Source organism: Thamnophis sirtalis, unplaced genomic scaffold (assembly GCF_051295495.1).
Source record: "Thamnophis sirtalis isolate CommonGarterSnake01/CBP01778 unplaced genomic scaffold, rThaSir2_p1.2 scaffold_2, whole genome shotgun sequence".
NCBI classification, from domain to species: Eukaryota; Metazoa; Chordata; class Lepidosauria; order Squamata; family Natricidae; genus Thamnophis; species Thamnophis sirtalis.
In genome coordinates this window covers 69,739,021-69,982,011 of record NW_028261382.1, presented here as the reverse complement: position 1 = coordinate 69,982,011, position 242,991 = coordinate 69,739,021, and the positions used below count along the sequence as shown (strand labels likewise).

The window sequence follows — 242,991 nt, the reverse complement described above, 5'->3', positions numbered from 1 at the left end:
TCAACTAGGCCCACCAAAATCCACAGTTTTTGGTATTGGCAAGTCAGGTCTCCTTGTGGCCAAGAATTGAGAGCAAAATATAGACTAACAGAATTGGAAGGGGCATTGGAGTTCTTCTAGTCCAACCTCTTGCTCAAGCACGACACCTTAAACCATTCCAGACAAACGGCTGTCCACCCTCTTCTTGAAAGGCTCAAATGATGGAGCTTCCACAATTTGTGGTGGCAAGCTATTTCACTGATTGTTCTCTCTGTCAATAATTTCTGCTGCACAGATACAGAATAGTGGCACCTGGCTCAACAGTAATAATTGAGAGAGGGAGATCTAGGTGTCCTACTGGACCACTGCTTAAGTATAAGCCAGCAATGAGCTGCAGATGCCCAAAAAGCCAATGCAGTCCTAGGCTGCATCAACAGAGCAATAGCATCAACATCACGAGAAGTGATGATATCACTTTATATTTCATTGGTGAGAGCACACTTGGAATACTATGTCCAGTTCTGGTCACCCCAATGCAAAAAAGATGTTGAGCTGCTAGAAAGAATGCAGAGAAGAGCAACAAAGATGGCAAGGGTCTGTGGGCTAAATGGTATGTCTAACCTATCAAAGAGGAGGGTTGGGCAGGGGAACCTGGTAACTCTTCTTCCAGTACTTGCAGGGCTGTCACAGAGAAGAGGGGACTGACTTGTTATCTAAAGCATAAGAGAGCAGAACAAGAAGTCATGGGTGGAAGCTTGTTAAAGAGAGATCCAGCCTAGAATTAAAGAGAGATTTTCTGGCAATCAGTGGAACAGTCTGCCTCCCAGAGTTATGGGTGCTCCATCAGTGAAAGTTTTAAAAAAGTAAACTGGGCAACCATTTGACCAGAATAGGATAAGGTCTTCTGCCTTGAGCAGGGGGTTGGACTAGAAGACCACCAAGGTCTCTTCCAAGCCTGTGATTCTATGTTCTGTGAAGGTAGCAGTTTGGAATCTAAAGATGGATGAAATCCTATGCAATAAGTAGGAATGTTTGGTTTCTCACATTCCCCAGCTGGAAATTTCCATTTCAGTTTGTTTTGAGAACAAAAAGGCATCGTTCGCTTGTTTAAAGGCTCTATATCTTCCATAGTATTGGCAGATGCTTCAAAGCCTGAGATCTACAAATGGGGAAGTAATCTTCTGGGGAAACAGAGGAAATTTCTTTGGAACTGTTTTTGAGATTATTCCTGCAAATGCCATGTTTTCATCAAGCTTCTTGGCTTAAGGAAGGAAGCAAAGCCCATCCATTTTCCATCCATGTGTGACCCAGAAGGGGAGGGAAGTCTAAGTTGCTTCCCTCCACTCTACCCAGCAGCATCCAGGCAATATGGTCATCTTTTAGTTCTGATTCCAGGTTTTATCTTATTTTCCTCCATTTTTAGTCAAAATAGGGACATTTGCTTTACTCCACTACAACTTGTGAAGGTAAAGAGTATCCCTTCATACGCTGCTACCATTGGTTTTCATCGGGTGAACTCTTAAAATCCAGTGGTGGGGAATCTTTGGCACTTCTTGAGCTGCTGACTTTAGGGTGGGAGCCAAGTCCGCAGAGGGAGATAAAGGCTGACTCTGCTCTCCTCTTGGTCTCCCATCTGTGTGACCCTGGCCTACAAGACCCTTCACCCTCTTCCTTTCTTCCCTGCACAGAAGAGCCCGGAGCTCTTGCTTCTTCCCCCTGGAGGTGCTCGGCTTTGTCGGGCTCTAGTTCTGTACTTTCTTCATACAAGTTTGCTTCACCCATTGAGTTCAGGTCAGATTTCCATTCTTGAGGACATTCATTTGCAGGCACAGAATACTCTGCTCCCTCTGCAACATCCCTAGCCATTCACAGGAACCACAAGACACAGAGGTTTCACTTCCTTGTACCTGTGGCTTTAAAAAATGATGCCCTGGAATTTCAAAATCATAATACTGATTCTGAGGAGCTCAAGAAGCGGAATGGGACAACTTGCTGCAGCCAACTTGCCACGGCCAATTTGCCATGGGCCAACTCACTGGGGGACAATTCAACAATTCAATTTAATTATTTAAAATAATTAAAACATTATTTTAATTTTGTCATTCACATTTCATTCTGTCCCTTCTTTGGCACCCTTTCTTTACTGATTCTATTCCTCTATTTCTTTGATATTAGTGTGACTCTTGTCCCACGGCGAGTTGTGATAGACCTCTCAAGACAATCTTCGGGCACACGGTGTCCTTCTAGGGAGTAAAGCCCAGATAGGTAGGTTTGACTTTTTCATTTTCCTGAAAATCCTGACAACTTCCTGACCATGATGGAAGGAGTATAAAAGATGACTTGTTTTATTGCCACCATTGTGATTTTAGGTCTTTATCAAAGAATTTCCTACAGAATGTCTTACCTTCACGATTCCACCTTTGCCGAACTGAGCAAGGAGGCCATCCCATCCTGACCCACCCACTGAGTACAATGGATGGAAATGGATTATGTGGTCAATGAGCTTTGGTTCCACAATTAGGGAAAATGGAAAAGCCAGAGAATGCAAAAGAAGATTTGTGCTTCACAAGCTCATCTTTTTGGAGGGAGCTAGAAACAATACTGTTATATAAGGTCCTCACTATTTCTTTTAAAAATTCTTATTAGATTTTGTCAGTGGTGAAATTCAATTTTTACTACTGGATCTGTGGGCATGGCTTGGTTCTCATAGAAGGGGAAGGATCCATTCCCTCCCCACTCTGGGGCTAGCCAGAGGTGGTATTTGCCAGTTCTCCGAACTACTCAAAATTTCTGCTACTGGTTCTCCAGAACCTGCTGAATTTCACCCCTGGATTTTGGTTCCTAATTGTAGGCTGCCCAAAGTGACTTGGGAATCAGGAGGTCTATAAATGAGATAAAACAAATGTCCCACTATTATTTATACAGTTTCAAGGCAAGCAACCCCTGATATCCCCATCTTTCTTAGACCTGGCGATTCTTCAGCCCAACCCAGTCCATCAGAGAGGAGCCATCCCATTGCAGGTTGCTGACAGGATTCAGGTCCCCTGTATTTTGCATGGGGGCTGCCACAAGGTCCCCTTCCATTCCCTGCCTCTCCTGGGAGATGAGGGGGGAGCTCTGAAAGCTTTTGGTCAGGTCAAAGGCATAGCATGGCTTCATTGGCATTGCAGATGTTTCAACAGTTTTCCCTTACCTCCAAGGCTAGAAATGCCTCTTTACAAGTTTAACCAGATCTGACCTTTTGCTGTCTTTAATTATAGAGATTGCTGTTTTCTATTTATTTAATCAAAGCTGGGCACTCTGAGATGGCAGCTGATGTGGTACTTAACACAGATGCTGCTGCCATAAAATCTTGCTTTGCATTTTGTCACCTCTCATGGAAGCCCGTTCAAGTGAATAATGCAAAGAATTCCTTAAAGTGAGTAACTCCCTTCAACTAATGACGCTCCTGAAGCACATGTAAAACTGAACGGGTTAAACGAGAGGAGAGGCGTGCTGACAAGTCATTTCCAAGGTGGAAGATAAGAGGTCCACTCTTCCTTCATCCAGGCATGCCCAGGGAAGAGGGATTGTGGCTGGCAGAGGAGGAAATCTTGTGGCTGGCAAAGGAGGGATTTTTCAAAATTGCCTGCTCTGCAAAAACTGGTAGCATCCCTTGCTGTGGCATAGAGGTTACCCCAGAAGCCACCTGCAGCTGTAAAGAGCAGGAAGCGGTCACATAATTCACTGATGTGAGTCAAGTGGTCACACCAAATGAATGTATGAATGTATGAATGAGCAAACCCTACTAGTTGCATATAACAAAATGTGTTAGAAATATGGGATGCCATCATTACAATTATCCTCAGCAGTTTTCTGCTTGTTTATCTAATGTTAATCCTTGATTTAAATATTGAAGGCCGATATTCAAACAAAAGCTAAACTGATTACCAAGCCTAATTGATGGCTGAAGACCACAGGGGGGAGAGCTGAAGTGGTGAAACCACACGTGAAATAGCACCTACAGTTCTGGTCATCACAACATCAACAAGACGTTGAGTCTCTAGAAAGAGTTCCAATAAGAGCAGCAAGGATGATGGCAGGTCTGCAGGCTAAAGTACGTGGTGAATGGTATGCCTGGCCTATTAGAGTTAGCCCTCTTCTTTCTCTTTGATGGGCCAGACATACCTATTAACCTACTAGTAATATAAGAACTGTCTTCTACTACTTGAGGGTCAGTCAGAAAGAAGAGGGGATTGAACCCAGGGACGTTTGCCTCCATCTATCAGACAGTTGGGAGTCAGTGTGGTTAACTGATCGTTGCTTAAGGCCCCAGGCTAGAACCCAGGAGGCGGTGAATTCTAGTCCCACCTTCAGCAGAAAGCCATCTGAGTGACTTCGGGCCAGTCACTTTATTTCAGCTCTAGGAAGGAAGCAATAGCCACTTCTGAGAAACCTTGCTAAGAAAACTGCAGGGACGTATCCAGACAGTTTCCAAGAATTGGACCCAATTGAACAGAAGGAGAAAAGAGAGAAAAAGAAAGAGACCTTTGCTGCTGGAAATGTCTTTTGGGATAAAGAAAAATCATTAGAACAAGGTGTTACTTCTAAATGGAGAAGTTACCGAACCCTTTCCCATTGTTCTCGGGTAACGTTAATTTCCTCCCAGGGGGAGTTGGTGCTCCTGGCGTTGAAACCTTAAAAGGAAGAAGTCACAATGGGTGTGAACCACAATCCTGTTTATGGAGGCACCTTGGCTTTGATGCAGAGAGGGAGACCTTGAGACAGGGGTGGGTGGGTGGTGAGGCTGCCCATTTGCCCCACAGACAAGCAAGAAAGTCCACACAGTTCCCTTGTGAACTGACAAAAGGCCATGGTGCCTGACGCTAATTTAGGCATCTTTAGAAAAACTAGAAATATGTCAATCACCTTGAAGTGCTTAAGACCAGGAAGTGGTACATGAATTGGTTTAATCCACAAGGTTCCTGGGCCCCCTGAGTGCAGCCTCCCACCTTGGGCTGCTCTTTTCCGGGGGTGGGGGGCAGATTTCAAAACCAGACCCTGTCTGAGCCTGTAGAACTGGTGTTCAGAATGAAGTCTTTTATTTTTTAAAGTTCTTAACAGAGTGATAGAATAACAGTTGCAGGAAACCTTGGAGGTCCTCTAGTCCAACCTTTTGGGCACCAGGGACCGGTTCCATGGAGAGAGGCTTGACATGCTGCCTGAAACCCGTAGATGGGGCTTTGCGATGCCCAGTTTTTGGCATACCACAGACTGGTCCACAGACTGGGGGTTGGGCCCCCCATTCTAGTCCAATCCTCTGCTCAAGCAGGAGACTCTATCCCATTTCAGACAAGGGGCTGTCCAGTCTCTTCTTAAAAGCCTCCAGTGATGGAACAGCCCCAACTTCTGAAGGCAACTTCTGTTCCATTGCTTAATTGTTCTCAGTTACAAAATATATTCTTAGTTCTAGGTTGCTTCTCTCCTCCATTAGTTTTCATCCATTGCCTCTTGTCCTGCCTTCTGGAGCTTTGGAAAACAGGTTGATCCCCTCTTCTTTGTGGCTGCCTCTCATTTATTGAAACAGTGCTCTTATGTTACCAGTAGTCCTTCTTTTCACTAGATTAGATTTACCGAATTCCTGAGACCATTCATCATAGGTTTTAGCCTCCAACCCCCTAACCATCTTTGTGGCTCTTGTCTATATTCTTTCTATAGCCTCCACATCTCTTTTATATCATGGCGACCAAAAACTGTAGTATTCCAAGTGTGATCTTAGCAAGGCCTTATAAAGTGGTACTATTACTGACTCTCTTCCTCTGTTAATGCAGCCTAGGATTGCACTGGCTTTTTTAATGACTGCAGCATATTGTTGGCTCAAATTTAAATGACTGTTCACTAGCACTCCGAGATTCCCCCTCACAGTTACTGCTCTTGAGCCAGGTTTCATCTATTCTATACATGAACATTTGGAGTTTCTTGCCTAAGTGTAAAACCTTACTTTTCTCTACACTGAATTTCATTTTATTAGGTAGGGCCCAGTATTCAAGTCTATCGAGATCCATCTGGACCTTGAGCCTATCTTCTGGGGTGTTGGCTATTCCTGCCAGCTTAGTGTCATCGTACTTGGTACAAACTCAGTCCAGATTGAGCTAAGGACATCTTTGAATGAATGGTGAGCAAATGGGACAGAAATAACTGAAGTCTTCTCCAAAACCCAAGTGACACTCTACAGCCCATTCAACCAGCACATTGACTAAATCATCACTTTGTTTAACCACAGCAGCTCTGGAGGTTAATCTTGAAATTTTACCCAAGGTCTCTAGGCTCCTTCATAAAATACAGTTCCTCTCTATTTTTAGAAAGCTTCTTACGCCGGAGGGAAGAGAATTCCAACAGCAGATTAATTCAAACAACCTCTGATGAAAAAAAAAGGTAAGAAGCAAAACAGGATTTGAATTTGGAACATAAAAGGCTCCGGAGGAACTCGAGGGCAAAACAAGAAAGTCATATTTTCCTTCCAGATTAAGATGATATTGTTCAAGGAAGGGAAGAAAATATCCAAAACAATAAAAGAGAGAGAGAAAGCACCTGGTTTTCATGGACTTTTTCCAGAGGTGTCTGCAAGGTGATAAAAGTCAAGATGTTGGTGCCATCAAAGCTCTGCCCATTTTTAAGAGTATTTGCCAACATAACAACATCATGTGGGTGCCCAGGTTTCGCTATGAGAGCCAAGGCTGCTCTGCAATGCAACAACACCAACTCCAGGGCCTGAAGATGCAGCCAAGCTTGGGAGACATTCAGAATAGCTTTTGGGGTGGGTGCCCAGGACCGGCAGGCCAGGAGTGGTTCCAGAATAGACAGCGCTAAACCGGGGAAGACACCCCCAACATGTGATACTGGGGGCCTGTTCTGTCCCTGAGAGCTCACTCCCAGCCCCTGGCTGGACAGGTCTTTGGAGGCCCTGTGCTCCGACTGCTGAATGCCTGTCATTCTGACATTCAGAATGCCAGGAGGGTCAAGCATAAGAGATGCCCAGGGCGCTGCAGGAGGAAACCGAGGGATGACTCCAACCAAGGACAACTTAGAGCTGCCATTAAGGCCTCCCTCCCTCTGGTCAGAGTGGCCAAAGATCATTATTTCTTATTGTGTTTGCAGAGTGTCGCCTGGCAGCCCTGTTCAAGACCGCTTGGCTGCTCCTGGGACAGGGGTTCTCAGAGGATCATCTTCAGGGCCACACAGAGGAATTTGTTCAACACCTGGGGGGTTATTGTAAATGGTGCCAGGCTGAACTTTGCCCTGGAGTGTCTGGATTTCCTGCTGGCCCTCAGAATATAACCGGTCCCCTTTATTGCTACTGGTCTTACAGCTGCTGCTTGTTTTGCAAGGATTGCTTGCGTGGTTGGGTTCAAGAAACCGGAAGAGAACATTGGAAAGCCAATAGCTCTGTCAGGCTCTGGCTGATGCCCACAGATTACTTGGAAGGCACCCAATTCAATCCTGGCTCCACCCAAAAGATAGAGTGTTTTTACATTAAGACTTGGCAGACCAAGTGTGCCATGGTCCTATTTTTCCTTAAAAACAATCTGTCTGCAAATTTCCTGTAAGTCCAATGCAAAATACTTCCCCTTTTCTTTTCTGTACCTTGCCTCCTCCTCCTCCTTCTCCTCCTCCTCCTCCTCTCCCCCCCCCCTTGGAGCCACTACTTTCTGAAAGTCAAAATATTCAGCATTTCTTCCTTTGTTTTATGTTCCATTGGCCTGGCCTCCTAAGAGTCCTTCCACAGGAACACTCCCTCTTTGATTTATCCCTTCAATTACTTGGACTTTGGCACTTGAAAGCTGGTCTGTTTTAGAGAGGGAACCTCAGGTGGCCTGGATTCAGGGGGAGCTTCTGGCATTCCCTCATGGAGAGGGCAGCCTGGCAGAGAAGAGGCACCTGCTGGGTGTTCATCCTTTAATAAAGAGGCCATTCGTGGCCAAATTGAACAGCCCTCTCTCAACAGAATAGGACATTGTCTATCTCCAGTCTACAAACGGTCCTTCAACTGTGTTCCAAGAAGGCTCCACATCCATTTGCACCACTCAGGTGACCCTGAGGACACAGATAAGCCTCCAAGTGGCCTCAATGATCCTCAAAGAGGATGCAAATGACCAGCTGTCTGCAAGGAGTATAAATTATTTCATTCCACTACCATCCAGTCAGAGCTTCTTCCCTGGAATCTACTGCAGGTTGTCCCTCCAGTTCCAGCTGCTGGCTTCTGTTGTGTCATTGAATCCTTTCCTTAGGAAGCGCCCAAAAACACAGGGCCTGTGGCAATGTCTCGCTCTGCCTCCATTCCCTTCAGTGGATTTGGACTCCAGAACAAATGGACCAGAGCTCAGGTAAAGAACATTAGAAGGAAGGAAGTGATGGTGTTGGAAGGAAGCTGTTGGACCTGAAGAGCGATCAATTTTCCAATTGTCAGGCAGAGAGTGAAGATCACAGCAGGCCAGGCAAACTGGGGCTGACACAGGAAGATGGTTGGTTCAGCTCCATTTGCACCTTTCGGGCTTCCAGGTTGAGCCTTCAGCCCTGAGACAACAGATGTCCTTGGTTGGAGCTTTTCTCAAGCAGATCAGAGCAAGAGCCTGGCTGCCCTGCTGGTTCCAACACCTGGGGCCACTGAGGCAAGCACAGAACCACTCTCATCGCCATGACCAAAAAGGCACTACTGGGTGGCTACTTCCCTGGGTAAGCAGCTTCCAGAAACCTTTGTGAGACATCTGGAAATCTGATATGCTGATTAGTGTCCTGCTGCAGAAGGACAACGTCAAGGGAAGGGTTGTGTCCAGTGGTGGGTTCCTACTGGTTCAGACCAATTTGGCCAAACCAGTAGTGGTTTATTGCACTGCGCATGAACGGCACCCACATGTGAACTGGCAGTAGTGACTCCCAGAACCCACCCCTGATTGTGCCCTGGTGTTTTGTCTACAGTTGAACCTACTGGTCCAACCCAAACTGCAAAGACTAGGATAGATCCATAGATATGCAGCCACATTTTCTTGGGTGCTTATGCCTCATTTCCTTCCCCCCCGCCTTTTAAAACCCACCACATATAGGCACCCCCTGTTGCCCTTCACCTGCCATGGTCTCCCTGGAATATGAGGCCACACACTGCTGGAGACAGAATGCTAGTGAAAGCCTTGATCTGATCAGGAGGGCTGTTGCAAATGGTAACCATAAAGAAGTATGGGGCAGAATAATAAACAGGACAAAAACGGGCTTCCAATGCCATGCAGGTAAGATGGAAAAAAAGTCTGTGTCTTGGTAGTCATAAAGGCAAATTGCTAAATCAACACATTTTAGGTCTTTTCAGTGGGATGCTAAAGCATTGTGTTATCTTTTATTATTCTCATCTAGCAACAATTTCAAAGATGGTTGGTTTAATTTATTTCCAAAGCACCAAGATGACATCCAAACCATGCAGAAGTCTCCCACTCAATTAATTAGCTGGTTGGGATTTGTCTGTCATGAAGGACGTGCTGACAAAGCTGAGTTGTGGAGATGGCAAGAAGACCCACAGATGTGTCCCCCTCCCTCCCCTCAACAAACATCCATGCAGTTGGGATTAACCATGGTTAACCTCTGGTTTGTTGGATCTGATTCTATTAGTGAAGCCTTTATCGTCATTGTACATCATGTATATAACGAAATTGGTTAGGGTACACAGGATTTTTCCTTCCTTCCTTCTCCCCATCCGCTCTCCGCTGCTGCCTTGGCAGCCCTTGTTTGCTCTTACAGTACAGCAGCCCTTGTTTGCTCTTACAGTTATCCCTTCACTTCTCTTCCTCTCCGGCCTTTGAGTAATAAAGAAAACCATTTCTGAAGTCCCTGAACTCTTTTCTTCATCTCTAGTGCCCATCTGTCCTTTTATGGGACCTTCTATCCTATTAGATCTTCAAACAAAATGTGGCTGCTTCTGCCACAACTTCGATTTCGGGCAAGTCAATCCCAGTCAAAAGTGAATTTGGCACACCTGTTCCTGCCCCATGACACCCAATGACCTTGCTTGGATTCAGTGTCTGTTGGGTTATCATTTGTCTGGTATGAACCTGCTTCTCCACATCAATGCAGAATCCCCCCCCCCTGAACAAGTGGGAGCAAGCGTCTGTCTGTAGGTGACACCAAATTGGGCTCCCTCTTTCTTCCCCCAATCTTCATCCAGCTGACTCCTGCGAGGCAAGTATTACTCAACAATGGTGGAGGGAGACAATGGGAAAGCCAGCAAGACTCCATACATGTTTTAGATGAGAGGACAGAAGGGGTATCTATGAAATTTGCAGACAAAATCAAGTTAGGGTGGGGGATAGGTAGCACTTTAGATGATAGACTTAAGGTCCAGAAAGATCTTGACTGATTGGAATACTGGGGCCTGTTCCAGAAAATGCAGTTCAGTGGTGAGAAAAATCAGGTCCTGCACTTAGGCAAGAAAAAACAAATGCAGAAGTATAGAAGAGGTAGTAACTTATGCTGCAGCTGCCAAAAAAGCCAGTGTAGTCCTGTTGCTGCATCAACTGATGGGCAGTATCAAGATCATGCAAAGTCTGGGAGGAGGAGCCAATGTTGCAACGTTACATCATGCGGACTCGACAGTCTGACACTTTTGCCCCTGGACAGTCTGGCAGGACCTAAACTGTTCCGAAGACATGGTGACTGGAAAGACAAAACCTTGCTGGTCGCAGGGACACCACAAAGTCCCTGATCGACCCAAGGGAAGCGCTTCCAACCAGCGGCAAACAGGCAGCCCCCAGGCTGACATAGTCGGAGACGGTTCTGGAAAGAAAGAAAGAAGTGAAGGTGTTCCATCTGGTGAGGTTTTTTTTTTCCTTTTAGAAGATTGCCCTAAGAAATCTTTTTTTAAAGCTAAATTAGGCCTTTAAGTAAGAATAAAGTGGTCAATTTAATCCCTACTCTACTTAGAAAGTTTTTTGCTCTTGCTTGTAACGATGTTTTGTGGATTGAAGTGATTGCAAAGTTTCCTGTTTCTCCGCTTGAGGTGAATGGACTGATCTTTTTTCCTCTATTCTTTTTACTACTTTAATTTTTTTTAGCTTAAACTAAAACTTTTTTATCTTAACAAATTTCTTCTTCTATTTGTTATAAAATTATATTAAAGATACTTAAGGGAAAAGTGCTAAAAATAGTTGAATCTGCCACTTGGAAGCCTAAGACTGAAGTTTTTTTTGAAACAATGTATCCTTTGTTCATTCCTATTTGGCCTCACTGACTTTGCAATGGAAGGGTTTGGAACTTGTTTTTAAAACCTGATAAAGGCTCAAGGACACAAATAGTGTATTGCTGGTGCTCTTGGAAAATATTTTAGCAAGAGAAGGAAAAGGAAAGAAAAAGATAAGAACCCTTCTACTTTGAAAACCAGAAAAGAACCTGTGCTTAAGATTTAAAATAAAAATAGATATATTCCTCAAAAAATTTTTGACAGGCTAGAGTGGCAGTAATTATCAAATTCCTCTTTTTCTTTACATTTCTTTTTACTTTGAAAAATGAATCAATATTCAGATGAAGAAAACTTAATAATCCAAAACATTCTGGCTGGATTTCAAAATATTTTAGAAGGATTTGAGAGATTTGATAAGAAATGGGACAGACTATGGGGTATCACAGAAAAAGATGATGAGGTTGGAGCCCCAGAAATTAAAGAAGAGAATGAAAATACAGAAAACAAAGTTAAGATGTTAGATGAACTTACTAATGGAGTAAACGTGAGTGAAAGCAGAAAGAAGAAAAGCTGGAAAAGTGACTTTGATAAATTGGTGCTTCCTTCCAAATTCCAAGATGTAGGAGAAAAAGGAAGAGTGAAAAGGATGGAGTTAATAAGACAAATCTATCCAGAAATAAGTTTGACAACCAAAGTTAAGCTTACGTTAATAACAATTCAAGGGCAACGAAACTACACGAGAGATCCTTTAAGCCAGTGATCCCCAATCCCCGGTCCGTGGAGTACCTGGCACCGGGCCGCGCAGCGGCCGGGGGCCATGATCGCTGCAGCGGCCGGGGGCCATGATTGCTGCAGCGGCCGGGGGCCATAGTTTCTTTCTGTATGCAAATTAGGGCTAACTGGCACAAGGGGTGTTACTGGACCGCTGGTGGCACTCTGACGTCACCAGCGGCCCACCGCCCCCCTGTGTCCAGCGCCGCCCTTCTCATTCCTTTTCAGCGCTTCAGCGCTGGCCGATTCCTGAAAAAAACCTAAGAGCGCCTGCGCAGCTACGTAGGGCTAGCGTAGACAGCGCTAGTAGCGTAGCCTTGCACTTTATATTTATGTAATTGTATTTTATTTTGTAAGGCATGTTTAAATACAATAAAATAAAAGTTGTTTAATCAAAACAATCTGATATATAAACAATGTGTCATCGCGAACAACGCCCCTCCACCCCTGCGCGCGCTCAGCGGGCCACGGTAAAATTATCAAAGGCTGACTGGTCCGCGGCGATAAAAAGGTTGGGGACCACTGCTTTAAGCTATAAAGTGTGGAGAGAAGCCTTAAATGCTGGAAAGGTCCTGAAAAGAGAATTGACACAACAGCTGGCGAGAAAGAAAAGACCATTTTGCTACTGGAAAGACACTGGTTAATGTTAGTGAATGATAACAAGTTAGCTAATTATTGATGGTTAATAAGTAGAGATTTTAGTACTTTGTAGACTGTTCTAGATTATTATTGAATGTTTATTCGTTAACATATAATTTACTATGATACTAACAGTGAAATGATAACCTTAATTAGGATAGTTAACCGGGCCATAAATTATAATTTGGGATCTGGTGAAAAGATGTACAAATCTTATAAATTTTTGTTTAGATCTTGTTATGAAGGTATAAATAATTTGTGTCAGAGGAGAGGAGACGTGATATAAATAAGGAAATGCTAATGCATACTTTTGGTGATTATTAAGTAGAAATGTTAACATCTCTTAGATTGTTTTAGACTTTTAATGTTTATCTTGTTAATATGTAATTAACTAATCTGGGACTAAAGGAAAAGACCTATAAATTTTATTAATAAATCTTTGTTTAAAGATGGTTATACAGGTATAATCCTGTCTGGGCCTGTGGAGAGGGGAGGTGAGATAAATAGTAAATAAATTTTAGTTAAGTACAATAATAACAAAGAAATGTTAATGGATAATATTTAATGATACATACAATTGTGTTATACCAGTAAAAGTTAATCTGTGAGATTGGGGGGGAAAAGGAGAGGGAATGTTGGATATCCTCCTAAGTGTCTCTCTTTTAGAATATGATATAAAGATGTAAAGCAGATTTATTGAGATTGTGAAAGTATGTCAGTAGGTGGTTGTGTCTTCAAATATAAATGATCTTAGGAGAGAAAAAAAAGAAACACGTCTAAGTAACTGTAATTAAATGAAAATTGTGGTACAATGATAGTAAAATACATAAACTCTAAAATGTACAACTCAACCTGAATGAAATATATGTAATGATTATGGAAGAATGCACGAAACGTACCTGTAACCAATGGACACGCTTTCTACAAGATGTAATGAAAGATGATTCTTTTTTTTGTGTGTTTTTTGTTTAACAAAAACAATACAAATTTTCTTTTTTAAAAAAAAGATCACGCGAAGTCTTACATACTGCCTTGCTAAGACCATGCTTGGAATTGAGGGGAGGCACTTGGGCATGGATTTAAAAATCATTTAAAATAATGTTCATTTTTAAAACAATGCTTGAATTCTGACCGTGTTGTAAATTCTAGTTTCTAGTTATTTTTATTTATTTATTTTAATATTTCTTTTAATTTTTAATTTAAAACAAATACAACATCCTTCTTTACATGCTATAGAAAGTGTATCAGTTGGTTACAAAAAGATTTTCGTGCATCTCTTCCACAGTCAACAAACATAATTCATATTAACTTAAGAATTTTAACTCAAATATTCATACGTCACCATCATATCTCTATTTTCATTTGACTATAATTGTTTAAGCGTCCTTCATCATAAAATATACCCAAATTTAATACATAATCACATACTGGCCTTTCAATTACTATTTCTAAAATCCTCCACTAACACTAAATCCTTATGTCCTATTCTAGCTAAACATCCATAATATTTAATAACAAAGTTTTCTAATCCTCCTTTCCAAATCACTATTTAAAGTTTACATCCAGTTTCCTTATGTTCTACACATATCTACATATACATTGTTATTCTTATCCCTCTTTTATTTGACTATATCCTATATCATAACATTTTCCCTCTAATAATCAAAACTTTAACTATCTAACTTAGTTCTATTATTATTATTATTATTATTATTATTATTATTATTATTATTATTATTATTATTGTTATTGTTATTGTTATTATTATACAATTGTATCACAGCGGCCAGTTGTTTCGCCGGATTTGGTATTGGTTACTAGTCGGGCCCCACCCAGGGGCCTAGGACGTCGTAACGTATTTTCGTTACGTTTCGTTTTGCATGTAAGCTGGTCAGATATTTGAGCCAGAAACCATGTAATTGGTCCTTTCCAGGTGATGTCCAATTCTTTACCTTTTTAACTCGATTTTTTATCATCTCAGTTGTTATTTCTAATACTTGCATTTGTTTGTTGCCAATGCTTTTCTCAAAGTCATGTATCCACTTTGCTTCCTTGTTGTAGTCCTTTGCATTTTCCCACAATTCTTTCCAGAATTCAACTGTGGCCTGCTTTTCTGGTTTTTCACTTTTGGTGTCACCATTCACATTAAGACTTTGATAAAAACGCCGTTGGTCTGATCGAAATTGCTGATTTTGTTTATATTGGATGATTCGTGCCTCATATCTTTCAATTTTTCTAGCTGTTGCTGTTATCTGCTGTTTTACAATCTCTACAGCTTCATTGATGTTTCTTGTATCCAATCTATATCTTCTGATTAGCCGATCTATGATTTTGTTGTTTTTAAGCCGTTGCTCATGCATGTTCTTTAAGTTACTAGCATCTGCCCTTAATTTTTTGATTTTTTTGTTCTAGACGGATTTTCCACTTTGGCTTTGATGCTTTTTCTGTTGTGTGACTAGGTACTTTAATTTTAATGCCTAGTTCATTAGTGACTGTTACAGCTGCGCTGTACATTAACTGGTTTGTTTCCAAGATGGATCCCGGTTCAATTGTTGAAAACACTGCATTAACCATTTTCATGATAGGGGCCAAAATTTTCTTAGGCACAGTTTTTAGTGATGGTAAACGTTGCCTTTCCTCATTAAGCAGAAAATGCTCCATGATCTTATCCTTCAATTCTTTTTGTTTTTGAGTTAGTTCATCAGTTGGTTCAGTGATAACTGGTTCTAGTGGTGGTGATGTTATTTCCTCCCTGAGAGCTTCTTCTGGGAGTTCTACTATAGTGTCTTTAGTTGTGTCTTGAATATCAGTTATTTCCGCTTGTGATATTGTTTTTTGGGTTTTGCAATTTGCCTGAATTTCCTCATGTTCAACTTCACTAAACACTTTATTCCGTATAATAAATCGCCTTTGATCTGCTAGTCGTTGTTCACTAACATTTGAATCTGGATATTGTTGTTTCCATAATTCATACATTCGCTTTAAATATCCTCTTTTTTCTGGCTCTGAGTTGTAGTAACAGGCCATTATGGCACGGTTTTCATCTGCACTATATTTTTGTCGTTTTGTTGGCTGGTCCACTTGTAGCCCACTTGTCGACGGATGTCCAGGGACTCCAACATCCGCCGCGGCCCTTGTTAACCCGCGCGACGACCGATGCGGTATGGAATTCTTATTCGTTTTTTTCACCATATTGTATGGGTTGGCGGGGGTTTTTTTACGGGACCAGATGCCAACCTGATCCCAACCTTCCTCCTTTCTCATCCGGGCTTGGGACCGGCAACGGCGGAGTTCTTGGGACCGGCAACGGCGGAGTTCTTGGGACCGGCAACGGCGGAGTTGTTGTTGTTGTTGTTGTTGTTGTTGTTGTTGTTGTTGTTATTATTATTATTATTATTATTATTATTATTATTATTATACAATTGTATCACAGCGGCCAGTTGTTTCGCCGGATTTGGTATTGGTTACTAGTCGGGCCCCACCCAGGGGCCTAGGACGTCGTAACGTATTTTCGTAATATGCGTGCAGATCCAAGCAGTGCAGCTTTTTGCATTTGACTGATGGTGATTTTGTCAATTTTTAACTGTTTTAAATGTAATTCCAGTGCTTTTGGAATAGCACCCAGTGTGCCAATTACCACTGGAATTACCACTGCTGGTTTGTGCCATAGTCGTTGAATTTCGATTTTTAAGTCCTGGTATCTTGCGATTTTTTCATGTTCCTTCTCGGCGACCCTGCTATCACCTGGTATTGCGATGTCTATGATTGTGACCTTATTTTTCTCAACCAGTGTGATGTCTGGTGTATTATGCGCCAGTATTTTGTCGGTTTGTATACGGAAATCCCACAAGATCTTGACCATCTGATTTTCGGTGACTTTTTCAGGCTGATGTTCCCACCAGTTTTTTGCTGTTTTGATATTATAATTTTTGCACAAATTCCAATGGATCATTTGTGCTACTGAATTGTGCCGCAATTTATAATCAGTCTGCGCGATTTTTTTACAGCAGCTGAGTATGTGATCAACAGTTTCATCAGCTTCTTTGCAAAGTCTGCATTTGGCATCATCAGAGGATTTTTCTATTTTGGCCTTAATGGCATTTGTGCGGATAGCTTGTTCTTGCGCAGCCAGGATTAGTGACTCTGTTTCTTTCTTTAATGTACCTGTTGTTAACCATAACCAAGTTTGTTCACTGTCCACTTTATCTTTTATTTTTTCCAGAAATTGACCATGCAGTGCTTTGTTCTGCCAACTCTCCATTCTTGATTTTATCACATCTTTTCTGTATTCTTGTTTTGTCTGTTGGGCCTTCAGTAGATTTTTGTTCTTTACTTTGATTAATAGATGTTCTTGATTTTCTTTTAAATAATCAGCCAGTGCATGTTTTTTTTTCTTCAACTGTTTGCTTCACTTGTAATAATCCTCTGCCACCTGATTTTCGGGGCAGATATAGTCTATCAGTATCACCACGTGGATGTAAACTGTTGTGCATTGTCATTAGTTTCCTGGTTTTTCGGTCCAAAAGGTCCAAATCAGCTTGTGTCCAGTTAACTATACCAGCTGTGTATCTTATAACTGGTATTGCCCAGGTATTTATGGCCTTGATTGTATTTCCACCATTCAATTTAGATTTTAAAATTTTCCTAACTCTGTTGGTGTACTCTCGCCTGACAATAGTTTTTACTTCTCCATGCTTGATGTTATCCAACTGCAGAATGCCTAAGTATTTGTAGGCTTCATTTTCTTTGCATTTAATTAATTGGCCATTGGGCATTTCAATTCCCTCACATGCAGTGATTTTGCCCCTTTTTATGGATACAGTGGCGCATTTTTCCATGCCAAACTGCATTGAAATATCGGTGCTGAATACTCGGACTGTGTTTGTCAATGATTGGACTTCTATTTCTGACTTTCCATAGAGTTTCAAATCATCCATATATAGTAAATGTGAAATTTTTTCAGCTTCTTTGGCTGTTTGGTAGCCTAATTTCATTTTTTTTAAGATTACTGATAGTGGGATCATTGCGATGATGAAGAGAAGAGGTGAAAGTGAATCACCCTGGAAAATTCCTCGCTTGATATTAACCATTCTGTAGATCTCATTCCCTACTGCCAACTCAGTTCTCCATTGTTTCATCGCCTTTTCAGTAAAGGATGTAATATTTTTGCTAATGCCAGTTGTTTCTAAGCATTTTATGACCCAACTATGTGGCAGTGAGTCAAATGTCTTTTTGTAATCAATCCAGGCCATATTCAAGTTTGTTTTTCTGTTCTTACAATTTTCTAATATCATTTTATCAATTAGAAGCTGATCTTTTGTGCCCCTGCTCCTTCTTTTGTTGCCTTTTTGCTCTACTGGCAAGATGTTGTTTGTTTCCAAATAATCCATCATGTTATCTGCAATAATGCCTGTGAGTAATTTGAAGGTTGTTGGCAAGCATGTTATTGGTCTGTAGTTTTCAGGTGTTGTTCCTTTAGTTGCATCTTTCTGAATCAAGTATGTTTTTCCAGTTGTCAACCATTCATCAATTTGGCCCTTTTGTAAAATTTCATTCAGTTGCCTGGCCAATATTGCATGTAAACTGGTCAGATATTTGAGCCAGAAACCATGTAATTGGTCCTTTCCAGGTGATGTCCAATTCTTTACCTTTTTAACTCGATTTTTGACCATCTCAGTTGTTATTTCTAATACTTGCATTTGTTTGTTGCCAATGCTTTTCTCAAAGTCATGTATCCACTTTGCTTCCTTGTTGTAGTCCTTTGCATTTTCCCACAATTTTTTCCAGAATTCAACTGTGGCCTGTTTTTCTGGTTTTTCACTTTTGGTGTCACCATTTACATTAAGACTTTGATAAAAACGCCGTTGGTCTGATCGAAATTGCTGATTTTGTTTATATTGGATGATTCGTGCCTCATATCTTTCAATTTTTCTAGCTGTTGCTGTTATCTGCTGTTTTACAATCTCTACAGCTTCATTGATGTTTCTTGTATCCAATCTATATCTCCTGATTAGCCGATCTATGATTTTGTTGTTTTTAAGCCGTTGCTCATGCATGTTCTTTAAGTTACTAGCATCTGCCCTTAATTTCTTGATTTTTTGTTCTAAACGGATTTTCCACTTTGGCTTTGATGCTTTTTCTGTTGTGTGACTAGGTACTTTAATTTTAATGCCTAGTTCATTAGTGACTATTACAGCTGCGCTGTACATTAACTGGTTTGTTTCCAAGATGGATCCCGGTTCAATTGTTGAAAACACTGCATTAACCATTTTCATGATAGGGGCCAAAATTTTCTTAGGCACAGTTTTTAGTGATGGTAAACGTTGCCTTTCCTCATTAAGCAGAAAATGCTCCATGATCTTATCCTTCAATTCTTTTTGTTTTTGAGTTAGTTCATCAGTTGGTTCAGTGATAACTGGTTCTAGTGGTAGTGATGTTATTTCCTCCCCGAGAGCTTCTTCTGGGAGTTCTACTATAATGTCTTTAGTTGTGTCTTGAATATCAGTTATTTCCGCTTGTGATATTGTTTTTGGGGTTTTGCAATTTGCCTGAATTTCCTCATGTTCAACTTCACTAAACACTTTATTCCGTATAATAAATCGCCTTTGATCTGCTAGTCGTTGTTCATTAACATTTGAATGTGGATATTGTTGTTTCCATAATTCATACATTCTCTTTAAATAGCCTCTTTTTTCTGGCTCTGAGTTGTAGTAACAGGCCATTATGGCACGGTTTTCATCTGCACTATATTTTTGTCATTTTGTTGGCTGGTCCACTTGTAGCCCACTTGTCGACGGATGTCCAGGGACCCCAACATCCACCGCGGCCCTTGTTAACCCGCGCGACGACCGATGCGGTATGGAATTCTTATTTGTTTTTTTCACCATATTGTATGGGTTGGCGGGTTTTTTTTTACAGGACCAGATGCCAACCTGACCCCAACCTTCCTCCTTTCTCATCCGGGCTTGGGACCGGCAACGGCGGAGTTGTTATTATTATTATTATTATTATTATTATTATTATTATTATTATTATTATTATGTATAATCCAAAGGGATTGCTAATCTTCCTTACATGGGTACCATTCAATATTCATATTCAATTATACTCATCATAACACTACACATTGTATACATTAGTAACATTATCAGTTATTTATTTAAGCTATATCTATTGTCAATATATTTCACTAAGTTTAACTAGTTTTAAATTATATTCTTCCATCTATCAACCTATATCTTTCCAATAGCAAAACAGTCTCATATCTTCTACCATTTGTGGTGCCAATCCTCTAATCATCTTCAGTGACGTGCAGTGAAGTTTATGGCTGGTGAGGCACTGATGTCACACACACACACACACACACACACACACACACACACACACAAACACACACAGAGAGGCAGATGTCACACAAGGGCCCTTCAAAGACTAAACTTTTTTTTTACTGGTGGGGAATTAAAACTCCCCTTTTCCTCAGTGGGAAATCAAATCAAATATCCTTTCCTTTTTGAAGCCTGGCTCTTTCTCTGCACTTATATTGGGAGGGGGGAATAGGGGAAATGCGAGGCCAGTCTGCCCCCTTCGCCTTCCCTGCCCAGGATTGCAAGGCTGGAGGCCTCGATAGCAGCCACCCCCACCCCCAGCTGGCCAACCCTCACCCGTACTGTCAGTGGTGGGACCCACGCAGTTCCTCTCCTCCTCGGCGCTGTCTGGTGGGCGTGCGAGTGCTGGGTGCGAGCGCTGAATGTCTGGCTGGCCCGGAAGGTATGCCGGCACTTTAGAGTGTCGGCAGTGCTCAGCCGCCATTCAGCTAAAGTGCCGGTTTGCCTTCCGCACCGGCTGGCCCTCTGGAACAAGCTCCCTGTTGAGATCCGGATCCTTACTACCCTTCCGGCCTTCCGCAAAGCCACCAAGTCCTGGCTGTTCCAGCAGGCTGGGGGGAGCTGAGAAGCATCTACCTCCATAGAAATTGTGAATGTTGGTTTTGTTTTTAATATGTTGTCTTTGTCTTGTTCCCCCCTTTCCCTTGAATTTTGTGAGCCGCCCGGAGTCCTCCGAGAGTGGGCGGCATACAAGACAAATTAATAATAATAATAATAATAATAATAATAATAATAATAATAATAATAATAATCTTTACTTCGATTAATAGATGTTCTTGACTTTCTTTTAAATAATCAACCAGTGCATGTTTTTCTTCTTCAACTGTTTGCTTCAAGTGGCAGAGGATTATTACAAGTGAAGCAAACAGTTGAAGAAGAAAAACATGCACTGGTTGATTATTTAAAAGAAAGTCAAGAACATCTATTAATCGAAGTAAAGAACAAAAATCTACTGAAGGCCCAACAGACAAAACAAGAATACAGAAAAGATGTGATAAAATCAAGAATGGAGAGTTGGCAGAACAAAGCACTGCATGGTCAATTTCTGGAAAAAATAAAAGATAAAGTGGACAGTGAACAAACTTGGTTATGGTTAAAAACAGGTACATTAAAGAAAGAAACAGAGTCATTAATCCTGGCTGCGCAAGAACAAGCTATCCGCACAAATGCCATTAAGGCCAAAATCGAAAAATCCTCTGATGATGCCAAATGCAGACTTTGCAAAGAAGCTGATGAAACTGTTGCTCACATACTCAGCTGCTGTAAAAAAATCGCGCAGACTGATTATAAATTGCGGCACAATTCAGTAGCACAAATGATCCATTGGAATTTGTGCAAAAATTATAATATTAAAACAGCAACAAACTGGTGGGAACATCAGCCTGAAAAAGTCACCGAAAATCAGATGGTCAAGATCTTGTGGGATTTCCGTATACAAACCGACAAAATACTGGTGCATAATACACCAGACATCACACTGGTTGAGAAAAATAAGGTCACAATCATAGACATCGCAATACCAGGTGATAGCAGGGTCGCCGAGAAGGAACATGAAAAAATCGCAAGATACCAGGACTTAAAAATCGAAATTCAACGAATATGGCACAAACCAGCAGTGGTAATTCCAGTGGTAATTGGCACACTGGGTGCTATTCCAAAAGCACTGGAATTACATTTAAAACAGTTAAAAATTGACAAAATCACCATCAGTCAAATGCAAAAAGCCGCACTGCTTGGATCTGCACGCATATTACGAAAATACGTTACGACGTCCTAGGCCCCTGGGTGGGGCCCGACTAGTAACCAATGCCAAATCCGGCGAAACAACTGGCCGCTGTGATACAATTGTACAACAACAACAACAACAACAACAACAACAACAATAATAATAATAATCCTCTGATGATGCCAAATGCAGACTTTGCAAAGAAGCTAACGAAACTGTTGATCACATACTCAGCTGCTGTAAAAAAATCGCGCAGACTGATTATAAATTGCGGCACAATTCAGTAGCACAAATGATCCATTGGAGTTTGTGCAAAAATTATAATATTAAAACAGCAAAAAACTGGTGGGAACATCAGCCTGAAAAAGTCACAGAAAATCAGATGGTCAAGATCTTGTGGGATTTCCGTATACAAACCGACAAAATACTGGTGCATAATACACCAGACATCACACTGGTTGAGAAAAATAAGGTCACAATCATAGACATCGCAATACCAGGTGATAGCAGGGTCGCCGAGAAGGAACATGAAAAAATCGCAAGATACCAGGACTTAAAAATCGAAATTCAACGACTATGGCACAAACCAGCAGTGGTAATTCCAGTGGTAATTGGCACACTGGGTGCTATTCCAAAAGCACTGGAATTATATTTAAAACAGTTAAAAATTGACAAAATCACCATCAATCAAATGCAAAAAGCCGCACTGCTTGGATCTGCACGCATATTACGAAAATACGTTACGACGTCCTAGGCCCCTGGGTGGGGCCCGACTAGTAACCAATGCCAAATCCGGCGAAACAACTGGCCGCTGTGATACAATTGTGTAATAATAATAATGACTTAAAAATTGAAATTCAACGACTATGGCACAAACCAGCAGTGGTAATTCCAGTGGTAATTGGCACACTGGGTGCTATTCCAAAAGCACTGGAATTACATTTAAAACAGTTAAAAATTGACAAAATCACCATCAGTCAAATGCAAAAAGCCGCACTGCTTGGATCTGCACGCATATTACGAAAATACGTTACGACGTCCTAGGCCCCTGGGTGGGGCCCGACTAGTAACCAATGCCAAATCCGGCGAAACAACTGGCCGCTGTGATACAATTGTACAACAACAACAACAACAACAACAATAATAATAATAATAAATCTGAAAATCTGGAGACCACCAAGTTAAGAAAGGCCAGTCTGTACAAGCACACAGTTCTGTTGCCTACCAAGTGAATACCTTCAGCAACAATAGAAATAAGACCAAAAACAGGAGGAAAAGGAAATAGAAGTACAAGAGGAAATTCTTTTAAGCATCATGGACCACTAGTAATTTGGAGCATCTGTTTCCAAGCCAAGATCAGACCAGTCTTTATTACATCAAAGAAAAAAAGACACAAAATCATAGCGCAATTAAATATAATGAGGCTCCTTTAGTGCAATGCAGCTGAACTGTAATCAGCCTTCCTTGATTGCAGATGAGCAAAGTTCTTCAGCCAAGATTGCCCTGAATAGATTCCTTGATTTGTTGATGGAGGGAGTCCCTGGGGAGGGAGTCCCTGCCTGCTTGACCTGTAACTTTGAAGAATACCTGTCCTCCAAAGCTCCCAGAGGCCGGACAAGGCACAATGGATGGAACTAATCAAGGAGAGAAGCAACCTAGAACTATGGAGAAATTTCCTAATGGTGAAAACAATTATTCAATGGAACAACTTGCCTCCATCACTGGAAATTTTCAGGAAGACACTGGACAGCCACTTGTCTGAAATGGTATAGGTCTCCTGCTTGAGCAGGGGGTTGGACTAGAAAAACTTCAAGGTCCTCCCCCTTCCAGCACTGACATTCTGTATCCTATGCCTGAACAGTCCCAGTGGGGATGAAAGTCATTAGGCCTGTAGGTTACATGGCATCTAAAAGGAAAAAAGAAAAGTCTCCAGGCAAACGCATACAGATAGCTCTGCTCTCCTACCAATGAAGCCAGGACATTCTGCCCAGAATATGTCAGATCCCAGGGGACGAATAAAATATACTGCAGATCCCCAAGATATTTTAGAGGGGAAATACTGTGTCATTTGAACAAGCCCCTAGAACCTGTAAAAGCTGGAATTACATACTGTACCACTCCTTAATTTGTACAGAAAAATGAAAGCTTTTAGCCCAACACCAAGTACAAACCTAGAATATAATTTGGAAGCCCAGTTATCTGGCCTTCCATTTTTCAACAGCTTCAAAACATGAATGGGAGGTTCTGGAAGAGACAGTAAACCTCTTCTTTCTAGCTTCAATCCAGCCAATTCTCTGGCATTCTGCCCAAGTTTTAAAATAACCAATCTTTTTCAAGTGTCAACAAAGGAAAGGGCTGCAGTAATCTGACTCAGTATATAACCAACAGCTATGTCTCATCAGAGGGAATGTGACTGATTGTCTGAACCTGTTCCGGAAAACAGGCTCCACTTGCAACAATAGCCATCCTGAAATGTATTTGTCCATTGACACATTAGACTGAGCTCCAAGGTCTCTCTAATGCAAGCTGTGGTATCTCAAGTCACTTGAATCAAAGTATAGAATCACAGGCTTGGGGAGGACCATGGAGGTCCTCTAGTCCAACCCCTGCCCAAGCCAGTTCTTATACGTTTTTATAGGTTGTACAATCTTTTCTTGAAACTCTCCAGTGATAGAGAACACACAACGTTGGAATTCAAGCTGTTCCATTGGTTGATCATTCTCATGGTCAGGAAATCCCTTCCTATTTCCAGGTTGGATCTCTCTTTTATGAGCTTCCACTCATTGCTTCCTGTCCTGCCTTCCAGTGCTTTGGAGACTAAGTCAATGCCACCTTCCCAATTTCTTCTTTAAAAGCTCCAGGGATGGAGAACCCACAACTTCTGAAGGCAAGCCATTCCACTGATTGGCTGTCCTAACAGTCAGGAAATTTCTCCTTATTTCTAGGCTGGTTCTCTTCTTTGATCAGTTCCATCTGTCCTGGCCTCCAGAACCCACTCCTTTGTGCAAATTTAATGAATGAATTAGAGCAGTAGTTCTCAGCCTTTTCTTTAAAGACCTTTTGTGGCCACGGAGCATGGCAAGGGAACCCCAAAACTTAACTCAAGATTTAAAGGATAACATTTCTTCAAGTCTTTGCTGACACCCCTCCACCCTGTGATGACATTATGCCCCCCCAAGGGTCTGCAGACCACAGGTTGAGATGTACTGAATTACAGCATCAATATGTCAATACATGGCTGAATGAAAGTTCTTTTTATTATTATTTTATTATTTTTTATTACATAAACCACACATACACACAATAATAAAATAAAAAAAACACAGACAGACAAAAAACATTATCACATAGAGCATGTCGTTTGGTTACAGGTGTTTTAACATTTATCATTCTTATACATTTATTATTTCATTTAATAGGTTATAATATACTGTTTGGGTTGCTTTATTTACCATCCCTTCCTCCTGTTGTAACATCATCTTATTTTCCCTTTCTTTTCTCCCTTCTCTACTTTCTTCCTTCCTCCTCTCCTTTCCCTTCCTTCTTCCTGTACCTTTCTCCTACTCCCGCTCTTCCCCTTTCTACCCTCTCTCCTCCTCCTTTCCATCCTCCTCTCCTTACCTCTTTCTTTTCATCCTCTCTCCCTTCTCTACTTTCTTCCTTCCTCCTCTCCTTCCCCTTCCTTCTTCCCTTACCTCTCCTTTGCTCCTGCTCTTCCTCTTTCCCTTCCTACCCTTTCTCCTTCCTTTTCTCTCCCTTTCATCCTTTTTCCCTTTCCCTTTCTCCCTCCCGCCCTTCTCTACTTTCCTCCTTCTTCCTCTCCTTCCCCTTCCTTCTTCCCATACCTTTCTCCTACTCTTCCTCTTCCCCTTTCTTCCCTCTCTCCTCCTCTTTCTCTCCTTTCCATCCTCCTCTCCTTACCTCTTGAAAGAGTTCTTGAGGACAACTGAAGTGGTGCGATGGGGTGGCCACCTGTGGTTTTGGAGGCACAAGTTCATTAAAATTTGAAATAATAGCCAGTAATTGTGCAAATGTCATCACAGCAGGCTTTTGATGGCGGTACCAGCCCTATAAAGCCTGCATGGGTGGGTGGAACAAGATCTTGAAGAAAGAGGCCTGCAATAAGTAAGTCTGGATCTGGAAAGAGGAGAGCAGGTCTTGACAGTGAAGACAATGAGGCCTAGAAAGATGACCCTGAGGAACCAGAGGAAGAACTGCTACCAAAACAGTGTCAGATAAAAGAAACCAGAGTCCAGGGCAGAAACATCTCACACAAGACTCGTCCGAGTTCTCAGGTAAGAGGACATTCAGAATTGCAAAATTCTCTTGCTCTAGTTTTGTAATAAAAGTAATATTGGCCTGCGTGATTGGGCTTTCCTAGTCTTGTCCACCTTGGAGGACTGACAAGAAGCCCTGTGTTTGCTTATCATGGCCAGAGAATCCTGATCAGCACTTTCCTTCTTGGTCATCTGCTGGGACTCGGAAGAAGGAATCTGGGCCACCTGTTGTGTCAGTCTTCCAACCTGGTGGCAGACTCTCCCCTTGGATCTCTGGGAACACAACACTCCCTATGCCCTCTTATTTCTATGGCAAGCCTGGAGCTGTTTCTGGAGAAAAAAATCTATACGGAGCTTTCCACCAACAAATCAACACTCGATTGTCACTGAGAATAATGGCTCAGCAGTACAGAACAATAACTCACAGGCTCCCTTAACCTCCCAACTCCCACACCTGGGAGGATAGCCGGTCTTAAAGGTCTTCTCAACTATCAGCAGGGTTGGGGCTAACCTAACCTTATGGGGCATCTGAAGGCAAGCAAGTCCAATTGTTCTTGTCAGGAAATTTTTCCTTAGTTCTAGGTTGGCTCAATCCTTGATCGGTTGCCATCCACTACTTCTTGTCTTGCTTTCTGGTGCGTTGGAACGTAGGTTATGGCAGCCCCTCAAATATTGGAACACTACTATCAAGTACCCCAGTCCTTCTTTTCACAAGAGTAGATAGACCCAATTCCTGTCATTGTTCTTCATCTGTATTAGTCTCCAGTCCTCCAATCATCTTCGTTGCTCTTGCATTCTTTCATTCTATATTATGGTGACCAAAACTGGATGCAGTATTTCACGTGTGGTCTTGCAAAGGCCTAATAAACTGGTACTAACACTTCTTGATCTTGATTCTATTTCTCTTTTAATGCAGCCTAGCCAATTGCATTGGCTTTTTTGGTGGCTCCAAAATACCTCTTGCAATTATTGATATTGAGCCAAGTTTCATCTCATCTGTACCTGTACATTTGGTTTTTCTTAACTAACTATAAAACCTTACTTTTTTCTCCATTGAACTTCATTTTATTAGAAAGGGTCTAGTGTTGAAGTCTGTCGAGATCCATCTGGAGCTTGAGCCTAACTTCTGAGGTGTCAGGTATTCCTGTCAGCTTGAGGTTGAATGCCAGCTCTGGCTGAATAAATTGAATTATTGCAGCCTCAGAGGAAGCACTGAGACCTTTTGGGCTTTTGGGCATGCAACTCTTCAAAAGAAGGACTTGGCCACATTAATTCATCACCTACTTAATATCTGAATTGCACATGGAAGTAGCCCAGTCATAATAAAGTTTGAATTAAAGAAATGAGCATGTTTAAGGATATAAGCATATACTGCCATGCAGTGGGCTCCACTGGGACCTTATGGGGGCTTGCAAGGGACTCTCTGAATTAGTTATCCACATTTGCATAAATGATACAAGCATGCCTGAGAACAAACTGTACCTTAGATGCACTTGTGGGTCCCTGTATTTCAGAATAACAGAATAAGAATTGGAAGGGGGAGGAGCCAATACAACAATACAACGTGCGGTCTCGACAGTCGAGACTGCCGGTGACACTTTTGCCACTGGATGGTCCAGTTGGACCTAAACCGTCCCGTAGAGACAGTGAACAAGAAGACAAACCCTTGCTGGTCTCAGAGACATCGCAAAGTCCCTGGTTGACCCAAGGGAAGCACTTCAAGCCGGCGGCAAAGTCGGAGACAGCTCTGGAAGGAAGGAAGTGAAAGTGAGTCCATCTGGTAAGGTTTTTTTTCTATTCTGAGAAAGATTGCCCAAGGAAACTTTAAAAAAAAGATAAATTAGTCCTTTAAGTAAAAGAATAAAGTGGCAAATTTAATTTTTATTGGACTGCCTTGGAAAGTTTCTGTTTTTTTCTTTGTAACGATATTTTGTGGATTGAAGTGACCATAATGTTTCCTGTTTCTCCTCTTAAAGTGAATGGATTGATTTTTTTTCCCCTCTATTCTTTTTCACCTTATTTTTTGGCTTGTACTAAAACCTTTTTATTTTAACAATTCTTCCTACCATTTGTTATTAAATTCCATTAAAGACATTAAAGACCTTTGTTTTCCATAAGCTTGAGACAAATATGAAAAAGTGGAATCTGCCACTGGGAAGTCAAGAGTCTGAGGTTTTTTTAAACAATCTTTTGTTTGTTCTTTTTTGATCTCACTGACTTTGTAACTAAAGGGTTTGCAACTTGGTTACAAAATCTGATAAAGAGCCAAGGGCACAAATTGTTTTCGCAGGTGCTTTTGGAAAATATTTTGGCAAGGGAAGGAAAAGGAAAGAAAAAGATAGAATCCTTCTTCTTTGAAGAGTACAAAAGAACTTGTGCTAAAGTCAACTTTATATATATATGTGTGTGTGTGTGTGTATATGTGTGTGTGTGTATATATATATATATATATATATATATATATATATATATATATATATATATATATATATATACACACACACACACACACACACACACACATACATACATACACATATATATATATACATATATACATATACACAAGAGGCTTGGAAGACTAGAGTGGCAGTGGCTATCAGGTTCCTTTTTTCTTTTTCTCTCCTTTTTTTTTGGAAAAATGGATCAATATGCTGATGAGAAAACCTTAAAATTTCAAAATATCCTGGCTGGAATTCAAAATATATTGGAAGGATTTGGGAGATTTGAGAAGAAGTTGGATAGACTATTGTTTCTCACAACAAAAGACGATGGGGTTGGAGCCCCAAAAATTAAGAGAATGAAAATATAGAAGATAAAGACAAGACAATAGATGAACTTATTAATGGAGCAAACATGGGTGAAAGTGGAAAGAAGGGAAGATGGAAAAGTGAATTTGACAATTTGGAGCTTTATCTCAGATTTCAAGATACAGGAGAAAAAAGGGTGATAATGATGGCATTAAGAAGAGAAACCTTTTCAGAAATAAGTCTGACAACCAAAGAAAAGCTAATTTCAATAACAATTCAAGGGTAACAAGATTATCTGAGAGATCTTTCAAGCAATAAAGTGCGGAGAGAAGTTTATAAAAACTTTATAAAGGAATTAAAAAGAGAATTGACACAACTGGCAAGAGAGATAAGACTGTTTTGTCACTGGAAAGATACAGGTTGATAATGAAAGTTGATGATAAAAAGTTAATTAATTTTTGGTGATTAATAAGTAGGAATTTTAGCAATAGCAATAGCAATAGCAGTTAGACTTATATACCACTTCATAGGGCTTTCAGCCCTCTCTAAGCGGTTTACAGAGTCAGCATATCGCCCCCACAGTCTGGGTCCTCATTTCACCCACCTCGGAAGGATGGAAGGCTGAGTCAACCTTGAGCCGGTGAGATTTGAACCGCTGAACTGCAGATAACAGTCAGCTGAAGTGGCTTGCAGTACTGCACCCTAACCACTGAGCCACCCACTTCGGAAGGATGGAAGGCTGAGTCAACCCTGAGCCGGTGAGATTTGAACAGCCGAACTGCAGAACTGCAGTCAGCTGAAGTACCCTGCAGTGCTACATTTAACCACTGCGCCACCTTGGCTACAAATTTTATTATTTTGTAGATTGTTTTAACAGAACTTTTTTATTTATTTTTTTTCTTTAAAAAAAACACAAATATGTCATCATTTGTCAATCATTAAAACATTGAAGTACAATTTTTTGTGTGTGTGTACCCCTCCCTCCCTCCACCCCCACCCCCCCTCCTCCTTCCCCCCCCCCGACTTCCCAGAACCCGTACACGGTATAGAATTTTAACTAACACAGTCTAAAATCTATTGAGAAAAAAGAAATAAAGAAATTAATGACATTCTAGATTGACCTTAGCTTCTTCTTACTGAACTAACTTTAAACAATTTAAATCATTCCTGATCTTAAGCATAGGCTAACTGGAATTTCTTAGTCCCGTATTTATTTTGTATATAGTCAATCCATTTTTTCCAGTCTCATTTATATCTCTCATTTGAATGATCTTTGAGATATGCCGATATTTTAGCCATTTCAGCTAAGTTTGTTACTTTCAATGTCCATTCTTGAATTGTAGGCAAGTCTTCCTTCTTCCAATATTGCGCCACCAACAGTCTTGCTGCAGTTATCAGGTGAAGAGTCAAGTTGGTCTCTACCACTGTAAAGTCAGTACATATACCTAGTAAAAATAGCTGAGGACTAAACTTTATCCTTCTTTTAAAAACATTTTGCATGACCCACCATATTTTTATCCAAAATGCTTTAACCTTTTGGCAGGTCCACCATATATGATAATATGTAGCATCGAGAGAACCACATCTCCAACATTTAGGCTGTACATTCGGATACATAGAAGCCAACTTTTTAGGATCTAAATGCCATCTATAGAACATCTTGTAAAAATTTTCTCTCAGATTTTGAGCTTGTGTAAATTTCACATTTCTTACCCAGATTCTTTCCCATGTATCCAACATTATTGGTTCCTCAATATTTTGAGCCCATTTTATCATACAATCTTTAACTAATTCTGTTTCCGAATCCATCTGTATTAATACATTATATATCCTCTTTATATGCATTAAGCTTTGATCTCTTATTTGTTTAAACAAGTTATCCTCAACTTGAATAAAACCAATTTTTTGATCTATTTTCCACCTAGCCTGTAATTGCCCATACTGGAACCATGTTTGAACTACCTTCTCCTCTTTTAATACCTCTAAAGATTTTAATTGTAATACCCCCCTTTCCGAGGTAAGAAGCTGTCTGTAGGTAATTCTGTCCTGTTTTTGTGCTGTATTCATATTTTCAATTGCGTGTCTAGGAATTGCCCACATGGGTATCTTGTCATTTAATTTATATTGATATTTCTTCCAGACCCGCAATAAAGCATTTCTTAAAATATGACTTTTAAAGTTCTTATCCAATTTTTTGTTGAATAACAGGTAAGCATGCCAACCAAATACCAGATCGTGTCCCTCAATGTTCAATATTCTATCATTGGTTAAGTGAATCCAGTCACTAATTACAGATAATACCACTGCATCATAATATATTTTTAAATTAGGTAGTTTCAATCCTCCTCTCTCACGTACATCTTGCATTATTTTCATCTTTACCCTCGGCTTCTTTCCTGCCCACACAAATTTGTTGATACCCTTCTGCCATTCTAAAAGGTTCGCATCTTTTTTAAGTATAGGTAACATTTGGAAGAGAAATAAAAATTTTGGTAAAATGTTCATTTTCACTGCCGCTATCCTACCCAGCAAAGATAAGTGCAGTTTCTCCCATTTTTTCATCTCTGTCTGTATGCTATGCCAAAGTGGTTCATAATTATGCTTATATAATTTCCCATTTGAAGTTAAAATGTTAACTCCAAGATATTTAACTTTTTTAACTACCTCACATCCTAGCATCACTCCTAATTCTTCCTTTTGTTTAATATTCATATTTATAGCTAATATTTTGGTTTTTCCTAAGTTTATTTTAAAGCCCGACACTTGACCATATTGATTAATCATATTCATTAAAACCATACTAGATTCCTGCGGTTGTTCCAATATTATGACCAAATCATCCGCAAAAGCGCGGACTCTATATTCTTGCTGCCTAATCTTGATCCCTTTTAAACCATCCAAGCCCCGTATTTTATTCAACAATACTTCCAAAGTTATAATAAACAATAATGGGGACAAAGGACAGCCCTGTCTTGTACCTTTTCCAATTTGAAAAGAGTCTGTTAGACTTCCATTGACTATAATTTGTGCTGTTTGCTGTTGGTATATTGCTTTGATTGACTGTAGAAAATTATCTCCAATCTGCATTTTTTGCAGTATCTTCAACAGAAATTGCCAGTTAACTCGATCAAAGGCCTTCTCAGCATCCAAAAATATAAACGCAGCAGGGATCTGGTTGTTCTTTCCCAAATATTCTAATGCATTAATAATTAATCTAACATTACTTTTCATCTGTCTCCCTTGTATAAAACCTGTTTGGTCCGTATGTATCAATTGTTGAGTGACCAACATTAACCTATTTGCTAATATTTTAGTAAAAATTTTATAATCTACATTCAGTAATGAAATAGGTCTATAATTTTTGGGTTGAGTAGTATCTTGTTCTTCTTTGGGTATCAAAGATATAAACGCTGTCTTCCAAGATGGAGGGACTTTACCTTCCGTTTGAATCATATTAAATAATTCTCTAAGAGGTTCTACCATTTCTAACTGTAAGTTTTTATAGTAAACCGCTGTCAAGCCATCTGTACCTGGTGCTTTCCCTAACTTTAATTGCTTAATTACCTGCAGGATTTCCCCCGAGGTTATTGGTTGATTCAATTTTTGCCTGTGTTCTTCTCTAACTGAAGGTATTTTCTCTTTGTCTAAATATTTGTCTATGTCTAAACCATTAATTTTATCCCCTTTATACAGTTCTGTAAAAAATTCCCAGAAAGCCTTTTGAATCTCTTCCTGTTGAAACACCTCCTTCCCTCTGTAAAACAGTTTAGATATATTTCGAGTTTTCCTTTTTTTCCTAATCTGATAAGCTAACCATCTGCCAGGTTTGTTTGCATTACAAAAAGTATTGTGTTTTGCATATAATAGATTAGTAGCCACCTGGTCAGAGATCAACATGTCAAATTGAGATTTTAATATGTTAATAGCTTCCTTAACCTTTGTATCGTCTGGGTTCCTTGTTAACTCCAGCTCTTTTCTCTTAATTTCCTCTTCCAGTTCTGTTCGTTTTAACCCTTGCTTATTTCTATGTGTTTTATTTATATTCATCAAAACTCCTCTCATATACGCTTTGCTTGCGTCCCATACAAATTCCATAGATGTACCCTTATTCATATTCAAAACAAAATATTCAGATAGTAATTTTTTACAATCATTAATATACTTTTCATATCTAAATAAGTTTTCATTCAATCTCCAAGACCTTCTTGCCTGCACTACCCTTCCCAACTCCATCCAAACTGGATTATGGTCAGAAAGGACCCTAACTGCAATCTTTGTTTTCTTGACCCTAGAAAGCAAATCGTTAGTGGTTAGGATAAAATCAATCCTTGAAAGGGATTGATGCCTGTCCGAGAAGAAAGTAAAGTCATATTCCTCTGCATTTCTTTCTCGCCAAATATCTCTCAATTCAAAATCATCCATAATGTCAAAGAAAGATTTGGGTAACTTTGCTCGCATCTTGGTATTTAGGCGGGAAATCTTCTTATCTCTCTTAGTGTCTATCACTCCATTCCAGTCACCCAATAGTATACAGGAACTATAGTCCCACTGTACTAATTTAGCATGAAGATTTCTATAGAATCTATCTTGCTGTTGATTGGGAGCATAAATTCCCAAAAGTAATGTCTTTTTCCCTTCTAAGATTAAGTCTAAAGCAATATATCTTCCGAAGGGATCTGCTTCTATTAATTCAGCTTTCATATCTTTTCTTAAGTATACAACTATACCATTCTTCTTTTCCATAGCAGAAGCTGCAAAATGTTGACCAAGTTTTGAGTTGATCAAATATTTTTGATCAGTTGACTTGATATGAGTTTCTTGCAAACAAATTACATCGTTCTTAAACTGTTTGAGATAATGAAATATTTTCTTCCTCTTCTGTGGAGAGTTCAGTCCATTGACATTCCATGTTAAGATCTTAGTTGTCATTTTTGGTTGGTTGAAGCATTTTTAGAGCTTCCTGCACGGCCTGTTTAACCTTAGGTCTAGCTCCTCCCATTGCTTCCAGATTTGTTGTTGTAGATCCTTGATCGATGGCCGATGATTGTTGATGCTGTTGCTTTTTAACTTGTTTCTCCATACGTCTAGTAGTCATGCGGCTAGGTCTTGGTTCCATAGCACCTTGCACTTCTAGAGAAGAAAGATGCTCCATCTTGTCTGATGGTTGTGTAGTTTGCTGTCTATCCTGTCTTTCTTGTGGTCTTTCTCTGGGTCCAGATGGTGCAGAGTGTCCGGCCTTCAATATATTATAATAAAAATCTCGGGCTTTCCATACAGAGTTGAGGCGGTACCTTTGCTTATCAAATGTAAATATGATGCCAAATGGTGCATCCCATCTATACTGTATCTGACGATTTCTGAGTTCTTCGACCAAAAAAGCGTAGTCTCTCCTGGCTCTTAGCATTGGAGGTGGTATCTCTTTCAAAACAACCAGGTCTTGACCGCCAATTTGAAGCTTAGTGTTGTAAGATGCTTGCAGTACCATATTTCTAAACTCTCTTGTAGTAAAATATATAACGATGTCTCGAGGAAGCTGCTTCTGCTTTGCCAGCCAGGAGTTGACGCGGTAAGCTTTGTCAATTTGCCAGTCTTGATTGGTCCCTGGTCTTCCCATCAGGCGGTCAAAAGCTTCCGATAGGATCTGTTTCAGGTTCTCCTGTTTCTCCTCACGCAGCCCCCTTACTCTTAATGCGAACTCCATTTGTCGGTACTGTATCATAATAATTTCTTTTTCAGCATTTTCCACTTTTTGTTCCACCACCTCTGTTTTCAATGTCAAGTTAGCATTGACATCATTAAGAGCCTCTAGAGTATCTTCCACTCCAGAAATATGTTCTGTTAATACAGTTACAAGACTCAGCATGTCGTCTCTAATTTTATCAACCTTAGCCTCAAATTTCTCATACAGCTCCTGTTTGAGTCCTTTTATTTCACTTTTAATTTCACTTTTAATTTCTTCTTTCATTTCTTTTATTTCCTCTTTTCTCTCCTCTCTATTATCTCTAAATTTATCTTCCATTTTAATTGTCTGTGCATTAAGAGCCTCGCTTAGATTACTCAGAAAAAATTCTTTCGTTAACACATCCCCAGCAGGGGGCGTAGGAAGCGGAGGCTGCAGCTTTGTGCCAGGCACTGAGGATGTGCCCCTGGAAGTAGAGGGTGACGACTTCAAGTTAATATTTGGTTTTGAGGCCATTTCAAAATTTATCTACCTGCAGTTAATAAAACTCTATTGCCTAAATATGGAGCTTTAAAAAAGGAGGCTTTTATTTTGAAGTTTAAGGCTTGGCAAAACTTTCAGTGAGTAAACATTGTAACAAGACCATTCAGCAGATTCATCACCATTTAACTTCCAAATAAGCAAGGTTAATAAGGGAGTAAAATTCTTCTATTGTGAAACCAAAACAAATGATAAGCAATCTCTCTTGTTTTGAATTCTTTTGAGGATTTGCATTGTCTAGCAAAAAGTGTTCGTTATTACCGGAGAAACCAGGCTGCTCGGCGCCATTTTAGAAGCCTCTGAGTAAATAATTTTTCGGAGGAGAAAAAGAAAAGAAGCTAAAATGTTGATAAGCAATTAATGTCCACAGTGAACGGATCCAGCTCGTGATAAGAATAAATCAAACAAAACTTTGATCAGAGTGGGAGAGACCTACTTTGTCCTGCACAAGGCAGTTTGAAGTTCCCAGCACGGACAGCCGTTCTGCCTTGGGCTAGCCCCCCTTTCCTTGCAAGCACAAAAGCTGCAAAAATCGAAGAGCATTTGCCAGCAAAACAGTTTCTTCTTTCCTTCTTGCCTGAAGGATAAGAAAACCTGATAAGACGTCAGATGGAAGATCCTCTAAACAGGTACGTAGCCAGGAATTCGGAGGCAGCTGATTTTTTGCTGCTTCCACCAGTAGGCTCCTCCCAGGAACAATCTATTTTGTAGATTGTTTTAGATTATTAAATGTTTATTCGTTAACATATAATTAACTACAATAACAATAATGAAATGATAACCTTAACTAGTAAAAGTAACTAGGATATAAATTGTAAATTGGGACTTGGGGAAAAGACTTATAAATTTTATTAATAAATTTTTGTTTAGATCTTGTTATAAAGGTGTAATTTCTTTTGGGTCTGATGAGAGGAGATGTGATATAAATAGTAAATAATTTTTAGCTAACTACAACAACAACAAGGAAATGTTAATGGATAACGTTTAATGATATATACATGTATTGGTAAAAGCAAATTGGATACAAGCTTTAAACAGTGAGTTGGGGGGGAAGGGGGGGAAATGCTTAAATATCTTTTCAGAATATGTTATAAAGGTGTAATGTTATTGGAGGTTTATTGAAATTGTGAATGAATGCCAGTAGGTGGTTGTCTTTAAATACAAATGCTTTCAAATAAAAGCACGTTTAAATAATTGTAGTTAAATGAGAATTCTGGTTCATTGATACATAAAATACATAAAGATTTTTGATTTAAAATGTACAATTCAATATGAATAAAGTATAAGTAATGATTGTGGAAGAAACGCATGAAATGTATTTGTAACCAATTGACACGCTTTCTACAAGATGTAATGAAGGATGATTCTTTTTTGTGTTTTTGTTCAATTAAAACAATAAAAAAACTTTTCAAAAAAAAAAAGAATAAGAATTGGAAGGGACCTTGGACAGCTGCCAGTGGGCCTCACACACAGCCTAAAGGCTACCATGCAAGGACAAATCATGCATTGGGAAGATTGCTTGGAGTTGGGAGATACTTCTAATGTAATCTACTGGATCCCCTGTGTGGATTGCCCTTGTGACTGTAGGACAAACAGGGAGGAAGCTAATAACCAGACTGCAAGAACACAAGCGAGTGGTCAGACGAGGAGACCTGAACTCATTGGTAGCCTCACATTGTGATGAACACACATTCAATTTCACAGCTACTAAGATTGTTGGCCAAGCAAGTACAAAGACAGCCAGGGAAATGACGTGGCACGACAAAACCGCGCTACGCAAAATAGCGGAGATTAAATCGCGTCACTAAAGTCGCGACGTCATCATCGCGCGTCATCACCGCGGGGACAACAGCGCGGCGACAGAAGGGCATTCTACATACTTCGTTCTTTGCCTCCAAAGGTAGCCCTCCTCCTCCAGCTGACAGCGGCAGCGGGCACGGGGCAAAGCGTGCTGCCCAGCAGCAGCAGCCTGCGGGAAGGGTCCAGCACAGCCACGGGGGGCAGCAGGAAGCCCGCGGGGGGCCCGAGTAGGGCCGCCGACGCTGGCGGCGGAGGAGGACGCAGCAGCGGCGGCGGCTGAGGCTCTCCCGGCCCGGCGAAGCGGGCTTGCCCGGCGGAGGCAGGCCGCCCTCTTCTTCCTCAACAACATCTCCTTGGATGGGCGGCCGCCGCCACCGGGCAAGCCCGCTTCGCCGGCCCCGGGAGAGCCTCAGCCGCCGCTGCCGCCCGCCCTGCCTCTTCCTCCGGGAGAGGCGCCGGCGGCGGAGGCCGCCCGTCCAAGGAGATGTTGTTGAGGAAGAAGAGGGCAGCCTGCCTCCGCCGGGCAAGCCCGCTTCGCCGGCCCGGGAGAGCCTCAGCCGCCGCCGCTGCCGCGTCCTCCTCCGCTTCCTGCTGCCCCCCGCGGCTGAGCTGGACCCTTCCCACGGGCTGCTGCTGCTGGGCAGCCCACTTTGCCCCGTGCCCGCTGCCGCTGTCAGCTGGAGGAGGAGGGCTACCTTTGGAGGCAAAGAATGAAGCATGTAGAACGCCCTTCTGTCACCGCGCTGTTGTCGCGGCGGTAGGGTCGTTTTTTTCTTAGCGCTTCGGACGCCGCGGATTTGCCTCCGCACTTATGTCGGCGCGGATAAGGGCATCGCGGTTTTGTGGTGGAACCGGGAAATGATTGACGCCTGGGAAACCAGGCCCCTTGTCAGTCAACAGGAGTGCTGATTTATCACCAGCTTATCAGGTACTTAGAAGGGGAGCACTTGGCAGCACAGAAAACAACAGCCGAGGACTTAATAGCCGGCCATCAACACTCCAATCAACCAAGAAGCCACACCCAACCAGGCACCACATAAAGAGGACACATAGACTAGCCCACCACACACATTGGGGTAGAGAGAGGTTCCCCAAGATGGGCTCCAGCACCAGTCTAAACCACCCATCTGGTCCCAGTGACTGACCCAGATTGGATTCTGCAACAGTCTGCAATCCCAGACAAAAAGTCCAATTCTGTTCTGCCCTGGCCAAACTCTGCTGCTTGTCCTGTGTCCATATTTAAATACCATCTTTTAGGAAAGGTTTAAAAAAGGGGGAACAAGAGGCGAGAGGTTCGATCCAGAATTCTATGGAGATTTGAAACCAAGCCCCATAAACCAATGACACCATTGGAAAGAGGGGGGGGGGAGCTCCCGGATGGTCCCTGACTGCAGAACACAAAAGGAAGTCCAACATGGTAAGAAGGTGGCGCCCAAATGAATATGGTGGAAAGAGCTCTTGAAGTGGAACCATTCTACCAAGATTGGGGCCACCACACTCCAGACGGAGCTCCCGACCAAGGTGGAGCAGTGACGTGCAGTCAGGGGAGGCAGAGCCTCACCACTGTCATCATGAAAAGAAAAAAAATGTAAAAGGAAAAAGGCTGAGGTAGTTGCTGTCAGAGTCATAGTGGATGACTCTGCTTAGTGCTTTAACTGTTTAAAAAAGCTGCTAAAAAGTGCCCTCTACAGGAGGAGGCAGGAGAACCACGTGCCTCATTTAGTCTGACATTATGATCATTCGAGCAGAGTTAAGCAAGGGTTAAAAGACAAAAAATTCCTTATGTAGATGAGGCACTTGGTTCTCTTGCCTCCTCCTGTAGAGGGCGTTTTTTAAGAGGCTTTTTAAAACAGTTAAGCAGAGTCATCCATTGGGAACTCTGGCAGCAGCTAACCCAGCCTGACCTCAGCAGCTCTTGCCTTTTTCCTTTTATATTTTTACATTTTCATGATGACAGGCAAGAGCAGAGTTGAAATCCTCTTGTGAAACAGCTGGAAAAGGTATGTGGGTCGGAGGGAGGGGCAAGAATTCAAAATTAATGTAATTTGTAAGTAATTGTAAGTAATTTTTGTGTGCGTGTGTGTGCGCGCGTGCGTGTTTGTTTCTTCACTCAGAGGGAAGGGGGTAGGAGAGGCAGGGAGGGCAGCCCTCCAGCTTTCTTTCTCTGTGTCGGGGCATCCTGCCAGCAGAGTCAGGTCTTTTACCCGCCTCTACTGGCGGGCTGGCACTTTCTTTCTTTTAAGAAAGCGGCTTTTGGCCACCCACCTCTATGCAACCGAAGCTTCGGCGGTCCATTCTGGCTTCCACTGCCCAGATCTTGCCTGGATCCGGCACTTCAGCCCCGAAGCTCGGCCCTGTCTGTGGGCAGATGGTCCCTCTTTCAAGAACCGAGGGGGCAGTCTCCCCCAGGAAAAAAATTAAAACCTTCAGCTCCTTGTGCCCCTCCGCCCGCCAAGGGAAAGTTTGGAGCCCTCCTCAAGGGCCCCTGCGAGGAACCACCTGAAAGCCCCGCAGTGGGTGTGGAGGGAGGGACTTTCCCCTCCTCCTCCTCTTCCGCAGCATCCTTGAGAAAGCCACTGGCGTTCCACGGGCGACGAGCCACGCTCTTTGCCGCCACAAACTCAAGCCGAGCCACATATTCCTTAGTCTCTTCTCAAGCTCTTCCCCCCTCCCGCCCCGCCTTCCTCCCTTCTTTCCTTCCCTTCCTTCCTTCCTTCCTCGAAGAAGACAAAGTAAAAAAGAAGAAAAAGCAGCAGCGCTGCCAGAGTCCCGAGGCTTTCCCCTCCTTCCGCTGTCAGTGGCCAAAAGGCATCCCGAGGCTCGGGCCGAATCACCCCAGGATGAAGGGTGGTGGCTCAGCGCGGTCCTCACATGGCCAGAAGAGGAAGGAGCGCGGCGACCCCCGGCCAAAGCCCGAGCAGCCCGTTTGTGTTGCGGCGTGGGCTGGGCAACCAGGGGCGATTTGCAGCGGCTCAGCGAACCGATTCCAAGCGCCCCGAGCAGCCCGTCGCAGCCGGGCCGAGGCGCTGGAATTTCACTCCTGTGCGGGACCCGAGCGGGGTCTCGTGCAGAGCTTGACCCTCCGCATCCCGAGCGAAGAGCAGGGCCAGGAGTGCTTGCACGGAGGGACGGAGGCTGCCCCAGAGACCGGGAAGCAGGCTCAGCGACCCGCCCGCCGAAAGCGCCCCTGGGGGCTTTCTGCAGGTGGAAAGGGGGGACGGCTCTGCTCCGCGGCCTGGAGCCAGCCGCCCCTCTCCTTGCCTTGGCTTTCCGAGCGGAAGTGGAGGAAATCCCCGGAGAAAGAGAAAACGCCGCGCCCAGCGGGCACAGCTGACGCCGCCGCCGCCGCCTCCCCGCGCAGGTGCCCGCCTGGCCTTCCTGGCGGCGGCGTCTCGGCGACCCTGCGGAGCGATGGGCGTCTCGGAGCCGGCCTGGCGGAACTCGCTGCCCTACTACTACTGCATCAAGTTCGCGCTCTCGGCGTCCTCCACCCTCTTCTCGGTAGGCCACCCCTCCAGACACGGGAAGCGGAGCGGCGGCCGCCCCGGCTGAGCCTCGATCCCCGCCCCCGCAGCCGTCTCGTCCTCCCGCTCCCCTGGCCAGCCGCCCCCGCCTTGCCGGCCGCCTCCTGCCCCTTTCCTGGCCTTCGCGCCGCGCCTGTGCCGGTGGAGCGAGGCCGTTGGAGAGCGCCTGTCGGCGGGGCCCCTCGGGCGGACTGTCGAAGCTTGCCGCCGCCGGAGACGCCCCGCCGCCCGGAGAGTCGGGCCTTCGTTTCTTTCTGCAATTTGGGCGCTCCTCGGTTGCCGGACGAGCCCTGAGCGTCAGTTTCCTTGGCCGCTGCACAGAGAGTGCTCCGCCTGGATTCTCCCCGGATTTCCCCCCCCCCTTTCTGAAAAATCTGAGCCGGTTGTTCCCCTCTGAAGGGCTGAGCAGGAGCGCCAGTCAAGCCTTTTGTATGTCTCGGCCAAGAAAATGACTCTGGGGAACTGGTTCCTTTGTCAGCTGGAGACTCCCGGTTGTGCCCATCTACCTGGGCGCCCTCTACACAACCCCCACAACCCTCAACCAGTCCCGTCTCCTCCAGGTGTGACTCTTGTCCAGAGGCTTCCAAGTTTTCTCTGGAAGGGAGAAGCTTTTTTCTGAACATCCTAGAGCTCTAAGCAAGCTGGGGAGAGAGGAAATTGGCTGTGGTTGAGTAAACAGTTACTTTTTGTGCCCTTGGTTTCTCATGAAACCATATCGTTTTCTCAGGAAACACAACTGGAAAAATCTTGCCAAGCTCCAACCTATCTGATGGGCTTCCAGTGAAACAAGTTTGGGAATGGCTTCTGTATATGTTAGTGTGTGTGTGTGCATTCTACATTAACCCCACTCAAAGCCAGCTTTAAGAGCCTTCTGGAACCCCAGGAGTGGGGGGGGGGGCTTTGTCCTCCTCTGGTTCCATGGGGCCTCAGCCCCTGGTTTCCCAAAGGCTAAGCACTGCCCCCCCCATTCCTGTTAGCATGCGGCAAACCTCTTCCCCATCCCGCATGTGGAAGTAATCCTGTCCGATATATAAAAAGTGAGGCTCTTGGCAGATTGCACACTGTGAATGTGGAGAGATGCAGAGCCCGGCCAGCATGCTGATATATTGGCTTCTACCTCAAACGTACCGATAATGACTTATTTTTTAGCCAATGACAAAGCCTTGAAGGTGGCTTCCTTCTGGTGGTTTAAAGTTTGCCCTAGACAACGGAAGAAGGGTAGAAATCAGGCCTCTTTCATCTCTTCTTTGGTTCTGGGCTAGTAATAGCAATAGCAGTAGACTTATATACCGCTTCATAGGCCTTTCAGGCCTCTCTAAGCGGTTTACAGAGTGTCAGCATATTGCCCCCAACAATCTGGGTCCTCATTTTACCCACCTCGGAAGGATGGAAGGCTGAGTCAACCCTGAGCCAGTGAGATTTGAACCGCTGACCTGCTGATCTAGCAGTAGCCTGCAGTGCTGCATTTAACCACTGCGCCACCTTGGCTCTGGTAAAAGGGGGGGGGCACCCCTTTCCATGACAATTGTACTAAACAACCATGTTTATGGTAATTTAAATTTTTGGTGAATGTTTTTTGTTTATTTGCCAGATCTTTCTGATTGGCAGAAGATCACAGTGGCTCAGTGATATGGAGGCCCTCAATTATCCAGATTGTGTTTGTCCCAAAGGTGCTTTTTCCAAAGGGCAGTGGAACTTTCTTGGTTTTTTTTCCTTTGAACATTTTTCTCTGCTGAAAATGTTTCTTGGATGAGAAATGAAACATCTTTAAAGAAAATCAGAATTTATCTTGACATAATCAATCCCAGTTTGGGGTGTTCAGTCAATCCCAGTTTGTGAGTGTTCCCAGGGAGCCAGGCAGAGGCTAAATTTTAGATTTGGGGAAACAGTATTTTCTTCCTCTGGCAACACAGTTAGCCCTCATTTAGCAATTAGGATTAGGTGATGAAAAAGTAAGTTTGTGACCAATCCTTGCAGTTAACCACTATGGCAGATCTGTAAAGCAAAGTAAAGAGTTACTTGCCATTACTTGCCTGAATTACCAAATTCCTAATCCCAGTTGTGATTGCTAAAAGTGGACTATCTGTAGCCCCTTTTTTCCTGAATTCTTTTGGAAATCTGAAGGAAAATCTTGTTGCAAATAATAAAAAGTATGCTCTGCACATCTGCTGATAGGTACATTGCTGGAGTGTACTTAAGCGATGGTCAACCAGGACACTTAGATTCTTGAACAGCCTCAGTTCTGTCTGCTTGGAGGGGACTCCCTGGGGCTCTTGTTAACTGTTTGAGTCTCAGGGCTTTGGCCTGGATCTTTGTGGAAATGTTGAACCAGTTTTGGATGCTACATCATTTTGTAGGTCCAGCTTGCACCTTCTATTTTGCTGTCCCAATGCACTTGACTTATCATCTCTGTTCTGCTTTGTTGGAGAATTTTATATTGAATTGAGGCTTTTGTTTCTCCTCTGTTGGTTTAATTTAACACAAGTTCACTATGTAGAAGTCTTGATGTTTTTATATGGTTTATTCACCATCATCATAATTATGAAAGCAATGACTTGTTTAATGCCAAGGAAACTTGTAAGCAATTGCAATTTGTTCAAACTGGAGTTCAGGCTTAGTGCAAGCATGGTTTTAATAAACCATGACTAAAAATATCATGGCTTAGTGTCATTTACCATATGAACCATTTACCATATGTACCATTTATGGTACATACCCATCTACCATAGTTATTTTTATGACAATAAGAATAAAGATTCAGAAGAATTTGCATTCAGAAGTTGTGGGTTCAAGTTCACTGGAAGCTTTCAAAAAGTCTCCTACTTGGGGGGGGGGTTGGACTAGATGACCTACAAGATCCCTTCCAACTCTTAATCTGTTGAAGTTCTGAGAGGAGCAAAGAGCACATGGAAATATTTGATAAAAAGACCATAGGCTGCTCTCTCCCTTTGCACATTTGCTGGGTTCTAGGAAGAAAATAAATAGAAAATGTGCACTGGCACACGTTGGATTCTTTGCCAGTTAATTTCTCTCTATTAATGGAATCCATAACATTCAATAAATGATATTGGGGTGCTGTTAGAAATAATGGAGAAATTGTGGGGTCTTTTGTGTCCTCTGAACTTGTTTTCTTTCCCTTGCAGATTTTTCATTAGCCAACTAGGTAGCCCTATTAGTGCCTAGGGACAGTTCAATCCCTGGGCTACAAATATTCTCTTCTAGAGGACAGATTTCTAGTTGTCTTCTGGTGTTGCCACCTCTTCCTTTCCAGTGTTGTTTCTGGTCTTCTGTCTTCCCAGAGCAAGTGCCCTTCTTCCCCCACTTTTCAGCAAAGGGTCAACTAAGAACTCAGTAGCTGAAGGCACAAATGATAGAAAAAATAAAAGCCACTGCTTGGTTTCTTTCAGCTTTTCTTCTGGTCCATACCAATTGTACCCTTGTTAGATATTGTAGACATCTACAGTAGGGGGCATGATGGCTCAGTGGTTAAAGACGCTGAGATTGTCAGCTGGAGAACTGACAGACCAGGTTGGAGACCCAAGCTCTGCACACTGGAGTGAGCACCCTTACCCAGGTCCTGGCCACCTAGCAGTTCAAAAGCTTGCAAATGCAAGTAGATTAATAGGTATCACTTCGGTGGGCAAATAGTAGTGTTTTGGATGTCTTGGCATATAGTCATGGTGGCCACGTGCCCACGGAAATTATCTTTGGAGAGCCTCACTCTCTTGACCAAGAAACAGAGATGAGTCCTATGCCCGAGAGCCAGACATGACTGACAGGGAAACTTTACCTTTATTTTGCCTCTGCCATCTAAGCAATATTGGGGCTTATCCTTACATTCAGATAGATTGAAGATAGATGCTGATTATGAGTTCAGTGGAGAAAGCAGTTATGTTTGGAAGAGTTAGCAGTCAAAGGAAACCCCCCTTCGAAAGAACACCATCAAAGCATAGAAAAACCAGTAAGGGGGGGGGGGGTAGAGATTAGAGAACAACGGGAACCAAGAACAACTAGAGCCATAAATCCTAATTATAAAACATAAAGATGGAAGGAACAAAATTGCTTTCAATTAATGTAAATGCACTTAATTCGGTAATCAAAAGAAGGAAAATATTCCATAAATCAGAAAAGCTAAAAATAGATATAATTTGCTTACAAGACTTACACATTCAACAAACATACAATTATCTATTAGTACAACCAAAACCTGGCAAAACTTTCACCTCTTTGGTGGACTGTAAGAAAAGAGGTGTGACTTTTTATATTAAAGATAAAATCCCAGCAAAACAAATTTTACAGATGAGGGTGGAAGAATTTTTTTTTTATCACATTTTATTTATTTCATTTTCATTTTCATTTTATACAATCACTTATATACTGTGCGTAACAAAAAAACAAAAAAAAGGAAAAAATCCACCATAAAAAAAACCCCAACATAACACTTCAATCCCCCATACACCCTTTCTTCTCCCCCTCCAACTTTCATTTCTCCCCTCCAGCATTCCCCTCTTCTACTTCCCTTCCCCCTCAGACATCTCCCCCTCCCTCCATCTCACCCTCCTTACATTCCCCTCTCGCTCCCTCTTTACTTCTCCCTCTTCTTTCCCTCTTCTCCTCACTTTGGTGTATCCCTACAATTAATCTATTCAGTTTATTTTTTGGAAAATGAAAGAGAAAAAGAAACAAAAAAGAAAAACGAGCAGCAGTATACAAGTGAATTCTTATTGTTCTAGGAATTGAAACTGTATTTCCACCCTCCCCCCTATAATCCCCCCTCCCTAACCCCCTTACGGCTTCCCAGGTCCCATACCCGGCATAGTTCTTTAACAAGCACTGGAGTATAATAAAACCAACTAACTTTAAAGTTAAAAGATAAAAAATAAAAGAAAAACAAAAAAAAGGGAATAGTAAAAAATAGAAAAGAAAAAGACACACACAAAAAAAGAAAAACAAGAAAGATCAATAAACCCACTACATTAACACAGCTTCCCATCATCTGTAAATCTTAAACAATGTGGCTCATTCCAAATTTCGGTTATTTTACTACTTGCAGGGTTTCAAACTATATTAGAGCCAGGTAAGTTAATCAATTGGGGTTCCCCAACTAAAAGTCTCATTGCTTTATCTATCTATTCAGACCTTTAATTTATCTCTTTTTTATCCAAATATCCAAACCTTTCTATAAAACCATTAAACTCAAGTACTTCTTTTATTTTTCATTTCCAACACCTCCCATTCTGTCCTTACCCACATCCACGTGTAAATTTTTTTACCTTCCACCCTGCCTTTACCCATGTCCACATATATATTTTATCCGCGTCCATTGCTCCTCACATATTTACTCCACCTTCCTGGAGACTCTCAGACTAATCTTTCTTAACCTTATATTGAAATAGCAATTCATACAAACATCAGCTTGCATTCTAGCCCCAAGTAGTCTAGTTAAGCTTTCGCTACCCTTCCATCTCCCACGCACCTCCCAACTCCGTTCGTCCCAGACCACAACTCAAGAAGATCGCGATCTCCGCTCTCCTCGCCTAGAAAAATAATTCATGCGCAATTTGAGTTAGAGTTCAAACAAATCTTATATACAATATGTGTCCACAATCAGCAGCGCTTCTTTCAGCCTCCATGTCTCATCATCGATATACAACTTTTCCATTTTATACCAGGCAGAAATCATGAAGTTTTAAAAAGATCGCTAAGTCTTTATTCTTTACTCTTCTGCCCTTCTGGAAGAGGAAAGCAACACCCTCCGCCTTGTAGCCACGTATCCCGCTGCTTGTCTTCTCCTTCTCCTTATCTCTCTCCAGGTCCGGATGAATCAGGAAGTCCCGCCTTCAGAGTCTTGTAATAAAATTCTCGGGCTTCACAGACAGAATTAATGCGATGTTTTTGATTCTCAAATGTAACTGTAACGCCAGCTGGGACTTCCCATTTGTATGGAATCTGAGAATTTCTGAGTTCTTCAGTTAAGAAAATGTAGTCTCTCCTTGCTCTTAATATTTGAGATGGTATTTCTTTAAAAACAATCAAGTCCTGTCCATCAATTCTCAGCCTCTTGTTGTAAAGCCTCTGTATTATCACATTTCTGGATTCCCTTGTGGTAAAGTATATAATTATGTCCCTCGGAAGCTGTCGCTGTTTTGCTACCCACGAATTCTGGCGGTAAATTTTTTGAATCTGCCAATCAAAGTTAAGTCCCGGACTTCCCACCGAGCGGCTAAGAGCCTCAAAGAAGATCTGTTTCAAATTCTCCTGTTCGTTTTCGCGCAGTCCTCTAACTCTTATTGCAAACGCAGTCTTATTATAATTTATCATGACAAGTTGTTTTTGAGCATTTTCAATTTCCTGTTGTAACGTTTGAATTTTGGATGTCAAATTAGAGTTGGTTTCTGCCAAAAGTTCCAATTTATCCTCCGTTTCAGCAATATAATCTGTCATGACTGTCATTACTCCGATCATATCCTCCTTTGCTTGAGCAATTTTAGCATCAAATTGATCATATAAATCCGATATCAGTTGATTAATTTCCTGTCTGAAATTATTAAGCGTTTTGAGAAGAAATTCTTGTGTTAACAAATCTCCAGTGGAGGGCGTAGGAGGCAAGGGTAGCGACTTCATAGCAATTTTTTGAGATATGTTATTAAGGAAGCGCTTCTGCTTAGATTTGGGAGCCATTCCAAAAAAAATAAAAATAAAAAACAAGCAATCAAGCAAGCCAACAATCAAAGTCTCTGCTCCCCTCAGTTAATCTTTTAACAGTTAATACGGAGAAGCCTTCAGGAGAGTAGAGCTGACTAAGTACGTCACATCAAACACAAAAGCTATAAAATCGCCATCTTGTGACGCAGCTAGAAAAGGGAGCCTTTTACAAAGTTGAAGCTGGTATTTTGGATAATAATAGAAGAAATTCCTCAGGAATGGTCCCCGCCCGGATTAATTTTTAAATAGCTTAGCTTTGTCCTGGGGGGGGGGGGCAATCTGCCTAGGGCTGCAAAAAAGCAGCTGCGAAGAACTGGCTGGAGTAAAAGCTCAGCTAATGTTGAACCTCTTCTCCATTCACAGCGGGGAAAAAAAAGCTGTGAATTACAAAGAGATCCTAACGACTGACCTTCTCCCTGCCCCTTTCTGCCAGAAAGGGGAGATATCTATAGATCTTATAAGATATACAGACCAGAACCCTGAGAGGAGCTCCGTTGAGCTCCCGACGGCGGCAGGCTCCTCCCCCCGGAACATATATATATGTTTTCTGAGGTTTTCGCGGGTGTTAGTATGTAGGTCTCTAGTTGTTCGGGTTTTCTCCCGCGTAGAATTGGAGATGTCTTGGCGACGTTTCGACGAAGTCACATTCGTCATCTTCAGTCAGCAGCAGCCTGAAGATGACGAATGTGACTTCGTCGAAACGTTGCCAAGACATCTCCAATTCTACGCGGGAGAAAACCCGAACAACTAGAGACCTATATATATATATATATATATATATAAAAATTGAAATACTTAACCACTATATGGATTAATAATTAATAATGGAAAATTATTGTTGGATCTCTGGATGATTGGTGACATTATGGTCAATTGAAAATATAAATGTATATTATAAATTAATGGGAAATCTTTGTTCTAATCTTCGCTTTTTTTCCTTAGAGATAGGTGATACTATAATATATGATAGATAATTATGAATTTTAAGAAACAAGGATTGTTACAAATGAAAGAATATTAATGGTAATTTGAACACATAATGCTCAATGACAGCGAAATATCCAGTTATGTTTAATGTAAACCAGTGATATCAATCCTAAGTTTAAGAATTGATGCACAAAAACTTGTAACCAAATGACATGCTTGATGAAATGGAAGAAAGTTGTTCTTTGTTCTTCTCTTGCTTTGTTTTGTATGTGTTGTTTTGTTTAAAAAGAATAAAAATATATTTTTTTTAAAAAGCATAGAAAAACCTGAAGAGGTAGTGCAAGATCAGAAGACGCGGAGAGACCTGGCCCCATACAGTTGACAAGAGTCGGACTTCACTGAATGGAAAACATCATCATCTTCAATCATCATTATCATCACCATCAAAACTTTGGTGTCCTTCTCTTTGCATCCCAAGCTTTTATGAAACATTGCTGTTAGAGGCTTGAAAAATATCTTTCTGAGTTACATCAACACTGATTTAAATTTCTGAGGAAGAAAATTTTAACAGAAAGAATAATAACTTTGCTCCAGACTGACATTATATGTTTGGCTCTTAGCAAAGCGGCTGTATATTGCTTGCAGTACATAAGGTTTTTTTCCCAATAGTCCAATCTGCTTTTAACATTTCTAAAATAATTAACATGATTTAGACAAGGTACATTTAAAAGTGGGGAAGTTTGCCCATTGTTCAACTACAAGGAAATGATACTTGTGGTATTTATGATGGTAAGATCCACCCGGAAACTGCATAACCATGTAGACTGTGGGTTCTTCATCTCTGGAGGCTTTTAAGCAGAGGCTGGATGGGTCCTTCTCAAGGATAGGTTTCCCTGGACATTATAGAAGGTTGGACTAGATGATGTTTGGGGTCCCTTTCAACCCTTTGCTTCTAAAAACGTTTTGAAAAACAATATTGTTGCTTGTTTAAAGTGTCCCTAGAGGGAAGGCTTCTTCTCCTGGGGGAACCTTGGGAACAGGGGCAGAAGCTCACCTGCAGGTCTCAGTTAGTGTGGAAACCAAGTGTTAGATCAGGTACTGGAAAGGCACACAAGGCTAAAGGCAACAACAGCTCATTATTAAAGTACAAGTAAGAACAATCCAGCAAAGGTTGAGTCTGACAGCAGACCTTTTATACAGAGCTGTCAGACCCTTTGACCAATGAGATTAAATCTCTGTTCCCGCTGGGACAGAGGACCTTGGTGGAAACCACTATAGCTGAAGCAAGTATCTAACACCCCTCCCCTCTTAGATGGAATAATCCTATTGGTTACATAGTCATGCAGGTAGGCGGGTTTTTGGGTAGCTCTGCCTGACCTGCACAGTTCAATTGGAGGGTGTTCTTTGGACAGGTCGGATGGACCTGTTTGCTTCGCAGCTCCACTTGGAAGCTCCTGGAACCTTTCACAGGCTGCAGCTGGAGCTTCTAGAGCTGGTTCACTCGGAGCTTGCTGCGGGCCTGCAACACAACCAGATAAGTTTCCCGGTACCCTTGGGCTTGAGCTGCCTGTGGAAGGAGTGAGTGTTTGCTTCATTTGAGTAGGGCTTTGGCTACCTCGTGCAGGAGTTACCTCTGGTTGTCTAAGAGTGGAGTTGGAGAGGCGGCCATGGAGTTGGTCAATGTGCCTTCTCCAATTCCAACCGTCCTTGAGCTCTACAAGATAAGACTGAGGCCCGGTGATGCCTATCACCATGGCAGGAATCCACAGAGTTCCCCCGGCGTAGTTGTGGGCTAAATCCCCTATGCTAAAATTCCGAATCAGCAAGAGGATCAGTAGGATCAGCAAGAAGTTCAGGCAGCAGGCAGCGGCTCAAAGCGTTGGCATGCCCCAAAGTGGAGGCTGGTCAGTGGATGAGACGGTAGGAGTAGGCAGCTAGGAAGGTGGTCCATCTTGTCATCTGCGGTGATAATGACACTGGAATGGGTTGGTCCCCATCCAGTAAGCCTAGTAGCGATTTGTGGTCCGTAATTAGTTTGAAATCATGGCCATATAAGTACTCATGGAACCTCTTTCCTCTGGCCACTGCGGCCAAAGCCTCACAGTCCAGCTGGCTGTAGTTCCGCTCGGCAGCAGACACGGTCCTAGAGTAAAAGGCTGTGGGAGCATGGGTTCTGTTGGGCATGCAGTGGCTGAGGATGGCACCGATGCCAAACGGGGAAGTGTCACAAGTCAACTCCAGTGGCAGGGTCTTGCTATACTGAACCAGGAACGTGTCTGCCGACAGAAGTCTTTTTACCGCGGCAAATGTGGCAACCTCGGCTCTGCCCCAGGACCACTTCGCGTTCTTTGCCAGGAGACAGTGTAAGGGCTCAGCAACAGTGGATTTCTGTTTAAGAAAGACGCTGTAGAAATTAAGGAACCTGAGAAACGCCTGCAGCTTGGTTTGATTGCAAGGTATAGGGCGTCCTGGATTGCTTGAATTTTTTTGGTGGTTGGGTGAATCCCAGAGCCGTCGGTTAGGTACCCTAAGAATTCAACCCTTGGCACGTTAATTTGGCATTTTTCTTTTTTGAGATGGAGGCCTTTGTTTCTAATTCTGGTCAAAACAGTTTGTAAATGTTTGAAAAGTTGCACCTCATTTGCAGCCGATACCAAGATGTCATTGAAATAGGGGACGACTCCTGGAATCCCCTGCAAAAGCCATTCCATGATGCTTTGGAACAGTCTTGGGGTGATACTAAGTCCAAATCACAATGGTTTGGGCCTCTGCCGTAGTGCCATCTACAGGCAATTGTTGGTATGCTGCGCCATGTCCATTTTAGCGAATAATTTCCCGGGGCCTAAAAATGTAATAAATGCTGTACAATGGGTATAGGATAAGCGCTTTGTTGCAACCCTTTATTGATTGTGCATTTGTAGTCTGCACAGATGCGGACAGACCTGTCAGAATTGACAGGTGTCACTATAGGGGTCTCCCAGCATGTGTGATGAACCGGCTCTAGGATTCCCTGGCCTACGAGCTTGTCAATTTCCTGATCAATTTTGGGGCGGAGAGCGAAAGGTACTCTCCTGGGTTTTAGCCTTACGGGGGCTATATTGGGTCCAAATTAAAAGAGATTGGAGTACCCACATACTTACCCAGACCAGTGCTGAACTACGTCCTAGAACTCCTTAAAAATTACTTCGGTGCTCTTGTCTTTCAAGGTGTTGATACCGGTCACTTCTAGGCCCAGGGCTTCGAACCAGTCCAGCCTCAGGAGGCTCTCCAGGTTGCCGCTGACCACCGTCACTGGGAGCTGGCCGCTGTAGTTTTTGAATTGCACCCAGAAGGTACCTTGGCCCATGATGGGGACCCGGTTCCCCTTGTAATCGCGAAGGCGGATGTCAGGGGTGCACAGATGTTGCCTCTTCAGGCTAGGGATAGCCTGCTTGAGTGTAGACCACAGCATGATGGTCAGTGATGACCCGGTGTCGGTCTCCATCTTGTATGGAGAGCCCTCAAGGACTGTGACCTTCAGCTTTTTTTGCCACCTAGTGCGGACCTGGTCGATTTAGGCGTGGTAGGTGACTCTAGTGTTGCCCTCTGAGTGCTGTGGTGGCCTCTGCCAGGCCCCTTGGTTGGGCCTCTGCTGGCGGTTAGATCCGCTTCTTGGCTGTCAGGTAGTAGTGGGGAGTTCGCTCCGGCACACCATGGTGATGTGCCCCTTTCACTTGCAGCGCTAGCAGGTAGCATTGTGGAAACGGCAAGCTGATCTAGCATGGTATTCTCTGCAGCCAGCGCAAGGTGGGAGACGTGGTTTGAATTTTCATGCCAACTTTGTGTGGCTACTGCGCATGCGGCAGCTGTCATCTTCGCCTTTTGAGCTCTCAGCCTCTGCAGCCTCACAATGTACGGGTGTGCTCTTTCACACGTCTTGTGGAACGCTTTGGCGCTGCAGCATTTCAGTGGATTTGATGGTCAATTCTGATGCCCTGGCAATTTGTAGAGTGAGGTTAGATTTGGCGAGTAACCTCCTCTGTAAGTTAATGTCCCGCACACCACAAATAATGTGGTCAAGAATAGGTTTGTCTAATTCTTGGAATTCGCAGTACGCTGTGGTCTTTTGTAGTGCCACAACGTACTCATTAGCCTTCCTTCTGGTTCTGAATGTTAAATTCATGCCGGCGAACATGCTTAGATGGCTTGGGAGTGTAGTGGGTTCTCAGCATCTGCTGGAGCACAGACCAAGCGACCAATTGTAGCAGCATTGGCTCAGAGAAGTCTTTCGCCGTTTCCCGGCCACAGTAACTAAGGAACATGTTGTTCTTGCGGCCTTCAGAAAGGCCCATGAGGTTGTTGGCTTCGAAGAAGCAGTCGTACCTCAGCATATATGAGTCCAGTGCTCGGTGATTGAGTCATACGGAGTCGGTGGGGCGTGCATGGCCATTTTGTGTTCTGAGGGCGTTTTGAGTTTGCCAGTCAAAAATGACTGCTCAAAGCCGCACTGAGCTCCTGACTCAATGTACTTGCTGGATTGTTACACTCTTTTTGGTTCGCCTAGTTGCCTTCCAATCCCACCCTCATCGCCAGTGTTAGATTGGGTAATGGAAAGGCACACAAGGCTAAAGGCAACAACAGCTCTTTATTAAAGTACAACAAGTAAGAACAATCCAGCAAAGGTTGAGTCTGACAGCAGCCCTTTTATAGGGAGCTGTCAGACCCTTCGACCAATGAGCTTAAACCTCTGTTCCCACTGGAACAGAGGACCTTGGTGGAAACCACTATAGCTGAAGCAAGTATCTAACACCAAGAGCTGCTGTCAAGACTGTTTTTCAGGAGGTGTCTATAGGGAGAAGCCACTCTTGAAACTGCCTGGCCCCGGCCTGCTTTGAGCTACTACCAGCCACCACTAAGTTTAAACATGGGCTCCGTTCCCTCTGTGGAATTAAGATTCTATCAGGGCTGGATCTGAACTATCCAAGCTGTGCAGTCAGGAGTCTGCAATGGCCGGCTGTTGAAACTAGATCCCGTCTGATCCAGTTTTATTCCAGTTGGCAGGCCAATCCAATTCAGGCTAATTTGGTTGCTAAAAATGTATGTATGCTAATAAAACAACTCTCCAGTTCAGTTCAGATGACTAGTTTGATTCAATGGTTCAGATCAATTTGCTGCTTTGATTCAAAAACCCCATCTGATTTGAGAATTGGACCCAGTCTCCAAATGGAATATTTACACAACCCAAATGTGCGAGCCTTTGGGAGCCCTCCCTGTTGTCAGGGATTTTGGGGAGGGGGGTTGGAAAGCAATGTTTTCCTATCCCAGCCCTGATGTTGCAAATGAGTCTTTCCCAGAAATGAGTCCCTTTCTCCAGAAGCTTTGGAAGAATCAGTTTCCCTGCTATCTGCTGTCCTTACTTTGATGTTATTTACTTATTTATTATTAGCTTTTGCTCATCCTCTGAGTGGTGTGATTATTATTTCATCTGAATGTCTTAGAGCATATGTGGTTGAAAGCTGCCACACGGGGGGGGGGGGGGAGGGGGGGGGGAGGAAGACTATTACTACTAATATACCGGTAGCAGCAGCACCTGGGCCTGTGGGGGGGCTGAGGGAATGTCACCCCCAGCTGTTTTTTGTTTGTTTTTTCTGAGCAAAGCTTGTGAGAGACAGATGGCATTTACAGGATTTCTGGTGCTGTTTTTTAATAAGGCATTTGCTGCTGCTTGGTTTGAAATAACTGACCTTTAAAGCGGAATTAAACTGCTGTCCTCTCCTGTGATTTGTTGTGTGAAGAATGGATAGCTATGGCGGCCTTGCTGCTCTGGATTAGAAGGCGGTGGGTGGGTGACACTTGCTTACCAAGGCATTTCCTGCCACTCCCTGGTAGGCATGGCTGCCTCAAAGATTCTCACTCCTCAGGTCAGGGTTGTCTCGTTGTTATCTCTTGAAAAGATACCTTTGGTGGATTATTTTCATAAATTTATAGATGAATGAAACATGTTTCTAACTTCTCCATAAATTTGCAGAAATGAATATATAGTTAAAGCAAACACATTTTGATGCTGGAGTGGTTGCCAGAACTAAATTACTTTTTTGCCTTTATGAGTGGTCTTGCTCAAAGGTAGCCATTTGAGGGTAGGGTATTTCAGAAAATTGCACCATAACAAAAGCATAGAAAAAGATACATTAGGCCTTTGGTCATTATTTTCTGGTAAGAATATAAGTTTGAGAAACAATACCTGTGTTAGAGCTTGCAAGCTTGCATTCAATCCTGACAAGACCGAGTGGCTTGTGTTTTTCCCTCCCAATAATTGGCCATGTATTCCATCTCTCAGGCTGGGGGTTGAAATTATACGCCCCTCAGACAGGGTTCGCAATTTGGGAGTCCTCCTGGACCCACAGCTGACTTTAGAACATCATTTGTCGGCTGTGACCAGGGGGGCATTTGCCCAGGTTCGCCTTGTGCGCCAATTGCGTCCCTACCTGAACCGGGAGGCTCTCGCAACAGTCACTCATGCCCTTGTGACCTCAAGGCTGGACTACTGCAGTGTGCTCTACATGGGGCAGCCCTTGAAGAGCATTCGGAGACTTCAGCTTGTCCAGAATGCAGCCGCGTGAGCGATTGTGGGTGCTCCTCGGTACACCCACGTTACACCTATCCTCCGCGAGCTGCACTGGCTGCCTATTGGTCTCCGGATATGCTTCAAGGTGCTAGTCGTCACTTATAAAGCCCTTCATGGTATTGGACCTGGATACTTGAGAGACCGCCTGCTGCCAATTACCTCCCAAAGACCTATTAGATCCCACAGACTAGGCCTCCTCCGAATTCCATCTGCCGGCCAATGCCGTTTGTCGACCACCCGGAGAAGGGCCTTCTCTGTGGCTGCTCTGGCCCTCTGGAACGATCTCCCCATGGAGATCCGGACCCTCACCACCCTTCAGGCTTTCCGCAAAGCCGTCAAAACCTGGCTGTTCCGACAGGCCTGGGGCTGATGAGTTCCCACCCCCTCTCAAATTTGTGTGGCTGTTGGTTGCTTTTAAATTGTTTTTGTATTTTGTTTGTTTGCTTTTTGTTTTTTGTCTATATTATCTCTTTCCCCTTTGGTTTGTTAGCCGCCCTGAGTCCCTTCGGGAATAGGGCGGTATACAAGTGCAATAAACCTTATAACCTTATAATGAAAAGCTGCTAGATTAGTAAAATATTGGAAACATATGGAGTAGACAACTAAGAAAAAATCCTTTGATATAGGGCCATCTATTGTCCTATTTGAAAAAATAAATGTGTAAATTGAAACCAAGTGAAAAAATAAGGAAGAAAAATGCTTTTACTCTATGGAATGACTTTATAAGATATTTTAATAAAATAAGGAAAAGAGCAATCAGCTATTTATAGCTCATCATGATAAATTATGGAATATAAAATACATGCAGATGTATAGCCCTTTGGTCTGATATTCATGCATTGATTTTAACTTGTGAAATATTATTGTTTTCATATTGGAAGATTTTTTTTCCTAGTGTCAAGAAATGTGAACAGGTCACCTCTGCAGACCCTTCCTTGCCATCTCACCAACAGCTGTGTTTACTACCTGGATGGGGGCCGAGTGGAAGGTCCAGAGAGTCTTCCCTTGGCTTGGAGGGTCTAAGTTGCTTTTCCTTCCATTCCTCTGCAGATGGTCGGCCTTGTCATCTTCTGCGTGGGCATTTATGCTGAAGTGGAAAGGCAGAAGCACCGGACCCTGGAAGGGCTCTTCCTCGCCCCAGCTGTCATCCTCATCCTCCTGGGCCTCACGATCTTTGCCGTTTCTTTTATTGGCATGGTGGGATCTCTTCGAGACAACCGGACGCTGCTGAAAACCGTAAGACATTTTTCCACAATCCGGGGCCCCTTTCTTACTCTCGGCTCCTCCTTTACCTTAACGTGTCTGCCATAGTGGATGGTCTCTGGTGATAGTGCTGTAATAGCCATGGCTTTGTCCCTCTTTCCTAGAAATCTTGCAATTGGAAAAGGATGACAGCTTCTTTTCAGCAATAGCAGTTAGCAGTTAGATTTATATACTGCTTCATAGAGCTTTCAGCCCCCTCTAAGCAGTTTACAGAGTCAGCATATTGCCCCCAACAATCTGGGTCCTCATTTTACCCACCTCGGAAGGATGGAAGGCTGAGTCAACCTTGAGCCGGTGAGATTTGAACAGCCGAACTGCAGAAGTGCAGTCAGCTGAAGTAGTCTGCACTGCTGCATTTAACCACTGCGCCACCTCGGCTCAGAGCCCCTGAACTCTGGTTGCCAGCTGTTGCATGCCCCCATAAGCATCCTTCCTGGGCACTGCCATCTTGAAACATTTGCAGTCAAAAATATAAACTGCAGAACAAGCGTACAATTTTGAAAAATAAATCCCATTGTTTGGAAAATGTCACAGAGTGGATATGGGGATTATAAAAGAGTCAAAGAGGAAGGAGAAAAAAATAAGGCATCGATTACTTGATAGAAAGAAGGGCAAGAGGTCATAATTTTATATCTTTTAAAATCTTACTTTGTGTATTTTTCTTAATTATATTTTTATTTTAAAGTTCTAATAAAATTATTGTAAGGAGAGAGCGAGAACTCTTGTTAGGAAACAAGAGTATCTCGGGAAAAGCTATTCTGAAAGAAATAAGCTGGTTAAATGCTCACTAAGCTCGACAAATGTGAGGCTCTGCTTGTTGCAGGACATAGAACAATGGGATTAGAAGGTGGGACCTTGGAGGTCTTCTAAATCAACCCACTTCTCGAGTAGAAGATTCTATGCCATTCCAGACAAATAGCTGTCCAGTCTCTTCTCAAAAACTCCACTGATGGAGCACCCACAACTTCTGGAGGCAACTTCTGTTCCACTGATTAATTGTTCTCCCTGTCAAGAAATTTCTCCCCAGTTCTAGGTGGGATCTCTCTTTATGAACTTCCACCTCTTTTGCTCTCTGGTACTTGGCGAACGGGTTGACCCCTTCTTCTCTTACCTCTGCTGGAAGACAGCTATTGTATCTCCTCTAGATCTTCTCTTTGGTAGACTGGATATATCATACAAAGAGGACACATATGAGGACACGAAGGAGGACAAATGGAGATTCTCAGTCATCCAGGTCATGGCTATCCCAAAGGTGCTTTTTCAGGAGGCAACTGGACTTTCTGTTTTTTCTTCAAAGATGTTTCACTTCTCATCCAAGAAGCTTCTTCAGCTCTGACTGAACATCCCACCATCCCGTCAGAGCTGAAGAAGCTTCTGGGATGAGAAGCGAAACATCTTCAAAGAAAAACCAGAAAGTCCAGTTATCTCTTGATAAAGCACCTTTGGGACGAAGGAGGACACAATCCTCCCTTTGCTGGCCATCTAGTGGATCTGTTCAGGGAGGCTCACCGTTCCTAATGCAGGGAACTTGCTTTGGCTCTGGGATGCTTGATGCCCCAACAGAATCCTCCTTCTGGGCCAGCTACCAGGTAGGGGGATTCATGAAGAATAAACAAGCAAGAATATGCCACTTGGGCAGGAGGGTAAAGCATGTTTCTATGGAACATTTTGATTTTACTTTAGCTATGAGAGTGATGCGTGATATGTGTGTATGTGCAGCAAAGCATGGGAAAAGGAAGTTCCTGCTCACTGCATGGCTGTACAGCTGCTGCTGCTGCTGCTAGAAACAATAATGCCAGCCTGCCTGCAGGGAGTCTTATGCATCACATCTATCCTCCAAGAACTATTCTTTGCCCATCATTTACAGCAGACTCACAGAACTGCCTGTAGGGCAGGCTGCAAAATTCTTCCTCATAACTTTTACCAAATGTGTCAGATTGCAGCAGCTGCTCCACCCCAAGTATTTGGGCTAGCCAGCCAACTCCTCCTCTCTGAAGCCACATTGCTCCTTGCTTTCCTGAGAAAGAAACTGAAATACCCCCCCCCCCCACCATTTTGCAGCCAACCAATTGTGCTTGCAAGGAATGAAAGCCTCCCCAGCCTCCTATTGTCCTCTCTTGCCTCTCTGCCTGAATTAACAAGCAGACAAAAGACGCAGCAGATGGAAGGCAGCCATTGCTACCCCCCCAACCCCCCATGCTTTGTGCTGCCTTCAGGCATTCTGAACACCTGCCCACCTCCTGAGGCTTCTCTGCTTTGGGGAGCAGCAAGGAACAAAGGCAACCCTGAAGAGCTCCCCACTCCCATGAAGCAAAGAAGACCAGGCCTCCCAGAAGGCAGGGCAGGAAGAGGCAGGGCCACGCTGGCCATTTCTGTTCTGAAGGAGCCCTTGCAAGGCTTTGGCTCCTTTTCCAGGGGGCTCCAGTAAAAGTCTCCTCCCCTCCCCCAGTAGCCCAGGAAGAGAAAGGATGCACGCGCACACGCACACACACACACACACTTCATGTTTGTGGCAGAAAACATTAGCAGAGAGGAGGCTCCCCACTCACCCCTTCTGGGAGTTTGCAAATTGCTACCAAAGGTATTAACTCTGCTCCTGATCTGTTTTGGGTCTATAGCTCCCAGCCAGAGTAGTCTCCTTTGAAGGCAGGGATCCTAGGGCACCTCCATAAGAAACAGCTGAGGCCCCTTTGCTGCTTGGTCCTTCCCTCTGAAGCATCGTGGGCAGAAAGGCCCCTCGACCCAAAGAAAGGACCCTTCCTCCCCCCAGAAGCAGCAGCGAGTGCCAAGAGGTCTCCATGCCCTGTGTGAACTGTGTGTGCAAAGGTGCACCTGCCACTCACACAGAATTATTTCCTCCCCCCCGCCCCTGCAACCAATCCACAAAGCTGGAAAGGTTGGGGATCACTTAAACACTTTCAGCTCAAAATCTCATCATCAAACACTGAACTGATTTTGCTGGAGTTGCTTTCATGCTTTCATTCTTTTCTCCTCTGACACTCAGAGACTGAATTTCTAGCTGAATGTTCAACAGCATTGTTACATCTTTTATGTTAAGATATAAAAGGAATATTATTTTTAATGAGTTCTTGAGAAGTGCAACTGTCAGTTTATTACAATAACCCAGAAAATATAAAGTGGTTTGGCAGAGCAGGGTTGTGCTGAATTTCTCTTTTGAATTCTACGCTGCCCCTCTGCCTGGAGACATCGCCGGCAAGTGAGCCCAAGGTGAGCATCATGAAAGCAGCGGGGGTGGTGGGGGTGGTTGCTCCCTTTTATCAAGAGCAGCCCAGAATGCCTGGCCCTTTTTGTTGTCCTTCGGGAGCATCTGGTACAGTAGAAGGTAGAGACAGAATAATAGGGTTGGAAGGGATTTGGAGATATTCTAGACCAACCCCCTGCCCTTGGGAGGAGTTCCTGTACCATTCTGGACAAACAACTATCCAGTCTCTTTTTGAAAACCTCCAGAGATGGAGCATCCACAATTTCCGGCAGTAACCCATTCACTAATTGCTCTCTGACAAGGAATTTCTCCTTATTTCTAGGTTGAATGTCTCTTTAATGATCTTCCATGCATTACTTATGGTGCTTTGGAGATCAGTTGGCCTTTCTTCTCTGTGACAGCACCTCAAGTACTGGAAGATGCTGCCATTCCCTTCAATAGGGTAGACATAACCTAATTCCCTTCACCGTTCATCATATGGTTTATCCTCCCAAACCCTTTTCACTCTTTATATAGCATCAACATCTTATCATGGTGATCATAACGGGGTGCAGTATGCAAGTATGGTCTTAGAAGTGCAGTATAAAGTGATATCGCTTCAAGTGATCTTGATACTATCCCTTTGTGGATGCTGCCTAGGATTATGTTGGTGTCAGGCCTACCATCTTTAACTTCTTCCTTTTGTTGGCATCCTGACTTAAAGTGCACGTGGTGGTCTACTAACTAGGACACCAAGATCACTCTCAGAATCACTACTATTGAGCCATGCACTGCCTGTTCTACACTCATGTGTTTGGTTTCCCTTGCCTAGGTGTAAAACCTTACTTTTTGCACAACGGAATGGTATTTGGTTGGATAGGAATCAGTGTTCAAGTCTCTCAAGTTCCTTCTTGGGAGAGTGTATCTTCCAAAGCCGTGATGGCAAAATTATGGCACACGTGCCGGAAGTGCCATGCAGAGCCATCTCTCCAGGCACACCAGCTGTCGTCCATTGCTCTTCTGGGTTCTGGTCTTCATGCACCCGGGAGCCCCAGAAACCGGAAGAGCAGCCGCTCAGTGAGTATGCGCACGCCGGGAAGATGATCTTCTGGTTTCTGGCATGCTCACCGGTCACCTGGTTTTCCTGTTCTGGCACGCATATGTGTGTGAAGACCAGGTGGCAAGTGTGTATGCGTGCACCATAAACTGGAATATCATCTTCCCGGCATGCGCACCAGATGGCTGCTCTTCTGGTTTCCGGCATGCACGTGCGCGCATATTATGTATTAATAAGTTCATCTAACGTCTTATCTTTGTTTTCTGTATTTTCATTCTCTTCTTTAATTTCTGGGACTCCAACCCCATCATCTTTTTCTGTGATACCCCACAGTCTGTCTACTTTCTTATCAAATCTCTCAAGTCCTTCTGAGATGTTTAGAAGTCTAGCCAAAATATTTTTGATTATCAAGTTTTCTTCATCTGAGTATTGATCCATTTTTCAAAGTAAAAAGAAATATAAAGAAAAAGAAAAAGAGGAATTTGATAATTGCTGCCACTCTAGCCTGTCAAAAATTTTTGAAGAATATATCTATTTTTATTTTAAATCTTATGCACAAGTTTTTTTGTGGGTATCTTTAATATAATTTTATAACAAGTAGAAGGAGAAGTTTATTAAAATAAAAAAAATAGTTTAAGCCAAAAAAAATTAAAGTAGTAAAAAGAAATAGAGGAAAAAAGATCAGTCCATTCACCTCAAGCAGAGAAACAGGAAACGTTGCAATTACTTAAATCCACAAAACATTGTTACAAGCAAGAGCAAAAAACTTCCTAAGGCAATCCATTAGGGATTAAATTCGCCGCTTTGTTCTTACTTAAAGGACTAATTTAGCTTTAAAAAAAAGTTTCTTAGGGCAATCTTCTAAAAGTAAAAAAAAAAGAACCTCACCAGATGGAACACTTTCACTTCTTCTTTCTTTCCGGAGCCGTCTCCGACTATGTCAGCCTGTTTGCCACCGGTTAGAAGCACTTCCCTTGGGTCAATCAGGGAGTTTGTGGTGTCCCTGTGACCAGCAAGGGCTTGTCTTCCCAGTCACTGTCTCTTCGGGACGGTTTAGGTTCTGCTGGACTGTCCAGGGGCAAAAGTGTCATCGGCGGACTCGGACTGTTGAGTCCGCACGATGTAACATCGCGACGGTGGCTCCTCCTCTTTCAATAATACTTTACAAACTTTAGGAATGACTCAAATATTATATATGAAAAACAAAAAGTTTCAAACCCACTTTATCAAAACAAAACTACATTAGAGCTTTCTTTCAATTACATAGGTCAAACTTGCAAAAATGCATCCTACTTCCAATTAACTCATTAAATTTAAGCCATTCCCTTAGAATAAAACCTTTTTCTTCTCTGTGATATCTGTCACGTTTATTTTCCTCAAGGAATTCTCAACCTTGTTAATATCCCAGAAGAAAAAGTCCCAGAATTCTTCTGTTGATTTGCTTGGAGGTCTTCTTCATAGAATAAAATCTTCTCTGAAACATTTAAGGGAGTGATGGCTAACCTTTTCGGCACCAAGTGCCCAAACCGGAACACACATTTGTGCACATCATGCATGCCAGAGCGCTGGAAAACTGAAGACCAGCTGACCGGTGAAGATGTGCTCCAGCCAACTGCTCTTCGGGTTTCTGGCACTTTGGCACTCGCAAACACCAGCTGGCTGGCATCAATGGCAGATTAAGGATCGCTGGTGCCATAAGCACTGACAAATCTTGGTGCCCCCCTCCTTTGTATATCCTATACAAATCTTCATTGTTTTTTTTTCTTTCTCAACTTTGTGGTGCTCCTTTTGGGCCTGGTGCCCTAAGCATGTGCTTAGTCTGCTTAATGGTTAATACACCACTGGTCCAGAAGAGCAGCTAGTGATGGCGCCACAGAGCCCACAAGAAGGCTCTGTGTGCCATCTCTGGCACGTGTTCCATAGGTTTGCCATCACGGCTCTATGGAATCTCTTTTTCTCAAAGAATTCTCAACTTTGTTAGTATCCATGAAAAAAATGTCTCAAACTTGTCCTCTTGAAAGTTGTGGAATTTCTTGAAACTCTTGTTTCAATTGCTCTGAGACGGCTGTATTTAAACCATTTTTCTAATAAAAATTGGTTATATTCCAAAATCGCAGTTAAGTCCCTTAAATTGTCAGATATTTGTAAAATTGCCTTAATGGTTTGATAAATTTTTACACATAATTGCCCCTCTTGCTCTTTTTTATATTAACTATATTATTTATATCTTTAGAAGCTAATCAATCTATAAAGTGAGTAATTTTCGGTAAAGAATTTTAAAAACGTCCCTAAAAATATGCTCAAATTTGACCATCCTAGCCCCCTCTTGTGGTCAAAGAATGTTTGTGTGTTTGTTTCTGGCCGATCAGAGTTGATAAAAATCAGAGAATTTCAGCCACCTCTAACCGAGCAACCTAAGGCTGCATATTATTTAAAAATAGTAAAATAAAACCACCTCATTCTATTCTTACATTTCTCCATCACAATTAAGAAGGAAAGATGCTCCACACTTCTTTATTTCAGCTTGTCTCCAGCAACCCTCTTTCTTGTTGTTTAACAATAAAGAAGACTCAAAAATGGTGCAGAGCTTCAAAAAGGGATAACAGGCTGTGACTAAAGAGACCCTCTTTTAGCTAATAGAGATAATAGTTTCATAATTTAGTTAAGAAATGTTATTGCCCTTTTGACAAATAAATTCCAAAACGGCTGGTTTTTCAACAGCGAAGTGATTTCAGCCCTGCCCTGCCCTGCAGCTGAGCAGCTCTCTGGCTGCTCCAGGCACAGCTCCTGGGGCTTCTTGGAGGCCGCTGCTATGCGGGAGATCTGGTGGGGTGATTCTGGGGTTCCCCCTAACCCAGGAGAGTCATAGAAATGAAAGGAATGCCTGTTCCTCCTGTTAGTAAGTAGAAAAAAATGACGATCCAGAGAGAGAGAAGCCCCTCTGGACGTGTCAGTCATGGGACGGGTTCACGGGAGGTCCTGCTTTCACAATTTTTGAGGCCGCTTGTCATTGGAGGATGAACCAAAATCTTGGACTAGGGGTGGGCTTCCAAAGAGCAGCAAAAAAATAGGAGACGGCGGTGCTCATATGGTTTACTTTTCTTCCGGTGGGACCATAAAAGAAGCAAACGTGCATCTTCCCTCTGAAACCTTTGCACTAGCAATGCAATGGTTTCTGCCAACACAGAGCTTAACACGTGTGTGCATAAACCTTTAAAAACCAATAGATCTGGGACCACTTTGTCAGCTCATTGTCACTGTGATAAGCCTGTAGAGGCAGAGAACTAGATTCCCTTTGAGTGATTCTGCAATTACTCACTTTAACCTTAGATTTGGAACAAGCTTTTGGAATTGGGAATTGAATTAGGATGAGGGGTTTGCTTCGTTCCTCCCATCACGTTGAGAACCTGAACAGGTGGGTAATTGAAACTTTTCATTAGCTGATTTTGATTCATCTTCATTTCCTGGCCTACAAGGCGTTGTTACTGTCAGGTATTTTGCTAAATCCATCTAGCAAAAGACTGCTTGATTCATAACAGGTCCAAGGAGACAGTCCTCAGGTGGTGTGTGTGTGTTGAGCTAAGTGTGGCTCAACACATATTTGAAGCCAGTCCCTGAACAGCAACCCTCCCAAAAGGGAGCTGGAGTGTCTAGAGCCGGTTTGCTTGGAGCTCGCTGCCGGCCTGCAACACAAGTAGCTAAGTATCCCAGTGTCTTCGGGTTTGAGTTGGCTATGGAAGGAGTGACTTCATGCTCCTTTTGGGTAGGGCTTTGGCTAACTCGAGCAGGAGTTACCTCTGGCTGCCTAAGAGTGGAGTTGGAGAGGCGGCAATGGAGTTGGTCAACATACCTTCTCCAATTCCGACCGTGCTCGAGCTCTACGAGATAAGAGCAAGGCCCGGTGATGCCCATCACTGTGGCAGGAATCCACAGAGTTCCCCCGGCATAGTTGTGGGCGTAAACTGAATCCCCTATGCTAAAATTCCAAATTTTGTTTGTGGAGTCGGGGGGCGATGCGGCAGAATAGTTTGGGTGTAGCCGGTCTAAGTGGGACCTTAGCCCATGAGAAGCTCGGAGGGGCTTCTCCCTGTAGTGGCACTTGGCGTGATACGTTGAATTAAGAGATAACAGTCAATCTGTGTTTGCAAATCTCCCGGGCCCATCCTGGATAGGGCCTCTTTTGCAGATCTCACCATTCTCTCTGCCTGACCATTGGAAGCCGTATGGAATGGCGCAACCAGGGCATATCTGATTCCCTGTGCTGCTAAGAAAGTCTCGAATTGCATGGCCGTGAATTGGGGCCCGTTGTCAGAGACCAGGACATCGGACAGGCCGTGTGTGAATAAAGTCTCTGTAGTACCTTGGTGACCACTTCTGTTGTAATGGAGGTCATGAGGACTACCTCTAGCCATTTCGAGTAGGCGTCCACAACTACTAGGAATGTCTGGCCATGAACTGGACCAGCAAAATCAATGTGCAGCCTAAACCATGGTGCTTGAGGTCGCTCCCACTCCTTAGTGGGCACCTCTGGGGGAGCTGGTCTGGACTCCTGGCAGACAGCCATCCATTCTTCAATCTCCGTGTCCATGTTAGGCCACCACACGTAACTCCTGGCCAAAGACTTCATCCTGACAATTCCAGGATGCCCTACATGTAAAGCCTCTAATACTGCAACTCGCAGTTTGGGTGGAACAACGGCCCAGTCCCCCAACAGCAAACAGCCATCAATAACAGACAATTCATCTCTCTTACAATAATTTTGAAATCAGATTCAACAGGCCCCTTGGACCACCCCCTCAACACCCAGTTTTAAATTTGTTTGATGGTGGAGTCTTTTGCAGAGTGGCGGGCAACGTCATTAGACGAGATAGGACCAATCTCTAAGCAGTCAATAAGAAGGACTGTGGTCTCGGGGGTTGGGTCTGCAAGAAGTTCTGGCAGCAGGCAGCAACTCAATGCGTCAGCGTTCCCCAAAGTGGATCCTGGTTGGTGGACGAGAGGATAGGTGTAGGCCACTAGGAAAATAGTCCATCTGGTCATCCATGGCGATAATGACACAGGAGTAGGTCGGTCCCCAGCCAGCAAGCCCAGTAGCGGTTTGTGATCCGTAATTAGTTCGAAATCATGGCCGTAGAGGTACTCATGGGACCTTTTTACACCAGCCACTGCAGCCAAAGCCTCACGGTCCAGCTGGCTGTAGTTCCGCTTAGCAGCGGACAAGGTCCTTGAATAAAAGGCTGTGGGAGCCTCGGTTCTGTTGGGCATGCAGTGGCTGAGGATGGCACTGACATCAAACAGCGAAGCATCACAAGTCAACACCAGTGGCAGGTTCTGGCTGTACTGAACCAGGAACATGTCTGCCGACAGAAGTCTTTTTACCGCTGCAAATGTGGCAACCTCGGCTCTGCCCCAGGACCACTTCGCGTTCTTTGCCAGGAGACAATGTAAGGGCTCAGCAACAGTGGATTTCTGTTTAAGAAAGACGCTGTAGAAATTAAGGAGCCTGAGAAACGCCTGCAGCCTGTTTTGATTGCGAGGTGTAGGGGCGTCCTGGATTGCTTGAATCTTTTTGGTGGTTGGGTGAATCCCAGAGCCGTCGATTAGGTACCATAAGAATTCAGCCCTTGGCATGTTAATTTGGCATTTTTCTTTTTTGAGATGGAGGCCTTTGTCTCTAATTCTGGTCAAAACAGTTCGTAAACATTTGAAAAGTTGCTCCTCATTTGCAGCCGATACCAAGATGTCATTGAAATAGGGGACAACTCCTGGAATCCCCTGCAAAAGCCATTCCATGATGCTTTGGAACAGTCTTGGAGTGATGCAAACTCCAAATTGCAGGCAGTTTCATTTGAATGCCACCCCTGTGCATCACAATGGTTTGGGCCTCTGCCGTAGCGCCATCTACAGCAATTGTTGGTATGTCTGCATCATGTCCATTTTAGCGAATACTTTCCCGGGGCCTAAAGAATGTAATAAATGCTGTACAATGGGTATAGGGTAAGCGCTTTGTTGCAACACTTCATTGATTATCCATTTGTAGTCTGCGCAGATGCGGACAGACCCGTCAGAATTGACAGGTGTCACTATAGGGGTCTCCCAGCGTGCATGATCAACCGGCTCTAGGATTCTCTGGCCTACGAGCTTGTCAATTTCCCGATCAATTTTGGGGCGGAGAGCGAAAGGTACTCTCCTGGGTTTTAGCCTTGTGGGGGCTATATTGGATCCAAATTAAAAGATTTGAGTCCCCACATACTTAACCAGACCGGTGCTGAAGATGTCCTAGAACTCCTTAAAAATTACTTCGGCGCTCTTGTTTTTCAAGGAGTTGATACCGGTCACTTCTAGGCCCAGGGCTTCGAACCAGTCCAGCCTCAGGAGGCTCTGCAGGTCACCTTTGACCACTGTCATTGGGAGCTGGCTGCTGTAGTTTTTGAATTGCACCCAGAAGGTGTCTTGGCCTACGATGGGGACTCGGTTCCCTTGGTAATAGCAAAGCGGATGTCAGGGCTGCATAGATGCTGCTTCTTTAGGCTAGGGATACCCCGCTTGAGTGTAGACCATGGCATGATGGTCAGTGATGACCCCGTGTTGATCTCCATTTTGCATGGAGAGCCCTCGATGAGGACTGTGACCTTCAGCTTTTTTGGCCACCTAGTGCGGACTTTGCCAATTGAGGTGTGGTAGGTGACTCTGGTGTCGCCCTCTGAGCGCCCTGGTGGCTGTTGCCATGCCCCTTGGTTGGGCCTCTGCTGGTGGTTAGGTCAGCTTCTGGGTTGCCATGTCATCGTGCAGTGCTCGCTTCTGCAAACCTTGGCAATGTGCCCCTTTCATTCGCAGCGCTGGCAGATAGCTTCACGGAAATGGGAAACGCGGGTCAAATTTGCACGCAGGCTTGGCGTGGCTACTGCGCATGCAGCAGCTGTCATCATTGTCTTCTGAGCTCTCGGCCTTTGCAGCCTCGCGATATGCGTGAACTCTTTCGCACGTCTTGTGGAGTGCTTTGGCACTGTAGGGTTTCTGTAGACTTAACAGCCAATTTGGATGCCCTGGCTTCGTCCAAGGCAATCTGTAGAGTGAGGTTAGACCTCCTCCTCTGTAAATTAATGTCCTGCACACCGCATATGATGTAGTGTAGTATAGGTTCATCTAAGTCTTGGAACTCCTTAGTACCGCAACATACTCGTTGATCGATTCGCCTTCCTTCTGATTATGAATATTAAATTCATGCTGGCAGATGTGCTTTGACGGCTTGGGAGTGTAGTGTGTCCTCAGTGTCTGTTGGAGCACTGACCAAGCGACCGATTGTAGCAGCATTGGCTCAGAGAGGTCTTTGGCTGTTTTGAACACTTCCTGTCCACAGTAACCGAGGAACATGTTCTTGCGTCCTTCAAAAAGGCCCATAAGGTCATTGGCTTCAAGGAAGCAGTCGAACTTCAGCATATAGGAGTCCCAGTGCTCAGTGACTCGGTCGTATGGAGTTGGTTGGGTGTGCATGGCTATTTTGTGTTCTGAGGCTGTTTTGAGTTTATCACTCAAAAATGGCTGCTCAAAGCTGCGCTGAACTCCGGGCTGGATTTACTTGCTGGATTGTTACGCTCTTTTTGGTTTGCCTGGTTGCTTTCCAATCCCTTCCTCATTGCCAGTTAAAGGCAACAACAGCTCTTTATTGTAACAGAACAAGTACGTACAACCCAGCGAAGGTTCAGTCTGACAGCAGCCCTTTTATAGGGAGTTGTCAGACCCTTCAACCAATGAGATTAAACTTCTGTTCCTGCTGGAACAGAGGACCTTGGTGGAAACCATTATAACAGTTGCTAGTATCTAATAGAAAGCAGTGGAGGATGACATGGCTGTCCCTGCGTTCACAGCTTTATGCAAAGAAAGCACTTCTCTTTTACTCTCTCCTGTGGTGGGTGCTTTCCTTCAGCTCCATAGAAGTGCTGCCGGCTCCCAAGGAGTGATGGAAGCGCCAGGGGCATTTGAGGCTGAAAGGACACCACCCTGGCTCTCAGCTTGACTCTCCTGAAAGCTCGGGAGGCCAGCTGCCAGCTACATTTTTTCCTTTCCTTTGGTGCACCTTCCCATCTCTCCCCTTCTCTTTTTTCTCTGAAGGGCAGCCCAGCTCTGCCTCCAAACAACTCACATCCATGCAAGAGATCAAAGGGAGGCTCCTTGCATCAAGGTTTTTCTTTCGGGTTGCCTCTTCATGGTAAGCCTGCCAGGAGCTCTTTTTCCCAGTCCAAAGCAGCACATGAATCCCTGGGCAGGGGGGCTCCTAGGTCAGGTGCCTAGTCTTGCGAGGAAGGCCTTCTGCAGAAGCAAAGCATGGGAGGGGGCCCTTCCCTCTTGCCTTGGGGAAGGCAGCCCTGGTCCTGCCCATCTCCACTCACGGGGGAGCAAAGAGGAAGTGGAAAGCCAAGGCTGTACTGAGGGCAGTGAAATATCTTTAATGAAAGCTTTGAAGTTTCTCTAGATAAATAAAAGAAACAAAAAAATGATGGATCGTAGATTGCAGAAATAAAACAAAAAAGGTAGAAAAACAGAATTTGAAAAATAATAGGGAGGACATTTACAACAGAGTTAAAATATTTTTTGAAAACTCATCAGTTTGAACAGATGTTTCTGGGGAAATAAATAAAAACGACATAAAGAAATTATCTGAAGATATTTGTGATAAGAAAGAAAGCAAAACAGAAAAGAAAAATCCTTCCCCAAACGATGTAGCATTAAAGAAAGTGGGAGAATTTCTGATTGGGTATTTTAAAGGAAAACTAGGAGTCTGAAAATTCACCTCAGGCCTTTTGGGGATGCGGTGAAGTCTGTCAAGCAGCCTGCCAAATCTTTCTGCAGAAGGATTTTGCCCCAAGTTCAGTTCAGTCCTCACAGAGGGAATGCCTTGCTTTATGGCAGCAAAGGTGCAATCCAAGGAAAGTTATAAAATAAGGACTGCCTAATTTTAATCCTGAGAACATTGGAATAAGAAAGATGCAGTTTGTGAAAGTGTTGTGAAAGGCAAAAAAAAATCACATCCCATGTTGCTCGTGGAAATAAGAAATATGAAAAAGCAAAAACTGTAACTGTTCATGGTGATCTCAAGTTAAATAGAACATTTGGGATACAATCCTGAAACAGTCTTGTACAAAAAGTGAAAGACTTAACAAAATGCAAATTTATTTTAATGTAGCTAAAGTTATGCAGAGGTTCCTACCTCTGTGGCTGAGTTCACAGTGCAAACCCTTTCCACTGCTTGATTGTCCTTGCTGTCAGGAAGTTTCTCCTTAGTTCTAGGTTCCTTCTCTCCTTGGTTAGTTTCCATCTGTTGCTTCTTGTCCTACCTTCTGGTGCTTTGGCGAACAGGCTGACTCCCTCTTCTTTGCAGCAGCCTCTCAAATATTGTTAACATTGTAAATAAGTTAAATATTGTAAATAATTGCAATAACATTCCACTCAGGAAAATAGGAAGTGTGTAATATTGCAGCAGCTTATATACACTCTTTTAAATTTAATAAGTTATTAAAAGTGATTCATTGTAGTAATCTAGAAGCCTAAATGTAGGAGAAGAATGGCAGAGCCTGGGAAGGAGGAGCCAACATCGTGATGTCACAATGTGCAGTCTCGATACTCCGAGACCGTCGTTGGCACTTTTGCCACTGGATGGTCCATTGAGACCTAAACCATCCCATACAGGGCGGGGCATAACCTTTTCCTAGGGGGTCACAGCAACACTTGTAATAACAACACAAATAATTCATACACCATTCGAAAGCCCATCAAAAACTGAGTTTATTGACACGATTTAATAGTCAGTATGACCACCATTAGCCCTTCGAACAGCATTCAAACGAGGTGGATAAGAACACAACAAATCTTCAAACAGTTCCGTTCGATTTTCCAGATTTTTCAACACAGTTTCCAAATTCATTCTCAAAGTTTCAACCGAATATCGATTTTGACCTTGCTCCTGAATCATCAGAGCTTCCACTTCATCCTTAATTATGGCCCCAATGTTCTCTGCCAGATTGAGATCTGGCGAATTTCCCGGCCAGACGTCATTGCCCCAAAATTCGACATTGTTTTCCTTTAACAATTGCTGAGTCGCATTTGCACGCATGCAAGGAGCTTTGTCATGAAGAAAGACAGCCTCACCAACCACCAAGACATTGTCTGGATCACTGAGAAATGGAATGACATTCTCCAATAAAATTTTCTCACGGAAATAACTGCCATCCCAGGATTCCCCTTTATCCTTCAAAACCCAATGCAGTTTCTTGGCTGTGAAAATGACGAAAATCCCGATGCAAGTCGGATTGCGAACGATTTGTCGATATCGTTCATGTTTGGCGATGTCGTCGACGTCTTTAGCCCAAATTCGATCGTTCTGGAAATTCGGTTTTCGAATGGCATAAACGAAGAATTCGTCAGATGGCGCCAAATGAAGAAAATCTTCCTCGGTCCATTCAGACAACCAATCGCACAACCAAAGCCGATCTTGAACGTGTGTTTGAGTTTTCAATGGTTTGCAAATGACGTGGAATGGCTTCAAACCTTCTCGTTCTCGATATCGGCCGATTGTCCTTTGATCAACTCGTTTTCCACGAATTTGAAGGATTTCTTGGGCCACTTTTCGGTTTCCTTTTCGTTGTTTGCGACTGCCAGTTGCAATGATGGCTTTGCTTTCTTGGGACAGTTGCAGAGGACGCCCTTCTCCAAATTTTGTGAAACATTCTTGGGCTGTTTTGTTCCAATTATCAGTAACCCAATCCGGATGACGTTTCAATTTGTTTGCAATCCATTTTCGATTGATAAACGTCGCTCCAGCATCGCGAGCCTCTCGAAAGGCAATGCATTTTATTCTGTCAATGATCCTTTGTTCTTCCGAATCGAATTTTCCAGCCATTCTTAAAGCAAATTTAACATTTAATAGCTCATTCAATTCAGTTTTTTATGGGCTTTAAAATGAGGTGTCGCGGAAGTTGTAAACTGCTGTCGATCTTGCTGTGACCCCCTAGGAAAAGGTTATGCCCCGCCCTGTAGAGAGGGTGATCAGGAAGACGAAGCCTTGCTGGTCTCACGCAAAGTCCCTGATCGACCCAAGGGAAGCGCTTCAAGCCGGCGGTAAACAAGCAGCCCCCAGGCTGATGAAGTTGGGACGGCTCCCGAAGGAAGTAAGTGAAAAGAGAAAGTGAGTCCATCTGGTGAGGTTTTATTTCTATTTTGTGAAAGACTGCCCAAAGAATGTTTTTTTAAAGCCAAATTAGATCTTTAAGCAAAAGAATTGAGCAGCAAAATTAACTCATATTGGATTGCTTTGGAAAGTTTTTTTTCTTTGTAACTATTCTTTGTGGATTGAGGTGCTCGCAACGTTTCTTATTTCTCCTCTTAAAGTGAATGGATTGATTTTTTTTCCTGCTTTCTGTTGCTTTATTTCTTGACTTCTGGATTAAAACCTTCCTTCTTATTTTAACAATCCTTCCTATTACTTGTTATTAAAAGAAATCTGTTTCTTATAAGCCAGAGATAAATATTATAAAGTGAAAAGTAGCAACACTGCCACTCGGAGGTCAGAGGCTGGAGTTTTTGAAACAACATATCTCTTCTCTTTCCTTCTTTGATTTCACTGACTTTGCAGCTGAAGGGTTTGCAACTTGTTTACAGAAACTGATAAAGAGCCAAGGGCATGAGTTGTTTTCACAGGTTCCTTTGAGAACTATTTTGGCAGGGGAAAGAAAGGGGGAAAAACAGAACCATTCTCCTTTGAAGAGCATAAAAGAACTTGTGTTCAAGTCAACTTAAATAAAAAAATAAAAGAGGCCTGGAAGGCTAGAGTGGCAGTGGCTATTAGTTTTTTTTTCCCTTTCTTTTTTGGAAACATGGATCAATATTCAGATGAGGAAACCTTAAAATTCCAAAATATCTTAGCTGGAATTCAAAATCTCTTGGAAGGATATGGGAGAATTGAGAAGAAGTTGGAAAGACTAATCTTCCTCGCAGCAAAAGATGATGGGGTTAGAGCCCCAAAAATTAAAGGGGAGAATGAAGATATAGAAGATAAAGACAAGACAATAGATGAATTTATTAATGAAGCAAATGTGGGTGAAAGTGGAAAGAAGGGGATATGGAAAAGGGAATTCGATGAATTGGAGTTCTACCACAAATTCCAAGATACAGAAGAAAAAAAATGGTGATGATGGACTTAAGAAGATAATGTTTTTCAGAAGCAAGATTGACAACCAAAGACAAACTCATTTTAGTAGTAGTTGGAGGGCAACGAGATTACCTGAGAGATCCTTCAAGCAACAAAGTGCGGAGAGAAGTCTATAAAAACCTTATAAAGGAGATAAAAAGAAGACTGACACCACCATTGGCAAGAGAGATAAGATAGTTTTGTTACTGGAAAGATACAGATTGACAATGAAAGTTGATAATAAAAAACTAATTGATTTTGGTGATCAATAAGTAGGAATTTAGTAACTTAGATTGTTTTAGATTGCTATTAAATGTTTATTCATTAACAAATAATTAACTATAATAACAATAATGAAATGATAATGAATACAGCTTAGTCATATATACATGTACTGGCAAACTAGTTAAAAAATTGGATATAAATTGCAAATTGTGACTTGGGAAAAAGATCTATAAATTTTATTAACAAATTTTTATTTAGATCTTGTCATAAAGGTGTAAGGTTTTTTTGGGGGGGCGGGTCTGATGAGAGGAGATGGGACATAAATAGTAAATGATTTTTAGCCAGTTATAATAACAACAAGGAAATGTCAATGGACATTGTTTAATAATATATACATGCTATGGTATTGGCAAAAGTAACTTGGATATAAATTATAAACAGTGAGAAGGGGGGGGAAAGGTTTAGAAACTTTATTAATTGATTTTTATTTAAAAGAAATCATAAAGGTTCCGAAACAGAATTAGTTAAAGATTGTATGATAAAGTGGGCTCAAAATATTGAAGAACCAATAATGTTGGACACATGGGAAAGAATTTGGGTAAGAAATGTGAAATTTACACAAGCCCAAAACCTGAGAGAAAATTTGTACAAGATGTTCTATAGATGGCATTTAGATCCCAAAAAGTTGGCTTCTATGTATTCGAATTTACAACCCAAATGTTGGAGATGTGGTTCTCTCGATGCTACATATTTCCATATATGGTGGACTTGCCAAAAGGTTAAGGCATTTTGGATAAAAATATGGTGGATTATGCAAAATATTCTTAAAAAAAGGATAAAGTTTACTCCTCAGTTATTTTTGTTAGGTATAATTACTGACTGTACAGTGGTAGAGATTAACTCGATTTTACACTTAATAACGGCAGCAAGACTGTTGGTGGCGCAATATTGGAAGAAGGAAGACTTGCCTACAATTCAAGAATGGACACTGAAAGTCACAAATTTAGCCGAGATGGCTAAAATATCTGCATATCTTAAAGACCACTCAAATGAGAGATATAAACGAGACTGGAAAAAATGGATTGATTATATACAAAATAAATACGGGACTAAGAAATTCCAGATAGCCTATGCTTAAGATCAGGAATGATTTAAATTGTTTAAAGTTAGTTTAGCAAGGAGGAGCTAAGTTCAATGTAAAGATGTTATTAATTTCTTATTCTTTTTTTTCCAATATATCTTAGACTGTGTTTGTTAAAAAACTATGCCGTGTACGGATTCTGGGAAGTCAGGGGGGGTAGGTTGTGGGGGGTTGTGGGGGAGGGTGGGGGGAGGGATATATATCAGGTTAGATGAGATATGTTAGATTTCAATGTAATTTGACTCCACATGTATACTGGTTTTTTTCCTTTATTTTATATTCTCATTACAATTATTATTACTACTTTTTCTTTAAAAATAGGATAGGCTAAGCTTATTGACATGTAGCGGAAATACACCAAGGAGAGGAGGAGTGGGAAAGAAGAAAGATGGGAAGAGAACGATAGGAGAGAGGGTAAGGGGGGAAGATGAGAAGGATAAGGAGGAGTAGATTGTAGAGAGAGGAGCAGCAGAAAGGGAGGGAAAGTAGAGTAGAAAAGGATGATGGAGGGAAGATAGAAAGTTGGAGGATGGTAGAAGAAAGAGGTGTATGGAGAGCAGAAGAGCTATAATGGGTTTCTATTTTGGGGGGGCATTGTTGGCAAGAGGAACTGATGTAATTATTATTTAATACTATATGATATGGGCTATGCATAGTATTCATGTGAGTGTGTGTTATGAAAATGAAAATGGAAATAAAAATTTAAACAAAAAAAAAGAAATCATAAAGGTGTAATGTTATTGGAGGATTTTTAGAAATAGCTAATGAATGCCATTATGTGGTTGTGTCTTTAAGTATGAATGATTTGAGGTTAAAGCATGTTCATATAATTGTAGTCAAATAAGAATTGTGGTACATTGATAGTAAGATATGCAAAGATTTTTGATTTAAAGTATATAATCTAATATGAACTATAAGTAATGACTGTGGAAGAAATGCACGAAAGTTATCTGTAACCAATCGACACGCTTTCTACAAGATGTAATGAAGGATGATTCTTTCTTTGTGTTTTGGTTCAATTAAAATAAAATAAAAAACTTAAAAAAGAATGGCAGAGCCTGAGGGAGGGATGAAGCCAGAAACAAAAGTAAGTCCAACCCCTCTGAGTGCTGTTGACCCTTATCTAATTGTATCGGCCATTGGTTGAGAAGATTTCTGTGCATGGGCTTTAGCGACAAATCAGTTTAATTGAATCTTCATGTGTGGACCTGGTCTTTCAAGCCTGACATTAAAGCACATGTTTTTTGGGGGGCGGAGGGTTGATTTCTGTTTCATACATGTTCTTCCATTTCAAGACCATTTGTCTGAAAGTTTATGGAGTCCACTTCTCAAAGGGAAAAAAGAAGAAATCCTCTGAATCCAGCAGCTGATGCTCTTAAACTAGGTGAAATTATCAAAAAGGCTTTGCCCTACATTTTTTCTGCAGCATCTCCCACTCATTGGATGGAGAAAAAAGTTCTTTCTTTATCTTGCTTGCATTTTAGGAAGGTGACCAACATTGTTCTACCTAATGATCCAGCATTGCTAAAAAATGAGCACACACGTTCCTGTTTTAATGACACTTGGTTTCTCTGCCCCCCCCCCCTTTTGTCTCTTTTGCCTAGTTCTTCTGGGTCCTCCTGGCCATCTTCATCGTTGAGTTGCTGCTATTAATGGTGGAAATTATATTCGAGAAGCAGGTAAGCTCTGTATGTCAGTCCCTCCCATGACTGGAGACTCTTTGCCCATGAGAGCTTATGAATTGGAAAGAGGGAGGAATCATTCATTCTTTGCATCTGCCTTTACACAAAAGGGAAAAAACAGTTCAACGGCAACAAAACCATAAAAGACAGATTAGGAATACAAGTCAAAAGAGGCAGGAAAATGATAAGAGAATACTTCTCTCATCTCTTATCGGTACTTCTCGTTAAGAGCCGAGGTGGTGCAGTGGTTAGGGTGCAGTTCTGCAGGCCACTTCAGCTGACTGTTATCTGCAGTTCAGCGGTTCTAATCTCACCGGCTCAAGGTTGACTCAGCCTTCCATCCTTCCGAGATGGGTGAAATGAGGACCCAGACTGTGGGGGTGATTTGCTGACTCTGTAAACCGCTTAGAGAGGGCTGAAAGCCCTATGAAGCGGTATATAAGTCTAACTGCTATTGCTATTGCTATTGCTATTCTCCATTCTAGATGAGTTCAAATTGCCAGGACCAGATGGATTACATCCCAGAATCCTGAAGGAGCTGGCAGACGTGATCTCTGAACCACTGAACCATATATTTCAAAGATAGGTTGGACTTGTGTAAACACGAATGCAAAAAATGAGTTAAACAGTTCTGCTTTCTCCTGGTTGCCTGTCACTCTCTTGCCACTTTCTCCCACTAATGGATCAATCATTTCCTTGACTTTTTTCTTGTTTTTTATATGTTGAAAGAGGCTCTCTTTTTCAGTTATGTTTGACCTTTGTTGCAAGCATTAGTTCATTTTGAGCCTTAGCTTTCCTCACTTCACCTTTGCAGGCTTGGGCTATTTGATGATATTCTGCTTTAGTTATGTGCCCTCTTTCCACTTTGTCCTTTTTGTCTTTCAATTTATCAGATAGTTCTTTATGCAGCCACGCTGGCTTCTTTTGAGAGCTGTTATTTTTCTTTTACATTAGTATTGTGCTAGACTGGGCTTTTATAATCTCACTTTTCAAAATTTCCCAAGTGTCTTGAGTTGTTTTCCCCTTGAAGATTCTCATCCATGGAATACTTCCAGAATTATCTCTAAGTTTATTGAAATTAGTTCTCTTAAATTCCAACACTTTAGTTTGACTTTGTTCTATTGCTTGTGCTTGTATAATGTTGAATTGCAATATTGCACGATCCCCCCCCTTAAATAAAAGGTTCCTGTAGTTTCAACATCTATCATTTCACCAAGGTCCCTTCCAACTCTATTACTGTTACTGGTATCTCTGTTAGTGAGAATTAAATCCAATAGGACTGATACCCTAGTTTCTTTCTCTACTTTTTGGGAGACAAAGTTGTCTGCTAGGTTTGTCAGGAATCTGTTTGACCATCCACTTGGTTCAGAGTTTGTCTCCCAGTTGGTGTCAGGGTAGTTAAAGTCTCCCATTACTATTGTGATGTGCTTCCTACATACCTTAGTTAACTAGCAAAAAGTTCATCTATTTCCTCTGGTTGAGTGGCCTAATATACATCTATGGCAATGTCATTTTCCCCCTTTTATGCATTGACCCAAATGCATTCAAGATAGTTTTCATCATTGTTGTGCTCTATTTCTGTAGTTTTTTCCCCCCTCTTATATATAACGCAATTCCATCTCCTCTTTTATTTGGTCTGTTTCTTTTAAATAATTTAAACCCCTCTAACTGTAAGCTCCATTTGTAGATTTCATCCCACTAAGTTTCCATAATGGCAACACTATTTGCCCTCATTTATTTGAATTTTTAATTCACCCTGTTCATTCCTCATACTATGTGCATTGGTGTGTAGATATTTGAGTCCTGGCTCTGCATTTACTTTCTGCAGAACTTGTGCTTGTCCCCTGCTTCCTTACCACCTGTTTGATTAGTGCAAATGGTATGGCACTCCCTTTTAAAAGCTTGATTTTGCTTGACAGCAAGGTTGATATTCTTACCTGCACAAATATCTATGTTACATGCATTGATAACCCTATTTACTTTAGATTACTGGGGACAAAAATGTTCTGTATCAATTTTTGTCCCCGTTGTTTAGTTTAAAGGCTTCTGCTTCTTTCCCCCAAATATTGCCCTCTGATGGGAGCTATAACTATTTCAGGGTGTCTAGCAGGTTCTAGAAATTTCTGTAGGTGTTCTGCATCTTCTTAGAGATTCCTTATCTGTGGTTTCCTGAGGTTTGATAAACTCCTCTTCCTCTTCTTTTTTTTCTGGCAGTCAGGTTTGACTTGCCTCTCCCTGTCCTGGACTGACCTCCAGCTGTGAGCTATGGGGAAATTACCCAGCCTGACATCCAGTCACTCTAGACCAGTGGTTCCCAAACTTGGCAACTTTAAGACTTGTGGACTTCAACTCCCAGAGTTCTCCAGCCAGAAGAGCTAGCTGGAGAATTCTGGGAGTTGAAGTCCACAAGTCTTAAAGTTGCCAAGTTTGGGAACCACTGCTCTAGACCCTTCCTTTGACCCTCCTAACTTGGGCTGGTTTTACAGATGTTGTTGTTTTCCTGACTTTCTAGCTGCCTAGTCTTTGTAGCGAATTTGGTATCTCTGTCTTTGGCTGGCCTGGGTAAGACCTTCATCAGCTGCCACCCAATTCTGCCATTTTTGGGGGTGGCCAGGTTCTGCCACACTCCTCAGCCCTGTCTGAATTGTGGCTGCCCACTGCCCCCTGCAACCCACAAACTGATTTCTTTTTGAGCTTTCCTGCTTTCCTTCTTTCTCCCCTGCCACCTTTTTGTTTTATCCTGCATTCCCCCATATAAATACACTGTCTCTCTTAACGCTCATGCACACACAGGCATACCCTCAAACATGCACAGGCAGCAGTCCCTCCCCCTTTCTTAGCAGGAGCAGAAGCCCGGCCCCAATCCGCCTCACAGTCTCCGGTGGAGGGGCTAGGCCTGAGCGCTGCAGGGCTCCTGCTGCAGGAGGGATCTCGCCCGTCTTCCCTCCCACTTTTGGTCCCGTTGGCCTACGGAGCCCACACATGCAGGTCCCAACTATGTCTCAGCCCTGTGGGGACACTGACCTGCTCTTCATCCTCATGCCGCTGGTGAGAAGAAGGAAGGATACGGGTAGAATTCCAGGAGTGCCAAATAGAGTCAGGACCTGACATTTCGGCTCATTCTTTTGCCCTGATCCTGCCTGAAGCGGAGGCCTCTGGACAGGAGGTCTTGGGCAGACTCTTTGGGGCCCCTTTCTGCTCAGGAGAGAAGGAGCCCCGTTCTGAGTCTGGCCAGAGCCCCGGATGGAGGGGGAAGCTGCATTTCTCCCTAACTACCACCTCCCATTTTGCTGAAACCCTGTTCAGAGTGGCTGCAGCAGAGGCCACCGCAACCCCTGAGCTTAATCCTTTCACCAGAGGTCTTCCCTGCTTCCTGCTGGGCTCTCTCCCCTCCCTTGCCCCTCAGCACACAGACTCAAAGCTGGTCTGGGGCAGGAAGGGACCCGATTCCCCCAGTGGGTTCTGGTCACTCTGTGGCCCTCTATGAAAGAGTCAAGCAGATGACTTTACCCTCACAATAATTACTGACGATCTTTGGTGCTTCCAACCCTGTGATTCTGTGACTCTGTGATGCTAGAATTTCAACAGAAACAAACCAAGACAGTGTCAGAAGATCTTCCTTGAGAAGTAAATGGTGCTTCTAATTATTTAGCCCATGCTGTCCACAAAGGTGAAGGCTGCTGGCCTTGAAAATGACCTCCAAACTGCGTGACCTCTTCAGGGGTCTGAGGAAGACTCCTCTCATGCCTGGGGCTCTTTTTCTTGCAGATGAATGCCGTGTTCCATTCCAGCATTCAGGATGGAATTAGACACTATTATGACGACTTGGATTTCAAAAATATTTTGGACTATGTTCAGCAAAAGGTAACGCTATATTTTTGGGTCAACTGTGAATTTGTTATAACAAAAATGTTCATGGAGAAAGGTTAGATGGCTAGACCGATCCAGAATGCCTTATTCTGCTAAAGAATCCATGTGCAATCTGGGATAGATTCTCCCATTCTGGCACTGATAATGTTACCTTGTTTGGGCAATGAAAGATCTGCTGGAAGTCAACCAAGCCCAGAGAGCACCAGGAATCCCTCATTTCAACCCTGAGATAAAAATATTCCCCTTTGTTGGATTCTCTCATTCATCTGGGACTCTGGGTGGCAAACAGGAGAATTTCCTCAGCTGGTAACACCAAAGATGAAGGGCAAAACAGAATTCTTGGGGAATAACCTCTGAACTGAGGAATATCCCCAGGACTCCCCATAGTTCTTCAGGGACCTTTGCTTCTCATAGCAGACGCTGCAGGAGAATCATGTTGGTCCATAATAGACAAAAATCAGGAGGACCTTTTTAGTCTACCAGGTTTTATTAAAAGGCATAAATACCTTTGTGATGCATGATGCATCTAACAAAATGAGCTGTACTTCACAAAGTTTATGCCTTTTATTATTTATTTTAGTTTAGTTTTCATTTTTTATATTTTTTTATTCAAGAGTTAAACTACAAATTCACAAAAAACAACCAAAAACTGAACAAAACTAAGGACAAAAACAAAAATAAGTGCATTAATTTAAAAAAGAACTTATACATATTTTGCCCCCCCTTAATTGAATACTGCTAAACATATTACAGCATTAGTACTCCCCCCCCTTTCCAAAACAGGCCTACAATATATAAGCGCCTACAACTCTATTTACCCAAACAATTTGACCTATTAACAGTTAACAGGAAAGCCCAACAACAAAAACTTACTTCAAAACCTCTGTTAACAATCCATGAATATGCTTTACTCACAGAAAGTTTGCAATGGCTTCAGTTTCATTTTCAACCTTAACCATTACGGTCATTGTCTCTGGTCTGTCCAGGATCAAATATCCTTGATTGATTCCTAATAATAAAACTTTTCCTTAAAATTATAACTAAGCTCTTTCCATATCCATGGTTCAGGAGCCCTTGTAGTTCATCATACTTATAAGTAACTGCTGGCAGTTGGCCATAAGTTGAGGCCACAGTCCGAGCTGTAACAATCAGTTTTTAGCTAGCAGCTACACATCAGTTTCACCCAAATTGACTTCTTTCCTTGCAAAATGTAAATTCCTCACTTTCCCAATCTAATAAGGTGCTGGGTAACAAAAGAAAGAATTTGGCTGATCTGCAGAGACACTGATGGGTAGAAAGTGCAAGTGTTCTTTCTCAGTCCAGAGTGCTTGTGTCCTTGTCTGGGTTTTTATCTCCGTTATGGCTTTTTTGAAGAAAACTCCTGCTAGAACTGTTCCCTATTTGACAGTGGCCAGCAGGGAAGTTTGAATTTGAAGAGGAATGAACAAAAGACTCACCTTCTGCCATGGGTTCAATAGGAATTGCTGCAGCTGTTCAGGTGTATTCTACCACTTTGCTATTTCACCCAACTCCCAGAGGGAGGTGACTTTTGAGTGATCTTGCCAAAATCTCAGCTAGACTGCTCTGGCCTCAGACAAACTTTTGCCCAAAAACAAATTCATTCCAGTCTGCTGATGGTTCTGTTGAAAGTGGCCTCCCATTTCTGTCTTTTGGTATTTCAGCAGGAAAATGTGAAAGGTTCAGCCATTGGAAGATCCTGTTCCACTCACTAACCCTTGACTCATTAGAAGAACCCTAGGGAGCAGCCCAGACATTTATAGGACAGAAGGAAGCATTGCCTGTCAAGCAGAGATGAGCATGGTTCCCTCTTTCCCTGGCCCAAGCAGCTGTGGCTGGAGCCCATGTTTTCCTTCAGTTTCACTAGGTGGCCATAGATCTCTTCAGAGAAATAGCCTCACGTGCTTAGAGCAGCCCAGTCTCTTGGAAGGCTACGAAGTCCTCTGTCCTGGAACGTCCTGGAATTGCCCTATCATTTTACTTTTTATGATTGAAGAGGAAGTGTTGCACTCAGCTCTCCACTTTGCCTTGTAGTTTTCCTGTTGCGGAGGTGATGAATTCAGCGATTGGCATGTGAATCCATACCACTCATGCAATGGCAGTGGCCCTCTGGCCTGTGGGGTGCCCTATACCTGCTGCATCAGGAAGGTGAGGGGGAAGAGGCTTGCAAGGGGGTCTTCCAGAAGGGAGGAGGGTGGCTTGAGGCACCTTGCACTGGTATCCCTTTGGGCTGCTTAATGGCAGGGCCACCGTCTCCTTCTGTTCCAAGGGCAGCAGGTTTTTTGACATGCTTCTTTTCAGGCCACACCTTAGGTTCAGTTACCACAGGCTCCCTCCCCGAGTGCACCTTCCACAGACACAGAAGTTCAGCTTTTACTGGAAGAGTTTAAAGGACATAGATCTGTAAGGTGCCCAGGTTTAGAGAAGGCTGGATTTTGAATCCTGCAAAAGAAAGTGCTTATTTGTGTTGCAGCTAGCAAAAATGCCAATGCCATCCCAGACTGCATCAACAGAGAGGTAGCATCAAGGTCAGGGGAAGTGCACTAGTGTGGGCACACTTGGAAAACTGATTTCAGTTCTGTACAATGATACAAAAAAGATGCTGAAATTCTAGAAAGGATGCAGAGAGGGGCAACAAAGTTGATTAGAAGGCTGCAGGCTAAATTGTAGGATGAACAGTTAAGAGCTTAGAGAAGAGATGGAGTAGGGGTGGCATGTTAGCTGCCTTGAAGAGCCAAGGTGGCACAGTGGTTAGGGTGCAGTACTGCAGGCCACTTCAGCTGACTGTTATCTGCAGTTCAGCGGTTCTAATCTCACCGGCTCAAGGTTGACTCAGCCTTCCATCCTTCCGAGGTGGGTGAAATGAGGACCCAGATTGTTGGGGGCGATATGCTGACTCTGTAAACGGCTTAGAGAGCGGTATATAAGTCTTAACTGCTATTGCTATTGCTATTGAAGGGCTGCTACAGAGATGAGGGGAGAAGGTGTGTCGTGTCTGTAAACTTCTAAAATGTTGCAGTTTTTTCTTCTGTGGTTGTTGGCTCTTTTGGTCTGCTTAGGATGCTTTGAAGGGCTTCAGTTCAGTGGTGGGATTCAACATTTTTTGCTACTGGTTCTGTGGGCATGGCTTGATGGGTGTGGCATGGCTTGGTGGGCATGGCATGGACATGGCTTGGGCGTGGCAGGGGAAGGATACTGCAAAATCCTCATTTCCTCCCGATCAGCTGGGACTTGGGAGGCAGAGAATAGATCGGGGTGGGGCCAGCCAGAGGTGGTGTATACCAGTTCTCCGAACTACTCAAAATTTCTGCTACCAGTTCTTCAGAACTGGTCAGAACCTGCTGAATTCCACCTCTGCTTCCGTTGGCTTGTGTGCTATGCTGATTCCATGTGGTTGTAGGAGTCTGTAGGTAGTTTCTGAAATATTCCTGATTTATGGCAATGTAATTTATTTTAGGGTTTGTGTTAATTGTGCTGTATTTGGTCGAGTGGTCAGGGACTTAACCATGGAACATGTTGTACAGGTGCTCAATTTCCTTTTTCTGCTGTTCCAGTTGCTGCAGTGTGTTTGGGCTCATCTAAATAAAGTTCTTAAGCAGCTTCTCTTGTGGGAAGTTGGGTCGTTGCTTTGGTAGTGGAGCACCTGGTTAGTATGGGTGGTTTTTCTGTAGACTTGCATTTCTAGTTTAACATTGTGGTCTCTGCTGATCAGGATGTCCAGGAAGGGTAGCAAGTTGTTGTTTCCTTCCTTTATAGTAAACTGGATTCCTTTAAAAATGTTATTGATGGTTCTCTTGGTGTTCTTTAATTGGTCCTTTTTTCTTATGGTGAAGGGGTCATCTACATATCTAATCCATATTTTTGGTTGTATTTGTGGAAGTACTATGGCTTCTAGACATTGCATGATGACCTCTGCTATAAGTCCTGAAAGTGACAATCCCATAGGTGTCCCTTTAATTTGTTTGTAAATATGTCCCTCAAATTGGAAGTATATAGTTAAGCAGGGATCCATAATCCTGAATGTTTCAATCTTTGTATATTTGGTTAAGTCAGATGTGCTATGGAAAAATGCAGTCATGGATTCTTGGTCTGAAGTCAGAATCAGAATAGAGCTGGAAAGAACTTCGGAAGTCTTCTTGTCCAGCCTCCTGCTCAAGCAGGAGATCCCATATCATTTCAGACAAGTGACTGTCCAATCTCTTCTTAAAAACCTCCAATGATGAAGGACAACTTCCGAAGGAAAACTGTTCTACTGACTAATTGTCCTCACTGTTAGGAAGTTTCGCATTAGCTCCAGGTTGCTTCTGTCCTTGAATAGTTCCATTGTTTCTTGTCCTGCCCTCTGGTGGTTTGGAAAATAAGTTGACCCCCTCCTCTGTGGCAGCCTCTCAAATACTGGGAGTCTGCTATCACTCTCTCCCCCCCAAGTCCTTCTTTTCTCTAGACTGGCCATACTAGATGGTTTCTAGCAATTGTCTTGTTTGCTTCTAGGTGCTCACAACTTCTCCTCTTGCTTAGCTTCTTCAGGATTTTCACAGGTATTGATGTCAGGCTGGTCAGCCAGTTGCCAATCCATCTGTTAGTTATATAGAACATCATAGAGATGTTAGCAGGAAAGAGGGTTGAACCTTCAGCCCCACTGCCCATAATACTTGCAAGAGAATGATCAGCAAAACGAGGCAACTTATTCTTAATACAGCAAAGCACAATCCCCAAATGCGTATTTTGTCAAATTGAAAGTGCTAATCTGCAAAGCTCTGGTTGTGTTTTGAGCAAAATGAAATCTGCACCCATTTCTCTTAATAGGTCTGTTTTTGAAAATGGAAATATTGTTAATTTAGTTATGAATAGCAGTGTGCGGTAGCAGTATGAGAGATGGGATAATGTATAGATTAACATTTCCATGAAATATTTAAAAATCAGATTTCATTTTGTCAGATTTGGAAATGGCATTTCTGTGGAGCCAATGACCTATTCTGAGGCTTAATAGAAGAAACCTGGTGGGTAACTGTAGGTGAAAAATGTTTCCACTCTGAAGTCTTTCATGCCAGACCGGCCACTAAAATTATCTTGGCCATCAGGAAGCAGGTAGGTGTTTTCATTCCCCCTTCTGGGGGGATTCAGCCCGGGAAACAGCAGAGCTCTTGGTGCAAGCAAGGGACCCACTAGGCTTTCCTGAGGGCAGCTCTTATTTCAAGCAGTCAGAAGTGACTTCAGGACAGAGAAATCTTAGCAAAGCAAATGCAAGGCTGTGTTGTGAATATGGACGGATGGCTGTTTAGATGCAGAAGGCAGTTGTTCCGTGCGAGAACCACCAAAGGCAACCAAATGGCTGGCTTTACTCTTCTTCTTCCCGGTGTCTTAAATGTCACCACCTGAACTTTGCTACATTGGCTACCCTTCTTCTTGTCTTCACAGGCACCAGGAGAAGTCATCAACACTCTGTGTGGATACCGAACACTAAATCAAGAGGTAGCCAATTGACAGTCACCGGGCTGAGTTGAATGCCGAGCGGCAGCGGGGCAGGGAGGGAGATAAGTGGCTAAGAAGCATAGTGTAAACATAAACAAGCAAGCAAACAAACAAACAGGAGCTTTGGGGTGTGTGTGTTGCTGCTGGATTCCCCGTGGAGGAGGGCTGCCCCAGCTTGGCCAGGCAACCTTCACTCACAGCAGCCCCTGTGGGTGGGAATCCCAAAGTCGAAGGGCCGAGAGACGGCGGCCCTCGGGCAAGATTCAGCCCAGTGGCGGGTCTTTTGAGTAGCCAACCCCCTGCAGTAAAGGCCTCACTCCCCCTGCCAAGTCCTCCTCCCTCTTGGCCCCATCCACGTCACAGGGTTGTCATTGTGGTGAAAATAGGAGGAGGAAAGAGTGTTGTATGCTCGCTGCTTTGAGGGATACAAAATGCAATAAATAAACAAATAACAAATCTGCTTAATTTTTCATTTAACATCCAGCTCCAGATCACTCAGAAATAATTCAGTTAATAGTCCAATGCAAAAGTAAAATGTCATCCCTCTTTTATTAAGTGCCGTATTTCAATACGGGATGTGAGCAGCCTGACAGGCTAAACACATGTTCAGAGAAAGAAATGAAACTTGCAGCTGACTGTGCAATTGGCCTTTCTGACATGGTTTCCAATGAACCTCACAAGGGGAGAAGCCATTTTGGTGACTTTACAGAGACGGTCAGCAGAAGAACTAACCTAACTTGGCCTTGCTACAAACCCTTGCAGCGTTTCTATACCCAAAAACACAGAAGGCCTCCGGAATGCTTCCCAGCCACTTTCCACTGAAGTCACCCATCTTCTCTTCCGGGTAGCAAGCTACATCACCCTAGTGTGTGTGTGTTCTGCTCTTTTCCTCGCGAGTGCGCTACAGCGTGTGTGCGTGTGATGGGAGGCACGTGTGCCGTCGGAAGTTAGGCGTGCTTAATACAGATGGTCCTCGCTCAGAGATCCCAGTTGGGACCAGCAGCTCCATTGCCCGGCCCCACCACAGCCCCACTATAGACTCCAAGTGACCAGGGCTTCCGTCTCCGAGAAAGACTCTGCTTGTCACAAACCAGTTGTCAAAGGTACAATTGGCGATCACGTGACTGTCGATGCAAGGAGCAGTTACCTCTTCAACCCCATTAGAACTTCAAATGGTCACTGAATAAGGCGGTCGGTAAGCAGGAGCGACTGGTGCGCAGTGTGCCTGATGAGGTCATGTGACCAGAGGAGGGGACTTAGACTGGAGCAAGCCAACATCCTGAGCTGCTGCCTGGCTGCCTCTCCCCAGGAGACCTTGGAGCTGAATTTTTCAGTCCTGGGCAAACTGAAGAAGCATCTACTTTGGTTCCCAGAATTCTCCAACCAGCAGACCGAATTTGACTCTCTTCTGCTCAGACTTTTTAGAGTTGTCCTTGTGTTCAGCTACCCTGGACTCCTTTATTTTACATCTTTCCATCATTCTGCTAAATTGAAAAGAGTAAACAAGATTAGACCCATTTGGGAAATCTGCAGATTTCAGATGAACCTGATTAGGGGCAAGACTGCAGGCGAGAATGCCAGTGTATCTGGGCTCTTGGCTGCAATCTTAGCGAGCGTCAGAGGAATTTGGGGCACACTCCTGGCCACTGCACCCCAAAGAAGAGACTGGGTCTTTAAAGCCATTCTGCTCAAAATGGCTGAGAGCAGATTCCCGTGAGAGTTGTGTGAATGGCCAGGCCAGGAATCCTCTGGAAAAAGCCGCCTTGAATTATGTGGTGGATTCTCACAATGGCATGATCTGGTCACTGAATTGGCCCCTTAGCACTGCGTAAACTCACCAAGCAGCTCGGTTTACCCAACATACTTAGTCACATCCTCCGATAAAGATTATCCTGGCCAACTTACTAACTTGGTTAGTGTTATGGAAACCAGTATCTTGGGTAAATGTGGGGGCACCAGCTGGATCTCAGTCATTCTTTAAAGTTTCCATCAGTCAAAGGTAATAGCCAAATGTATGACTGGAGTTCTAAAGGCCAATGACTTGTGACAGGATGAGACACGGTCATGTCCTTAATCAGAGATTTATTCTTTTTGTAGCGACTAGAGCTGGTGAACACCATCCATGTTCGCGGTTGCATCCACGCAGTGAGCTTTTGGTTCAAAGACAATTTTGAAGCCACTCTGGCCATTGTTTGCTCTTTGCTCCTTCCTCAGGTAAAGACCCACTTTGTTCTCTGACTGTTGTTTGGGGGATCTTGTGTTTTTGCCCATGAAAAAGCGGCACAAAAGAGGCCTCTTTAGCACATCAGGAGGCTTTGCTGCAAGGGAAAGAGCCCAGAGCGTCCGTCCGCCCGCTGGGGGAAGATCCCAGCCCTGGGAATGGCGCTTGCAACCTTTCCATCATGGTGCCGATCTTGAGGTTTTTAAATGCTCCACAAGCCCCCACTTGTTCTAATAAGAAGGAATCAGGATCCATTACGCATCCAGAGTAGCTGCGTTTGTTGGCCCCAAAGTGAACCAGGATAATTGCTGTTTTCTCTCCAGTTGCCATCTTTCTCCTTTATTGGGATCCCTGGACAATCCGGTCCGGCTGGGGTTCCTGCAAAGGAAGCTGTAGGGACATTCAGAATAGGAACAAGCTGGGCAGATGCCAAATTTCTGTTGTTCCCCACAGTTTTCTTTCAGCAGTCGCATTTTTAAAGGATCCAGAGCTGGCATTCTTTCCTTATTTTGTTCATGCACACGCGGCCTGCAGGGTCGGCCCTGACGCCTCAGGCATATCAGGGCTGGAAGTGTTTGAAGAGCAGAAGGATTTTCAACTCACAGCCACCCATGGTGCAGGGTCTCTCCCCACAGTGGAGGGCTCATCCTGTCCCTTGATTTTTTCACTCTTTAGCTACAGGACTGGCTCTCTTGCTCACTGCATCGCAGGCAACCAACCCAGAGGGCCAGGTGGCCCCATTCTAAGGGGTCCTGTCTCCCTTTTCTTCTTGCAGGTCTTCGGCTTGGCAATGGCCTGGCTGCATTGGCAGAAGCTCAATGAGATCCATTCCCAGATGGACACTGTGGACTTCAAGCAACTGGACTGGAGTGACTTCAATTTTGCCACTCTCGACCTCACAGGGGCCGGCTGGTGCTGGTGCTTGCCTCGAGAAGGTGGCTACATCCCAGTCTGTGACAAAGAGAATGAGAGCGAGGTTGAGGCTGCCACCAGCCACAGCAAAATATGAAGCCCTTTGGTCGCTTGCGGTGCCTGTTCTGGAGGGCGAGGACTGTTAAGAAAAGAGATAGGCGGGTGTCATATAGGGTGCTTTGCCTTCTGAAATATACACAACCACTCAGTAATTGTTTTTGCATACTAGGTTGAGTTTAAAATTCAAATAGGTTTTTCCAGTTTTGGGACTCTGAACTTTTAATATATATTTATTATTATTTTTTTAAAAAATTGAAATGTAGCAGCTTTTTTATTTTATAGTTTTTAGATTTTAGAACTTTAGTAGAAAAAAAGAATCCCGGGTATTTTGTACACCAGATGGTTAAAATATTGCCCCTGCATTTTCCTACATATTACCTAGTAGATGGTCCAAATTTTACACTTGCTTCAAACTTAATTAATGCTTTAATTTCCCTAAAAAAGTCTCTTAATGACTTTAAAGCAGTTTCTTCACTACAAAAACCCAAGCAGTCAAGAACCTTGTAGTGCAGACATTTTCAGTTCTTTCTATTTTACAGTCTACAGTACTAATATCACTATCAAAAAATTCTGATGACCGTGAAAAGCAAAGATGATAGGTAAAGATATATATGGATCTCCAAAATAAAAGAAATCTTATTTTCTCATTTAAAAAATTGCAAAACATATACAGATCTGGCAATCCCACATTTTTTGCCCCTTTGAAAATTAATGTTTATGTAACCAATCAGATGCAGCTTAGTCAGTGGATCCACAATGAACTGGTGTCGGAGGACAAAGCGTGTTGTTACCTTCACTGAAGTTGAGCAGAGTGCCTGAAAAAGAGTTCTGCACTGATGAAGAAATGCCCTGTGCAGATGGCATTTCCTCGTTTTGAAAAAAGGCCCCTGTTGAACAAGGTGCAGAAGCACTTGTGGAATCTTGTTCTTTTCTAGTCATCCTGCTTTTGAATTTTGCTATGTATATATATATTCTTTGCTTCTATTTTTCATGATGTTTGTAAGCCCCTATTTGTAATCAGGATACCTTGGGAGTGTAGTGACTGTGATTGATCGATTGACTGATCGGTTGATTGATTAAATAAACAAGTGATTGGATGTGGAGTTGTGTTCATCTTTGGCAGCAAACACAGTATCTTTTGCATCCACAAAGGCTTATCAATAAGTGGATAGACACCCTCGTGGGTCACAGTTCTTGTCATCACACGTGTGGGAATCGTCCTGAGTGCATCAAGAGAGACCAGGCGGTGAAATGGTTAAAGCACCAGGCAAGAAACCAGGAGATGCTCTGTTCTAGTAGTCTTCAACATATAACAACAACTGAGTCTCTCGGGAATAGGGCAGCATACAAACCAAATAAATCAAATCAAATTAAAAAAAAATGAATCCAACATTTATGTTGCTAAGCAAAACAGTTAAGTAATTTTGCCCTGTTTTATGCCCTTCCTTGCCACAGTTGCAAAGTGAGTCACAGCAGTTGTTAAGTGAGTAACATGGCTGTTAAGTGAATCTGGCTTCCCCCTTCAGTTTGCTTGTTTGAAGGTCGCAAAAGGGGAACATGTGACCCCGGGACACTACAACCGTCATAAATATGAACGAATTGCCAAGCAGTTGAATTGTGATAGGTGAGCACAGGGATGCTGCAATGGTTATAAGTGTGAGAAACGGTCATTAGGCACTTTGTTCTGTGCAACTGGAACTTCAAACAATCACTAAGTGAATGGTTGAAAGTCGAGGACCACCTGTCCTACCTTAGGAGGAAGCCCCTCCTCCTCAACTCCAGGAAGAAGAAGGCCAAGGCAAACAGTGCCCCAAAATCTTCTCAAGAGAATGGCAGCGTCTTGGAGGCGCCCAAAGTGAAGAGACGTACCTGAGACTGATGGAAACCTGCCAGCCAACCTCAGACTTAGGAGAGAGCTGACTGGACTCATTTGGGGAAGACTTTCCTGCCTAAGGCACCACTGCAGGAAGGCCTCGTCTTGGATAAGCCCATGGGGCCACCTTGAACACAACCTCTGCTGAAAAACAACTGATGCCAGGCTGATCGTTCTGTAGTCCCCTGGATCTGTTTTTCTTCCTTCTTGGAAATTGGGAACCACAGCAGCTCTTTTCAAGTCCTCTGGAAGTCCCCCGGTGCTCCAGGATCTTTGAAAGATGTGGTTCAGGGCAGTGACGTGCGGTGGGGTTTATGGTTGGTGAGGCAAGAGTGTGGCGGTGGCGAGAAGCAGCGTCCCCGCCACTATCCCCAACAGAGGCGTCTCACGTTTATGTCCGCCATAGACACGAGACGCCACTGTTGGACACAGCGATGAGGACGGAGGAGGCGGGGGGCGAGGCAGCAGCCGGCGAAGAAAGGGGACAGGAGGAGGAGGAAAGGGAGAGGGGAGCAGGATGGGGTTCCCGGTGGGGGGGAGAGGAGAAAGGGAAGGAGAGCACAGCAGGCAAAAGAAAGAAAGCGCCAGCCCGCCAGCAGAGGCAGGTAAAAGATCGGCGTCTACTGGCGGGCTGCTCCTCTCTTCTCAAACAAGGCTGCCCTCCCTGCCTCTCCCCCTTCCCTCTCTTCTCAAACAAGCTCTTTCTCAAATTGAGAGTGAGTTTGGGGCTTCCTGGGCGGGGGGCTTCCTGGGCGGGGCTTACTGATGGAAGCAGCTTAACATATCAGCTCCCGAGTTCCTGGTCATGTTATCTGTTTAGACGATCATCTATCAGACGTCTGACAGGTATCTTACTCTTTGGGCAAGAAGGGAAGAAGATTAGTTCTGCTGTGCAAATGCCTTTTGATCTTTGCAGCTTCTGTGTCTGCGGAGAGAGGGGGGCCAGCCGAAGGCAGAACAGTATCCGTGCTGGGAATCTCCAACTGCCTTGTGCAGTCCGAAGTAAGCATCCTCCCACTCAGAACAAGGCTTGAACTATTTGATTTTAACACGAGCTGAGTCTGTATGCGAGAACTTTAATTGTTTATCCAAATCCTAGCTTCATTTTTTACAAGATCTTCTTCTGTTAATCTAGCTACTTAAAGAGGCATTTAAAATGGCGACGAGCCTGTTGAATTCTTCTGTAATAATGATTATTTTCTTAATCTCCTTGTTAAATTCTACAGAGCTTTAAAACTTCAAAGGAAGGGAGTGATTTATTACTCTGCCTCACAGCCGGCCAGCAGAATTTTACTAATTAGTTTCACTTTTACAAGAATTTCTTTCTTCCGTTAATTCTGCTAATATAGAGACACTTAAAATGGCGATGAGTATACTGAACTGTCTCGTTACAATGCTTATTTTCTGAAACCTTTTGCAAAGTCCTACCAAGCCTCAAAAACTTCAAAATAAAGGGGGAGATTTAGTACCTTTTTCCATAGCTCTACAGTGGGCCAGTAGAGTTTTACTAATTGCTTGAAGAGAAACTTGGAATGGCCTCAAAACCAAATCCTAATTTGAAACCCCCTCCCTCAGCCCCCAGAAGCACATCGCCAATACCTAGCACAAAGTCGTAGCCTCCGCTCTCTATGCCCCCTACTGGAGATTTGCTAACAAAAGAATTCTTCTTGAGGGAATTAAATGAGGCTCTCAACACTCAGACAACTAAAGTGGAAGACAAACTTAAAGACTTTAAAGAGGAGATAAAAGAGGAGATAAAAGAACTTAAAGAGGACTTGTATGATAAAATTGATGCCAGGGTTGCTAAAATTAGAGATGATATGTTGGGGCTTGTAACTGTACTGACAGAACATGTTTCCGGAATTGAAGATAGTCTAGAGGATCTTAATGAAGCCAATATCAACTTGACATCGAAAACAGAGGTGGTGCAACAAAAAGTTGAAAATGCTGAAAAAGAAATTATTATGATACAGTACAGGCAAATGGAACTGGCATTAAGAGTAAGGGGGTTGCGTGAAGAAAAACAGGAGAACCTGAAACAGATTCTTTCAGAAGCTTTTGATTGTCTGCTGGGAAGACCGGGGGCTAAGTTTGACTGGCAAATCGACAAGGTTTACCGCGTTAACTCTTGGGTGGCAAAGCAGAAGCAGCTCCCTCGAGACATTGTTATATATTTCACTACATGAGAGCTCAGAAACACGATTTTACAAGAGTCTTATAACACTAAGCTCCAAATTGGGGGTCAAGACCTGACTGTTTTGAAAGAGATACCACCTCAAATGCTAAGAGCCAGGAGAGATTATGCTTTTTCAGTTGAAGAACTTAGAAACCGTCAGATACAGTACAGATAGGACACACCATTCGGCATTATACTTACATTTGATAGGCAAAGATATCGTCTCAATTCCGTATGGAAAGCCCGAGATTTTTACTATAATATTTTGAAGGCTGGACATCCTGCACCATCTGGACCTGGAGAAAGACCACAAGAAGGACAAGACAGACAGCAAACCACACAACTACCAGATAAGATGGATCGCCCCTCTCTCCTAGTAGCGCAAGGTGTTATGGAACAAAGACCTAGCCGTATGATTACCAGACGAATGGAGAAACAAGCTAAAAGGCAACAACCTCAACAATCACTGGCCATCGATCAAGGAGCTACAGCAACAAGTCCAGAAGCAGTGGGAGGAGCTAGGCCAAAGGTTAAACAGGCCATGCAGGAGGCTCTAAAAAAGCTTCAGGTAACCAAAGATGACAACTAAGATTTTAACATGGAATGTCAACGGACTGAATTCTCCACAGAAGAGAAAGAAAATATTTCACTATCTTAAACAGTTTAAGAATGACACAATTTGTTTGCAAGAAACTCATATTAAATCAACCGATCAAAAATATCTGATTAACCCAAGACTTGGTCAACATTTTGTAGCTTCTGCTATGGAAAAGAAAAATGGTATAGTTGTATACTTAAGAAAAGATATGAAACCTGAATTAATTGAAGCAGATCCCTATGGAAGATACATTGCGTTAGATCTAATCCTAGAAGGGAAAAAGACATTGCTTTTGGGAATTTATGCTCCTAATCAACAGCAAGACGGATTCTACAGAAATCTTCATGCTAAATTAGTACAGTGGGATTATAGGTCTTGTATACTATTGGGTGACTGGAATGGCGTTATAGATACCAAGAGAGATAAGAAGATTTCTCGCCCAAATACTAAGATGCGAGGAAAGCTACCTAAATCCTTTTTTGACATGATGGATGACTTTGAACTGAGAGATATCTGGCGAAAAAGAAATGCAGAGGAATATGATTTTACCTTCTTTTCTGATAGACATCTATCCTTTTCTAGGATTGATTTCATACTAATCACTAATGATTTGCTTTCTAGGGTGAAGAAGACAAAGATTGCGGCTAGGGTCCTTTCGGATCATAATCCAGTTTGGATGGAATTGGGAGGGGTGGTACACGCAAGAAGGTCTTGGAGATTGAATGAAAACTTATTTAGATACGAAAAGTATATCAATGATTGTAAAAAATTGCTAACCGAATACTTTGTTTTTAATATGAATAAGGGTACACCTATGGAATTCGTATGGGATGCAAGCAAAGCGTATATGAGAGGAGTACTGATAAATATAGCACATAGACATAAACAAGGGGTAAAACAAATAGAATTGGAAGAGGAAATTAAGAGGAAAGAGCTGGAGTTAACATTGAATCCAGGCGATACAAAGGTCAAGGAAGCAATTGCCATATTAAAATCTCAATTTGACATGTTGATCTCTGACCAGGTAGCTACTAGTTTGTTATACACAAAACACAATACTTTCTGCAACGCAAATAAACCTAGCTTATCAGATTAGGAAAAAAAGGAAATCTCGAAATATATCTAAATTGACCTATAGAGGAAAGAAAGTGTTTCAACAGGAGGAGATTCAAAAGGCATTTCGGGAATTTTTTACAGAGTTGTATAAGGGGGATAAAATTAATGATTTAGATATAGACAAATATTTAGATAAAGAGAAAATACCCTTAGTTAAAGAAGAGCACAGGCAAAAATTGAATCAACCAATAACCTCCGGGGAAATTTTACAGGTAATTAAGCAATTAAAGTCAGGGAAGGCACCAGGCACGGATGGCTTGACAGCGGCTTACTATAAAAATTTACATAGAAATGGTAGAACCTCTTAGAGAATTATTTAATAAGATTCAAATGGAAGGTAAGGTGCCTCCATCTTGGAAGACAGCTTTTATATCTTTGATACACAAAGAAGATCAAGATACTTCTCAAATATTAGCAAATAGGTTAATGCTGGTTATTCAACAATTGATACACGCTGACCAAACAGGTTTTATACAAGGGAGACAAATGAAAGGTAATGTTAGATTAGTTATTAATGCATTAGAATACTTGGGAAAGAACAATCAAATTCCTGCTGCGTTCATATTTTTGGATGCTGAGAAAGCCTTTGATCGAGTTAATTGGCAATTTCTGTTGAAGATACTGCAAAAAATGCAGATAGGAGACAGTTTTTTACAGTCAATTAAAGCAATATACCAACAGCAAACAGCTCAAATCATAGTCAATGGAAGTTTAACAGACTCTTTTCAAATTGGAAAAGGTACAAGACAGGGCTGTCCTTTGTCCCCACTATTGTTTATTATAACTTTGGAAGTGTTGAATAAAATACGGGGCTTGGATGGTCTAAAAGGAATTAAGATTAGGCAGCAAGAATACAGAGTGCGTGCTTTTGCGGATGATTTGGTCATAATATTGGAACAATCGCAGGAATCCAGTATGGTTTTAATGAATATGATTAATCAATATGGTCAAGTGTCTGGTTTTAAAATAAACTTAGGGAAAACAAAAATATTAGCTATAAATATGAATACTAAACAAAAGGAAGAATTAGGAGGAATGTTAGGATGTGAGGTAGTCAAAAAGGTCAAATATCTTGGAGTTAATATTTCAACCTCAAATGGGAAATTATATAAGTATAATTATGAACCACTCTGGCATAGCATACAGATAGAGATGAAAAAATGGGAGAAATTGCACTTATCTTTGCTGGGAAGAATAGCGGCAGTGAAAATGAACATCTTACCAAATTTTTTATTTCTTTTCCAAATGTTACCAATACTCAAAAAAGATGTGAATCTTTTAGAATGGCAGAATGGTATCAATAAATTTGTATGGGCAGGAAAGAAGCCGAGGGTAAAGCTGAAAATAATGCAAGATGCACGCAAGAGAGGAGGCTTGAAACTACCCAACCTAAAACTATATTATGATGCAGTGGTATTATCCGTAATTAGTGATTGGATCGATTTAACCAATGATAGGATATTGAATATTGAGGGATATGATCTGGTGTATGGTTGGCACCCTTACCTGTTATTCAACAAAAAACTGGACAAAAACTTTAAAAGTCATATTTTAAGAAATGCTTTACTGCGAGTCTGGAAAAAATATCAACATAAACTAAATGACAAGATACCCATGTGGGCAATTCCTAGACATGCAATTGAAAATATGAATATAGCACAAAAACAGGATAGAACAACTTACAGACAACTCATTTTGGAAAGGGGGGCACTACAACTAAAATCCTTAGAGGTATTGAAAGAGGAGAAGGCAGTTCAAACATGGTTCCAGTATGGGCAATTACAGGCCAGGTGGAAAATAGATAAAAAAATTGGTTTTATCCAAGTTGAGGATAATCTATTTAAACAAATAAGAGACCAAAGTTTAATGCATATAAAGAGGATATATACCAGTAATGTATTAATACAGATGGATTCGGAAACAGAATTAGTTAAAGATTGTATGGTAGAGTGGGCTCAAAATATTGAAGAACTGATAATGTTGGATACATGGGAAAGAATTTGGGTAAGAAATGTGAAATTTACACAAGCTCAAAACCTGAGAGAAAATTTTTACAAGATGTTCTATAGATGGCATTTAGATCCTAAAAAGTTGGCTTCTATGTATCCGAATTTACAACCCAAATGTTGGAGATGTGGTTCTCTCGATGCTACATATTTTCATATATGGTAGACTTGCCAAAAGGTTAAGGCATTTTGGATAAAAATATGGTGGATTACGCAAAATATTTTTAAAAGAAGGATAAAGTTTACTCCTCAGTTATTTTTGTTAGGTATAAGTACTGACTTTACAGCGCTAGAGATTAACTTGATTTTGCACTTAATAACGGCAGCAAGACTGTTGGTGGCGCAATATTGGAAGAAGGAAGACTTTCCTACAATTCAAGAATGGACATTGAAAGTCACAAATTTAGTCGAAATGGCTAAAATATCTGCATATCTTAAAGACCACTCAAATGAGAGATATAAACGAGACTGGAAAAAATGGATTGATTATATACAAAATAAATATGGGACTAAGAAATTCCAGATAGCCTATGCTTAAGACCAGGAATGATTTAAGTTGTTTAAAGCTAGCTTAGCAAGAAGGAGCTAAGCTCAATGTAGAGATGTTATTAATTTCTTATTCTTTTCATCTCAATATATTTTAGACTGTGTTTGTTAAAAATCTATTCCATGTACGGGTTCTGGGAAGTCGGGGGGGGGGGAGGATGTGGGGGGTTGGGGGGAGGGGGGAGGGACGGATATAGCAATAGCAATAGCAGTAGACTTATATACCGCTTCATAGGGCTTTCAGCCCTCTCTAAGCGGTTTACAGAGAGTCAGCATATTGCCCCCAACAATCTGGGTCCTCATTTTACCCACCTCGGAAGGATGGAAGGCTGAGTCAACCCTGAGCCGGTGAGATTTGAACCGCTGAACTGCTGATCTAGCAGTAGCCTGCAGTGCTGCATTTAACCACTGCGCCACCTCGGCTCAGTGGTTAAAGACATATAGGACAATACATAATTAAAAGAGTAAAGCAACATTCATTCAGCATTCGGGCGGGGATGGAATATAATCTTTAACCCCAGGCCTGACGGGATAGCCAGGTCTTGAGGGCTGTGCGGAAGGTCTGGAGGGTGGTGAGGGTACGAATCTCCACAGGGAGATCGTTCCAAAGGGTCGGAGCTGCTACTGAAAAGGCTCTCCTTAGAGAGACAAGAGGTGTTAGATCTCAATGTAATATGACTTCACATGTATACTGTTCTTTTTTTAACTTTTCTTTAAAAATAGGATAGGCTAAGTATATTGACATGAAGTGGAAATACACCAAGGAGCGGAGAGGGTGGGAGGAGTGGGAAAGAAGAAAGAAGGGCAGAGAGGGATGGGAGAGAGGGTGGGAGGAAAAGGTGAGAAGGAAGGGGGGAGTGGATGTGGAGAGAGGAGTGGTAGAGGGGGAGGGGAAGTAGGGTAGAGGGGGATGATGAAGATAGAAAGTTGAAGGGTGGTGGAAGAAAGAGGTGTATGGAGAGCGGAAGAGTTATATTGGGTTTCTATTTTCTGGGGCATTGTTGACAAGAGGAATTGATGGAATTATTGTTTAATGCTGTATGGCGTTGGCTATGTACAGTATACATGTGAGTGTATGAAAATGAAAATAAAAAAATTGTAGAAAATGAAAATGAAAATTGAGAGTGTGTTTGAGTGAAACACACACATACACACAAATTACAATAAAAAAATTACTTACAAATTACTATAATTTTGAATTCCTCCCTCCGTCCGACCCACATATCTTTTCCAGCTGTGTCACAGAGGATTTCAACTCTCCTCTTGTCTGCCATGATGAAAATGTAAAAAATGTAAAAAGAAAAAGGCAAAAGCTGCTGCTGCCAGAGCAGGAGGAGGCGAGAGAACCACGTGCCTCCTTTGCATAAGGAATGTTTCGCCTTTTAACCCTTGCTTAACTCTGCTCAAGTGATCATAAAGATAAAGTAAAGGAGGCACGTGGTTCTCTCGCCTCCTCCTGCAGTTAAGCACTAAGCAGAGTCATCCACTGTGACTCTGGCAGCAACTACCTCAGCCTTTTTCCTTTTAATTTTTTTTCTTTTCATCATAACAGTGGTGAGGGGCCCTGCCTCCCCTGACTGCATGTCCCTGGTTCAGGGGTCCCGAGATCATGCCTGCCTCCTCTTTCAGAACCTTGGGCTGTAATCTATCTAGTGCCTGTGAGTACTTATCTAGACCAGACAGGAGTTCTCTTATTTTCTTGCCTATTTTAATTTGTATTCCTACTCTGTTTTTTACATTTATGTTTTTGGTAGGTTGAGATATATTATCTTTGTGCGTGAAGACAGATGCAAAGAATGAATTAAGCAGCTCCGCTTTCTCTATACTGCCCTTTATTTCCTTGCCGTCTTGTCTCATTAGTGGACCCGTTGTTTCCTTGACTTTTTCTTTTTTGTGTGGTTGCACCACCCCCTCGTGGTCACAAACTGAAAATCTATTTGAATAATACAGATGCAGAGCAAGACTGGCTTGGAATGGTAGGGCGTGGTGGCAAGAAGACTTTCACCAACCACAAATAGGGAAGCTGCAACAGTTGTGAGAGCAGAGGACCACCCCCAAGTCGCTTTTTCCAATGCCACTGTAACTTTGAATGGTCACTAAATGAATGATTGTAAACTGAGAACTACTTGTATTTTATATAAAGCTGAAGCAAACCCCCAAACACTGATAATGATCAATGGTCTCAGGAGTGAAATGCCTGCGAGCAAAGAACCGAGCTCAGAGAGCAACAAAGACTCCACATTTTAGCCTGGTGCTACAGAGATTCTCTACTTTTGGATCTCATCCTGCAAGTACAGATATGAAGCAATTGTCTTTTCCCCTGTGTTTCCCTAGAAGACGATGCTGTTCTTTCATTTTGTTCCACAACTGAAATGATTAATTTGAATTCTTGTTACCTTATGTTTTCCTGTATTTAGTTTACCTGCTAAGGGTACTCAGTAAAGCTTGAAATCTCCTTCCTCACTGGTGTATTCATTGTCTTCGGATTCTCAAAGAACTGTTTATCTGCACCTGGTCACTGTCTGACACTTGGCGAAAATTCACATATATGGGCACAGAAAGATGTTCTGATATCGAAGAATGACCACTTCAAAGTGCTAGAAATCCTCTAAAACTTCAGTGACTTTTTACTTCTTCCTTAAAGTAGTTGTGAAAAAAGATTTCTCCATTACGTGAAAGGGAGCAGGGGACAGAGGTGCTTAAGAGCCAATGGAAGTTGCTGGGAAACAATCATCAAGTGACACCATAGCTAAGCCCATTTAAAGCAGGATGTCTAAGGAGATTTGCCCTAAAATCTTATCAAGGTGTTTGTCACATTTTTTCTTTTTTAGTGGAGGTGTATTTCATTCTATGGTTTTATCCTCAGTTCAAATTTTGTCTCCACAATGACTTTTCTAGGCAAGCTGTTTGTTCTCTTTCAGCCTTGGGTGAGGATTAATAATACATAACTTATTGGATATTGAGAAAGGTTACAACTTAAATTTGTATGCAAAGGAATTATCCTAAGAACACTACACTTAGCGTTATTACTTTAAAAAAAGGATTCCACCAAGGAACTGTACTATGTTTTCAGACTAGTGATAGTGGGAAAACTCCAGAGGCCTCAGGGATGTGTGGGGTGAGGACTCTGTTTGCCAGGGTTCCAACAGATTTGCTCGTTCAGACCATTCACCTAGGACCAAAACATTCAGCAAGTGCACTTTCAACCCTGCAACCAACAATCTCAACTCATCCAAGACCTAGAAACAAATTCTGCGTAGTATCTTTATCAACTGTGGGATAATTGGCTACTTGAAGTTGATTGTGCATTAAATGGGTCAGAATTTGTCTGAACATGCTCATGTATGAACTTGAGAAGCATCCCATGATCCAGTTTCTTGCTGCTCTGAAGGGATCAATCCACGTCATGTCACACACATTTTCAACAGCGAGGCTGCTGCAACATTTATGGGTCGATACAATCCCAGCATCCATTGGCCTCTTGCTGGCTCAGAGAGCTGTCCAGGACTCTGTGGGATTCAAAGCCTGCAGCAGCTGTCCAGGAGCTGACCAGTCCACTGAATGTAGTCTGGAGCATTTCTCAGGAAGGTTCAACTGTAAGTACATTGTCTGAATGTACATTCAGAATTTTTTGAATGCTTCAAAGGGAGGGACTTCTGAATAAAGGAAGTTACCACAGATGCAAGATATTCATCCGTACTATTTGTAAAAAAAATGGTCTGAATTTTTGTTCCATTTTTGCTTATAATACTAGAGCCTCAAACTCTACTGCAGGATTTTTTTTTAGTTCATTGAGTTGTGCTTAAAGCCATTTATTTAATTTAAGCTATGATGTGTAATTCATAAAAAAACATGGTTAAACCACTTACCATATTCCCTGGTGGCAGTTTTAATATATATTCCACTTTTAATATACTTTCATATCAATCTACGTACTTTTCACCTAACTATAATAAGACAACATTTTCTCTTGATTTTCTCAGTGTGCAGCAATAAACAGCCTGTGGATGTCAGAGAGAGGGAGGGGCCGGTGTTGGGTTCAAAGTGACTTTGGAAAGGATTGATTTTCCTGCCATGAAATGTAACTACATCTTTCCCAGTCGCCCATAAAGGACATTTGGGAAATTAACATGCATTGAAATAATAGAAAATACTTGTAGCTTTAGTTTTAGATTTTGGCAGTCTTTTGTCTCCAAGCTTCTTTCAATTTGGTCTCTGAATGTTTCCTTCCCAGACTGGTAGCGGTGGCAGCAGCAGCAGGATTTTCTTCTCCTCTTCCTCTGTAGCTTATTTATGTCTTGTGTGCCAGTTGAATGTTCAGAAACATTCAGAAACTTCATTGAAACAAGCTTGGAGAGTGTACGTGTGCCTTCGATTCTATGTTGATTTCCAGAAACTGCCTGGATGAGTCTCCACAGTTTTCTTGGAAAGTTTTGGATGTGCTTTGCCCTGGCCGCCTCCTCCTTCTTCTCAGGGCTGAGAGGGAGGGGCTGGCCCAACGTCACCCAGCTGGCTTTGTGCTTAAGGTGGGACTAGAACTCCTTGTCTCCTGGTTTCTAGCCCAGGGCTTTAACCCAGGCATATCAATCCCCTGATGGGGCTCAGATGCTAGGCAGAGCTGTCCCTTTGGTCTCATCAAACCATCCGGCAGAGAGTCGGAAATGAGATTTGAAGAGATCAAACTCTTCCCCAGGCAGAGACCACATTGAATTCAGTTGACTGACTTTGGAGTGGCAAGAATGCCATGGCACAGCTAGTAAGGGAATTATAGAAAGGAACAAGTTGCAATACACTTTTCATAAAAGCTATATGGATTTTATTACACTTGTTAAGCTTTTATTATACAAAGCAATTTTATAAATTCTTTAAGGTGCAATGTTATATTTTAAATTATAAAATTTTCCATCTTTTTCTTTAACATTTATTATATGCAACACATATACAAATGCAATAACTGCAGATAGATAGAAATAGATAGATAGATATTGATATTGATATAGATAGGTATATAAAGAAATAAGAGGCTGCAAAAATGTGATTTTTGCAATATGTGTGTGTGTATATAAACTGTATATATGTATGTATGTTTTTGTAGATTTTCACGGGTGTAGGTATGCTGGTCTTGTTGTATTCGGGTCTTTTCCTGTGTAAGATTGAGATTGTCTTGGCAACGTTTCGTCGAGGTCTCACTTTGTGTTTGTGTGAGTAATATTTTTTTTACTCACACAAACACGAAGCCGAAAACACCAGCCTGAAGATGGCGAGTGAGACCTCGCCAAACGTTGCCAAGACAATCTCAATCTTACATGGGAAAAGACCCGAATACAACAAGACCAGCATAGATAATAGATGGATGGATGGATGGATGGATGGATGGATGGATGGATATGGATATGGATATGGATATGGATATGGATATGGATATGGATATGGATATGGATATGGATATGGATATGGATATGGATATGTGTTCTGACCCCCTCCTCCGTCCAGTAACGAAAGTCAAGACAAACTTAAATGGAATGTCCTTTAATAACAAGACCAGAATCTCAGTGGCTGAAAGCCAAGTAAACAAACAGATACGGACCTTGGCAGCAAGTCCAACAAACCTTGGCAGCAATTCAAACAAACCTTGGCAGCAATCCAGCCTGCCAAGTTAGTTTCTCTTTAGTCAAAGCGTTGACTTCTGCAAGAAGGGTGTGGCACAAGCAGTCTTTTTTATAGTCTGGAGAGGAGCCTAATGACCATCAGCTGAGCGTAATTACCTCCTGTAATTATGTAATTGCTCCTGACGCCGAGTAGTTCTTCGATGGCGTGCATCCAGGAACAACTCACTGTTGGTTTCTGGATCATTCTCCCTTGCCTCCTCCCCACTGATCCAAGGCTCAAACGCCACCTGGTCTCTCTGCACCCTGCTTGGAGTCGGAACCCTGTCCAGGGTCCTCCACATCCTCCAGAGCCGACTCATAGGGCCCCTCGCTGTTGGAGTCTGGTGGCAGCTCCAACGGCTCCTGCTGGGTCACAACAGATATGGATATGGATATGGATATGGCAGGCAAACCCCTCCCTCCCGCCGAACTGGAGGTGAGGAAGACAGCCAGCCATATCAGGTGCGACAGGAGGTTGGAGGAGTAGGGGTGAATGGCCCACCCCAATTCAGAGGGAAGTTTGACGGGCACTCAGACCAGCTAGCTCTATTCCTCGATTCAGCTGATATCCACCTAGACTGCTATGGGCACCTCTACCCATCCCCCAGGGCCATGGGGAATAGGGGCTAGAGGGAGAAGCAAGGGAATGGTTAACAGCCCTCCACAAGAGGAGAGCCCCCCAACTGCAAGACATAGATGACGTCTTGCAACTGCTAGGGGCCAGATTTGAGGAGGTGGAGGAGGATCCATATGCAGAACAGGAACTCAGCAACCTAAAGCAGAGGGGCTGCCCCATCAAAGAGCATATCCATGAATTCAGGAAAGTCATAGGAAGGCTACCTCCCTTACCGGAGCAGCTGCTGGTGTATTTTTTCAGAACAAGCCTGACAAGCAAATTATCCAAGTAACTGCATACTGCGACATCCCAAATCGACTCTCTGAATGGTTCCGAGTAGCAACAAAAGTCGGCAGCTATATGTCAACAACCTGAGAAAGCAACTGGACACAAAAGAGAGAGGTCAACCTGACCTGAAACCACCCAGCCAACAGGGAACCACAGCACCACAGCAGGCCCTGAGACCAACTCTCTCTCAAAGTCCGCTGAAATGCTACCGATGCGAGGGGATGGGCCACATGGCAGCTGCATACCCAACCCCAGCCCCAAAACCAAAGCCACGACCAGAAAGAGGCCCCAAATGGACCACCAACACATCTGGGAAAGCCCTCCAGGCTGCAGAGGCCCCTTCCCCCTCAGGCAAAAGTGGTGGAACCCTAGGCAACAACAACCAGTCGCCCAAGTTATATGACAGTGAGGACGAGGGAGAAAATAACCTAATGGTGAGTGAACCAATTCACCCTTTCCTTTTTCCAATACAACTCACTGCCCCAAAAACAGGAAACCAGAAGGATTTTCAAGCCCTAATAGATTCAGGCTGCACAAGGTGCTTGATTAACCTAACCACAGTCCTGAAACTGAGCAAAAAAACTGGCCCACCTGATCAGGTTCAAGCAGGTAGACGGGTCCCTAATGGGAGGAGCTATGCCACCCACCTGACTGAACCAGTGAGGCTAGAGCTAGCGGATCACTGGGAAGTAATTTGATTCATAGTAGCCCCCTAAATGACAGGCGCAGTCATACTGGGACTTTCCTGGCTAGACAAGTGGGGACCAACCATCTGATGGAAAGGGGGTACCCGCAGACTTAGGATATCAAGGGGCCCCCAACCCCTCCCGTACCAGCTAGCAGAAAGACCACCAACACAGCAAACCCCCCCCAAAAGAGCCCAAAAGAACAATTGGCAACCACATCCAACAAAATCCCAGAGGCTGAACTGATTCTGATGGAATATCAGGACCTCACAGAGTGAGGCCAAGTGTGATGTTCTGCCTCCTCACCGTGAGATAGACTTGTGCCATCAAAATCACCCCAGGGGCAAAACTACCCAAGCCCAAACTGTACGCCATGACGCCCCGGGAAATGCAAGAGATGCTCAAATACGTAGAGAAAAACCTAGCAAGGGAGTTCATTGAGCCAGCCAAGCCACGGGTCGCGGCACCAGTCCTCTTCAAAGAGAAAAAAGATGGAACTATGAGATTGTGTGTGGACTTTCGAGTGATAAATGGGGTGTACATACACAACCTATACCCTGCCCCTTCCCCCCAATGAAGGACGTGCTATCTCATCTGGCCAAGGGAAAAGTCTTCACCACACTAGACCTCAGAGAAGCATATTACCGAGCATGTATCAGAGAGGGAGATGAGTGGAAAACAGCATCAACTGCCCCCTAGGGAGCGCTCAATTCAAAGTGATGCCTTTCGGACTGCAGGGGCCCCCAGCGTTATTTATGCAGTTAATAAATGAGGTGCTGCATGAGCACCTCTACAAGGGGGTCCTCATCTACCTAGATGACATCCTTATCTACACAGACCATGGACAACCACATATCCCTAGTCCGCCAAGTACTGGAAAAACTTCTGGCAGCCAACCTGTATGTCAAGGTATCAAAATGCAAATTCCACCACGCACAGTTAAGACTACCTGGGTTACTGAGTGTCAAATGAGGGAGTAGAGATGGACCCAGCCAAAGTACAAGCTTCTTAGGCTGGTAACCCCCTTGCACCCGCAGACAATTACAAAGCTTCCTAGGGTTCGAGAACTCCTACAGGCAATTCATCCACTCCTTTGCAAAAATTGCCAAGCCTCTAACAGACCTCTTGAAGACAGGGAGCCCAGGAATGAAATCTCGTCTGGGACAACCCCTATAGTGGGACCTAACCTGCCAAGAGATGTTCAAAACACTAAAAGAAATGTTTGCAAGGGAGCCAGTTCTGAAGCATCCTGACCTCGAGCAACCTTTCATGATCCAGGCAGATACCAGCGAAATGGTAGGAATGGTGCTACTCCAAAGAAACAACCAACGAAACTTACAACCCTGCACCTACACCTCCTGCAAGCTCACAGACACAGAGATATGATGGGCCATGTGGGAAAAGGAGGCTTTTGCAGTGAGATGGGCACTGCTGACCTGGAGACACCTGTTGGAAGGGGGCCAGAAACTGTTCGAAGTCTGGACTGACCATAAAAATCTGGAGGCGCTTAGGACCCCACTGAAACAGTTTCCGTGTCACCCAAACAAGTCCGATGGGCTCAATACTTCAACCGTTTTGATTGTGTGTTAAGGCACATTCCAGGGGCGAGGAACTTTCTAGTTGACGCCCTCTCCCGCATGCCTCAGTACAAATGTGAACGGGAGCATGTAGTGGACACCATCATTCCCTCTACTCAAACAGTTGCCCAAGTGACCACCAGGAGCAATGCTGTAACCGGCAAAACCAACCTGCAAGCAACCTAACCATGAGGCTAAAAACAGAACTGCTAGCAGACCCCTGGTTCCAAAATAACCAACACATCTTGACAAAAAGAGATGATCTTGCATGGAAGGGGACGAAACTCTACGTCCCAGAATCCCTACGCACCCTAATTCTCCAGAGGAGCCATGACGCCAAACGGCAGGCCACCTTGGGTTCCTAAAGACTTTACACTTAGCCCGAAGGCAATTCTGGTGGCCTGGCATAAAGAAAGATGTGGATAGTTACGTGAAAAGTTGCACCATCTGTGCCACAATGAAGAGACGACCGGGAAAACCTCCCGGACTGCTGCAAAAAGTAGCAGAGCCAACGAGGCCATGGGAGGAGATCGCAATGGACTTTATAGTAGAGTTGCCGAAAAGTGGGGGAAACACAGTGATTTGGTTTGTAATAGACCTGCTCTCCAAACAGGCACACTTCATACCCTGCAGCAGACTACCCTCTGCTCACAAGCTGGCTAAACTGTTCATGAAGCATATCTACTGACTGCATGGAGTACCTTGAAGAATTATTTCAGACAGAGGGGTCCAGTTCATGGCTAAGTTCTGGAGGGAGTTACTGCGGTCCATTGGGTCATCTTAGGGTCTTAGTTCAGCTTTTCATCTGGCAGCAGAGAGACTGAACGCCATGGTACAGCAGTACCTGAAGGGCTACGTGAACTATCAGCAGTCCAATTCAGTAGACCTTTTATCTTTTGCTGAGGTTGCGTACAATGATGCTGTTCACAGTAGCACAGGACTCACGCCATTCAAAATAGTGAGGGGTATGGACTTCGTCCCAATGCCTGAGTTTCCAAGGGATCCTTCCTCCTTAGTCAGCTTGACTGATTGGATGTCGATGCTGAAAGCAAATTGGGAAAATGTCAAAAAAACTCTGGCTAAAGCGGCATAAACTTATAAGAAACAGGCAGATAAACACCGGGCTCCGCAACGGCCATTCCAGCTGGGAGAGAAGATTTACCTCTCCACAAAATATTTGAGACTAAAACTGCCTAGTAAGAAACTGGGGCCAAAGTTTATGGAACCATTCCCCATAGTAAAGATCATCAACCCAGTCACAGTGCAATTGAAACTGCCTCGATTGCTGGGGAAAATACACCCAGTGTTTCATAGTAGCCTCTTAAAACCCGTGGTCGGATCCACTCTGAGACCACTACCCTGGGAGCCCCGGACCCTATGGTCATAGAGGGCCAAAGCCATTATGAAGTTCAATGAGTCCTTGATTCAAGGTGGCACAGGAGACAACTCCAATACTTAATCAAGTGGAAGGGCTACCCCTTATCAGAGACATCTTAGGTAAAAAGTAGGAATATCCAGGCTGAGCGCCTTATAGCAAAATTCCATGCAGAAAATCCAGGCAAGCCTGGGGGAGGAATGCATCCCTAAGTTGTACACCTGTACTCAAATTGCTTTGTTTTACACAGGTCGCTTTTGGGAAGTGAGGGGAGCCAGATGTCAACTTGTAAACTGTTGCCATGGCTACTATCAAGTGGCATAGAGACGGGAGGAGAATTCCATGCATACTTTTGCCTAGGGTCAGGTCTCATATTCTTGTATCTAGCATGTGAATGTGCATGTCCATAACCTCCATAGCATCTTGTTGGTGAATGTGAGTTATGACCAAGGCAGAGGGGAGGGGATACAGGGGTAAAGTTCAGACGCCATTAAGTGTAAATCAGTTTTGGCTCCACAGGAGTACATGTCAGAATATTGATCCTAATAAATGAATGGATTTCTTTTGAACTTTGTCTCGAGGCTTGTAAATTAATTAGGTCATCTTCTGGGAACTTCACACAGAGCTAGCCTGCAGTCTAACCACTGAGCCAACACAGCTCATGTATAATTATATATTTTTTCTTATTTACATCTTAATTACTCATTTTCTTCCCTTTGTAGAACCTTGCTTCTTCCAAAAGGAATGAGTAATGGTTTCTCATTCACCTTTTCATTGGTCCTTATTTCATTTTTTTTCTTTTAAAGTGCTGAATTAGTAATTTCTCACTAGGTGCATTAATATTTCATTATTATTTAATAATTCTTTACCTTTAAATCTATGATAGCATTTGCTGGTTGGCCATGATGTACGAGAACGACACCCTGGGCGAGAGATGCCTGAGCACCTTCAGAATGCAATACGATGACGAAGAGGGTAAGGGAATTCCCCCTGTGTGTTTCCTTGAATCAAATTGCCTCTTCTATGGTGGCACAAGGATTTTTCCAGTTTTAATGTCATACAACCCTTTGACATGGAGCATGTCCCTCGTTTCCCTTATGTACTTCCCTAAGTAAAATGCAATTTAGATGTTTTAGTTACATGTAAATCACATCTGTAGCTGGGAAAAGTCTTCCCTTCCTTGTCCAGGATGTGATCCCAAATTGTTTGCAGAGTCTGCTGAACACTTAAAAGCATTTAGCCAGAAAAAGTCTAGCTTTCATCCATTTGTCCCCACCTGCTCCTTTCAAGGGGCAACTACGTAACTCCTGCAGGATCTAGGTGCTTAATGTCTCCTCAAGAGGCCTATTTGAAAGCAGCATCAGGAGCCAAGAAGGGGGAACAATCCCTGATCATGCCCAAGAATGTAGCTCCAGAACATCTTTCATAAACGGGGACTATCAGAATGGCATATATAGACCAACTCCCTTAAACTCGAAGAGCCCGGAGAGGCAGTGGTTTCATTGTGCCATGTCCCATTTACATGACTTTCACACACCTGTCCAGCCGCCTCCCTCCCTCCCTCTGTCAAAGTCCTGAAGTTTGCAAATGGTACAACAGTCCTTGGTCTCATTCAACATAATGATGAGTGTGCATACAGATGGGAGTGCACCACTCCCCCTGTGGTGCATCTGGAACTGAACACACTTAAAACTGTAGAGATGATATGAGATTTTAGGAGGAGCCCCTCTATTCTATCATCTCTTACAATGTTAAACAACACAGTATCAACAGTAAAGACCTTCATGTTTCTGGGTTCTATTATCTCCCAGGACTTGAAATGGACATCTAACATTAGAACCGTCATTAAAAAGGCACAACAAAGAATGTTCTTCCTGTGTCAACTCAACTTCTCCTATTGATACCTTGTGATTACATTATCTGGTTGTTTGTATGTACACTGAGAACTTATGCACTGGAGACCAATTCTGTGTCTGTCCAATCACACTTGGCAAATAGATATTCTATTCTTGGGAGACTAATTTAACACATTATATGCTGTGTGGTATTTTCATGAATGGGGAGCTTTCTCATTTGCTCTCTTTGTGCTGATTGGCTGTCTCCTCTAGCAGATTACCATTCCATTTACATTGGGCTACCAATGCCCCATAGCAACCAGAAAAAAAGACGCAAAAGGAGATCTTCCTTCAGCCAAGATAAAAATGGTCAACGCAAAAGGCCCTACGAACAGCAGATCCAATCGGACACAGAAGAAGGAAGGCGGACAGGTGATGAGAGTGGAAATGACCACGCCAGCAGGACCAGTGAGTAGACGAGGAAGGAAAATAGAACGCTAAAAATGAGCCAGAATTCCACCCTGTTGAGGATTGACCTTGTGCCTACAAGGATCTGCAAATTTCATTTCAGTGATGATTGAATTACTCCTATGGCTGCAGGGAGTTGATTGCCAGGCATATATTATGCAGAAATGTAAAGTAGCAAAATGGAAGGAAAATATAGGCTTTCTGATTTTAAACATTTTATGGGAAAAGAGTTTCAAAATCCAGATAAAAATAGGGGTGAACTAGGGTGTGCCTAGAAGAATCTCCAATAGCTCTCTACTGATGCAGGAATTGTGAGGGCTACCGCCTCCTCATGAATGAGGCTGCCGTATCTGGGCAATCACAGGATAGCAGCTATGAACCAAAGATTTCTGTATTTCTTCGTTGCCATCTACTGGTCAAGCGGGTTTTTACCAGCAATATACAGTATACAAAGGTGTCCATACAGTTATTACTTAGCAAACAAAAGTGGAACCTGCAACACAAATGCTAAACACAATACAACAGACTTACAGCCACAACAGATTTACAACATCTCTTCCCATTGGTTATTAAGAGCATGTCACTGCAGATAGTTAACTGAGACATCACATGGCCTTGACTTGGGATTTTACTGCAGCTTCTCCTTTGATTTTGCTTATCAAAAGCCAGTTGTGAAGGTCGAAATGATGATCGCACGACTGCAGGATGCCATGACGGTTGTAAGTTCAAGAACTGGCCACAAAGTCAATTTTTCAGCTTAGAACAATTGTTAAACAGGGTAGTCTACCTCTATATGCTTTCAAACCAAAGCAAGTGGGTGGTTTAAGACATGTATAAAAATTGATTGAATTGCATCACCACCTATAGCAAAGGTTGAATCAGATTCAAATTTGTCATCATATGCAAAATAATTACTTCTTAACTTCTTGCTTTTTGGTGTTAGTATAGCTGAAAATTATACTTTTTAAAAAGCGAGTTAAAAATTAAATTGCAATGTAGACTCTGTGTCAGTGTTCCAAATACCATGCAGAATTAAATCAGAGTCGAAGGCAAAACTATGCTTAAAGTTCCAATTTAATAAGACAGGCATGTTGGCATCGTGCTGTGGGATTCCAACTCTGGAAGTTACATCAGAATCCCACCCAGTTAAAAGTTCATGATCTTGTCCCCACACCCACAGTTCATCACATGGTCCAATCTTCTTCCACACTGGCGTCTCCACCCAGCTACTTCCGGTCAGGTGTGAAAGTGCGGAGACAAAGGATGACATTGGCTTCTAGTAAAGAATGAAAAACAATACATTCCACAATCCTACTCCTTCTATTCCCCCCTCCCATTGACTATACTAAAAAAACAGCATAATGAAATAAGAGAAAGTGTGGCAGGCTAAAATTCTAAAAGGAATATAAATGCAGGCCTGACACTCTGTGTAGCTCTCTAGAACCTGTGGCTTGTCCCACCCTCAAGCCAAAAGTTCCTAAAAAGCCTTGTCCCACCCCCCAAAGCTTCCCTCTGCCACCCTTTTTTGTGGTCTTTTTTATTGCTTCATATTCTGCTTGAATTGGATTCCTGTCAACAATTGCCCCTTATATTTCTTTCCTTTTTTTCTGCTATAAATCAGAGAGTGGTAGAATCCATTGATCACTGTTTCAATAAGAATCATAGGAATTCAGTATACTTTAGAAGGAATATATGGCATAATAACATAAGACTGTTGCAAACTGAAATGGAAATTCAAATTTAAAAAGGTCATTCATTCTAGCATGAACTTTATTGAGCTTCACAGCATTTATCTATTATCTATCTATCTATCTATCTATCTGTATCTATCTATTATTTATTTAATTTAGTGGCATTCCATCTTACCACAGGGTAATTCTGAGTGGTTTACAATGTTAAAAAGATAAAACTATACAAAATGTACAGAGGTCATATATAAAATACTACAAATATACAAAATATTAGCTATAACTAAAAGATGAGAAGGGAGGGAATAGAATCAGCAAGAGGGCGGCTTCTGTTGTTATTCTGTCAACTCCCCCCAGCCTGATGCTCCCCCATTGGACCCCCACCCAATAGAACCAACTCCTAGAGCCAGCTTTTCCAGTTCTTGCAGTCAGGTTGGTTGGAGCGTGCAAGATGTTCCAAAGGGCAGAAAAGGATCTCCTCCTGAACCTGCCAGTCGGAACCTCTCGGCCAATGGACTTGCAGCCTACCTACTAGAGCTGGGACATGTGGGAAGGGCCAATCCCATTGGGGTGAGAGGGTCCCTCACGTGGTTTGGACCCAGGCCAGGAAGGGCTTCAAAGGGGTTTGCCAACCCCTTGAACCATACCAGCAGCCAGGGCAGCTCATGGGGCAGTGGTGTTATAGGGACCATTCTTGGGACCCCAAGAACTGCCTGCCCTGCCCCTCTGCACCAGCTGTACGTGCGAGTGATCGTGGGCGCACCGCGGTTCACCCACATAACACCTATCCTCTGCGAGCTGCGCTGGCTACCTGTTGACCTCCGGGTGCGCTTCAGGGTGCTACTTACCATCCATAAAGCCCTCCATGGTAGTGGGTCTGAATACTTGAGAGACCGCCTTCTGCCGATTACCTCCCTCCGTCCCATCAGATCGCACAGATTGGGCCTCCTCCGAATTCCATCCGCCAGTCAGTGCCGACTGGCGACTACGCGGAGGAGAGCCTTCTCAGTAGCAGCTCCGACCCTTTGGAACGATCTCCCCGTGGAGATTCGTACCCTCACCACCGTCCAGACCTTCCGCACAGCCCTTAAGACCTGGCTATCCCGTCAGGCCTGGGGATAAGATTTTAATCCGCCCCACCCGAATGCTGAGTGAATGTTGTGTTTTACTGTTTTGTTTTACTTTATTCACATTTATGTTTTCTCTTGCACTCCCTCCTACGAGTTGTAAGCCGCCCTGAGTCCCCTCAGGGAAAAGGGCGGCCTATAAATGCCAAATAAAACTCTAAAAAAAAACTCTGTAGCTTCTGAAGGCTCTTCAGAGGTAGCCCCATGTAGAGCCCGATTGCTACCAAACCTTTTTGAGTGCCCATTACATTCCAAGCAACTTTTAGAATTAATTAATTAATAATTAATAATTAAGACTGGAATATATATCAGTGATAAATCAACTTCTACTGATCGTCTCTTACAATATTCAAAGCTGGGAACAGATTTTAGAGCATTGTAGAAGGAGTCCCTTAGCTAAAGATACCTAAAAGATGAAGCTCTCCTCCAAGGGCAGAATCCAAAAGCAACTTCTATTTTAGAAAGAAAGGAGCTGTTTCAAATAGCCATTTTAATTGTTGGATCTCAGCCTAGGATGTAGCAGGGAATGTGACTAGTTCTGCTTTTGGAATGGCTGCAGCCCAAAACAGAAATGTTCTCTTCAGCCTACTTGATAAGCTACTTAGGAAAGCTTAATAGGCTGCATACCACAATAGATGCTTACTTTCTATGGTGTTCTCAGAAAGGCATCCTGCTGAGATTTTACACAATCCTTAAGCGGGGTGGAGGAAGTATGTGACACCCCCCCCCCAGTCCTCCTCCTCCTGTCCACAGAGGGCCATTGTCCTGCCTTCTGGAACTTGCTAGTTGGGATGCCCAATCTTTAAAAGTGAGGGTTTCCTTTGGCAACGTGGTCCTTTGTTTATGTGACATTGGCGTGAACAGGGACATTGTACTCACTTGTTTTGCAGAAAGGAACACGTGTGTAAGCAATCAGAAGCAAAATGTTGGAGGAAGATGTCCCACACTCCCCTCATTCTTGAAAATGACCCCATAAAACGATTCCAGAGCCAGGCCCACCTCTCAGCACCTTTGTCTCCAGACCAGTGCAGGCAGCCATAGTTCTAGAAACACACACAGCTTTTCAGGGTCTTTTGTGATTCCCTCTTCAGAGCTGGTTAACAACTGCTTTGTGTAGCAATCACCACAAGCCCTTGCAATGCAAGAGGCAAAACATGACTTGTGCAGGAAGACTGTAAGAGCTGCTCAGCGAAGTGGGGACAGCTCCCTTAAAGGCCCCTTCCTACTCCGTTCTTATTGAAACCAAGTAGATGCTCAGTGGCTCTCTTGGAAGCTGGTTTCATCTTCCTAAGGGAAAACTCTGGCTGTCACCGTACTGTTTGAGGAAGATGGAGGAAAACCCCTACCAATATTGACATGGTTGTTTAGTGCTAGTTCCGTGCTATTGGGAGGGAGGGCTTGATTCAACTGGGTTAAGGTTCCTGAAATGCAAAACAAAGAACTAAATTAGTTCCATTCTCTCATCATGGATCATCCGACTGTTGTGTCCCTGGCTCTGCAGTCTAGGTAGCCTTACGGTCTCTGGATAGGAAAGGGAAATATGTCCCTTCCAACACGGGCGTGTTTCTACCCCTCTCCTTTGCGCAGAGCACCCCCAGCAGCCCTGCCTCTTCACACAGAAGCTACATTGATTTGGTGGTTTTGTGTCATGAGGGCTGGGAGTGAAGGAGAGGATTGATATGCCTCATAATCTGGTTATTCAAGTAAACAGAAGGTGGGGATTACTTTTGTGGCTGCAGCTCCTGTTAAGTCTCTGAAGCTAGGAAGAGCTGGGGGTAGTGCTGTGATCAGCTCTTTTGCCTGAAAAAAATGGGGGAAAAGTTCCAACCATTTCTAGGTAAGAAACGGTTCCATGTACTTTCAATTTTTTTTAAAAAAAAGTCATTGGGGAAGTTCCAATATATGCATGTCTGAGGTTTGTTGAAAGTTTAGGAAGTTCTGAAGGGAAGCCCAGGGCAGGGCAACCGATTTTGCCTCTTCTAGCAAGCGATGCAACTGTTTACATACAAGAGGGACATTTAGGTAAGCTTCCAGGTCATATAAGACAGGTGGCAACCAGAGGGACTCTGGCACAGCCAGGCTTGTCCTCTTTTTTCTGGACAAACTCTGAGAACGAAAGGTGTTTCTGAAAGTGTGGGGTTGAGAAAGAGAGGCAGTGGACCTATCACCACTAACAGCAAAGTAGCAACCTCCCCAGAACTCTTGAAGGGAATCTTCTAGGAAGCCGGCACCTTTGAGCTGGAAACTCTGATTTGGGAACTTTGAGGAGTAGGAAAATGACCCTGAAGAAACTGGCCTCTTGCCTAGAAAGACACCTTCAAGATTTATTAGAACTCCATAATAAAGAAGGTAAAAGTTGGAATTCCTATTGGATCTTATTGTAATACCAGGAATGTGCCTCCTGCATTTGAATTTAATCAGAGATTGCATGTACTTGAATAATCCCCAGATGTTCTTTAAAACAAACAGCCTTTTTAAATGTAAAATAATGTAAGTGGAATGCAAACAAGGAAAAAGAAAATAATAAAAGGATGTACTGCCTTGAGAACACATCTTCCAGAGGCGACAGTTATAAATGAATACAAAGTAGAAAACGAATTTCTGTCTTAGATGTTTTCTAAATTTTCTAATTTGATTTGAAGTATTTAGATGCAATTGCTACAGCACATTAAAAACCAGACTGTCATCAGGGCTCTAGGATGTGTGAAAGGATTGGTTCGGTGGTTAGGAAATCACATCTGCCAGCTTCTTCACAACTCAGGCATGTAATTCATCTGGTCCTGGTGATTTGAACTGATCTAGGGTGGGCAGACGTTCTCTTACCATTTTCTGGCCTATTTTAATTTGTATTCCTAGCCTGCCTTTCACAGTTCTATTTTTGGTAGATCGGGCTATTTTTTCCTTCTGCATGCAGATAGATGCAAAGAATGAATTAAGCAGCTCTGCTTTCTCCCTGCTGCATGTAACTTCCTTTCCATCTTCTCCCATTAGTGGACTGATGGTTTCCTTGTCTTTTTTCTTGCTTTTAATCTGTTGAAAGAACATTTTTAATTATTATTATTGACATTTCTTGCAAGCCTTAGTTCATTGTGAGCCTTAGCTTTCTTTACTTCATCTGTGCAGATTTGGTCTATATGCTGGTATTCTGATTAGTTATGAGTCCCTCTTTCCATTTTTTTATACCTATCGTTTTTGTCTTTCAGTTTATCAGAGAGTGTTTGTGCAACTATGCACAACCTTCTTCTTGGATTTCTTATTTTTCCTTTTCAGTGGTATTGTGTTGGACTGAATTTTTATAATCACATTTTTCAGAGTTTCTAAAACTTCTGGAATTGTTTTCCCTTTTAAGATTTTCATCCATGGATACCCCACCCTTCAAAAAAAAAAACCTTTCTCTAAGTTTATTGAAATCGGCTCTTTTAAGATACAACAGAACAACAGAGTTGGAAAGTCTTCTAGTCTAACCCATCCCATTCCAGACAAGTGGCTGGTCAGTCTCTTCTTAAAAGTCTCCATTATTTGAGCACTCACAACTTCTGAATAATTAATCAGCCATTCCACTGATTAATTATTATCACTGTCAGGGAATTTCTCCCTAGTTCTAGGTTGCTTCTCTCCTTGATTAGTTGCCATCCATTGCTTCTTGTCTTGTCTTCTGGTGTTTTGGAAAATAGATTGATCCCCTCTTCTTTGTGGGAAATATTGGAACATCCCAGGGATGTGCAGTCAGGGGAGGCAGGGGAGGCAGAGCCGCACCACTGTCATCATGAAAAGAAAAAAAAATGTAAAAGGAAAAAGGCAAGAGCTGAGGTCAGGCTGAGCTAGTTGCTGCCAGAGTCACCGTGGATGACTCTGCTTAACTGTTTAAAAAAGCCTCTAAAAAAGCACCCTCTACAGGAGGAGGCAGAAGAACGACGTGCCTCATCTAGTCTGACTTTAGGCATTTTATGATCACTCAAGCAGAGTTAAGCAAGGGTTAAAAACCTAAAAATTCCTGACGTAGGTGAGGCACGTCGTTCTCCTGCCTCCTCCTGTAGAGTGTAGTTTGATTGCAGGCAGAGCCACGTTGCCTTTTCAAACACACACACACACACAGACACACACAGACACACACACACCTACCTGGATAAAACTATATAAGCCCAGCTTCACTGATTACAAGTTTGAAAAGGCAATGTGGCTCTGCCTGCAATCAAAGGCTCGGCTCGGCTTCCCTCCGGCTTCTCTGCCTCTTCTCTCACCCCAGCCTGCAAGCAGGAGGTGAGTGGGTGGGTGGGCTTTATTGCGTTTCAGGCATTTCCCACCAGACAGCAGGCTGCATTTGCAATGGTGGAGGTGTTTGGGGAAGGCAGCAGGGGAATGGGGGTGAGTATGGCAAAGGAGCTGCTTTCAAGCCATTGGAAAATATATCCAATCCAACTTCTGTGTTTGTGTTTGTTTGAGAGTGAATGAGAGAGGGAAGGGGGTAGGAGAGATAGTCCAATCCAACTTTTCTGTGTGCGTGTGTCTGTTTGAGAGGGGATGGGAGGGAGGAAGGAGGGGGAGGGAGAAGAAAAAGAATGAAGGAAACTTTTTCGCAAAGGAGAAAAACAAATGGTGTCTCTTTAAACCGGAACTGAACATGCCTGGCTGTGGAATTCTGGTAGAAGTCCACAAGTCTAAAAATTTTTGAAACCCACTACTGTTTCAGTGCCTCATCAGCCATAAACCTTACCGCACTCAAATACTGGAACTCTGTTATCTTGTCACCCCTAGTTCTTCTTTTCACAATTGAACATATTCAATTCCTGCAAATGTTCTTTATACATTTTAGCCTTCATCGTGGGGACCAAAACTGGATGCTATATTCCAAGTTTGGTCTGACCAAGGCGTTATAAAGTAATAATATCACATCTCACAATCTTGATTCTATCCCTCTGTTAATACAGCCTATGATTGTATTGGCTTTTTTGATGGCTGTAGCACATTGGTGGCTCATATTTAAATGATTATTCACTAGGACTCCAAGGTCCTTCTCTCTATTACCACTGCTGTACTATACTTCACCTACGTCTGTACCTGTACATTTGGTTTTTCTTGCTTAAGTATAAAACCATACCCTTTTCTACATTTTATTTCATTTTGTTAGATAGGGCCCAGTGTTCAAGTCTATTGAGATCCATCTGGATCTTGAACCTATCTTCTGGGATATTGACCATTCCTGCTAGTTTGGTGTCATCTGCAAATTTGATGCGTTTTCCTTCTCTTCCCTCATCTAAACCATTTATGAAATGTTAAAGAGTATGGGGCCTAAAACACAACCTTGTGGCACCCCACTGCTTCCTTCCTTCCAGGTAGATGTAGTTCTTTTTTCTTTTTTTTTAACGTTTTTATTTTACACACATAAACCCATCAACAAAAGCAAACACATGACTTAAGACAACATAGGAACAAGAAGTTCCATCATATATCATACAGCAGTTCTGTATCGGTTTCTTTTCAGTTAGTGTTTTCCCTTTCTATACCTTTCTGTCTTACATTCATGGTCTCTTTATTCGTTATCCATTTTTATGTATAATTCTATATTTATTTATACTTAGCTATTTATAACCAAATATTGTTTATCTATAATGTGCTATATATTCTTACTATCATTTATTCTCTTACATACAATTCTAGGTATACATTCTCATGGTTATTCTTTTTCTTTGCCAATCTTATACTATTGTTATTCCATTTAAGAGATTATAGGGTACAGTTTGGATTCTATTGTTTACCATCCCAAGCGTCTGTTATGACACCACCTTACTTTCTCTTTTCTCTCTCCCTTCCTTCTCTACTTCTTTCCTTCCTCCTCTCCTTCCCCTTCTTTCTTCTCTTACCTCACCCCTACTCTTACCCTCTCTCTTCCCCTTCCTACCCTCTCTCCTTCTCTTTTTCTCCCTTCCTCCCTCCTCTTCTTCTCTTTCTCTCCCTTCCACCCACCTTTCCTTATCTCTTTCTTCTTCCCTTACCTCTCCTCCACTCTCCCTCTTCCTTTCCTACTATCTCTCCTTCTCTTTCTCTCCCTTCCATCCTCCTCTCCTTTCCCTTCCTTCTTCCCTCCTTTCTCTACTTCCTTCCTCCTCTCCTCTCCTTCCTTCTTCTGTCCCTTTCTTTTTCTATTGTTATAGGTGTCTCTTTCAAATCTCAATTTGTGTTTTCTTGGGGATGGTATTTCCACAAATTGATATTTCCATATAATTTCATATCATTTCCTTTTTTCTCTTTCGTTCTATAGTCTATATGCCAGCTATCGTCCTGAATTGATTTCACCATTCTTAACCTTCTTATTTTATTAAACATCTGGGCTCTTTTTTTGGGGGGGGTGCATTCAGTCCATTCAAATTTATTGAGATAATTGTTGTTTCTTGATCCATCTTTAACTGGGGTTGTTTTTTTTACTTCTGGTTTGTATCTGACTTTTCCCTCTCGCGCGTTCCTTCTCTGCTCTCTCTCTTTCTTGCCTCTGTTCTTCTCTCCTGTTTCTTTCATAATGTTCTGATGTTTCTTCCTCTTGACCTCTACTTTCCAATTCCTCCTTGCTTCCTTGTTCTATTTCCCTCTTGCGGAATTCTTCATATAATTTCTGTACATCTTCTATATTTTCTATCTTATATCTTTTTCCTTGCCAAGACACTAGAACACCTTCTGGTACCAATCATCTGTACATTATTATGTTTTTATTTAACTGGTTTGTTAAGAATCGGTACTGCCTACGTTGTTCCCGAATTCTTCATGGAATCTGTTTGAGCGTGATCAACTCTTTTCTCTGTAGAGTAATTGTTTCTTCTCTGGTTTTTTTGTACACTTCATCTCTCGTTATTTTTTTAGCAAATCTTACATGCACTTCCCTCAGGAGTCCATGTCTTCTGGCATAATTAGTATGCACCCTATAAGCCTCATCAATGTCTCCTCTCAATTCTTGTTCTTTTTTTAAAAGAGATTCAGTGAGAATTTTAATTACTTTTCCTTCTCCTTCTCTTCCGGTATGTTTTGGAATCTTAGGTAGAATGCAGCTCTTTCATTTTCCAGTCAAATTATTGATAGTTCTAATTCTTTATTAAGTTGTTTATATTCCAATTCCATTTTTTCCATCCTCTGGTCTGATTGTTCTATTTTTTCTTCCATACGCTGGATTTTCTGTTCATTGATTGTTAAGGCCTTCTGTATCTTTTCAATTTTGTCATCTACCATCTTAATAGTTCCTTTCAATTCTCCCATTTCATTTTTCATTTCTTCATGATTCCTCCTTGTTTCTTCATGATTAGTAGTTGTCACTTCTTGGCTTTTTGCCTGTGTCTCTTGTATCATCTGGAGGATTGATTACATGTTCTGCATCATTGGAGCTGGTCCCGCTGTTTCTGCCATCTTTTCACCTTTCTCCAACCCCAACGCACTCTCAATTGATCTTTGATTTGATTTGAGGAGGGGGAATGTTGCTGAGATCACATTGGGTGTAGTTTTTTTTACTAATTTTACTGAAGTTGCCATTTTTATCCCCCTATTTATCCTTGCCCACAATTGCATATAAGTTTTACTTTTACTTCTACTTTGTCAGTAATATCTATGATATAAATAATTGTATATTTCAATACTCAACAATAATTAACTGTCCTTAATATCACATTTCAATCCCTAAACATTCCTATGTAGTATTTTATCCTATTAGATTATTTGGTTTTTGGTCCTTACTTAATATATATCATAGATTTATATATTACACTATTATCTTATACCAATAAATGTCTCTCAATTTTATCAATTATACAAGCATTCAATCCTAGTAATTAGTCTCTCTGTATGTGTATGTACATATATATGTGTGTGTGTGTGTGTGTGTGTGTGTGTGTGTGTGTGTGTCACAACCCCTGGAATGCCCCAATTATGGGAGGAAGCTAATTGCTTCCATTCTCTGTCCATCGGCTCATCACAAGAGACCATCCTCCTATTTATCAGCACAAATACAACATATATATATATATATATATATATATATATATATATATATATATATATATGTATGTATGTATGTATGTATGTATGTATGTATGTATGTATGTATGTATGTGTATATATATATATATATATATATATATATATATATATATATATATATATATATATATATATATATATATATATATATATATATATAAAAGCTTATGTCATCAGAGATTTTCTTACATCAGATTTCAGGGTTCGGATTTACAATCCACTAGGTGTCACCCTTTCCTCAGTCTCACTGTTAATATACACGAAGCAAAATTCTCTTTCCAATACAGTTCTCTATCTATTGTCTCTGGCACTGTTCCAAGCTCTGAGGCAAATAAATGTCAAATACTTATAAATTCAACAAGCAGCAGAAGGAAGAGTGAGCACAAAAGGAAAAGGAACTCAGTGTACCAACCTGACTGTTAAACAATCTCTTCTTTGAGCTTTCCAAATCTTTTCGGCAAATATTATTTTCCACTCCACTCCTGTTTGTCCATGTCGGATTTTCGTTCTCACTGTGGCTAATTCCTTTAGCCTCTTCCGGCTGTCCCTTCTGTTCCAGCGTCTCAGTGTGTCTGCTCCAGTTCTTTTTGGCAAAATTGAGCTGCAAAAATAGCTTCACTCCCGGCGCTTTCTTCTTTCCAGCTAACCCTCTCTACCAGTTTCGCATTGCCTTCCTCTTTCGGTTGTCAGCAATAGTAACAAGTATCCGATTTCCACTGCTTCTCTGTCTATTCGCTCCCTTCTTATGCGGTCGCCATCGCTGCGGTCCTAACCAAATGGCAGGATAGTTCCTCGTCCATTTAGGGGGTTTCTCCTATCCGCAGGAGGATTTGCCTTATCACCCCAGCGTCTACAGAGTATCTCCTTTAATCTGTTGGTCCCTTCAGGATCAACAGTGCTCAAAAAAGAGCCCAAATGAAGACGTTAGAGTTAGAGGTTAGGAGAGCTTCCTTCCCTCCACTCTAAGCACGGTGAGGTCACCACAGGAAGTCCTAGATGTAGTTCTATTACAGACTATATATTGAATGTGATTTATCAACCAGTTACAAATCCATCTAGTGGTGATGCTGTCTATCTCACATATTTCTAATTTACTAAAAAGTAGGATGTTGTCAAATGCCTTTCTGAAGTCTAGATATACTATGTCCACAGCATTTTTCTGGTCCACTAGATACTTTGTCAAAGAATAAAACAAGATTTATTTGGCATGATCTGTTTTTGACAACCCCGTGTTGGCTTTTGTCTATAATTTAGTTTGTTTGTAGGTACTTGAAAATCTGTTGCTTGATTATGTAAGACACTAGTTTGATTTTGTTTTATTACTCGTGTCTGGATTATATTAATTTCCAATATGATATGGTCACTCTCCCCTAAGGTCCCTAGAACTTCAACCCCCTCTATCATTTCATCTCTGCTAGTGAAAATTAGGTCCAGTATAACTAGCCCACTAGTTCCTTTACCATTTTAGAGACAAAGGTGTCAATTAAGCTCGTAAAGAACCTGTTCAATCTCCCATATGATGCAGAGCTTGTTTTCCAGTTGATGTCAGGGTAGTTAAAGTTCTCCATTACTACTGTCTTATGTTTCCTACATGCATTAGTTAACTGGTTAGCAAAAAGTTCATCTATTTCTTCTGCTTGGTTGGGTAGCCAATAGTATACACCTATGGCAAATTTGGTAAGTACTGCTTCTACCCCCTTCTCTAAACCATTTATGAAGAAGCTGAAGAATATTGGGCCTAAAACAGAACAATGGGGTATCCCACTGCTTACTTTGCCCATGTAGATATAGTTTCATTAAGGACTAGACATTGAGTGTGGTTAGTGAGCCAGTAACAAATCCATGTGGTGGTGATGCTATACAGGTGAAACTTGAAAAATTAGAATATTGTGCAAAAGTTCATTTATTTCAGTAATGCAACTTAAAGGTGAAACTAATATATGAGATGGACTCATTACATGCAAAGGAAGATAGTTCACACCGTGGTGTGTCATAATTGTGATGATTATGACATACAGCTCATGAAAACCCCAAATCCACCATCTCAGAAAATTAGAATATTACATGCAATCAATAAAACAAGGATTGTACATAGAACAATATCGGACCTCTGAAAAGTATAAGCATGCATATGTGCCCAGTACCTGGTTTGGGCCCCTTTTGCAGCAATTACTGCCTCAATGCAGCGTGGCATGGAAGCTATCAGCCTGTGGCACTGCTGAGGTGTTATGGAAAACCAGGATGCTTCAATAGCAGCCTTCAGCTCTTCTGCATTGTTCGGTCTCATGTCTCTCATTTTTCTCTTGGCAATGCCCCATAGATTCTCTTTGGGGTTTTCATGAGCTGTATGTCATAATCATCACAATTATGACAAATCACAACTTGAACTATCTTGCTTTGCATGTAATGTCTATCTCATATATTAGTTTCACCTTTTAAGTTGCATTACTGAAATAAATGAACTTTTGCACGATATTCTAATTTTTTGAGTTTCACCTGTATATCCCACAGTTTTATAGCTTACCAAGAAGTAAACTATGGTCCACTTGGTCAAATGCCTTACTGAAGTCTAAGTAAACTCTGCCAACAGCATTTCTCTGATTCACTAATTTAGTCACTTTAGTCTAAGAATGCAATATGTTTTGTTTGGCATGATCTATTTTTGACAAACCCATGTTAGCTTCTAGTAAGCTTTGCTTGTTTCTAGGTATTCACAGATCCATTGTTTGATTATCATTTTGGGGATCTTTCCAGGTATTGATATGAGGTTAATTTATCTGTAGTTTCCTGCGTCCATTTTTCCCCTTTTTTGAATTTGGGAACCACATCAGCCAGTCCTCTGGTAGTTTCCTGGTGCTCCAGGATCTTTGAAAGATATGGTTCAGTGTTTCTAAAATGCCTGACAGACAGCTCCTTCAGAACTCTGGGTGGTAATCCATCTGATCCTAGCAATTTAAACACCCAAACCCTGGTGATTTCACAGGTATAGCCCATTGTCTTTAGCAATTTTCTCACTCTTTGAATGTATTCTTTATTAATCATATTTTAAACTTGTCCAATTATGTTATTGAACTGTAAAATGCCCACATACTTGTAGGCTTCCTCTGACAACTCCTGATGGTCTGGCCATTCAGCTTTTGAATTCCATATTTGTTTGTGATTTCACTCCACTTTACTGCTATTGTAGCACATTTCTAAGATAAATTCCATTGCTATATCTATGCTACAAATTCTTACAGTGTTGTCAATGACTAGATTTTGATTTCTGATATTCCATAAAGTATGTATATATGTAACATAATTACATGATAATATATAAAAATATTTATTATATTGTTACATTGTGTAAGGTTTATTACTGTTGTTTACTGGGGGAAAAACCACTGGTTTGGTTCACACGTCATGCTAAACCATAGACCACAATCTGGGTTCACACGCCATTCTGAACTACTAGATGACAAATGCTATTTTATGTTTGCCCTTCCTAGCCCCAAAGATCCCTGGATAGTCCAGAAATAGATTTACCAACCAAATGTTGAGGTCTGGAGTGCTTTGCCTATAGTTCCTTGGTCCTGGCAGTTCAGTGTTAATGCTCTTAGTTAGGTTAATCAGATTAGGCTAAAATACAATGATTATCCTATTTTTTTTCTTCAACCTTTATGGTGGAAAAGCCTCATGTTAAACTAGTAGGAATTGTAATGAACATGGGGCACATTTATTTGCTGGCTCAGTTTTCCTTCATTCTTGTGACCAATGTGCCCCTCCGCTCGAGTGCTTGGGGGCCAGCCGTGTCTCTGGGAGGCTGTTGCCCCTCCCCACTCCCATTGGGGATAGGGAACGGGATGCCAATCTTATTCTTTGTCTTAGGTGGCAATATCTCCAGTCCCAGCCCTGGAAGCTTAACGCTCACTCTGGAAGAGCAAGTGAAGGCGTTCTGAAATCAGGCATTGTGATCACTAGCAAATAAATCCAAAGGAAACCTGCTGGGCAATAGAGGGAATGACAGTCTGGCTGGGGTCAAACACTTAAGCTGGGGGGGCAGCCAATTTTCTCTCTCTCTCTTCACATAGTATTTTTGAAGGTGAAGGCGGAGAGGAAGGAGCAGCATAAACTGTGGCCTTGACTTTTCATGTCAACCTATGGTCAGAGTTGGAAAAATGTCTCAATGCACAATCATGTTCTGATTTCACTCAACCCATTAATAATGCAAAAAGTCAAGATGGCAGCTGGTCCTAGTCATCAAACTCTTGTCACATTTTCATCTGTGTCTTGCATATAAGGGGGATGTCAAGATTGGATCGCTTTGCTTCTTTCAAAACTTAATGCTTTTCAACTTGCCAGTGAACTGGGGAGAGGGAAAGGAAATGCTGAGAATGTATGTGGAGATCGTGAGAGCATGGAAACCAGGGGTGGGTTCCTCCCGGTTCGCACCGGTTCACACGAACCGGTTCGTCGGTGAACCTGGAAGTAATTAACTTCCGGGAACGCCGGTACCGGTCCTGGCCCCTGTCGCTGCAAAGCGCCCTTTTGCCGGTGCGTCACAGCTCACTTGCTCATTCCCCTGCCCATCTGCAGCTTGCTCCCTCACTCCCCCGCCCATCCGCACTAAGCCCAGCCTGCCGCTCACTGATTGGCTGGAGTCCAACCAATCAGTGAGCGGGCTGGAGGCAAAGCAAAGCATTTTTCGTGCTTGACCTCCATTTGAAAATTCCCTTCGGCCTTTGCTTGCTGCTTCCCCCTCAGGTAAGCAACAAAGCCCCAGCTGTGGGACTCGGGAGGCTTCGGGTGGGTGGCGGCAGCCCAGCTTTCGTGAGGGAAGGCCTCTAGGCCTTCGCTCAGGAAAGCTGCGGGCTCGCATGCACTACGCGGCCGAAGCTGGGTGGGGGGGTGGCAGTAGCGGCGGCAGCATTAGTGGCAGCAGCGGTAGCGGCGGCGGCGGTAGCGGCTGAAGAGGGGGGCGGCCTAGCTTTCGTGAGCTAGGCTCGCGTGCACTACGTGGCCGAAGCTGGGGGGGTGGTGTTAGCGGCGGCATTAGCGGCGGCGGTGGCAGTGGCGGCGGCAGCAGAGGCGGCGGTAGCGGCTGAAATGTTAGCAGCGGCGTTAGTGGCTGAAGCGTTAGCGGCAGCGTTAGCAGCTGAAGCATTAGTGGCAGCGGCGGCATTAGCGGCAGCGGTATTAGCCGTAGCGGCTGAAGGGGGCTTTTGCAAGCTAGGCTCGCGTGCACTACGCGGCCGAAGCTGGGGGGGGCTGTGTTAGCGGCTGCGTTAGCGGAGGCGGCGTTAGCGGCGGCTAGTGGCTGAAGCGTTAGTGGCGGCAGCATCAGTGTCAGTGACAGCGGCAGCGGCGGCGGCATTAGCGGCGGCGGTGTTAGCGGCGGCGGTGTTAGCGGCGGCAGTAGTGGCGGCGTTAGCGGCAGCAGTAGTGGTGGCGGCGGTAGCGGCTGAAGTGGGGGGGCGGCGGCCTAGCTTTCGTGAGGGAAGGCCTCCAGGCCTTCCCTTGCAAAAGCTGCAGGCTCGCGTGCACTATGCGGTCGAAGGCGGGGGGGCGGCATTAGCTGTGGCGGCCTTAGCAGCAGCAGCAGCAGTGGCGGCGGTAGTGGTGGCGGCGGTAGCGACGACGGCGGTAGCGACGGCGGAGGCGGCATTAGCAAGCCACTCCCATCCGGTCACATGGGTAGCAAGCCACTCCCACAAAGGAGGCCATGCCCACAGAGTAGGTTCGAACAATTTTTGAAACCCACCCCGATGGAAACCATCAAGGTCACTGCAGGTGCTTGAGAAGGAGTGGGCTGTTCCCATAACAAAAGAATGTCTCATAATTGGACAATGTGATCACCCAGGGGTGGGGAGGAAACTATGGTTTAACATGGCAAGCATTTGCACGGGAAAACCAGAACTGGTTTTGTTTCTTCAGTACCAATATGGTGTATCCAATAAAGTTTTACTTTTGGGAATTCATATGTATGTCCTGAGAATGTTTCCTTGTTTGTGTTCACTAGTCGGACAGTTGACAGGGGAGTTATTGAGAGTTACAGCTGCCTTCTTGACTTTTTTGACATCCTTCCCCCATGAATGGAGTTGCAGATGATGCTGAAAGTAATAGTTTAACGTGATAGCTTGGTTTTCACAACCTGTGGCCAAAGAGCAGTGCTGAACTGCAACAAACCAACCCCCTCCAATCCTTTCAGCCTCATTGAGCAATTTGACTGACATCATCCCTCCCATCTCCCTCTTCAGTTCAAGACTAATGAGAAATGAGCAGGGCCCAGCAGTGCCAGCAGAAGGCTGAACTCACCAAGGGGCAGGGCAGCCTGAGACTGAAGGGCTTCATTTGGGAGCTGGAGGGCAGAATGCTTCTCTCCATCTTCTAAAAATGCCAGCATTTCATGTTATTGTTTTCCCTCCCTCTGGGAGAAAGGATCATTTAGTTTTGACTTCTGATTCTCCAAAGGCCACAGGCTCAAATGGATCTGCTAGATCTGAGCACTGAGACCTCCCCCCAATCCAAAGGCTGTGCCAACACCTGCGTTTTTTCCTTTCAAAGCAATAGCAATAGCAGTAGACTTATATACCGCTTCATAGGCCTTTCAGGCCTCTCTAAGCGGTTTACAGAGAGTCAGCATATTGCCCCCAACAATCTGGGTCCTCGTTTTACCCACCTCGGAAGGATGGAAGGCTGAGTCAACCCTGAGCCGGTGAGATTTGAACCGCTGACCTGCTGATCTAGCAGTAGCCTGCAGTGCTGCATTTAACCACTGCGCCACCTTGGCTCTTAACTGCAGTGCAGTTCTTAATCTTTTCTGTTCTAGATCCACGAAGGACATGGGAAGTAGTCCTGAGGTGACAGGCTTACTATATAAGTAATAATAAATGTTTCCTACACTGCCGTTAGCACAATTTGTGAAGTTAGCCCCTAAAAGACTTTGTCAACATAACCAGTTAGAAATAAAAATGATGTCACGTATTAATGACATCATGCAGATGAATCCAATGAAGCAATTTGAACAAATGGCATCATTCACACAATTGACATGGATACGGTGGATGCTCTTCTCAAGAGGTTCACAACATATTTCAAGTGAGCTTCTCGATGGAGCCCCAGGGGAAAAAGAGGAAGGGACAAAGGCTCTCCTTACCTGTGTTTGGATTGGTTCAGAAAGACTTCTGTTAAGCCTCCCCCTCCAAGAGGTTTTCAGACTTTTGGCAGCATCATAAGGCAGCAAGCAGGGCAATCTTGCTCTAAGACCTGCTGCATAATGTTATGATCACAGACTCTGAACAGACAGTAAATGTCTCTCAAACATTAGGACTCCAAACGCACAGCAGAAAACCACTTGATCAGCAGGTGCTCAGCCGGATGCAAATCCCCCTCCTGAAAAATCTCAGGCTCCATCAACAACAATCCACTTTCTCAGAATGGCTCCCTCCAAGGCAGGGGCTCCCAACCTGGGGCCATTTGATTTTTAATGGGGGCAATTTGAACCTTGTTTAAACCAAGTGAATGGCCTTTTAGGCTTCCTCCGTGTGAATAGAGGTCAGTTTTTGAGTAAAGTAAGATTTATATGTCACAGGGGGGGGGGGATCAGGATTTTAGAGATGGTTAGGTGGATCATGGCCAAAAAAAGGTTGGGAACCGCTGCTCCAAGGGAATACGTTGCCACTGGCCCATTTTAATTCATCTGGTTGATATTTCCAGAAGCAGAATCTTGTGCAGTTAGTGAAGGGCAAAGGGACCAATAACCTAAATGAACAACCTTCCCATTGTCTTCCATCTTCTTTTCCAGGGTCATGGGAGCTTATCTCTTGCCTGAGCAATGGAAAGGAACACAGTCTCTGTTTCTGTGTCTTTTGGTAACATTTTGATGAAAATGTATTTACTTTAGGGGGCTTTTTTTACACTTTGTTTATATATTATGGGCCAGTTGACACAAAGTGGGAAGTAAAGCAACCTTTGTCTCCCCCCCCCCTTGGAACTGGCTGCAAACGAGCAAATGCCAATTAATTCTGATTGTACTACAATTCTGTTTCTCTCTTAACCTGAGGACAAATCTTACTGAATATATTTGGATGCATAGCTGAATAGGGATGGATGAAATTATACTACACAAGTAGCAATTTATTAAATTGTTCTACAGAAAAGAAGTGCTTTTTTCTCAGTCTATTATAGGGCAAGAAGACGGATGTGAGTCCTGTTACTTGTATGAGAAATGTGTGCTTAAATTCCCTATAAGGAGACTGGCCTGGGATAAGCCACCCTGCAGCTGGGGAGACTCTGTCTGGAGAGGTGTGTGCAGAGTCTTTGCACAGCCTCTGTGGACACACAGGGAACGATGCAGGCAAGGGAGGAAAGAGAATGTAGGGCTACACCTGGTTGGCTTTGTCCCTCATTATTGTAGCAGTTGCACTCTCTCTTTCCCCTTTGATTTTCTCCACAGCAAAATGTGGATGCAAGTGCTTTCCCCAGAATTGAGGTTTCCAGAATAGGGAACAAAGAACATTAAGAAATAATTGTTGGATTGTTTCTTTGGCTTGTATGGGTGCCCACAGAGGCAAAAAAAACAAAACAAAAAAAAAAGTTGGGGTTTTTGAAGATGGGCTTAAAGTCCCACAGTTGAAGCCTTCATCTTAACCCCATCCTCCCCGGGACACATCCTGTTGCTTGCCTGCCTCCCCCCCCCCCACGAATCCCATTATAGTTCTTAGAGGAATAGATTTGCTGGGAGTCAGGAGAGAAGGGCAAAAAACTGTCTGAGTTTCCCAAAACCACCAGATTTCTATCTCTGATTCCTAAATGTTAGAAAATAATTTGAAAGAAGTGAGCCGGCAAACCAAAGGCTGCTTGCCGAAACTGGGCCCAAATGGTTCAATCCCTTAGACAGCTGGATCACGAGGGGAAACCCAGAGAAATGCCAGAGAAATGCCTCTGCAGTGCAGCCCATGGGGGCCTCTGGGCAGGGAAACAGATCTGGAAAGCAAAGGAGCAACCTTGAATTCTTGACTGGGCTTTTCCTCACTCTGGACAGCTGTTGTCCTGGGCAGGGATGCTGACTTCCTCCCTAGTGCCAAGCCCTGGGTGTGGACTTCTTTCCTGAGCAATGGATTTGGGGGCAGTGATCCCTTGAACTAGTGGCATGCCTTGCTTTCATTTGGCTGTACAAATCGAGGAACTAACAATAATTCACTTAGTGACCGTTCAAAGTTACAACGCCACTGAAAAAAGTGACTTATTACTGGTTTTCACACTTACGACCATTGAACTATCCCTGTGGTGATGTGATCAAAATTTGCTGGGTAGCTGACTCATATTTATGACGGTTGCAGTGTCCTGGGGTCACGTGATTCCCTTTTGCAACCTTCTGACAAGCAAAAACAATGGGGAAGACAGATTCACTTAACAACCATGTTACTAATTTAACAATTGTTGTGATTCACTTAACAACTATGGCAAAATGTCATAAGATGGAGCAAAACTCACTTAACAAATTTGTCGCATAGCAACATACCTTTTGGGCTCAATTGTGATCATAAATTGACCTGCAGCTTTTGCTGGGTGCTTCATTATCAGCCATCCATGTGAAAAGCATTTGGCCCAAACAAACTAATATTCTTTGCAGTAGCAGACTCTGCAGAGCTATATTATTTTAATGAGCTGCAATACCTTTAAATTATTATCATCTAAACAACTTTCTTATTAGAGGAGCTGGAAGAATGAATCATGCAGCTGGGGTCACAGTAGGCTTTTTAACAACAAGGCCCAAGTAGAAAGGTCAATGAAAACAGGTTTTCAGAGATTCTGGATTCCAAGGAAAATAAGGACCATACATTTTGTAATATCAATGTTGTTTAGATAGAATAATAAAACCTTGAGGGGATGGCCTTTAATTCGCTGCAGAATTCTAGGGTAAGGTTAGAAAGGGATTGTCTGATGAAAGATAGCAATGGCAGTAGCATTTAGGCTTATATACCACCCAATAGTATTTTACAGCACTCTCTGGGTGGTTTAAAATGTCAGTAGCACATTGTCCCCAATGATCTGGGTGCTCCTTTTACTGATCTTGGAAGGATGGAAGCCTGAGTCAACCTTGAAGCTCATCAGGATCAAACTCCAGACTGTCAGCAGAGTTAGCCTGCAATACTGGAACCACTAGGTCTCTATATAGGTTGTGTTTGTGAAGGGGGGAGGTTAATTCTAGCACATGGTAGGAAAAAGCAGAATAACAGAATTGGAAGGGACCTTGGAGATCTTTTAGTCCAACCTCTTGCACAAGCAGAAGATACTATGCCATTTCATATAAGTGGTTGAGATCAACAGAGTGGTCAAATGTGTCATCGGTCTCAAGTCCTTCATGCCCACAAGAAATCTAAGTTCACTAGTTGTAATATATGCACCTAATGAAGGTCAGGGAAATTTTTATTATAGACTACATAGCATTATTCGAGAGATGGGAAATGAAAATATTTGTTTAATGGGTGATTTCAATGCTATAGTCGACCAGAAATGGGACTACAAAAGTGGAAAGAAGAAAAAAAGAGCTAGGAGAACTTTGCCGAGATAATTCTTTCAAATGGCTGAAGAATTCAATATCTATGATGTATGGCGAGAAAGATGCCCAGAGGGAAAGCAATATACCTTCTACTCGAATAGACATGAATCCTGGTCAAGGTTAGATGTGGTCTGGATGTTGTTGGAGTTAATTTCGGAAGTGAAGGAGATAGACATAGAACCCAACTTATAGGCCGACCACAATCCTATGAGTATTATATGGAAAAAACAAAAGGGCAGTTATCGTTGGTTACTCAATAGAACAATACTAAAGGATCAGGAATATATTAAAAGAGTTAATCAGGAATTAAGATTTTTCTTCAAAGAAAACTGCCCAGGAGACACATCCATACAAAATCTATGGGATACAACTAAGGCATTTATAAGTGGGGTCACAATATCGGCCACAGCTAGGAAGAAAAAAATTGAGAATCAAAAAATAAGAGAGTTGAAAGAAAGGTATAGAAATCTAGAGAGCGAACTTCAAAAGAAACCACAAAATAGAAGTATAAAAAGAAGTATGGAATTGATCAAACATGAATTGGCTATATTTGAAAAAAGCAAAATTGACACAGTCTATAAAAAAAGCAAAACAAAATTTCTTTGAGAATGCAAATAAACCGGGGCGGTGGCTATCCTATAGGCTGAGGAAGCAAAAGCAAGAGAACTGGATCAATAAACTGCAAGATGGAAAAGGCTACCAACTAGCGGAAAAGAAAGGATTACCCAAGAGTTCTATGAACAACTATATAGAGAAAACCGAGATTATACAAAGGAAGGAATACTACAATATCTGGAAAAGTCAGATCTGCCAAAGATACCAGAGGAAATAAAGGATATGCTCAATGAAGACATTAAAACATCAGAGATAATTGAAGCCATACAAAGACAAAAGAATAATAAAGCTGCAGGGCTGGATGGGCTGCCAGCGGAAATATATAAAGAATTCCAGGATGTGCTTGTTCCAACGCTGTTGGAAGTTTATAATGCTATGCTGAAAGAGGCGAAGACACCATTATCATGGACGGAGGCTAATATTGTATTATTACCTAAGGTGGACACAGATGCTTATACAAAATTACAGACCAATCTCACTGTTAAATGCAGGTTACAAAATTTTTGCTCTAATAATAGCAGAACAGCTGAAAAAAATTCTTATATCATTCATCCACACAGATCAAAATGGATTCCTCCCCAGAAGAGAAATTAAAAACAATATGAGAATTATCCTGAACATTATTTAATATTATGAAGTGCATAATGAAAAACAGGTTGCACTATTTTTTCTCGATGCCCAAAAGGCATTTGATAAAGCGAACTGGGAATTTTTTCATCAACAATTGGAATATATGGAATTTGGGGATAAATTTATAAACACAATTAGAGCAATATAAACAAAACAAAAAGCCAAAGTAATAATTAATAGTGAATTAACGCCAAGTATAGCAATCCAGAAAGGTACAAGACAAGGCTGTCCCCTATTCCCACTGCTGTTTATATTAACTTTAGAAGTTTTAGCCAGGAATATACGCAAAGAGGAACAAATAAAGGGACTAGAAATCAAAAAGGAACAATTTAAATTACAGGCCTTTGCGGACGATCTAGTGTTTGTGTTAGAGGATCCTATAAAGTCTGGTACAATACTCATTGAGGAATTGACAACTGTATGGGAAAATAATGGGTTTAAAGATAAATATGACTAAGACTAAAATGTTGGTTAAAAATATGACCTCAAAAGTGAAAGAGGAGTTAACGAAGAAATTGGGTATCCAAATTGTCAAAAAAGTCAAATATCTCGGTATACATTTATCTGCAAGATGTGTGACCATCAAAGAAGATAACTATACTAATTTGATCAACAAAACTAAGAAAAACCTACAATTGTCCCTGATGGGTAGGATCGCAGTCATAAAAATGAACGTATTACCAAAATTATTTTTCCTATTTCAGAATATTCCCATCAAATTAGAAAAAGTTTTTTTTAAGGATTTGAATCAACTGGTTTCAAAATTTATTTGGCAGGGAAGAAAACCAAGAATAAAACTCAAGGCTATGCAAGACACTAAGGAAAAAGGAGGATTTGGAGTACCAGATTGGGAACTTTATTATACTGCGGCCACTCTAACATGGCTAAGAGAATGGATAATGTTGAGAAATAAAAGATTACTCAAATTGGAAGGCCATGACCTCCAGGTAGGATGGCATGCCTTCCTTTGGTATGAAAAAGGACCTGTACATAAATATTTCAGTAGACATTATATCAGACAGTCCCTATTATTAATATGGAACAAAATTAAACACGACCACTACACCAAAATATCCATTTGGCTATCTACGATGGAAGCATACATGCACCCAAATTTAATTAATATGGAAAATATAGTTACATATAAAGAGTTATTGAACAGACAGGGGGAGATTAAAACTAGACTAGAATTGACATCACAAGGGGTACAAGTAGAATGGTGGTCTTATTTACAGCTACAGTCAAGGTTTGCACAGGATAGGAAGAAGGAAGGTATTGCCAAAGACTACACAACATTAGACAAACTGTTGATACAGACAGAAAGCAAGCTGATTAAAGTGTTGTATAGATTTTTGTTGGAATACAAGCTAGAGGAGGAGCATGTCAAAGAAATGATGGTTGCCTGGGCAAAAAAATTCGGTTACAATGTGGAATTGGCTAAGTGGGAAAATCTATGGATACTTTATCAGAAATTAACAATGGCTACGCCGTATAAAGAAAACCTTTATAAGATGTTCTACAGATGGCATCTCCCTCCAGCACGGCTCTTCAAAATGTTTAAAAATCTGGACCCAAATTGTTGGAAGTGTAAAAATACACCAGGCACTTTTTATCATATGTGGTGGACGTGCAATGAGGCAAAAAATTATTGGAAAATGATTCAATCATGGTTAGAACAAATGGTAGGAGACCAAATCTTGTTTAAATCGGAATTTTTTCTCCTAGGTATAATACCAGAGGGGTTTAAGAAAGATACACTTTATTTAATTATTCATGTACTAACTGTGGCGCGCATAACTCATGCACAATATTGGATAAAAGAAAATACACCATCAGACCTAGATATAATCAGAAAAGTGTTGGCCTGTGCGGAAGCAGATAGGCTCACTCTTGAACTTAAAAATAAAGGGGAATCAGAATATTTTGAAGTATGGAATAGATTTTATGACTGGTATAAGACAAGGTGACAAGACTGGAACAAACTGTATATACTGTGATTGGACAGAAGGATTGATAACATATTAAGTAGGCTAACTGTCAATAGTTGTGACTAGCTGTATATAATGTGAATGTATAGTCACTCCAACTTTGCGGTATTGCATTGTTTTAAAATAAAAATAATAAAAATATATTGGAAAAAAAAGAAATCTAAGTTCAGACCACCTTGAATTCTATTGACTCTTATCTACCACCTGTTTGCTTTGACCATTAGTAGTTCAATTCTTGTAGTGAGCATGACTTGCAATACAGCTCTATAGACATTTTAATTGCCTGGACACCCGAAGGGTTTTAAACCAATACTGAAATGGGGGAGTGGCCAATCTTTAGGATCTTTAGGACCTAATCCCAAGCATAAACCCCAAGATAACCAATCAAACAAGGAGGGAGAGAGAGATGAAAAGGAAGAAAATCTCAGATACAAACTAGAAGATGTAGAAAGCATATCCAGGGAAAGCCATAAAGGACAGATGCCTATACACTCCATCCATCCATCCTTCCATCATTCAATCATAGAGCTGGAAGGGACCTTGGAGGTCTTCTAGTCCAACCCCTGCTCAAACAGGAGACCCTATATAATTCAGATGTGACTGTCCAGTCTCTTAAAAACCTCCAGCAATGAATCCAAAGGTGTTTTTTCAAGAGGCAACTGGACTTTCTGATGACACCCCCCCCCCTCTCAGTGATGAAGCACCTATAACTTCTGACAGAAAGCTGTTCCATTAATTAATTGTCTTCACTGTTAGGAAGTTTCTCCTTAATTCCAGGTTGCTTCTCTCTTTAATTAGTTTCCATCCATTGCTTCTTGTCTTGCCTTCTGGCGTTTTGGAAAATAGGTTGACTCCCTCTTCTTTGTCGCAGCCCCTCAAATATTGGAATACTGCTATCATGTCACCCCTAGTTCTTCTTTTCACCAGAATAGATATATTCAATTCCTGCAAATGTTCTTCATACGTTTTATGGAGCTTTTGGCATGCTGTGAAATGTGCTGGTTTTGAGAACAGGTCAACGACGGTCCATATTACAGTGTTCCCCCCACTCTCGGGGAGCTCTTCTATGAAACCCATGGCTATCTTACTAACAGAGAAGAAATGATAGAAGGAGCTGAAGTTGCAGGAATTTGGGGGAAAGTGACTGTGTCATATTGGAATTCAATCTAACACAATCATAAGCAATAGAATGTAATCAAACCAATGTCTTAGACTTTTAAAAGCTGATTTCAACAGCTGTTTTGTTGCTGACCTTGATACCGCTTTCTTTCCCAAGGACTTCAGAACTGGGTTGAAAACATGGCATCCTGAGTAGGTTCTGCTTGTCTTTAATCAGCTTTTCATCTTTGGTTTAGTGTCACCTGCTGCTGAGCGCCTCCGATATATCCTGGGTGAAGATGATGAGCCCCCCAACCCAACACTATTCACTGAGATGGACACTCTCCAACATGATGGAGAAGAAATGGAATGGAAGGAGGCAGCCAGGTAGGAAAACTGGGAAGGCAGGAGCCATTTGGCTACAAAGGCTGACTTCATGGCTGGATAGCAATAGCAATAGCAATAGCAGTAGACTTATATACCGCTTCATAGGCCTTTCAGGCCTCTCTAAGCGGTTTACAGAGAGTCAGCATATTGCCCCCAACAATCTGGGTCCTCATTTTACCCACCTCGGAAGGATGGAAGGCTGAGTCAACCCTGAGCCGGTGAGATTTGAACCGCTGACCTGCTGATCTAGCAGTAGCCTGCAGTGCTGCTTTTAACCACTGCGCCACCTTGGCTCTAGATAGATATAGCTAATGACCTAGAAGAGTGCAGAAAGGAACATGTATTGTTCTTACTTTTCTCATGCTTCTTGTTGCCTCTAGGCAAGCAGCTTTGATGGGTGGTGATAAACTTCTAAAATCTATCTGCCAATGGGAAAATTTGGGATCAGACTGTCATCTTAGTCAGTGGTTCCTAATACTACTTCGAAAGCTATCTTTAATTTTATGGGGGACCAGAATACTATAGAGTAATCCTAGAAACTTGTCATCGCTTCTCTGATTTATAGGCTTATTAGTTCCTATGTTTCAGCTAGTGAACACCTAGAAAAATGGCTCAGAGGTGAAGGAAATTCAGTATTAGATGCACATTTCCCCTTCTTTTCCCTGTAGAGCATCAAGGATAAATAACCAAATGGAGGTCATGGTGCATCTCCTATTCCACCCAAACAGTAATTGACATAATATTGTACACACGTGCACAAAATCAAAGAAAACTACACCTAGAGGAAATGTCAACATCTCATGAAAATAGTGCAACTGTAAGAGGAGCTCAACCCGAGGAACTTTCATTCAAAGAGGACAGGCCGTCAGGGCCATCTTCCTAGGAAAGCTTCGCTGCAGCTCCTGCACTGAACAGAGGATTGGTCTCCTTGCTTTAGGCAGCTCTTTCAAGACTAGAATGCGGTGACCCTGTTCTGGCATGGGGTCATTTTCTGTAACGTCCAGAGGAATCGCCAAATCGGAATCACCTGTTCAGTGGCAACAGCCTTGTGCATTGCCCAAAGCCTTGTGCTCAGACGGGGCCTCTGGCTTGGCTGCAGGGAATCCAATAAATTAATATAGTAAAATACAGTAAAATCAACCCCCACCCCCTGCCCCAGCAACAGCAGATCACACGAGCCATTTAACAGGCTCCATCCCACTCTGGGTTCCCCAGCCCACAGGCAGAACCAGGACTTCAGTGCCTTCCGGGAGAGCGTTAGAGTTGGGCCCATTCTAATCTCTGGGGAGATGATGTTCCAGAGAGAGGGAGCCACCACGGAGGAGGCCCTTCTTCTGGGTCCCACCAGGTGTATCTCCCATGGGGATGGGACCCACAACATTCCCTGCCTCCCAGAATCCTATCAGGGGGTGGTTGATAGATCAACAACAGGCCGCACCCATCCCCTTCTCATCATCCTCCCTCCCTCCCCATCTTTTTAGCTTGGTTGATGTTTTATAGTATTGTATTTATATTATTAGCATTTATATAGTTTTATCTTTTAATATTATTAACCACTCAGGGTTACCGTGTGGTAAGATGGTTGGCTAATACATTTTACAATTTGATTATCAATCAATGAATGTAGAATGGGAGAAAGAGCTACAATGCTGATTTCGCAACTGGGAGTTGTGAGATGTCCCAGCCCTTCTGGGTGACCGATGGTTACACCTCCCTCCCTATTGCAGTTAATCCCCAAGTGATGCTACCTTGAATGTTTCCAACCATTTGCCACTTTCTTCGAAATGCTACAATAGACTTTTTTTCCATGCAGGAAGCCATCATCCCACCAGCTTGTCCCCCCTGCCATCAGCATCCTTCTTCCTTGTCTTCAAAGAAATAAAAGGCTGTCCCAGGGTGGTTTCCTCCATGGGCTCCCCTGTCCACTCATGGTAGAAACTGGCTTCCCCATTGACTTTGCTGGTCAGAAGGTCACAAAAGGTGGTCACGTGATCTGGGGATACAGCAACAGTCATAAATATGAAGCAGTTGTCAAGCATCTGAACTTCTGTCACCTGACCATAGGCAGCTGCAAAGGTTGCGATTGTAACTGTGAATGGTCAAGTGAAGAGTTAACTTTGCTTACTTACTGCAAATATATAAAACAAACCCTTTTGAAATCCTCAAACTTTAATCAAAGTATTAATGAAAATGTTAAGGCATCCTTATGTTATTGAATTTTAAGTTCACCATCTAAAATAACTCAAATACAAATCCTTATGGAATGTCCTCTATCGGCTGAGATTCTAGAGGCATTAGCCAGTTATTTTTCATTAATATACTGAGTCTCCCTGTATTGGGGGAGGAAGTGGAATTTGGAGACCCTAATAGCACTTTTGATCTCATTTCAACCTCTTGGTTGTGAAGAACAAAGCATCGCGGGTGCTTATGTCCAAGAAAAACAAAACTATACTATAAAGCCAAGCCAATAACATAGCTCTATTTTTTAATAATTCATTTGTCTTTCTTGTTCATGGTAGTTTTGGGATTGTATCACATGATTCCTCCATTGTGGAGGGTGGGGACTAAGCCATCCACACCTTGGCTGTTCACAGTGGCCCATATAAACAACCTTGAGCAAACACTAAGTAAAAAGCTTGGGGACTTTTCCCATGGCCAGAGTTGTGTGGGTGACTATCCGAATCTTTTAAATGAATAAGCAAAACTTTTGCTGAAATGAAGATGAAATGTGAATTCATTCACATGTCCAGTAACCTCAAAGCAGAAAGAGGGAAGCGGGGAAAGCTGAAATTCCAAAATTAATTTAATTTTTGTTTTGCTTCTCATTCTGTTACAAATTATGTCATTCTAGCTGAGTGGCGATGGGTGGGGGAAACTTTGGCAAGATATCCCCCAATGTCTCTTCTTTTGGTCCATTGGCAGTGATGAAAAACCAGTTTGCATTGTAATTATCCAAGATGTATCATGTACAAACAACATTTGGCAAAACCTAACCAAAAGTGGTTAATCTTGAAACAGCTGAGCAGAGTCAGGCTAGCTGGAATTTAAAAAAAAAAACATTCTGGAAATAGTCCCAAAGGACTATTTGACAAGAAGCTTCTTCAGTTCTTGGATGAGAAGTGAAATGTTTTCAAGGAAAAAACCCAAGAAAGTCCATTTGCCCTTTGAACAGCAGCCCCTTTGGGACAACTGTGACCTGGATGACCTAGAATCTCCATAGACCTTCTGGGAATAGGTAAAGACAAACCACTTTCTGATATTCCACGTGTCATACAGTTTGAATCAAATACTTACTTTGGAGTTTGGAGTTTGGAGTAGTTTATTTATATGCCGCCCTTTTGCCTGGGGGGGACTCAGGGCGGATTACAATTCAAAAGGAGGGGAAAAACAAACAGATTAACACATAAGAGCAATACATCATTAAAAGCACAACATTCATACAATTCGGGTGGGTTACGGTCTTTAACCCCAGGCCTGACGGGATAGCCAGGTTTTGAGGGCTGTGCGGAAGGTCTGGAGGGTGGTGAGGGTACGAATCTCCACGGGGAGATCGTTCCATAGGGTCGGAGCTGCCACCGAGAAGGCTCTCCTCCGCGTGGTTGCCAGTCGACATTGACCGGCAGATGGAACTCGGAGGAGGCCTAATCTATGGGATCTAATTGGTCGAGTGGAGGTAATTGGCAGTAGGCGGTCTCTCAAGTACCCAGATCCACTACCATGAAGGGCTTTGTAGGTGATAAGTAGCACCTTGAAGCGTACCCGGAGATTGACAGGTAGCCAGTGCAGCTCGCGGAGGATAGATGTTATGTGGGTGAAACGAGGTGCACCCACAATCGCTCGCGCGGCCGCATTCTGGACTAGCTGAAGTCGCCGAATACTCTTCAAGGGCAGCCCCATGTAGAGCACATTGCAATACTCCAGCCTAGAGGTCACAAGGACATGAGTGACTGTTGTGAGAGCCTCCCGGTTCAGGTAGGGGCGCAACTGGTGCACCAGGCAAACCTGGGCAAATGCCACCCTGGTCACAGCTGACAAATGGTGTTCAAAAGTCAGCTGTGGATCCAGGAGGACTCCCAAGTTGCGGACCCTGTCTGAGGGGCATAGTATTTGGCCCCCCAGCCTGAGAGATGGAATACTTGCCGAATTAGTGGGAGGGAAACACAACAGCCACTCGGTCTTATCTGGGTTGAGCACAAGCTTGTTAGCCCTCATCCAGTCCCTAACAGTTTCAAGGCCCTGGTTCATCATGTCCACCGCTTCATTGAGTTGGCACGGGGCGGACAGATACAGCTGAGTATCGTCCGCATACTGGTGGTATTTTATCCCGTGCCGCCGAATGATCTCGCCCAGCGGTTTCATGTAGATGTTAAAAAGTAGGGGGGGCAGGACCGAACCCTGCGGCACCCCATATGTTAGGGGCCTAGGGGTCGATCTCTGCCCTCCGACTAACACCGACTGCGACCTGTCCGAGAGGTAAGAGGAGAACCACCGTAAAACAGTGGTTGTTTTAGTTCAGCTCCAATTGTGTCATGGTTGGTTTAGTGCAACATGAACCAGCTCTTAGCCCAGCATAACAGAGAGGTTAGCTTTTCAAACTCCCATTGTTAGGTTCATTTTGCCTGGAGGTGAAGGGTTTTGGCATGGAATAAATCCCTTCTCCATCACATAATTGCTATATTTCCCTTGCTGCATGCAGACTGATGAAAGGGGATTTGCTCTAATCCCAATGACCAGGTATTTCCTCTTCCTGACATGTAAAAGATAGGAGATCCGTGACGGGCAGAACTTTATTTCTCTTTGTCTCTAAAGAAAATGTCTTTTCTTCCCAGAACTTGGTGTTACTTCCATTGTAGCTTCCTTCCTAAGCTTTTAAAATACAGAACACAGAATAGCAGAGTTGGAAAGGCCCTAAGCTTTACCCACAACTCCAAGAGGCAAGCTCTTCATGGACTAATTGTTCCTTATTTCCAAGTTGGGTCTCTCTTTAACAAGCTTCCACCGTCACTTCTTCTCCTACCCTCAGGAACATAAGAGAAAAACCCCTCAGCTCTGTGAGTGGCCCTCAAGTACTGGAATTAGAGCTGCTACAGTTGTTCTAATTTTATTATAAGGTTACATGAACTGAAACTTCCAGGCTTGAAAGTGCATCTGTCTTCCCTTCTCCTTTTATCCTAAGAAACCAGGGAGGGTTCCTTCTGGAACGTTTGCCGTCTCCCTTTTCCTTCAGCTGTCTCTTATCTTACCATTGTCCAGTCTACGTCTCTGGTCACCCAGGTCATTCCCACGGACCATTTCATGTGGCAAAAAGATGCTCTTTCTTTGTTTCAGATGGATTAAGTTTGAAGAGAAGGTGGAAGAAGGAGGGGAGCGATGGAGTAAACCTCATGTATCAACTCTGACTTTGCATAGCTTGTTTGAACTGCGCACTTGCCTACAGATGGGAACCATCCTGTTAGATCTTGATGGCTACTTCCTCCCACAAATCATAGGTAAGGTAAGATCTGCAAAGATTTGAAATGAAAGGCTCAACCCATCCAAACCCCGCTTCATTAAATTACAAGGGCCTGCCAAAGTGCTTTCCAAGAGTACTATGACATATGGGAGTCAGGTGCAGAGAATGCTCTGTCAGTCTTATTGAGAGCTCAGGTGTTAAGGGTGTCATTTGAAGACCTCTGTGTCCATGATGATAGGAATGCTCTCTGTGTGATGACCTATTCATGTGCAGAAGTCATGGCTTCAGGAGCATGGGGTATGTTGTAATGCCTGCATCCTTGTAAGGATGATTGTCACAATCCTTCTGTATTCATATCCAATGCTTCCAAAGACATTAGAGTCCTGCTTAATCTGGGGCATATGGGGTTCAACCGGGGTTTAACAAGTGCATAACCTTCTTAGACGATCTATAAAGTCCCTTCCAGCTCAGGAAATTCCTAGGATCCAGGGCTATCATCCTCATCGCTGCCTGGCAGAATTCTTTGGAGGATACACTTATTTCTAGCACATGTTGTAGGTCTGTGACCATTATTGCCTTACAGGATCCTATTGGAGGGCAATCCACATCTTACACCAGAGTCACATGGTAGCTCTTTTAATACACGGATGGGACTGAAAGTGGCAGAAGAGATAGGATGGTCCTGCTGGTCATGATGGCCTGAGCCGCTACAGCCTTCGTCTTGCCCTGTTCTTTTAATGACTTGTTATCTACATGCTTGACTTGCTATTCTGTCCATACATGTGACTGAACACGGGTTTAAAGCCTCACTGTGATGGGGAAAGCTCCACAAGTTTTACACCTGGCTGTGAACACACTGATTTTGGACCTCCTTCTAGAATGTAAAAAGAGGAGAGGTGGGTGGTTGGGAGAATGCGGTGGGAGGGAGGAAACAAGGCAGGAGAAATCCACAAACTCCAGCTTCCTTGCATAGAGTTTTCGAAGACTTAAAGGTATCTGTCAGCCTCTGTTTTGCTGCTTGCTTTCGGCTGCCATTGAAACGGGGAGGGGGGCATAGTATTTGGGTGGGGGAGTGTTCAGTGCAGGAGTGACTGTAAAAAGGGAGTTGTTCTCACCATCTACTGCGCATATTGCAGAGAGAGGATTTGCCAACAAGGCCAACTGTCCGGCATACCAGCCTGATGATGCTTTTTGAAGATGTCTCCCATATGACACCTATGGGGTGTACAGCTTGGACTATGGGATGTGGTTACCAAGGGGAGGGGGTTGAGTCACATATTGATATCTATGATTATGCATGCTTTTGCCTCAGATCTTGCTTTGCCTAGCTACTATCTACTCATGACTAGTAAAAGTACTCTTAATTCTGCAAAATGAAGTTGAGTGGTTTCTTTCTTGGTTATTGAGGGAGGCCGCCATGACAGTATCATTTCATTCTAGTGCCTGAATCAAATCATAGGAAAAGTTGAAAGACCCTCAAGCTAGCATTTGCTGTTATCATACATACCCTGTATAACAATATGGCATTCAAAATTTGCAGTCTTTATTTGAGCATGAAGATATTAGATAAGATCATATTCTCAATCCAATTTTTACATAAATAGTGAGCTGATATGTTTCAATAACATTCAGGGTGAGCATCTTTAAGGAGTTCATCTATCCACTTGCTCTCATGTTGTGGCTCATTCAGTTTTTAGCAACCATTTTTCAGGACCCTCTTGATGCCTCGTGGACACAAGGACAAGCACGCATGGTCTCTCTTGGGACCGTGGTGTGGTCCATACAGTAGTTCAGTTGTGATTAAGAAAATTCCCCTTTCTAACAGGACTTGCATTTCTAACATTAATTGAGAAATATTAGACCGTGGAAATGAGCCATCCTGAAAAAAATTCCAGCACTTAGATTACCTCCTTCCCACTCACTTTTAGTGCCATATTATAGATAGGACCCCCCCCACCCCCCACAAGCCAGCATATACTGAATGTGGAGGACAATCAGACCTTCCCAAAGTTCACGGTAATGAAACTATAGCATACAGCATCTACAATGTCTCTTATACAACCCGAGGTCCTTAATTTTGGCATTTTACTTTGGGCTCAGCCATTTATGCTCCAAGAAAATGTACAGGATGAAATCATCGTAGAATCCTAGGGCTGGAAAGGACTTTGGAGGTCTTGTTTGCTCAACGCAGGAGACCTTATACCACCTGGACAAATAGTTGTACAAAGTTTTCTAGCAAACCTCCAACAATGGAGCACCTTCAAGCTGTTCCTTTGGTTGATTATTCTCACTGTCAGGTTTCTTTAGTTTGAGGCTGGATCTCCCTTTGATGAGCTTGGAACCATTTCTTCTTCTCCTGTCCCTAGGTGCTATGGAGAACAAATTCGCCCCCTCTTTCCTATGACAGCCTTCAAGTATTAGAAGATAGTTATTGTGTTACCCCTAAACCTTCTCCATTAGGCTAAACATAGCTAATTTCCTTAACTATTCATCATATAATTTGGCTTCAAGATTACTTATCATCTTTGTTGCAACTGTACCAGCTGTAACTTTTGAAAGTTTTTCAGGGGTAGCCTTATGGTGCCTTACTGGATTTTCCTCTCATGGATTTGAGTTCATTGATGTATGCATTTTGTGTTATCATCATCTGATATCATAGTTATGTTTTTATATAACTTTTAAGTCAATAACTGAAGACATTTGAAAAAGCATGTAGCTTTTACTTTACTGCTCGTTCGGAGATTGAAAAATATCTTGATGAATTGTGTTGGGCAACCGTTTGCAGTCTCTGAGTAGCAAGCCAGCGTCGTCCCCAGAAGGCGCCTTGAAAGACATGGGCAGAATGCCTTCATTTCAGCAGCAGTTCAGGAGAGACATGGGTTCTTACCAGTTCGGACTCCTCAAATCTCCTCAAAGAAAAATTAGCATGGAGAAAATAATTAAGTCTATTACCTTGAATCCATCTGGTCTGGAAATTCAAGAGTCATCCAGGACTGACAAAAGTTGGGAATATTTTGCCTGGACATCATCAATAATATAATCTATGTTTTCCAGATAATGTCATTGAAAAACAAATAGAAGATGGCCTTCTAAAGCCAGAGCTGCGAGATAAAATAAGCTATGTGCTGCTGAGAAAGCACCGACATCAGATGAAGAAATCCATTCACCGATCCTTGGCAGATATTGGCAAATCTGTCTCAAGCATAAGTGAGTGAAATTACCAGAGTACCATTTTTGGCAAAGCAGGGAAGAAGTGGCAGCTAAAGGGAAGTCTTGAGTTTCTGCTTATGGGCTTCTGCTTATGGGCTTCTTTTGCTGCCACAAATTTTGCTGTCCTAAAGGACAGCAAAAATGGGGAGGTGATATGGCTCTGATCAATACTGGGTAAAAAGTAAAAAAAAAGATTTTTGGGCAGCATCCAAAAAAGCTAATACAATCCCTGGTTGTATAAGAGGCATAGAATCAAAATCATGTGAAATATTACTACCACTTTATAAAGCCTTAGTAAGGCCTCATCTGGAATCCTGTATCCATTTGGTCACCATATTACAAAAAAGATGTTGAGACTTTGGAAAAAATGCAAAGAAGAATAAATAAGATGATTAAAAAACAGTTTCAGGATTTGGGTATGGCTAGTCTAGAGAAAAGAAGGACTAGGGGTGATATGATAGCAGTATTCCAATACTTGCGGGGCTGCCCCAAAGAAGATGGGTCAACTTATTTTCCAAAGCACCGGAGGGGCAGGATAATAAACAATGATTTTAAATTAATCAAGAAGAGAAGCAACCTGGAATTAAGGAGAAACTATCTAACAGTGGGGACAATTAACCAGTGGAACTGCTTTTCTGTCAGACGTTGTGTGGGCTCCATCACTGGGAGGTTTTAAGAAGAGACTAGGCAGTTATTTGTCTGAAATGGTATAGGGCCGTGAAGGTGAACCTATGGCACACATGCCACAGGTGGCACACAGAGCCATTTGTTAGGGCATGCCAGACATTACGCTTTCAGCTCCAGAGCACATGTGCATGATGGCCAGCTGATTTTGGCCTTCTTTTTTGGATGTTTTTTGCCGTTTTTGGGAACGGACTTCTGGTTGCACGTTGGGCCATTTTCCGCACTCTGGAGGCTTCAGGAACGGTGACTTCCAGATTGCCCATAGGGGCGTTTTTCGTCCTCCAGAGCCTTCAGGAGGCTTCCTTAAAGCCTTCGGAGGGTGAAAAATGGTCCTACAGACAAACCAGAAGTCACCATTCCTGAACTTCCAGATTGCTCGTATGGCCATTCAGGAAGCTCCTGAAGCCTCTGGAGTGCCTCTGGGGGGGCCGGGCAGGGGAGGCTGTTGTCACCCTCCCCCAGCTCCTAGAAAGCCTCTGGAGCCGGGGGGGGGGGCAAGAAAAGCACGCCAAAAACAGGGGGAGTGCTGGTCATGCGTGCATGGGCATGGGGTGGTGCACATAGCATTATGGGTGTGGCATGCCCGTGCAGTGTTTCTTCAGTGGTTTGGGCTCTAGCTTGGTACCAAAAGTCCAATGTTTCACTAGCTGATCATATTTATTGAAGCTGTGGGCTATGATAGGTTCATCCTCATTATGTTTCTGCCTGCCAACAGATCGTAGCCCTGTCCAGAGTCCAGCTACAGGAGCTGGCTTTTATCGTTCTTCTGAAGACCTCAGAATAAGACAAAACTCAACTTATGGAAGATTACGTAAGTTTCATGTTAGTTCTGCTGTTACAGATCAAATACTATAGGAGGAACTATTTATTTCCTCATCACCTGATATAATAATGGAAAGTATTGAACAGATGGAGTTGAAGTAGCACCAAATCCAAGGGTAGTGATTGATGCAGAGCAGGGGTGAAATGCTACCGGTTCGCCTGAACCAGTAGTAAAAATGTTACTGATTCGCCCAAACTAATAGTAAAAAGAAATGAACTACAAACTTTCAGATGATCAGCTGTGATGCACGATTTATATTAGCTAGAAAGCAGGATTTCCTTTTTTCTAGCTAATCTAAATCATGTGGTACCCCCTCGCTGTTCACTTACCTTACTTTTTTGAAGCTCTGTGCATGCGCAGGAGGTTCTGCGCATTTGTGGAGGTGGTGCTTGCAAAGGTAAGTGGATTTCACCCTTGATGCAGAGGTAAGTAAACTAGGAAATCATTTAGAATTTTGAGAGCATAGTTTGGTGCATTTAAAAAATGTCCATACTAGCCACGACTGGTCATAAAACATCTATTTCATCAAAATAAGGAACCAGTTCAACACCAATGACATGAAAGTGCCCTAATATATCTTCATGGTAAGCTGCCCCGTGTCATGGTGAACTGAAAGATGAACCGAATGTAAATTGAATGAATTAATAAAAAGAAGAAAGAAAACAAACAATGAAACAAAGAAACAAAGATCATTTCACGAGAAGCAAAATATCCAAAGGCAGTGAGTGTGGGTGTGTCTTCAGCACACGACAATAAAACCAAACTGATAAACACACACACACAAACACACGCACGGACACACATTGTGATGGAAATCTTGTTCTTATCTACTTGTGTCCCAACATCTGATGCAAGTCATAGGCATCACCTCAACATGTTTTTCACTTAACCCACAGTGGCTCTTACCCCTACAGATGCCATCTACCTGGATCTTCCTGAGCTGAAAAGAGAATGACATTCAATTGCTGACAGTTTTCCCCCCAGCAAAAATGCCCAGCTCTAAGATGCTCCTCTCCTAGATTTTCTATGTTATTAATACTTTTTCTATTGTCCTATATTTTTACCCCAACTTTATTTGAGGGATTTTTATCAATACTTTGAATATTTGTTTTTCAAATTTCCTAATTAAAAAGTTCTCATCTTTCTTCAAATATAATACTGACAAATATAATACCGAAAGGAAAACAGCACCTTCGTGAGCTAAAAGTCCCATCATCAAAGCAACAGCTTGCTCCCAGCTGAGTCAAGGGAGGGACCCAGTCAGGACTGAATTTCCACCTGCTGGTTAATGGGAGATGACTGGACTTCTCTAACTTTGTAGTCCAGACATGTTGGGACTGCAACTTTTGCATCTCATTTGGAAACTAAGGACCCAGAGTATGGAGGAAGAATGGAGAGGCCAATCAAGCACAGTAATCCCACAGTCATTGAACCAGGTTTTGGTGCTTTTGGCAAAAGTTGCTCTCATCAGAAAAGAGGAGTTTGGACCAAGGAGCAACAGGACTTTGGACCACTATGCTTTTATTAAGACCAGGATCAACGCAGCCGTCTACCAGGAGATTTTGGAGCCCTTCATGCTTCCTTCCATAGATGAGATTTATGGGGATGTTGACTTTTGAGACTACAGGTTAGGTTAGGTTAGGTTTATTGGTTTTGTATGCCGCCCACTCCCGAAGGACTCCGGGCGGCTCACAATAAACAGGGGAGGGAATAAATAAGACAATACAAACAATTTTAAAATCCACAACAGTCACAATTAAGACAGCCCCCAGCCTGCCGGAACAGCCAGGACTTAGTAGCTTTACGGAAGGCCGGGAGGGTAGTAAGGGTCTGGATCTCGACGGGGAGCTCGTTCCAGAGGACCGGAGCAGCAACAGAGAAGGCTCTCCCCCGGGGGGTTGCCAACCAGCATTGGCTGGCAGATGGAACCTGGAGAAGGCCAAGCCTGTGCGATCGAATTGGTCTTTACAGCTAGTCCAGAATGCAGCCGCGCAAGCGATATTGGGTGTACCGAGATACACCCATATTACACCTGTCCTCTGCAAGCTGCACTGGCTGCCAATTGGTCTCCGGATGCAATTCAAGGTGTTGATTATTACCTTTAAAGCCCTACATGGCTTAGGACCAGCCTATTTGCGAGACCACCTACTGCCATACACCTCCCAACAGCCGATAAGATCCCACAGGGTTGGCCTCCTTCGGATACCGTCAGCCGGACAGTGTTGGCCCCCGGAGGAGAGCCTTCTTTGTGGCTGCTCCGACACTGTGGAATCAGCTACTCCCAGAGGTCCGACCCTTACCCACTCTCATGGCCTTCAGGAAAGCTGTTAAAACCTGGCTGTTCCGGCAGGCCTGGGGCTGTTGACCTTAGTGTTAAGGTCCAGTCCTGATTGGAACGTATGTGTGTTGTGAATTTTAAACTATTTTCTACTTATTTTGCTTTTCTTTTTTTTTCTTCTTCGCTGTAAGCCACCCGGAGTCCTCCGGGATTGGGCGGCCTATAAATTTAATAAATGAAATGAAATGAATGAATGACTTCATTTTCCAGCTGCCCACACTGCCAAAAGCACCAAAACCCTGTTCAATGACTGTGGGATTACTGTGATTGATGGGCCAGCAAACCCACCTGACCTGAACCCCATAGAGAATCTATGGGGCATTGCCAAGAGAAAGATGAGAGACATGAGACTGAACAATGCAGAAGAGCTGAAGGCCGCTATTGAAGCATCCTGGTCTTCCATAACACCTCAGCAGTGCCACAGGCTTCCATGCCATGCCGCATTGAGGCAGTAATTGGTGCAAAAGGGGCCCAAAACCAAGTACTGAATATATATGCATGCTTATACTTTTCAGAGGTCTGATATTGTTCTATGTACAATCCTTGTTTTATTGATTGCATGTAATATTCTAATTTTCTGAGATGGTGGATTTGAGGTTTTTATGAGCTGTATGCCATAATCATCACAATTATCACAAATCACAGCTTGAACTATCTTGCTTTGCATGTAATGTCTATCTCATATATTAGTTTCCCCTTTTAAGTTGCATTACTGAAATAAATGAACTTTTGCACGATATTCTAATTTTTTGAGTTTCACCTGTAAATACTTTAAATAAATAAACAAATGTACCTTTTCCTCCTTTAGGCCACACACAAAGCCGAAGTATGAATGACATCACGGACACTCCAAGCACTGCCCAGGTAGGAGTCTGCCAGGCGCTTCTCTTCTAGATATTTCCAGGTTGGCCCCGGGGCAGGAGGAGGTGGAGGGCTATCTAATGGGCAGCTGCTCCCTGGCTGGGTACCTGGCACTGCTGTCTTTGCCTGCTCAGTAGCTTTTGTGCCCATGGGGACGCCAGCCACCCTCCCCCCTTTCAGAAATTTCAGAAGAGGCCACTGCCGTTCACTGTTTTCGACTGAGGGAAGGGGTTTCGGAATCAAGCATTGTTTTATCTAGATATGATTGCTCTCTTACTGTGTGATCTGAGTTCATTTAAAAGGTCTGAATGCACTCCCGGATCTTCTGTAGCTGATGGGGGGGAGGGGGGAGGACCGGAATCCAGGGCTTCTTGTCCTTCGTCCAACATCTTTACCCCAGACTGCTTGTCTCCCAGTTTCCTCTCTTCATGCCTTAATCACCATACCAAACTGGCTCTTTTAATATTAACATATGATACTGTTTATGCATATGTATATCTGCAGATAATAATGATATAACATAGTAACATTAACAATCAGTAATTAGTAGAATTAGTAATATCAACAATATTATATTTGGTATGTGTTGCTTTGTAATATTTGGTAATATTTTAGTAATGTAATAATACAATATTCTATTATTACCTTATATAGTATTATAATTGTTAAAAATAAATCCTATAGAATACCAAGACTTATTCTTGGTTTCCTAATAATAAAAAGTCCCTTCCAACAGTGGGGGCTTCCTCTGACCAGCCAGCTGGCTCTGCTGCTCCACAGCTGTCACCTGAGGGCACTCCGACCAAGTGCGGCCCTCGAGCACAGAGGAAGGCCTGGCTGGGGTTTGCTTCAGGAACAAAAGCGTCTCTGGCAGAATCTGGAAGTGAAGTGAGGAGAGGAGTGAAAAGACTGATTATCATGGAAAGTTGGAGGGGGGCGAAATGGAAAGTTGGAGGGGGGCGAAAGAAAGGGTGTATGGAGGGTCGAAGAGGTACATTGGGTTTCTATTTGGGGGGGTATTGTTGACAAGAGGAATGGCTGTGTTTATTGTTTAATGTTATATGGCCCCGGTTATGCACAGTATATATGTGACTGTACGAAATGAAAATGGAAAATAAAAACACATTTACAGAAAAAAAAAGACAAAAAAAAAAGACTGATTAGCCTTGAATCCCTGAGTGGAGAGCAGATCCTCTCTAAACCTCCCATGGCTCATCTAGCAGTTTCTGAGGGAAGCACAGGAGTCTGGTGAGATTCCTGTCAACAGGCAAATAGCAATAAACGTGCGGTTTGATCAGTTCCCTGTGTCGTTCTCGTTCCTTTCCCATGTTCTCATCTCATCCATGCCATTCAGTAGCTTTGTATTCAGTTATGGCAACCACACAGTCATTGTCCAGCATGAGCCCAACAATTGGAAGCATGATGGGTAGATCCCCAAGAAGTCAGATCTCCTTAAAGAATATTCCTTTGAGTTCCAACCAAAAAGTGTATGTCCTTGGAGGAGATACTATGAAAGTAAATCAAGGCTTCAGCTGGTGTTATTATGATAGTAAAAGGCTAACTTTCTGTTCAGGTGATATCAGGGAGAAACAGCTTTGTTTGCTAGCTTGCTGTAACTTGTAGGAACCTGTAATGACGTTTGCTACGGCATGCCTCTCCACAAATCTATATACCACTAAAACTCTTGTTGTGACCTTTTCCTGGGCAAAATAGGTCAATGGTTTTTCAACCAAAGTACCTCAAATGGGCAAACGTTCAAAATGCATCCAAAATCCAGGACCCCTGACTCACAAGGAAATGAAATGTAGGGAAGTTGTGGCTGATTCGCTGCTACTGGCTGCTGTTGCACAGCTGTGCAGCTGCTGTGGTCATGAGAGGCCAGTGAGAGGAGGACAAGGCCAGAGCCAGAGACACGCTCCAAAGGGCAGATGGTGGCAACAGACCTGACAGAGCTGGTAGCCAGTTGGAAGCCAGGCGGGGAATGCTGAAGTTTACCCAATACAGAGCCGAGAAGATGGCAATGGCCTGAAAGCCGAATCCAGGGCCCCTCCAGAGACCAAGGGGAACAACGGGCCTCCTCCAGGAAGAAGCTTACGGAGGATTTGGGAGGGTACAAGAGCACAAGGACCTCAAGGTGACCGTGGGTTGAGCCAATCATCTTTTTTTCCAAAATCCTGGAAAAGAAAAGCAGCAGCTTTGTGAGCATCTAGAAATGAAAAGATTACCAGAAATTACCATATGAGCCTTATTGACTTCACTGACAACATGAATAAATGACTGGATTAGGGAAATGCTGTGGATCTCCTTCACTTGGACTTCAGTAAGCCGTTTGAAACAGACCACAGCCTATTTCTCTCCTGATGCGTTTTCCTGCTATACTTTCACGCTGGTGTCTTCCCATGCCAAGAGGGAAGAGCCGAGGGCTGCGGCCCTTTATCCTTCCGCCCTCGACTCTTCGACAGGCTGTTTCACCAACAGTGAAGTAAGACGGACACCCACACCCACGGCATGGCCTTCAAGCAGAAGCTTACTGCAGGGTCTTCCTTACAGGTAGTCCTCAACTTACAATTATTCATTTAGTGACCGTTGCAATGGCACTGAAAAGAATGACTTTCAATCACATATATGTCCATTGCAGCATCCCCATGGTCACATCATCAAGTTCAGATTCTTGGCAACTGGCATTTATCTATGATCTGTGGTCACGTGATCACCTTTTGCAACCTCCTAACAAGCAAAGTCAATGAATTGAAGCCGGATTCACTTAATGCATGCAGTCATTATCTTAACAACTATGGCAAGAAAGGTCATAAAATAGGGTAAAACTTACTTAACTGTCTTGCTTAGCCATTAAAATTTTGGGCTCCATTTTGGTCATAAGTCAAGAACTACCTGTACTTGCATAATGTCTACAAGGCAAATAATCCTTAGTTTAAAAGCCAGCAGCATGTGTTTTCTAATTATTATTTTTCTTTTATTGGGCTACTTTTCTGTTGGGCTGCTTGTCCCCCCAGGGTCCACCAATGCACCCTTTCATCTTTGTTCCAATTACCTGAAGTGGCAATATCGGGGTGGATGCAGAAGGAAAGCATTTAAAAAGACATTGCCATAAATAGCCAAGGTACCTTCAATTAGAAATTTGGATAGGCCTCTATGTTTTACTCTAAAATTGGACACCTCTCATACACAACTCAGAATATGGAAGAAACTAGCTTTGCATGCCATAACTGAGTGTTTCCCAAACAGTTCCCACTAATATTCTAATCCTCTATTCTAAATTTCAGGAGAAAAGGTGTCAATTGAAATGCCTCTTTCCCCCGGACTGTGCTGGTTAGAGGCATGTCGAGACAAATCAGAAGAGAAATATTTTTTTTCTCTCCAGCTTAGAAACAAATTCATGAAGAAGATCCCCAAAAATGCCGAAGCCTCAAATGTCCTGGTAGGAGAAGTGGATTTCCTGGACAAGCCTTTTGTAGCCTTTGTCCGGCTTATACAGTCTACCATATTGGGTGGGATGACAGAAGTGCCTATTCCGACCAGGTAGGTCAATCGTCAGAAACCCTCTGCACCTTCCTCCAGGGTAAAAGACAGGAACAGGGCTTTGACTCGAGGGCATTTCCCATCTTTACCCTTTCATTTCTATTCCTATATTTCTACCCAAGTCCACTCGGAGTTACTGAAAATGATGCCTGAAGGGACGATTCATTTGTTAGATCTTTTTTCATTGTATGCAAAACAACCCATAAATACTGGATTAATACTTGCTTTAACAGTCTTCTAAATTCGCTCATTTTTGTGGAGAATACAGTATGAGTGTTCTCCCTCTCAAAACTTCCAAACCATTATTAAAATTTCATCCACTAATTTAACAGACGACTCTGCTAATAGTCTCTATTCTGTTCAGAATTCTTCTCCTTCCTTCCCAGAATCACAGGTTTCTAGTCTTTTTATTTGATTTAAAATTACATTTCAGGCATGAGGAGAGAAATCTCAGGTATTCCTTGTGGTGTAACATGGCACAAGTCTCTGACTTGCTCTACTTGTGAATGATCACGATGTTGACATGTGCCTATTCAAATGAAAAGAGTAGAATCAGCTTTTAGCTAATGGTCATAGCAGGGCAGGTCATATTCTGTCCTCTTCAATGCTGTGATACTTTTCTTAGCTATTTAAAGGGCCAGGCATTCTCTCCTGCAGGAGCTTGTTATCTGGGAGCAGTGTTGAGCTGGTTTGCAAATGCTCATATCATGGTTTGCTTTCCTTCACCAGATTCCTGTTTATACTCCTGGGTCCTTCTGGAAAAGCAAAATCCTACAATGAAATTGGCCGAGCCATTGCTACCCTTCTGGTAGATGACGTAAGTCAGTTTTGCAGGCCTTTGCCATCTGCCCCTATTCATTTATTGGTGCACGGCTTCTAGTACAATACAATAGCAGAGTTGGAAGGAACCTTGGAGGTCTTCCAGTCCAGTCCCCTGCCTAGGCAAGAAACCCTATACCATTTCAGACAAATAGCTATCCAACATCTTCTTAAAGACTTCCAGTGTTGGGGCATTCACAACTTCTGGAGGCAAGCTGTTCCACTGATTAATTGTTCTAACTGTCAGGAAATTTCTCCTCAGTTCTAAGTTGCTTCTCTCCTTGATCAGTTTCCACCCATTGCTTCTTGTTCTACCCTCAGGTGCCTTAGAGAATAGTTTGACTCCCTCTTCTTTGTGGCAACCCCTGAGATATTGGAAGACTGCTATCATGTCTCCCCTAGTCCTTCTTTTCATTAAACTAGACATATCCAGTTCCTGCAACCGTTCTTCATAGATTCCATTCTTCATAGATTCTTCATACATTCCAATAGTTACTCAGTTGGAATGTTTTCTCATTAATGCATTCAGTACTGTGCTTAAATACAATACAAGAAGTGAAGAACTAAGCACGATTGTACATGGGAGATTGGCTGATCTCTCCACCATGGCTTCCTAGCTAATGACTCTTCCTTTTCGTATGCAGCTATTCAGTGATGTAGCCTACAAAGCAAGAGACAGAGAAGATCTGATAGCAGGACTAGACGAGTTTTTGGATGAAGTCACAGTCCTTCCTCCTGGCGGGTGGGATCCAAAGGTTCGGATAGAACCACCCAAAAAAGTGCCCTCTGCAGAGAAGAGGTAAGTGGGTTCCTTTGTCCAAGGGAGCCTCATTCCATCTTAATATCAGGAGGAAAGGACCTCTTTTGGGATTAATCCTGGTTTTTACATAGATTAAAAATATGAGCAAATAAATCACATACATACATGATTTATACATGGAAAAAGTTGAACTACAGCATTAATGCCATCTTAATGTAAAAATGCATCTAGCCTGGTCTATTTACATTGTATCAAAACAGGACCAGCTGATCTTTAACGTTTGGTCTAGTCTAGTGGTTAAGGGGCAATGTTAGAAAACAAGAGACCAAGCCCTGGGTCAGACCTGTCTCCCCAAACAATAATTTAGGAAAGCAGACTCTCGACTCCAATTGAATGAATTGGACTTTGAATAAAGATTGCAGGAAGGTGAAGCTGCAGGAAGGTGGTACAAATCTTCGATACAAAGAGCCAAACCCAATTCTTCTCCTCAATGTCCGGTCCATTTCCACCCTATCCAGGACCACCACAATGTTGTAGGTTGTTTAGGCTGCTGGAATTTCACAAACGGCCCTGAAGGTGCCTAGCTTAACTGGTACAAGCAGCTCTGGTCTTCTTCACAAGTAAGCTCCCCCTCCCCATTTCCCACTATGAGATACACAGGTGTGGATTGCCTCAAATGCCTCCCCCGTCCCTTCCCCTTTGATGGCAGGATGCCAGCAAGATGCCAGGCTGACAATGGAGGTCCTGACACCCGGCCTCATAGCTATGAGAACCAGTTGAGTAGCTTCAACCAAGGCAGTGGTGAGTGGCCAAGCCTGGGTCCCCCATATGATGACCACCATTGCCTCCCCCTCCCCCTCCTCAGGCTGCTCCAGGCGAGGGGTGAGCGCTGCACAGGCCCAGAAAAGTGCTTTCTCTCCTTGCCGCATCATATGTGACTGAAGGAGTGTAGACCACAGTGCAGAGTTGGCCCAACTTGGCCTCTCCTGCCTTCGTTCGCCCTGAGTCTCTCGGGAATAGGGCGGCATACAAATTGAATAAACCTTAACCTTGAATAAACCACTTATTTATATTTGATTTCTAATTTCCAATTGAACTGTAGTTCAACTTTTTCCAGAATTGATAGGTGTATGTATTTTGTTTTCTCATATTTTTAGATCTATGTACAAACCAGGATGGACCAGAGAGGCACAGCCAAAGGGCTGGATGTGGCCCAGGGCCCATAAAATGCCCAGATCTGGACTAGAGGAAAAGAGGCTCAAATTCTGTAGAATTTGGTGGGTGACATTGGACCGATCATGGTCCTTCTACCTCATCTGTTTGAGGAGGAGGAGGAGGGGAAAGGGATTCTGTAGGTTGCCTTGAGCTCTTAGAGGAAAAGTGATAGAAATCTAATAAATATCTGCCTTCAACTGGCCCCAACTTGTATTACAGGAGCTCATTTGTATCCTTCGTGTACTAATATTTCATGTCATTTTCTTCCTAGAAAATCTGTGTTTTCTCTGAGCGAAGCAACCCAGATGAACGGGGCAGTTGGAGGAGCAGCAGGGGGTGGGGGTGGGGGCAACGAAGATGATGATCTTCCTGCTGTCCATGAAATTGGGGAAGAGCTGATCTGGACTGGACGGTGAGAAAAATGTCTCTGCAATCAGGTGGCAGCAGTGAAGAAAAAAACCCTGCTGTTTGGGTAGAGAGAAGCATTGAATTGCTGGAGAAGAAAGATTTGGCCTACCATTCTGCCTTTCCATATTTAGAAAGGAGGTTTCTGCTTAAGCCCCTGGAAGACGAGCTTTCCACCCTCACCACTCTACCCCCAGCTCTTTCTGCCTGGCCAGTGCAGAAACCTGGATGGGAAAAATCAGCTTTGGCATCTACTTTAGAGAAGGGCAAGTGAGGACTCAGCCCCTCACTCTTTCTCTCTCTATCCCTGCTTCCAATGGGATTGATACAAACTGTGGTAATTCGGCCACCACCAGGTGACGTGAATGTTAGCCAGTGGGCATCATGCAGCATTGGCCCTTTCCCTGTCCTTTTGTGCGCAGAACCTTCAGGAAGCTTGCCCCTCACTTAGCAGGGCAAGATCCAGGAGGGCCAATTAAAGATGGTCAATGAGGTTATGGGAGCTCAGGGAAATCTGCAAGGAAGGGAATGATGTTGCCATCAGCAGCAGAATAGTGTGTGGCTAGAAAATCTTGCCAAGGGGAAGTGAGTTCAGGAGTAAAGCTGGGCGCTCTGGACACCGAATGGGAAGAAGCCCTTCAGTGCCAAGAGAGCACAGGTGGCCCTGCTTCCTTTTCAGGTTCTGCGGGGGGATGTATTTGGATCTGAAGAGGAAGCTGCCCTGGTTCTTCAGCGACTTCTATGATGGCTTCCATATCCAGTCAATCTCTGCTGTGCTCTTCATCTACCTGGGCTGCATCGCCAATGCCATTACATTTGGTGGCTTGTTGGGGGACGCTACTGACAACTACCAGGCAAGTTCAGGCCAGCCCCCCAAACATCCCCCCCCCAATGTCTCTCCATTAGCATTGGAGAATCTGTACTATTTTGGCCCTTGACGTCCCAAGGCCTGAGCAGCCAGGAACAAGGAGGCTTTGGCACTTCTGTGCCCGCTTCAGGTCTGCTTTGCAGAGTTGGCTGAGGTTTGAATATGCAATCTGAAAGTCACAGCTAGTCTGCTCCCAAGGCTGGCCCTTCGGTGTGGCTGGAACCCAAGGCAGGAGCACCGAGGGCTCCCATGGGGCAGCCTCCCTGTCCGCAGATATGGGAAAGTGGCCAGGGGGGGGGACCAGAATTCAGGAGGCCTGCCGTGAATGGTCCTCCTTTTTGAAGGGACTCAGGCGGTGCTGTTTCTCCCCCCAGGGCGTCATGGAGAGCTTCCTGGGAACTGCCATTGCGGGCGCCGCCTTCTGCTTGCTGGCAGGGCAGCCCCTCATCATCCTGAGCAGCACAGGGCCCATCCTCATCTTTGAGAAGCTGCTCTATGATTTCAGCAAGTAAGTGGGGGCCTCTTGGGCGGCTTCAGAACCCCCCCTCTGGCTGATATGGGGGTGGAAGTGGGGGCAGCCGGAGGTTCCCCTTTCCAACTGGGGGCTTTGTCCTCTCAGGCTTTGGGCCTCACACAAGCCCTCCCAGACACAATTCCTCCTTCTTCCCTTTGCCTCTTGGGCCGTATGAGCTCAGGAAAGAAAATGGAATTAGCCCAAGAAACTAGAAATGAACAAGGCGATTATGGGTAGTCCTCAACTTACAGCAGTTCATTTAGTGACCGTTCAAAGTTACAATGGTATTGAAACAAGTGACTTATGACCATTTTCACACTTATGACCATTGCAGCATCCATATGGTCACATAATCGAAATTGATGCTTGGCAACTGGCTCATATTTATGACAGTCACAGTGTCCCGGGGTCACGTGATCCCCTTTTGCGACCTTCTGACAAGCAAAGTAAGTGGAGAAGTCAGATTCACTTAGCAACCGTGTCACTAACTTAACAACTGCGATGATCTGGGTAGACTAATTCACTTAACAACTGGAGGAAGAAAAGTGGGGCAAAATTCACGTAACAAATGTTTCCCAGGAACATAAAGTTTGAGCCCAATTATGGTTGTAAGTCGAGGACTACCTGTACTAGAAGCCAGCGTGAGTTTGCTAAAAAAAGAGCCTGTTGCAGCTCAAGTGCTGGCTCACATATCAGTGATTGTCCACTAGGATTCCCAACTCAGCACTTGAGCTGCAGCTGCCCAAAAAGCCAGTCTGCTTTTAGGCTGCATCAAGTATCGCATAAAGATCATGAGAAGTGAGAATACCATTTTATACCACACTGGTGAGTCTACTGCATCCAGTTCTGGTCACCAGGATAGAAAAATGATGCTTAGAAAGATTACAGAAACGTTCTGGAGGCTAAACTGTTAGGATGAATGGTTAAGAGAACTAGATATGTTCTTTTAACAAAGAGAAGAATTAGGGCTGACATGTCGGCTGTCACAGTGGTTGAGGGGCTGTCACAGAGAAGAGGAGCTTCACTTACTCTCCAAAGCACCTAAAGGCAGGACAAGAAGCAGTGAATGGAAGATTATTAGGGATCCTACCTAGAATTAAGAAGGAATTTCCTGGCAATGAGAACAATTACTTGTTGGTTTGAGCTGCAATTCTGTTTTGTTTACATGACCAAGTATCGTGGTATCTATATTCCTAATATAGTTTCCTCAATAGTACAAATTGATTTTCCAAAATCTACATTTTTCTTACTCTTGGCATTGGTTTGACTGCTGAATTGAAAACACATGAATTTTCATACTGTTTTGTGACATTTGTCTGGATTGCAGTTTCAAACATTCTAAATGACCGTTGACTTACCTGAACGGTCCTTCTATGTGTGCTGCGAGGGGAATCCAAGCATGGGTTAACTTTGTCCATTAGCCTAGAGACTGAGTTACGTAATTGTTGACCACATCTCCTCTGACTGGATGGTTCAGTTTTGTATGAAGGTCAGCTGAATCAAGAGGTGAAACAAATGTCACTGAAGGCGGTAGCCAATAAGGTAAGTAATCAAACAATGTCAATAGTCAAGAGACCGGTAGCTATAGTAGTGAAACAAGGACAGACTTTAGTGCCCGGACCAGCCGAAGCCGAGGGCGGGTTTGGATTCCCCTCGCAACGCACATAGAAGGTAAGTCAGGTCAGGTAGTCAACGGTCATTCTTCTGTAGAGCCAAGGTGGCACAGTGGTTAAATGCAGCACTGCAGGCTACTGCTAGATCAGCAGGTCAGCGGTTCAAATCTCACCGGCTCAGGGTTGACTCAGCCTTCCATCCTTCCGAGGTGGGTAAAATGAGGACCCAGATTGTTGGGGGCAATATGCTGACTCTCTGTAAACCGCTTAGAGAGGCCTGAAAGGCCTATGAAGCGGTATATAAGTCTACTGCTATTGCTATTGCTATTGCTATTCTGTGTGCTGCTTGGGAAATCCAAGCATGGGACATGCCAAAGCAATAAAAGTCAAGGGCGGGAGCTAGGCTGGTCAGGGTCCCCAGGAGGAGAGAGCACCCTCTGCAAGACTCGCCGCCCAAAGGAGGCCTCAGCCGAGGTATACATGTCCACTTTGTAATGTCTGATAAAGGTGATGATCAGGTCGCCGCCCTGCAAATGTCTTCCACTGATGCCTGTGTTGCCCAGGCCACACCAGGAGTGTGGTAGCCGCACTCCTGGTGGAATGGGAGTGATGTGTCTGGGAACCGGCCGGTAGTGATCGTCATAGGAAAGGGCGATGCATGCCTTCAACCAGCGGCCAATGGTATGTGAAGATACCTTCTATCCCATGGATGATGGCTGAAAGGAGACAAACAGTGCCTCTGATCTCCTGAACGTCGCAGTGCGTTTCACATAGCGGCGAAGTGTCCTGCCAACATCAAGGTGATGCCACTGACGTTCCTGTGACGGGCGCGGGCAGAAGTCCTGGAGGATGAGCTCCTGCGCCCTGTGAACCAAGTGTTGATTTTCAGTAGGAAGGCCGGGTCCAACCGCAGGACGACTCTGTTAGGGTGAAAGATACAGAGATCCGTGCGAACTGACAGTGCTGCCAGTTCTGACACCCTCCTGGCAGATGTAATGGCCACCAAGAAGACAGTCTTGAAGGTCAGCAACCTGAGACTGATCTTGTGAATGGGCTCGAATGGCGTAGTCGTGAGGGCTTTGAGTACCAGGGACAAGTCCCAGGTAGGGTAGCGATGTATAACTGGACCCCTGATGTTCGTTGCGCTCTTCAGGAATGAGCGGACTCTTGGGTGCTGCATCAGTGAACGGCCCTGGTCGCCGCCAATCACTGTTGATAAGGCTGCGACTTGGCGGTGAAGCGTACTGGGCGCCAGGCCCTTGTCTAAGCCCATCTGCGAAAACTCCAATACCTGTGGTACAGATGCCCTGACTGGGTCAGCGGTAGCTGTCCAACACCACCTGCAGAAGGCCTGCCAGGTGGCCTCGTAAATACAAGTCGTGGATGGGCATCGCACTGCCTGAATCATGCCAATGACTTTATTTGAAAAATGTAGTCTAGTCAAGATAGCCCACTCACGTGTCACATGGCTAACTGCAGCAGCTGAGGGTTCGGGTGAATGAGAGCCCCCTGAGAGAGGTGAATCTGGCCGTCCGGGATTCTCCAAGGACGTGAGACCGACAGATGCACAAGGTCAGTGTACCAAGGGCGACATGACCACATTGGTGCGATCAGGAGGACCTCCGCCTGCTCCGCTAGGATTTTCTGAATGACAAGCAGGATGATCGGTAGAGGTGATTTTGTGATTGTGATTTATTATTTATAGGCTGCCCTTTTCCCTGAGGGGACTCAGGGCGGCTTACAATTTGTGGGGAGGGGAATACAAGACAAGACATGAGACAATACATAAGTAAAAATAGAACACCACATTCATTCATCATTCGGGTGGGGACGGATTAGAATCTTTATCCCCAGGCCTGACGGGATAGCCAGGCCTTGAGGGCTGTGCGGAAGGTCTGGACGGTGGTGAGGGTGCGAATCTCCACGGGGAGATCGTTCCAAAGGGTCGGAGCTACTACTGAAAAGGCTCTCCTCCGCGTAGTTGCCAGTCGACACTGACTGGCGGATGGAACTCGGAGGAGGCCTAATCTGTGTGATCTAATAGGTCGTAGGGAGGTAATTGGCAGGAGGCGGTCTCTCAAGTACTCAGATCCACTACAATGGAGGGCTTTATGGGTGGTAAGTAGCACCTTGAAGAGCACCCGGAGATCAACAGGTAGCCAGCGCAGCTAGTGGAGGATAGGTGTTATGTGGGTGAACCGCGGTGCGCCCACAATCACTCGCGCGGCCGCATTCTGGACTAGCTGAAGTCGCCGGATGCTCTTCAAGGGCAGCCCCATGTAGAGCACGTTGCAGTATTCCAGCCTAGAGGTCACAAGGGCCCGAGTGACCGTTGTGAGAGCCTCCCGGTTCAGGTAGGGTCGCAACTGGCGCACCAGGCGAACCTGGGCAAATGCCCCCCTGGTCACAGCCGACAGGTGGTGGTCAAAGGTCAGCTGTGGGTCCAGGAGGACTCCCAAGTTGCGAACCCTGTCTGAGGGGTATAAAATTTGGCCCCCCAGCCTGAGTGATGGAACACTAGCCAAATTATTGGGAGGGAAACACAACAGCCACTCGGTCTTGTCCGGGTTGAGTACCAGTTTGTTAGCTCTCATCCAGTCCCTAACGGCTTCGAGACCCCGGTTCATCACGTCCACCGCTTCATTGAGTTGGCATGGGGCGGACAGATACAGCTGAGTATCGTCCGCGTATTGGTGGTATCTTATCCCGTGCCTCTGAATGATCTCGCCCAGCGGTTTCATGTAGATGTTAAATAGTAGGGGGGATAAGACCGAACCCTGCGGCACCCCATATGTTAGGGGCCTAGGGGTCGATCTCTGCCCCCCAACCAACACCGACTGCGACCTGTCCGAGAGGTAGGAGGAGAACCACTGCAAAACAGTGCCTCCCACCCCCACCTCCCGCAGTCGTCGCAGAAGGATACCATGGTCGATGGTATCGAAAGCCGCCGAGAGGTCAAGGAGAACCAGGATGGATGCATGGCCTCCATCCCTGGCTCTCCAGAGATCATCGGTCAATGCGACCAAAGCGGTTTCTGTGCTGTAACCAGGTCTGAAGCCGGACTGGAAAGGGTCAAGTTAACTAGCTTCCTCCAAGGACCGTTGAAGCTGGAAGGCCACCACCTTCTCAACAACCTTCCCAACAAAGGGGAGGTTGGAGACTGGACGGTAATTGTTAAGAACGGCTGGATCCAAAGATGGTTTCTTCAGGAGGGGTCTCACCACCGCCGCTGGTGGAAAGGCGTAAAGGAGGCCCTCTGGCTACGGGCTGCGGAGCATGTTGGTACCCTCCGCCCCCGGTGTCCAGTATCTGGTATAAAACTGTGGCAGCTGTGAGTTGTGAGGCTGAGCAAAGAGGTCCACATCAGGCTGGCCGAACCTGTGAGAGAGTTCCTGGAAAAGAGCAGGATGGAGATGCCACTCCGCTTGGTCTACGGTAGCTCTGCTCAGCGAATCCGCTTGCATGTTGGATACGCCCGAGATGTGCTCCGCTTGGACCGATAACAACCTGCTTTCTGCTCAGTGGTGGAGTCTCTCCGCTTCTATCATCAGAGACTTGGAGCGGGTGCCTCCCTGGCGTTTGACATGAGCTTTGGAGGCCATGTTGTCGGTGAGAACTTGTACATGGTTGTTCATCACCAAGTTCCGGAATTCGTGGAGGGGTAGGTGGATGGCTCGCAGCTCTAGCCAGTTGATGCTGTTCCTTAATTCCTGGTCCGTCCAGCGACCTTGAGCGACTTGGCCCAGGACATGGGCTCCCCACCTGAAGAGGCTCGCATCCGTTGTTATCACGATGCGGTCTGGCTCCTTGAAGAGGCATCCCTTGAGTAGCTTGGAGGAAGCCTACCACCGGAGAGACCATAACAGCTTGGGTGGTAGCCGGACTCTGATTTGTGAGTGACTGGTATGAGCCCTCTGGAAGGGGAGCAAAAACCATTGGAGTGGGTGAGCATGGAACCATGCCCAGGGAACAATGTCTATACAGGATAACATTTTCCCGAGTAGCTGGGAAAGAGTCGGTAGCAGTCAGGATCTTTGCGACATTATGTGACTCACCAGAATGTGCAGGCTTTGTCGCTTCTCCTGAGACAGGGACACCTCGTACCTCACTGAGTTGATGACAGTCCCGAGGTGGAGGAGTGATGTGGTTGGCTGCAGGTGGCTCTTTGGGAAATTCAGGATAAAGCCGTGTCTCTGCAAGGTGTCGATCGTGTATTGCAAGTCCTGGAGCGCTTGGTTCTGTGATGATGACAGGACTAATATGTTGTCCAGGTAACAATTGACCCTTATGGGTATCAAGCGAAGAGAATGACCGCCAGCAGCTATGACCGCCAGGAGCTATGACCGCCAGCAGCTTCGTGAAGGTCCGAGGGGCCGATGAGAAGCCGAAGGGCAGAGCCTGATATTGAAGGTGACACCCCACAAAGTAGAACCGCAGGTGCACCAGATGAATTGGTACGTGAAGGTCTTTGATGTCGACAGAGGTCAGCAGGTCGCCCTGGCGCATACAAGCTAAGATGCTTTTCAGAGATTGCATCTTAAATCTTTGGTATTTTAGGTAAAGATTGAGCCGTTTCAAGTCTAGGATGGCTCGCCATCCTCCCGAGTTCTTGGGGACTAGGATTAGGATAGAATAGAACCCTAACCTTTCCTGCCCCTTCGGTACCTCTTCTATGGCGTTGATAGATAGAAGATGTTGGATTTCGGTGTCCATTAGACGCCTTGTTACCTGACACCTGGGTACTGGGCACCTGATGAAGCGTCTCGGAGGGATGGAGAGGAATTCTAGAGTGAGACCCAGCCTCATGGTCTGGAGAGCCCAGGCGTCGGAGGTGGTCTCTGGTGAGCGAAGGCTGATAGGCATCCACCAATAGGCCCCACCTCATGAGAGTCACCGGTATCTACGAAAGGACCGTTTTTTGGCGCCACCAAATGGCCGCCAGCCCTGAGGTTGATTCTGGGTTTGTTGGTGACCCCTATCCCTGGCGCCGGAGTGGTCCTGGTTCCGATCTGCATGTAAGGTCTGTTGTACTGGGGAACATAAGGAATGATGTTGTACCCAGAGTCCCCAGCGCGAAAGGCCTGACGTAAGGCTGCTGCCTTTTGTCAGTGCATCTGTTGGTGGATAGGAACACCTTGCGCTTGTCCCTTGTCTCAATTAAGATAGGATCAAGTGCAGGACCAAATAGTGCCCCACCTTTGAAGGGGGTAAATGCTAGGCGCCATTTGGAACAAATATCTGCCTGCCAATGGCGAAGCCATAGCAGGCGACGGGACGCCACATTGGATGCTACAGCTCGAGGCACGAACTTGGCTGCATTGCAGGATGTTTGTTGACATCCTGGTGGAGGCGCATATCATCAGGGGCAAGCCTGCTCTGCAGCTGTCTAAGCCAAACCAACGAGGTTCTGTTAAAGAAGGAGGCCGCCGTGGCCGCCCGTAAGGCCCAAGCAGTGGCCTGGTGGGTCTTACGGATACCCAATTCGGCTTTACGTTCCTCCGCCTTAAGGCCCTCTGAAATTTCAGAAGGAATTAAGGCTGGTGAAGCCAAAGCCGCTACAGGTGGATTTACTGTGGGGAACTGAAGAATTCCATCCAGCTCTGGCATGAAAGTATACCGTTTCCTGTCCCCATTACTAGGTGGGGTAACAGCAGTTGGCTGCGTCCATTGTTTCTGTACAACGTCAAGAAACAATTTAGGAAAAGGAATGACATCCTGTTCCTGCACCTGCTCTGCAAACAGACGTTCCGTAGAGTCAAGCCCTACCGCCGTACTAGCCTGAGTGGCAGCTCCCCCCATGTTGGTAATGGCCTTTGCCTTGTACAAGAGGGACTTAAATAATGCTGGGCAGAACAACCCGAAAGAGGTAGGCTGGTCCTGTGCTATGCCCTCATCATCTGAAAATTCTATGTCTGCCACTTCTCCCTCCTCACCTATCACCGAATCCTCACTGTAAACTGAAGACAAAGATGATGGAGGGTCTGCCTGGGGGGTAACTAGGCAAGGTTGCCGGTCTAGGTAAATGGGCCCTGCGATGCAATTCAGCATACACGCCCTGTGAGATGGCAGTTGAAATCATTTGGTGGAGTTCTGGAGGAAGGCCGAGCTCATGGCCCTCCTCAGCTGAGGCCTGCAGCTGTAGGTGTAAACGTAGCCATGGCCCTTGCACGGGGGGCGCCTGGATCGAGGCTAAGCTGATTTCTGAAAGGCCAGAGGAGATTGGGTCCCCAGTTCCCCCTCCTCGGATGTTATTGCCTGGGGTAAAGGGAGATCAGGGACCAACCGTGGTTCCCAGGCAAGTGCAGGGAAGAAACGGAGGAAGGTCCTTGGGGAACTAGCATGGAAGGTGACCTGCTTGTGGCCCCAGAGGCCTTGGCCAAAGGCCTAGACTTATCTTTACGTTTAGCGGCCCTATCCAGCGCTGCAGACGAGGCGTGAGGCCTCTGGCTAGAGGCCCTGGTGGTGGCCCTGCCCGGCCTGGCGCTGGCTTCCACTTCATTGGTAGTAAGTGGGGAAGCATTGACAGACCCAGCAGTGCCTCCGGAGATGGACTGATCGGCCATAATCTTAACAGGGGGAGTTGAAAGGGCTCAATCTACCTGAGAGACCGCCTCCTGCCAGTTACCTCCCAGAGACCTATAAGATCGCACAGACTAGGCCTCCTCCGGATTCCATCTGTCGGTCAATATCGGCTGGCGACTCCCCAGGGGAGGGCCTTCTCTGTAGCTGCTCCGGCCCTATGGAACGATCTTCCCGTGGAAGATCCCCTTACTACCCTTCCGGCCTTCCCCAAAGCGACCAAGACCTGGCTGTTCCGGCAGGCCTGGGGCTGTTGATTTATCCAGCCCCATCCTAAGTTATGAATGTTGTAGAATTTTTAATGTTGTTTTTTATTTTTTGTATGTCCCCCCTCCCTTTTTTACCTGTAAGCCGCCTTGAGTCTCTTTGAGAGTGGGCGGCATACTAACTAACTAACTAACTAACTAACTAACTAACTAACTAACTAACTAACTAACTAACTAACTAAATAAATAAATAAATAAATAAATAAATAAATAAATAAATAAATAAATAAATAAATCTCACACTTCAACACAAAACACTTGCACAGCTCCAATAGTGAAGGTTGACTCCATTCCCTGCAAGAGCTACCCTGTAAGTCAAGAGAAGCAGCGGCGAACCGACCTCCTCTAACAAGGGTGAGAGCAAGAGAGAAAGAGACGTTGGCACAGCGCCGCAATTCAGGCGTGAAAAGCTTGACCCGCCCCTTCCGGCTGCTTCTCGGTGCGCATTCAACCTGTTCAAAATGGTGACTGCAATCCAATGGGTGCAAAATTCAAATCGGCGGCTGCTACGATTGCCGCTTCGCTCGAGCCCTCCGGCATTGCAAGCGTCGCTGTGCCAGCTCACGGACAGCAATAGCGGCAAGAGAGCGCCCAAGTGACGAAGGAGCTGTGGGACAGACCGCGCTAGTTCTAGCGGGTCACACCCATTCTAAACTACGCAGGAGTGGCGAACCGACCCCCAACCTCGTTAACACAGCACACGGAGAGTGGCAAACCTACTCTCAACCGCACTCGCATGGAATTAAAGACAATTAGTGATGCTCGCAGCAATAGTGTTCCCCTCGGCCACTAGAGCCTTGGGGAAGATTGCCAAACGTGCCGAATGGCTTGCAGGCTGATAGTGAACTGTCGCCCATTCATCCAGCCAGACACGGATCCGTGCTTGGTTTCTTCTCTAAATGAGTTAAATAATAGAGTGATGAATCCAGAAGAATGAGGTAATTTCTTTATTAGTCCTAGAGCAAATTGTGTTACGTCTCTTTAGGCTGGACTGAGTTAAAAAACTTAACCATCCAGTCAGAGGAGGCGTGGTCAACAATTACATAACTCAGTCTCTAGGCTAATGGACAAAGTTAACCCATGCTTGGATTCCCCAAGCAGTGCACAGGAGAATCTTGTAGTACTTTTTATTAACTAGCAATTGGTTTGTTTGTTTGCTTAGCACATTTATGTGGCAGCCCATCTCAAACAAAGTGACACCAAACTTATAGAATTTGTTTCTTTTCAATTGTGCGGCTTATCTCATCCAATTGGTATATGAAGGCAATCAATTATAGCAGAACCAGGCCACATGCCACACGCCAACCATTTTCAATACCTCATCATCAGCTCACTTCCCAATTGCAGGGGACACAATTGTCAAATGTTCAGAACATTGAGTTCTGAAAGGAGCAAAATTTAGGTTTTGGGCACAGCTGTTAACACCCGTAAATGTCCAAAACAAGTCCTTCAAATCACTAAGGCTCCAACCTGTAAAAAACTCACCCAACATTTCTCAGGTACAACCAGTTAGATCACATCCTGAGGAGATGATTTTTTTTGGCCAAGCCCTACTCTTTGCCATATTTTGGCAAGATGCTGCCCATTGCCTTCTCCCCTATATGCAATGCATAAAGACTATAAAGAAAATCCAATCACTTACCTATAATGTTGTGCTTTCTTGGGTTGCCATGAAGATACAGTGGTGCTGCTGCAACTAAAGTGCTTCAGAGTGTCATGTACATTTTGCAGACATTAAAGTTTATTTATGGTGGTGACAACAATGTGCTCCTGTCTTCACTCTTTTTCACGATCAGAATATAATATCTTGCTCTGCTGCGGCCGGGGCTCTGCTGTTGTGGCCAACAGAGTGTTTCTGTTCTCCCTCTCAGAGGTAACAGTATTGATTACCTAGAGTTTCGCCTCTGGATCGGCTTACACTCAGCGGCCCAGTGCCTTATTCTGGTGGTTACAGATGCCAGCTTCATAATTAAGTACATCACTCGCTTCACTGAAGAAGGCTTCTCCACTCTGATCAGCTTCATATTCATCTATGATGCGGTTAAAAAGATGATTGGAGCCTTTAAGGTCTACCCTATCAATATCAACTACAATCCAGACTATGTGACTATGTATAAATGTGAATGCATAGCTCCAGATGCAGGTAAGTGCAAATCCTGTGTCCCATTGCAAAGTCATTGCATTCCCCTTTATAGTGGAGCATGTTTCATGCTTGATATGATGAACTTTTAAAAATGTCTTCCAAAGATTTCTGAAAGTTCTTTGCAAATGCAAGTTAATATCATCTATTCTGTCTGAAATTGGAAATAGCTCAGCCAGCAAAACTTTAATCAAATGTTTGTCAGTGTATGACAAGAGTTCCCTCTGTTGTCAAGGTTGTATTGTAAATTTATGCTGAAGTGGTTAGTCTCATGACATTTCTCTATAGCGCTGTCCTTCCTGGCCAGAAAAAGTGTAAATAAATCACAAGAGGGAATGGAAATTACTGAAAATTTACTGTGCCAGAACCATTTTACTGAGAAACCTGAAGTCTGTTCTGACACAATACATTTCAGTGTTGTGGGGTGTTTCTTGCAGCAAAATTCACTGTAGGCAATTCATACCCATTATCAGTCCCTGACTGTGAGGCTGATGCATTCCCATCTCCAAGCATCAGAGCTGGTGTGGGACGCTCCCAGTGTCTCGTAAATATAGGACAGGCCAGTGTCTGAATGGGAACCAGATTATAGAAGATACACTTTTGTTTTATTCAAAATAGTAAAAAGCCCGCTACTATCTTACGCTGAATTAAAAAATACTGTTATATATACACAGAAGTTTCCAAGTCAAAGGAATGCCAGATATGGAAAACATTTTCTCTACCAAGAAGAATTCTCTACTAATTTTAAAAGTGTAAACTTTTCTTTAAAAATATTTCTAAAGTTGATGAATTCTAATTAAGCTTTTAAAACTTCCTTTTAACAGACATACATTCAAATTCACTCAATAATATTTTACAAGCTTTAGATAATAAGCATTATATATACAAGAAAGAGAAAAGAAACCCATTTTCAAACCTACCTTAGGGACACAAAACTATACATTAGAGCCCTGGTTCTTAGAATGCAGTATGACAATCAAACTCTGTCCTCAGCCTGGAATTCAATCCTGACAGGGCTCAAGGTTGACTCAACTTTCCATCTTTCTGTTAAAATGAGGATCCAGATTGTTGGGGACAAGATGTTGACATTTTAAACCACCCAGACATTGGGCAGTATACAAGTCAAAATGCTATTTCTATTGCTACCTCTTTTTACTACATATATCAGAACATTAAAAATCCATCCCAACTCTAACTAGCGCTTTAAGTTTAAGTCACTCCCTCCAACTTGTTCTCAATCTTTTTCTTCTCTGCAATATCTATCGATAAATTATAAACTTTCTCAAGGGATTCTCAGTCTTGTTTGTTCTCTTGAGAAGTGTAGATTTATTTGGAACTCTTCTTTCAATTGTACTGGAAGGCTTGTATTTAAAGCATCATCATAATAGAGATTGGTGTCAGATTTATATTCTAAAATTACAGTTAAGTCCTTTGCATTGTCAGATACTTATGAAATGGTCTCAGTGGTTTAGATATGATATTGTTGCAATTACAGAAACTTGGTGGGATGAAACTCACAAATTGAAGATACAGCTAGAGGAATTAAAATAGTTTTAAAAAAACAAACCAAATAAAATATGAGGTGGAGTTGCACTATATATAAGAAATAAATATGGCAATGCATAAAAGGGGGAAAATGACATTGCCATAGATGTATATTACCGTATAGGCTACCCAACCAGAGGAAATAGATGAACTTTTTGCTAGTCAGTTAACTAAGGTATGTAGGAAGCACATCATAATAGTAATGGGAGACTTTAACTAACCTGATATCAACTGGGAAACAAACTGTGCACCAAGTGGAAGTTCAAAGTGGTTCCTGATAAACCAAGCAGACAACTTTGTCTTTCTAAAAGGTAGAGAAGGGGACTAGGAGATCAGCCATATTGGTCTTAATTTTCACTAACAGAGATGAAATGATAGATGTTGAAGCTTGACGGAGAGTAATCATGCAATATTGCAGTTCAACATTATGCAAGCCTAAGCAATAGAACAAAGTCAAACTAGAGTCTTGGACTTTAAGAAAGCTAATTTCAATAAACTTAGAGAGAAGGATTCCATGGATGAGAATCCTCAAGGGGAAAACAACCCAAGAATCTTGGCAAACTTTGAAAATTGAAATTATAAAAGCCCAATCTAGCACAATACCAATGAAGAAGAAAAATTACAGCTCTCAAATAAAATGGTCTTATGCACATGGCGGCATAAAGAACTCTCTGATAAATTGAAAGAGAAAAAGGACAATATAAAAAGTGGAAAGAGGGCACATAACTAAGACAGAATATCAGCAAATAGCCCAAGCCTGCAAAGATGAAGTGAGAAAAGCTAAGGCTCAAAATGAACTAATGCTTGTGACAAGTCAAAAATAACCCCGCAAAAGAGTGTCTTTCAAGATATAAAAATCAAGATAACAGTCAAGGAAATGATTGGGCCATGAGTGAGAGAAAGTGGCAAGAAGGTGACAAGCAACAGGGAGAAAGCAGAACTGATTAACTTGTTTTTTGCATTTGTCTTTACACAAAAGGAAAAAACAATTCAACCCATCAAAAACAATACCGTAAAAACAGATTAGGAATACAAGTTAAAATAAGCAAGACAATGGTAAACGAGCACCTGTCCACCCTAGACAAGTTCAAATCACAGGACCAGATGGATTATACCCCAAGGTTCTGAAGGACCTGGCAGATGTCATCTCAGAACCACTGAACCGTATCTTCCAAAGATCCTGGAGCACCAAGGAACTACCAGAGGACTGGAAAAGAGCTACCTGTGGTTTCCATCTTCAAAAAAAGGAAGAAAAAAAATAGATGCAGGAAACTAAAGGCCTATCAGCCTGATAAAATGACAAAATTAGTGGTCCAGAGGAATGCTGTGGATATAATTTACTTGGATTTCAGTAAGGCATTTTATAAAATAGACCACAACCTACTACTTGATAAGATAGAAAAATGTGGATTAGACAGCATCACCAGCAATTGGCTGACCAACCTCACTTAACAGGTAATCCTCAACAGAACTAAATTTTAATTAAAAAATTTAGTTTCTGCATGTTTCCATAGAAATAAAAAAAATCAGGAGGATAAATATACACATTACACAAGCAGGGAAAATAAAATCAGCAAGTTTTATTCTTCTTTCAACTCAGTTCATAAAACTAAAACTGAATGAATTGAGCCTTGGGTGCCAAGTGATCTGAATACAGCAAAAGATCTGCAAGTTGGAGTCTGCATCTCAACTTTAGGCCTTTTAATGGGGCCTTTTGACCACATGCTGCCAAGAAGATTCTCTGTTTCAGTGTAGTATGTGAAAGTAACCTTTATCATTTTTTGGACTACTAAGATCCTTTCTTATCCTCTTATTCTTGTGAGTCAGCAAGTGAAACAGAAGGGGAATCTTGATCCCCATACCATAATTATGAAGGGAGTGCAAATGTATGAAACAAACAAGCAATGTGCAAACAGAGAATGTGTTATTTCTAAAATGATTCGTATCCATTGGGAAAGTTGTTAGTCAACTTATTAGTAAAAGCTGTTATAACAGAATACGACTAACCGAATAAAGCAACACTGTCAAGTATAACAAAGTGCATTTTTAAAAAGTCAGTTAAACGGCAGCCAAAATATAAAATGTGACTGACAAGCCCCTATCCTCCTAGAAAAACCAAATGGACATGCCAGGAGTATAAACATGCCTGCTCTGATTAGGACAGCCCCCCAACACCTCCCTCCTTTTATCACCTGTTTTCCAAGGTGGTTGCCCAAAGTAAACAGGTGATCTCTTGCCTATTCGTGTTAGTCCGTTTGTGCAAAATATGTTCTGATAATCCCTCTCTCTCATATCATCTATCTATCTATCTATCTATCTATCGATCGATCGATCTATCTATCTATCTATCTATCTATCGATAGATCGATCGATCGATCGATCTATCTATCGATCTATCTTATCCATCCATCCATCCTTCCATCTATCTAGCTATGTCACTGTGTGTGTGTCTGTCTAAACTCTGGTTGCAGCTCAGTATATGTAGTTATGGAAGTGTCTTTCAAAGGAGGTTTGTAGACCCAAAGTAAAGAGGCTACAACATATTTTGCATGCCAAACAGCAGGTGATATTTTGTCAGGAATTCCTGTGGTCTGGACATGTGTGCTCAATGGCTGTGAAGAACCCAGAACTAGTCTCTGAAATGCTCTATCTTTAATAGCTTCTATGCTTTAGCTTCTATCTGGATTAAAATAGCTGTAATGTTTTCTATCCTCTATTTCAGCTGTTTAAAACTGAATCCCATTTAAGTTTCTCACCTTTCCGTAAGTGGCATTCAGAGTGGGGAATAAAAAGGTCTTGATGTAGCCTCAGTATCAGATTGAAGCTCTGCTCCTTTGTACATGTTTGTATTGACCCACAAAAGGGGCGGCTGTTATTGTGCTACTGCACCAATTTTCTCAATCTCCCTCCTAGATACCACTGGGGAGTATCCGTAATAGTCTTTTAAGACCTCTTAATTTTTTTATTACTCTTATTTTTGCAAATCAACGTTTTGGATTACTGTAACTTATTTATACCATATTTGTCTCTGCTGCACCCTTCTATTTGGCTGGTTTCATTCTCAAGTGAGTATCATTTTATAAATATTAAGATTATTAAATATTTGATACTCTTATTTTTTTAATTATTGTTATTTCTACTTTAGCATACACAATCTGCATAAAGCATTAAATCAGCCTTTTAAAAAAGCATTGTTCATCCGGTACAAGGTCTAATTATTTTACACTTGAAGTTATTAGTGAAGGCCACCCTAATAGGTCTATTTTTGGAAAAGCTTCTGGTTGTAGGGAGAAGCAACGTTAAAAAAAAACCTGGAATCGATAGCAAGAATTATTCCACTTTTGTCCAATTCTTCCTATTTTTCCTCTGAAATTCAGTACCTTCTCTGCAGCAAGAAATCTGACTCTAACCCAACAACTGCTTCTCCTTCATTAATTATGTGGACATTGTTTGCCTCCAGAAAAAAATGATTAAATCAATTGTCACAGCCTAACCTATTGGCATCAAAAGGGAAATTCAATACAACTTCTGCAGATAAGTCAAAACCTGTTTAGTCTGATGAAAGATTCTTTCCAAACTGTCAACTGGCAAAGCTTTCCTGACCTGCTCCAAGTTGCCATAGGCAGAGGGCAGTGTCAAGCACTGGTTTTCCGTTTATTTACTCTACTTTATTTGTTAAACAAATTTATCCCCCAGGCCTGCTGACAAACCCATGTCTTTGAGACCTTGTGAAAAGCAACAAGATGGGTGCCAGTCTTATCACTGGGGAAGAAGGCTCTTTTTCGAGGTCCCACCAAGTGCCATGCCCTGGATAGCTGAGACCCACAACGTGCCCTGCCTTCCTGGCCAGCATGACCATTCCCTAAGCTCCTTAAACTGGGGGACTTATTCTCAGCCCCCTCAAAGAAAAAGGGAGCCTGCCCAAGAGAGGCTTCTGGCTGCTTTTGCTTTTGTGTCTCTCAGGCCAGGGTCCCCCCCTACAGAGCAACAACAGTCCAGACAAACGACCTGGATAAATCCAGAGGTTCCCCGTGCAACTCACACTAGCCAAACCAACTTTTATTACCCTTCTGGAAGGCCAAAAGGATGGGAGTAGTTCTCACCTTTGGTGGTAGAGTGTTCCACAAGGTAGGGACCACAGTGAAGAATTCCTCAGCGGATGGGATCTGTAGCCTCTTCCGCTGGCCTGAGTGGGATGAAGTAATCCCATTTGTGTGAGATGGCTCCTCAGATACCCTGACTGCCTAGGGCTAGTATAAAGGTAACAATCAACACCATGAATTGAACCCAGAAGCAAAGTGGTATGCAGCTTGCAAAACAGCAGGGGTCTTTGTGCCACCCTAGAGGCCCCAGGACTGTGCATGCCGCTGTACTAGACACCAGCTGTAGCTCCCACATGCTCTTCAAGAGCAGCCCCTTGTAGAGCATGTTGCAGTAATTCATCCGAGGGATGACTAAGGCACGAGTGGCTGCATGCAGAGCCTCACCAGTAAAGGAACAACTGGTGTACAACATGAACAAAGACCTAGCCATGACCACCACCTGCTCTTCAGGCAGGAGAAACCACAGGTTGCATACTGGGTCTGTCTAGGGTAGTGCAGCCCCGTCCAGAATGGTGTTTCAAAACAGTAGATACTATTGTGCTTTTCCTTTTAGCGATTCTGTACTATGGCTTAATATGGAGTGTCTATGTGCATGTCACATGAAATGTGTCCTGCTTGCTCCACTTTTGATCTTTTTCTAGAAAAAGCTAGAGACGGCAGATGAAGAATTAGAAAATGTATCCAGGGTTTTTTGTTTTTATGTCAGTGCGGAGAGTTATGATCAGTGACCTCCAAATCCAAGAGACATGCACATTTCTGTGAGCTGAGGGCAGAGAGAAGAGTTAGCCAGACCTTACTAGTGAGGAAGTTAGTGGGCCTTTCATCATGCAAATGAAAGGTTGGCACTTTCAGAGCCAAAGGTGGCGCAGTGGTTAAATGCAGCACTGCAGGCTACTTCAGCTGACTGCAGTTCTGCAGTTCGGCTGTTCAAATCTCACCGGCTCAGGGTTGACTCAGCCTTCCATCCTTCCGAGGTTGGTAAAATGAGGACCTGGATTGTTGTTGGGGGCAATATGCTGACTCTGTAAACCGCTTAGAGAGGGCTGAAAGCCCTATGAAGTGGCATATAAGTCTAACTGCTATTGCTATTGCTATTGCTACTTTCTGCCTTCCCTGTAAAGCAGCTCTGAGCAAGGCCCAGGCCTTTAGAGGTTATATTCAGGCAATGGAAAGTAAGCAAGGACTCTTGTCCATGTTAAAAATAATAAGCACAACACCCAGTGATGAGACCTGAAGGGGTCCTTGTGCTATTCAGGTGGCACCACCGAATGATCCACCTCAGAACTCTGTGACCAGAGAGAGAATCTCCATCAACTAGGATTAGGTCACACTGGTGTAGGTTGAGGTGTCTCTATATTACTGTATAGTGGGTTTTGATTGTCACCAAAAATATCAGGAGAAGAAAGTAATATGCAGGAAGGATCCACCCTAGCTATGAATTCTGTCCTTGGATTAAATTGGAATCCGCTCCTGACACATATCAACATTTTAGGTATGCTCAGGCATAAGGGAAGATACCTGTTTGGGGTATGTTCCAAAGCATTTTCTGTGCCTCCAGAATGCCACCTCCTCCTCCTCCTCCTCCTCCTTGCTTTCTGGGATCCCAGTTGAAAGAGAGAAACATCTTAGGTTAATTAGGGAGATGTTTCTGCAGAAATTAGTATCAGAACAACATTGTAGCTTATCGAAGTGTTCATATAAGCAGCTGTTTATTTACAAGCAGTGGGGATGTAATTCTTTTCATTGGATTACAAGCTCAAAGAGTTCTGTAAATACTTGCAACAGTGGTTTTCTGGATGGTTGGATGGTGAGATGGTGATCAAAACGAAGCCGATGAGACCTCTGTAATAGGTGTAGCCAAATATATGGATTTTGGTTCTGCTTTAACACTAAAAGAGAATTTTTCGAAAAGTTCAAACGAAAAATATGATGGTGTATTATGGAGTAATATTTTTTCTTAATATATTTTTTAATAATTACAAACTCCTTTTTTGCAGCAAATACAACATTGTTCAATGCTTCAGTTCCATTGGTACCAAACAATGTTAATATTTCTATGGTAAGTTTTTTTCTGTCTTTTCTTCCCACCCACCAACCCAAAATGCTGTGTATATCTTTGTTTAGCATTATAACTGCAAGAGCAAAAACTGATTACAGTACCTCTCTTTCAGGGGTGAAATTCAGCAGGTTCTGACAGGTTCTGGAAAATGGTAGCAAAACTTTTTAGTTTGGAGAACCTGCAAATGCCACCTCTGGCTGGCCCCAGAGTGGGGAGGGAATGGGGATTTTGCCATATCCTTCCCCAGAAGTGGGGAGGGAATGGAGATTTTGCAGTGTCCTTGCCCTGCCACACTCACCAAGCCACACCCACAGAACCAGTAGTAAAAAAAATTGAATTTCACCACTGCTCTCTTTTCTCATCAGTGTTGGGTGGCAGCTTAAATGAGTCCTAGGCCTGAAATGTTGGTCCATCTCTGATCTAACCTGCCCAAAGAGGCTTCAAGCAACATCAGTTAAAACTTCTTAAAGCTGTGAGAACAATTCTTCGCTCCAGTGATCAATCTTGACCGTTTAATGGCAATGATCAGAATTGTTTCTCATCCATTTCCTGATAAGTATACTTAAATTGGCACGTTTGGAAACCCCCTTCTATGCCAAACACACATTGTTTGCTATCCCTAACAGAGACCTGCCAGATTCATAATTTGTATCTCCATCTACAGGAGTCTATAGAGCAATTGTTCAACTGATCAAGGCCAGCAATCAAGTATCATGATTCCCCTTTCAAATTTGATACCCAATCGTCAGGTGTCTTCTGGAAAATGCACAGGGCTCCAATTCTTATATAAGGGCTGGAAGTAAACTGCATTGAATGCAAGAGGACTTGAGAATACATACCTATGGGATTGTGTTATGGGGGCTTATAAATTCCAAATTACCAGGCTGAGTCCTGGCTCTTACTGCCAGTTGGTGATTGTTTTTGCATTCACTGGGTGGATTCTTGGATCTTTGGCTTAGAACCTCCAAAACATTGAGATTACTCGGATCAATTGCATTCCTTTAAAAGAGTCCAATTTGTTCCAGAGTTGAAAATTAATTTTGCTAATCTTGAGAAGAATTTTACAAAAATTTCCAGAGACATTAACAATCACAGCTTAAAATTACAAAATAGGTACTTTTAAACATAAAATCTACTTTTAAAAGATGTCTTCTATCTGCCCCATTATCCTTTTTTGGAGGGGAAAATAACCTATGGGAAGCACTCTCTTCATCTTAACAATGCTATCACCAGCTATGATTTTGGCTGTTTTAAAAAAATATATAATATATGTGTAATATGGAGATATATAAATACATATATGCAGGAGTCTGGTCTAGTGAAAAGGAGGAGTAGGGGTGACATGATAGCAGGGTTCCAATATTTGAGGGATTGTCACAAAGAAAATGGGGTCAACTTATTTTCCAAAGCACCAGAGGACAAGACAAGAAGAAATGGATGGAAACTAATCAAGAAGAGAAGCAACATGGAATTAAGGAGAAACTTCCTAACAGTGAGAACAATTAACCAATGGAATCTCTTGCCTTCAGAAGTTGTGGGGTTCCTATCACTGGAGGCTTTTAAGAAGAAATTGGACTAGAAGAACTTAGAAGTCCCTTCAAACTCTGTTATTCTGTTATATATAATATTTAAAAGAATTAGCAGGCTTGTATCTCTTGTATGTGTAGGAGTTAACTTACTTGTTAGTTTTATTCTTCAGTACCTGAATAATATGGTTTATTTTCTTATCCTTCAAGTATAATCCTATTAATGTAACAGTTCTGGACTGGACTCAGTTGAGCAAAAAGGAATGCCTGAAATATGGAGGAAGTCTGGTGGGGACGTCTTGTAAATTTGTCCCCGATTTGGCCCTCATGTCTTTCATTCTCTTCTTTGGAACATATTCCATGACTCTGACTCTGAAAAAGTTCAAGTTTAGTCGCTATTTTCCAACCAAGGTAAGATTCTCCAAACGATGTCTTGGGTGTCAGCTGTTCAAAAAAGGTCTTCCTCTCCCAGAAGACATAAAATAATATTCCGTAGTGCCCTATAACTTGTTCTTTTTTTTCCCCTTTCAACCCTCCACTTTTAGGTCAGGAGCCTAATTGCTGACTTTTCCATTGTCTTCTCCATCTTGTTCTTCTGTGGAATAGATTTTTGTTTTGGACTGGATACTCCCAAGTTGCATGTGCCCAGTATCATTAAGGTTTGGATAACCAACTAGGTTTTGACACACCCTTTCCTCTCTCTGCTCCGGTCTCCTGTTCCTTGAATTGCTTTCTCTAGTAGCTTCAGCTTTCTACAGCCTCAAGGTCCTACTTGAAAGTGAACTGGGGGAAGTGGGGAATGAATGCACTGTTGGGTCCAGGAGGTTCAAAAACTGTCAGGCCTGAGGCCAAGGGGAGAAACTGGCCTGTGTCTCTGCAAATTGCGACAGCAGAGCTGGGCTTTTTCTGGGTTGTGGAGCCATTCCCAAGGAGGCCGTGTTTCCTCCCCCCCCCTTGCTTTCCCCTGAAGGGGAGCATAAAGAAGTTCACGGTTCTAATTTCACAGCCAAGTCAGAGGAGGCTCTGGTGGTATCAAATACCTACTAGGGCTGGACTGAAAGTAGTGTTGGTAAAAGGTTGCTCCGTGTTTCTCTCTGACGGCAAAAGGATTGCATGTAGCTCTTTTCTTCTCCAGCTGACATTCTAACATAGCTATTTCTCGTACACATGTGTTTTCTCTCCTTCTTTCTAGTTCCGTAAACTTATTAGTGACTTCTCTATCTTCATGTCCATACTAATGTTTGTTGGTCTTGATGTTTTGTGTGGGCTGAACACTCCAAAACTGCAAGTGCCTACAGAATTTAAGGTAAATAACTGAATGCTACACCTTAGCTAAAAAAGGCTCCAATCTGCTTCACGTGGGCAAAGGCCTGGCTGTGCAGTATGGTATATGGGTTTCTGAACAATGCATTGTTTTGGAGTGATCCATCTTTCACTGGTTGCCTTAGGAAACATTCCTCTTGAGGCATTAGGGCTTTTCGTGTCAAAAACGTTAAAGGAAGAGAGAAATTCTGCCCGTGGTAGAATGTGTGTTCTGAGCTGTGTATAGCTGAGGCCCCCAAACTTGGCCACTTTAAGACTTGTGGACTTCAACTCCCAGAATTCCCTGGCTGGAGATTCTCCCAGAGAATTATGGGAGTTGAAGTCCACAAGCCTTAAAGTGGCCAAGTTTGAAGACCTCTGGCTTAGGAGCTAGTTGAGGATAGGAGCCGGCACATAAGAGGGAGCATAAAACCTCCTTATTGTGTGAGTCTCTTGGGTAACCTGCTCTTTCTGAATTCTACTTCTAGCCCACCCGCCTCGATCGAGGGTGGTTTGTGTTCCCCTTTGGAAAAAATCCTTGGTGGGTCTACTTGGCAAGTGCACTTCCGGCTCTTTTGGTCACTATCCTGATCTTCATGGATCAGCAAATTACAGCCGTGATTGTGAACAGGAAGGAACACAAGCTGAAGGTATGTTTTTTCTTCTGTCTTCTTGCACACTACTATTGTGAATTGGAACACAAAGAAAGGTGGGATGCTGATCAACCCCATTTCTATCATGTTGGGCAAGGATCCAGACCTGAGGCAAAAGAGTTGGCATGATGTAGAAAGATCAGCTGAAACAGAGTCCAATTGGGTTAATTTTAACATCAGTTGGCTTTCTATGGCATGTTGTATTGATTGGATATAATAGCTTACCAACATATTGTGCACACCAAGGAAATGTTTTAATTTTGTTTGTTACTTTGCCTCTTCAGCTAGACAATCACCATTGGCAGAGCTAATTAATGAGTTCTCAGAAGAGTTTTCCTCATTCCTTCTGCTTCCCTTCATATTATGATAGGTTGTGTATTTGAGTCACGTCCCTGCATGTCCCAAATGGCCAATACAAATAAATTTGGAAGTATATTTCTGGTATAGTGATTTTGGGTTTGGAGAAAGAAAAACTTCAGCACACTTTACAGCTCTCAAAGTCAGTGTTTTTGCCTTGGTTTCCCCTGTTTTCACACTGCCTTTCCCTCTTTGTTTTAGAAAGCCGCAGGCTACCATTTGGACTTGTTCTGGGTTGGAGTCCTCTTGGCAGTGTGTTCATTCATGGGGCTACCCTGGTATGTGGCAGCCACTGTAATTTCCATAGCACACATTGATAGTTTGAAGATGGAGACAGAGACCAGTGCGCCAGGAGAACAACCGCAGTTCCTAGGAGTGAGGTGAGAGTTTCTTGGAAGCCACTGAAAAAGTTTCTCTCACCTGTGTCAAGGATGCAATGACGATGGGATGATGGGCAAAGAGTTGAGCAGTCTTCTAGAGCTGCAGCAATTTGAATATCAGGGCCATTAAACAAACATGACTGGGGAATTCTGAGAGCAGATGATCCCACTGGATCCCCCCTTCTAATGCCTTGCCCTGTCAGCGTTGGTGGGGGTGGTCTTAGAGGTTCCTTGGTTGGGCTGTTTACAGTATGCTTGGCAGTTCCTTGATTGGGGTATTATTTACTTCTGGATTGTTGGTCCGGTGTTAATCTTGGTGTTAATCTGTGCTCATCCGAAAGTTGATTGCTATTGGAGAGATGTTTAGAGCTTTTTGGCTTGTTGATTGTCTCATTTGCATAGTTTGTAGATATTATTTATGTCCACGTGTCTATTGATAGCCAATTTGTCACCCTGCCAGGCTTCTAAAAATTCCTTGGCATTGTTGGAGTGGGCCCAATCTAGGATGGTCCCAGTTTCATAATTGAAACTATGGCAAAGTCTGTCTATGTGAAGCAGTCACTGAATGGGTATTGTTACGGCCCAACTGCCTGGAGACTGAGGTAAATCTGAGGACACTCCCTCTGTTCCTCCTTGTGACTCTCCAGATAAACCGATGGTTCGGAAGAAGAAAAACCTGGAAGGGAAGAGACAGAGAAACAACAACAGCTTCCCTTCCTGGACCCCGGGTGATCTGTAGTTGCCTACTCAGGCCCGGCACTGGCGCCTGAAGGCTGGGAAGTGACTGCTCCCACACCAACCTTAAGACATACAGTTCAGGTAGGACAAACTGACAGTCTCCGAGGTGTGGTGTCACTGAATGGGACATACCAAAGCTAGATGTCCATGGGAGGGATCATTGGGCCTGAGTGTCCAAGACACCCTGAAGGACCCACCTCCCAAAGGATGCCTCGGCTGGCATACGTATCTAGCCGGTAGTGTCTGATGAAGGGCAAAGGAGAGGACCAGGCGGCAGCCCTGCAGATGTCCTTGATGGGTGCCTGGGTGGCCCAGACCGCTGAAATGGCAGTGCTTCTAGTGGAATGAGCCGTGATGTCCTGTGGGATAGATAGGCCTCGGGCCTCGTAAGCCTTGGAAATGGCTAACCTAATCCACATGCTGATGGTGGTAGGGGAGACCTTGGCGCCCCGGGATGAGGGGTGGAAGGAGACAAAGAGGGCCTCCGGCCGTCTGAAGGGGGCTGTGTGCTTGAGATAGATGCGCAGAAGTCCGGGAGGATAACCTCCTGACCCCTGTGGAAGGGGGAATTGACCTTGGGCATGAAGGCCGGGTTAAGCCTGAGTACAACCCTGTTGCTGTGGAAGGTGCAGAGGTTAGCCATAGAGGACAGAGCATTAAGCTCGGACACCCTTCTGGCAGAGGTGATTGCCACGAGGAAGATCACCTTGAGAGTGAGGAGTTGAAGGCTAACCTCCCTAAGGGGTTCGAAGGGCGGCTCCAGGAGAGCCTGGAGAACCGTGGGCAGGTCCCAGGAGGGGAACTGGTGGACCACTGGAGGCCGAAGGTTGGCCGCCCCCTTGAGGAATCTTTTAATGACTGGAACCTGGGGCAGGGACTGGGAGCCCTCCCCCCGGAGGATAGTGGCTAGAGCAGATACCTGTCTGCGGAGGGTCTTGGGAGCCAAATCTTTAGCCAGCCCATCCTGAAAGAAGTCCAGTACTTGAGGGACGGAGGCTGCTGAAGGCTCTACCTGTTTGGTTTGGCACCAGGTAGCGAAGGCAGTCCACGTCGCGTCATAAATGCAGGTAGTGGATCTTCTCCTAGAAGCCTCAAGGGTATTGATAACTCTACAGGAGATCTGCGCTACTCTCAATTGCTCCCGCTCAAGTGCCAAGCGGTCAGATTGAGCCATTCTGGGTCTGGGTGGATCAGACTCCCCTGGCACAGCTCCATCTCCTCCTGTGGCCAAGGAGGATGAACCAACAATTCCACAAGATCCGCGAACCAGGGTCATTATGGTCAGTGAGGGGCTACTAGAATGATCTCTGCCCTCTCTACCACTAGCTTCCTCACAACCCCGGGGACGAGAGGGAGCAGAGGGAAGGCGTACAGAAGACCTGCCAGCCATCTGCAGCATAGGGAATCGGTGTTCACTGACCTCCGGGTTGGGAACCGCGATATGAAACTCGGAACCTGAGCATTTGACGGAGAGGTGAAGAGATCCACTGTTGGATGGCCGAACCTCTGGCAGATCTGTGTGAAGATGCTGGGATGAAATTGCCACTCCCCGTGGTCTACTGGCTCCCTGCTGAGCCAGTCCGCCTGCTGGTTCTCCACTCCGGAGATGTGCTCCGCTCGGATCGATAGGAGGTTCCGCTCCACCCAGCTTCCCAGACGCTTTGCCTCGTCGCGTAGAGCCATGGAATGAGTGCCTCCCTGCTTGTTTACGTGGACTTTTGCCGCCACGTTGTCCATCAGAACCAAGATGTGATTCCCGGTGACCATCTGTTTGAACTGGCGAAGGGCTAGGTGGATTGCTCTGAGCTCCAGCCAGTTGATGTTCTTCCACAGGTCCGTCAATGTCCACCGGCCCTGGGCCAACTTGGACTGCAGGTGAGCCCCCCAGCCGAACAGGCTTGCATCCGTGGTGAGGACCAGCCTGTCCGGTTCCCTGAAAAGAGACCCTTTGGCCAGGGAGGGAGACCTCCATAAGTGAAGGGAGAGAAGTACCTGAGGGGTCACTAGGACCTTGAAGCTTGCGTTGGTTGTCCCATTCCTCTGGTCAGGGAGGAGGAACCACTGCAGGTCTCTGGCGTGAAGGCGAGCCCAGAGGATGATCCCGATGCAAAATATGAACTTCCTGAGGAACCTGGAGAAAAGAGCTATGGGAACAGATCGAATCCTGCGAATCTCCCGAACCAATTCAACGATGCTGTTCCTGCGCTCCTGGGATAGAAAAACCTTACCCTTCACTGAATCAATTATGGGACCTAGGTGCTGAAGCCTAGTGGAGGGGGTAAGGTGACTCTTCTCGAAGTTAATCGAGAACCCCAGCACAAGGATGTTGTCAAGGTAGCAGTGGAGACAAACCGGGAAGGAATGGAGGTGGGCCACAGCCGTGGTCATCACCTTGGTAAAGTTTCTGGGGGCAGAGGCCAACCCAAAGGGAAGTGCTCTGTACTGGTAATGAGCGCCCCGGTATGAGAACCTGAGGAACTTGCGGTGATCAGGGGCGATCATGATGTGGAGATAGGCCTCCATGAGGTCAATGGAGGCTAGGACCCCTTCCAAGATGGACTTGAGGGAAGCCATCTTAAATTTCCGGTAGACAATTCTAGAGTTCAAGAGTTTGAGATCTAGGATGGCCCTCCACCCCCACCCCCCGAATTCTTAGGGACTAGGAAAAGGTGAGAATAGAACCCTGACCCCTTTTCCCCCTCCGGAACTGGCTCGATGGCACTAATTTCCAGAAGGTGGAGAATAGCTTTGCGCATGAGGGCGCGCTTGACCGGGTTCTTGGAGGAGGGAAAAGTGCGGAATCTACTGGGGGGGGGGAACGGAACTCCAGATGGAGTCCCGATCTGATGGTCTGGAGGACCCAGGCATCCGTGGTGATGCCCTCCCAGCAGTCTGGGAAGAAAGAGAGGCGACCGCCGATGGGGTGATCTGATCCCGAATCACTTACCCCTGCAAAAGGAACGGCCGCCCCCCCTCGAAAGGGCCACTTGCCAGCCTGCTGGGCCCTATACCTATCCCTGGAGAACTGCCTGTCCCTCTGTCTGGAATACCTGGGAGCAGAGTACCTTTGTTGTTGGGTGTCCTGATCCAGTGGTCGGTAGGAGGTCGGTAGGAGGCTCTCCAGGAGTAAGGCGCCGCCCAGTGGTCTTCCTCTTGTTTTTATTCTCGACAAGGATGGGGTACAATGAGGGTCCAAACAGCTTGTCGCCTGTATACTGCACCTCCGCCAGGTGCCACTTTGCCCGGAACTCGGCCTGCCAGTGACGAAGCCATAGGAGACATCTGGATGCCACTGAGGATGACAAGGTCCTGGAGGAATACTTTACCACATCCAGGGTAGCGTCTGCCGAGAACTGGGTTGCCGCCATCAATTTCATGATGTCCTATAGCAGCCTCACGTCTGATGCGTGTGTCCTGCCCCGGATCTGCTCCAACCATAAGAGGGTGGACCTGTTAAAGAAAGATGCGGCCGCCGCCACCTTGGTCACCCATGAGACAGCCTGGAAGGTCTTACGCATTTCCAGCTCCGGTCTCCTGTCCTCTGCCTTCAGGCAGCTAGAGATATCTCCTGTTACCATTGTGGAGGCGGAGGCCAAGGCTGCCACTGGGGTGTCCACGGCAGGAACCTGCAAGCCTTGAGTGAAAGATGCATTGAGGTTATAAAACCTGCGATCCTTATCCCTGGGGTGGGAAAGGAACCTGGCTTGGACCACTGGGACTTGAGGACCTCCAAGAAAAAGGTCTGGAGTGGGGATCTCCTCCTTCTCTACCTGGGGCCTGTGAAAGGGGCCCTGCTGCTTCTTCCCGCCACTAGTGCTAGGAGTGGTGGGGTTCTGGCTAGGAGCCCGAGGAGGATCCAGGTCTGCTGTGGCTTTGGCCTTGTGCAGCAGGGAACTGAATAAAGACTAGAAAAAAAAATTCCTGGTGAGTCACTGAATAGCTCCTGTTAGGCCGAAGACTGAGGTCACAAGGAGAGTCACAAGGAGGAACAGAGGGAGTATCCTCAGATTTATCTCAGTCTCCAGGCAATTGAGCCGTAACAATACCCATTCAGTGACTCCTCCCACACCCCACACCGGAGACTGAACGTGTTTTCATCATGTCTCCTGACTGCCAGTTGGTGTTCATGGATGCCTTCTGCCAGTCTTCTGCCTGTTTGTCCTGCAGGGGGGTTGTTGCAGTCCTTACAGTGTATGTAATGTGTTTTCTTCTGGGGCTGCTGGGTCTCTTGATTTGCTTAGGGTGTTTTGAAGGGCTTTAGTTGGCTTGTGTGCCACATTGATTCCGTGTGGTGGTAGTAGTTTGTTAGTGGTTTCTGAAATGTTCTTTATGTATGGCAGTGTTATTCTTTTTGGGGCTTGTGTTGGTTGTGCTATATTGGATTGAGTGGTCAGGCACCTTTTGATAAAGTTGTATGGATATCCATTTTGTTGGAATTAACTTGTATATTTCCTTTTTTCTGCTGATCGGGGTTGCTAAAGAGAGTCTGTGCTCTTCTAAATACAGTTCTTGCATAGTTTCTCTTGTGGGAGGTTGGGGTATGGCTTTGGTAGTAGAGCCCTTGGTTTGTGTGGATGGTTTTTCTGTAGACTTGTATTTCTAGTTTGTCATTGTGGTCCCTGCTGATCAGGATGTGCAGGAAGGATAGCGAGTTGTTGTTTTCTTCCTTTATAGTAAACTGGATTCCTTTAAAAATGTTGTTGATGGTTCTGTGGGTGTTTTCTAATTCGTTCTTTTTTAATATGGTGAAGGTGTCATCTACATACCTGTTCCATATTTTGCAAGTTTGCAAGTTTAATAACATTTATATGCCGCCCAATCCCGTAGGACTCCAGGCGGCTAACAGTACAGAAATAAATCAAAAAAATAAAATACAGAAAAAGAGAAGATAGATTTAAAAACAACACACCATGCACTCCATTCTAAATGGGGCTGGATCGTATTTTGGGGTCAACAGCCCCAGGCCTGCCGGAACAGCCAGGTTTTAATGGCTTTTCAGAAGGCCGAGAGAGTGGGAAGGGTCCGGATCTCTGCGGGTAGATCATTCCACAGGGCTGGGGCAGGTACAGAGAAAGACCTCCCCCGAGTAGTCGCCGACCGGCATTGCCCGGTCAACGGTACCCGAAGGAGGCCCAGCCTGTGAGATCTTATGGGTCATTGCGAGGTATGTGGCAGGAGGCGGTCCCGCAGATATCCAAGTCCCAAGCCATGTAGGGCTTTAAAGGTAATGACCAGCACCTTGAAGCGCGTTCGGAGACCGATGGGAAGCCAGTGCAGCTCGCGGAGGATAGGTGTAACATGGATGTACCTAGGTACACCCGATATCGCTCACGCGGCCACATTTGGACTAATTGTAGTCTCCAAACACTCTTCAGGGGCAGCCCCAAGTAAAGCGCATTACAGTAATCAAGCCTAGAGGTGACAAGAGCATGAGTGACCATTTGAAGTGCCTCCCAGTCCAGGTAGGGCCGCAACTGGTGCACCAGGCGAACCTGGGCAAAAGCCCCCCTGGTCACAGCCGACAGGTGGTATTCTAATGTCAGCTGAGAATCCAGGAGGACACCCAAATTGCAGACCCTCTCTGAGGGGTGAAGAGTTTCGCCCCCCAGGCTGAGAGATGGAATATCTGGACCATTCTTAGGGGGCAACATCAATAGCCACTCAGTCTTGTCTGGATTGAGTGCCAGCTTGTTTACTCCCATTCAGACCCTAACAGCCTCCAGGCACTGGCACATCACTTCTACCGCTTCGCTGAGTTGGCACGGGGCGGACAGATACAACTGGGTATCATCCGCATATTGGTGGTATTTGATCCCATGCCGACGAATGATCTCACCCAGCGGCTTCATGTAGATGTTAAAAAGGAGGGGGGACAGGACCGAGCCCTGAGGCACCCCATACTTTAGGGGCCGAGGGGTCGACCTCTGTCCTCCAACCAACACCGACTGCGACCTATCCGAGAGGTAAGAGGAGAACCACTGTAAAACGGTGCCTCCCACTCCCACCTCTCCCAGTCGTTGCAGAAGGATACCATGGTCAATGTTATCGAAGGCCGCCGAGAGGTCAAGAAGCACCAGGATAGAGAAATGTCCTCTATCCCTGGCCCGCCAGAGATCATCGGTCAGCGTGACCAAAGCAGTTTCAGTGGAGTAACCAGGCCTGAAACCCGACTGAAAGGGATCTAGATAATCTGCTTCATCCAAGGTCTGTCGGAGCTGAAAGGCTACCACCTTCTCGACAACCTTCCCTACAAAAGGGAGATTGGAGACTGGACGGTAATTTTTAAGGATAGCTGGATCCAGAGAAGGCTTCTTAAGGAGGGGTCTTACCACCGCGTCCTTTAAGGGCAGCGGGAAAGATCCCTCCTGTAGAGAGGTATTAACAATCCTCTGGAGCCAGCCTCGTGTAACCTCCCTGCTGGTCGAAACCAGCCAGGAGGGACACGGGTCCAATAAACAGGTGGAGCCACTCACAGCTCCCATGGCCTTGTCCACTTCCTCAGGAGTGACAGGCTGGAAATAAATCCGATCAAGGCCCACTCTCGGCATCTCTGCAGGTACTGTCCAAGTGGAGTCCAGGTCCGTCCGAATCTGAGCGACTTTGTCCGACAGAAACTGAACAAATTCCTCGGCTCTTCCCTGCAAGGGTTCACCCGCATCCCTCCCTTTCAGGAGGGAGCGGGTTATCCTAAACAGGGCGGCCAGGCGGGATTCTCAGGACGCAATGAGAGCGGAGAAATGCGTACATTTTGCCGTCCGAATCACCACTAGATAAGTCCTAATAAAGGCTCTTAATTGTGTTCGGTCAGATTCAGATTTACTGGCCCTCCAGCATCGCTCTAGGCATCTCTTTTGGCGCTTCATCTCCCGGAGTTCCTCGGTAAACCAAGGGGCCTGCGGAGAGGCCGCAAAGGCGCAATCCGATCCAGAGCCGCCATCACTGCTCTGTTCCAAGCAGCAACCAAGGACTCTGTCGGATTGTGAGCAAGGGAGTCGGGTATCTCCCCAAGCTCCGTCTGAAATCTCAAGGGATCCATCAGGCGCCTAGGGCAGAACCATTTAATCGGTTCCACCTCCCTGCAGTGGGGGAGTAGTTTCTGAAAATCAAGCCTCAGTAGGAAGTGATCTGACCATGACAAGGGCAAGGTCTCTATGCCCTTCAGTTCCAGATCACATCTCCACTGCCCCGAGAGAAATACAAGGTCAAGAGTGTGTCCCGCTGTATGAGTCAGACCCTGAATTACCTGGGTCAAGTCCATGGCTGTCATGGAAGCCATGAACTCCTGCGCCCCATCAGAGCGTTCGCCGAGAGATGGCATGTTAAAGTCCCCCGGTACAATAAGTCTGGGGAACTCAACCGCCAGTCCGGCTACTGACTCAAGGAGCGAAGGCAGGGCTGTTGTAACGCAGCTGGGAGGTAGGTACGTTAACAACAAAGCCACTTGACCCCCAAGGTCCAGCTTCACCAGAAGGGACTCATACCCGATAGTCTCCGGAGCAGGGATTCCACGAGGCGCTAATGATTTCCGGATGACAACTGCCACTCCCCCACCCCTTTACTGGTGTCGTGGTTGGTGCAGCACCTGAAACCCTTCCTGGCACATTTCTTAGAGGGGGACTCCTCCCTCATGGCCCAGCCGGGTTTCAGTAATACATGCCAGATCTGCCCCCTCATCTAGTATTAAGTCCCGGATGAGGGGAGCTTTCTGAATCACAGATCTGGCATTTAGCAGCAGCAACCTGAGACCAGGGCCCTGACATCTCTTGCCACCTGGTCCTTGGGTTGAGTTTTCAGGGCCGGAACGCTATGTTACAGCGAGCCCTCCTTCCCCGGTAATGGCCAGCCCTGAAACTCCCATCGTACCTGCCTCTCCCAAACGTAACGGGATGCTCTGGCCTGTCCCTGTTTCTGTAGACCCCTCCTCCCCTCCCATGGCCCTCGTTCTCCTCGGCAGGCCATTTACCCCATGCACTCCGGGCCGAGAGGTGGGTCCGGGCCCCCATCCACTTCTGCTTCTGCACTCAGTGGAGGGGGCTGCACTCTCGGTCCCCTCATATACACTAAACAGTCATTCCCAACCTGCATGCCCCACTAAACCCTAAAATAAATTACAATAAACAGAGCATAAAGTTAAAAAACAGTTTAAAAAGTGGGATCATTCGTTAACATACATACGGCACGCATTCCACATACAAGAGAAGTCCGCGCAGGTCTTAGTTGTTGTGCAAATAGTTCTTAGAGTTTGAAATGGTTAAATGGTTGAAAACCAGCAATAGTCCACAGATGGCATACAGGAGGGTGTCTCGTCTTCCCCCTCTCCTGTAGGCCTGGAAAGGTCCAGAAGTCCGGAGCAGTTTAGGGGTGGTAGAGGGCCTCCCTACTCACTGTGAGTGCCCCCACTCATCCAAAGTCCGAGGCACTGTAATAAGATGGATTAAACAAGTGCTGTCCGAGCTGGTATTCAAGGGACAGTGGCGGGTGGCGATGATCAAAGCGACCGGGGCTGAAACAGCAAGTCCAGGGGCCCTAGAGTTATGGTTGAAGAAGGCTAGATATTCGAAAGCCCAGATAGAAGAGATGCCAGGCAGGGGGAGCGGGAGAGGGCTCCACAGCAGCGATGGTGGGCTGAGGAAGGAACTCACCAAGAAGAAAAGTCCAGTCACGCAAAAAACGGAGAAAGGAGGAGGCAGCGCTGATGAAAGGGCCGAGGCAAAGAAGGAGGAGGGAGGGAGGGGACGTCCGGAAGGGCCATGGTGGCGGCAAATACAGCCAGCCACCCAATTCGCCCAGCCTCGACAGACGTACAGGTTGTTCACCCCCCTCCGGGGTGATGGTAGTCCGAAAAAGTCTCCAAAGGCTCACCAGGTCGGGCGGGCAAAGTCAGGAGATATCGCAGGCGGCAAGAATCAATAAAAAACGCCGCTAGCGTGCCGCCGCCATGAAGCAGCATAGGTCGTTCAACAGCTGCTGAGCGTTGCATGATCCGGAATCGTCTGGGAGTGACGACCTCCCCAGGTGCCTGGTCTCTTCGAGTCCCCCAGATCTCAGTCATCCCCAGGGAACTTCCGAAGGATTATGCAGTCAGTTTGAAGGATTTCCCAGCGCTTTTTCGTCAGAATTGAAACGGAACGAAAAAGCAGAGCGGCCATTCCAAACTCGCACATGCGCACATACAATTTGTGTTGTATTTGTGGAAGTACTTTGGCTTCTAGATGTTGCCTCCATTTATCTGATGTTTTCTTGGACCTCTGTGGGAATTCCAATAGCTTTGAATGCTCCTTTTAGGACTGCAAACAATTCCAGGTGATTGTTGGCATCACCTGTGCTGCAGTTGAGTCCTTTCTCTAGAATCCTGTGTTCTGCAGTGGACAGTGGATGGCCAAGAGTAACATCAGATCAACCATCAAGTAAACAATGCCCCAGTCAAGGAACTGCCAAACAAGCCAAAAGTAAAAATAGCCTAACCAAAGAACCCCTAAGACACCCCCCCCCTCCATCAACACTGATAGGGCAACCACTAGGACACACCCTTGAGAGCAAACCCCACTCCCTACTAACACTGATGATGTTACCTAGTTTGGGCAATGAAACATCTGCAAGAAAACAACCAACCTCAGAGAGCACCGAAGACCCCTTTCTCTGGAATAGTGTTCCCCATCCCAGGAGTGGTTTGCTGCTGGCGTTACTGCTGGTTTGCTTCGCGCTCACGCTCGCCGCCTGTTGCTTGTGCATGCTCAGTTGCCTATAAATTGTTCTGAACATGCACAGAACATTATAAAATGCCTAAAACACATGCAGGCAACGGCATGGGGGGGGGGCAGGGAACCAGTTCAGGGGCTGGGCCAGCCTGCCGTCCCTACTGGTTCAGCAACCCAGTCCTAATTTCCACTACTGGTTCGCCCAAACTGGTGCGAACCGGTAGCAACCCACCTCTGCCCCACCCCAGTATTAGGAAAGCTATGAAATTTGGGAACAATTGTTGAAACAGGGAATCTGAATGTTCTGTAAATACATTTTTAAAATTTCTAATGGCATTTTTATTTTATGTGTGCATTGGATTTGTGATATAAACTACTGGAAACACTAAATGCACACTTTCAGTCATTTATGTGAGGAAACTAGGAGGCAGAGGTATTAGGTCCATTTGCAGCTGAGTTATTAAAAGTTATAAAAGGTGAACTAGCTATTTATTTAAATCCATTTATATAACTATTCGTCTCACAACAACTTGGAACAGCTAACATAAAATTAAAACTAATCACAGATAATAGCAGACACAATAACAGCCATCTCTCTCAGGGCTGCTAACAGGCAGCAGCCCCTGGGGTAGGAAGACCACCAGGCCAAGCCCTGCCATGCTTTCCTTCACTGCCTTCACTCTGTAGGGGGCTTCCCCCCCACCAAAAAAAGAGGCATTGATGGCAGCCTCCTTGTCTCTTCGACTTCAGTTTGGAGACTCCAGGCAGGGAGATGGATGGTCCCAGGCAGGGCAGCATAAGGATTGGGTGAAAATAGGTATCGCTGCAGCTTTGTTTTCTGCTCTTTGTGGCTGAACTCTGCAGCTCATCTGGAACAAACGCTGTGGAATATTGGGATGGGTGGTATTTCAACATCAGGCATGCAGGAAGGTGTCGTTAAACCTGGGAATCTAATAAAATATGTAAACATGGCACTCAAGGGCAGAAATCCAGTTCTTTATTCTGATCTTTAACAGGGAGCAGAGAGTCACGGGGATTCTTGTCTTCCTTCTGACTGGGATTTCGGTCTTTCTGGCACCTATTCTCAAGGTAAAGTATCTGAGCCTCATGATGTGGATTTAGAAATGGCCCAGAAATTTTAAACCACCATCTGAAATGACGGGCAACATTAATAGCTATTTATTTAAAATAAAGTTCATTCTGTGCAGTACAGATAGTCCTTAGTTAGTGACCACAACTGGGATTGGCAACTTGATCATTTAGTGCCATGGTTGCTAATTGGAAATCTTGTGACCACAATGGATTTATGACCTCACTTCTCCTTTGATCATTAAGCAAACGTGTCTTCCAACAGTCACAAAATTAGTGAGGACTACTTGTATCAGATTGCAGTTTTAAGTAGTTGATTTCTGAAAAGCACCTTTGACCTTTGTGTCTGTGTCCTTTACCTGGCTGCTTGCTTTCTCTGCTGCAGTATATCCCCATGCCAGTCCTGTACGGGATCTTCCTCTACATGGGAGTGGCCTCACTCAATGGCATTCAGGTATGGACACGGGGGCTTCAGCTGGGAGCTTTGCGTTTGTGCCATCGGTCACCACTGCATTTCCATGCAAGGAGCCACCTTGCCAGGTTGGGCTTCTTCCTGTTTTTTAATTAGGCCTGGTGGAAGAAGGTGAGAAAAAATCGGAAAGGACCCTTAGGAGCCACAAGGCCCCTTTCAAGAAACCAACCAATATTTTGACTTGAAGGAGTCAAAATCTGCTTATCTAACCCTGGCCTTGGTAGCCGCTTTTCTTCAGCCCTTCCAGGCCATTGGCTACGCCCTCCACAAGGAGTAACCATTAGCAGATCCTCCTGATCCAGGAACAGGTGCCACAGCCTCTCCCGGCCATGGCTGCCATCCCTACTCTTCAGTCGGGAGCCATGAATCCAGGAGGAGCCCCACTTTGTCTACCGACTCTCTCTCTCTCTCTCTGTCAGAGCAGGGTTGCCCAATCCAGAGTTCAGGATGGGAGGGCTCCAGACCTTGGAGACCCTCCAACCCAGAGCCACTCAACTTTGTCAGAGTTGAACTGAAGCCTCAACAGCCTCCAACACTGGGAAGGCAATTTGACAGCCTGACTTGGGCAGCCAGGTGCAAAGATGTATAACTAAAAGTTCAGGGCTGGAAATAACAAGGGCACAAGACAAACCCAGACACTGGTCATGGTAGGTATTAGATGCACCATGCAGACTTTTCCCTCATTTAGGGTCACTGCTGGTTGCAAGTCCTACAGTCCTACAGAGTGAATGGAGAAGGGAGCTTTGTTGGCCATTCAGATGAGACATGGGCAGAATGTAGAGTCGGTATGCGTTGTGCGTGCATGAGAGGGCTCCTCCCCATACCTCCCAGCTAATAAGCCCCAATGTCTGGAATGACATTGCAGTACACGTCCTCAACTCCACACAACAGGGTAAGAAAGCAGAGACTGCTAAGTTCCTTATAAAAGTTGGTTCTCTAGCATTATCATCTGCTCAAGGAAAGAATTATAGCGATCAGGGACATGAGCAAAAGATCAGGATGGCAACCACAATGGAGAGCACAATCAAAGCTCTGCCTGTGTTTTTTGTATATGTGTTGTGTGGGTTGACACTTCAGTTGCACTTTTTAAGCCGGGATATTCTTGGTAAAAATCCTGTTTTAATACACTTTCTTAGATACAGCTGGCAATAACATCTGCTTCTACCTCTTTCCAGTGCTTTTTCCCTGCAACCAGTATTAATGTTTCATTGGTTTTTAATAGTTTTGGGAGCGCTGCAAACTCTTCTTGATGCCGGCCAAACACCAACCAGATTATGCCTACCTACGTCATGTGCCCCTTCGAAAAATCCATTTGTTCACTACCACTCAGATTATCTGCTTGGCCATCCTCTGGATCCTGAAATCCACAGTGGCAGCCATTATCTTCCCTGTGATGGTAGGCACCTCCGTATCGTGTCAAAACTTGCTCTGGGGCCACGTATAAATCTTGGTCCGAACAATGTGTTCTTTTGGTGGACATCCATTCTTAAATCAATCAGCAGCAGCCTGAAGCAGGATTGAAGGTTATGGATACCAGCTAACCCAAGGCAGGTTGGTGCTACTTCCTAGTCTAGGAAGGCTGAGAAAGAGGAAGCCAAATTTATGAAGTCTGTGATTGAGGGAGGGCTCAAAGTTCACCATTTTCAACATGGCCCCACATGGTCTCTAAGGCGCCTTCATCTCTGGCTTTTGGATTGAGAAGCAGGGATTCTTCCGGCGTCGGCCCCCGGTTGACCTAAAGGACCACCAGAACTTGCTTCTCTCCACTCATCCAGGGCCATGATGACTCTTAAGTGATTATGGGGCTTCCACTTTCTGGCCCGATCTCTGTGGTAGAGGGTAGTGCTCCACCAGCGGATAGGAGAAGCAGGCCTTCTCCTCGAGTTTTCCTTGGGGAAATGCAGGTCTCCCACCTTCCATCAAATCCAGTAGAGCGAAACAAAACAAGAGCTACTTTGCAGAGAGAAGGACAACCCTTAGAGTTGACAGTGGACTGTGTGGCTCCTAAAGCCCGTTTTAGAAATTCCTGACACATTATGGATCCATAATGTAAGGCTTACAAAATATGGGTTATAAACATGAAGTTTCAACAGATCCTCTAAAGGGTACTTATGACCCACTTTCAAGGTTACAGCTGCTGAAATACAATACAATACAATAGCAGAGTTGGAAGGGACCTTGGAGGTCTTCTAGTCCAACCCCCTGCCTAGGCAGGAAACCCTATACCATTCCAGACAAATGGCTATCCAACACCTTCTTAAAGGCTTTCAGTGTTGGTGCATTCACAACTTCTGGAGGCAAGCTGTTCCCCCGATTAATTGTTCTCACTGTCAGGAAATTCCTCCTTAGTTCTAGGTCGCTTCTCTCCTTGATTAGTTTCCACCCATTGCTTCTTGTTCTACCCTCAGGTGCCTTGGAGAATAGTTTGACTCCCTCTTCTTTGGGGCAACCCCTGAGATATTGGAAGACTGCTATCATGTCTCCCTAACTTTCTAAATGGCCTAAATGGTCCTAACCTTCTTCAGCTTCATAACCAACTGCAGGGAGACAGCAACATTTACCCTCCCCCTCCATCTCCCCCCATCCCTCCAGGTTCTCCCAGCCTCGGCCTGCTCCAAAGCTGGCCACTCAGCCAGGCAAGAGAGCCTAAACCTGGCCAAAAGAAGTGACCAGTGCATGGAGGGCAGGTGTAGCCTGCAAGCTGAGACCTACTTCCCATCCAGCCACCCTAAGGGACTTGCAGGCCATGGCCTGCTCCTCATCCAGCTCCAGGCCCAGCAGCACCCAACTTACCTGTCTGTTTTTTGCAGAGGCGCCTGGCTGAGGGGATGCAATGCAAAGCTCAGCTTTCTTGCAGAACAGGGGTCCCCATCTCTGAGTTGTAGCCCGGTCCTGGTCACGGCCCATTTGGAACCAATTGGCGGCACAAGTGGCAGGCGAGTGCACACGCAGCTCCATTTGCGCGAGTGGGTGGCACGCCCACTGCTTGCACAAATGGAGTTTCATGCATGTGGGTGAATGCCCACTGCTTGCGCAACTGGAGCTGCGGATGAGAGCGTGTGCTGGACCATTTCCTCTCTTCCCTCTCCCCCTTTCCTTCCAGCCCACCAAGCCAGAAAGGTTGGGGACCACTGTTGTAGAGGCTGCTGACTTCGTGGCAACCTTGTGCAGCTATTCTAACAAGCAGGACTTGTTGCAAGACTGCAGGAGGCTCTGGTTTTAAGGGGTCTCCATTTGTTTCATGAAAAGTCCGTGCCTTTTAATAGAATCTCTTAGCCGGGAAAGGCCTGTCAGGCCTCCTTTGGAGCTGCCTCCCATAGACTAATGTCCTCTTCTTCTAAACCTGTTAAGAATGAAAGACTAAAGCGCCCATATCCTTTCCCCAGCAAGCAATCCTTTGGGCTGGATATGGAGATGTCACCATAGTCCATGTTGGTGGTTGCAGGAGAGGCCAGGGATCTCTCAGCATGACCAATGAGGAGGAAGCTTCCTCTCTTGCTCCCAGGCCAACTCCTGTCTTGTTTTGAGTACAGTTTCTCCTGTGCACCACACAATCCCTTCCTTTCCGGCACCTGCTCTTTGCAGCAGCTTGGGGGTGATGGCTACAGCCTAGCCAATTGTGACCTTAGATACTTATTTTTATTTTGTTTCTCACCTTTCAGATTTTAGCCTTAATTTTAGTCCGGAAGATGTTGGACTTTGTCTTTTCCCAGCATGATCTGGCTTGGATTGATAACATCATTCCTGAAAAAGAGAAGGTGGATGACAAGAAGAAAGAAAAGAAAAAGAAAGGCCGAAGAACCGAGGAGGGGCACCCTGAGGAGGTGTGTTAGAAACCCAGGGAAGGGAGGGTGATTTTATACAACAATGTACTACTCACAATAGACAAATTGATTCGTAGGGCCTGGCCATCTGCCTAGCAAGTGAAGTGTGTCAGATGGACAGAACATTCGTGCCTTAAAGCAGGGGTCCCCAACCCCTGGGCCATGTGTTGTGCAAACAGCAGGCAAGGGATTGCGCAAGTGGCAGGCACTCACAAGTGTGTGTGAAGCTCCACTTGTGCTCCACTTGTGCAAATGGAGCTGTGAGCACATGCACCTGCCACTCACAGAAAACCATTTCCTCTCCCACACCCCACCAGTCCGCAAAGCCAAAAAGTTGGAGACCCCTGTCCTAAAGAAGGGGCTTAGTGTGCCTCACAGTATTCCAAGAGAGTGAGCAGGTTAGTGCCTTGGCAAAATTGAAACTTCACTTATTGGAATAAATGAAGTAAATAAAGTAATGCATTTGTTTCAAATAAATTGTCACCAGAATTCGTTTTTGCAATTACCCTGCACTTTGAATTGCCAGTGCAAGACAGTGGTGTTATGTATTCAGCTCCATGCCAGAGGAGGGAGCTGCCCTGGACGCTGTTTGGCTAAGCCGTCTGACAGTGGGGTATTTAAGGAGCTGTCAGACGCTGAAATCTCTATTCTGTTTGTTCCCAGTTTAAAGCAGTTGCGGTTAGCTAGTGATATTAATAAAGCGTTTGAACTAAAGCTGTACCGCCTTATTTGTCCACACCCATCTCCAATGTTCACAATATTGAACAGGTGGCATGCAACCATCTTCAGCTAATCTTGAAAAAACTAGGGAGGGTGAATCCTAATTAGTATTTGGACAGGAGACCACCAGAAAATCAGGGGGGAAAGTCCTGGAAGGAAGCCACAACAAAATTCTTAACAAGAAAACAACATGGACCCATCCAGTCTGATTCAAAGGAAACTTTACCTTTCACTTTATTTAGAAATTACTGTATTTGTAATAAATATTTTTACTGAGTATGTGGTACTCAAATACTGGATGAAATAGCTTAAATCACACAATCTTTGGATTAATCACAGAAAGTATTTGGACTAGGCAACTGCATAGGCATCTTCCGCCTGGCCTACCCATATCGTTCCGTGGCTGATGGCCTCTGCTTCAGAACCCCAGGATCTTCCCCCATCTGAATCTGCCTGTCCACCAAGTTGCTCACTGTTTTTTTCCCTTTCTTTTTCCCCAGCCCAAGTTTCCCTCTATTATAGCAGTCCCACTGGAACCTGCCTTGCCTCAACCCCCAAACAGTATCCATTATATTTCCAGTAAGTAAGACACTCAAGTTTTACCAAGATACTAAATGAACTGCTAACCACAACTATAAAGAAATGTGGGAAATTTGTTCTCCACACAAGAATCATGGTAGTGCAGCTAAACTGTGTGCTGGCTTGGAGATTGTCCTGCAGATATGCTGCAATTGGGCCCCCAGAGGCCGCATTCTTTATTACTAACTGAGCTGGTTGGTAGTTGATGTTTATTCACCACCTTAATCCTAACTTGCTTCTACGTGGCATCTCTAGGATTTAGAGCAATACTAGAATTAACCTATTCCAATTTGTTTTCTAACAAACAAGCATGCAGGCTCCTATCAGTCCTTTGTGTGGTACATGGTCCAATCAGGCTGAAATCTTAAAAACTTCTACCCAATGATGAGTCACACGAATCATAGGGAAACCCATGGGAGAGTTGAAAACCAAAGACCCTCTGCTCACGGGCATGCAAAAATGTGCCGACTTATGTATTTGCATCAGATGTTTATTTCGTTGCATGTTGTCATTTTGGCAGCATTGCCTTTAGATGCAGATGCCTCTGGTTCCAGCTGTTCCAGGATGGCTTCTAACGAAAACGTTCAGGTGAATGTGCCCTCGGCCGGTTCATGAAAGGAAGGAAACTCAAAATGTTGAATGTTGAATGTTGATTTTATTTATATGCTGCCCTTTTCCCCCGAAGGGGACTCAGGGCGGCTCACAACTCAAACCAGGGAAGGGGGGATACAGACAAAATTAAAAACGACACAAAACAATGCATGGTTTAAAAACACACAGCAGTCATACCATTCGAGACGGGGGCAACGGTTCTTTAGCCCCAGCCTGCCGGAACAGCCAGGTTTTAAGGGCTTTGCGGAAGGCCTGGAGGGTGGTGAGGGTTCGAATCTCCACGGGGAGTTCGTTCCAGAGGGTCGGAGCAGCCACAGAGAAGGCTCTCCTCCGGGTAGTCGCCAGTCGACACTGGCCGGCGGATGGAATTCGGAGGAGGCCTAATCTGTGGGATCTAATCGGTCTAGTGGAGGTAATTGGCAGCAGGCGGTCTCTCAAGTACCCAGGTCCAATACCATGAAGGGCTTTATAAGTGACGACTAGCGCCTTGAAGCGTATCCGGAGACCAATAGGCAGCCAGTGCAGCTCACGGAGGATAGGTGTTATGTGGGTGAACCGAGGTGCACCCACGATCGCTCGCGCGGCTGCATTCTGGACAAGCTGGAGTCGCCGAATGCTCTTCAAGGGCTGCCCCATGTAGAGCACGTTGCAGTAGTCCAGTCTAGAGGTCACAAGGGCGCGAGTGACTGTTGTGAGGGCCTTCCGGTTCAGGTAGGGACGCAACTGGTGCACCAGGCGAACCTGGGCAAATGCCCCCCTGGTCACAGCTGACAAGTGATGTTCAAAAGTCAGCTGTGGGTCCAGGAGGACTCCCAAATTGCGAACCCTGTCTGAGGGGCGTACTGTTTGACCCTCCAGCCTGAGAGATGGAACACTTGGCCAATTAGTAGGAGGGAAACACACCAGCCACTCGGTCTTATCTGGATTGAGAACAAGCTTGTTAACCCCCATCCAGTCCCTAACAGCCTCGAGGCCCTGGCACATCACGTCAACCGCTTCACTGAGTTGGCACGGGGCGGACAGATACAGCTGCGTATCGTCCGCATACTGATGGTATTTTATCCCGTGCCGTCGAATGATCTCACCCAGTGGCTTCATGTAGATATTAAACAGGAGGGGGGACGGGACCGAACCCTGCGGCACCCCATAAGTCAGGGGCCTAGGGGTCGATCTCTGCCCTCCGACCAACACCGACTGCGACCTGTCCGAGAGGTAGGAGGAGAACCACCGAAGGACAGTGCCTCCCACCCCCACCTCCCGCAGTCGTTTCAGAAGGATACCATGGTCGATGGTATCGAAAGCCGCTGAGAGGTCAAGGAGCACTAGGACGGAGGCATAACCTCCATCCCTGGCTCTCCAGAGATCATCGATCAATGCAACCAAAGCGGTTTCCGTGCTGTAGCCAGGCCTAAATCCCCACTGGAAGGGATCTAGATAGTTGGTTTCCTCCAAGGACCGCCGGAGCTGAAAGGCTAGCACCTTCTCAACAACCTTCCCCACAAAGGGGAGGTTGGAGACTGGACGATAGTTGTTTAAAACGGCTGGATCCAAAGATGGCTTCTTCAGAAGGGGTCTCACCACCGCCGCCTTTAGAGCGGGGGGAAAGAACCCCTCCCGAAGGGAGGCAGTAACAACCGCCTGGATCCAGCCCCGTGTCACCTCCCTGCTGTTAGCAACCAGCCAGGAGAGGCACGGGTCCAATACACATGTGGAGGCACTTACAGCTCCCATGGCCTTGTCCACGTCCTCAGGGGTAACAGCTTGAAAATCAATCCAGTGATGTCCTGCCAGATTCTCCCCTGGTGCCTCAGCTGGCTCTGCGCAATTGGAGTCCAGGTCCGCCCGAAGCCGAGCAACTTTATCCGCGAGGAATTGGACGTAATCCTCAGCTCTGCCTTGCAAAGGATCGCTCGTATCTCTCCTATTTAGGAGGGAATGGGTTATCCTGAACAAGGCGGCTGGGTGCGACTCAGCGGAAGCAATCAGAGAGGCAATGTGTGTTCTTTTAGTCGTCCTAATTGCCCGGAGGTAAGCTCTGATGCTGGATGTTAAAAGCGCTCGGTCTGACTCAGACTTACTGGATCTCCATAGTTGCTCTAAGCGTCTCTTTCGGCGCTTCATCTCCCGGAGTTCCTCAGTAAACCAAGGAGCCCTCCTGGATCCACTGCCTCGGATCAGCCGTAAAGGCGCAATCCGGTTAAGAGCCCCTGCCGCTGCTGAATTCCAAGCAGCAACCAGAGTCTCCGCCGGACTGCGGGCGAGGGTATCAGGAACAACGCCAAGCTCCGTCTGAAAGCCCAAAGGGTCCATAAGTCGCCTGGGGTGGAACCACCTAATCGGTTCCTCCTCCCTACAGTGGGGGTTTGGTCTCCGAAAGTCAAGCCTCAGTAGGTAGTGGTCCGACCATGACAGGGGTAAGATCTCACTACCCCTCAAACCAAGATCACAACTCCACTGCTCCGAGAGGAATACGAGGTCGAGCATGTGACCCGCCAAGTGAGTTGGGCCCCGAATTACTTGGGTCAAGCCCATGGCTGCCATGGAAGCCATGAACTCCTGTGCTCCATCAGAGTGTTCACCGAGCGAAGGCAAATTGAAATCCCCCAGAACCATGAGCCTGGGAAACTCAATTGCCAGCTCAGCTACTGACTCGAGGAGCGAGGGGAGGGCTGCTGCAATGCTGTTGGGAGGCAGGTACGTTAACAGCAAGCCCACTTGACCCTTGAGGTCCAACTTCACCAGCAGGGACTCACACCCGACAAGCTCCGGAGCAGGGATCCTACGAGGTACTAGAGACTCTCGGATAACAATAGCCACACCGCCACCCCTTCCCTGGGATCTCGGCTGATGAAGCACCTGAAAACCCTCTGGGCACATCTCTATGAGGGGGACTCCTCCCTCCGGGCCCAGCCAGGTTTCAGTAATACATGCCAGGTCTGCCCTCTCGTCTAAAATTAGGTCCCGGACGAGGGGAGCCTTATGAACTACAGACCTGGCATTTAGCGACAGCAGCCTGAGACCAGGGTCCTGATTACTCGCGCCATCTGGCCTTGGAGTGGGACTCGTAGGACCAGAAGGAGGGATCTCTGTAACATAGCGAGCCCTCCTTCCCCGGTAATGGCCAGCCCTAAAGTCCCCGCCATATCTGCCCCTCCCTGTTAAGACCGTAATGCTCCGGCCCACTCCCGTGTCCGTAGTCCCTCCACCCACCCCTATAGCCCTCGCGTTTCCCGACAGGCCCTTCAAATCAGTCATCCTCTCACACAAACACAGCCACTCGTCCATGCATTCCCCACATAGGTCAATTAAAACACAAAAAATACAACAGTGATGAAGTTAAAAAAGTGGGTACAGTCATCAATCAGACATACCATTCACACCGCATTCCTAAAAATTTTCCCTCCTCCGGTAAGGCTGAAAAGGTCCCAAGAGTCTAAGGTGGTTGAGGGGAGCAGAAGGTCTTCCTATGCGCAATGGGCATCCCTGTTTGTCCAAAAACCAAGGCACTATAATAGATGGAATTAAATAAGTGCTGTTCAAGATGGTATTGGTATTCCTAGGGCAGTTGCAGCTAGTAATAGTCAAAGCGGCTGGGGCTGAGATAGCACGTCCAGAGGTCCTGGGATTATGGTTAGGCAAAACTTGATGTTTAAAAGCACAGCTGGAAAAGGGCCAGATGACCAGCAAAGGAAATAGACAAAAGCTCCACAATATCGATGACAGGCTGTAGGAGAAACTCTCCCAGTCAACCAAGGGAAGAAGTCCAAACAAACAGAGCTCAGGAGAGAACAAGGGCAGTGATAGTACAAAGGCTGAGCCACAGGGGGAGGGGAGGGGGAGGCGTCCGGGAGGGCTATGGCGGTGGCACTTGCAGTCAGCTGCCCAATTCGCCCAGTCTCTACGGGCGTCCAGATTGTTTTCTCCCCCTCTGAAGCGGAGGCAGTCCAGGAAAGTCCCCAGGGGTTCAGCAGACTGGGCGGGTACCGTTGAAAGATGTTGCAGGCACCCAGGGATGGAAAGAAACGCCGCCATCTTCTGCCCGCCGCCTGCAGCAAAAGGCTGGCCTGAGCACCAAAGTTATGGAACTGTTCCCCTAGGTTTCAATCACACTTCGAGAGTCTTGGGCTACTGATTTTTCAGGTTTTTGGCATGGCCTTGGTTGATTTAAGCCTTTGTGCAATTAATTTCCTTTCCCTTCAAATCTTCCTTCAGCCTGACAAAGAGGATGCAGGAAAAGGAAGCTTATGGCAAAGTGGTTTTGCCTTTTTCAGCCTTTTCTTTTCTTCATTGACTGTTGTTCTTCCTTACCTTCACGTGCATCTTATGTTTCTCTCCAGGAGAAGAATCTTCCAGTTGGAGTTTTGCATTCTGATTCCTCCCCTAACAATTCTGATCCAGATCGCAGGTAACAAATGTATTTCGCTTAGTTGGCATTGGTTTTAATTTCTTTACAATTCTCAAATTAAGAGGTTTGCAGGCATTATTTTTTTACAGTAAAAGTTATGTGAGTTGTCAACTATGTTTAGCATAAAATGGGGTTCTTAAATTAGTAGAGAGTCTCAAATATTTTTAAAGCTTTGACTTGTTTGTCAAACCCAACTTTTGAATCTTAACATTTATGAATCTTGCTTCCTTTTCTTAGCAAAAGTAAAAGGATGCTAAAAACTATCAACAACATTGTCTTATTTTAATTATTTTAGCATTACTTGTTATAGAAATGTTTTCCAATAACATTGTTTGTATTTACAATCCCTAGTTTTATTCTTTTTCTGTCTTCAAGTCAGTGCTTTTCACAATCTGATTCCCACCCCCCTCCTCCTCCTCTACACAATTGGCTTCATGCCCAAAGTGAGATTAAAACTTGCAGTTTCTCAGTTTCTAGTTTGATGCACCAAACTAGTTCTCTGATTTGCTTTTCAAAATATTTATATAGTATGTGGGGGTAAAATCTACTTTTATGCCCAAAGTATAAAGTTTTTTTTGTAAATATTTTGCATATATTAGCTAGCTATTCAATGAAACAATATGTCAGGAAAGACTTATGTTTGCTCACTTCAAAGTAATCATTTCACCTACCCCTCTTCTGTTCTTCTCTTTTCCTTCTTTATTCATTGCCCCAATCCTAGCAGTTGGGTATGTACAGTTCTCCTCTTTCAGGACAAAACTCCAGCCTTCTATTAAAACAGACAACCATCCACTAAACAATAATTTAAAAATTGTTAGTTTTGAGATGTCGTAAAACATAGCTATTTTTAGAAATTAATGCTTTAAAAATAAGGAGAGGGTATTCCTCTGACCCAGTTGATTCTCGGTAACCATCTGGAAAAGTTCCTGCCATTTTCTTGCCACACTTCGGAAGTGGGTTTTCCTTGCTTGTTTCCTGAGGTAGCAAGAGATTAACCGGTTCGAAGCAAGACTAGAATTCACAAGCTCCTGGTTTTTATCCTGGTACCTTTAATTACTACACCACACTTGTTCTCAAGGAGAGATTGAGAACATTAGGAAAAGTGGAAAACATAATAATAGTAAAATATAAATAGCAAGGAAGAGATGGGAAATGTCCTACACTGTCCTTGAGTAAAGTGGAATTTAAAATTAATCTGGACAGTTCTGGAGCTGACTAGGAAAATTGCTTAATCTGTTTTCTCTCACTGAGAGAAAAAGCTTTAGTTTCTATGCCATGGCACCATCTTTGCTTGCCAGGTTAGAGAGAAATAAAGGGCAAAGAAATAATATTAATGGTTTGACTACAGTTTCTTGTCTGAGATAATTCCTAATTCCAATTTATTTGCCTTTCTTGTAGTATTACACTTCATTTGAAGATTTCCTGCCCATCTTCTCCAGCCTTTAGCTATTCTCGAAGCCCCATCTGTACGGTACCCCAGGTGAAGATAGAGATGGGATCCAATTATGAAGATACCGACACTGAGAGACAGCACCCACAGGACATGGGCAGTGAAACGACCCTCTAGTCTCCACATGCCTTCCCCCCACCCTTGTATTATAAACCCAGAGGTCACTGGATGTTCCTGGGCCTTATCCAACACTAAAGAATTGAACACAAACATTAGATGAGTTGTGGAACAGTGAGGAACACAGAGACTTTTACTCAGACATTTGTGGGAAAGATAGTTCAGGATCCCATTCTATGGGGATAAAGGAATTTCTTAGACTGGAAGCAATTTTAGCTTATCAGATTGCATCCTTGTTGAACATTGTGATGAGATGTTCCCGGCATTCTTCAGCATCTTTAACTTGAACTTATTCTGTGTTGCCACAGCCTGGAATTCAGTTGAGCCACTAGCTGAGCGTTTAATCCAAGGAGCCATAAAACCTCCCCTCAGATGGCTCACTTTTTTTGTAGACACTTCTTGACTAAACCTAAATTTCTAAAACAAAGCAGTCCCAAGCTATGATTTGAGCAAATGGATGGAACACTCCCATTGCATTCATCCATTCCTACCAAATGGTTAGAAGGAAATGGATCTGTGCTTTTCTAAACAAGAAAAAAAACAGCTGTGTTGAAAACGTTGAGCTGGCTTTCCATCCCCCCCTTCCTGCCATCCTGCTTTCTGTGGATGTCTCAATGAGGCCAAAATCTAACCACGGAAAGAAAATTAAGCTTATTGTTGCTGTCCTCTTTAACCAAAACCCTATTTCTCTCTTCTCAAAATGGATCTGATGATGAGCTATACATCCCCCAGCAGAAACTTGTTGCATTGACATCATGGTAACCATCCTTGCCACCATGATGGCAACACAGCATTAGTGGCAAAACAGCTGGCATCATAATTTTATTAGGAAAGTGAATGAACCCCAATTATAGCTTTTAATAAATATGAAGATTTATATTTTTCTTGTGACATAGCATAAAAGGCAAAATTGGACTTTGAAGAAGTGGAATAGATAAAATATTGATGATTTGGGGTGCTGTTAAGACTCTTGAGAATACCATGGCAGCAAGGAAAATAAACAACTAAAACAAATCATTCAGTTCTGAGGCACAAATGACCAGCTCAAATGACCAAATCCTGAACTCTTGTATCCTAAAGCTTTTGTAGAAAGGATAACCAGCGGATCGAACGGATTCCATTGCAACAGCAATGAGTGCACCATTAAGAGACCTCTAGATTGAAGTATACTAGAGAAAGCCTAGAACATACTATCTAATTACTAAGAATATCAATTTCGTATTTAATCACACTTGTTTTCTTTTCCCTGGTATCCATCCAAGTTTTGGAGCATTTATGTTTGCTGATGGCTAAAAAATAAACCAGCCTTTTCCATTGTGAATTAATGTTTTTTCCAAATTGACATAAACAAAAAATACATAACAACCTGTTGGTTCATCAGGCAAATACCACACTCTAGGAAGGTATAGATCTTGTTTCTCTCATAAGACAGTCACAAATTTTGCAATTGTGAACCAAGTAGGAGGTCCTGCTGCCATTTAAACTCATTTATTTGCATTAAAGAAAAACCACAATCGAACCACTCTAGAATCTCCCGAACAAAATCCTTGCTTCTATATCTGAAATTACATCTTTTGTGCCTTATTTTACAAATTGCATGTCCTTTTTTTAAAACTTGGGATTGGAGGGTTGATGGGTATATATAAAAAATATTTTGAGCCATGGTGGGGCATGGATAGTGGTAGTGCATTAGAATATTGTATGCACGCCGATTCTGCTGACTGCCAGCAGTTTGATCCTGACCAGCTCAAGGTTGATGTTAAAAAACCACTCAGAGTGCTTAAAAGCACTGTGGAGAGGTACTGTTCTGAGTTTATTCCCAGCCGGTAAAGAGTCCCAAATAATTGTAGAGTCCTACAATAGGCTGCCAAAGTCTTTCAAGATAAGGCTGATTAGCACCCATCTTTATCTTCCTTGAAACGCTGCCAAAGACTTAGTTGGCAATTAGCTTGGCAAGGCCACACGAGCAGAGTCAAAAGGGAGCTTCAGAAGGTAAACTGACCAGCATGAACCAAGTTGCTTCCTGCAAAGGCTCACATGCCTTTGCTCCTCCTTTATATCCTATGGGAGGAGCCAATCACCTCCAAGCCTTACTCCCAAGTCATCCCTCCTGTCTTAACTATTCTTGCCTTCTGGCAGCTCTGCACATGCATGCACTGGGAACAGAAGGAGCCTGTTCCTCTGCCTTGCTGATATCAGACTCTGGAGACTGCAGAGGCAGCAGATAACTCCCAGATGGCCCTGACCCCCTCTCTGCCTCCACCGCAGAGCCTTCGTCTGAACCTTCCCCTGGCTTCAGGATTGGCCTAAACTCCTCCCCAACCTCCTCACTGTCTGACTCTGCTGCCAGCTCCACAGTCCACCAGGGGACCACAACAAGTATATATGTCTAAGTGCTATTGCGATAGCCTTGGAAAAGTAGTCCTGTGAAGGTTCTTCGTTCTTTAGTGTTAGATGCCCATCCTCCCTTTCCCGCTGATCTTGCCACAAACCTCTTTCCTGGCCACTTTAGAGGGCCACATTCTCTTGATCCTACTTCAATTTCTGTGTCTCTCTCTCTCTCTCTCTCTCTCACACACACACACACCAACCTGCTGCAGAGACAACCTGGGTGTCCTCTTTGTTATTTTGCTGCTGAAGCTTCTTCTCCAAACCCCCCCCCCCTCCATTCTGCCACTACTCATTTTTCTTCTGCAATTCTCTTCCAATAGGGTCTCTGATCACTTTCCTCTCAGGCAATTTTGGCTAGAACTGCAAATACAACGGGACACTAGGCTTTCAGTCTCTTGGGGTTACTGAATTGGTCAAGAAACATTAATGCATCTAAATGAATGTGCATCTTCCAGATCAATGTGGTCATATCAAAGCAGCAGCAGTGGAGGTTGGTCTTCCGTGCACGTAAGTGTTCTCAACATGAAGACTGGCTGGAGTAAGGATCAGTGAAGCGAGTGTAACAGACAGAGAAAAACAATGAACCTGTTCACAGTACCTGCCTTCCATCCTGCTTCCAGATCGTGCCACCAATGCCCACTTTGGGTTAAGCTGCTTAAGGGGCTGCACAAACCAGTCACCCCAACATGACATTTGGTGGGACACCTGAGGGAGCAGGACAAAGCTGCACGTACCAGCTCTGTGCCAAATGACAGCCCAGGTTTTCATTCAAAAAAAAACCCAACAAGCCAGACAAAAAAGAATTGCCAGTTTCTGCAGCCAGTGAAGCCAAGGAACCCCAGAGGAGTCACTTGTTCAAAGGAGAAAATTGAAAACAATCCAGCAGCTCCTATCCTGAAACTCTCACATAAAATCAGTAAGGAGGCAAACATTGCCTGGTTTTGGGAAGGGGACAACAAAGTATCCAATCCCAGGATAGCGGAAACATCCATTAATTTGGTCACAAGGAAACAACACAAACGATTCTGCAGCACCTGGATAAATGCACGTTCCCTATTCCTGGCTCCTAGAGCAGCAGAAGCAGGCAGGATATGTTCTAAGGCTTGTGGGAGAGAGCACCTTATTCACTGCTGCCGCCTTCTTCAGCCAGGATGCTGCCCAGACGCATGGACTTGAATCCCTAGATGGGGTTGGGCAACTGCATAAAATCAAAGTGTATCTTTAATCCATTTAGGGGAGGATTACCCTCCCAGCAGAGGGACCCTGCAATGTCGGACAGAAGACGACTGCCAGCCACGCCACAGCTACGTTCTGACAAAATGTATGATGGAACTCAAGACTTTACAAGCAAGTAACAATTATTTTTATTCAGATACATCCAGCAATATTACTCCTTGCTCAGATAAACACAAGCAAGTTGGAATAAGCATGGAGAGCTCACCTTATTTTGTCTAAGCGTCGCCTAGCTTTCAAGCCAATTCTTCCTTTAAAACAGGAAAAAACTGAGTATTGAATAGGCTATCAACTGCTTTGCTAAGCATTATTAAATATAAATATGGCTTTGTAGAAAATAGTAACTTTTGACTCCAGATTAGCTGCAATATAATCCTAACAAATAATTTATATCCTGGGTTCAGCCAAGGTTAGTCAGTTCAAGTGTATATATTTCTACTATAAAAACACATTTTGGCCCTTTGTTACTCTTTCAGACTGCCTAAGAGTGAGGAATCAACTTTCCCATTCAAGTTGTGATCTCGTTTTCTGTATTTCAGAATAGCAGTTTAAAAGGTAGGAATCATGTGTACAACTGACAGGCGCTACTCTGCCTGAGAGGAAAATTGCTTTATATAAATATTGCAGAGCAGCTGGCCAAAACATTTCATCGAATAAATAAATACGGCATTGCTTCTAGGGAGGCAATCTGGAATGTCACTTTTGGCCACAAGAAGTCCATCATCAAGCACTAAAGGTTTCAAGATGCTGGGCTCTCAGCATTTTCTTGGCAGCAATAATGGTGTTTTTCATAAGCATAGCAACAGTCATGGGGCCAACCCCCCCAGGAACTGGCGTGATGTAACTGGCTTTCTGCTTGACTCCTGAAAAAGGGGAAAGAAAGAAATGTAGCATTTAGATGACAGTTCTAAGAATAATGGTACCTCATATTCTATATAACTTTTTCTTGCCTGTGTAAAACCTTACTTTTCTCATTACTGAATTGCATTGCATTTCTTAACTGAAAGGAAGTCCCTTGTCTCGTAACTGAGTTCCCCCCTTCATGGAATGTCCTCCTCCTTTTCACAATGGCCTCCAGCTTTTGTTCACTGTACAGAAACCCAAGACCAGGCGCCAGATAACACACACTCATTTTCTGAACACTTGGCTTTGAATTACTGAAATAAGATGACATACAGAAAGCTGCGACGACTTTCCAAATCCCATAACCCACCCAAAGCTTCTCCCAATACAGAGAGTTGCAGTATAAAGTTACAGGGAAAAACAAAGTATTTACTAGTTAGCTACATTAAAACCAACTTCATTTCCTGCCATTTGGAAAAGTGATGTAAGTTGTCCACAGATTAGCTTCCCAACTTGTTCAAAACTACACATGACTTTCTGCATTAAAGTGGGCATGTAGAGAGAAGCAAGGAACATCATCACTCCAGTAGCTGAAATTGGACTCCCTCCCCTTGCCAGAATGCAGCTACAAATCTTCATATCAAGAAGGGATTTAGACCTTACAAATCAACTGCCTACCTTCAAAATCCACATCTCCAACAAGTTTTGGCTTGGCAGTGACAGGATCCTGGATTCTGTTTATGCCAACATCAATTACAGCAGCTCCTTCTTTGATCATATCAGCTGTAATCAGATTGGGAATGCCTGAAAAACAGTAGTTAATACAAAAAAACCTCCTATGATTTGCTTAGTTCACCAAGCTGACAGGAAGAGAGAAACCGCAGATCCATGGCCAGGCCTTTGGCTTGGGACCCCTCCCGAGAGCTTCCCCAGGACTTTCCAGAATGCAGAAGCAACCCCCCGCCCGCCCGCCCGGCAGAGGCTTCCTAGCACTGTCACTTGGTTGGGGGTCAACAACGTCCACACAGGAGGTTCTTTTTTCAACTTTCTCTCCTAAACAAGCCACTCAAGACCTTACCTGCGGCTGCAACCACAATATCAGCAAGGATGGTGTGCTGTTTGAGCTGCTCTTTTGGAGTATAGCGGTGAGAAATTGTTACTGTTGCATCCCCTAAAAAAATAATAAAACAAATAAAATATGATAAACAATAATAATGATAATTATTATGATAAACAATTAATAATAATTACAATTTACTTTGGACCCATTTAAAAGCCATATAAAGCAGAAATGAATGAAGCTTATGTTTATTAGAGAGCCTAAAAGCTTTTGCAAACAACTTGCTAAATTCCTGCATCATAATTAATAGCAGTGACACTAAAATAGACACTAGGATCAAGATCTGGGACGCTTTGGGATGAAAGGACCATAAATTCTGCTCAAAACAACTCTTGGACTAAGCAGTCTAGCTTTTAACAGGAAACCCCTCAGACAGGGCCACAGTTGAGAGATCCACTTGTGGGCTTCACTGACGATAACAAGGTTTGTGTCAAGCCGGCCTCCTTCAGCAACCAAGAAAGAAACCACCTAACTCCATTTTGCAGAATTAAGAGTACTTTTACTGGTTATGAAAAGATAGCAGCAAAGTAAAACAAGGTCTGAGGCAGAAGCGCACGAAATCATACATAGCAATATTTGTCCAACCCACTCCCCCGACAACCCCCATCCCATTGTCCAATCTGCAAATCCCTCAGGGGTCATGTGGGTTGCATCTCCAAGAAGCATCATCAGGTTGGTATGCATGACGATTGGCCTTGACCAACTCTAAACACCAGCCGGCAGCGGTAGATGGTGAGAACAAAACTCCCTCTTAACAATCTCTCCTGTACCAAACCTTCCCCTCCCAAATAACATGCTCCCCCCATCCCTGTTTCAATGGCAACTGAAAGCGAATAGCGAAACAGAAGTTGACAGTTTGTACGGTCTTGAGAAGACAATTGGGCCCAAGATATTGAAGTGGGTGGATTTCAGCCTTGGAGGAAGAGGCTCCCAAAGATGGCAGTGCACTTCCCCTACTGGCCATTCACATCTGCCCTCCAGAGGTTCAGAGGACCCTTGATTCCAAGAACCAACCCAGCATCTTGGAAATGCGACAACACAAAGATGCAGCTCACTGCTCTCTGCCTGCCTGCTTTGACCTTTAGGCTGCAAGCTGGCTCCTCGGCCATCTCACCCCTCCTGAAATGTGCCTCCATATGCCACAGTGAGGGCCACAAATCTCAACTCCCCCCCCCCAAGCTATGCATTTCGCCATCTAGACCATCACCTCCTGGGCGCTCGTGCCGTCCATCTGTGTGGAGAAGCATTGCGATGGGCATGCCAACGTTCTTGGATCGCCCGGCCACCACCACGTTCTTGCCCAGGGTTGGAATCCCTGCAATAAAGTACACAAAAGCCCCTCAGGGAATGTGTTTTCCTGGGAATAGCGCCATCAACAGGATAGCAAAAGCAATAGCATTTAGATTTATATACTGGTAGTCCTCTATTTTCGATCACAACTGAGCCCAATGTTTATGTGGCTAAGTGGGAAATTTGTTAAGTTGCCCCATTTTAAAACTTTCCTTGCCACATTTGTTAAGTGAATCACTGCAGATGTTAAATTATTAACATGGTTGTTAAGCAAATCTAGTTTTGATTTTACTTCTCAGGAGATTGAAAAGGGGGACCACGTGACCCCGGGACACTGTGACTGCCATAAATATGAGCCAGTTGTCAAGCATCCAAATGTAAATCATATGACTGTGGGGATGCTGTCATAAGGGTGAAAAATGGGCATAAGTCACTTTTTTCAGTGCCATTGTAACCAAGTGAACTGTTGTAAGTCGAGGACTCCCTGTACTATTCTCCATAGTGCTTTATAGCAGCCTCTGAGCAATTTACAGAATCAGCATGTTACTCCCAACCATCTGGGTCCTCATTTTACCAACCTCAGGAGGATGGAAGGCTGAGTCAACCTTGAACCGGTCAGGATGGAACTTCTGGCCCTGGGCAGTCAGCCTGCAATACTGCATCCTAGCCCCTGTACCACAGGATAGGTACCCTGCTCCTACCTGTCCTCTTGATGATTTCCCACACGCCCCAAGGTGTGGCAGGCAACATGGAATATTGGTCCAAGCACATGCGGCCTACATTCACCACGTGGAATCCATCCACATCCTTTTCAGGGTTCACAGCGTTGCAGATCTTTCGCTCGTCAATATGCTCTGCAAGGAAGGGGAGACTCTCAGTGTGACAGATTTCACATGTCTGACCACAAAATGGAGCCTGGCAAGGAGCAAGGGGAGTTAACAAGTGAGACTGCAAAGTGTTGCCAGAGGATAGGAATTCATCTGAAGGAGGTGGAATTGGCTGAACGTGCAAAACTCAAAAAGTGACAGGTTGCTTTGCAACATTACAGTTCAACTTGGTGCATTCCAAAAATCAGGAATGTCTGATACAAATCTCCCCCCAAAAGCCCAGGACTTGCTCACCTGGTAAAGGAAGCTGCACAAGCAAGCCATCAACATTGGTATCGTGATTTAATTTGACAATTAAATCAAGCAGCTCCTCTTCTGTGACAGAGGCCGGTTTCAGAATGGTCTCACTACTAATTCCTGCAAAGAACAAATGCAATATAAGGAGATGGAAGTTACTTGAAATGGCCTGTCCACATGCCAGTCGATGTGGCCCAGAATAGAAGAGGCTGACAACATGCCGTTCAGGAAGACCTCTCAGCAGCTGTCCAAGATCCTGCTTTGGAACTGCAGTCCTGGCCACATCTACAGGTTGCAGGAACAACCCAGAAAGCAGCCGTGAATGATAAACCTTCCTGCAAGGTCCCATTCTAATCCGCCATGAAACATTCAAGGGCCTGAAATTTCCTATCCAATTGCTAAATTCTGTGTCCCAGTCATAAGACTTGGCTATATGCAGACCCACCAATGCCAAAGCTGGTGATTCGCTTAAGCTGAGTTTTATGCCACATTTGCTTTTTTATGATCTGGGCTTGAACTGTTCTAAAATCTGCATGTTCCACTTACTGACTCTGAAGGGAAGCTGCTGCAGCTGCCTTTCTCCAAGAGGAGGGGGCAGATGAACCGTCAAAAGACAACCCCACCCTTTCTTCCTCTGAAGAACAGCACTGCCTGAGCAAGCGCTGTCTGGCAGAAGGCCAGAGAGAAGGTGGACGGACACCCCAGATTTACCTGCCCCACTCTCGACAGCTAGCTGGGAAAGTCAGCTCAGGCAAACTCACCCACGTCAGCGGCTGCTCGGGTCTTGTTCAGCACATAGGAATGGCTGGCAGGATTTTCTCCCACTAGAACTACGCTGAGATGGGGCCTCTTGTGGCCAGCAGCAACCCATTGTTCTACTTCGTGACAGGCTTCCCGCCTAATCTGCCGGGCCAGTTTCTGTCCAGAGATGACAACTGCTTCGTCCCTGCAAAGGAAGAGCTCTTCAGGCTTCCCAGAACGGAGCCTCGGTTTCCCTAAGCAGCCTGGACCATTTGCGCACATTGTCCCCAGTTGACAAAGACAGGCCAGATGCAATGAATGGAAGTAGGTTCTCTGCAGGCGGAGGCCACCCACAACATCTCAGCCGCAAGGAGTGGCTGCCCAGAAGTTGGTGCAACTTCAGAGCTGAGCCCCAACTGGGCGCCCAGAAGCCTCCCTCTGACACAGCAACGGACCACATTCCACAGCCCCTGGAATCCTGGGCAGAGAGACGCTTTGACCCTGATGGATGGGAGGCTGCAGTGTTTGGCTTCTCTTTCCTTAATATTCTCCTAGGCGGCTTTTCCCTACAAACTCCGCACGGGAGTCTGACCCCACTATTCAACCAAGCCTCTGCTGGGCAATTCAAAGACGAAGGCCCCGGCAGCCTTTCCTGTGACCTGGGACTCCAGAGAGAGAATTGTGGCCAGCCCAACTTCTTTAGCTGGTTGCAAACAGCAGCCAAGCCAAGCGACTCCCAGAGCAAGGAAGCTACAGAGGCGGCCGGCCGGCTGCGCGCCTGGTGTTTTGAGGGCTTCCAGTATAAGGCGCTCCAAATGAGCGACCACCTTCTCAATATTGCATCAGGCATCGAGGAGGCTTTCGTGGCTGCGAGAAATTTCCCGCTGGAGGAATCCGAGGCCAGGCGTGCAGCCCAAGCAGCGACCGCGGAGCTCTGGCCCAGCTCCCTCTGCCCGGCAGGTGGGCTGGACTAGGCGCCCATCGGCCGAAGGAAGCCTTGGACAGGACTCAGGGCTGCGAGGGGTCCGCCAAGCGCTCCCGGGGCCCTGGGGGGTGGGACGGGGACGGGCTGCCGATGCAAGCAGCCCACAGGATTTCATCAGCCTGTAGCGCGGCGAGCGGCCACTGGGGGGGGCTGTCCCCCGCCAGCCCTGCGCGGCTGTGTCCTCCCAGAGAGGCAGTCGCCGAGGGAGCGGGAGCCGCGGGCAGCGCCCTCCGGTATGCCGCGCCCGGATTCGGAGGCTACCCCAGCGGAGCCCCTTCGCTTACCTGGGGGCCGTCAGGTGCAGCCGCCGCGCAGCCCTCGGCAGATGTCGGCAGCCGCAGCCGTCGCAGCCGCCCCCTCCCCAGGCGGCCCGGGCCGAGGCTCGGAGGAGCAAGCGCGGGTAACCCAGAGGCGCCATAGCCGCCAGAACGATGCGGAGGACGAGCAGGAGCAGGCAGCGCAGCGGCGGCTCAAAGGGGAAAGCGGAAAAAAGCCCTCGAAGCGCCCCTTATAAAAACTCCGGCCCCGCCCCGCTCGCCCCATTGGCTGAAACGGTGGCGGCTCTTGCGCAGGCGATGACGACAGCGAGGAACTCGGCTATTGGCGGAGGGGAAAACTGACGCAATCGACGGACCGGCATTGGCAAAAGGTGGGCCGACGCGGCTGTCGTGAATTCTGATTCGCGTAGTGGTGCAAGCTCTGCGCTCATTGGCCCGTGCCCCCCCTTCGCACGAAGCCTGTGCATGAGTTGAAGGATAGAGTGCTCTTATACTCGAGGCTCCTTGCAAGATCCCTCCTTGTAGGGATCCGCCGCGTGCTAAATTATTTGCCGTCTACAATTTTAGAAAGGAAATTCCCCGAAATTTCCCTGACTGCTTCTGTACAAATGGGCGCTGACTTTTAGTGTTTTTTCAAGATGTATAAATTGTTTTGCAATTTCCTGTAAAATTTTCCCAGGTTTTTACTAAATGACTAATTCCTAAGCCTTTTTTCTTCTTGTGAAAAAAGGGACAAGATTTGGCCTTCCTTGACCTACCAATGATCCTAGAGTTCCAAAAGATAATAGTAGATATTAATTTTAGCCATACCAATCAAGAAAGCATTACAAATGACAGTGGAAAACCCCCTGAAAAATATAATAAAATAATTATTGCACCAAAAACATTAACTACCTAAGTTTGGCAACATTACTAGAAAATCTTTGTTTTAAAAAAGGCTTTTAAAATTTTTTACATTCCGTTATTTCAAATCAGATTCCAAATCTGATGAAATATTCCAAATTCTTTTAGTCAGAACCCAAATCCCAAATTGATGGTAAATCCAAAATATTTGAAATATAGCTAAGAAAAAGATAAATATCTTTATTACACAAATGATCAATTCAGAATAGTAACAATTTTCTTAGTTCCAAATGTGACAAGAATAAGTCAAATCCAATAATGGGAGAAGTTCAAATTACATCTAGCTCCTAAATTGCATATACAGCTAAAATTAGCATTATCACTATTAAACATTCTCTAAGATATCCAGTGTATTCAGTTTATTAATTTTACGATCAAGGAAGTTAACTTCTTGTCCTTTAAAAAAGAACTTTTCACTATTTATCTGGGTTACCATAAATGGTGCATCACTTGTCAGTTTCATCAACTCCCAAAAAAAGGGTGGTTTGAAGTGGCGGCTGATTCTTCCCAACCTGTAAAAGCTTTTAGTAACTGTGGTGGCATCTGCATCAAATTGCTGAAATCACGAGTGCTCAGGCTGAATAATTTCCCCCAAGTACCCTGGGACCAGAAATTTTATCATTCTATAAAAATGTTAAAAATACATTTTCTCAGCACTCTGTTGACCAAAATAGTAAGGTTGTGAGAGAAAATTGCACCTTTAATTCATATCAATACTTTCCATATCATGCAGTGTGGGAAGTTATCATCCAGCCCTCTCCCAGAAAAATGAAATATCCTAGGAAATATTGAAAAGGCAGAATATTTCTCTGGATGTGAAAAAGGAAGAAACATGTTTTAAAAGACAGAATAGCTGCCTGTAGCTTCCTGCCCATCCCCCTTTGTCAATGAGCCATTAAAGCCTGAGCTAGTCCACTTTACATAATAGTTTTCCTATTCAGCTCCAGAGTGATGGGATTAAGGCATGATTGTAATTGTAATTGTAAGTTTATTTATAGGCCGCCCTTTTCCCTGAGGGGACTCAGGGCGGCTTACAACTTGTGGGGAAGGGAATACAGACAGTGACATATAAAAACAGTACATAATTAAAAATAGAAACAACATTCATCATTCGGGTGGGGACGAATTACAATCTTTAACCCCAGGCCTGACGGGATAGCCAGATCTTGAGGGCTGTGCGGAAGGTCTGGAGGGTGGTGAGGGTACGAATCTCCACGGGGAGATCGTTCCAAAGGGTCGGAGCTACTACTGAAAAGGCTCTTTATCATTATACTACTGATAATATTGGCCTTTTACTCAACTCTCCACATGGCATCTGAGAACTCATACCTGGATTCAAAACAGTCTAGAGAGTAGCCCCCTGCATGGCACCATGGGAGTCTGACAACCAATCAGAATACATTTCTTACACAGGAACAGGAAACAGAGAGGTGGGACTAAACAGGGTATAAAAAGCCTAGCAAGCCCCTCCCTCAGCCCTTCACTTCTTCTTCACCAACATTGAAGCATGTGATCACCTTTTCTGTTCAGGGCTCAAGCCATGTGGCCCTGTCCAACAATAAACCATCTTTCCAAGCAGCCTCCATGTCTCCAGTGTCTTTTCCCCCACTTGGAGCTGAACCCAGAAGGACATTTCTTTCAACAATTGGCGACCCAGATGGGACTCCAAGCTAGCCTAACAAATGGATATGGCCCAGGTAAGCCTCCCATGCCGGCACAGACCCCATTGAGTCTGTGGGTGGACTTTATCTTGGCCTTAACCATTGGATCTAGGTTTTAAAGTGGTTTTGAGTTTGAGCTCAAAGGCTGCCTGGAAAGAAGGTGAGTACCTCTAAATTTTAATTCTCTAAAATGTAATTTAAAGCATGGCAAAGCATGGGAGATGTGTGTATGCGTGCATGTGTGGGATCCTTCTCCTGATCACAGCTGGATCTTAGTTCCTCTGTGTGTTTTACCAAGAGAGCCTGGAAAGTATTAGGGTCAGGCCAGAGCACAGGACCTTCTGTTAGGGAAAGGAGTGTGTGTGTGAAAATGGATGGAAAAATGAATGAAAATTTTGTTGTTGCTGCTGTTGTCTTGTGAGAGCAAAAAAAAGCAAAGGCTCATTGTGTGTAAAGGAAGAAAGTGCAGGTACTAACTGAAAGGGACAGAGGTCCTCCACAGATTACCTTTTTGATCTGTAAAATCCTAGCGGAAATTCCCTGGTAGATGCCATGCTGCTGTGCCACTGCCTGGAAGTTCAGTAGCCCCCCACCCCAGGTGTCCAGAGACCAGGCAGAAGTCTGGCCTCTTCTTTTGCTGCTGAAGATCAAGTAGACTGGTACTGCACTCGCTCTCAGCCAGCCATGGCCAAGCTGGTAGAGGACTACTGCTCCCACTGCTTTTTTGCCCTTGTTCATTCCATTTCTCTGTTTAGGTTAAAAAAAACTAACTATAAAATGATGATCCAACAGGACATGGGTTGTTTAATTAGATTCAAATGAAGATTCTTTTTTCATTGTACATTGTACCCAATGTGTGGGGTTTTGGTTTTTTTTTTGCTAATTCTATCCTCATTCTTTCATGCCCCCAACCCCAATGTTTTCTTGTGATCAGAACATTTCTAGGAAATTTATATCTTTAGCTGAAAGTCAAAGTATTGCCTGCTGAACCCAATATGGTGGTTAAACAGCCATACTTTTGCCAGACAATTATGCTGTGTCAAAGATAATTCAGGTTTATTTATTCATATCACACTTTATTATTTTTTGAAATAACAGCGCAGTGAACCACCTTTCTCCTTACTTTCCTCACAACAACCCTGGTGAGGTGAGTTGGGCTGAGAGAACAATTGGCTTATTTATATAATTTATTTGCTGTCCATCTCATAGCAAATAACTCTAGGCAGCTTCCAGCATTAAATGCTTTTCATGGCCAAGGCTAGGGTTAGTCTAGAACTCACTGTCTTCCGGTTTCTAGCCCTGGTGCCTTAACCACTAGACCAAACTAGCTCTAATAGCCAAATAGTTGCCTAGATTGAGGAAACCACACCAGATATAAGTAGAAGCTGAAGCCAATAAAGAGACATTGTTACAGAGTTCCCATAAAAATTGCAATATAAGCTGTAAAATACACTTAATAGTTTTTAAAAAGCCATCATTCTCTATTCCTCCCGCCCTCTCCAACAAAAATAAAACATGATTAAGGACCATGATGGAAGCTTTGTACATTATTCCACAAGTAGAGATTTTATTATAACAATGACCTCCTTCAAAAACATAGCTGTACAATTTAGCCCTTCCACATAGCAAAGAAGTGTGTCAGGGTAACAATGCATGAATGTTTTACAAGCTTGGAAAGGATCGGGATACATTCAACTTGGAGGTCTCTACTTTATGAGGGTTTGCAGTTCACACAAAATTATGCCTGTGGGTAAAGCTCTACCCCAAACTCAAATTATTTTCCTGCGTTGGCAGCCATTTCTGTAGAGGATGACTTTCTTGTGTGAATGACTAAGAACTGTAGAGCAGGGGTGCGAAACTTCCGGCCCGGATGGATCACATGCCGGTTTAGCGAATGGGGAAAAAATCCCGATACATCATGTGTAGCAGTAGAGGGTTCAACTTCTCCGATGCAGGAGGGGGGAAGAGACCTACTCGCACAATACACTTCCCCCTTGAAATATTGAGCCCAATATTGTGCTTCCCCTTTACAGACCTTGTGTAATACCTTTACAGGTGCTCTTTACTAATATCACTCTATATTATATTCGATGTAATCAATAGGCATCAAAAATTATTTGATGGCACACAATGCATCTACCCACATCCAATGCTCTGCCCAGTTCAGAACCACAAAGTACCTGTGGGTCAGAAAGCTTAAGTTACCATTGTTCATAGGGACTTTTATGTTTGACATCTGTTTACTTCTCTCAATTAGTGGGAAAGAATTGTGTGGTTCTTGCCTCACAATCAGGAGGCTGTGAGTTTGATCCTAGGTAGAGGCAAATATTTCTCTCTGTGGGCACACTGAGACTATATCATTAAACGAAGATGATGATGATGACTTCTAAGAAGAATATTTGTAAGTGAGCTTGACTATTTTTCTAGCTTCCCCACAAATATACAACAATAATGCCATTCTATTAAGTAATACGATTCTTAAAGCTGTGGAACCCTTCAAGTTCTGGTGCAGTGCTCAGGATAAGCCCAAAGTACAGGCAGTCCTTGGTTAATGAGGGGAATGGACTGGGAATGGGAACCCATCACAACATGGCATGGTCATAGAGTGTGACATCACATGACTGTGCTGGCTTATGCCAGTAGCTCCAGAGGTTCCACACAGTTGTTAAGTATGTCGCCAGGGGTGACCTCCTGCCAGCTTCTCCACTGACATTACTTTAGAAGCCAGCAAGGGAGATCATGTGACCATTGTAAATGGTGAGCTGGTTGCCAGTGACTGAATTGCAATCATGTGACTCCAGGGATGTTGCAAAGGCCTCAAGTCTTTTCCTTCACCACTGACATCACTCAGAATGACTGCTGAAGGAATGGTCATTAACCAAATATTATCTGTAATCCTTTTAAGCATGCAGAGCCCTGCTAGAAAGAGAATATCAGGATGTAGGGCTTTACAATTGAATTGAAAGAAAAAAAATGTCATTTAAATTTATTTCCCACCTTTAAAATACTATTATATCAAACTATTCTTCATTAAAACTCTACCTTATTTGGTATTATATTTAAAGCAATAAATAGACTAACAGATATCACCTTCTTAACAACAGAAGGAAAAGACAACCCTATCCATCATATCTAATGATGATGCATTACTGGGATTGTTTAAAGATAATCTTAGAAAACTAGACTATCCAAGAATTGGTATAAAAGCTCTTTAAGAAAGGCTGTTTAGACTTCAAGCAATTTTAATACTTATGAGTCTACAACTATTAGTAAAGTAGAATAAAATATGGATTAAAAATATAAGAATGAAGACGTGGCATAAAAGGGACAATTAGAAGTCTGCTAAAAGGAGATGTCATCAGCCTCTAACCACAAGATGCTCTAGCCAACGTCCCTATGTCAAAAGTCCAAACCACAAGGTTTGGATAAAGTTCGTTAATGACACGTAATCCATACCTGTAACAAAAGGAGAAGACCGTCATCTACTTATAAGGCTTTTCCCCCAAAATAACCAATAAGAAATGAGTTAAGTGTTTCCGTGTTACGCTGCCTTTGAGAATGTACAAGAACACGTGCTTCGATAATGAAGGTTGTTCAGAATTTGCAATGTTAGCCTTTTCGCTAACTTTCTGAACATGGCTGCCAAATAAACTTTTCCTGTATCCTGAGAAGTCTAAAACCTGTCATTTTCTGCAACAATTCTGGCCGGGTTTCTTCCTGCAAAGCCCTTCTGGCGTCAAGCGGAACTCTCGGGTTGCCCGAAGGGCTTTGCGGGGAAGAAACGCGGCTGGAGGCGCCAGGACGGTCCTGGCTGTGGGGCGCAGACTCGGTAAAAGCTCTCTTTGGTTCCCTCCTCCTCCCCCTCCTTCCACAGTCTGTGTGACGCTGCCGCCAGGCTGAGAGCTGCCGCTGAAACAAGTTTGGGGAGGTCCTTTGCAGCCAGCCAGTTCTAGCTGCCTGCAAAGGACTTCCCCACGTTTGCTTTGAAAGAAACCTCTGCGCGGGAGTTAGAAACCTCTGCGCGGGGGTTTCTTGCCATGTGCGCGGCCGCGCGGCCGCGCACCTTAGAGGGAACAGTGGACCCGGCGTATAACACGCAGTATCGGCGTATAACACGCAGGCAGGGTTTAAGCTTGCAATTTTAGTTTTAAAACTGCGTGTTATACGCCGATAAATACGGTATGTGATAAACTTGATGCCAAGATTGCTCAAACAAAGGAGGATACCATCGGGGTTATAACTGTGATGACAGATTATATTGCAGGAATGGAGGATAAACTGGAACTTTTGGAAAAAGCCAATTCTAATCTGACAACTAAAATTGAAATGTTGCAACAGGAAGTTGAAAAGGCAGAGACAACTTGTTATAACAAACTATAAAAAGACTGCGTTTGCAATAAGAGTTAGGGGATTGCGTGAAAACGAACAGGAGAATTTGAAGCAGACCTTTTTTGAGGCTTTCAGTCGTTTGGTGGGAAGTCCGGGACTCAACTTTGATTGGCAGATCTAAAAAATTTACCACCATAATTCGTGGACAGCAAAACAGAGACAGCTTCCGAGAGATATAATTATATACTTTGCCACAAAAGAATCCAGAAACGCGATACTACAAGAGTTTTATAATAACAGGCTGCGAATTGATGGACAGGACTTGATTGTTTTTAAAGAAATACCACCCCAAATGTTAAGAGCCAGGAGAGACTATGTTTTCTTAACTAAAGAACTTAGAAATAATCAGATACAGTATAGATGGGAGGTGCCATTTGGTATTACAGTTACACTTGATGAACAAAAACATCGCCTCAATTCAGTTTGTGAAGCTCGGGACTTTTACTACAAGATTCTAAAGGCGGGACTTCCTGAATTACCCGGACTTGGAGAAAGACAAGGAGAAGTAGAAGAGAAACAACCAAACACACAACTACAAGGCGGGAGGTATCGTTTTTCCCCTCTGGAAGGGCAGAAGGGCAGAGAACAAGGATTTAGTTATGCTTCCAAAACATTTGCTTAATTTTAACCTGAATAATACTTTGTGACTCTGTCTTGTATAAAATGGTATAGTGGTATATCGATGAAGAGACATTAAGGCTGAAAGAAATGATGCTGATTTCCTCGGAAAATATGCTTTATGGGACTTGAAAAAGACTTGATGGATAATTTTGAATTTTTATATAAGTTGTTTATGTTTTATTCTTTAGGGTGAGGAGGGCGGAGATTGTGATGCTTTTGGATTGTGGTTTAGGTTGAATGGAGTTGGGAAGGGTGGCGCAGACGGGAGGGTAATGAAGGTTTAATTAGAGCTTATTTTGAGCCAGAAAGTATGTTGATTTTTATAGAAATTCTTATCTGAATATAATGTTTGGAAGGAGATACTTAGGGAGTTCGAAGGAAGGCGGAGCAAATATGAGAGGAGTATGGATGATAATAAAATATATATGTGGACACGGGTAGAGGCAGGATGAGAGGAGTTGGAATGGAAACCGAGAGAAATATTTGAGGTGTTTAAATTGCTTTATAGAGAAGGTAAAAGGGACAAATTAAAGGTACGCATATTTAGATAAAGAGATAAGGCCCCTAGCTAGAGTAGAATTTTATTTGATTAACTCACTTGGTTTCAACATAGTTTGAAATCCTGCAAGTAATAAATTAATTGAGATTAGGAATGATGCACACTGCTTAAGTTTTAATAATGATGGGAAGCTGAGCTTAAGGTAGAGAGTTTATCGATTTTTCCCTTTTATTTCTTTTTTTGCGTTCCTTTTTTTAATCATTTTATTATTATTTTTCTTTTTTCCTTTATTTTTCATTTTTTAATTTCTAATCTAATTGGTTTTAATATACTCCAGACTGTGCTTGATAAAGAGTTATGTCGGGAATGGGACCTGGGAAGTCGGATGGGGGCTAGGGAGGGGGGCTCACGGGGGGGAGGGGGGAAATATAGAATCAATTTCCAAAACAATGAATGCACTTGTATACTGTTGCTCTTTTTCCTTTTTTCTTTTCTTTTCTTATAATTTTAGTGTAAATTACAAAATGAATAGATTAATGAATAGTAGAAATACACCGAAGTGAGGAGTAGAGGGAAAGAAGAGGGAGGAGTCAAGAGGGAGTGAGAGGGGAATGTAAGGAGGGTGAGATGGAGGGAAGGGGAGAAAGGAAGATTTGGTTTTATAGATTGCCCAAAGATGATATTGCCCTTCCTCAAAATATATATATCCCCTGCCTTCTCCCTGACATGGTGATTCAGTAGGCTAAAAGAATTGTGTAAGAAGAAGTTATGCGTGAGGGACAATTATGAGCTTTTTGTGGCTCTGGCTGTTATTGGCAAAGAGCTTGCTAAGTGATAACATCTTGAATAGTAGTTCCCAATGTTGCGAAAATACCCGAGCAACCCCCCTTGCTCTTGAAGAAAGATCCGAGGATGTCAAAAATCCCAGAGAACAGGGTGGAATCAAGTTACAGGATGTGGAATAGGTCCACTCCCATCAACGGCGCATTATTTATGCTTGGGAACGAACTGTAAGCCAATCCCAACACCTAAAGTCTTGACAAACCCTGTAAGAAAAAGGGCAGAGCATAGGGAAAATGGGCCCCTGCAACAATTGAGAAAAGGGAACTATATGTCAAGAGTGTTGGAGTTAGGTCAAAGCCTAATTAATCAGACTGATCCTGACTTAAGCCAAAAATGCTGGTTGTGCTTGTCTGGAACCTCTTCATCTTACAATGCTGTTCCAATTGACCCAGAATTTGGGGAAAAGACCAGAGCTACGATTGTCTTTGAAAAGGGAGGTAGATGGGGAACTAAAATGGCAGAAGCCCAGCTACATGGCTAGCTTTATGACGCACTTAAGACTAGCGATGAGCCGTCTCCCCATCGTTGGCCCCATAGCAGTTGGTGTAGAAATTATAGGGTCACCCTCCTTGTGCATCAAACGATATCAGGAGCCTGGCATTCCTGTGGGGTCACTATCAGAGGAACAATGCCATCTGAAATGTATCTTGCCCCCAGGAAAACCCTTGTAGACGTAAAATTAACTTGCAGCATGTGTCCCTCTGCTCACAAGATCTTCCAACAGAAAGTCACTTTCTCGCTCCACCTTCAATTGTTTTTAACTGATGGGAAGGGAATCTGACCACTGGAAGCTTCCCAAGGCCATTCCAACCACCCCGACTTCCTGTTTGGCTTTCAATACAATCCGCTACGGGAGCTTGAGTTTACTTTTGCAATATCTCTTTGAAGGACCAGACCTCAGGAAAAAGTTAATGGATCCTAATCAAGAAGTTCCAATACAGCCCCTGAGTGGTATGTTCCTAGCAGGAACCTTACAAGTCTGGACCAATGAAAGGAACCTCTGAGCCCATGTCTTCTCCGTGAACATCAGTGTATGTGTAGGAGAAAATGGAGTTTTCTTTCTATGTGGGAGAAATGTATATGTTTACTCACCAATTGGACTGGCACATGCACTCTAAATCAGTGTTTTTCAACCACTATGCCGCGGCACACTAGTGTGCCTGACATAGTGTAAGGTGTGCCGTGGGAAAAACACCTTATATATAGTCAATATAGGCACAGAGTTAAATTTTTTTAACATTTTCTAATGGTGGTGTGCCTCGTGATTTTTTTCATGAAAAAAGTGTGCCTTTGCACAAAAAAGGTTGAAAAACACTGCTCTAAATACACCTCCTCCCTAAAATGGGTGGTAAGTGGGGAACAGACCCTCCCTTTACCCCTCATGGGACATGTCCAGAAAAGAGTGCTGCTCCTAATTCTGCTATTAGCGATTTTGAGAATAGGGACTGCAATTGGAACGGATGTAGGTGGAATGACCCACTCCATTACACAGTTCAATTCTTCAGTCGGAAGAATTCCAAGAAAGCCTGAACCAAATTGCTGAACCGGCGTGCCACAGATCTTTTAACTGCTGAAAAAGGTGGGTTATGTGTATTCCTGGGAGAAGATTGCTGTTTCTATATGAATAGATCAGGAGCAGGGGGAGGAGGGTAGTTAAAGAACTACGAAACCCAGCTTCCTAAATTGGTTAGAGAATGCAAGGGACAGATGAATGGTTCTCTGGGCTACCGGGAACAGGATGGATTAAACAAATGCTATTTCTTTTATTATGTGGAATCGCAAGTTTAGCCTTCCTCCCTTGCATAATACCATTGCTTAAACAGCTCGTTATGAGGTCTGTAAAAGAAATACGGGCTGAAAAGGAGTTAATGTTAATGGAAAGCCTAATCCCACATACCCTCAAGGAAGATGAAGTTTCAGATACTATCTTGTATATTCAAATTGCACTCTTAGAAGTGGAGAAAGTGATTCTGGAAGATAAGTTCTAAGATGTGTATTGCTGGTATCCTTGCTTTTTTACTATTCTGTATCCTGCATGCTTATATTGTTAATCTAATAGGCTAGACTCAATAATGGGTATTAATAGAGTCTAGAAGGGGGGAATAAAGTAGAATAAAATATGGATTAAAAATATAATAATGAAGACGTGGCATGAAAGGGACAATTAGAAGTCTGCTGAAAGGAAATGTCATCAGCCTCTAACCACAAGATGTTCTAGCCAACATCCCTATGTCAAAAGTCCAAACCACAAGGTTCAGATAAAGTTCGTTAATGACACATAGTCCATACCTGTAACAAAAGACCCTCATCTACTTATAAGGCTTTCCCCCCCAAATAACCAATAAGAAATGAGTTAAGTGTTTCCGTGTTATGCTGTCTTTGAGAATGTATAAGAACGCGTGCTTCAATAATGAAGGTTGTTCAGAATTTCCAATGTTAGCCTTTTCGCTAACTTTCTGAACCTGGCTGCCAAATAAACTTTTCCTGTATCCTGAGAAGTCGAAAGCCTGTCATTTTCTGCAACTTTAGTATCCCCCATAATGAGAACTTTCAATAAAAGCAGCAGCAATTTGCATTCTATTTCAAGTAAATTTCCACCTGAGACATGACAGAGTTTTAAATTAAAAATAAGAACAAGATAATGTTGCAAATATTTTTTCCTATTCTTTTTCATTCTTAGCTTTAATACTGTGGATAAAGAGACTTTCACTGTAAGTTCAACTAGTCGTCTTGGAAAAAAACTCTAATACAATTAAATGAGCTAAAATTTCAATCTGACATAAATATTGCTGCTGTAACCAGGCTTTGGTGATTAGAAGGGAGAAAGACAGAAATACAACCCACTAGTTTTATAATTTTCCAGTGGCCATCTTCTCACAACTTCTGAAAGGCACAGTTTTCATATACTATCAGTCAGTTCTGTGTTTGGGAACAGAAGTGAATATCCGCAGTCCATGCATTGTTTTAATTTCTTCACTTAGAGCCTAGAAGAAGGAGGCATTGTAAACAGCTATGCAAAAGAAAAAAATAATTTCAGGCACAAACTGACAACATATAACATATAAGCTATCCATTCATAGGATAAGAAACAAGCCCAAAACTAAATATAGCAGTTTTCATTTTACTTATAATAATATTTCTAGGCCACTTTTGAGAACAGAGCTCCTCTCAATTAAAATTAAGACATCTGAACAATGCAAAAGAATCACAAGAGGCATGCATGAAGTCTAGAGGAGTAAATAATTGGAAATACTTGAAATCCAAAGCTCCCGTAGAATTCCCATAGCGTTAAGGTCCACCTGCTTACCTGATTAACCATCTGGTGCTGCTGAATTGTTCTCTTTTCCTTAAAATCTTCTGATTCTATATGTATTTCGTACATTGCTCCACAACCACCTTGACAAAATGAGTTGATTTTATCACATTTAGGGATTAATATGCTTCAATCTTTTCAGCTGTTTAAACTTCACATTTTTAATCTCATTAAGACTGTTTTAGATAGAGATTATATGTTCCTATCATGGGAAATACTGTATTTTTTGGAGAATAAGACATACTTTTTTCCCCTAAAAGAGGGTGAAAATTTGGGTGCGTCTTATACACTGAATGTAGTCCCATCCACTCACCGTCCCCCATCCTTTAGCCTCTGCCTCCCAGCAATTTACCTCCATGCAGCAAACGGGAAAATGGGGCTTGCAGAGGCTGCAATAGGATATAGCAATCCCTGCAGCCTGAAACAGCTGATGATCATGAGGCAATGCTTAAACTGAAAGTGAAACTTCCTGTTTGCTCTAGGAAGCAAATTGTTGGTAGGCAGAAGCAAATTTTTTTCTTGTGCTAATCAGGTTGTTTGCTGTTTGTTCCAAGAAGGTAAGTCAATAACTATAAATGCCTATAGAATGTTCAAATTATTAGACTTATTTTTTAAAGACTGCTTAATTATTGTTCTAGACAGCTTAACAAAATGAAGAAGATTTTTAAAATAAATGCTTGATCTGAAGGAGCCGTGTGCTATTGTATCTTTTAAATAGCAGAGAAGAACTATACTTCCAGAAAGCACATCAATTTTAACAGCATCTGTACAAGTATAATCTGAAATGTAACACTACAAACAGCATGTATTGTCTGTACTGTTTACTGTTTGTTGCAAGGAGCCAAATTGCTAGGAGGCAGAAGCAGATCCCCCCTCCCTTGTTTTCCTTCCTAAAAGCTAGGTGCATCTTATACTTTGGAACATCTTATACTCCGAAAACACAGTAAGTATTTCATAACTGAATATAAAAAGCAGTAGCTCACAAGCAAAAAATAACAAAGTTAATAAATCATCTTTTGAATAATATGACAAGATTAAGCTCATTTTAGGTATCTTCCAGACTATTTACTACAGATCAGATGGATTCTTAATTTAGAATTGAATAACATTTATATGCCGCCCAATCCCGTAGGACTCCGGGTGGCTTACAATACAGAAATAAAATCAAAAATAAAATACAGGGAAAAAGAAAAGATAGCTTTAAAAACAACACACCATACACTCCATTCTAAATGGGGCTGTACCGTATTTTAGGGTCAACAGCCCCAGGCCTGCCGGAACAGCCAGGTTTTAGTGGCTTTCCGGAAGGACGAGAGAGTGGGAAGGGTCCGGATCTCTGCGGGTGGATCGTTCCACAGGGCCAGAGCAGCTACAGAGAAAGCCCTCCCCCGAGTAGTCGCCAACCAGCATTGCCCGGTCGACGGTACCCGAAGGAGGCCCAGCCTGTGAGATCTTATGGGTCGTTGGGAGGTATGTGGCAGGAGGCGGTCCCGCAGATATCCAGGTCCCAAGCCATGTAGGGCTTTAAAGGTAATAACCAGCACCTTGAAGCGCGTTCGGAGACCGACGGGAAGCCAGTGCAGTTCGCGGAGGATAGGTGTAACATGGGTGTATCTAGGTACACTCAATATCGCTCGCGCGGCTGCATTCTGGACCAATTGTAGTCTCCAAACACTCTTCAGGGGCAGCCCCATGTAAAGCGCATTGCAGTAATCAAGCCTAGAGGTGATGAGAGCGTGAGTGACCATTTGAAGTGCCTCCCGGTCCAGGTAGGGCCGCAACTGGTGCACCAGGCGAACCTGGGCAAAAGCCCCCCTGGTCACAGCCGACAGGTGGTATTCTAATGTCAGCTGCAAATCCAGGAGGACACCCAAGTTGCGGACCCTCTCTGAGGGGTGAAGGGTTTCACCCCCCAGGCTGAGAGATGGAATATCTGTTCCGTCCTTGGGGGGCAACATCAATAGCCACTCGGTCTTGTCTGGATTGAGTGCCAACTTGTTTACTCCCATCCAGACCCTGACAGCCTCCAGGCACTGGCACATCACTTCTACCGCTTCGCTGAGTTGGCACGGGGCGGACAGATACAACTGGGTATCGCCTGCATATTGGTGGTATTTGATCCCGTGCCGGCGAATGATCTCACCCAGCGGCTTCATGTAGATGTTAAATAGGAGCTGGGACAGGACTGAGCCCTGAGGCACCCCATACTTTAGGGGCCTAGGGGTCGACCTCTGTCCTCCAACCAACACCGACTGCGACCTATCCGAGAGGTAGGAGGAGAACCACCGTAGAACGGTGCCTCCCACTCCCACCTCTCCCAATCGTCGCAGAAGGATACCATGGTCGATGGTATTGAAGGCTGCTGAGAGGTCAAGAAGCACCAGGATAGAGAAATGTCCTCTATCCCTGGCCCGCCAGAGATCATCGGTCAGCGTGACCAAAGCAGTTTCGGTGGAGTAACCAGGCCTGAAACCTGACTGAAAGGGATCTAGATAATCTGCTTCATCCAACGTCCATCGGAGTTGAAAGGCCACCACCTTCTGAACAACCTTCCCTACAAAAGGGAGGTTGGAGACTGGACGATAATTTTTAAGGATAGCTGGATCCAGAGAAGGCTTCTTAAGGAGGGGTCTTTCCACCACGTCCTTTAAGGGCAGCAGGAAAGATCCCTCCTGTGGAGAGGTATTAACAATCCTCTGGAGCCAGCCTCGTGTAACCTCCCTGCTGGTTGAGACCAGCCAGGAGGGACACGGGTCGAATAAACAGGTGGAGGCACTCACAGCTCCCATGGCCTTGTCCACTTCCTCAGGAGTGACAGGCTGGAACTCACTCCAAGAAATCCAATCAAGGCCCACTCTCGGCATCTCCGCAGGTACTGTCCAAGTGGAGTCCAGGTCCATCCGAATCTGAGCGGCTTTGTCAGACAGAAACTGAACAAATTCCTTAGCTCTTCCCTGTAAGGGTTCGCCCGCGTCCCTCCCTTTCAGGAGGAAGCGGGTTATCCTAAACAGGGCGGCTGGGCGGGAATCTGCGGACGCAATAAGAGCGGAAAAATGAGTACATTTTGCCGCCCGTATCGCCACTAGATAAGTCCTAATAAAGGCTCTTAATTGTGTTCGGTCAGATTCGGATTTACTAGCCCTCCAGCGTCGCTCTAGGCGTGTCTTTTGGCGCTTCATCTCCCGGAGTTCCTCGGTAAACCAAGGGACCCTCCTGGATCCACTGCCGCGGAGAGGCCGCAAAAGCGCAATCCGATCAAGAGCCCCAGCCGCCGCTCTGTTCCAAGCAGCGACCAAGGACTCTGTCGGATTGTGGGCAAGGGAGTCGGGAATCTCCCCAAGCTCCGTCTGAAATCTCAAAGGATCCATCAGGCTCCTAGGGCGGAACCATTTAATCGGTTCCACATCCCTGCAGTGGGGGAGTAGTTTCTGAAAATCAAGCCTCAGTAGGAAGTGATCTGACCATGACAAGGGCAAGGTCTCTATGCCTTTCAGTTCCAGATCACGTTTCCACTGCCCCGAGAGAAACACAAGGTCAAGAGTGTGTCCCGCTGTATGAGTAGGACCCTGAATTACCTGGGTCAAATCCATGGCTGTCATGGAAGCCATGAACTCCTGCACCCCATCAGAGCGTTTGCCGAGAAATGACAGGTTGAAGTCCCCCAGTACTATCAGTCTGGGGAACTCAACCGCCAGTCCGGCTACTGACTCCAGGAGCGAAGGCAGAGCTGTTGTAACGCAGCTGGGAGGTAGGTACGTTAGAAACAAGCCCACTTGACCCCCAAGGTCCAGCTTCACCAGAAGGGACTCACACCTGACAGTCTCCGGAGCAGGGATCCCACGAGGTACTAATGATTTCCGGATGACTGCCACTCCCCCACCCCTTCACTGGTGTCGTGGTTGGTGCAGCATTTCTGAGAGGGGGACTCCTCCCTCATGGCCCAGCCAGGTTTCAGTAATACATGCCAGATCTGCCCCCTCGTCTAATATTAAATCCCGGACGAGGGGAACTTTCTGGATCACAGGCCTGGCATTTAGCAGCAGCAACCTGAGACCAGGGCCCTGACATCTCTTGCCACCTGGTCCTTGGGTTGAGTTTTCAGGGCCAGAACGAGGGATCGCTGTAACCTAGCGAGCCCTCCTTCCCCGGTAATGGCCAGCCCTGAAACTCCCGTCGTACCTGCCTCTCCCAAACGTAACAGTTATCTAAAAACAAATGAATATGATTATTGACATCTCTGAACTAGAAACCATCTTAACCAAACTTTTTAATTATTTTCAGGCTATTTATCCAGATATTTATCCGAAATGCATTAATTAACCAAGGGTGCACACCCTAGTCTTACTCACTCTTCAATATCAATTTATTTACCCATCAATTCCATTTACAGTATTCACTTCCTTCACATTTGTACGCTATCCCATCATCCAAGGAAACCTGGTTTGGTGTATTAATGAAAGTATCAGGCAAGCAATGAGGGGACTGTAAATTCTAGCCCTGCCTTAGGAACTAAGTCAATTGGCTGATACTCTCTCACCCTCAGAAGAAGTTATGGCAATGTGGCGTTAGCCCTCCACATCTACTTCCAAGTCACTTTTTATTTCCATCAAAAATGTTGTGCATTTTCTCTATCTCTTTTAATCTTCAATCTCTCAGACTAATAATCCCACGTGCTTCTGAGATACTCACTTCACTAACATTTATCTTGTATTCATCCAGAAAATGTTGATATTCAAAGCTTCTATTTCATTTGGACTTTTGTTATGGTGTTTAGATTGAGATCGATTTTTGATTCACCTCTCTCTTCTAGGAGACCCATCCAAGTGGACATGTATAATTATAGAGCCACCATTATATCATTCTGTCATGTCACTTTTTCTGTCCAATGGAATATCATTCTTGTCACTCTACACATTTTTATCTACTTTCCATTAATTCTGTTGAGAGAGTAATTATTTTTTCACAGAAGATTTATGCTTTATGATCGTTATGGATTGTTTTATGCAGTCACTCTGCCTTGTCCCACATTCAGAATGTTTTTATTATCTTGTATGTATCCTTCACAAACTATCTCAATTCTTCATTAAAAACAATCAAACCAACTATGATTTTAGAATTATATTCTGTTTATGTTTAATCTATGTATTCAAAACAGCTATTTTTCTAAAAAGAAACTCACCAAACAATCAGCAGTGAGATGTGGGACCTTCAAAGGCCCAGCTTTTCTGCTGCCTCTCATTTTGTTCCACTCATCCATTCAGAACATTGTTCTCTCCAGATTGTAGTCATTAAGAATGTTGCATTATTTTCCCCAACACTCATCTCTGGTTATTCCATTATGACTTTTATGGAGAATAACATGCTCTCTTAGTTTCATATGCAACTGACTTACAACAACTTAGATATCATCAATTCATACTTTCCAGCATTTGTTTTAGCCCATTCGTTAATGAATTCATTAAACATATTTCTTCACTTCTCTGCATTTATTCATCAACGCGATCCACAGAATCAGACCATCTTCTTTTAGATTTATTATAGCTTGCCCTTCACAAATTCACATATGCATATATATTTTTTCATTTCAGTCATAAATTCATTCCCTGTCATTTACTCTTTACACTGCAAGTGGCAATCTTCAATACAGCATGGGCATGACTAGATCACCTAGAACAGGGGTCCCCAATCCCTGGCCCACTACCAATCCTTCCGCCATTTGGAACCGGGCTGCGAAAGTGTAGGCGAGCATGCATGCTGGTGTGGGGGGGGGATGGTTCTGCTTGAGCAGTGGGCACACAAATGGAGCTGCATGAACACGTGCCCATTGCTTGCATGCCCACCAGTCGTGCAGAACTATCCCCTTTCCTCCCCACCCAGCTGGTCCACAGAACTGAAATGGTTAGGGAACTATGACCTATAATTGATCTTCTCCATTCATTGTGCCTTTGGTTAATAAATGCTTCCTAAAAATGCTTTTTAGTAAGTTAGAAAAAAGTAGCATGTTTTACAAGCCTCAATTGCATGAGCAGCAACTATATGCAGTATTCCCTGCTAATTTGCGAAGACTATACCAATTTGAAGATGTTGTGCAATATACCACATGCAGTACACCATTACTTAACATATTTACCCCAAGAAAGCACACACTATTCTGTATCAGGTAAGATCTTTCTAAATCAACATAACATTGCTTTCATTCTATCAACTATCAGTATATATTTCAGGATTTGAACTTTTAATGTACTGCTTGACTAGCCGTGTCACTGGATTATTTTGCTAAAGCATTCCAACCTTTTGGGAACTCATTCAAAATCTAATGTACATTTAACAGTAAAAAAAAAAGATTGACTCAATCTTAACATAAGGATTAAGATTCTAATTGCAATGAAACACCAATCAACATCTTTCTTCAAATCTGATGTTGCAGTAAAATGACATGAGAAGACAAGGGCTACACAGTAGAATAAGCAGACAAATCCTCCATTTCATATCTACAGATCGGAAGGAGACAGCCGCATGAAGATCATGGCAGAAAACCCCCAGAATGCCAGAGAGAGAAAGGTCTCTCTCCTCACCTGAGATATCGACGACTTTAATTGCAGCAGCCTGGGGGAACTTCTCCTGAAGGACTCGGGTCATCCGGATTTCCCCCTCGGTTTGGGAAGCGAAGGGTCGCCCTCCGCGGCGCAGAAGAAAAGCGATCTGCGGGGAAACAGAAACGATTCTGGTCAGCAGCAAGTTCACCTGGGTCGAAGCCTCCCCACCCCTCCCTGGGGGACTCCGCTCCGGGATAGGAAAAGCAGCGAGGGATTCCCAGCTTCGGGCAGTCCAGGCCCCTTTTATCCCTTTGGTCGCCCTCCGCCGGAGTCTCTCCGATTCCCTCCCGGGCACCGACCTTCCTCCGGCAGGCGGGAAACCAGGCGGCAGCGGCCATGATGCCGTGACGTCACAGGTCGGGGCAGGCCGCCGGCGCCGGGGGGTGACGTAAGGTCGCGCCTCGCCGTCAATCGGCGCGGCTCCAGGGCCCGTCGGTGACGCGGCGGCCGAAGGGCGGGGATGCTGGGGGGGGGCATGGGGCACCCTGGCAAACGGCTCGCCTAGCCGTTTGGAGAGCGGCCAAGGAATGCGCAGTCATGCAGACAGACACGGGTAGTCCTCGACTTACAACCGTTCCTTTAGTGACCGTTCAAAGTTCCAACGCTACTGGGAAAGACATGACGGTTGCAGCGGTCACGTGGTCAAAATCCGGATGTTTGGCGGCTGGTTCACATTTATGACGGTCGCAGTGCCCCGGGGTCAAGCGATCGGGCCCTTTGGCGACTTTCTGACTAACAAATTCAATGGGGGAGCCAGATTCACTTCACAGCCCTGTTATTCATTTAACAAGTCTGGTGAACCACTTAACAAAGGTGGCAGGAAATGTCATAAAATGGGGCAAAATTCAATAAATTTTTCAGCAACATAAATTTGGGTTCAACTATGGTTGTAAGTCGAGACTCCCTGTACTACTTTTATTATAAAAGGGCACCAGAGAAGGTGCAATGGAGAAGGTGCTGGCCAGAAACCAGGAGACAGGAAGTTCCAGCCCCATCTTAGACATGAAAGCCAACTGGGTGATTTTCAGTCAGTTCTGTTGGAAGAAACGTCCTTCTGGGTTCAGCTCCAAATGAGGGGAAAAGACACTGGAAACATGCTTGGAAAGATGGTTTAATGGTGGACAGCACCACATGGCTTTAGCTCCTGAACAAAAAGGGGGGATCAGATGCTTCCAGATGTTGGGTGAAGAAGAAAAAAGAGAGCGAGATGCTGAAAGTCCCTGGTTTTATGCCCTCTCTGGGCTTTGATCTTGATCTTGTATTTTGATTGGTTGTCAGGCTCCCATGGGGCCATACAGGGGCAACTCTGTAGGCTATGTTTTGAGTCCAAGTTTGGTTGAGCATTTCCTCTTCCCAGGTGCCCTGTGAGATAGGTAAAGGGCTAATACTATCATGCCTTAATCCCCTCACCCTGGAGCTGAATGCGAGGAGGTCTTTGTTATGTAGAATAGACTGACTCTGGCCTTTTAATGGCTCATTGACAAAGGTGGGGGCTATTAAGAGTGAGCCTGTTTCCTGCCTAAAACATGTTTCTCCATTTCTTATCAGGGAAATATAATATTCTGCCTTTTCAATATTTCCCATGATATTTCATTTTTCTAGGAGAGGAGTGGATTTTAGCTTCTCTTTAACATCTCTTTGTCAGCCCAATCCGCCTGGCAGGGTTGTTGTTGGGAAAATAGGTAGCAGGAATATTAGATATACAATCTTGATCTTTTATTTTTTTTAAATGAGAAAAAAATCTAATAATGTTACAACATCTGCATCTTGCAAGTCTGAGTGTGCTTCCCCTTCCCTCCTCAACAGGTCAAGTCTGAGAGGCTTTCTCCAATTACAGTTCCAACCCACACTCGGGTGTCCGAGTCTTTGACCAGGGGCTTGGTTGTGGCTCTTCCTGCTGTTCAGGCATTCAGGAAGTGTTGCAAAGGAAGGAGTGTCCTCCTGTGACTGGAGAAAATTGTAATGTGGTGCCCCTTTCATTGCCTATGTGATATGTGGATGTCACATGTGATATGTGGATAATGCGGTGCCCCTTTCGCTGCCTATGCTGCCGCATTCTGGACCAACTGAGAAGTAACAAGTACATGAGAGACAGAATAAATATACCATTCCAGGCAAATGGCTGTCTGATCTCTTCTTAAAAACCTCCAATGACAAGAACACCTACAACTTTTGGAGGGAAGCTTGATTACTTGTTCTATTGGAAAATTTCTCCTTATTTCTAAGTTTGATATCTCCTTGATAAGTTTCCATCCATAGTTTTTTAACCAGCTAGGTGAGAAATTCAGAACTGAGTATCATCTGTATATTGATAATACCTGACGTCAGGTTGGCAGATAGTCACTCAGCTTTTTCATGTAGATTTGAAGAGAAGGGGAGAGAAGCACTGTTTCCTCTAAGGTGCGTGGCTGCGCGGCCGTGCACGTGGCAAGAAAACCCCGCACAGCAGTTTCTAACTGCCGCGCAGTGATTTCTGCCAAAGCAAACGTGGGAAAGTCCTTTGCAGGCAGCTAGAACTGGCCGCCCGCAAAGGACCTCCCCAGACCTGTTTTGATGAGCACGGAGCGACTGACGGTAGTTTGTGCCGGCTGCAGCCTCTCAAACTAGTGTCAGTCGCCCCTGTGTTCAGCAAAGCAAGCCCGGGGAGGTCCTTTGTGGGCACCCAATCCTAGCTGCTTGCGCCCGGCGCTGTGGCTGAAGTAACCGCCCAAAGCCCCTGCCGCCACCAGAATATCTGCTGCCTCCTCCTCCTCCTCCTCCTCTAACAGCACTGGATTTGCCGCCCGCGGCTGAGATGAAGCCGCCAAAGCTCCGGTCAGCAGCCTCGCCCGTGGCAGTGGTGCCTCCCCCTCCACGCGGAGCACCTGAGCTGGCCCCCACGTTATCCCTCCCCCTTCCTCCTCTGCAGGAGTAAATGCGGTGCCCAGCTCAGGTGCTCCGAGCGGAGGTGGTGCCAGCGGGAGCTTTGGCGGCTTCACTTCAGCCGCAGCGCCGGGCAGCAAATGTGGTGCTCCTCTTGGAAGAGGAGGGGGAGGCGTCAGCAGTTATTCTGGTGGTGGTGGGGGCTCGTCGGCATCTTCAGCGGCAGCCCTGCCCCCTGTGAAAAAAAAACGAAGATGGAGCAGATCCACGCAGATGACGTCGCTGCAACATGACTGGTGGAGGAATTCTGGGAGTTGAAGTCCACAAGTCTTAAGCTGTCAGGTTTGAAGACCCCTGGGTTTTTTTTTCCCTAAAGGGTTAGGGGTGCAAGGGTCTTGTAACTTGACAGCTTTAGACTTGCATGCTTCAATGCCAGAGTTTCTGAGCCAACATGACTGGAGGAGGAATTCTGGGAGTTGAAGTCCACAAATCTTAAAGCTGTCAGGTTTGAAGACCCCTGGGATTTTTTTTTCTAAAGGGTTATGGGTGCAAGGATCTTGTAACAACAGCTTTAAGACTTGCATGCTTCAAATGCCAGACTTTCTGAGCCAACATTTTGGTTGCTAAGCAGGACCATTGTTAAGTGATACTGATATTATATAACACTTTTAATTAAGCGGGTACCTTGAATAAACATAACTGAGTTTCAAATAATACTGATTTCGTTGTCTTAGGTGACATCTGTGAAAAAAATTCAGGTGCTCAGGCATGAAAATATGCCGCTCAAACACTATACTTTTCTGCTCACACTGAAAAAAAATTAGAAGGAACATTGGAGAGAAGTCAAACCCTATTGCCCACCACAAATGCGGACCCGTCCCCAACTCCTGAAGCTAGTCCAAAAGAATGGTCAGTGATATCAAAAACTGTTGGGAGGTCAGGAAGCACGAGGCTGGATGCACCAACTCTATTCCTGCTCTAGCAGAAGTCATCAACAAATGTGACAAATGCTGTCTGCAGGCTAAAACCTGACCAAAACTAATTCAAATATAGATAGTCCTTGACTTACAACCATTTGTTAAGCTACTATTCAAAGTTACAGTGGTACTGAAAAAACTGACTAATTTCTAGTCCTCACAGTTATGACCATTGCAGCATCCCCAGCCACACAATCAAAATTTGGGCGCTTGACATGATGGTTGCAGTGTCGGGATCAGATGATTGGCTTTTGTGACCTTCCCAGATGCCCTGACAAAATCAGTGGGAGAAGTCAGATTTTGCTTAACAACCACTTGATTCATTTAATCACCACAGCAAAAGATGTAAAATCGGGTATGACTCATTTAACAACTGCCTTGCTTAGCATGGAAAGTCTGGTCCCAACTGTGGTTGTAAATCAAGGACTACCTGAAAGCCGTTTCCTCCAGGTTCCCCTGAAGCTGAAGTATTCCCAAGGAAGGGACATTTGGAGGCTGGATGACAATTGTTCCTGATTGTTGGGTCCAGGAAAGAAATGTAGACTAAATACTTGCAAAGTGAATTTTCAATGACTAGTGAGTTTAGATTATAATCTAAACATGTATGTATGCCATATATATATATGCGTGCTGGTCTTGTTGTATTCTGGTCTTTTCCCATGTAAGATTGAGAGTGTCTTGGCAACGTTTCGGCGAGGTCTCACTCGCCATCTTCAGGCTGGGTTTTGGGCTTAAAGCGGGGTCAGAGCTGCCGCCTTTAAGCCCAAAACCCAGTGAATGTGTTTTTATCTACTGGTAGTACAGTATCTAGTTCTATCTGATTTAATGTCTTGATGTATTAATATCTATCTATTCAGCTAAATAAACAAACAAGTGGTTTTCTAAGTAAATATGTGGCCTGCAGGGATCCTTATATAAGATTTAATTTTTTATTCAAGCTGTTGTTACCTATAGATCACACCATGATCAGCTGTAAGTTGAGGGCAGATACTGGTCCAGTATCTGATTTTTTTAACAAACGATGCTGTACTTCAATGGTTAGATAGCCTAGAGATTGGTATTTGAACATAGATCTTTTTAATATTTAAATGTTATTGTGTTTTATTAATCTAGATCAAATAATACATATTGCTGGTCTATGTATTATATGCCATACCCTAAATAAATAATTATATTCAAGCTTGTCACCACTGCTATCGAGGACCATATTTACCAGACTGCTACTGGCAGACGCAGGGGGGACAGTCAAAACATTTCACCACTGTAATCCCCATGATGTAATCCCTAATAGGGGGTCTTACTCAGCCTGTATCAAATGCACCGTTCATTTTCCTCCAGTTGTGATCCTTGTGTCTCTTCTTGCACTCCCAATTCCTGAAGCTCCTTGGTAAACCAGGATGTAGCTTGGGATTGCTGCCCAGGGAGAGGCCATGTAGGAGCAATGCAAACCAACCACCCAATCTCTTGCCCATTCTAGGCCATGACCAGGGCATCAACCAAACTGTCCACCGGACCCTCAGGAAAAGGCTCAAGCTCTCTGAAAGGAAACTGAGTGCATCAGTCACGTGAACTGAGCAGTCACACAGATGCTGCAGGCTGGTCTCATGAATCTCCATAGACATGGGCTTGGTGGTTTTTTTGCTAGAATTAGAAGATGAATTGGCTGTTCTTGTTTCTGTTTTAGCCAAGGGTGGAATTAACTAAATAAGTAGTAGGGTCACATGGTTTGATTAACTGGCTTACTGGAAATCACAATTGGCTGAGTTCAGAGTGCATACTAAATCACAAGCTTGCAAACTATGCTATGGCTTGTCTTATCCGGTCATCCCAGACTGACTAACCATTAGCTTTAAGGAATCAATTGCCCATATTTGGTTCAGAACTGTTTCACAAAATGATGTTGCTTGCATATAAGTAGCTAAAACCACCCTTGCAATATGCCATTCAGTTGGTGAAAACAGCCTCATAAATAGTCTATCCTAGATCCTGATCAAGTTCAACTGCATTTAGTAACTTGCTCCCCTTAGATTAGTAAATGGACATATTTACAATGTTCAATTTCAAAATGCCGTTTAAAATACACAAAAAGGTTGTGTTTGTGTAGGGGGATGGGTTGAGTAGAGTCTAAAATACTAAGATGAACCCAAGACTGGCAGCCAGTGTGCCCGTGCAATAGTGGTGACCAATTCAGCAACATGTGACAGAAGAAGGGCTGGGCAGGATTCAGATAAGGGAAGGAATGGAATGGAGCCATTTCTTGTTCAGTTGTGAGGAAACATAAATGAGAGACCGAGCTAAAATGAAAATGGATTGTGATTGCCTGAGAGGATAGATCTGTGACCCACGTATCCTGAATAGGACGGTATTTGTTGACTAGGAGAAAAACACACTGAATTTGAGTGCAAAAAATAAATATAAAATTTATTAAAACACCCACAATAGTTTAAGATATCCGGAATAATACATTTCACAAACCAGTTGGCTGTGTAACATAATAAAATACAAATTAAAAAAAAGAAAGATTCATACTTGCCATTTTTTGCATCCTAAAAATAAATTTGCCAAGACATTGATGGGGGAAAAGTATGAAAGAAAAAATAAGGAAATTATACAAAATAAAATTATCAGCATAGACTTACTGTACTAAGGTTATCTACAGTTTAATACACAAGTCCTATTGCCTTGAGACATTGTAAATCTACTGTTGTCAACCAACCCCAGATAAAACTTCATTTCAAGTAGCCATAGTCAAATCAACAAAGAAATCTTCACGTGGGGTCACAAGGTAGCCTCCGCTGGAGGTCTCATTTACCAAATGTGAATTCAAGGAGACAAGAAATCCAACCCCTTGAGTAGTCACAGCCTTCTGTTAACTGAATTAGTCTGCCAAATCCAAACTGGTCTTTTCCTCATTTCTTTAAATTAAAAAAAGCATCTAAAAGACTGATATAACATTTGTTTAGAAGACAGATATGAATAAAAAATAAATGCCAAAAGCCAGCTAAATAGATATTTCCATAGACTGAATAGCAGGGAGTAAATCTCCAAAAGCAGGTGCTCAACCAAACATCGTAAAATAACAATAAATCCCTGAAACTGGAGCAGAAGAAAACATAGCCAGTTTGCTTTACTATGCTTGGGCAAGAATAATAAAAACTTTTTTAAAAAAAAAAAACATGTTTTGACCATGTAATAATAATCTTTCTGCATGCAAAGTCTCAATGCATTCATTGCTTTTAAAAGGGACAGTAATAAGATTAGTTTGCTCTTCAATGTACCAGCTACATTTTGCCATCTTGAAAGCAATGTTCCAGATATTAAAAGTGTAAAGTGGCATCATTTAAAGATATTTTTACTGAAGGTTTAATCCACTTAGGTATATCACTAGTTTTGCATATCGGGTTAAATTTTGTCATGATCATCCAGCACTAATCTTGCTTTCATTTTACTAATCAGCCATATAAGAATCACTCGATGGTAGCTTTGAAAAGTCATGTTCTTTTTTTGGTTGTGCCTGATAATAAAATCAGGATCCTGTTGAACCTACCCCAAAAACTTTTATAAGAAAAATGCTTTTGCAGAAAAAGAGAGAAAAACTTTCTTAAATCCATCAATTATGCCAATTTTTTATTTTTAATTAAAACAACTATTTTATTACTGATCATATTTTTCTTAAGATGTTACTTCAAAAACTATTTTCTCTTGTGGGTCACATTCTGCTATGAGCTATTTCAGGAAGGCCCTGTAAAGAATGCAGCATCTCTTAAATGCTCTAGTCTAGAATATTCCTCAAGATAGTTCATTAACATTGAAAGTGAGAAATTGCCCAAGAATAGAATGCAAAAGGCTGTACAGTTACTAAGATGTCAAGTACAGTGTTGAATTAATAAAATACATAATCTTATTTCTAATATTTGCAGCCATGCCATTATTTATAACTGAATCACAGGTTGCCACAATACTCTGTTTTCTGAGGTATTTTGAATGTATTGTGGTAACAGCAAGCTTATATGAGAAAATCCTGATTCTATTCACTTTAAGCAAATTCTGTGAACCAAAGTGAAGAGAGACTGAAGAAATGGAAAATAAATAGCACCAAAATAGTATTTTGTAAAAGTTTTAGACACATCTACTTACAAATAGCAAATACACAAAGCCATAATAGCAGGTTGAAGCTGACTTATTAGACTAAAGATTAGCCAAACTTGTATGATCAAATCCACATTCACACCACCTGCCCAAACCTAGCCTGCTAACAGGCTGGACTCTTGATTGATATTGACCTCAATAAATATGCTCACACTGATGTCTAACTATGGTTCAACAAGGCAAGCAGCACTGGGGTGACAGCTCTAAAGTGTTTGCTGGTAACAATGAAAGCAAGCAAGCCAGCAAGCCAAGTAAGGTGGCAACTATGCTGCTTTTACAAATAGCTGCTCTCTCGGAGTGACCTTAAAACTTCAATTAAGCACCCATAGTTTTGCATAATAATTACCAATATACAGTAATATGGATTGTTGCACCATGCACACTTGCTAAATTGGCACAAGTGTTGCTGTGAGTACAGGTTGCAGTACCTTTTCTTTATTTTAAAGAAACAGGTTTTCATTTACCCATTTGTATCAAACAATTTGTAGCTTGATCCCAAAAGCCCTTTCCAGAGATGTGAATTTTGTAAAACTACAAATCTTATATTCTCAGAACCAGCCCTAGGAGTGCAGAACTGTCACTTAAACCAAAGATATCTGTCCAGGATCTACATATATGTAAATGAAATCAGATTATACAGTTAGGTATTTTAGATCCAGAATAGAAGTTTTAGAAACTACAAATATTTAAAATACTCAACCTTTCTGTTTTTAGTTAATTGTAGAGTTCTCTGGTTAGATAATAGCACCTAAGCAAGATGGAATCTGTTCCCTCGCCTTAAAAAGCAACTTGTTTTTAAAGAACTCATCAAGGTAGCACCTTTTTATTACAAGATTTTACTTGATGAAAAATATGCCTTTAAATGAGCCTACAAAGCACATCCTGGCATTATGCACCATCAGCTGAATCATCTCAGAATATTTTGTTTCTTCCTCTTTTGTCTATAGTTGAGTGGGAGCTGAGCCTAGGTGAGCGTTCCCAGTCTTCCCCACTCAGTTGGACCTAATGGAATCCCTGCACATGAGGGAGCTGGGGGGGGGGGCATGTTGGGCAAAAAAGGCATACACTGTGATGCCTTCTTTTGATGCTTCTTAGCTGCCTACTCGTCACAAAGCAGCAACAAGGAGACACATACCTATTAAATGTTTGTAACAAGTTTTGCATACAAACAGCCATTTTTGTCAAGCTGAAAAACTGGTAAAGGACTTGTGTCAACTGTACATCTGCCACTTGACCCTCCCATACTTTGTGCATAAAGAATGACTGATGGGAACAACTCCTGATTTGACAAAAAGAGATTCAAGTGCCCAAAGCAGAGGCTGTGTCCTATAGCCAAACAACCTCAAACTCCTCCCAGAGAAGTCAATGAGAACTAGCCAAGTCTTCATGTGCAACACAATTCAACATTTCAAGAACTTTTCCAGGGATTATGGATTTTTTTTGCCTATAGCACCAGGGTTAAGCTTGATGGCACTTAATAACATCTTTCCATCATCACGCTTCCTCCAATACATTTCAGTATTATATTTATTTTGCTGTTGATTTATGAATGTTCAGCTATATTTGACGCGTTGGTTCAAAAGACAATTCTTGGAACATTTATTCATGCTTTTACAGAAGACAATGCAATGACCTGGGTGGCTAGCACCTTGACTTCCTACATCTTAGGATATTCAGTCACAAGTGCTCACCAAGCTTACTGCAAGAAATTAATAGCATCATTAGCCCTACAAATCTCCTTGTGAGTTGACACAACAGCAGCCCACTCTGTCATCTTTGAGTCTTAAGATGACATCTACCCATACACTCCTAAATACAAATAAACTGCGTCCTACAATTTTCTGAATTGTACCAACCAGAAGAAAATGACAGAGCCAATGAAAAGAATTTCTAACTTCTATCCACAACACTAAAGCAGAGAATCCCGTGCATCGATCTATCTTTCACATGTAATTATGAAGCAAACTTTTTTTTCACAACTGAGATACGAGGTAGGTTTTATATATAGCATGAAAACCTCAGACTGCAGCTGACTTTTTGTATTAAAAACATAAATTTATCTGGGATCAGTCTTGTTTTTACTTAAAACATCTTTATGTTAAATCAGGCATGTGAAAAAGTATAATCAACCATGAAATCCATGGTAACTCTGTTTTCTGTGATTTTCTATTTGTATTTTGAATTGTACATGTTTACTTTGTGATTTTGAACTGCAGTAAATAACAAACGTGTCAGATTTTGATGGCATTCACATTCTATAGATTTAATACTGACTTATGACCAGATTTCTTTATATTTGAACCACAGTAATTCAGGCCTTCAAAAGGTTTGCTATTTCAGTAAAAACTAGTGATTCCAGTTTAACTTGCTTTGGATTTGCACAAGTTTGAACAAAGAACATAATTTGGTCCTTTTTGATTACTAGTGAAAATAAAAGCAGCTGCGGAGCCGACCTTTACATTAGCATTTCTCCTTTTCTGTGTATAAACTGATCTTGGGATCTACCAGCTCAACACTTCTTGACCCTCAGGTAGTTCCTGGTTTTTGAAGAGTCAGAACATGGAACCCTCCTTTTGTGGAAGGTCCAGTGGACAAGATTTCCTGCTCAGAAAATTATAATCTCCAGGCTGGACAGTTCCAAAGGCAGAACTTGAATAACTAATATTATTTCAACAAGTCAGATGTGTCGGAGCCCCTTCTTTTCCATATACTTTTACAAATTCTTGTTCTCTAAAATAATTTAAGTGAAGCTTTCAGGTCGCCCCAGCGACATTTACCAAATGAGACACTAAACCAAGGAATTTACATAAGCTTAAACAAACCATACAAAATATCGGGGTGGAAGAGATTCTTTTCTAGTTAATCGATCCACCTCAAAACGATCCATGGGAGACAGGCATGAAGTTGGCCTAACAAGGGAGAGAAATTGTGTCTCGTGACTGGATGTTCAGAGGGGGCTCCTGGATGGAACCATTACGGACTGCATGGCCCAGTTCATTCCCCCTGCTTGAAAGCAACCTCTTCTCAATACTTCTCCTTCTGCCAACCATCTTAATTTGAAACAAAGAGGCTCTTAAATTGTACCTGGACTCTGAAGTGATACAATTCAGGACCAATGATTAACCGTTTTACTTTGGGTTTAACTGAGTGCAGGTGCAGATGCCCTGAAACCTGGCTGATTGACACCAATGGAAAATTAGTGGCTGGTGTCTGTATAATCCTATGACACTCAGAACATTTCCTATAAATGCCTTAACAGCTATGATATGCTCATAGGTATGCGTACAAAATCAATTATAATTCATTGATTCTCCTTGCAAAATATAAGCAATTTTACAGAATACAGTAAACAAAAGAAATTAAGGACGGAAAAGCTTGTTAAATATTTTGTTTCTATTTACATTTATCCCACAATAATCTGCTTTAAAACATACTGTTCTTCAAGTTATTGGGTATCTCTTTCTTTTAAATCTTGGTGAAAGTGCTTTTTAATTATTATTTTTTTGCTATTTACAGTTTAAAATCAGAACCACATAAAACACGCAGGATGCTCTACAGTGATTCCCCCCCCCCATTGCTCCTGCTGCGAGGCGCAAGGACTGAGAAAGTTTCCTAGTAAACAAATGTTATGTACAGAGTTGGATCTGCAAGCCATCTTTTCTCAAAAGGCACCGGTTAAGTTCAGAAGGTGATCTTTAAAAGGTTTGATTCTTCTGCCTTCTGCACCACTGAGAAACCACTCGTGT

General features: G+C 43.9%; 4 protein-coding genes across 10 annotated transcripts; 2 read left to right on the top strand and 2 right to left on the bottom strand.

Moving 5' to 3' along the window:
* Window positions 1-39,762: 39,762 nt before the first annotated feature.
* LOC106546644 (tetraspanin-15) lies at window positions 39,763-88,908 on the top strand. Of its 5 annotated transcripts, XR_015695550.1 has the most exons (9): window positions 39,874-40,245; window positions 55,555-55,740; window positions 75,181-75,255; window positions 79,027-79,122; window positions 81,181-81,294; window positions 84,565-84,618; window positions 86,716-86,832; window positions 87,615-87,925; window positions 88,543-88,908. XR_015695550.1 is itself a non-coding variant. In XM_014063557.2 (8 exons), the coding sequence occupies exons 1-8, from the start codon at window positions 40,156-40,158 to the stop codon at window positions 87,846-87,848; spliced, it is 966 nt and encodes a 321-aa protein (XP_013919032.2). In that variant the 5' UTR covers window positions 39,871-40,155; the 3' UTR covers window positions 87,849-88,908. The 5 variants fall into 5 exon arrangements, 4 of the variants coding, with proteins under 4 accessions (XP_087562090.1, XP_087562091.1, XP_013919032.2 ...); XM_014063557.2 differs by having other exon boundaries at window positions 39,871-40,245; window positions 87,615-88,908; XM_087705964.1 differs by lacking the exon at window positions 86,716-86,832 and having other exon boundaries at window positions 39,763-40,245; window positions 87,615-88,908.
* A 10,100-nt stretch (window positions 88,909-99,008) lies between these two features.
* On the top strand, window positions 99,009-203,748 carry SLC4A5 (solute carrier family 4 member 5). Its single transcript, XM_087705962.1, has 27 exons — window positions 99,009-99,722; window positions 107,203-107,291; window positions 108,428-108,619; window positions 134,582-134,711; window positions 140,040-140,200; window positions 143,218-143,370; window positions 144,773-144,868; window positions 148,027-148,082; window positions 151,462-151,619; window positions 152,349-152,436; window positions 153,083-153,237; window positions 154,685-154,825; window positions 155,498-155,672; window positions 156,061-156,194; window positions 166,530-166,801; window positions 174,444-174,505; window positions 176,242-176,442; window positions 176,577-176,690; window positions 177,224-177,337; window positions 177,822-177,983; window positions 178,545-178,723; window positions 190,176-190,248; window positions 190,634-190,702; window positions 191,943-192,116; window positions 194,383-194,544; window positions 200,793-200,860; window positions 202,259-203,748. The coding sequence occupies exons 2-27, from the start codon at window positions 107,219-107,221 to the stop codon at window positions 202,425-202,427; spliced, it is 3,531 nt and encodes a 1,176-aa protein (XP_087562088.1). The 5' UTR covers window positions 99,009-99,722; window positions 107,203-107,218; the 3' UTR covers window positions 202,428-203,748.
* Window positions 203,749-206,158: 2,410 nt separating this feature from the next.
* Window positions 206,159-212,622, bottom strand: MTHFD2 (methylenetetrahydrofolate dehydrogenase (NADP+ dependent) 2, methenyltetrahydrofolate cyclohydrolase). Of its 2 annotated transcripts, none has more exons than XM_014060176.2 (8): window positions 212,439-212,622; window positions 211,190-211,374; window positions 210,426-210,548; window positions 210,006-210,158; window positions 209,222-209,329; window positions 207,973-208,065; window positions 207,573-207,677; window positions 206,159-206,914 (listed from the first exon to the last, which is right to left on the bottom strand). In XM_014060176.2, exons 1-8 carry the CDS (start codon window positions 212,570-212,572, stop codon window positions 206,775-206,777), a joined length of 1,041 nt encoding a protein of 346 aa, XP_013915651.1. In that variant the 5' UTR covers window positions 212,573-212,622; the 3' UTR covers window positions 206,159-206,774. The 2 variants fall into 2 exon arrangements, with proteins under 2 accessions (XP_013915651.1, XP_013915650.1); XM_014060175.2 differs by having other exon boundaries at window positions 207,573-207,698; window positions 212,439-212,618.
* An 11,377-nt stretch (window positions 212,623-223,999) lies between these two features.
* On the bottom strand, window positions 224,000-231,627 carry BOLA3 (bolA family member 3). Of its 2 annotated transcripts, none has more exons than XM_087705961.1 (4): window positions 231,557-231,627; window positions 231,237-231,363; window positions 224,656-224,744; window positions 224,000-224,358 (listed from the first exon to the last, which is right to left on the bottom strand). In XM_087705961.1, exons 1-4 carry the CDS (start codon window positions 231,593-231,595, stop codon window positions 224,326-224,328), a joined length of 288 nt encoding a protein of 95 aa, XP_087562087.1. In that variant the 5' UTR covers window positions 231,596-231,627; the 3' UTR covers window positions 224,000-224,325. The 2 variants fall into 2 exon arrangements, with proteins under 2 accessions (XP_087562087.1, XP_087562086.1); XM_087705960.1 differs by having other exon boundaries at window positions 224,000-224,332.
* Between the last annotated feature and the right edge of the window lie 11,364 nt (window positions 231,628-242,991).

Coding starts and splice junctions, on each gene's coding strand:
- SLC4A5 (XM_087705962.1), top strand. CDS start 107,219: ATGATGTACGAGAACGACACCCTGGGCGAGAGATGCCTGAGCACCTTC. Junction 178,724..190,175: donor CCGCAGTTCCTAGGAGTGAG/GTGAGAGTTTCT, acceptor GATCTTTAACAG/GGAGCAGAGAGTCACGGGGA. Junction 190,703..191,942: donor CCTCACTCAATGGCATTCAG/GTATGGACACGG, acceptor GGTTTTTAATAG/TTTTGGGAGCGCTGCAAACT.
- MTHFD2 (XM_014060175.2), bottom strand. CDS start 212,572: ATGGCGCCTCTGGGTTACCCGCGCTTGCTCCTCCGAGCCTCGGCCCGG. Junction 211,375..212,438: donor CTGCACCTGACGGCCCCCAG/GTAAGCGAAGGG, acceptor CTTCCTTTGCAG/GGACGAAGCAGTTGTCATCT. Junction 210,549..211,189: donor CCGAGCAGCCGCTGACGTGG/GTGAGTTTGCCT, acceptor TGTTCTTTGCAG/GAATTAGTAGTGAGACCATT.
- BOLA3 (XM_087705960.1), bottom strand. CDS start 231,595: ATGGCCGCTGCCGCCTGGTTTCCCGCCTGCCGGAGGAAG. Junction 224,745..231,236: donor TAAAGTCGTCGATATCTCAG/GTGAGGAGAGAG, acceptor CATTTTGTCAAG/GTGGTTGTGGAGCAATGTAC. Junction 224,333..224,655: donor AGCACCAGATGGTTAATCAG/GTAAGCAGGTGG, acceptor TCCTTCTTCTAG/GCTCTAAGTGAAGAAATTAA.
- LOC106546644 (XM_014063557.2), top strand. CDS start 40,156: ATGGGCGTCTCGGAGCCGGCCTGGCGGAACTCGCTGCCCTACTACTAC. Junction 40,246..55,554: donor CGTCCTCCACCCTCTTCTCG/GTAGGCCACCCC, acceptor ATTCCTCTGCAG/ATGGTCGGCCTTGTCATCTT. Junction 86,833..87,614: donor GCTCTTTGCTCCTTCCTCAG/GTAAAGACCCAC, acceptor TTCTTCTTGCAG/GTCTTCGGCTTGGCAATGGC.